The 287006-nt window shown below is 45.8% G+C and overlaps 6 protein-coding genes and 3 long non-coding RNA genes across 12 annotated transcripts; 4 read left to right on the top strand and 5 right to left on the bottom strand.

The window, feature by feature from the left end:
* Positions 1 to 68845: 68845 nt before the first annotated feature.
* On the bottom strand, positions 68846 to 83820 carry OAT (ornithine aminotransferase). Its single transcript, XM_030030281.2, is given in 11 exon segments — positions 68846 to 69193; positions 69945 to 70089; positions 70892 to 71005; positions 71984 to 72112; positions 73831 to 73953; positions 75562 to 75689; positions 78770 to 78848; positions 78850 to 78866; positions 78993 to 79217; positions 80231 to 80457; positions 83703 to 83820. Coding segments are annotated over 10 exon segments (1320 nt in total). The 5' UTR covers positions 80430 to 80457; positions 83703 to 83820; the 3' UTR covers positions 68846 to 69032.
* A 226-nt stretch (positions 83821 to 84046) lies between these two features.
* Positions 84047 to 96025, top strand: LOC115348566. 2 transcript variants are annotated; one of them, XR_005933533.1, is made up of 3 exons: positions 84047 to 84273; positions 88834 to 88910; positions 94570 to 96025. It is a non-coding gene; the product is annotated as an uncharacterized LOC115348566 (long non-coding RNA). The 2 variants fall into 2 exon arrangements; XR_005933532.1 differs by lacking the exon at positions 84047 to 84273 and adding an exon at positions 84623 to 84826.
* On the bottom strand, positions 96015 to 98184 carry NKX1-2 (NK1 homeobox 2). The gene is made up of 2 exons (XM_030030823.2): positions 97934 to 98184; positions 96015 to 96858 (listed from the first exon to the last, which is right to left on the bottom strand). Exons 1-2 carry the CDS (start codon positions 98163 to 98165, stop codon positions 96269 to 96271), a joined length of 822 nt encoding a protein of 273 aa, XP_029886683.2. The 5' UTR covers positions 98166 to 98184; the 3' UTR covers positions 96015 to 96268.
* Positions 98185 to 101769: 3585 nt separating this feature from the next.
* Positions 101770 to 192411, top strand: LOC115348505 (phospholysine phosphohistidine inorganic pyrophosphate phosphatase). Of its 2 annotated transcripts, XR_003925836.1 has the most exons (8): positions 101770 to 101898; positions 115681 to 115868; positions 116633 to 116786; positions 120478 to 120541; positions 121729 to 121821; positions 130427 to 130518; positions 167654 to 167861; positions 191498 to 191577. XR_003925836.1 is itself a non-coding variant. In XM_030031316.1 (7 exons), the coding sequence occupies exons 1-7, from the start codon at positions 101783 to 101785 to the stop codon at positions 191586 to 191588; spliced, it is 798 nt and encodes a 265-aa protein (XP_029887176.1). In that variant the 5' UTR covers positions 101770 to 101782; the 3' UTR covers positions 191589 to 192411. The 2 variants fall into 2 exon arrangements, 1 of the variants encoding a protein (XP_029887176.1); XM_030031316.1 differs by lacking the exon at positions 167654 to 167861 and having other exon boundaries at positions 191498 to 192411.
* A 2573-nt stretch (positions 192412 to 194984) lies between these two features.
* On the bottom strand, positions 194985 to 229636 carry FAM53B (family with sequence similarity 53 member B). Its single transcript, XM_030031315.2, is given in 5 exon segments — positions 194985 to 198811; positions 216809 to 217339; positions 217341 to 217534; positions 225815 to 225866; positions 228872 to 229636. Coding segments are annotated over 5 exon segments (1176 nt in total). The 5' UTR covers positions 228941 to 229636; the 3' UTR covers positions 194985 to 198481.
* Positions 229637 to 235928: 6292 nt separating this feature from the next.
* LOC121233655 lies at positions 235929 to 247271 on the bottom strand. Its single transcript, XR_005933579.1, has 2 exons — positions 237303 to 247271; positions 235929 to 236118 (listed from the first exon to the last, which is right to left on the bottom strand). It is a non-coding gene; the product is annotated as an uncharacterized LOC121233655 (long non-coding RNA).
* A 514-nt stretch (positions 247272 to 247785) lies between these two features.
* LOC115348507 lies at positions 247786 to 251597 on the top strand. Its single transcript, XR_003925838.2, has 2 exons — positions 247786 to 248072; positions 248497 to 251597. It is a non-coding gene; the product is annotated as an uncharacterized LOC115348507 (long non-coding RNA).
* A 4070-nt stretch (positions 251598 to 255667) lies between these two features.
* EEF1AKMT2 (EEF1A lysine methyltransferase 2) lies at positions 255668 to 265331 on the bottom strand. Its single transcript, XM_030031317.1, has 6 exons — positions 265186 to 265331; positions 264774 to 264839; positions 264061 to 264175; positions 259458 to 259565; positions 258339 to 258555; positions 255668 to 257561 (listed from the first exon to the last, which is right to left on the bottom strand). The coding sequence occupies exons 1-6, from the start codon at positions 265299 to 265301 to the stop codon at positions 257434 to 257436; spliced, it is 750 nt and encodes a 249-aa protein (XP_029887177.1). The 5' UTR covers positions 265302 to 265331; the 3' UTR covers positions 255668 to 257433.
* Positions 265332 to 266174: 843 nt separating this feature from the next.
* Positions 266175 to 286770, top strand: ABRAXAS2 (abraxas 2, BRISC complex subunit). Of its 2 annotated transcripts, XM_030030799.2 has the most exons (9): positions 266175 to 266311; positions 267438 to 267528; positions 270551 to 270587; positions 273169 to 273235; positions 275854 to 276044; positions 276620 to 276739; positions 277403 to 277487; positions 279583 to 279697; positions 284535 to 286770. In XM_030030799.2, exons 1-9 carry the CDS (start codon positions 266240 to 266242, stop codon positions 284999 to 285001), a joined length of 1245 nt encoding a protein of 414 aa, XP_029886659.1. In that variant the 5' UTR covers positions 266175 to 266239; the 3' UTR covers positions 285002 to 286770. The 2 variants fall into 2 exon arrangements, with proteins under 2 accessions (XP_029886659.1, XP_040983317.1); XM_041127383.1 differs by lacking the exons at positions 267438 to 267528; positions 270551 to 270587; positions 273169 to 273235 and having other exon boundaries at positions 266196 to 266311.
* The last annotated feature ends 236 nt before the right edge of the window (positions 286771 to 287006 follow it).

Here is a 287006-nt window from a genome sequence, read left to right as displayed (position 1 = left end):
CATGTCTATCTAATACATATATTCCACCTAACTATTGCATATTTGTCATGTTGAGCAAGCACGATGGGTTGTTCTCTTGAGCAATCATTCCAGAGTCTTCTACGCCTGTGTGGGGGTCTCTGGTGGTCTTGGGTAGTCGTTTGGGGAAGAATATCCCTATTCCTTTTGTCCTTTTATGGGCATGCATCTGAGGACACCAGGGTCTTTGTTTCTCTTGCCAACCCCTCATTTCTCAATGCTGAAGGAGGATGTATGTCCTTAATTAGCAAGTCTGTGACTCTTTAAGCATCCTCTATTGTAAGCAGAATCTTAAACTAGATAAACTTCATCCTGAGTACACATAATCTAAATAGTCCTTGAATAGCAAACACACCAGGCTTCTCATGGTTTAGGTTTTTTTTTTTTCTTTAAACTATCACCGCCGCCTTATTAGTTAATCAGTCTTTTGAAGGCTTGAGGCAACACCCTGTTGCAGAGGAGCCTACCAGCTCCCTCCAGTGCTGCTCACCTGTGTCCTCTGAGCAGCCCTGCATCACTCGACGGGGTCAAGTGCGTTCCTGCAAGGAAAAGGGCATCCAAACCAAACAAAAGCCAAGAGTCTCCCTGAAGGAGCTTGAACTCTGGCTTTGCTAAGAGCTCCTCCGTCAGCCCCTTGCAGAGTGCCTGAGCAAGGACCAAGGCACATGCAACTTGTTCACATCTCGCAGCTGGTACCGTGGTTTGCCGTGTTGTATGGCCAGCTATGGCACGTGTGGTCCTTCTTCCCCACCCCACAACCACTGCCCCATCGGCCAAGGGCTCGCCGTTAGTTAAAGTCCTTACCCTGGAAATATGGAGATGCTCAGGTGGTGCAATGCAGCTAAATTGCGAAACCCTAACTGAAGAGGGTGCATTTCAGGTAGCAAAGCTAAGCAATGTCAGGATTTAACACTGTTCATTGTGGGCAGCTACTAATTACAGGATCAGGTGCTAGGTTTTTGTTCCACTAGGTCTCTGTTTAATTCATACAACTTAAAACAGGTTGTTACAGTGAGAAGCATTGGACTACTTCAGTAACTGGTTGTTACCTGTGCCGTCTATAAGAAAGTATTCTCTTGGCTTTCAAAGGTACTTAGTTGTAAAACTTCAGAAGAGAGTGTGTTTTAAAGTATAGTGTAGGGCTTGAGAGAAGACTCTTGACGCTCACTTCTTTTTGCTTTATGAAAACCAGGGCTATAATAAAAATTTGACACCTTTTTAATGCAATGGCTCACTTTTGAAAACTTCAAAACTCTGGCTTTAGTCCAACCTTTTTGCTAGTATAGGCTGTGACTTGTAGTTTCAATCATAACTAAAAATTTGAAAAGGCCCCTAGGTGTCATATTGTACAGTCAACACTGCATGATTTTGATGGCTTTGCAAGTGCCTCAAGTGTGTATCAGAATGCTAAATTATTGCTGATTTGGACTGTATATGCAGATCACTTTACTCCTCTCAACAGCTATCAAATACAGATTAAATAGCTGATGATTTCAGTGGTGAATATACTCAAAACTTTGCTAGTCAAGATGAAAAAAAGGTTTATTCATGAAAGACAGACAATACTTAAAAGGTGCAGAACTGCTTTAGCGAACAGAATCACAAAAAAAGCCTGCTCGAAAAATGCACACTCAAAGGAAATAAAGATATTCCTAGCAGCTTTCCACAAACACTCAGAACTCTGTCCCTACAGCTGTTGTGAATCATTTCATTTATTTTACAAACTTCTTTACCACATCATCCCACTCTCTGCAAACAAAGAGTTTACTTATGTTAATTAACAATACAAAGTGATAAAGTTAAATATCAGCAGAGCTGTCTTCATCCTCCTGGTGTTTAAAGAATGCTGCAGCCTGTAGACTAGCACACCATAAATAAAAGCAGTCTTTCACTGCTGTTCACAGCTATAGCCTTAGCTTCACTGCAGGCATGCTCAGAATATAAGGCAGCACGTAAATCTCCCCTTTTCTTTCCATTGCTGCACCAGAGAAATCTGTGAAACATTTCTTTTAAAAAGCAAGTGTCTGTACACTTATATGTAACATTTATTGCTTTAGAAAAAACCTGGTCTGTGTTGTGTGATGTTGCTAGTTTCAGAAAATTCTCCCATTACTTCATGAAAAATTTAAGAACATGGTTCAAAGAGGGCAGCTCGAGAGACGTGTATTTAATGTTTTTCTGATGGTTATGCTTGCACTGAATCAATGGCTGACTTACAAGGAGCAACCTGGCACAGGTATGATAACAGCTTAGCTAATTTAACGTAGAGCGCTTCTGAAGCTTTAAAAAAAATCAGAATAATGACATAATTGAGGCCTTCATGCCCTCTGGATGATTTGTTGCTAGCTAGCACCATCTCTCCGTATCACAGGTGGTTTTGCTGTCCATGGGTGTCACTTGGTAAATGGGGCAGAGGAGAGGGGTAGCTGTCCCACCTGCCCCACGGACGTGGCCTCGGGCGCTGCTGCGTCCCCGCGTGGGACATCGCATTCATTTGGGTGATTTAGTGAACTGCCAGTTCCTGGAAACCTCAGTTACGCACCACCAAGGATAACGGTTAGCTGCTTATTCATCCTCAGTATAGTTGTGAGATTTTCTGTTTCTCATGTGGCAATGTGTTAATTAGGGTGTGTTACACACAGCCTCCATAAGCTGTACCAATAATTTCTGTACACTCAATATTTCTTCTTGCCTTCTTTATCATGTGCTGAAATTAATCATTAATTTTTGCTTGCAGCTGCCTCAACAAGTTAACATCATGCATATCATAAACAGCAAATTTCTTTTTTAATAGGCTCTAAATACCAATTTTTCATCAGTACAATTGATAAAATTCTACTGTACTTGTCAGCAGAGAAATTTATCAAAAATTATGTAGAAGTGAGAGTACTGTTTAATTTGCATTCTAGTGTGAAAGGTTTAAAACAATAGATGCATGAACTATCTACATTTGCATCAAATACAAGGTGAAAACACAGTGATGAAGTACAGTGCCCAAATCAGTGAGGGATCTGATCTGAGCTGTGGTCATTGCAATGGCCTTTTCTGTAACAAAAACCCCTTTTTCTACTAATTTCTGGAGGATATGAACATTTTTTCTGCTGTGGCTCATAAAATACAACTTCATATTGTCAGGCTTGGCTACAGTTTGTCTTGACGTGGATTTCCTTACTCTAAGGAAATCATACAGTTTAATCTCATCTAGACGATAGCTTTTATTTGAAGATTTTTCTGTAACAGAATCTAAAGCCAGCTCAGTTCACAATTATTACATTGTTCATTTTACAACAGAGGTCCAACCAGATGTGCTCTACTACTGCGTAGGGCAGCCCCCCCAAAACCATTAGCTTTCCAATCTTTTTCCATCTGCCAACAAACTGACTTTGCTTTTTGCTTTGATTTTCTTTGATTATTTGTGTTATCCAAATGAGTGTTTGAGTGCTGTTCTCAGATTTTCTGCATTAAAATATCAGTGGAAATCCTTTTGCATATATGTGGCTGATTTCCCAGCCTCCTGGCATTCACCGTTCTCTTCTTGCCATTCCCCCAAAGGAGGTGTTTCTTTTCCACCAGCAGCCATAAACACCAGTAGGACGAGGAGTTCCAGCTCTTTCCATTTATTACAATAAACCTTTTTAGCATCAGTGTGATAGCTTTGCTGGATCAGTTCCATTATCCCAAAGGATAATGGGGAATATGAAATTCGGGAGAACTAACATTAGTAGACAATTTTGCAAAGTTTTCTCTGTAATGTAAGTTCTCTGATGCTGTTCCAATTTTTCAATATATTCCAAAGGGAGAACATATGATCTACCAAAACATGAGCAGTAAGTGAATTACTTCTGGTACAAATCAGGAAAGACTTGGATCCACACAGCTCTACAAGCATTTGCATGTGGCTACATCCTACTGATTTTGATCTTAAATAATGGTCTCAGAAAATAGCCTACGGAGTCAACTTGTAGACTGGGGTCTTGAGTTTCAGAGTGATCTAAGGAGAAAGTATTTCTTAACGGCCACAGAATTCTTTGTGTGAAAATTAAAAAAAGAGAGAAGCGAGTCCTGCTTTCATTTAGCTAATAAAGCCTTTAAGGTCCATTCTGGAGTTGGCTTCTTTTCCTAAAAATTTTTTTTACGTGTTGGGTGTCTTTTTTGGGCTGGTCTTGAATTACCTCCAGGCTGAAAGCTGCATGAAAGCTTTTATTCTCTCCAAAAGTAAAACTTCAGTGCGGTCTCCCAAATGTATTGGTGGGAATAAGGAAACTAAAGTGTTTTGAGATAGTGTGGTAAGTTTGTAGACAAGGAATGATAGGGAAAGAGTAATCTTGGAGTTTAACACTTGTTGCTCTGATAAATCCATCTGTGTCTGAGCTGTTGATAAAGTCCTCCTGTATTTGTCGATAATGGGTCTTTGTATCACACTTACATTGTACTAATCTCCTGCTTCAGGGCTTCTCTTGGTTACTCATAGGAGGCAAGGCAGACTTTCCTCCACTTGACTTTTGTTTTGAGACGATGATGGAAGAGGGAGACGCTCTCCTTTCTCTGAGACTCTGCAGAAGGGTCAGAAGACGAGACACAAGATACGCTGACGCTCCTCCTGATGCTTGAGTCTCCAGGTGGCTGGTTGATGTTTTGCTGGGGGTTGAGTTGCTCATCAGATTGCACATCAGAAACTCGGCGCCCCTTTCTCGCTCCCAGCTTTGCACGGTCGCTGCATTCAGCTGCAGGGAAGCCGTGCATCCGACAACCCTTCGAAGCTTAATAAACGCTCGGTCTGCTTTGTGCTAGCATTCCCTGCGCACGTGTATTGTAATTGTTGAGCTTTACAAGTTCTTGGCACTCTCCGGAGAGCAAAGTCTCTGTCAGTAATTCTTCAGTGAAGCATAAAAATGTCTGTTTAAAGATCTATTATAAACCAGACTGCTTGTTTGTCCATTTTCACTTTACTGGCCAACAGTGTGTAATAATACTTCAAGATGAAAGATGTTAACTTTGCAGATACAAACAAGTTGGAGCAATAAATGCATTAGTCAAGCACTTTGCTGAGGTGCATAATGGTTTTTTTAATGGAAAATCTAAAGCAAAAACTACGGAGAGAGAGGGATTCTCCACTTGATTTGGAGCTATCAAGAGCAAAATATTTCAATGGAGACTAAAACTCTTCAGCAGGAGTGGTTTGCTCCATACTGTGGGGAAGGATAAATGATAAAAAAGAGGTGTTTGCATTGAAGCAGAGGAAATGCAGTGAAATTCTGTTGAATAAAGAGAGAGAAATGACACAGGGTAGAAAAGCCACAGCTTCGAAGCCAATTTCTAGTAGGCTCAGAGACTGTGGATGTCATTAAATATACACTAGTAGAATAAAAAAGAAAATATGGGTGTGCAAAAACAATGAGGTGCAAAAAGTTACAAGGAGCAATAAAGGGCTAGGTAACAGAGAAGGGCTGGAATGGTTAGCGAATGCAATTAAAGACTCCAAAGAAATTACATGGAAAATAATGGTATAGAGTAAAATATGATTTCACCAGATGATGAACAATCGGAAGTGTTTCCAATATGAGAAGAGTAAAGCATCAGTGAAGGAGACCATGGGCTTTTTAAGGCAAAGACAATCATTTCTAGACAATAAATTCAGCCTCTGCAAGAAAAAAACTAAATAAATTCCCTGCTTCAATGTTCATAAAGGATATGGAACAGATGCCAAGAGCAGATGTACAGTTTCCAAAAGAAAAAAAAGAGAAACATTGCAGAAAATCATTGCTGTAACAGCTGATCAAGAAATAAAACAATCTCAGCAGTGGGGAAGAAAGCCAAAATTAAACAAAGATCCATCTCACTGTTCAGAAGAAATCCAAAGAGGAAATATGAGCCTGGGTCACAAATGTGGAAGCAGGAGTAGACTAAAGGGATATTAAATAGGGATATTAAACTCAATGCCCCAGAGCCTCATCTTTCAAATCAGAGAGAATGCAACCATATGGAGCTTGATTTTGTGTCTTTCTTATAAAGGGCTTGAGGTGTTATAATACAAGCATCAGTTTAAAAGCAAGAGAAAAATAAGAATTTGGTTTTATTTCCTCTGAAATCTCCATTTTGTGGCTCATAACTTTCTGGATAGTATCTTCACTGTACTGCACTAGATGTGGATCAAATACACCATAAAATAATTGGGTTTTCCATTTTGGCACATTCCAGCCATTCGGCATTATGTTTTCAAGATGAAGAAGGACATTTTTCCCTTGTGTTCTCATGCTTCATAAGATTTATAACAATAAATATGAGCTGGTAGCTGAGAGGAATTCTGATTTGTAAAGTGACCATCACAAAAGTAAAGCATCACGAACTAAAATTAAACTTGAGGTTTGGGCTTGTTTCCAGTGGCAGGATCCTATTACTGGTGATGAAAGGAAGGAAGCAGAGTAAATCAGAACAAAGTTATTCATGCAGCTAGAAAGCCAGAGCTGTACAAAACCTTATAGATTAGGTGGGGACAGTTTTAACATTTTGATTTGGAGCACCAGTGAGTTAAAAGAGTACTGATGCAAAGTTTCTGGGGAAAATGTGTTCCTGTCAAAAAACCCTCAAACTAACAAGACTCTGCGCTTCAGCAGTATTTTGCTTAACTCGGGTGGATTGTTTTTCATTCCTTTGGAAAGCAGCCAAAATACTTCAAGGAGTTAAAGTAAATTCATAAACTTATCAAGGGAAAAATAAGGTGCGTTATGCTATTTACAGCAAAAAAAATGGAAGCATGTAAAATGCCTTCTGAAATAATGTAATACATTAAATTTATCTTCCAAAAAAATGTCAAAGGAGAGAATAGAGTATGGAGAAGACATCTCTGAAGGTAGTGGGTTACATAGGTGTGAGGACAGGGGTCGGCTGGTGGAGGATTCTGAATACATGTTTATCTCTGTTCTTTCCCCAGTGATAATTTTGCAGTCAGAAAAACACTGAGGCCATGTTCTGCAGCTATGCACCCTTCCTATCTGGTATGACTGCAATTACTGGCAGTTTTATTTGCATAGATACGTGGCACAGGTTAAAATTTCTGTATTAATAAGATACTTGGGAAGAAAGGAGCCTCAGGAGTATTCAGAAGGGCTGGGACACTTGCACTGGCTACTGATGTTTTGGGTCATGTTGCCAAAAAGTGGGCATTTCCAAGAAACAGAAAGTGATGTTTTTCCAAACCTTGGCCAGTTTCAAAGACTGAGAAGTAGAAACCATTTATTGCAAATGAGTATCCACCCAGAGAAAGGGTAACATCATAGCCACTTTTGTAAATAAGTTTTGAAAGAAAGTTGAGAGGGAATAAAAATAAGATTTAAGAGGGAGGGAGAGTATCATCAAAGTAAGTACTATGTGGGAGGAAGTCGTGTTGGTCTTTTTGCTCAAAGTGCAATAATTCCCTATCATTTCCTGCACTTTATTAATAACTACTCTTCTGTTTAAAAATATTTTAATCCCTTTCGTAGCTGGAATGACTCATCAGCTCCTTTTTCATTGTTAAAGATGATGTATTGCAGTCTCTCAGCCACTAGAACAGTGTCCCCAGGGAGTAGCATGGTGCTAAACCAACAGTATGTCCTATTTTGTTCCCCCATATCCACCAGTCTAATTATTCTCATTAATTTTAACAGACAGATGAACATCTATGGTTATGAAAAAAAAAGTCAGAAAGCAATGCCATACCGAGAGCTGATAAAACAGACATGAATCTATCAGAAGCAAGAGGATTCCTGCTGCACCACGTGGAGATGTGGCGCTCTTTCATAGCCCAGGAGTCACAGTTTCGCCTGTTCCTGCTCTCAGCATTCATGAATAAATAAACTTGGGGAGACTTCATGCGTTTTCCAGCAGGCCAGCGGAGAGCCTGATGTCCAAGGAGCAGGTACCATGGAAGGGGGCAGGTGCTCCTGCTTCTGGGCAGCCTTGTTACCTGCCAGCCAGATGAAGGATTCAGCGCAGCCATGGCTCGTTTCTGTCTGCAAGCCCAAACAAACAGGGCAAAGCACTGTTTCCTTCTCGGGGTCAGGAGAATGATGTGGGGACCAACACAAGGAGACGGCACTGTGGTTGGAGCACGTAGCGTTGGGAGCATGCTGAGGGTAGATGGAGCCCAGCATGTTTGGTTAGAGAAGAGCCATGTTCGCAACGCATTTTTTCGCCCTTGGTAATCGGTACATCGCTGGTTTTACCTCCTTTGAGGGGCAGAAGGCTAAGGGACAGGCTTCGCTGCTGCATCCTCCCCCTGCCAGGGCAAAGAGCGTGCTCAGTCCTGCCCTGAGCCAAAAGCCTATTGCCGGGAGGGGAGGCTGGTTGCAAATAGCTCTTCCCAGCAATGGAAAATGTTGCCTTCCCACAACCTTTAATTCCTTTATTTCTCTTCTCTTCATTATCCCATGTCTCACTGCAGAAAGTGAAGCAAAGTTGTTTTGTCACATGCTGTTACCACAGATGATGGTACAAGACCAGCAGATTTTCTCCTACTGTGAGGTCTTTCAGTCAAGCCCAATGGAAACCAGAAACGTCATCAAGTCAAAAAGGTGGTATAAGGACACTCCTCTAACTGCTGGGTTTCAGGCAGAGAGGCTGGTTAAGTGCAAAAGGGTCAGTTTATCATGCTACATCAGAGAGTTATATTTTAATTTAAAAGTAATTCTTTTTATATCATATTGACATTATTTTCCCCCTTGTTGTCTATGCCAGTGCTGTAAGTAGAGCAAATTAGGCTTAGGGCATGACGGCTCACTAGTTTTTTTATTTGAAGTCTATGAGAAAGGAAAATGTGGTGGAGTCTCCATTTTTGAGGTCTGCGATTCAATGCATCAAGACAATAACTCCCTAAGAGATAGGCTATACTTCAAGTGTGTTTTATGAGCTGAAGACAGAATTATTGACTTGGTTTCTTTAGACTGTGTTGTGCAGGAGATCAAAGAAGGTGTTCATAATTGTCTTCTAGGAGCCTGACCAATGCCAATGTCACAAATTCAACATTAATAACCATTGTTTACCACCCAAGAAGGCACAAAGATGGTAAAAAAGCGACATACAGACAAAAGGGAAATAATAGGGGAAAAAATATGTCTGCTTTCCAAGTGCAAAATTTGTTTGAGAGTAATTACGAAGAATACTATGCATAGTTTAATCCATGCCAGATCTCCTGGTGAGTGTATAAACATATTCATGCTATTAATGTTTCCACTCAGAAGCAAATTGCCATTGCACTACATAGAAACTTGCTGATATAGAGGTGGGATGATGATAACTGAGGCCCTACTGCAGTAAAGACACAGTCCCACTATGAGCTATGTGAGCCAAGCTCATGTACAACCCTGCAAGATGTTTGAAGAACTTGCTTTCCTCAAACTAGTTGTTTGATTGTGCATAGCTCCCAGGAAGAAGAAACTGAAGCTACCTGTCTTCCCCTGACCCACAAATGAAGCAGTGGGTAAGCTTCTTCAGGGTATCACACAATGGCTTTGTTATTTCAAATTTGAACATTCCTTATATTCAAATCTCAATACAATGGACTTTATCTTTGATGGGCTCATGGGGCCCTTGAATGTCAGATCTGTAACCCTGTGGAACAGATCCTCATCACTCTCTATTGTTTTCTACCAAATAAAGATCTTCCATAGAAGCTACATAAATAGCCCATTCATAAAAGTATAAAAACATATTGTACCAAGACAATAGCCCTGCAAGGCCAGCAACATCCCTGGTGAAGTTAGCAGAGTTAAACATGCAAAGAATTTCCCTCTCTCCTCAGGCTCCAGTGCAGAATCCCAATAGCCATCATCTCTGTCTCATCTCCATTTCCATCACCACTTCATAGAGACTGGGAAATAAAGATCAAGAGCAAAGGCTTTAGCTACCTGAAGAGCTCCTGTGTTTGTGGTGCAAGATGTACTACGATAACGTACAGTAAAATAGAGTCTGTTATCTTGTCCTCTTGAAGAGGTCTGCTTAAGAGATTTCTTTAATGTTTCAGCTTTGGACAAGTTATTGATTTCACTGTTCATGTTCCCATTTCATATTGTTTTCCTTTATCAGGGTTGGCTGCTTTCCCTCTATACTGTACATACACAGAAGGGAAGCAAATGGAGCAGTGATATTAACAGGTGCTGAAAGCTTGATGCAGGATTTGCTGGGGGCAGTTCCTTGGTCTGCGTTTATGGCAGCATTACAGCACCAGGACAGTACTGAGAGATTAATGAGTTTAAGCCAAGGGTGGGTTTTCTCATAATATTGCATGCATGGGAACTAAAAATTCACATATGCTTAGCCTTCCGTCCTCCAAATGTACTACTTGTATTCTGCTCTGCTTAAAAATTGAGGAGACGTTGAATTTGTTCATCACAAGATATATTTTCAGCCTACATTTGGTCACAACAGGACTTTCCTTTGGTCCTTACTTGAAAAGAATTAAATGTGAAAAATGTAATGAGGATGTGGATCTAGTTCACTCATATATTTACATATCTCCAGGTGCTTTGCCTCTTTCTTGGACATGTAATGTAGCATTTATCACAGCAGAAAGCATTTGTGCCACATCCCTGAGCGCGACATGGCAGCCCGCAGTGGTGACTTATTGGCAGGCCGCTCCTTAAGGGCAACATCAGCCTTGCCTTTACACAAAGCAGAAATGCTCCTTCTACCTGATTAGGCACCACTGCAAGGGAGCAGTGGGAGGCCAAGGATTCTCTAGTTAAAAGGCTGATTAGCCTGCCTTAAAATAAACTTAAATTGAACCAAGGGTGAATGATCCAGAAAATAACAAAGTGCATCTAATTAGAGTGGAAATGGAACAAACTGTGCTCTGCCTTTTTGGCTTCATTTTACATGTTAATGAAAAGTGATAAGCACTCTGCCTGATATTGTTAAAGAGCTTGAGTGGATGAGCCTCTTGTCTTCGGCCAAATGCTGCTATCGTTTACACCAACATAAACAAGAGTCTTCCTTGGTATGGATCCAAGGAGCTGGGGCCAGTCTTACATAGCATTAGCCCAAGTACAAATCTTGAAAAGCCCAGGCTTTTTTTCAGCCCTTCGCATTACAACCAGAATATTTTGACCTCTCCACTTAACCTTAAATTATATTTGCCTTTGGCTTTTCTGGGCCGGAGGGTCAATTTACAAAACATTTGAAGCTGCTCGGTTCCCACCACTATAAAGTTCAGAGAATGTCAGCTCACGGCAGTACCATAGATCCCAGCTTCATACATCTGCCCGTCATCATACGTGGACGCTGTACATCGGCTGTGTTAAGTACATTACTAGCATGGGTTTACTTGTGGCAGCTTCTCATATTCAAAGTACGCTGAGGCTGGAGGAGAACGCACAGGAAGTTTTACAGAAGTCTCTGGAGGAGACCTGGAGTTGAAAAGCGTCACCAGATGAAAAAAGGAGACATTGAAGTGTGCTGCTGTAATAGGATTGTAATGAAAACTGTAATATCAGCACAGGGTGCTGGTGAAATTAGCCGGTTATTTCAATATTGTGCTGTAGATTTCTCTGGTGTCCTGTAACCCCATATTCCTAGGGGAATAGCTTAAAAGAAATAAAGGTGCTGCACCAGCAATGCTTGAGATTTGATAAACATCACTCTCTCCTGCATCAATATCCCTTAACTATGCAGCTAGGGACAATATATTAATTTCCAAATCTAAACTGAAACAGGGTAGAAAGTTCTTTCCTGTTTTTAATCCTAAAATTATTTCCTGTAGATGCTGTATATTGTACTTACTGCCCTCGAGGGCTTGGTGTTTCAGTGAGAACATACTTGACTGTACCTCCGAGGCTCACCGCGGGCTGGGCTGTCCCCTCACCGAGTACGCAGCTGTATAACATCCTACGCAGGGCAAGAACTAGGATCTGACTCCTGATTTGGATGACTTCTTGGTCCAAAGAGGGATTTCCCTGAGCCAGCTCCCTTGCCTTGATGTGACTTATGAAGCTGACCGGTACTTTGGGGAGCTAAGCCAGGACTTTGTCCCTCCTAATCTGCCCACTTTGGGTGAGAGGCACCAGTGCCAGGTGTGGGGTCTAGCAACGGGCTGGGCAACCCTTAGAAAGGTGCCAGTTGTGTTCTTAAATGCATTCAGATTTTCAAACTGAAGGTGTTGGGGTTAAGCCAATTATTAGTTCTGAATTTTATTTTTTTTCCTGAGGTGATTTGACCTTCTGACTACAGAGGTTTGTGGGCTGTGCAGCTGTACATGGCTGGGATGTCAACATTGGCATACATAGCTGCCAACATTGCTCAGAGGTCAAGCTCCCGAAATTACGAGAGAGTCCAAGAGGAGAAGGAAAAAACCTAAAACGTGGAAAAAGGAAGGGGAAAAAAAAAAAGTCTGAAGCTTAAATATTTGTGGCGGATCCTAAATTACGGTGAGAGGTGCTAGTTTCTCCATAGTTGAGATCAAAGCCAGGGTTTGACCAAGAACCAGGCTTCATTCCCCACTCCACCCTCAGCTTCAGCAAGGCCAAACCGATTCTCCTAACACTTGACAAAGCAGACCTATCCCAGGGTAGATTTTTTCCAGCATGCTGGGAAAAAAACCTGGCAATGTCTCTGGACAGCTTCAGCGATCAAAACACTCAGGGGCCTCTCATATATTGGTAAGATTTTCCTATGATTCCTTGTTTGGTTTTCTTTTTTTAGATTTTTGTCTTGCCTTTAAAATGACAAACCTTAAATGTGTTTGCTTTATTTCTCTCTTTTAAAAACAGTTCTCAACTGGGGTAGCAAGGAGGTGCAGAAGGATGGAAGAGGCTGTGTGGAGGTCAGCTGCATGGCCATGCCAGGTACCTGATGGCCATGTACCAGCCTGCAGCTCGCGTTTGACTCCATCATTCGTGGCACAGGTGAAAATTTTTTGGAGGCTGAGGGATATCTGTCCATCCCTTTCCTGCTCCCTCCATCCCAGTTGATGTTATCCCAGCTCCAGTTAATAGCTTACAGCAGAGATGCCCTTCTCCTGCAGGGTGAGGAGAGCCTCCCAGGACGCTGCTTAGCAATCCAGCTCCAAAAAGCATGTAAAGGCTTTGAACAATTTGTGAGCGAGTGGTATTTTTATCTATATGGAAATGTTCAGACCTTGAAATACAGACTGTATTTCTGCATTAACTCCAAGTGAATGATATCATACCCTTGAATTAAATCACTGGGGACGATGATGGTAAATCTGGCTTTATACTGATAGTGTCATCTTATTGTCCCTGCTCTATATCTCCCTCACCATGACAGCGTGGCAGTGAAACTCCAGCATGCATGTTCCAGTATTCCTGTCATTTAATGAAACCGTCTCCAGTCTTATAGAATAGACGGCTCAATCCTAAACAGATTAACTCCCTCTGAGAAGCTATACAAAGGCGATTTATTTTTCCCTGGATACACATGCAAATACACAGCCGCACAAAGAGCTGACTTGCATGCACATCAAGGAGAATATACATCCTGAAAAATCCCTCGCCACATCCAAAGACCCGCAGAGAGGAACAGCAGGAGCAACACTGAGGAACTGATCCCAGCCTGTAGGGATTTCATTAGGCTAAATAATAATATTTATCTACGTTCATTTATCTAGAGCCCAGTTCCAGGTTCATGTGGAATAAGATATAGATGACTCGCTCAGTGGGATTTGTTTGTCTCTCAAACACTATTAAACTTCTGGAAAGCTCACAGAATTAAACGCTTACTAGTTTTTTTTTTTTTTGTATGTACAAATTTACAACATCAAACAGCAAACAGCAAATTCTTGAAGACAGACTAGAGGCCTGTCCCTAGAATATAGGATGATATCACATGAATTTCGGTGTTTCAGCTCTGCTTAATAATAACCTGTTTGTCTGAGCCATCGGCAACATAGGTTTTGTAAACCACTAGCAAATTTATTCTCTCCTAATAAAAATTGAGATGTCCTGATCAAGGGTTTGATGCAAAACTGAAGAAAACCAATGATAATCTTTCCACTGACCTCATTAGGTTTGGATAGAGACCCTGAAATAAAAGTTAATGTGCATCAGGAGAAATAGTGGGCTGGAAGTGAAGCATCATAGGTAAGTCTATTGCCTAAAATTGCTGCAGGAATAGTATTTGTCTGATGTTTCGGTATGGTTACATTTTAAAATACATTCTCTGCGTGGTTAGAGCAAGCATTTTCCTTAAATGAAAAAAGATTGAGCCGGTCAGACTGCTCTGTTTGAATGCTGATGGCATTTTTCATTTTTATGCCCTTCTCAAGAGCTTGTCCAGAAAAACATGAGATTTTTGCCGAAGCGATAGGGGAATTTATACATTCAGAACAGATCTGTACTATTATGACTTCAACGTGTAATGCTGAGGCAATAAAATTTATGACTGTCTTCTTCAGTGCTTTAATGAGGCATTGCCAGGCTCACTGTATATTTGCAAATGTCTTAACAGATAATGATTTTAAAAAGTACTGGAGTACAGCTGCCAGCACAAATGGCCATAACACCAATTATCTTTGCAGGATTTAGTCATTATGTTGAATCAAAGACAAAACTGAATCATCAGGCGGTTTTCTCCCCCAGTTTGTGAGGCAAGTCAAGGGAACACATTTCTTCTGGACACATCTCCTGTTAGCTTTCCTCCCCTTACGTCTCCATTGCTGGCACAATCCTAGCAATTAAACTGAGCCTCCTGATGAGACTTATTATTTTTAATCCAGCTTGTTAAAGGGCATAAGTGTTTTCACTAATCCATTTTTGGCATGCCTGCTTTTCCAAGCAGAGCCCTCCTTCTGAAGGGAGCAAGGGTGCTTTGATAGTGCCTGGGACAGGGCTCCCTGATGGTTGCGTGGCTGACCGACACCCCGCTCGAGCAAGTGACCCGTAAATTCACAACCAGTTTAGAGTCGTGTGGGACCAGGTAGAGATGGTGAAGGTAAGGGGATTGACAAAATCGGTCATAGAAATGTTTACTTGCATTCCGTTTTCCTGCATACCCTAGCAGAAGACTCTCCATACCCAACCATCTGTGGGGTGCAAGAAAAGCACAAGAAAAATGGGTGGGATCTCCTGTGTTGTCTGTCTCCAACCTCTCCAAACTCTTCCATGTTGTTCAGCCTTTGAGGAGTGAGTCTGTCTGTTTGGGGGGGAAACGGTGAACCACTGAAACCTTCTATCCCTTCTATTTCACTGCCAAGAGATGCGCCAAACCCAGTAGCTAGCTTGTTTAAGGTTAGACCAGCTAAGTATACGGGGTTTTGAAGTGTTCCAGAAAGGTGCAATGACCGATGCTAATTTTATTTCCCCTAAATTCTGAATCAAATAATAGGAAGTAGCAACTTCTCTGTTTCCCTTCAGAAGAGGGGCAATTGTGGCCCATTGACCTCTTCAGCTTCCCCTGTCTGCTGTCTAGAGCAAAGGCAGAACCGTTTGGGTGGAATTTTTCCCACAGAAACTCAACTGGCTTAGGGAGTGTTGGCTCCTGCGAAGAGGCAGGGGGAGGAAGGCACCACACAAGCACGCAAAGGCACTACCTTAGCACCATGCATCTCCAGCCCTAATGGCCTCGAGGAGTAGCTTTTGGCAGAGGATTGAATCAGTAGCTGAAAGCTGCTTCTGGTTTTCAAAGTACGGGATCCTAGGCACAGCCTGCCGGCTCCTGGGAGGTCTCTATTTCAGCAGCTACACGTTTGTAAGATATCAAGGGCTGGTCTGCTAACCATTGACTCAGTTGCCCCACCAGGAAGGTCAGATGCTTATTCATAGGTCATGGTGAAGTCATTACTTATGAATTTCCATCATGCTGGACTGCAGTTAACCCAGCTCCCGTGACCTCACTATTTATCTGAGCAATTCCTCTTGGCTGATACTGAGCTGAAGCCACAGAACGACACCAAGGCACCGGTCTGCCGAGGCTCTGCCCTCCCCGAAGGCATCCCTTGAGCGGTCACTGTTTGCTGACCGGGTCTCAAGGAGCAGCCTTCAGCATGTTTTCTTGGCTGCTCCCACACCTGCCCGGCCAGCTAAGGCAGAAAACTTTATTAATTTAGCTTCTAGGCCAGGTGTGAAAGGAAAGGGTGTGATGAGCTCACCGGCTTAATATCCTTAGCTGCATGGGCTGGTTTAAGGTATGTGTTTTGGTAAGGTCCAGAGACCAATTTTTCCTGTCTAACAAAGCAGATAAATGAAACGGAAACATTCTCCTAAAAATCTTTTATGCAAATGTCCATGGTTTTTCCCTCTGAAATAAATGAGATTCTTATTTTAGCCTCACTCACTTGGATGCATTTGATACAAAGACTTTGTCAGCTGCACGTCCCTGTTGAGTGTACAAGTGCAACGTCCTTGGGCTGCTCGGTTCCTTTTCTGTCAAGGGATAGAGCTATGTGTGAGGGTCTAAACAGTAGGGCTTTGCTGATTTACTTTAGCTGGAAGATCCTGAAGAGAAAAAAAATGGTGCTGTGGGTTACACGCAGTAGTTTCTCTCCAGTCTCATCCCTTACAATTTCTTCTTAATCTTAATACTTCGTAAACACATTCACTTTAGTATATGGTGCCACCGCAGGGTGAAGATTGTCTCGAAATAAGTGCTGTAAAACACATGGAAGGCAGAGAAATTCCCAATCCAACCATAAAGCACAAGATGAAATGGGGACAAAATAGCCTGACAACTGCCTGCCCAAGCCTGAGACCCAACACTTCTGCAGGAGAAGGTCCCTCTGAAATGCACATTTTGGAGCAGCAGCCCACAAACAGGTAGAATGTGAGCATTAATTTGTGGATTGCAACATCCACTGAGGTTAGAGTGAAGACTCAGCTCTTTTATGCACTCATGTTGTTAAGAGCAAGTGTTGCTTTCATTTGCAAACCCACAAATCCCATGTGAAATATTATTTCCCTGTTTTTCAGTGCTAAGAAATGTGTCTATATAAAAGCTCTCAGAAATATTGCTCTAAGGATTCTGTAATTCATTGTAACTCCCAGCCCTAATAACTACAAGGTGATTTTTCATAGATTTCTAAAATTGGCAAGCTAATATTTCTTGAATCAGTCAGAAAAGAAATATTGCTCTATCCTTTGCTTATCCTTTCCTCATCAACAAGTGCAATTACAAAAACATATTTCCCCAGCCCAGGATTTTAGGACTCCCTGTCAGAGCCATTTTCCCATCCTCCAGGAGTAAATCTGAATCCTATTACACCAGGGAAATGTCAACTGATTCATCTTCCATCCCTGATGGCCATAACTTCCATTTCTACCTATCAAATATATGTCACAGCTGGAATGGATGAAAAGCAAAGATATTTTTACAAGCCTAAAACTGAAAGACATTCATACGGAGGAGAAAAAATAGTGATACAGTGGTTTCCACTCTCCCCAGGGAACAGAGCATCAGCTCCAGAAACGAACAACCTTATGCTTATCAGGGAGTCCATCTGGGTACCATTTACTGCTGTTATTTAATCAACTCAGAGGCTTACCTGTGCTGGGAAACAGCCACGTGTGAGTGGAGACCATATGTATAGAAGTCATGAACATGTCATGGAAGAAAAATGGTATTGTTAAGCCAAAAAGAGTAAGCCCTTTCCACACAAAGGTTATGGATGCTTTTAATTCCAAAGCCCCATGTGCCAGGGCTGCAATAATTGATGCTATAGCTTGACAAGCCAGATCAATAATTAATGGTGAGTTTGCTAGTTTTGAACCAAACAACCACAGCAGAAGTTAAATCCATTTGTACCCTGTCATAGGACCGGTGCACTTTTAAAAAGATGAGTAGAAATTGGCAGGATGCTTCACAAGAAGTCTGGTAGAGAGCTGGATATTTTGAAGCCTTTAATAACAGCTTAATTTCATTTAAGGCATGCCACATAATCAGGTTGCTACAAGCATAGGGTGGCTCACCTGACAAGCGGCGTGTGATGGATCTCCTGTATGTTGAACACCTTCCTTCTGGAAGTGTCAAAACGTAATTGATTTTTTTTTTATCCCTGTGCTGTTGGGGAGTTCAGTTGCAATGCCATGCACTTTTGTCAGAATGAAAACAAAAATCCAGGCAGGCAGTACTGAGTGAAATGGTAAGGCAGGCAGTCTAATGTATGTCATTCCTGTTTGGTGGGACTTGAGGGGAGGTACGACGCTAACCTTTTAAAAGATCTTTACCCACATATGGAGCATGCCTTTGCCTGAATGGACCTCACTGCCCCAGTGATCTATTATTTCCAACCTTGCTCTCCTAATAAAAAAGAGGTTGTTGGATCTGAAACCCATATCAATCCTGTAATGTTATTTATGCCAGGCATAAAGTAATCGAGATTTAATCCTCAAATTCTCACTCAGGGAAATTATCTTGTGTCAGCAGTGGGATCCTGCCTTGTGTAAGCGGGTCAGGATTTGACTAATTTATTGTGATACATTAGAGATGCAGCAGTGATAAGTTAATGGGGCAAATGTGTTATTAACAGTAGGACATGACTAATGCATCATATTGCGATACTGCCGATGGCATGTTCTGCTCAGGGCCGGCGTTGTCGGGAGCACCGACAGCCCTCCTCGCGGTGCAAGGCACAGTCTGTTGGGCCATCACTTTGTGACAGTTGTGTTTTAAAGAGATGTCACAGACCGTCCCGTCAAACAGGAGGCAACTGTCAGGCAGTCACATTTTTACCGTGTGAATCCAAGGCCAGAGTAATAAGAGCACGGCACAGACTTTTTATAGTCTGTGCAGGAATGTATGCCTGTTGCTGAAATATTTGTCAACGTAGCCAAAGGTTAATGTATGCATTGCCATGCATGTAATTAACACTTCTCTTGCAGCACTTCACCTTTTAATATTACCATCGCTCTTGTCCATTTGTCACAGTGGCTGGCATTTCCCTTGTTTTTTCCCATCTTCCCAAATTTACAGCACTGGTTTCCTGTCCTCTACATGCCTGTCTACAAACCCGTGCCCAAGGCTCATTTCTGAGACTGAGCTGATTTCTGAGCCTCTGCTTCAGTGGCACCTTGCGGCGCCCAGTGCCAAGAGTGGTCCTGAGCCAACGTGCGAGCAGGGAAGGATGCTCTGCGCGTGTCCCCTCTGCATCCACATCTCCCAGGAGTTCCCACCAAGCTTCCTCCCAGAACGTGCCTGCAATCCGAGATGCGGCAGCTCCTCTCTGCCAGTTCAGTAGGTTGTCAAAGGCCTGCTTCATTTTCGGTTGCTTTAACCCACCCTGCCCCTCCATCCCGACTACGATTTCAGCTCCTCGCTACATCCACTTTTGACATTTTGACATTCTTGGTCCGTCTGCTGAGGCTTCTTCTGACCATGGCGTATGTCAGTGCTCCCAAGGGATGTCAGTTGCTTTGCTGCAGTTTCAGCTTCTGTAATGATCAAGGCTTTACTAGTCCCTGACCGCGAACTGAATCAATTTGGAGTTTGATTGAAACGTACAGTCCATTTGATATTTTAATGCTCAGTACTGGAAGCGATGCAATCACTAGACAGATGCTGACTGCAAGCACCTAACTGTCCTGGATCACATTTCTTCTCAGTTTTCTTGAATCCACACACTCCATAAGAATTAAGGATAAGAACATGTTTTCTGTATTAGATCTTTATCTTTTGACAGATTTTGAGCAGAATTTCAGGTGTCGCCATGCTGAATGGCAGCATGTTGTCCCTCCAGCATGGGCTCCAGGAAGGAGAGCTGCTGTTGGCTCACCCACTTCTACCCTCCCTTGGCTGCCCTTTAAAAAAATGCTGAGAGCACGCTGTCACTGGCAAACAAAAAAGATGGGGAGCTGCTAAATATTACCCCAACCTACCTCCGAGTGTATACCCATGGTGTGTGATTAATGAGGGATTTCTTTAATCAATACTCATTTCCTGACCAGTTGTAAAAGTCCTCCTTTTCCCCTTCCACACTTCGTCATAATGCTGAGTTCAGCATTTTTCATGAATTTACTGTGCCAAAAAGGCAGCCTGCTGGGGTGCTGGCTGGTCACCTTGCAGGCACCAGGCATTCGCCAGCAGGACCGGTCATCAACGCTGCAGAGGAGGGAGGTCGGTGGCATTTGATGGGGCAAATAATCTAAATTTCAGACACCCAAGCGAGGCAGGGGCTTGGCTGGTGCGATCGCCCTTGCAACGGCAGGGCTGCTGAGGGGGTCCGGGATGGGGGGAGGACAGCCTGTTACGGGCAGTGGTCTGTTTGCAGGCAGGAATGGAGAGGGAAAGCAAGCAAGTGAAATACTTGGAGGCCGTTTTATCTCATCCTGCTGTTTGTTTCCCCTCTTCCTCTGGCCCTGCTCCTACCATGAAAATACTCCAGGCTGAGGAGGTTTAACTGCCTTCCCATGGCTTGGTGGTAGCGGTACAAATGAAACTTGAAACGCCCTTAGGACAAGGAGGCCACCATTAAACCATACCTCCTCCTGCTATTCCCATTACTGAATTATCTTTCGTAACAGGGGCGATGAGTGCTTTGCAATGTGAGTGCTTTCACTGCAGACTGTCGCACGCTGCACCGCTCCCTTCGAAGGCGTTGAGGAGTTTCAAAGTCAAAATACTGGGACAGAGAGAGAAAAGGGTCTTTTTCTATTGTAGTTTTCTGAACTATTCTTTCACCATCATACAAAAAAATACAAGGGAGGAGAAGGCTTTTAAAAGACCAAAGGAAATAAACATCGACTGAACTCGTTTGACTCTGGTTGCCAGACTTGGAATTTTTAATAATTTTAACATATCAGAAATGCCTGTAATTCTCTGGAAACCCAAAGGCCTTCTTGTTTTTCATCTTTCATTTTAGCCTGACGGAAGATGAGCGAAAGCCCATATTTTTCTTTTTCCAGCCCAAGACAAAACTTCTCTAAACAAGGAGGAATATCCAGGTCAACAAAGCAGGAACAGGCTGCACCATGGAAAAAAAAACATCAGCTCAGTTTCCAGAGAGGTGAAGAATCAAAGGACTTGTCCCTGCCAGGAATTCCCGTCTCCCAGAGAAGCTCAACCGATTTGAAAAGACGAGCAGAAAACTCTCTAAAATAGGGGTTTTTTCTCCCCATGGGAAAAGGGGCTGTTATATTCTCTGCCTCTTACAAAACCCTACATTTTCTTAACGGAAAGGTGGAGATATTGTCAGTGTGTTTTCAGTGCCTTACAAACCATTTTGCGTTTTAGTCTCTCTTGTTGTTCCCCAGCCACTGGAAGGGCTGATTTTTTGATTTATATTTCATAGGGGTAGGTGACGATACTTTAGTCATCTTGGAAAGTCGTTAGCACAAGGAGTCCCGCTGGAACATAATCGTCTGCAAAACTGCCTGTTCATGAAAGGTATTTGCAGGCTGGCTCCTATAGACAGGGCTGGGCCAAATCGTAGTCAGTCGTAAAATATGATCCTTTGGTCTGTCGTTTCCCTAAACTGACTATCTTAAGACAAAAATCCTTCAGCAGGTATTTTAGCCAGGCACTAATGATATTTTATCCCATTTGAGTAATCCCACTCCCACCCATGAAAGTCCAAGTTATCTCAAAAGCAGCTCTTTGGATTTAACCGCATTTAGTGAGGCAAGCCCAGCCCATTTATTTTTGTTCTTCTCCTGAAAGTTTTCAATATATTCAAACCCATTATGACAATTGCACCAAACCAAAAGAGTAAAAAAAATTATCATCATCATCATAAAGGGTATGTGGGAGGATTCCAAGAATTCCTTAGGAAAATTGTTTCAAATTCATGTGCATAAAAAAGAGCACTTTTCATTCTAGCCATGACTGACAAAACATGTTAGGAGCTAGAGCTGGGAAAAATATTTTGGATTTGGTAAATGGAATGGTGGCAGCTTTTTCATTTTTTTTTTTTCTTGGACCAGCTTAGTAAAGACCAACTTGTAAAAATTGTTTTCATCAAATCCAGAAGAACCCTGACTGAATTACAGCAACAAAACCCAGGTAAAACAGCACCTTCCTCGGGAACTTGCAGTGAAAATGTCAGGCTAGTTCAGCAAACACATTTATTTAAGCTCCACATATTTTTCTATATTTTTGCGGTGGGCAAAGTGAGCATATTTATTTGAGGAGCTGATTCTGCCACCCTTCCTTGGATGGCAGCTAAGAAATTGCAGATAATTACTGGAAAAATACAAGATGGGAAGGAACTCTTCTTCTTCTGATTGAAAACTACTTTTTTAAAATTTCTTTTCACCCAGACCATGACACATATGCTGGTTCCTATACTCGTGCTGTTTGCCACAAATGGAGTTTATCACTTAATTCATGACATGTTCGTCTCCCAGTCAAGTCAACCAGACTCATCTTGCATTTCAGCTCCTGAAGGATCAGGTATTGCGACGCTCCGGCAGGGCGAGCGCTGATGATTTGGGCTGGTATAAATGGCCTTGGCATGAGGTTCAGCAATTAGGGGTGCAGCCCCCTTGGACCCACCAGCCCCTGGCGCTGGCAGCCATTTCCCAAGGAGACAGGCTCCTACAACATTGTCTTGCAAGGAGCAAACAGATAACCCTACAGGGTTCAACTATTGATCACTGGGACGAAGTTCACGTAAACAAGTGGCTCCAAAAAATGTGGTTTCCCCCTTTTTTGCTCCATTTTGGCTGCCCACGTCCTTCGACAGCTTTATGTCCAGCTGCACCTCTCCATAGCAGCCACGGCATTTGCCAGGCGTTAGGCACGGAGAGCAGCCGGAGCCGCGAGAGGTGGCCCGGCAGGAGAAGAATATCCCAAGCGTGCCCTCCATTGGTTTTGCCTTTTTTTTGCTGCATTTTATTTTAGCTTTTTTATGACACTGGCGGCTGTAATAAAATACGCAAAGTCATGAAAGTCTCAGGGCTGCCTGAGTTCACGCAGTTTGGCACAAAGGCCAGCAAAGGGCAGAACCTCCTCCATGACGGGTGAAGAGAAAACTCTCCTTTCCAAAGCAGGGCAGCCACAAAATGCTGCGGCAAATCCCACGAGGCATTACCAAGGACCAGCGGGCAAGGGCATCCCCTCTTATTGTTTAAAGACAGTTCAGAGCGGAAGGATTGTAAAAGACAAAAACATGCAGGAGGTGGGGAAGCTCCAGCCTGTTTCACCTGGTCTGTAAAAATAAATTTGTAAATAAAAATTTAACTCAGGATTACCTCTGTGGCCATGCTTCCTCCCCTAGACACTGCAAATTAGGAACAAGGAGACACTCAACAAATCGGAGCGTTCACTGAAATAGAAAGATGAGGGAAACTGTTTTTAAGTGGAACATCATTGTTATTTTTGTCACGTGTTTACCAAAATGCAATTTGGAGGATTATTTTGAAAATTCAGCCAACTCTAACATTACTCAAGGCTGAGTGAGGGCAAGTGGGATGTGAAATAATTTTTGTGTAGTTGTGGTTTACTCTATATTAGAAATAGATATAGGCTGGCTGACTTTATTGGGCTAATTAATTACATGCTAGCCCAAGTCAGATTAGGTAACTGCACTTTCAATTGTTTGGCATTCTTACCAGAAAGTGGATGTCAGCCAGATATTTTAAAATACCCCCACTACTCCATTTTCTTCCAAGTAGATATTTTAGCTTTGAATTTGAAGTAGGAGTAGCTCCTAACAAAGCAGCAGGCACCAGTTTCTCAGCACGGTGATGCCTTCTGGGCCACTTGAAGTACAGATGCATTATCAGTGGTGGAAGTTATTTTATGTTAGCAAAGAAGGTCATCACGCTGGGGTAATTATAGATATATGCCCTGAATGTCAGGTACTTGCCATAACTGATTTACATTTGAGAGTGGTTTTTTTCAATAGCATGCCACTTGGTGCAACATGTCCCATTGCAGTATGGAAAGGAGCTCTTATGCAAACATCTCCTCACGGTACCTTGAAGGATCTGCAGAGCCATCGGTGCAGCTCGGCTAACATTGACATGTCCTACTTATGTCTATGTGTTAACCAGCACCTACTCTCTGTTTTTGCTGTACCTAGAAGAGAATGACTCTAGGTCATGAGTTTCTACCTTATAGACATAAAATATGGGCTCAAAAACTGCCTGGCATCCTACGTGGGAAATTCAAGAAACAAGCTGTAGTGACACTGCTTGCTAAATGCTGCAAGAAGATCACTGGAATTCATTGCTATTTTCATACCACTGTGGCAGGAGAAACTAATTCAAGGCACTTTGAAAATCCAGCCGGTGTGTTGTGAAGGCTGAAACAATATGGGCTGAGAGCAAAGGCCAAGAGCAAATTCCTTCCGAGGAAGCTGAGCCTGCTGAGCATGTGTGAGATATACAGGGCCTTTCTACATCAGTGGATAATGTAACTGCTGTAGCAAATGCCCCTTGCACAGACTCTTTCCTTTCTAGGATTCAGAAGTTATTGCAGCCGTCTTTTGCCAACCTTGCAGTCCTCCTCCGCTCTTCGTCTCAGCTGCTGAAGCCGGCAAGAAAAAAAATGGAAGAATTAAATCTTTTGCAAAAACGCTGGCAGGAACTAAGGAGATTATCAACTCAGAGAGCAATCCCCTTTAGAAGTATCTGTCTTTGATATGTATCCTCCAAGGTATATTTAGGGCAGCTCCTATTGAAATTGGTGGCAATTAGGCACTTAGATCCCTCTGTGGTATCTAAGCCTTCCCACTGCCCCAGCAGCCCTAACAAAAGCTTTTGAGTGCGATCCCCTGCAGGAAGAATTATTTGGAAAAGGGAAATGGGTTTACAAGTTGTGAACTCGGACAAGGACGTTCAAACAACAAAAACCTGGCTGATTCCTTTGTTCAGCCACAAAAGCCAACCACCATTTGGCCGAAACCTTCGCTTTTCCACTGCGTCTTCTTAAATGATGGAAGGTCCCTTTGTAAGAAGCAGGTAAAACCAGCTGCCGGTAAGGAAATGCCACCTCACACTGGAAGAAGTACGTGCTGGGAAGCGGGTGCAGATGCTGTGGCTTAGCGGGTTCAAAAAATGTCCCCACCAGCGAGTAGGAGCTGAGGGCATGAAGCTCCTGCAGCAACGGTTCTGCCCGTGCTGGGGCGTCACAAGAGCACTACGAAACCACAAAACTCCTTTCCAACACCAGAAGCTTTTATTAGAGAAACAGCACAGACTAGTCTTGCTGGTTGCCTTCCTCTACTTCTCCTCCTTTCCCCAAATAGACACTGTCTGTACTCTCTTTTTTCCTTTCCTCCAGACTTTCCTCCTCCCCTGAAACCCTGCTAAAGACCGAAGGAGATGGGGCTTGCAGAAGCAGAGGCTTTTGAAGGAAGTTTAAAGGAAACTTCCGAATAACCTGGCTGGGTGAGAGCTGAGAGGAATGTGAATATCTGGCTGCCTGTGTCTGAAAATAGAAAGGATGGAAAAGAATTATTCAAGGTGTTTCAAGAGGTTATAAATAAAATGAGATGAGATGAGATTTCAGAGAGAAATGTTAAGGCTGAATATCAAGGGGAATTTCCTGACAGTGAGTGCTTTAGGTGTTTTCCTAGTGGTTTCTTAAGAGAAGTGATGGAAGAGTTATCGCTAAAAGCATAAAGTGGAGCAGGCACTGGGAAATGCACATCAGGCAACACTACACCACTGGGCAGAGGTGGGCAGAATCAGTCCCCCCTCCATCTTCCCTAAGTCCGTTGCTTGTTACCCTAATGCATGTCCCCAACTAGCCAGGAGCAATGTGACCACCAAATTTTTGTCACAGAAGTGCAGAGGCTTGTGGGAGTTTCACTGAAGTGTATTATCCATGCTCTGTAAGGTTTCTGCTAAATTCAGTTTACTAAAAGTTCCTGAATTAGGTTATAGGGTTAGTCCTTCACAGATTTCACTTAGATCAGCATTTTTATCCTTCAGTGAGCAATTCCCATGTTACTCAGAAGCCATCTTTTTTGCACTGGCCCAGCAATAAAATCACAGGCCAGTTTAGATATTATTTTTCTCAAGGGGTGCCTAGGCACTGAAAGAAGAAGGGAATGGTTTTAACTAGATGAATAACTTTTACTATTCTTAACCAGAATTCCTTTTAAGTATAGTCCAAGGTAGGGGAAAAAACAGGAAAATAGAATTTTCTACATTTGTCACACACTTTGCACATCAGATTTGTAAACCATGTCCTCTCTGTGGCCACCAGTGTGGCCCAAAGCCTGCACACACACCAGCCTCAAACACTGGAGAGCTGGATCCTCTCCAAAAGTCTGTTCCTGACCTCGCAGCTGACCTTGAAAATTCTCACGCTGTGCATTAAAATGGATATAATAAATTGTTTTCCTTTTTAAAGTACCTGTCCCTCAAAGCTGTGATGCAGAAGTTGGTTATTAAGAAAATAAATAAATAAAATTGATAATAGACTTGATTTAGCGTAAAACAAGTCCCACGTTAAACCTAAGCCCAGGTTCCTGGATTATGTGTATGCCTAATTCCCACAGAATTGGGACCTTTTTCCTATAAACCCGAAATCAGATTTTGACTCAGTGACACTCTTTGCATAATCTCCTGTCTTTCTGTCTGTTACCAGGAGGGAGGCCAGAGATGTGCAACTGCACCTTTGGCCTCTGGCACTACAGCTGCGACCTCATTTTTATCACGCATTGTGCTATAGGATTAGACGAGAAAGAAGGTAGTTAAGCTTTTCTGTCCCAGAAAGAAGAGAAGATAGGCCCACAGAGATGCCTGCAACCATCCCTGTTACTTATTTGAATGTTGCAATAGGTGCACAGGAAAAACATCAGGTTCCAAATCAATAACATTCAACTTGTACAGAGGAAAATGGGTGCAGAGACAGAGCTGTGCGATAAAGAGGTGTCATATTGGCTCTGAAAAAGCCAAAGGCTTTTTTCAAAGCCTGTTATAATTGTTCTGGGTGTTGGATCTAATCCTGAAAGATCCCAATGATGAAACATATAACTATCAAAGCAGGGATTACATTTACTGTAACTTCAGAGTCTTTTTCCTGCTCCCTTCAGGTGGATTTAGAAATGCTTGTTTAGTTTTCATTCACTGTAGGGTTTAATCTCACCATACAATAGGACCACGTTACTTAGAAATTACTGAAATGGTGAAAATATTTCTCTTCCACATTCATCACCAGTGAAATTGCTGATATTAAAAAAAACCAAAGAAGTAACAGGGCATTTAAGTAACTTTACAGCAACAAAATAAAACTCTAATTAACCAGATGCTACCCTTTTCTCCAACTACTTCTAAAAGACTATAAAAAAAATTGCACTGCTGCACAAGAGATAGTTGGGTATTGAAATACACTGGAATAGCTCAGCTATACACAGAGAGCTTAATGACTTGTGTAATGTCAAAGATCGAATCAAAATTACTCTCAGGAAAAGGATGTGGGTATTCAAATGTGTAATCATGTGCCCTACCCAGGGAGAGCAGTAGGTGATGATGAAAAAGCAAATTCCGACGCAGTATACTACTTTTTTCTAAAAGCATCCTGAAAATGTAATATAACACCAGTTAGCACTTGTTTTATTAGTAAATATGAATGTCAATGAAATGTTAATGTGACATTTTACCACAATCAGGACATTAATTTAATTATGTAAAGATCCTTATTAATTAGATTCTCTAATTGCTATGTTATTTGCTTCCTAAGCCCAAAATTATTAGTGTGATCTTTCTGCAATAGTTTCCACTCCAATATCTGTATAAAGCCCCTGGACCAACAACGTTCTCCATGACCCATCTAATAAACTGCATTACTTTCACTGACATTAGCAACAGAAGTGTTCAGTGTTTGTCATTACCGTACCTCCTGCTTTTGCTAAAAACCCACCTCTTCAACAGGTAGCTTGAACTAAGGCTTTTCCTTAATTTTGCAGAACATCTTCATAAAGAGGAAATAATCTGACAAGGGCATATGTAGCGGTCAGTATCATTTGTACACGCATATATCAAAAATCTGCTGTGTCTCTGCTTCTAATTAGTCCTACTTTGTGATCTGTTGCACTAAGTCTAGTTCCAGTGTTTCTCTGCAGATGGTCATGATAGTCTCTATTCCACCATCTCCCTGGGAAGCTAGACACATGTTCCTCAACTCAAAATGCTACCTTTCTTCTAGTCACTTTCTTCGATTCTTCTGAACTCAACCAAATTGCACTTAAATCAGATGGCAAAATAAAATAAGTTTTCTCTTGTGGTCATATTGTATTTTTCTCGGACATCCCTCCCAACAGGGAAAGCTTGCATGAATGATCCAAAACCTGAAATTCTGCTCAGTTTTCAAGCTCACCCTGTGGCCACTGTGCTTGGGGCTGATCGTTCCTTCCACATGCTGCCAGTCATCTAATACTCCAGGCTGCTTTAGTTATATATTTGACAACCAGTGTTTTTATCTCCGTCTTGCCCCCAAAACTATCTGCCTTATCTGCTTTGAAGTTGGAGCAGAAGACTTTGCCAGCTTGTTTATGGTAAATGTGTTAAAAATGAGTAGATGCTGAAAACGTTTTCAAGCTTCATAGAGAATCATATATTTTTGCACTGGCCACAGCTTTAAGTTCAGTAGTGTGGGGATGTGTTTCTTTATATTAAACAGTAGTCTGGTGTATATTCCACGCCTGAGGTTCAGCATCAGAAGTTCCCATTGCCAGCAGTGACACACGCTACTACGAGGCTGTCATTTGCCTTTTCTCATAAATTCCAAGTGCTCTTTACAATGGCCAGGCACTGGGGTCAAGAGCACCGTCCCAAGAATAAAATATTATGCTTCTTTCACTTTAGCTAATAGGCATTCAGGAGGGTGGAGGGCTGCTTCCCAGGTTGTCAGAACAACTTATTTCCAGCTGTTAATGACAGAAAACAGAGAACTATGCAGCAATGAACCACCAATTTTCCTTACTTTGGAGGAGCTCAGCACCATGATGAGCTGAGGAAAACTCAGCAACCATTGAGGTTTTGAGTTGTGTGAAGGCTTGTGTACCCATGGGGTAAAGAACCACACGAGTCCTCTGATCCACGGCTCCTTTTCAACTGTGTGCTCCAATATGTAGATTACCATGGGTAGAGGGAACCTCAGTCAGAAATAACCGTTCCTGTCCATCTGTCCTGCAGGAGCTGAGGAGGTTCAGCGGCATGAAGGAGCTCCTTGCAGGCAGCACTGGGGTGTAATGGGGACACCAGGAGGGCTGTCCCCTCCGCCTCGGGGAGCTGCAGGAGGTGAGCCATCCACGTCCTTTCCGCATGGCTCGGAAGAGACCACACAGTCCCATGGGCAACCGGCTCTGGCCCCACAACCTCGTTTTCATTTGTTTTCCCATTTTGTTCTTGTTCTTTCGAGTGGAAATGACTAATTTGTTCCAAAGGACGCTGGTGGAGAACAACTTATTTATGTCCCTTCCACAGCTGGCCAGAGTCTGTGCAGGAAATGCAGGTGATTTATCTGATTTACAAGCGCAGAAGATGGGCTTCCTGCACAACACAGGGGCACATGCTGCTTTTTCCTTCTTTTATTTCCTCTCCTTTTCCAATCTTTCCTTTTTATGAGGGTTTCCAAATGCCTCTCAAAGGGTGGTCAAGTTTCTGTAAAATTACTGGTCCCTCTGATAACTAACAAAGTCTTCTGCTCCTTTCAATGCAAAATATTTTCTGGATGTCTGTGTTTTCTTACAACAGCTTTCCTGGTTAACAGTCTACATACTCCATCAGTCGCAACCACAGCTTCTGAGCTAAATGTAGTAGAAAACCACATTAACGTAATCTCTGTAGTGATGAAATGAATTCAGTACACACCATAAATCTTAAAAGTAGTCCTAAAAGCATGCACTCATTACACATTGCATACAGCCATTGTTACCAGGATCTTGTAGTCACAAACTTAAAGGTTTTCTTCTTGTATAAGAAACCGGGCAAATATTTTCTATCGGGTCACGCTGATGTATGGCACATGGGCAGCCCCAGCGCTTAGCAGAGGATGTCCTGGTGTGACCTGCGCCTGGTTTCTCACAGCCCTCATCACAAATCGGCACAAATCGGGGTACAAATGAGACAGCTCGTGTCCAGCAGCTACTGCCCTCCTCGGCAAACCTCACTTTTCCCTTGCGACCAGCCTTTCTCCTCTCATTCCTTTCTCCTCCCATGCTTTTCCTCCTCAGCAGCACCTTATACTTTCTGAAATGAGCTTATGCCCACCTTCATTTTGGCATACCCTTGACTTGCTGAGACACGTGCCTCAAAAGCCTTATTTTTCATGTCTCTGGAGATTGTCCAATTCCCAGGTCTGTTTAACATTCCCAAGTGCTAGGTGTTATCACAGATGGAGGGAAAAAATGTTTGTTTGGAAATAGCTACTTCTCTGTTGCAGTACACAGTTATACAACACAGGTAATGCTATTAACATGCTTCCTGGCACCCTAATAAGACAGATGTTCAGGTTTCAGTGAGACTACTGCTGTCAGAATAATTCCCGCATGGTTTGCATAGGCTACGGCTGTTCTGGAAGCATCAGGACACCGGTCGTCAAGAGGAAAGTGTCACGTAATTTCAGGAGCACATAGAGTGCAAGCACAATTCGAAATCTTTATCTTATTAATATTTGATGAGTTGTTTTCTTTCATCTGCTCTGGAGAAATCAGAGGAGTTAGAAGAAGCAAAATGATTTAAACCATCACTTTCCTGTCCTGAGGGACTATAAACACCATTTTTCTTCCTTGATGTACCGAGTGAAGTCATTGACAGGTACTGCATTAGGGAGCAGAAAGGCTCTGTGCTTTTCAGTCTGTTATAAAAAGAGGAAATGCAAACCCGGTCAGAGTTTGCAGCTGGATCGCCGCTCCCGTGTCCGCTGGGCGACAGCCCGCCTGCGAGCGAGGAAACAGCTGCGCGGGAACGGAGCGGTGACATTTGTCAGGGGGCTGGTGACACTAACCTTCGGGTCCACCCGCCTTGTTATTCAGCTCCAGTGTGGTTTGTCTTTCATACTCTTCCTTCTAGAGGCATTAGTTGTTTTTTTTTCCAGCCTATGGCTCAGTAAATCTGTGTGTAACTCTACCGAGGACACAACCACCTTCTCTTCCACTCCTCTCAGCCCCTGTAATTCTCCTGCTGTGATTCCACATTGGAAAGGATCCGGGGACAAACCTGGGGTCCTCCTGGCCCTTTACATCCAGCTTGACATCCTCCTCCTACACCCGACAAAAGAGCTACTTACTCACACCAGGCATTTTGTTGCTGCTGGACTAATGAGTTTCCAGGAGGGCATCACTGGAAATGCACGTCCCATTTGCATTGACATTTATAGAGGTCATCTTTCTCTCCTCTGAAAACCTGTGCAGAAAACAGGCTACACACATGTCAAGCTGCTGCTTGTTTGAAATTGTGAGGAGCAAACAGAATTTTTAATGGGCCTGTTGCTGTAAATTTTGAGTTTTAATTGCACTGGGCAAGTCTTTCAGCTTGTCTTGGCACTAGCTGAGTCACAAGGAAGATATCTAAATAACTGTGTCAGGTAGTGCAGGCTTAAGTACTTTGAAATGATCATAAAAGTCTCCAATGACTAACAATTTACAGAATATTACATTATTCTTAGGAAAAAAAGAAAAAAAAAAAGGAAGCTTCAAGCAAAATCATCCGATGGCGCTTTGAATCTCAGATTAATATATATTTACTGCTAGAAGGTGGGAGAGAAACACTTCAGCGACGTGCTGGTACTGCTGCTCTTCTTGCTTGATATCGCCTGTGCAGCTCTCTCTCTGGCAGATGAACTGAGGTCCGGAGCCCGTGAGCTGCTCCTCGCTGGAGGCACCTCCCAGGCGGAGAACCGGGATGGACCCGCGGGAGAAGCCGCCGAGCCCCGGGCTTGTAGAGCTGCCGACCACCTCGGTGCTCCTCGTAGGAGCCTCCCTTTGCAGCCCCAACCCGATACTAAGTTAGGTAAAAGATTGATTAGTGCAGCTAATGAAACCGCTGCGCTGGAAACTACCATGAAAAGCCATGAGGCTTACTGGTTAATAGTTTCAGCGGGATTACAGGGACTGACATCAGGGCCCACTGAGAAGCACAGAATACAAGTTTCATTTCTAGCAGCAACTCTGTTAATCCAGGTAAATATTTCATAAAATGAATGAGAGACGATGTTATTTTCCTAAATGCATTTATACGAATCCCCTTATATGGGAAAAAAAAAAGGCAGGAGATTAAAAGGCCACGTACCTAATGCTAAGTTTTTAGTACATGTTTTAGTTTGCCTGTGCCAAAACCAGTCTTTCAGGGTGGGAAAGCACAGCAAAAGGCAGGAAATATCCAGTGCAAACAAGACGCCAAACATCTCCAATTTACATCCCCAGCTGGTTTCCGGCCATTTTTGTGGACACAGATCAACTGCGGAAAAATATCAGTAATAAATCTGTGTCCCTCATTTCTTCCTTTTTCCTACCTGTGGGTGCCTTCATAATTCTGGGTTTCCAGCAAATGTTGTCGAGTTTTACAGCTGAATAAACCCAGGATCCCCATTAATGAAACAACTTTCCCTGGGCTCAGAGGATCGCTGCTGCAACAGGCACCGTGGTCCCGGAGCTTTTCCCGTCTCTGTGGTTCCCATCCTCCTTCTCCCACTCTCCAGCTGGAGGAGGAAACTCCAAGGATCCATCTCTTTTCTAGCCACAAAAGAACAGTGTGCTTTGATCACCAAAACCTGGCTGAGAGTCATCTAGGGACGAGGCCCCAGGCTGGGAGGACTCATAGGCTGATTACATTGGACGTATCTTCTCTTCTCTGCCTTTGGTTCGTATTTGTTTGTTCATGGGAGAGAAGCGTGTGATGTTTTTATAGTCTTCAGATAGCCAGCCCCACAGCGCTGGTGCGTTGCAAAGCTGGACGCAGTAGGCAATCTACGCTGGATTCAATCCCAGGCCACGGCAGGTGCTTTGCACATATTGTCCTGCTACAGTTTTCCCAGTAGGAGCAGGGGACTTGCCAATATAAAGTCTCCTTGCCAGGCTTTTTGTCCCTTTGGTGACTGAAAGAACAGATTTAGCCATTTTTGCATTAATGCAGGCTAGTAATTAAAAATGTGTGACCTGAGTGTGATTATAAAAACAATGAGAACGGTGCTAAGGTTTTATAATTTATGACAGCAAAATCCTCTACTGAATCACGGGAGTACATATCCTACTGCAGAGCTCTGATTCAATCAAGAAAGTCTTTAAATTCAGAGGCAAACAGCTAGCAGGATTTTTTTTGGATGAGTCATCCCTTGGTCCTCCTGGACCCAGCCGCCACGAGTGATGCCGGTTGGGGTGGCTGCCCGTGGGGCTCCATCCACACACAGAGCTCAGGCACTGCTGCCAGACAGACGGACGCAGCGTGTGTCCCTCTGGGCTCGGCTGTTCACCAGGAGCCTTCCAGGCTCTCACCCGTGGAGGTAACAGAATTGTGGCAAATCCCCATCTTCTGCTTCAAACGAGTTTTCCTTTTGCACGGGAAAAGCCATTCAAGTTTTGGGTTGGATTGCTCTTTTATTTTAGAAAGGCAAGCAGACAGGAGCATATGTGAGTGCATAAAAAAGGCTCTCCTGCACCTTCAGAAAATAGGCTCTTCCAAACGTCAGACCACTCTTTCCTTGGGAATATATGCTTTTTTTAAAGAGCTAATTAGTCTTATCTTAGATACCAAGGGATTCATGCTTGACTTTCTCATGGAAGCTAGAGTACACATGTGAATCTCTCTGCAGGTTAAGAGTTTCCATAGGTGTAGCCCAATTCACTGTCTGAATTCTGCTGAGCTTTTAATGGCAGAGCTTTTCTGTCTGATATCCCCAGCCTCCCCCAGAAAAGCAAGCCTTGGGTGTCTGCATGCACACAGAACAGAAAAGTGGGACTCTTCTAGGAAATGCTGTGTTTTCATTCCTCGACAAAAATAACAATTGCCTCCAACCGGCCTTTGTTCCCCACGTCATGCCTCCTGGGTGCCACCGTACACGGGTGCCCACTGGCCGTGGCAACCCATTATATACCACTGTAGCCCCATGCATGTCAAATCTTGCACTGGGGTTGCTACCTAAGCACCCAAACACGTCACCCTGGCTGGGAATTACACGAACAAACATTTGAATGTCATTTCTCCTGCACAAAAGCTCCTCTGCTTTTTTCCTTTGGCACGCTCCTTTTCAAAAAAGAGCGGTTGTGCCTTTTTTTAAACCCAACTCTCTTCGTATGCAATTGCTTTCTGGATCCCATGGTGCTACTTCCCACATGCGAATTTTTTCCATTGTCCTTGGCAATTATAGGAGTCAAATGCCAAGTGGTGGAAGATATTTTCTATTGCCGCAGCATCTGGCTTCCTGGCTGGTTGCTCTGTCAGTTATGCTGTTGACTGTGGAGCTACCTCTGTTCCTGTTTTATGTTTAAATTCATGGAGTTGCTTCGTCCCCGTATGCTGTTTTCCTTTCTCACCTTTCAACTACTTTGAACGCTTTTCCAAGAATTAATACTTCCTTGCGTAACTTCCACATGAGTTCAAGATGCAAAATTTTCCTGAAATGGCTTTTGTCCTTATGTTAGAAGGCTTCTGGATAAATTTTCCAAGTTCATCCACGGACACATTTATGACATAGCTGAGTGTTTCCCCATGGGTTTATGACATATGGTATTTGCTCTAAAAGCAACCATATTTTCTGTTAGCTCAGTGCTGCTCTGTACTGGTGATTGTCTCCTTTGGAAAAAGACGTGCCTTCCACCCCAAATCTAAAACATTTGGAGTGTTGTCTCATAGGAAATGTATTAATTTGGTTTGTTCCAATTACCAGGGGATACAATAGACCAGTCTACGGTGAAAGAAAATTTAAAGGCAGAGCTGTTAACAAAATTGTGGAACACATCTTAGACAGGAGAGACGCATAAAGCTATTGGCAAAAACCCCACTGTCTTGGTTCACTGAAACAATTAAGGATTAGGAGGATCAGGCTCAGCAGTTTTGGGGGGTTTTATGTTTTTAATAAATTTTGTCTAGAACCAGACTCTCAGCTGCTATAAATCAACATATCTTTATTGAGTCAACTGTGACAGCTCAACCAGTTGAGAATCCAGCCCCTTGCTTTCACATCTATTTGAGAAATACTTGCAGACAATGTTGGAAAGAAAGAAAAGGGAAAAAAAAGTCTTTCAATAACATTAAAGTTCTGCTACCTGCCAAGCAGTTCAAAGGTTGGCATTTTTTACCCGTAAAGGAAAGCTGTCCTGCTGCTGCTGAGCTCAGCGCTGCAGAGTGCACCCAGGAAAAGTAGTTTCCTACTCATTCATGATTAAAATGGACATTTCTGTTCCTCTGCTACCAGCACCTAAAAAGTGGCTCTACTCATGACACCAGCGGCATGGGAGTCCAGTGTAGCACTGCCAAGCCAAAATATGCAGTCAATAAGGGAAAAAAAATCCCTCTGCTGGGTATTTCCATGAAGACCAACAAACCCGTTTCACAGATGATGCACTGATGGTCCTGCCTGCCTTGCAGCAAGATGGAGAGTTACAAAATGCTCTGCTCCTTATCGGGAGGGTGCACAGATGGAAGAGAACAGGTAATACACCCAGTAAGCAATGTCCAATTAATCTCAAGCTTTGCTGCGTGTGACTTGACCTATGTCTTGTTAGGAGGAGAGCATTGAATCACGTCTTCCCCGAGAAGGAAGAGGGCGGTGAGCGGACACCAGCGTTCAATTAAGCTCAAAAGGGGAAGGAGACTCATTCTAAAAATATGCACCAGTCTTGAGCTGTGTTGTTAAATACTCTCACTCCCACCTCCAGTTTAAAACCCTACAGCTGTATAATTGATGTTTCTAATGATAGCAGCTAAAACACTGATTCATAGAGGAACTCATGCAGAATACATCTAATAAAGCACACAAAGCTGGGCCAGGCAAGTCAGGTTAGCCCCAGAGTAGGCAGAGAACAGGCCTTGGATGCTCATATTCCTCCCCAGTCCTATCAGCCCAAAGTGCCACACCAGCCTGGAAGGCCCTTGCTCATGTAGGGGTGACTGCCGAGCCCCTTTCTGATGGCCATCGGGTGATGGGATGTGCCTGCTTGTCCCCTCTGAGTCTGCATGACCTGAAAGAAATGAATGAGAAGCCCTTAGACATCATAGTTCTTTGGCCAGGATTAAGCCAGAGCATGTGTGAACTGAGGACCTAAATTAATAAAAAACTCAGTATCTTGTTAACTATACCCTAAGACATGTATACTCCACGAATCAGTAGTTTTACAAACCTGCACAACTGTTCAGCATTGCAGCCTTTTCTGTTCTATTACTACAACAAGAGGGAAACTGATTTTTTTTTTTTTTTTTTCACATTATGTGGCTACGGGTTACAATACCTTGGAAATTAAGGTTTATGCTACAATGTCAATGTTACCTCAACTATACAGGAGAAGATTATACAATCTCAGAAGACCATCTGGCAAGAAATTGTTTTTGAAAGACATAAAAGCCAACAGATAGCACTATTCATCAGCTTCACACCATCAGAAACCATTGGTTTCGTCTTTGTACAGAGACCATCCATGTCATCAGTCACAAAATTAAGAGTGAGAAATATATAAAGATTCTGTTCAGTGGCAATTACAGTTATAAAGACCAATACAGAAATCATTTGCCGTGCTGCCAGCTCAGGGATTACAGATTTGATGTGAGGTTTCAGTGACCTCAGGGCATTAGAAGTGATATCCCTCTCAGCACAGTAGATTGAAAAGTATTGATGAGAGAGTCAAGATCAGAGAGCAGCAGCTTGCTAAGACATTCCTCTGCCTCTGCCCATTTACTGCTACATTAATCTTTCCTTGATCTATTAAATTCCATTTTCTTGGACATTTATTCTGGGGACATGTAGGAAATGAGCTGACCCTATATCATCACATCAGCCGGCACCCTAAAAGGATTCCAAAGCCGTGAATCCAAAAGGATAGGATAGGAAATATGTCACTTGGCAATGCAAGATATGAGCTTTTCACCAAAATGTGACTGAGACTGTGACTTCCTTTTCCCCTCGTGGTACTGACATCAAGGATTTTTTCTAAAACTGAAAGCATTTCCATTTTGCCAAGTTACAGACCTAGACCACAGCCTATATTATCTTCTTACTAAAAATGATCCTGCACACACCGACCTCATCGAAGTAGGTGGGTATATTGCTATTGACTCATTCGGGTCAGGAGTGCACCTGCTTGTATTTAACCTGTATCATGTTTACTCACATAAAAACCTGGGCAAGAAATTCAAAAGCGTCTTTGCAAATTAATTTTTCTCATTAAGGACCTAAGTAAGACTGGGCTTTCTAAAGTCTGGCACTGTGTACTCAGAGCTATTGCCTACTCTCTACTCTCTGGGAGTCTCTGTCACAAAGACCTTCAGACGGATAGTAAAGGGTACCAAAAAAGTGATACAGACAATTATCATCAGTACTTTACAAACACCAGCCAAAGGAGTGGTGCCAACACCATTTGCCACATTTAGAGCAACAGACTTTCTTGAGAAGTCATTGCTATAATGCAGGTTCAAGCAGAAGTAGAGCGTACAGTGTGGATTTCCCTGCTCTTGCACAGCATCCCTGATGGAAAATTAGGGGGTTATAATTTTAGAATTGCAGCTTCAATATTAGTTCTTAGGAGCCTTGAAGGGCTTCAGCCTGCTTCAGTGCTCAGAAGCCTTAGCCCTTACTGTCCCTCAAAATGTGCTCCTCAAAGCAACGTGTGAGTTATCTGCTGTGCTGAGATGAGGAGCTGTGACCATGTGTGGTCCCAGCAAGACTCAGAGACGTTCCTTTCTGTACAGCCTTGCGGAAAGCTTTATCATATCCCTGTTTGGAGCAACGGAAACTCTTCTTCTGCTCCTCATTACAGCCCACAAACTCGTGTGTACACTGTTCAGCCCGCACAGTTGCACTTTGGAACATATTGCACTGCTGCTTTACCACGCCGAAGATAAGGTGAGATTTGCCTGAATCACTAAAAATTTTCGTGATGAAGCATGAGCACACAGAGAAGTGAGCAGTCCCTGGGACAGACATTTTCAGCCTTATTTCTGGTTGCAGGAGTACACAGCAGTGCTGTTACCTGCGCCTGCATTTGCAGGACGCAAAGGAGTTCCTGGAATCGCTGAAATTCAGTTGTCAATGGGACCAAGTTGTCCACCGAAGTAAATGTTTTGAACATAAAACAGGCTTTCATTTGGTTAGATCCCTAGGAAGTTCATATTTACCAAAATGAAAACCTTATTTAATGTCTCCCTTAAGAGGTGGCCGACGTTCAGAATCATTCATAACTTTGTTGCTCACAATCTCAGCAAATTTTGACATTTCGAGGGATTTTCAGCGTAGAGCTTGGCTCAAAACTCTGCCGAAGCCGATTAGTGTTGCACGTGTTGTGGTGACTGTCTGTCTGCAGCGGTGTCGTGCCCAGGATTGATCGTGAAGGTCAGGTGTGATCGACTGTGTTGGTCCCATGCTAGCTTTACAAACGGCATGTAACCTACATCCCACTGACAGGAGACGGCTATTTCTGGCTTATTCTGGAATCCCCTCTGCTATTTCGCTATTAGTAGCTGACAGAATGTATGCATCCTTCAGCTAAGCAATTGCATAGCTAATCGGTTTGGATAGGAATGAATGAAAGGCAAGAGGTACAAGTATATCCTCTAACGGGTGGTGTTTCAGAACAACCTTTTTTGGGCAATTTTTGTATATCATTCTACATTCACACAATACCATTACAGATTTATGCACCCATGCTCAGCAAGCTGAATAATTAATAATAATAGCAGTAGTAGTAATAATAATAATAACAATAATTATGATAATAATGGGTCCATGTTGAGCATATATCAGAATTCCTCCCCCTCAAAGTACACCCACTGAACGCTAAGAGGATGCAGCGACGTGTCCCTGCTGAGATTCACGTAGCATCGTCGGCCCCATCCAGCTCTCCAGCTGCACATCCGCGGTCCCTTGCAGCAGCCTCTTTACTCTGCGGCTCAGTGAAAATTGCTCTAATTTATGCCAGTGTTACTGATAAAAGAATGAAGAAAAATCCTGCAATGTCCCTAATCAAACAGCTGTCCTGCGATGATTTCGAAGGTGCTACAGGTGCAAATGGCAGCAGCCCCAAGTGCTGAGTTACAGCCCCCCACCTCTAACTGGAGGTGTACAGGGAAAGGGGTGGAGGTACGCCGCATTTAGGGAGCAAGGCATCAGTACAAGTGGCATTTGTACTCAGCTGACGTATTCAATTCAACAGTAACCAAACTTACCCGGCTATGCATCTAACGTATTTTTCTTTCTTTGTTGCTATCTGATTTGCAATCCCCAGAAGTAGCCACAATTTAGGATTTAGAAAATAATCTACATGTTCTGGAGAAAATCAGGCTTTCTTTTTCATCTCATTGTCTCCCTTGCTGTCAAAATCTTATTTTATGCCTTTCTCTTGCAATCTGTCTTTCTTAAAGGTGGCAATGGCACAGGTAATAGATCTCTGTGCTTGATGAACTGAGGGACACTTGCTTATATAACTGAGGGACAATGTTTATATCTAAGTATTTAGCAAGGATTTGAGAGCATAAGGGGAAAATACTGTATCCGAGCGGCATCTCACTTATTCTCACATAAGGAAACTATCTCTGCAAACCAAATTGTCTCATCCAATTTCAAGTTAAAATCAAATGAATGAGCATCCCAATGCATCGAGTCCGGCCAGCCCAGTTTGGCTTATCCAGGCTTATCATCCCTCCAATCAGTGTTGTACTAGATTTTCTTTATTCTGGTTAGGAAAGAAAAAAAAAAAAAAAAAACAACTTCTTGCCAATGTGATATTTGGTTAATGGATGTCTAGAAGCCCCTGGCTGTGATTCCTCTTGATCTTTCATGGCATTTTTTGTGTAACACTTGTATCCGTGCCAGAAGCAATGGGTCTAGCTGGTAAAATACAATTCAAAAAGGAAATGCAGCTTTTCATACTGTGACATATTTAAAAATCATTAAATTAAGCAACAGAAATAGCACATGGCCTAAATATGTTTTCCATTATTTCCATACACAATTATGTTTATCCTCGGAAACCAGCTTGTACAACATACTTAGCTGAAAGAAAGGCAGAGAAATGTCTGTCCTACATCACAAATGGATTTTTTTTATATCTTTATAATTTTGACTTACAATTCTCTAACTTTAGGCACTTCAACTCACAAAATTTTCAGTAGATTTCAGCACTGAAACTAGCCATGATGCTGAGGAAGCTCCAGGGAAAGGGTACGCATAGCCAGCCCAATTTTGTCACAATTCACTGCATTTTTGTAAGAGCCTGAGCAGGGGGAGAGGTTTCAGGAATACTGTTGTGCACTGAAATTACAGGCTAGTCCTTGTTAAGGGTAGTGATGGCAATGGTGAATAAGCATTGATTGTTGTTACCTCTAACAGTTATATTTTAAAACACAGTTATTGCAGATGAATAATGTATAATCTTGAAATCACTTCTCAAGGTACTTGAAGCCCTTAGCTGAGATGCAGAGCACAAGCATATTGCTTAGATTGCCTTCAGAGTGTTCTGCTTTGTTGTTCTGGAAAACTGCTTAACAATCTCCCTTAAAACATCAGTTTGTATAAATCATACCTACCAGAAGTGGTGATGATTTGTACGAATGAACCTCTTACAGCTCCTGTGCCTCACGAGCACCTCAAGCCCAGGTTGACCATCACTAACTGTTATAACCAGGAAACAGAATTTGATTTTTCTTAGACAGAAATCATGTTACTGCATCACCACAAAGGCTGCTACGTGCCCTTTGCTTGTTTTCAAAAGGTAATGGTTTATTGATCATTGCTGATTGGGCAAACATGCCTTCTGATAAATATGCAGACACAAAACCCCGGCAGTCTGAGTATCACAACGCTTTCTACACAGCTGGATTTTTCACCCTAGTTTTCTTTAAATGGGTCCCTTTACAATCTACATTTAAATGGATTCATTTATACTCTGTGCAACATCCAACAAATCACTTTGGAGGCTGTCCCTTAAAAATACCGTGCCAGCCTTGCTTTCCCTGTGCTCTTCTTGCCAGATCTCCTCTCAAAAGGAAACATGACAGTGAGCCTGGATGATGCCTTATTGCAAGGGATTGGGCAATTCAACATCCCCCAGTCTTCCTGAATGCAAACCTTTGCAGAACAGACGAGATCTAGTGAATAGTTTTCAGAAATAGAACTTTCTGGCTCTGCTTCACTTTTATTAGGAAACCCTGCACAGAAAATTATTAAAAATTAATTAAAGCTGCTGAATGATATGCATAATCTTGAGTCCAAAAGAATCAAAGTTAACATCACTCCACAGCACTGGGTGTCTCGGTGTACTCATTAAATACAGTCTTTAATTACCCAGTTGCGGGGTTCTTGTTCTTCCCTCATTCCACATGTGTGACGAAGCGAGGGGCTCTCTGGAGCACTGCCCTATTAAACACAGAGCTTATTGCTGTACGGTGAGTAAGGCAGCGGAGGAGGGCTGAACCCGAATACTGAACGACTCGGCTTATGGGCAAGCAGCATCCATCGTGCAAAAAGAGGAAAGGGCATGCAGTGGAAAACCTGGTATGTCATCCTGCAATTAGAGGCTGTAGAAATCAGTGGCAATGTGCCAGCTTATCCCAGGAGAGCTCCTGGCCATGAATTATATGGTGTATTCATACAAGAAGGAAAAATCAAAGTATCCCCTTATTCCATTTTTAAACTTCTGATCATATGAGTGCTTCTCTTGACAACTTCTACTTTCTTTTCCCACGGTTTCTTATTAAGGGATGCCATTTTCACGGCTCACAGCAGTAGTATTATTAGTGATGCTATGGCTTAGTCCTGTGCACTCCTGGAACCACACCAGCCCCAAAACTTCCCATCCAACTCAGCTTTGCTTCGTGTCCCCAAAAACTCAGCATCCAGCACCCAGCAAGGACCAGTCGGGAAAGCATGCAAAGTGGGAGTGCGAGAGCACGGCTGGAGCGGGCAGGGGGCTGGAAAAGGAACAGCAAAGCAGGGCTGTGTCTCCAGCATTACTGACGTGACAGCAAAAGGGCTTGTTTTTACTGAAGGTGACACGGCGATCTTCACTTTGCGCTATATCCTGCGGCTGTAGAGGTTTTTACAGCTACGGTTGCATCAGCGGCTAAAGCTCCAGCGCGCATGGCTTCTCTTGCCCTGGGTTTGTGGAGGGTGATGCTGTAGAACCACGTAGGGGACTGGGGGCTGTTGGCTATCGACAGCACAGAATAGAGCAGGAGAATTTGGTCTCCCCTGAGCCGTAATGGCTAATGCGAGGTAAGCAGCAATCACTGCTCTTTCAGTCTTACGCTTAGTACTTTATATCAATTCGACCAGCCTATCGTTTTTAATTGATTGCATTCCTGCTAGCTAGGCATGCAAAGTGAGTTGTGATAACCTAAACATTAGAAAAAAACCTCGAGCATATGCATATGTGCATGTGAACTCCATATCCCACATAGCGTGGGATTCATTTTGCCTTGCTTTAGTTAATTTAATGCTGTGTACCCACTCTTAAGAGTAGATGGAGAAAACCAGGAGCACCCAGAGAGCAATCCACCCCACCCAGCTAAAGACAGGATGACTCTTTCCTTGAGATGTGCAGAGCAAGTTCAAGAGATCACCAGGAGAAAAACAGATGTCTCATAAATGTACTGAAAGGTGTAATCGCTTTTGGAAAAGCTGAAAAACTCCTGTTAAAATAAGAAAATGTCAGCAAGGTGGAGCAATAGAAACTCGTGGGACAATTCCTGCAAACCAGCATCCACTGGCCCAGTTGTGTTGCCAGTTTTGTTCTGGCAGAAGGCAACTGCTTTCAGCATAATTTCTCCAGTCTAATACAGAAGTAACTAAATCAGCCATGAAATACATTCCTCGTGCACAGGTTTGCACTTCTTTAAGCATTAGGTAAGTGGCTTCTGTTTATATAATGGGGAATATTCTCTGGCCTAAAAGACCTTTACAACCTCTTCTTTTTCCTATAGAGAAGTATCAGGGAGGACTACAGAATTTCACGCAGCAAGTGCTTTCACTGCACAGATTCCTGTGAATTTACTCCTGAAGTGTTATCCTCTGTAGCTTATTCAACACACAGGAAAATTCAGATAAATAGGATTTCTATTAGTGTCCTAGTTATGAATAGATGTAAAGCCAGGCAACATTAAAAGCAGTTTCACAGCTGTTTCAGCATAACAATTTCTTTGTAAATAAAGTGAACGTTATGTCAAAACAGCTGTGAAAGTGATTTTATTGAGTCACTGGGCACAAATATGTAACGTATCCTTTAATTATTCTGCAATTTTGTAGATTTCACTAATAAATAACATGTGGCAGCAGGATATTTACAGATTCCTACAGATTGCTGTGTAATTACACTTAGAGAGATTTGTAGTGCATGTACTATGGAACTGTTATGTCTTTATTTTGGTACGTTGCTCTCTTAAATCTCAAAGGCATCCCCTCTTTCACCACCGTGCCTGGCAGCCGCTTTGCATTCACTTCAGTGGAGGCTGTCAGAGAGCAGACACAAATGCTAACGCTCGTCTTCCTTAAAAGATTTGACTTTTGCTGTTTTTCTTATTACTCTTTTCCCTGAAGAGTAATAGAAGGCTTTTAGTTATTTGAAAATAACATCATTGCGCCATGTGTGGAGAAAGCAGAGTTGGCTTCAAAAGTGACTTTAATGTAACCTGTGCTTCTGTTTAAGTGACAACAATAGCCTCCTTATAAGCTCTGTATACGAGGGACTAGGAATAAAAGTTTGATTTCCACGGTAGTTAAATTTGCTCTGTGCCAATCATAGTTCAAAGCAAGTAGAAACTAAGGTCACCGATAGCAGAGAGCCCCAAATAAAGCTTTTGGTGGGAGGATCTAATGGCTTCAGGTTTCTCTAACTGGAAGAGGCTCTCAAGGCTTCTCAGCAATCTTGGTATATGTAGTCTTGCCGCCCACAGAGCAAGGACAACCGCCTTGGTTTTGGCAGCGATATTTGGTAGGGCACCAGGGGCAAGTTGGGAAAGTCATAGAATCATAGAATGGTTTGGGTCGGAAGGGACCTTAAAGATCATCTAGTTCCAACTCCCCTGCCATGGGCAGGGACACCTTCCACCAGACCAGGTTGCTCCAAGCCCCATCCAACCTGGCCTTGAAGTCCAGCAGGTTTTGCTGGGAAGCTTCCAGGGAGAGTGGGTGGCAGGTGAAGACCTCGCTGTCTTTCGTGGGTACGCCAGGACCCAACCTTGGGGACGGGGCACCCACACACATGGGGTACGTGTGTCACCCCCAGACACCTTCAGCTGGGGGAGGAGACCTTGGCTTCTCCATCCCATGCACATGAACCCTCCCTTATGGGTTAGGAGACCTCCATCTCGTGATGAGTGAGTGGTACAAGGGGTCCCAAGGACTGTGCAGGTCAGGAGTAGCTCTCCTGTTTTTGAAGAACAGCTGTGCAGCATTTTTGTCCCCTGATGTGAAGGGTCGTGAGATTGCTGTGTCTTATTTGCATCTGTGTCATTTTGCTGTTAAAGGTTTGGAAATGGCTGCTATCATCAGCTATCCTGACAAAATGGAAATACGAGGCCCTGGAGAAAATGTAGATGGGAAATTATAAATAAACTTGTGAGAAGACAGCAGTATGAAATATGTCATGTTGCTCTTGAATGATCTGGGAACTGACTGAATTTGTTCAAGAAATTTCTGTGACTAATTCTTCAGTTGTTCTTCAAAAAAAAAGCTGTCCTTTTTTGTTGTTTCTTACTTTATATTACTTTATAGTTCTTTTTTATCCAGCAAGCAGTTTACTGCATCTTTTCTATGTGGCCTGGGTTCTGATGGGAATATTTTCCATTAGAAATTTGGTACTGGTTTAGTGTGGATATTCTTCAACAGCTCCTAATAAAATACCCATTCACCAAACCTTTCATGGCAATCAGCATCACTCATTCAGCTAAAGGAAGAGTTCTGTGAAGCCACACCAATATTACTGAGGACAGTGGAGTGCCAGTAATTACCCAATTTCACTGAGTAAACCACACTGTGTAAAACACAATGTCCCATACTAACAAAAACAATATTCCTGATAAAATGTCATTTGTCGGTCTCACGATTGTTATTCTCAAAATTTATTTTTCAGTCAAGCTAGAGAAATACAGCCCTGAGTATAGGACAGCTTTGCCAGTCTCACCCGCTTTTTAGCTGGCTGCATGTTTCCTAGAAGTCTTAAGGAAATTAGTTTTATGCTGTGTTAATTTTCCTGTTTATTCCCAATGGTTTGATAAAACCAGTGAAGCCAAAAGCAGTTTCCAAAAGCAGAGGTCTGAGTAGGAAGAGTGTTTCATTAATTCAGGAGTGCTCAGCATCGTTCCCTCAACCCACCCATAAAGCATTAAGTGTCATCTTGACTGTGTAGCATTGAAGTCAAACACATCAGTGTTTTGAAGGGTTTTCTCATTAAAATAACCAGCTGAATGACTCTGAATGCCTCCATAGGCGAGTTTGGGAAGGATCACGCACAAAGAAAGGGTATTATGAATTGTTATGCATCAGCAGTTGAAGGCTGTGTTATCACCTTAACCATGAACCTGTTGTCTCATGCCTGGAGTTGACAGGAAAAAAATGTGTTCGGGCCAGTCTTTTGAAGTAGATTGGTAAGTCAAGATGATAAAACCTATGGAAATAAGTGTGGGTTTTTTCAGAAAAATCATAATTTGCCTGTAACATGTCTTCCCTTCAGCTATGAGACATGCTTAGCACTCACCACAGTGCCAAGGTCTGCAAAGCCACCAAGAAACTTGGCTCTGCAGCGCAGAGGTATCTGTTCTTATGGGGTTGGGGGCCTCATCTGTATGTGTCTCTGTAAACCAAGAATATTTGAGGAGATTTAACAACTGTAATTGCAAATTGCAGTTCTCCTCTCTGTTTTACTCTGGAAAATGTGTTATACAGCAGTGAAACTCTACTTCTGATAGGGACAAATCTCAAAGAATTAATTTGTCACTGATTTTCCTTCCAAGACTTTGAGAGGTATAGGGGCCACACAAGTAAGAGCTGCTGTTGCCATTAGTCTGGGGCCAAACATTAAATAATCAGAAGAATGAAAAGGAGTTGAGAAGCTACGTGACACTGAACTGCTAGGCCAGTAGAGCCGTGGTAATTCACATCATACATCTCGGACTGTGAATCCCAATCTCTTATCTTCCAACATCTGACTGGTCAACACTTTTCTAATCCAACTATTTTCATAACTATTTTCATAGCTATTTTCACATGGGATTTCAAAAATTATGTCTCACTGGTCTAAAACTGTTCCCATCATCTGTAAGGTCACTAGGAGCTGTCATGGTTTAACCCCAGCAACTAAGCACCACGCAGCCGCTCATTCACTCCCCGCCGCCCCCAGTGGGATGGGGGAGAGAACTGGGAAAAAAAAAGAAGTCAAATTTGTGGATTGAGATAAGAACAGTTTAGTAGAACAGAAAGGAAGAAACTAATAATGATAATAGCAACAATATACAAAAAAAATATACAAAACAAGTGATGCACAATGCAATTGCTCACCACCTGCTGACTGACGCCCAGTTAGTTCCCGAGCAGCGATCCGTCCCTGAGGCCAACTCCCCCCAGTTTACATACTGGGCATGACGTCACAATGTATGGAATACCCCTTTGGCCAGTTTGGTTCAGCTGCCCTGGCTGTGTCCCCTCCCAACTTCTTGTGCCCCTCCAGCCTTCTTGCTGGCTGGGCATGAGAAGCTGAAAAATCCTTGACTTAGTCTAAACTCTACTTAGCAACAACTGAAAACATCAGTGTGTTATCAACATTCTTCTCATACTGAACCCAAAACATAACACTATACCAGCTACTGGAAAGAAAATTAGCGCTATCCCAGCCGAAACCAGGACAGGAGCAAAGACCAAACCAAGCATCTTTTAAACCCCATCTTTCCTTGACTGCTCATTTTTAACCGGCCTCATTGCCCATGAGCAGCATTTCTGTTCACAACCTGATTATGCGCCAGCCCTGAGCAGAATGACAGTGGGTTTTGAAGAGATCAAGCAACAATTGATAGATCAAGGCTGGGAATAAGCCCTCTTTTATCTAGAAAAACTAAAATGAAAATGATTGCAAAAATGTTTTTTATTACTTCCCCAGAGGAGATGATTAGGGAATCTGAAAGCAAAGGCTGCTATATTGAATGAATTGTTTGAATTTTAACTGAAAATGCTCAGGCTCAAATGAAAAACCGTTTTAGACAGCAGGAGGGTTTTGCCCACTTTTTAAACTGTTTTTATTATTTGTAGTAAATATATTTGCATAATTTGTACATCCAAAGTATCCCAACTGGGACTAATTATCCACTGTGTCAGACAACATACAAATACGCAACAGAGCCAACCTCTGATCTGGAAGATTCACAATCCAGTGCTCAGTTTCAGCAAATAACACTTGATAGGCCAAAGTGTTCATTCTTTTTTCTCTTTTTTTCCCATTTATTAAACAGGGCTCTTATCCAAACCCTCAGTAGCCCTTTCAGAAGCTAGAAGAACAAGGAAATACTGTGCCCTGGTTAGTGCAGAGGGCTGGGGTTTGCAAATCAAGGCCAAGTCTCCTTACTCTGGAGCAGACTTTATGTCTGACATGAAGCAAGGCAGTTCAGCTCCTCCGTGCCTTCGTAACCTATTTGTAAAATGGTAGTAGCACTCCCCATCCTCTCAGGGAAAGGCTGAGGGCAAGGGCATTAAGATTTGTAGTGTACTATGTAAAGAAAGTCCTATAAGTATTTAAGAGAAAAATATTGTTTATGGTCTTTTATTGCCAGCAAGCAATAAAAGCCAAGCCCCCAGGACTGGATGGACTGGTCATTCGGTGCAGTTGTGTTTCCTAATCGAAGCAGTAATGTTTATGGTTTCCAGTACTAAAACTCAGCACTTGTGAGGTCGAATGCGTTTCTCTGGCCAACTTTGCTATTCCTGATAACATCACTGCTTATAAATGTGTGTTCCTGCCTCGCTGTCAGGTGCGCAGTGTAACTTCACTGCATTTAACCCAACGTACGCTCATAAAACCAGGGCTGATGTTCAAATCCAATCCTACATCATAAGCTGAACCATCAAGAGCAAAATGCCGGCTATAAAACTTGTTGAGTTTCAGCTGCTGGAAGGCTGTAATATGCAATAATCCAACTGCTCGTTGCGGTCAGTAACAAAAAATGAGCAGATGAGGCTTTTTATCAGATGCACCACAAATCCTCTAGTCTGGGTTTGTCCTCTTTATTCGCAGAGGGCAAAGCCTTGCTGCAGGAGCGGAGCAATTGGCGATGGGAGCCGTCCCTGAGAGGGGAACCCAGAGCAGAAAACCAGGAGGCAAAATTCTTTTTTTACCCCACTGCCCCTTTGCTCATTAAAACGCAGCCTCCTGAGCTGCTGCTGCCTGATGAGCCGCAAGTCAGGACTCATTTCGGCAAGACAGCCAGGGATCGCCGGTGCCTGGCAGCACCTATGGATCAATCCAGCTTGTCACCAGCACATCAATCCACCGGCACTGCACGATGCTCTGGCAAGCCGGTGTGAAATATGCAGGGACTAGGGGTGAAGATTTGGGTTTTTTTCTGTTTCTTCCTTGTATGTGTCAGGGGGAGGAAAGTTGCTTAATTTGAAATAATTTATGCCAGTATCTTGATTTTTTTTTTTTTTTCAGGCTGGTTTGCTAGTTGTTCATAATTTTCCACCTTGCACTCAGACTTGGTTACATACATCTAACTGCCATTAATATCCAGCCTCTAGCTCTAGTCTGAAGCTGAATCCTTGGGCATCTGTGGAGACCCCCCTGCATCAGCCTGCCTCTCAAGGACCAAGCATTTATACCCCTGAGGCAGCCTCCTGCTTTCTCCTTCTTCCCTGGGGATACTAATTTCATATCCTGGTCCATACCTCCAGCATATTAAAATGTGCCCTGTACTTTGGCATCTTTGTGTCCAGCCCTGCTTGGATGTGAGAGGCTGTGCACATTTGGGCTGGCAGCAGGAGCCGTCCTTCGAGGTGCACAAAGGAACTGAAAAGGTGTTATTTTTCTGCAGAGCCCCCCGTGAGTTTTATTCCCCCTGCGCTCAAGCAGAAATTTTCCTTTCGTTGTTGTCGGGAAAATACTCCAGATTATCACATGGCAAAATCACCATCCCTTAATGAGTCTTGCTCCTGAATTCGAGTAGAAAAGGATCATTAACGTAGGGATGTGACCCCCATGGTGAGTCTACACAGCGTGGTCCGTGCCATGTGAGCGTATCGTATAGCCTTGGCGAGGATTTTACAAGTACTGCCGTGTTACGTGCTCACGCGGACTGAGGGCGAGCGCAGGGGAAATGAGGTTGCATCAGGGAAGGGATTTTTCCTTGCGGTGGCCAAGATAAATACATAGAAAGAAAAATACATGAAAGGCGAGAGTAGCTACTGTGTCCAGGACGCAAGTGGCATTTCAAAGATGATTCTTAAGCGTGGAAAATATGACTTGTGGGTAACTGTCAAGATCACAGAAAGTGGTGTTAGTCCTCTGGGTCTATCCCATACATTAACAGTGTCTGCATGCATCAGCAGTTCTGGTTACCTTGGGCCAGGCTCTCTTGCCCTTTCCTACCTCTCCAGTCCATCCCTCGCCTTTTGGACAGGCTCTGTGATCCGAGTATCTACTAACTTTGTTCCAAAATGGTTCTTCAGGCAGTTTCCATCAGCGGAGGATCACAGACCACAAGAGTGGTGGTAGAAAAAAGAAGCAGCAGCATCTTTCTGCTGGGAGATTCAGAGCACAGCACTGCCCAAATAACGAATACTTGTAGTGAGATGTCCCGTCAGGCAACTTTAAGCCAATTACACTCAAACTTCTACGGCTTCTCCAGAAACTTATTCTGAAGTCAGGTTACTAATGAAGGTAAAGCAGAGGGGAAACACTGAGCAGGAGGTAGGCTGGTGTGGATGAAATCTAGGCATGCAGTAAGAATAAATAATTGCTGTAAACAAAAAAAAAAACTCAGTGCCCATTTAGAGCAGTACAGCAGAAGGGTATCTAGAGAATAAACCTATTATTTCCAGACCTAGCCAGACTCCTACACATAGTTTGGTTAATACCGTCTAATTATAGGAGTGTGGAAAAGTACTGCCAGCAATACTAGATTGCCAAGTATTTTACTTTGTAAATGTAAATGTTGGTTGAACAGTAACGAGCTCTGGGATAGCATATTTATGTCTAACAAGATGTTAACTGTGTAATAAAATGCAGAGATGGTGTACATGACCAAGGGCTGTTTGGGTAGTAACGGTGTGTGATCACAGGATAAACAAGGAGCTGCATTTGCAGAGCACTTAGCGAAGGAAGTTTAATGACAGCGCTGGAGAGCTGCGTGGTGAATCACCACCATCCAAGAGTTAAAATGTGTTCACCTCTATTAAAGAGTAGCCTGAAGGTCTACCTTCATGCTGCAGGAATCTGCTACCTGCAGAGTTCAGATGGGGATTAACTCTTTGGCGTCCGAGGCAGAAACCATGCCCTGTGCAGCGAGCGGGGAGGCTGTCGCGGGGGAACCCAGCCGTGGAAGTGAAGGTGGCCACGGCATCATCCACCCCCAAGCCCACGACCTGTTGCCCAGCGCCACCGTGGGGACTCAGAGCCAGCAAAGGTGTTCATCTGGAGGGACTCGTGAGTGGGTGTCCCTGGGACACGTCTGGCAGGAGCCCCTGCAGCCAGCTTTGTCGGGACCGTGGCATCCAGTGGGGATGGGAGCAGGGCAGTTCGCCCTTCAAAACCCATGGGCTGGTCACCCCGCAGGGTTGTGTGTGCCCCGAAGCTGCTCAGTCCCAATGACTCTGGAAGCAAAGCATCCCCTTGCTGGCCCGCTGCAGCCCTCCGGCTCCCGTCCTCCTCCACACCCTGAGAGCAGAAGTTGCTCCAGGGACTCAGACCAGCAGATGCTGAAGGGTAACTGCGACCGTGGAATGCTAAGCTGGGGAAAGCCGGCCTGCTGGGCAAGTTCGCTTCCTTTCTTTAAGCCTTATTAAGCTTCCGAATCTGAGGGAGAACGTAATTAAAATGAATAAAGGTAATAAAGGCTTAGAAGGGGGGAAATAGAGCAGCAAGCCCCAAACAGAGAGACGGAGACAAGAGGAAAAAAAGAGCAGGAAGGAGTAAAACACAGGATTCATACACTTGGTTTTCAGACGCCTTTCAGCTAGCCTTATTTTTAAAAAGGGCATGCCTGGAATTGCACGATGGATCAAAAGGAGTTTTTCCTGAAACCAGCGTCTTTGCACCCCACCAAGAGTGTCTGAGCTTCTCAATAGGCACAGGAGAGTGGGCAGCACCAACTGACCCCTCCACTGGATGTGCGAGGGTCTGGGTTTTCCAGTGGTGGTCTCAGGACAAAAACTTGGCACAGGTATCTCCATCTTCCTGCCAGCTGTCGAGGTCATCATCAACAAGTGAGGATTTTAACGGGGAAGGGAAAGGAAGAACAGGTTCTTGCCGTGACTGCATGTTTTTCAGTCGGTGTCCCTACATCTTAAAAAGCGTTTGGGAGGCCACCCTGGTGCCATTTCTTTTATGGTGGGGCTCCCCTGATGGGCTGCTGCATCGCAGTGGTTGTTCAAGGGACAGACATCGTCAGGGTGAAGATACAGCCCTGAAACCTTCCCAACGTCGGCAATCTCACCCTCTGTCCCCGTCATGCCCTGCAGCTGCAAAATGGAAAGTAACTGCCAAACTTCTCTTACAGAGGCTATTCAAGTCTTCGCTGCAAAACTTTCTTTGGAGATGTTTTTCCTTGTTCATTTGACCCTTTTCATAGCAGAAAGAAGGCAGCTCTGCAGTGCAGGTCTAGCAATGATAACCCCATCCACATCTGCTGTTATTTCATAGTGGACTTTCCCAGGCCAAGAGATCCATACAGAGTCTGACAACTGCAGCTAACTTGAGTTATATATGACTCTTAAAATGCTTGGGTATTGTCTGAAAGTACCTTAAAATCAATTTTTTACAGGGACATTTCGTTTGATATGGCAGGAAAAAACAGGAACCTTGAAAAAAAAAAAAAAATTTCTCCCTCTCTTTAAGTTTCTGCAGAAAGCAAAATAGGACCATCCAAAATTCCCTGAATGTAATAAACTAAAGTTCTGGTTTAACAGATTGAAAACGCCTAATGGGAAATGAAAGGTTACTCTTAGAGGCATGCCCCACAAGTCAGCTATTTTAAGTCAGGGCAGAAGCAATAGGGTATGCTTTATCACTGCAACATTAAGCACTGCTGTAATGTTATATGAGAGGAAGAATCTGCCCCCTGATATTACGAGTGCCTTAATTATGTGTATCTGAGCTTCTGGTGGATCATGGGCTCACCATGATTCATGGCTTTGAGCTTTGAAGGAAAGCTGACTCCTTGCAGTGCAATTTGGGGAGCCACATGATGAGCCTGCCGTGACAAGCCTTTCCTCTTTCTCGGCCGGCAGATGATGATCACGGTGAGAAATCCCACAGCCGGGGAGCAGGTTGTGTACCGCTGCACACAAGCACCGACACGTGGGGTGTGCTGTTTGGGCACTTTGGACATACTTTAGAAAAAGCAAAACAGACTGACTCTAAGACACTACAGCATCTGAGCACTCAGATAATATGCAGACTGGGTGATAAACTGGGAGTGAGTGTAAAAGTGCATCTATCCACTGAAAACTCCTGCCCATCGCCAAAGAAACAAAACTCTGCGTGGTTTCCACAAAACCACTGGGGAGAAGCACGGGTCCCTGGAGAACAAGATACGGATATGACAGGCAATAAAAAGATCATCAGCTTTTAATGATTGTCTCAGTATCCATCATTCACCTCCACTCCGTAGCAGAGGTTTTCCTTCACGCAGGTTTGAATCCCTGCAAGTTTTGTTCATTCTGTTCCCTTGACTGACAAGCCACCATCTGCTTTATGTAGTGCCTCTTGCTTTCCTTGGGATTTGTAAAGGAAAACCAACTAACTTTAAATTGCAATTAATTTATCACTAGACACATTATCTTCAGATTGCTTCAATATAATCTGCTGCCTGTCTTCGGTGGGGGCAGGGTTGACATGAACACATCAGTCTCTTCTTATTTGCCCTGTAGGTCTGTAAATACCAACTGCTCCCAGGCACCTCGTGAGAAAGCAGTTGCAGAGCCGTGAAGCTGCGTTGAGTCAAAACCTGCAAGCCTGGGCATTCATCAGGAATGTTATTAATGTGTGCCATTTATTGAGTTATGTATGCTAATTTAATGGTAGGGAGGGGCACGGCTAGTTAGCTGGGACTGGGGCTGCTGGGATAGTCCAGGTGGTCTCCCCGGGAAGGAGCACGGAGCGAGACTTTGGCCAAGACAACTGCAGCGGGGGGATTTCTTCAGAAAAACCTGCGGGTTAGAGCGGTCTGTGGGAGAGCAGACCATGGGGCACAGTAGGTCAATACCCGTAACAGGTCCTTTTACAAAAGCGTTGTTCCAGAATATACAGGTGTATCGGGGAAAATAGGACAAACCAAACCCTGACAACAGCAGGGTGCCAGCCATTTGTAAGAGGATGGCTTGTACCAGCTTGCTGAACTGGTCATCAGTGGTTTTCCAGGCTTCCTCTAGGTTTTGTTGAAACAGGCGTGATGCTTATCGTCACCAATACCTCCTCCAGGTGTTCACTGCGGGGGGATGAGGCGGAATTATGCAACTGGTGACACACTTTAAAGACTGAAGTTCAAAGAGACGGTCTTAATTGGGTCCCGCGCGTGCTGTGCCGACAGCAATCCATTATGTGAGACGAGCACACCCGACAGACGCAGTGGCAAGGGGTTTCGCTCAGCCGTGTCACGCCACGTTGTCCCTTTTTATAGGATACACAAGCGCAGTGGCACAAGCCAGCAGTGAGGTGCTCGCCGTCGCTGTCACCACGAAGGTTTGGGCTAGTTGGCCCCGTGGCTGCGTGGACCGCGCCGGTGACATCCCCACCTCGGTGGTCCCCGGCAACCTGGGGATGGGGGAACCAGCTGGGCAGCAAAACATTCTCAATGGGGAATGGGAAATTGCCAAGCACTTGGGGGGAGAGAAATGTATGGAAAAATCTGCTGTGATGTCTCGGAAGAGCCTTATTCAGCATCAGGTAGCCGTGGGGTTCGCTGCTTATTTGGTCATTTTTTAACACACACATTTATAACACCACTGCTCGAGATGATGAACTCGTATCAGAAGGGCTCCCGCAGCAAAGGAGAGCTGGGACACTGGGGAAACCCTCAGAGAGGGTGCAGTCACAGCGCATCCTCGGCCTGAGAGGATGCTGGGCTGAGTAATCTGTATATGTCTGGGAAAAGGTCATCGGGAGGGAGGATTTGCATGGGGAAAAATTGTTTACAAGTAGTAGAAATAAATAGTCCTTGCAAATCACTGGAGGTAATGAAAACCAGCTGGGGGCCAGACAAATCTGGGCAAAAAGTAGACCTTTCTATACAGCCCCAAGAAACCATAAAATCCTCCTTGCCATCCTGCCCCACCTCTGTGATTTACACACACCTCTAGCTCAGGAAAAAAGGTCTGTTGGTTTTTATCAGTCTACATTAGAGGCCACATTTTTCCTACGCTTAAGAAAAAGGTTTGTTTCAAAACCTTTAGCCTTGTGCTGGGTTAAACTTTGTATAAGGCCAGTAGTTTTAATGATATTTGGAATAAATTTGATTTAAAAGAACAGAACTGTAAGTCAGGGACAGTATCAGGCAATAGGGTAAGAGTCAGTCTAATGTACTGCTGCTTAGTTCCTCTACTTGCCTTAGCGAAACAGGGTCCAGCAGTTTATTGCTTAATGAAATGTCATCAGGTGTGGGAAACACACCCAAAACTTCCCAGACGTCCTCAAGGAGGTCCAAGATGCGCTGCAGGTAAAATAGTAAATAAGGAGATCAGTAAAAATGGATGATGGAGTGGGCCATCAGGGAGGATGGCTTTTATTCCGATGCAGAAATGGAAACGGTGAGTGAGATAAAGAACGGGAGCTGGAAGCCCTGCAGACCACTTGTTCCCAGATCAAGGCAGTGTGTGTGTTGATTTATGTGATCTAAACACAGTTGTTAAACATGAATGTTATCTGATGAAGTTTTATAAGCCAAGCTTTTATAAGTAAAAAAATACTTCAGGTATTAAAAATGCAAGGCATGTGTTTTGGCATGTGGAATGAGATGAGTCATTGTTTCAGAGAGCGGCTTTTAATATATGTGGACGCTAAATGAATGGTGTTTGATTACAATTCCTCTCCTGAGGTATTTATGAGTATGATTAGACAGACCTCTTAGAAATTAAAGGTGACGAAGTTATAATGAATGAAATTTTCATTTAAGTGAGGCTTAAAGAATATAATGAATAAGGCACAGGAAGAGTTGCAGGAAGAAAAAAACATCCTGGGAAAGTCCAGTCGTCCTGGAGAAAGAATAAATACAAGTGAACAGCAGAATGTCCGCTCCAAATTTTCAAATCTCCTTACAAAATTTGCTGTTGCTGTTTGCTACACAGCGAAATGTACGTCACATTAATTTATGTTCTATATTTCCTAAAGGAAAATGTTGGGAATCACACTGAAAGTCATTGGGAGGAATGATGTAATCAGTCATAATATGGAAGATCACTGTTCCCATTGCTTTTACATATGACCTAACTATTTAATTATGCCCATTACATCGTCTGTGCTGATGATGGGCTCTCTAAGGAACGCAGATTTGAAAACAATTCCTGCCAACTGCTTGCTAGCCCTCAGTATTTCTTTTTTCCAGCCATGGAACTGTGTCAGACATACTCAAAATACATTTTTGTAAGTTCGTGCTAGAAAAATCCTAGTCACATCCAAACCTGGGTGCACGCTGCCAGAGCTGTGAAGGCATGATTGCAAGGTGGCACATAAATCAGCTTCTCTGCATGGGCAGCCCCTTCTTTCAGCAGACCGGTAAATAGGTCAGCACAAGTAAACAGGTCAGGAGTTCAGGCTTTGAGGAAAAAATGAGATTATATAGCAGAGAAAGGAAGCTTATCCTCACGTGTGGGCATTGCAAGAAACACAAGGTTTGGATCTTCCTAGTTCGACATGAAAGGGCACTTTCAGAGTGGGGTGAGGAATGGGAAAAAGAAGCTGTTTGTGGGTTTCCAGCCGTATTTCTCTTGCATCAGAGGTGCGTATGACGGTATTACCCCTTCACGTGACTAAATCTCACTTCTTACTTAAAGCAAAAACCTTGGCCAGAGTGTGGGTGCCATCCAGGGTTGTAGATGCAGCTCCCCCAGTACGTCCTGGCTCCCCAAAGAGGGAACGCAGCCACCACCTTCGGGTCTTCTGGGACCACTGGGAAGATGGCAGCGTGCTCCACATGTATACTCCTGCAACAAAAAATTGCATTAAAGCTGTGATAAAAGTCAAAGTACTCAAGAATTAAGGCTAGAGTTGACCTCCAAGAGTATGGGAGCTCTTCAGAGGTTTTCCTTATCTGAAAAATCTCCAAATTCAGCTTGCCTTAAGAAAATTGTTGTCTGATATAAATAGTTAACAAGATCACTTACCAGCACGGTAAACATGCATCCTTTGGTAGCCACCACCTGTGTGCACTGCTTCTACTTCTTATCAGCTTCTTTTTTTTCAAAAGCATGTGTCACGTTTTAGCATCTTGGGAATTGCTTGCCACATTTTCTATTTGTTTCATGAATACAAGAACAAGCCTGCGCCTTATCTGACCATACTAACTGCAAATGGCAGGTCTCTGAAAGAAATGGAAAAGCGTGATAAGCTTTGGGGCAGCCCGTGTTTCACTTCTAACATCTGGCTTCCACTCCTCAGGGTGTCACAGCAGTGTTTGTGGGACAGCCTTTGCTTAATTCAATGGGTGCCGGAGAGCTGAACCTGCTGGGATACCCTGCGTTTGGGGCCAGGTATCCCCTATAGGAAAGCATGTGGATAACCAAAGATGGATCAGGAAAAGTTTCATTGATGTATGTGAATATGCCATCTTCCCACAAGCCAGAAATCCTCCTGGGAAGAGGGGCTGGTGGCAGCAACACATGGTTATTAGAGTAGTAGCTAATTAGCAACCTTCGTCCTGCTGGAGGCGGTGGTGGTGGAGACCTCTTGGCTCGGGGCTTGGAGCAGCAGGAACATGCTGCCTTCAGGGGATGCGATTGACCTCAAACTATTCAGGACAACACTGATTTCATGCATTAGGCATCTTTCTAATAACACATCCAAAAAAGCCTCGAGTGATGTCCATCTAGAGGAGGCTTTGGGAGGCTGGAGCAGTCAGACAGGCAGCAAGGGCTTTCCATAAACAGGGCTACAAACCCCAACCAGAGATTAAAAGCTCGTAGTGTGAGCAGAGACAAAGTGACTGATCCTAAAATAGCTCCCTGCTAAGAAGGTGTGAAGTGGGGAGAGGTGGCCGGGCAGGGGGAAGGGCTGCAAATAGCAGCTGTAGTCAGCTGCTGAGTATGATCCACCGATGACACGGGCATTTTGGATGGGGGACAGGCTCAGAGCTTTGGTGTGTGAGGACAAGAGACTCATTTGGAGAGCTAGGAAGGCTAACAGAGGGTTAAATTATCATACAAAAAGATTAGACATCACATACTCGGCCTCAAAGAACGTGTAGGAAAGTGTCTTCTAGGTAAATCTAGCCTAGACTACACTTTATGTTGCTTTTGAATATTATATTTTCTTTTGAGCCTTTATCTTAAGCCTTGATAAATACACCTTTATTTGTGTTACCCCAATAGTGCTGGGTTGCCCACGGGAAGAGTGGTGCTCCCCATTCTCCACTCATCCTCTGCCAGGGGATGCAAAGAGGAGTGGAGGAGGAACAGGGCATCATAGTCCCCAAGAAGTTTCTCAACACCTTTTCTCGCAGACCGGCGCTCTGCCTGCACGGGCAGCCACAGGCAGGAGCCAAGAAGGCACAAGCTGAACCTGCTGCTCCCACAGCAGTCTTCAAAAAGGGGTCTGCTTTTAGGCTGAAGCAGCCCAAATGCAGCTGATGAGCCGGAATTTCACATAAAGGCAGGATGATAGCAGCCGCGTGCAGCGGCAGGAACAGTGCGATGCAATGTGTGATACAGCACGGAAATTAGGTTTGGGAATGGTCAGCTAATGGAGCAAATGCTTTTATTGTAGAAACCTGTGAGCAGCAGGTCCCTTCCAATCAGCCCTTCCACTCAGTCTTGTGCTGCTTTAAAGTTTTATCGATGAGCAGGAAGAAAGTGGAAAGTTTGTCCCTAACCGAGCTTGCAGGCAACACAGAGATGAGGGACCTGAGGAGGAGGAGGACACGCTGCAGAGGCAGTAGTGCGGCGATCTTGGCGAGCTCAGCCAGAAAAAACAATCCATATTGTAATGCAACCTGGGCAGGCTAAAGAGCCCCAGCAGCTGCAGGGATCTACCAGGGATCTAGCAGGGATCTAGCAGGGATCTAGCAGGGATCTAGCAGGGATCTAGCAGCCCACTCCACCTGCAACCTCCTCTGTCGCTGCTTAATATTAAAGCATGCCTTAATTTTCTGAGCTACACCTTTGCCAACAGCTGTTTGAATTACCATCTTGCAGAGGTAACCATAAGATGGAGGCTGGGGGATACAAGTCCATGGGCCAGTGGTTAGTCACGTTAATGTGATGTGTTCTTAATGTTAATTGTCTGCTTGGAGCTTGGTAATGAGCAGGGATCATATTCTATTAATAGTCATCATTTCTTCTCAGTGACTAATCTCCCTCCTTAATTTCAAAGCTACCCATCCACAAGATGGACTGAACTTAATTGTCAAGTTGCTGGCTGCTTCGCTATTATTTTAGTATTGCCTATTCAAATCCACTGTGACACTTCGCCCCTCACCCCTGCATGCCATACTCTGACAAAAACTCACCCGCTCACACGAGGTTGTGATTAGCAGGCGTGATGGACTTATCAGGAAAACATCACGTAAATCAGTTTTAGTCCCTTCCACAGCAGATTGACAGTATGTGTGAACAAGGGAAAAGCAGCAGTCGTCGTGTATCCTCGCATCGGGAAGGCTCTTGCTGCTGCTCTCAAAACTAAGCTCTGAAAACGAGATCTGCATGAAACTGCGGTAGGACTGGGTGCAAATAAATCTCGTTGGCAGCTACCAACGGCTCCCTGGCAAAATGGGATGAAGCATTTAGCGAGGGTCTGTCCTGGACCTGGTTTGGGTCAGTGCTGTCATGGCCCTGCAGAGCACGTTAAGCTTGACAGAGCCAGCATGGGCAGCAGGTTGAAGGCTGTCAGGGATAAAATTCAGCAAGATCTTGACAAACTGCGGAAGGGCCTGGGAGCAGGGACAAGTGCCCAGTGTGACACCTGGGCAGGAATGATTGATTGCATTGACAGACAATGGAAACTCAGCCATGGGCGGTTATCATAGGTTACCGGAGAGATGCGAGTCGTGCTGCTGTAAAAAAATGTTTAAAAAAAAAAGAAAGCAAATATCCTGCTTAGATATCTAAATAAGGAAAATAACATTCTTGAAAGTGTGCTGCTGCTCCGTGTAAGCCCTGGAAAATCTTCATTTGAAGGCTGCAGCCAGTGTTGGGAGCACAGCAAGGGGAGAGAGCACCACAGAGAGCAACAGAAGCGCTGCGCAGGCTTGAAGACACAACATCGGTGGAAATAGTTGAATATCTGGATTGTTTAGCCTCAAGTAAAGAGTCAGGAGGCATGTGCTAAATCTTTAAGAGGAGAATGAAGTGTTCTCCAAGGTCTGGGTGATAAGAACAAGGAATCGAGGTGGGAGATGATGGCCCAGACCCCCTTGGGCAGAGGAGGAGAATTTTCTGAGGCTTCCCAGGTTTGGGGAGAGAGCATCAGCCTGGAAAGCACGGCTGAAAGGAACGCTGTGACCTGCTGCCACTGCCAGCACTTTGTTTCTGTTCTTGCAAGGCTTCTTCATCGCTCTTGTGCAACCTCAGCTAGCTGTGCTTCCTCCCACTGAGCTATTTCACATTTTCACATCCTCATTACTTTTTTGTTCTTTAGATAAATATTGATCGCATTCCAGGTTTCTCTTAAATTGCAAAAGCACATTCTCCAAAGATCCAAAATTTTAGCTCTGCCAAGAGAAGGGAAACCCTCAGGACTCTCTCACGAGGCAAGGCAGGCACCAGTATGTCTCTGAAAGTGCTGGTTTTCACCCCAGACCTTGTTCCCCTTTGGTTCAGTAATTTTACCTTCATTTGTGAATTGAGATCTCAGTTGCTCTAGTCACAGAGAAACTCTAGCACGGTTGCATGGACACAATTGGCCCAGCCATAATGAGACAAGGAGAGTTGTGCCGCATGGGGAAGCAGGTCCCAGGCACCACCATGGCTGTCAGCCCTTCTTTTTGGTTTTAATTTACTTGTTATTGGTTTAGCATGTGACCACCCACTAGCCTGCAGAAGAATAGCGTGGGCAGAGGACTAGATTAAACCAAAATGTTCCTGCTCAAACTCATGTCATGTGAATTACAAACCGCTGACTTTCAGCTTAGAAAAAGCCGTCCCCATCCGTCTCCGAGCACCCTGCGCTCCCCGGTCTCCCACCACGGTGCCTTCCCCTCGCCGTCAGCGGTCCGGGCTGCATCGAGCATCCGTTTGGAGGACCGTCAGGAACACCTTCAGACTCTCCCAGAAAAATCTAATGATGGATTCCTTGCCCACAAAATAAAAACACCCACAAAGCTGAAAGCACCCATGGGTGCAACCAAGGGATGAAGTTCATCCAGGTTGCCTAACGACAAGCTGTGTGTCCCTGTGGCTCACGCCTGTGGACATAAGTAGTGATATCAGAGCTTAGAAAACCCCGTTACGTGGTCCCAGTTCACCTCCACAGTGCCACAAAGAGCAGGGCCTTTCAAAATGTTGTTCTTTCATTAGCTCCTTCGCTAGCGAGAAGCAGCTCTGCTTGGGAAGTCCGCTCTGCACTCACCTAATGTCTTTAACGATGCAGGTATCGTCTGCTACAAATGCAGTGGCTGCACAGGAACGCCTGCCCGATTTGGCTTTAATCTTGTTTTCGTTGTTGTGCTCTTGAAGGTTAACTTCAGAGCTGGGAGCTCAAACCCGAGCTCTTCTGCTCAGAGCCCGTACCGCATGCAAATACTGGTCCCTTTCTCACACTGCCTTTAACCTTGACGCGAAGGAACTGTTCCTGCAGATGAGAGAGGGAGAGATCAAGGAGTATATCAGCAAGGCCGTAGCTCTGCGTTTGTACTCCAGCTGCCTGACATTTATTGCAGTCTAGACAATACAAAATGTCCTGATTACGTGGCTCCGGTCCATGCGCACGCACAGCCTCCCCCGGGGACAGTCAGCCTGGTGCAGGGCCACAAAGCGCTGTAATGCTTTTCATACAACAGCATCGTATTCCCCGTCCTTTTTTCTTTTCCCTTTATACTGTTCCGCTTTGTACAATGCAAGTTCGCAGCCCTGCATGTGTATCGGCGTCATTTACACGGGGATTACTCACGTGATGGTATTGCTTAGATGCCAGGGGAGAAATCACCACCCTGTCATGCCACCTTCAGAGATGCTCACTGATGTCTCAAGAGCCTGTAGTCAGCCAAACGTGGTGGCAGAAGGAAAGCACGTACATTATCCTTGTCCTGTAGAAGGGGAAGGTCCTGTGCTCAGCAGCAGGGCTGTGGGACCTATCCTGCACGGAGCTGGGTGACCGTCCGCAGGTTACTGCCGTTCCTCGGGCACCAGGTCCCCAGCAGGGACCTGGGACTGTCCATCACCCCCTTCCTCACCAGAGTAGCTAATGAAGTATTAACTGTTAGAGTCCCAGAGGGTTAACACTGTCCCACTCCTTAGGCCAGAGTGATAATTTAGTCCAAAATTTAGTCTTTAGGGTTTTTCTGAAGAGAAAATGGGAACAGAGCTGGGTACCCCTCCAGTGGCTTCCCGTCCATGTGAAAAACCTCACCTCAAATAAAGGATGCTTCTCACAACCATCCACTCCAACGAGGCTTCACCCACCCACCACGAGGACAGTCTGTATGCAGTTATGCATCTGTAATGCAATACCACTAGTAATTTTAGTCCTGACCAAGGTTTGCATGTCAAACTACTGAAATACGATATGTAAAAGCGGATTTTTTTTCTGCATCTGTACAGTTGCTCCTGCTCTCACCTGTGATGACAGAGCTGGCCCGTCCCTGTGGGACTCACCCCATCCTTGTTATTCAAAAAGATGAGCATTTAGCATCAGAGTAGGGAAGACCTGCCGCGTAACTGGTGGCAGAAGATGTGGTTTGCTGGAGCGCAGGATAACAGCCGAAGCTTTCATATGCTTTGTGATCTCCTCAGCTGTCCTGCCTCCATCGGGGTGGAAATGAATGAAGGTCCTTTTTGGAGAAGCTGTGCTATTCACACATTATTCAAAAATGCTTTCGAAATACCAAGTAATTCATATTTAATGATGTCTGATTGTTGCTAAGGGTAAAAGATGAAAAACTATAGAGAAATGCTGGAAAATAGATGCTTTTGTCACAACACGGAGACCCATAGGTGCAGTCAGTAGCAGCGGTAAGAAAAGCACTCCCGTGCATCTTCTCACTCAACGGTCTCAAGACGATTTCTGAATGTCGAGGAAACTCCCACAGCATCCTTGTGAGGCTGATCGCTCCCTCAGCACAGCCCTAATTCCCAAATACCTTAATACATATTGACCAGGCGTTGGCTATATTGCCAGCAAACGAGGAGAGCTGGAGGGAATGATACGCCGCTGCCAGTCCTACCTGGACCGTTCATTTGAGCCACGGTTTTATTTCTTACATAAAACTAGGATCTGGCACAACACATCTAAGGCAGGGCAGCCTCACTGCCTGCTGGAAATAACTACAGCAGACGGGGAACTAAGTGTTTTGAGGGTAAGTTACCCCATCTTATGTACGGTTCCTTCTGTTATTTCAAGTTGAGGTGTATAATTGGGCCAGCTTTTCCCCTTTCTCATTTCGCAGCTATTCCAAATGACTGTATTAGCTTGGGAATTAGGTGTCCCATGTGTCAGACCCCGGGGAAGGGCTGCGAGTTCATCCACGGTCCAGGCCTTTGTTTGGTTTACGCGTTGTGCAAAGGGTCAACGCTCCTGAGGGGCTTTCTACGCAGCCTAAATCATAGCAGATTAATAGGATTTTATACAGGAATGAGTAGGAGTTGCTTTCTACCCTTATTTATTTGGACTAGTGCCGATAACAGCCCGGGGATTTTCCAGACAGAACAGTCTCTGCTCAGATTTCTCCAAACAAGCCCGAGCAGACGGACCGAGAGCGTCGAGGGAAACAACAACTGAAGAGGATTCGCTATGGTCACCTCTTATCTGCGCCACATTAGCATTCAGCATGCTGGGCTGCAGGGTGAAAACAGGCTGCCTCAAAAGGATGAAAATAAAAGCACAATAACTTGCACTGGGAAGAAAAAACAAAGGAGCATTTTAACCGGTGGCCCAAGTCAGCAGCTCTTCCTTGACCCCCTGAGCAATGGGACTGCCTGGGGCCCCCGTAGCTGCCCCCAGCTCCCCCAGGTCTTACAGACGAAGCAGTACAAGAAGTTACCACTCTCAAGCATTTGGTGGAGATGCCAAGACCCCTTCCAAGCGATGGCCAACGCAGTAGTTTTGTGAGCTTTCTACCAGGGTAGCACTAGGGATTTTTAATTGCTTAATAGTGCCGGTACCATTTTTTTCTTGTCTGCTTTTCCTGCTGAGGGCTGAGTGGACGTTCAGCAAAACACCTCTTTTTACTGCACAAATACAGCAACTCCAACTGCTTAAGCCTCTCACTCTGGATTGAAGCACCACAGGGAGGCCCAGGGAAAGCAGTTCCCCACTTTAAAGAAATATTTAAAATTTTGTCTCAAAAAAATCTCTTCCGATGTGCTCTACTTCAGTGCTGTGAGAAGGAAAGCCTCTTTTTTTTTCCTCTCCTCAGCTGTCCTTACATCCCTAGCAGTCATACGCTGACAGCTAGGAATTACTGGGCGTTTGCCACGCGAGAGATGTAGGAATTCTTTTTACAATCCCCTTCACACAGGATTAGCCACAGGAGTGCACAGCGCAAGTTATGTGTTGAGATAGCACCCAGAGATGAGACTGAAGTTTGTGTCACATTTTTGTATTAGTAAAGACCAAAAGCGAGCCCCCAGGAGTCACAAACTCCAAAAAACTCTACACCCAGCTTAAAGCTGAGCTTCTGGCTCCATCTGCTGCCAGAAAGATGGAAAAGATGAGAAGGGAACAAGAAGCAGATACAGCTAAAAAAATAATTAAAAAAAAAAGACAGACACAACTAAGGCCTGTTTTTCTACTTAACTAATCCATTAACATTGCTGTTGAAAGACAAACAAAACAGAGATTGCTTCATCATGGAAACTTCTAACAGGTTCAAGATGTGCAGCTCTTTACCAGGTCATGACCGATAGGCATTTGAGTCCTATTAAGTAATCTATTTTGGTAATTTTTAACGTTAGAAAATATTGTTTGATTACATAAATTCATGTTTTTGCAGCTGAAAAGAAGTGCAGAAAAAGGACAATGTCATAAGCACGGTTCCCAAGATTGCCAGCAGGAAAGGGAAAAAAAACAAGAAAACCTGCATTATATGTTTTCCTATCTCCCCACTGTTCACTACATTGCTCTTGCCTTTCAGCATTTCACAAGGTGCCTTTAAATCTTGGTTTACGTTTATCCATAAGCAGAATAATATTTTTTTCTATGCCAGTATATATATTGCATGATTTCAGGCCAAAAAACACGCACACTTCTCTTGCCAAAGTGCACGGGTGCCCAGCACAATTGGGCATTATTTCTGCAAACAAAGCTTCCAGTGAAGCCAAGGGCTGCCCTGGGTGCCCGAGGAATGCTGGTTTGCCTCTTGGGTGCTTAGATTACCTCCCTGTGTTTGCACAGCACCGAACGCAGAGTCACTATTCATTTAGAAAAGTATTTCGTATACCTGATGCAAAAAACACATCAGAAGCTACTTCACAAAAATACGGGCAGGCAATATAATGGAAACAGATTAAGTCTTTACAGCCAAATGCTTAAAGCAACATTTTGTAGATACACACATATACCTTTATAAAATTTTATTGCTGTATAGCTCTTATTAAAGAAAACTAAACTCCCTGGATAGGCAATACAGATCTCTTTTGAGTACCATTTTGAAAATAAATTTCAATTACACCAGCAAAAAGCATCACCAAAGAAATGCTATTTCCACAAGCTCATCTCTAACTAATACAAAGTAAGAAACGTACTCGTAAAATACTGGGAAGGTACAGAAAGGGCATTCTCTGAGCTTGCTTTTCTCACTTCTTCACCTCCTATGAAGTTAGGATGCAAAAAACAAACTCATAGTATATTATGAAATGTCTTATATATTTTCTTTGCACATTTCACTGTATATATTACACTAATTTGTAAATTATTTTCAGTTTGGCCTCCTTCAAATTGAACTTTGCTCAGAACCAGCATTTGGCTGAGCTATATACACTTGAGCAATACGTGGAACAAGTACAAACCCGAAAGCCCTGTATTTCTGGCACTAAGAGGGTGAGGGCACTTTAGTTGTCTACATTTTTTTGGTAATAAAAGCCCTGAAGAAAATTTCTAAGGCTAATTAAGATCCCAGACAACAAAACCAGAGACTGATTTACAAGCACATTAGTTATACAAGCAGCTATATTTGAGTTTGAGAGGTTTAAGCAGTGTCACTGAAAACTGGCCAAATCCCAGTTTATGCTTGCTAGAAGACAGACAAAAAATACTTTCCATGATAAAGCAAACCCTTCTTTTGCCCCCTCTTTCTCAAAACAGACACAACATACCGAAGGCAGTTGATTTTGCTGATAGCTTATAATTTTGCCACTTTGCATGCTAGAAGAGAAGGAGCTTTGACGTTTCCTTTGGCCACTTCAGCTCTTCCTGCTATCTCACTGATAACTGCCAAATGGGTTTTTTGTTGTTGAAGCAGAGGTTAACTTCTGACAGGCTCAGTGTCTGGGAAGAAAAGTCCTGGGTTCCTGTCTTCACTCCCACAATAATATATGTAATTCTGTACTTGTTCTGGCATTGAACTGCAATTAAACCAAACATTCAAAAAAACCCTTGTCTGCTTTAGCTCCCAGGCTGCAGCCATCCACCCTTGTCCTTACTCTTCTTCCCGCCCCGTTAGTTTTTCACTGTTTTGCACACAGCAGTGTTGCTTTACAAGCACGAGCGGAGTTTATCCCACCCCGAGAAGGGCGGACAGTGACAAACACACTCGTGTAGGACACGGGACTCACTCATTCAGAGCCACCTCCTGGACACACATCCTACCCACCACCTATTAACGCAAAAGCTGAGAACCACCTGCCACTGTACCTTGCAAGGGCCCTGGCCACCCGAAACGTCTATTTAGGCTCTGAACATGCCTACGAGCTCTGGGGACTTTGTCATCCTCAGTCCTGTTCCTGAATTTCTGAGCCGGTATTATGCACCTACGTTCCTCACGTGGGTAGCTGTGGCTGTGGGAATAATGCAGGGTTGAGAGCAAGTCAGAGAACTTTCAGGTTAAAACAGAAAACTCCTCAATTACCCCGTCATTAAATAAGGGCAATTTAGGATGGCAGTTTTTGACTTGTCTTCAGAAAGGTTACACATACCTTGATTTTCATAAGCTTGCAAAGAAATTGGATTCACGAAGCAACCGTAAGATGAATAAAAAGCCCAGAGATCAGTCAGCAATGGTCTGCTGTAGAAAGAGAAAAATTTCTCAAGTTCTGAGCAGTCTTGGCCTAGTAAATCTGCAACCAGAAATTGGGTTGGACAAGATCAGAGCTCAAATTGATCACCAGAAGCCAGAGAAATAGTGTCAGTAACAGAGGATGAAAGTCAGCAGACCAGACCACAGACTTTTACATGCGTGTAATTCTTGCTTATTACACAAATAAAAAATGGGGGGAAACAGCTTCAAAGCTGTTCTTCAAAACAGTTTGCACAAAAGGGAGTCTGGAGCACAGGCTGAGAGATAAAAATATGCTACTGCAGGAAAACCCAAACCACAATACCCGGGCATAAACTACAGTACAGCATACAAGCCACATGAACTAGTCTAGCCCCAATTGGCATTAGTGAGGGCACAGACATAGCAGTGAATCACAGAAGGAGAACAGCAAGGGCTCTAGAAAACATTACCTCTCAGGAAAGAATTAGAATTTTAACTAGAGAAGGAGCAATGACTGAAACAGGGGCGATAACAAACCTTAGGTATGTAAAAGACCATTGCATAGAAGGAAAATAACCTGTTCTCTGTGGCCTAACGGACACTATAAATGGGCAGCAAGAAGAAAGATGGAGAATATGGTAGGAGACTTGCTAACAGTAAGGACAGGGAAACATTAAAACAAAGACTGGAGTCTTCTGCCCTACGGCCCTTTCAGGCAATTAGGCAAACAATGACATAGCTGTAACTGGGGGATAGGAACAGACCGGATCATGTCCTTCATCCTTGCCAGCCCTATTTCTCTACAAAAGTAAACTTTTTGGTGGCTAAGGATTTTTTGGGGTTTACCTTTTGGTCTCTGAAAGGACGCCAGCAAATGCTGTTTACATTACTGTTTCTTGCAGTAATTTCACTCCTTTCCAATCAGATTACTGAAGTACAGCTTTCAGAAATGCCAAACTTCCTAGGCAACACCTTTATGCATTTTTTTTCTTATTCCTAAGGCTAACAGCCACAGTGACACATTACCCCTTGCAACAATGAGGCCTTTCCAAATTGGAATCAGTCTTACTTCATCCACAGCAGACTACTCATTTTGTCTCACCCAAAACAAGGTAGGGTAAATGCGTCTCTGACCCTAATTCCAGCAGATTGGTTCATTTCCATAAACTAAGTTGTCTTTAAAATACCAAGGGATCATTTACCGTTTCCAATTACGAACATGTGACTGCATTTAACCCCTATGCTTGGCAAATGGAACATTCTGCACTAACAGTGATTAATCAGGGTTTAGTCTCAGCTAAATGCAGGTCAGTTAAGAAATATGAAAAAACAACCTAGTGCAAGAATAGCAGCCAACTCCACAACTGCATACAGAATACTAGGTTGGCAGCATCCTAAGGCACAAAAGTGCAGATGCACTCACCCTGCAAAAAAGCACAGCAGAAGCTTCCACATAGAGATTGATAGAAATACATAGACTATAAAGGCAGCACTTGCTGGGGCTCTGGATAGAGGTGACTGCAAGTTTCTGTGGGGCTTGCTCTTTTTGAATACACTGTGTGTTTTAGTTGCACATTAACATATTTTTTTTTAATGCAAGGCATGTTTTAATACAAACATCCAGATTATAGGAAGTTTTATAACAGTGAAAACAGATCTATATGGTCAGATCTATTTTACAAGATTGCAAAGCCAAACACTGAGACCAGGCTTGAAAACAGCATCTCGTCATACAATCAAAATATTGTACATACAGAACACAGCTCGATTCTTCTCAAGTTCACCAGCATAACACCCAGTTTGTCAAACCTTCAGTGTTAGAAGCTTTTTCTAGCTACAGATGAGAAACAGATATTCATCCATAATGACAAGTGCTTCCACCCGACTGACATCTCACCAAGGGGCAAAAATGCCAAATGTGATGTTTTGGAGAGCGATATGAGAGTGCAAGACCACCCTTACTAAAATATATATTAATTACAGCTTAAACTTTGGCCAAGACTTTCAACAATTAAACAGATTTCTACAGATATCTCCCCTCAAACATTCTGACTTAACTGTTCAGTAGGTACACAACTAGATGAACAGAACCTCACCACTTTATTTCCAAGTATTCCAAGATTGGGAACTCTTTAAAATCATTCTTTATTTTCTTCAAAGCCATTATAATTTAAAGACATAGCTACATTTTAAGAGTCAAGTCCTCTTAGATAAAGGAATGAGAGATGCTTGCTTCAAGAGCAGGCCTTCATCACACATATTTCAACACACCACTTTGGGTCAGTCAGCAGATATACTTTAAAAGCCATGTGTTCAGAAAGACAGAATGGTCTTATGAATTATTTCGATGCACTCTCTGATTTCATCCTCCTTAATCACAAGTGGTGGTGCCAGCCGAATGATATCACCATGCGTAGGTTTGGCAAGAAGTCCGTTATCACGAAGCCGCAAACACACCTTCCAGGCATCATAGTCTACAATTAAAGGAAAGAGAAAAAAAGACACTTACACTACAGCAGAAAAAGTGGCACAATTACAGCACATGGTATGTGGGGCCAGACTGGAAACTGTTTGCCATCTGGCAGTGAAAAGATGAAGCGCGTTCCTTCTCACAAATGAAGCGGTCACTTCCGAGCGCCTGAGCAACTCCCCGGGATTTGCAGTGAACATGCAAGACTGCTGCAAAACTGCAATTTGTCTGAAGGGGCTCACAAGTTTGCCTCCAGCACACCAAGTTTTGCTCCTTCACAGCTGAGTGCTTGTCTAGATGTAGCAATAAATTTAAAAAAGTGAACCATGCAAAGTGGAGGTAAGAGAACACCTGGATAGGACTTCAGACAAGGTTATATTTATGCCTCAATTTCAGTGCATCACGTGCATGTCCTAAGAAATTACAGATTAAGAAATCTTCCAACGAGGAGACAAAAGGATATTTGCTGGGAGCTAGATTCACCATCAGGTTTGAACATTCGAACATCAAATCGTAAAAGAACTGAAATAATTTAAAAAAAACATTGTTCAGATTTACTTAGTTAAAAACCCTCTATTTTTAATAGCACACAGTCGCTTGAATAAATTTCCAGTAGGTACTACAGTACTATAGGCGAGACCTGAACCCAAACATGATGCCTATAAGCCATCCCCCTACTCCATTAAGATACTTTCTATTTAAGTTGAAAAATATTTTTTCGTGCTATGATTGTGCAGTTGATTATATTTCCTTACCTTTGGTTTCCCGAATTACAATTGCATTTAATAGTCCTTTTCCTCTTACAGAAGTTACAATATCAGATGGTGTCTTCATGAGCTCATTTCTTAGTATGTTACCCATTATTTCTGCATTTTTAGCCAAGTCCTCCTCTTCAATTACCTAAAGGGAAGTCAGATCTGCAGTCAACTGAAGGGTATTGCATTTGTTTTTTGTACCATGCCGGAATGGATGACTAATGACATTGCTGAGATACAAAAGCTGTTGCATCCAAAGTGTCACTGCAAAGGCTGCACATCCAAGCAGGTTAGTATTAAGCCTGTACTCATTCATGCTTACAAGAAACAATAATCTCTTTGAAATTTTATTCTAAATTAACAACTTTTCATTTGCCGTTATTTACAAGCAAATGGTAAACCTCTAAAGACTCTTAATCTGTCCAGGTCCACATATTGGGTAATGATGAGGCTTTCTGAGTGACTTGCATTACACGTAGTCAATTAGGCAGTCACAGAATAACTAAAATACAGACTCTGGACAAGACATTTTACTAGCTTCTGTTTGAGCTCCAGTTGCATATATGTGTTATCAAGCTCACAGAGCAGCAGCCTCTGCAGTATGGTATAGTAAAATAAGCCAATTTAAAAATGCCTTTGTGAAATCAGTGAAACTATTTTACCCCATTTACATAAGTGCCTTGAAACTTCCCCCAGATAAATTATATTTTGTCATTTTAGACATTAAGACCATAAGAACAGAGAAATTAGGACACATTTCCCGTAAAGACTTTAGAATTTGTTTTGTGATCTATGCAAACAATTACCCACTACCAATTTTCCAGTCTTACTTAAAGCTAGATTTCTAGTTGTAGCATAACAAATAATATCATTTATTTAAGCAAAGATCATGCCACTGTGACACCCTTTTTTCTATGGAATCCAAATCTCTATTACAACACACAAACCTCCAGTGCTGCCATTGCAACACGGCAAGCTAATGGATTTCCTCCATATGTAGATCCATGTTCACCAGGCTTAATGGTCAGCATAACTTCATCATCACACAGTACTGCTGAGACCTAAAATGGAAAGGTCAGCCAATTCATTTACACATATTTAGAACAGTAAACTTAAATATCTCTGAAGCAAACTTTTCCTCAGGGCTCAGGAAAGGATCATTTTCAGCCTGTGGTGATAAATTACATTTAGATTCCCAGCTCTGTACAGAGGAGAGCATATCTGACAATCACATAACAGCTTAATCCCTTAAATACACTTAGCTATAGTGGTAACACATAACATCTAACTACAGCTGAGGAGCATTTCTCCAAACTGAATATTATTTCAAGAGTTTAAGCTTTAATACTCTGTTTAACAAGTCAGAAATACTTTCAATTGGCCAAAACAGTTCAAGGCATGTTGTAATTTCCAGCCTAATCAGTAGGAATTTAAGTCACTCCAAAGAGGATAAAATCAATCATGCGGGCATGCCAAACAAGTTGTCCAGAAATAGCTTTATAATATATGTTTTAACACACATTAGTATTTTTTTTCCTTTACAGAATTCATCTAGAAATTAATCACAGCGAGACTGTAATAAACTACTCTCCAGAGAGAGTAAAAAAGACTAACTAGTAATTCCAGAATGAAAGGCTGACCGCTGGACACTTATTTTCCTGATAGGGTAATATCAAACTGAAGAAAACAGATATACCAAATCTATTCAATTAACTGACAAAGGCCAAAACACCTAAAAATCACCAGCCTAAGAAGATGGTATCTAACAACTTGCCACCCTAAGAAGTCAAGTATCAACACAGAAAGTTCAGGATACTATATAGCCATTTCAGCTATAAATGTAACATTATGTATTCTATTATTTTCTTACCTGTCTCTCACAGGTTGGACTATCTGCGTCACAAATCACAGTTAATCTTGTAAGCACCAATTTCCAAGCACAGCAAACATCAGATCTGTTTGCCTTCCAACTAGTAGACTTTCAAGGTTAATTACTTAAAAATCGTTATTCAACAAATGGATATTTGTTTGTTACTCACAGGATATAAGCCACCAGAAAGGGCCTTTCCAAGAAGAATTATATCAGGTCTCACATTTTCATGGTCAACAGCTAGCATTTTCCCTGTTCTGGCTAAACCAGTCTGCACTTCATCAGCAATAAACAGAACCTTTATAGAGACAAAAAGAAGAAAAATCCACACATAACAGAGAATGACTTTTGCTCCCACTCCTAACTCAATTCAAACAATATAGCATAATTGCACACAGTAAATGAAAGACCTTCCAGCTGCATCACACTAACTACACGAAGGTACTTCTTTTACCTCCTCTAAACCTCCTGGAGACTTACATATTCTATGAAATGTCAAAATACTTACAAGTGAACATACTGTCCTCTCTCTCCCACTTCTTTAGTGTATTCTTTTCTATGTAAGGCATACTGCACACAGGGTTGTCCAACCAAAATCTATTTGCATTATTACAATGAGTGTGATTTCCAAAAAGTTAGGATACGTCTGTCTTTACTCCCAGCGCATCATTCGTACACTGACCTTTGGAAGCTTCTGAAAAACGCCATTTTAGCAACTCTGTAGGTTTTGTAGTCTGATGTCTAAGTGCCTAAATAACTCTGAGAACCTAACTCCAAGTTTTTGATCTTGTTCTCCTAAACTGCACTGTTGTCACATACTACTATTTGTAAAGTACCCTTATTTTTTCTGAGAGGTAAGTATCACAGCAATAATGAAGACAATTTTATTAATTATGTGTCAATACCTTCCTCTGAAGGTATAGAAGGATTTATGGGTAGCACTTCCAAATTAAGAATCAGAATTCTATTGGAACGGAGACTACTGATTTTTAAATCAGACAGGCAACACTAAGAGAAAAAAAGCTCTAAATCAGCAGACCTTTTTTAGTTGTTTTCCTTACACTTACAAAGGACGTGGCCTAGGCCTGTGGGAGAGGCTGACCAAATTGGTCCTGGAATAAGAAGGCACAGCAGCCTGCTTGTGAGAATTAGCAGTACCCAAAGACAACTGAAGGACATGAGAATATACATAACCACATCTTCCCACCCTTCCGCAGACACTGAATGCAAATCTAATTCACTAGCACAGAATAGAAATTATGGATCTAATGCTCCATTTTCAAAACTAAACATTTCTTAGTAGAACATGAGAATATACATAACCACATCTTCCCACCCTTCCGCAGACACTGAATGCAAATCTAATTCACTAGCACAGAATAGAAATTATGGATCTAATGCTCCATTTTCAAAACTAAACATTTCTTAGTAGAATTCAGGCAGGACATAATACTCAGAATAGGAGTCAGGAACATGATATGAAACAGAATCTGAGAAAATTCGAAACAAAAGAACAAAACTGTAAGACTTCTGCTCCTCAGAGATCTTAAAAGAACATTCATAAGTATATGATCATTTCCTTTAGTGTTTCATTCTGTGACTCACTACTGTTACTAACTCTTGATAGCACTTATGCACTCCAGTAACAAGGTCCCTCGATAGCCATGGTAGAACCACTGCAGAAATTGGCTTCTGGCCCAAGAAACTTATAATGTGAAAAATAAATCAGAAGTTAAATTAATTTAAAATAAATGCAGTTTCAAGAACATTCATTAGAAACTTAAATTGGTGACAGTAGTAAGAAACAGTGAAAAATACATGCTGCTGAGAAGTACTTCCCGGTAAGGTATTGCCAGGAAATACAAGAAGTATCCCTACCTTATTTGACTGAAAGAAAAGGAAATGATTAAATAGTTTATGAAATCCTATACCTTGCATATGAGGATGAGCTTACAAGATATGCCAATAAACACAGTGTGTAATGTTAAATCCACCTTGTTATAGCGAATTCCTTACATTGTGTTTTGTGCAGAGGTCCCGCACTCCTGTGAGGTAACCTTTGTCAGGAACAACTACACCTGCTTCACCTTGAATTGGTTCCACCATGAAAGCTGCTACGTTGGGATCTTGAAGGGCCCGCTGTAAAAATGGACATATGGATAGGAAAGACAAAAAGAAAAAACTTTTACTGGTGTCAAATTTAGCAAATATACAGATGAACACATGTAGCAGAACCTAGCTCTAACCCTAGTGTTCTACTTCAAATGACAATAATAGTATTGATGTCAGGCGGTTATCCCTGAGTGCCATTTCAGTTCCAACACAGAAGCCTATGTCACTATTTGCCTAGAAAAATCAGCTGGTGTGCTTGCTTGGGAAATTACAAACCTTAAAAATTGCAAACCCAGACAAACAGGTTATCAGATCAGTTCATAAATTACCTCAGAAATACACTCAGTTTTGCATTACTCCACACAAGACAAACAATTGCTCAATGCTTCCCCAGTACACCTCCAACAAAAAAGAATGGAGCTTCTCCAGAACAATTCTGTCACCTTAAAGCAAAGTCCACAGCTACATTCTTGCACCATCAAGTTCTAAAAGGTTTAGAAGTCCATGAGACTCAAGAGATGTAATGATTCCCAGCATGAATTTACTAAGTATTGCCCCATAGACAGAACAAATTCAGTTATCAGTCTGATGAACGTGGAACTAAGTTTCAGGTCTCCCGAGCGCGTTCAAAGCCTCAGTAAAGTTGGCTGAAAGCCACTAAATACTTACAGGGCTTTCACAATGGGCAGCCTTATGCAGGTTCAAATCTGAGTAAGCTTTTCCACACTGCAACTATAATACACTGAGACCCTTGTTTCCCCTAACCAAACTCCTAGGAGGCAAGAATCTCGATCCTATAAACCCTCCAATCTCCAGAGCCGACTCACTTGTACTAAGCAGACCCAACAGGCACAGAGGACTAACCAACCTGTCACTCATGGAGGTGATGTACCCAGATGATGGAAAAGTGGCAATGCCAACGTTCCTAGCGCTTCAGGACTATCTGTGTTTGGCTGGAACCCTCTTGCCTCCCAGGTCCCAAGTCCAGCACCCTATGGCTGCCATCAAGCACCATCTACCCTTTAATACCCAAGCCCACATTAAGAGGGTGGGAAGTTTTAGACTAATCAAGGTCAACCCTCCCCAACAGCTTGACAGGACACATCTCAGAAAACCCAGGGAAATGTAGAATCACTAGTGTTCCAGTGAAACACCAGCCTAGCATGGTTTTAAGGATGCTGTGAAACTGGAAAGACTTGTTTGCAACTGCAGTGAATTCTAGTCATCTGGTCATTGAAGAATGCACAGCATTTCTAAGAAAAGTAGGTAAAGATACTAGTTTCAGAATCCAAATCCTGACTTTGGAATGCATGCTACTGATCTGAATACCCTTACGCCTTATCTGCTGTTCTTCATTGGTACCTTCAACATCTTAGTGACATGGGAAATGAAACAGATCGTGTTGTTTTCCTTTTACATCCTAAAGCAAAGCTGAAAATCAAAACCAAAGCAGAATTTACACACACTTCCTATATGTAATTATAACATATATATTTCTTATATATGTCTAGATACATATATCTTTATGTCAAAGCACATGTTTCAAAGGATAAACTGCTGATTTTCCTGCCTTGCTATTTACCAATGAGTCACTGTAAAGTGATTTCTTACAAGAAAACAAAAATTGTCAAATACCTCAAGAGCTGGTAGGTCATTGTATGGGATCACTTCGAAACCTGGCATAAAGGGTCCAAATCCATCATAGCTGGATGGGTCAGTAGAACTAGAGATAGCAGACATGGTTCTGCCCCAGAAGTTGCCAGCTAAAAAAAAAAAAAAAAAAAATAAATAAAGAGGGAGATTGTTACAAAACTAAGTAAGAGCCAGAACAGTTTATAGGACATCCCACTTTCCATTTGGTAATGTATTTTAAGAGTTGTCTAACATTAGCACATTAGCATCCTTCTCCTAATTGCTAGCATTTTACATTGATGCCATAAATACATGATGTTGCTGTATCAAAAACACATATCAAAACCAAAAGAAAATTATACCGTAAGACCTGGCAAGTACACAAAATAATTTCCATAAGCTTTGTTAGTAGCCTGAAAAATTGAAAATAACCCAGAAAGATAACATATTTTTAAGGAAGATGTGTAGCTTTTACATAAACATTACTCATTAAATGCAGAAAAAAGTAAACAACACCCAGAATTTAGGTCCTAAAAATAAAGCTGCCTGTAAGCCTAAATCAAAAAATACACTTCTGTGCATTTCAAAGTTCCAGGAGAAGCCATTCATATTTGTAAAAGTATTGTGACATTGCACTATTTCATATAGAAACATCAGTTAAAAAGTCTAGGAACCAACTATCACCAAGACTATGATATCTTCATTTTAATTTTTTAGTTAAATCAACATACTCTCAGCTAATCACTACTAAGATGTTGAATAAGACTAAGGAAGATTAAGGGTTCAACACCTTCATAGCATTACAAGCCTTTTCCTTTCTTTCCCCCACCAATTTCTTTGTGTAACTGTGATCCTAAGGGCAGAGGATGTTTCCAATCTGCAGGAAATCCTGAAGTCAATTATTACTGATGTAGCCACCTCTAGGCATCCCTTCTTTCTAATCACCAATGTAAATAGCATTACACAGTTCACCATAGCAATGCCTCCTAGCAGAACAATCCCTGCCATGCTTTGCTGAGTCACGTGCTTATCACCTCAAGGTTATGTTAGCGCAATCCTCTGTATCCTGTAACAAAGCCCTGAAGACTAAATTACATGAAGCAGAGCAGTCTATCTGCTGACGGCAGGCTGTCTCCACCTTAGCAGTCCAGTCTCCCTACTGGCTCACTATCAAGCACAGCATCTACCTCAAGTTCTCTAGACTGATGTTTAAAGTCATTTTTTATTCTGACCCTAGCTACCCAAGAGAGCTTTTTTCCTGCCAAAATGCTGGCTTCTGAGAAGAGAAGGATTACTTTTTTTTTTTTTTTTCAGCTACTTGGCACATAATTATATATTGTGGTTCAGGGGATGGGATCATAAAAATGGAGAGCATATCCAGTTTATCAAGATGAGAAAGCACTTACTAAAAGTTAGTTGACTGAAGTGCAAAATAAAATATATACAGAAGAGAAGGAGGGAGAAATATACTTGTTCAAAGAATTCCCTGAAGAAAAAAAAAAATCTAATCTAATCGGTCCTAGAATCCATAATGCATAATTGAACTATGAATTTCAATTTAGAAATGCTTCCTAATGATAGTTTATGGTTCAGCTACTATATGTAACAAAAGTCAAACCCAGTATTTTGCAGCTGTAGCAATTAAAAAAAAAAGTCAATATTGAAGTAGTAGCCTCTATTCTGGAAGGTTTTATAAAATACAGAACATTAGAATTGGGAAAAATACTTCACCTATAACCAAAGAATACCAAATGTAAGTTAATTCAATTAGACATAATTTTTTTTAATTTTTTTTTTTTTAACAAAGCACGATAGCCTCTTCAGAGGCAGGTAACTTCTCCCTGTTACAGAGCCAAGTGGAGCAGGCAGATGAAAAGAGGAAGTATACCACGTATATAATCAGGACTTTCCAGGGCCCCATATTTACTTTAGCAATATTGCTTTTACCTTGATTATATGATCAAGACTACAGTATGGCTTTACTGGATTAATGCCAACTTCTGGAAGACCTTAAGAATGCAGAAGAAAACCAGTGGTACGGAAAGCCTAAGAGGGAAGCAGGCTTAACCCAAATGTGGAATCTATGAGAGGGGTGGCAGCAATCTGAGGGATGAATTCACGAGAAAGGTACATAAAAATCAACCAATTAGGAATGAAAAGATACTGCACTTTAACACCCAAGCAGCAGTTAAAAGAGCATGGAGGACTGAATGCACTTTCCATGTGACTTCAGGCAGCCACTCAACAATTTTTGACAACTAAAAAGGTTAAGTAGTACAAATGAGGTCCACTTTATATATTCAATTGCTGTTTATAAAGCTTAATAAACGACCATATTAACTATGGTTTCCTTCCTGGATTTAAGCTCATTGTTGCATTTCCCTTGCAAAACCAGACATTACCAGCAGCTCCTGACAAAGCACAACCATCCTCATTGCCTCTCGATGCATACACCTCCACAAGGGAGAGGATCTGAAATTGATTTGTCATAGGAATTATATTCATATCTCTTGCTTTTACAAACACTTCTGTTAAGATCACATGCGTTTCTTAAAGGACATTACATTTAAAAAAATGTTTATAATTCATTATAACTATTCAAGGTTAAAATCAAACAGCAGAAGCATACACAGAATATTTTGTCAACAGAATATCATAGAATCATAGAATCGTTCAGGTTGGAAAAGACCTTTAAGATCATCAAGTCCAACCGTCAACCCAACACCACCATGCCCACTAAACCATGTCCTGAAGTGCCACGTCTACGCGGTTTTTTAACACCTCCAGGGATGGTGACTCTGCCACTTCCCTGGGCAGCCCGTTCCAATGCCTGGCAACCCTTTCAGTAAAAAAATTTTTTCTAATATCCAGTCTAAACCTCCCCTGGCGCAACTTGAGGCCATTTCCTCTTGTTCTATCACTAGTTACCTTAAGGTCCTGCAAAGACTGTTGTAGCCACAACAGTAGTTTTTTATTAGAATCACCAACTGCAGATATGTGAGCATAACATAACCCATTAATAGGTTGAGAGCTTACATTATTAAAGTATCAAAGGTTACAGAGACCTTCAACAGATTTGCTTCAGGGAAAAAACTGAAGCATTAAGAATACTGCAAAGTAACCACTACAGCTACAGGAGAAAAGAGTGTGCTACATGCAGTGTCTAGAGATCTCTTCCTCCTCAATACCTCGTAACACACACTTTACATACCCGCAAAAATAATTTTTGCTTTGTATTTTGGAATTCCTTTCACAGTGTATGCCCACTTCCGAGCCAATTTACAGGCAGTTTTCTCCAGCTTCCACTCCTAAAACATAAAGCAGTACCATTATCACACTTGTACATAAGACAGGCCATTGATGGAGTATCAAATGTTACAAAACCACTGACTCTCACAGACAAGAAACAGAACGGAAATAATTTTTTTTTTTACCTGTGTTCATTGGAAGAACTTTGTTATAATTAAACATTTTGGTGACAAACTCCTCATATTCGCCAAGTACATCATTGTAGAATGCTCTGGATGTCAGGGTCAGTTTTTCAGACTGAGCTTTCAGAGCATTCACGATCTTTGGGTGACAGTGGCCTTGATTAACAGCACTGTAAGCACTCAGAAAGTCAAAATACTTTCTACCTTCAACATCCCACACATAAACACCTAAGAAAACAAAGGTATGGTCAATACACAAAATAGAAGAAGACATGAGATAATAATAAATGGTATAAGCTAAGAATTACAACACAACCTGGTCAAATAGAAATGGTACTCTCGCTATTCCTTAGGGCATACCTGAAAGGCCCTCTAACTAGAAAATAATCAGTTGACAAGGAGAGCATGAGCAACAAACTAGTACAGTACAAATAAATGCCCAATGAGGAATCAAGAAAAGAAGCATTTCCCATTTAAAGCTGCTATTCCACTAAGTTAGTAAGTAATATCAGAATATTTCTTCCCCTCCAAGTTCCTGTTTTGGGTCCTAAAAAGTAGACAGAGAAGAATACTTTTGTAAGAAAATTAATAAGAATTGGAGGTCATAAAAGAAAGAACAAAACCAACAGAACCCAAATAGTCTCAAAACTTAAGAGACCGGCAGCTTTGAGTTGTCCAAACGTGTATCAATAAAGAAAAACTACTGGATCACTACGCTGATAGAATTTCAATACAAACTCATAGAATTTAACCTGCAGAGCACAAAAGCCCCTTAAACATAATTAAAAACCAGAATAAATTTAAATTAAGCAATAGTAGAGGAACAGTACACAAGAACTTAAATAGGGTTCCAATGCACCTTTTCATGTTCACATTAACATTAAAACTCTCCACACAAGGTAACAGAAGAAACAAAATTTCTTGAAACTTTCTTGCTGAGTTATTCTGAATTATCAGAATAAGATTATCAGAAGATTATCAGAACTTAGACCTCTGTTTAGAGAAGTCACTTTAGAGAGACTACAACTTTATCAGGTGGCTTATGCATAATAATCCAGTTCTCTAACCAGCAATTAGCTGTCTTTATTTCATCGATTATCTCAATCCCATCCATCCCACCCCACAAAAAACCTCCAAAGGTTCAGAGACTGATTAGGTCAGAATCATTACGCCATGATCCCATCCCATCTACACACACACATATCCCACCTACACCACCCAGGGAAACCTAAATAAAATACCTTTTCCTCTCTCCAGAGCCACAGGCAGTGGGTGATAATTGTGGGCACCATATTTAGCCTCACGTTCAAATATGAAATCAGAGGATGGAGGTCCTTGAATGGTTTTTTTCGTGGCAACTGAGGTAGCAGAACTCAGTGAAGCATGAACACCTCGACAGAGAACAGCAATGCTCTGAGAGCGGGTTAGCTTGGAAAACATTATTGACTTCAGGTATGTTGTTATAGATCTGGGGGAAAAAAAAAAAAAGAAAGTTAATAATTAGCACTAAGAATACTTCAGAAGAAATGTATGACGCGATTGAAGTGGTTTTACTGCCAGGATTACAGGTTTCTCAACTCTTTTGCAATTCAGTCAAGAAAGCTTATATGAAGTATAAATGAATGCAGTACTAACTTCAACTAAGTATTTTTTTCTATTTTAACATACACTCACAGTAACAGAAAGAAAACTGCGTGACTCACCAAAACTATCAACTAGTCACATAATTTTCCTATGTGTTACTTTTTCATTGTGCCTTAAATTGTGACTGGATTTATTAATATAAATTACAATAAGAAAGTTAAGTTTATCAAACTTCTTGTGCTATTGAAATGCCTTTCGTCTAACAAAGATTTCCATAAGACAAATCTTGTCACAAAATCAGGAAGTAAATAATACTGGAAAGAAGCACCTGACCCAAATAATGTTTGGCTGATAATATTATCAAATGTGATAAAGGATTGATTAGTTCTAACTGAGGTCAGCTTTAAGAAGCAAAATTTGTGACTTTTTATATAAATTGCATTCTTGATTTTAAAATGTTGCCAGCTACATATAGAGTACTCACTGTTTGTAGCATTTTAAGACCATCAAAAAATAGATGGAAAATAATAGTATGTCAGATATTAACTATCATTATAGCACCCTGTATTTTCTTAGTAAAACTCAGCGATTTCCCTTGAATACATAACCTTGTACTGTTAACATCTAAGGATAATCTGAGAGTAGAATTTCATGAGACAAACACATTTGCATTTCCTTCCTGTGCCTTCACCTCAGTCAATGTAAAGATATGTCCCGGAGAAGGGAAACGGAGTAGGCATTTTAAAAGCTGTTCAAGCAAGCTCTCCTCACAGCACCAAGTATTGGGAAGAGCAGAGAACCACTGAGGAAACAATGATCACTTTAGCAAGACCAAGAGTTCTCAAAGCTCAAGTTTCCAGTCTTGCAGAGCATCACACTCATAAACTGGCAAAAGGTATTAGACCAAAAGGAAGATTGCAGATTACAGTGACAAGTACTCTGATTATCAGATGCAGCCTCCTTTGTAATGTACTCCATGGCAAACTGAAGAGCTAAGTAGCCTTGACACTGCTGCACTACCTAACAACAAAAGCATACTGTAAAACTTAACTAAAGTATACTTATTAAATATCAACAGGAGAATCCAGGGATGTTTTACACAAGGGTGTTGTTATTTCAGGCTGCTTGCATAGACAGAAATATTAAGTCACAAATTAATTCTAAATTTATTTTGGAAAAGGTCTGCACACTGGATGTCTCACCTTAAACAGAGAGACATTTCTTTCAGCAGACTCCTCAGATATTACATTGCTACTCCTCACTTCTAAGCAAAGCGAGAAGACTATATTCTGCATCTACCAAAACCGGCTACCAAAATCCAAGCCTTTAGGAAGACTCAGTAGTCTCCATTACAGCAAGAGATGAATGGCACCTTCACAGCTCTGGGCATTTTACTGTCTATCATCAATGCCGCTAAATATTAGCCATTTGTGTTAATACTTTTCAAGACCATTATTCACAGATTTTGCAAATAAAAATGACAATGTTGCAAAATATTTGTAAAATATTGTTGCAAATAAAAAAGACAAGAATTGCAAGTAAAAACTACCTCTCTGTGCAAGAAAAATTTTTGACAGAAACTCAGCTCAGCTGCAGCAGTCAAAATTGCAACTTGGCTTAACTCCTACAATTTAATTGGTCTGTGACATCCTGGCCCCTGGCACACCTCCAGAGCAGCTAATTCTATCACAAGCTTCTATATTTTTGGAGATTTTCCAGACATTCCTGAAATGAAAGCTGTAAAGAAATTAAACTCTTGTCTGCCCTATATCAGAAAGCTACCTTTCTGCATGAAGAATTACAGACCACCAATCTGAAGTTTTTCTTTCAGTTCTTTCAGGTTGGAAAATATTAATCGGAAATTTTTAAAAAGGCTTTCCCCTCCATGAGGAGGAATGCCCTGCTAAACTATGCTAGTGAGGCTACATCATTTTAGCCGAGGTGTGGGAGATTACACAGAGCAGAGCTGAGTGAAGCTGAGAATTATGGACGCATCTGGATTTAAAAGGTGAAGAAAAATTTGGGTTTGAGGATCAGCAAGACAAGATGAACAGAAATTTCAGGAAAGAGGCGGGGCACAATAAGGGGGAGTGGGGGGAAATCCCAAACTTATTACCAGCTGTGAGGAAGTAAGAAATATGATCGTGCCCTGCAGCACACAGTACTGGAATCAGAAGCCAGGGCATTTCACCAAGCGGAAAAGGTCTTGCATCAGAATAGAAAAGCTACTCAAAGCACAGCTGTAAAACATACTTGAACAACTTTGCTCAACTGTTGAGCAGACTTGATCCAGACAAGAGCACTGCGCCTGCAGACCTCACAGGTAAACTGAATGGTTGTATGTACCCAATCCTGGAAATACACCCCAAGGTAAATGCCATGTATCATCAAATACACAAAACCCACTCAGACTCATGTTGATACAGCATAGAAGATTCCATGCCACGCTGCAGCCTTTACCAACTGAATTCAAAGGGGGTGAACGTTCAAGGGGACAAGCTATAGCAGGAGGATTATCAGTCCAGACATGCCAAACTACCTTTTCAGACTAGCCCCACATCAGAAACGGCTCAGGACCTAAATCGGCAGACAAGAAAGAGCAAGAAACCCAGCGGCGAAATACCAGAACCCCCCTGGCCATCCCCCTGGCCGAGGCCACTGCAAAGGCAAAGAGGGTATCGCGGACGGCAGGAGGGCTGACAACAGGCTCGGAGGAGGAAGGTGACTCTCTGCCGGCTTGGCCTGCCCACCCCTCGGGGACAGGCTGTCACATCCCCGGCTCCCCTCACAGCAAGACCGCCCTGGGGGGGACGGGGGACACCCGGCCCCGGTCCCGCGGCGGGTCGGGCCCTCTCTGGGGGGGGTTGAGGGGGGCGGCCAGGCGCTCCCGGCCCCGCCATGCGGGGCCCTTCCCCGGGAGCCAGCCGCCGTGGGGCAGCCCGACACCCCCGACCCCCCATTGCCTCGGCGACGGGGCCTGCTGCGGCCTTGCCCGCGCAGCAGCCGGCCTCGCCCACGCAGCCGCTGGGCCGGAACCCGGGGGGGGGGGGGGGGGCACGGTCGATCCCGGGGTTTCCGCGGGAGGCAGGAATCGCCCGGCCGGGCCCGGCCTCCCCCGCCGCGCTGTACCTGCCGCCGCCGCCGCCGCTGCTGCTTCTCGTCCCGGAGCCCGCGGGGAAGAGGCGGAGGCGGCCGGCGGCAACTGTCACCGCTCCTCGCTCCGCGGCACGCCACGCCCCTGCCCGCCTGACGTCCCACCGCCGCCGGCGCCGATTGGCTACCGCCGCAAGATTGACCACCTCCACCACCTCCAGCGCCCTCCCCCCCACGGCTCCCCGAGCGGCGGCAGCGGTCCTCCCGCCCGCGGCCGCCTCCCATTGGTCGGGCCGCTCTCCATTGGCGGCTACGCCCCGCGCTCAGCCAATCAGCGTGGGGCGAGGGCACACCCCCGCGAGCCAAGGTCCCGCCCAGGCGGCCGTTGGCTCTCTTCCCTCAGAGCCGCCGCCTCACGGGCTCCGCTCCCCTCGGCCCAATTGGGCCTCGGGGCCAATTTTTGCAGCCATAAAAATTCCCCCACGTCGCGCCGCCTCGGCGGGCTGAAGTCCCCGGCCGTGTTGGCTCTGCGCGTCACCGCCCAGCAGGCTCCTCCGTAGCGCCCAGTCGGCCCTTGGCCCCGTCTGGGACGTTGCTGTAGAAAAGGGTGAGCACGGAAAAATTTTGATAGGGACTGGGAGGAAATTCATGGAAATGCAAAGTTTGTAGGGTGACTGTGGTAACTCCTGGCTGCTGCTCGCTGTCCTGTGGCCTGGCTGCATGGGTAGTGGTGTCTGCAGGTCCTTACTCCGCTGGTATTTTTGTGAGAAGTGCTGCTGTGAGGATAGTAAAAGCCAATCTTCACAAGAGCTGTACATCAACTTCTTCGTGATTTTTTTTTTTATACTTGATAATTGTGGCTTACAAAAATAATTTTAAGAAGTCAGAGATTCACTAAGTTTTCTAATGAATTCCTTATGTAGCTCCTGTGCAAACTGTTTTCTGCCTATGTGTAGAATGCATCACCTTCCACCACAGCTCCTCCAGCGTGGTACCGTGCCAGGAACAGGGTGCTGGTCTCCACTGGTAGCATGGCATTGATGCAGTCCTGGTCTTCACACCCTGCTGCCTTTGAAGGGAAAGAGATGTGCAGGCAGTGAGGTCCACTGCAGGAGGGCCCTGCATGCTCTTACACAGAGCTTTCAGCTGGGAGCCAGCAGGTGAGCAGGGGCAGGCTGGAACTAGCTAGCACAACCCTGACCTTTCCCCAGGCTAAATTATACTTGGAGAGCATTTTGTAACCAGAAAATGTGGACCTTTACAAGGAACGGTGAGGTGTGTTTGATAAATACATGCTGGTTTTAATCCAAAAGAAAACCAGTGAGAATATTTCACTTTTTTTCTTACCCATCTCACTGGGTGACTTCTGGGTGCCTCTTGCTTTTTGTTCATAAATTGTCTGGACAAGTCTATCAATGCTGGAAGAGAGTTTATTTTTTCCACAAAGAAAACATGGTATCCTAGGTTGACAGTACAGAGAATTTGCATATCTTCCGTGCACTAAAGCAACCCTACGTTTGAAAATATTCCTGAATCTTGTCATATCTTCTAACCAAATTGCTCAAACCTTGGATGTCAGGGAGCAGCATTGCTTATGCGTTTGGAGAACATTGCCCTTGGAGAAAATTTTTCCAGTGTGCAGTCAGCTTGATGTAGCGAGGTTTGGGAGTAGAACAGATGATACTGTGCTTTTTATAAATACAGATACAGTTAGGCTTAATTTGCTAATATATTTATGTCTCTTACTAGCCTAATTCTGCCAACGAATAGCGCCCTATATCTGCTGCCAAAGTTGAATGCATGAAGCACCAAAAGGTTCTGCCTTAGGTGCTAAATTGCAAAACACATTTCACAGTGGTGTCTGTTAAATGAATACATGGTTGTACTGTGCCAAGTTTCTCAAGTCCAGAAGCAGTTATTATCTAGGAGCTATTGAAACCCCTTTTTTTCTAGTTAAAAGTATGATTTTTTTTTTGTGAAATGCCTAAAATTTTAAGGCTTAAAATAAGCAATGACATGCCTGTCTTGAGTATTATACTTGGTCCCAGATCATCTCTGGTATAAGGAAAAAAATGCATACTTTTGTCTGTCGTATACCCACATGTCTTGAATAGCCTGATTGGACATGGGCCAGGATTTGCAATCCGTGAGATTGATGGGATTTTCCTGGGTAAGAAATGCAGGTTTAAGCTGCCTGGTTTATGGGGTTTTTTACTTTGTTATTTCATTAGGATGGTAGATGATAGCTTATCAGTTTGCTGAAGGCATGCTAATGATGCCTTCTACCTATTTAGTCACAAAAATAAGATACTGGGAGCTACATTCTTTACATCTTTCATAGACAACTCAAGAGCAGCCTTTTACCTGCCTTTAAATGCTGGTTTTCTCAAGGACACTTCCAATTGTTTTAGATTCATCCAGCCATGCATTTTTCAGAGGAAGCAGAAAAATGTAGAAAGGACAGAACTTGTCCAAAGGATTAAATAGCACATATCATATAAGGAAAATACAAATCTGAAAAATTAAAGAATGCAGACTAAAGGCAACCAAGATCAGTCGCTGAAGTGCTGAATCTTGGGTTCAGGCTCTGCCACAAGGAGCAAGAGCCATACTGCCCTGAGAGGTGATTTCAGAAGCCAGGCATCCAGCCTCACTCCCAAGAAAACAGCAATCATGTACCCAAGTAAACACTGCAGATTCACATCTGAAATGCAGAGCTTCAAAACCAACCACACAAATAACCCTCAAGCAGGAAAGGGCTTGCTTTCTTTTGGATTCTGCAAGGCCTGAAAGAAGAAGAAAAAGATTTATGGCCTCAAATACAGACATAATATGGAATGTATAGATACTATGTGTAAATGTATTTTTTTAAAGCTGGTATGGACTGTTTCTGAGATTTAAAAGTTACAAGTATAAAATAACTCTCAACTGGAATCTAGTTAGTCAACGCTCAAGAGATGAGTGACTTCAACCCCCTACTTAATGTAAGCTTGATCAGTTTTATATAGGATCAGTGTAGTCCTGTTGTGGCTCACTTTCTTTCCTCCTTTGTTTTTGGCACTTAAAATCAAGACACAGAAAATATCCACTTCTTTAGATGCTATCAAGTTGGAATTTTAAATGGTTCACATTGTGCACAGTGGCAGCTATTACCGTGGATCCTGAAGCATCTGCTCTCAGCTAGATGTAGCATTTCCTGTGATTTAAAAAAGGAAAGCAGAAGCTTAATGTGTACTATTTAGTTACCTGTAGATACCTAAAAGACTCCACATGACAGTAACCAAAATATGAAAAACAGAAGACATGAAATGTTCACATTTTACAATAATTTGCCCTGCAGAAAAGAAGAAAATCTTGACCTACTTGAGGAAAGAGGGTTATTATATTCATTCTGCTTACCCAGAAAATACAATTTGACATGTAAGTAAACCACAAAGTTATAAGAAGGAACAAGTTAAGTCATGCCAGTTGTTAGGAGTAATTCTGCAGCTCTGTCTCTGGCAGGAATGCTCATTGAAGTCGTTGGGAATTAGGCGTGTGAAGAGACTGAGGAATTGCATCCAGTTATTGTGGTTATTTAAAGGTAGGGTCAATACAAGGGAATTACATCCTTGGCTTCCTAAGTTGGTTCGGCTGCACAAGCTCAGTGTGCGCCAGGGATTAACGTGCTGCTCGTGGGAGTTGCTGAAGGCACCAGTGCAGTAGCAGGGTTGCAGGACCCTTTCTTGAGTTTAACACTGTCTTAGGTTTGCTGCAGTAAGTGTCCGAAGTGCCTCAACAGCTGATGTTTAGGCACATAGCACCAGTGTTCAATTCTTCAATGGCATGGTAGTTTCTTACTCAGCTCAGAGGAAGAGTTCCTCACCTCAGAGCGAAACTCAGACCAGTCAACAGGTTGGATATGGAATTCATCCAAGTCATGAGGCTCAAGGTGCAAGTTCATAATTAGCTAAAACCAATACAAGTTTATAGTGCTGGCAGAAGGACAGTCTCACCCGTCTTTCCATCTCTAGGAAAGCCACAAGGGTAGTCTTCACCCTTTCTCCTCTTGTTGAAACTGTGCTGCCACTCAGCAAAAAAAAATTATGCTTCTCTAAACCAAAGGCGGATTTTAAGGCAAACCTAGCGGTTAGCATATTGCCCTGGAGAACTCAACCTACGATCCCAGTCTGAGAGCTGTCTGGGTACTTCATACCAAACAGCTTTCTGAGAAGAGTGTGATGGTATCACGTACTCTACAGGCCAACCTTGCAGATGTTTGTGTCATCTGAACAAGGCTTGACAAGGTAACGGTACGTAGTGATGGGACTCTTGTAATGTGTGAACATGGGGACACAGGCCATGTAACATTTCTTGGTTTGCCTGCTGTTAGAAAGCGTCTGGTGTAATACCAAACCTACACAGGGGCAAGAATTCTCTGTGGCAGATGTCTCCTATTTGAAAGCGTATGTCTGGAAAAGACCCAAGAAGAAGATGAAGGTGCTTTATTACTGTGGTGATAAGATACCAATGGGTAGATGGGTGATTTCAAGAATTTTCTACTTGTACACTTCCATCTTTCATTTTCATCAATAAGAGTTGACGTTCATGCAGATTTTTGATAGTGCCTTATATAGAAAAATGGCTTTCCGTGGCCCATGTTTGTGTTATTCTGGTTATTTACTGACAGCAGAATTCTACATTAAGACATTTCTTGCAGGACAAGAAACTTTAGTCTTTCCTGCAGCACAGCTAGAATATTTTATAGTGCAGTGTGTCAGAACAGAGGAGCAACAAATTGTAATGCTTACAAAGAATATCTGCCTCTCAAGTTCAGTTAGAGATTTCTTTTTTAACTCTCATCTTTCCAGATAGTTTGGCAAAGCATAGCAAAACCCCCTCAAAATAGTGCTGTTTTATTGGATGGATGTTAGTTAACCCAGCTTAAAGCAGCACAAGCAACCCTTAGAGCTGATATTCCTATTGCAATATAAACCTTGAGCTATAGTTAATACTTATCCTACCCGATTTGTATGTTGGCTTATTTTACAAAGATTTCAATGATACTCTGTTTGTTAGATGACAGCATGGATAATGGAATTATAGAATCAAAATAGTTTAATTTATTTTCTTCTGTTAGGCATTGTTTCCAATGTTTGAACTTACATTCGGTTATTTTCCTTTGCAGCTTATCGATGCCTATGTCCAGAGCCTTCTACAAATGAGATGAGACATTTTATTTGTATGTGAAACCTAGATTTAAAGGTAAATTACAAGCTCTTCTATTTCTTGAACTTGTAGTTAATTAAATGAAGGAGCCTTTCTACATACATTTCTGGTGAGCATCACATTCCTTGGGCATCACACTACCAAGAAGACACAAACTGGAGAGAGTTTGGGAAAAACAACTTTCAGATGTACCAAGACAGATTAAAAGAGCTGTATATCTTCAGCTCACTAGTGACTAGTTTTAAATTTTTCTCTAGTTCTGACACGCAACTCTGACAGTAGTGTACCTGCAATTCCAGCAGCAACATGATCCAAGTGTGAGATCCATGAGAGCAGAAAGTGGGCAGGAGTCTGAGAATCCACAGGACCCTGATAAATAGCATTTTCTAGCATAAAAATCAGAAATGGTAAAATAAAATCCAAAGAAAATCAGAGTGAGACTAAGCCAGTTTGAATTTCAGGCTTTCAAGTGGCTCATATGTGAGCTTGCTTCTTCCTTGTACAAATGTATTTTGATTTGGATCCTGCAGACGTTCTGCTTTCTAACTTCCATTCTTCATACTTGGATTTTATCAGGACAGTGATTTCTGGAAAAGACAAACTACTTTACCTGCTCTCCAGACTTTAAAATCTGACCCAGATGGCAGCTATAACTGTCATGAGGGCACACAGAAAATGAACATAAATACATCTAACTGTGTAATAAGAATAAATATCTTGTCAATTTGGTTAATCTCAGAATTGAGCACTGAACATCTGGATACACTTTATCTCAGGAGCTGGGAAACTCTTTTCAAAATTCTACCACGGCACATCCCCGCCGGCCGTGCTGTTCAAGTGTTTGACATTGCTGCAACAAAGATTGCTAATGGTGCTAAATGGTGAGCACTCATCTGGTCAGGGCTACTGTAGTCTGAAACTGAAGAACTTACATAATGCCTCGACCAAGTCAGACTTTAACTTGGCATCATTGCAGTGAAAGACTAGCGAGGTAACCTATTGCATCGTCAGCCACTTGTCATTACCTCAGGATGACGTGCTGTCGGTTCCTGAACTTCCCCATTAAGGACTTTAAACTAGCCTTAGATTTTCTAGAACAATTCAGAAAATTACAGGCTTTCTTGATACATGTTAGGACAAAAGACTTTGCTTTAAAGTCCATTGTTTTAAAACAATTTCTTTCATAATAATTGTTTTCAAAAATCACACAACTTGAGATATCAGAGATATGGAGAGCATATTGCCAAAAGGAAGTAAGATCTTCAGAAAGCAGAAAGATCATGACAGAATTTACCTACTCTTAAACTATCATATGGCTGTTCCTTAGAAGGGACAAATAAACTAGTAAAGCATTCAATCCGTTCTCTGTGGCTTATCATTTCTTCAAACTAATGCTCTTATGTAGCAATTTCAGTGAAATGCAGCATTTCTTGAATTCACTGATACCTGTGACTTTCAGTCCCTTCCACAGAATTACACTGAATGATAAGAAAAGCTATCAGTCTAATGGCTACCCACAAACACCAAACAAGAGGTGTCAGCACAGGTATTGGATGTTGGGACATCATTATAGAACTGACCTCACCTGAGAGGACAAGGTTTCAACTGAGCTGACTCTCAATTTGTTATGTCAGGTGCTTAAAGATCCACAGAAACAAAACCTGACACCTTTTAAGGTTCCCATTTTGCAAAGTCTATGTATCTCTGTATATTCCTCCTTATTTAAAAAATGAATGTTTAAGGCTTCTTTCTTTAAACAATAGCAGTAAAATAACTTCCATGATCAAAGCTACTATAACAAATCAGCATGTGTAGAAAGGAGTAAAATCTTTTATTTGTATTGATCTTGTACATAGATCTGGTATCTTTGAAAGTATTTTCAGTATGTGTGGTGGGTTGACCCTGGCTGGGTGCCGGGTGCCCACCAAAGCCGCTCTATCACTCCCCCTCCTCAGCTGGACAGGGCGGAGAAAGAGGGTGCTTGGTGCTGCTTGGTGGAAAAGCATGAATCTTGAATACTACTGAAATCCCTCTGCAGTGTTACAATGTGCCTAAGCCCCAGGGAATGCCATGTTCCTAATTACATTTTTTATGTGGCGTTACACAGAACATAGAAAATGAGATGATCAACTTGAGAAAGAAGCTAGCTTGGGAACTCTTTGGTGTTTGAAGGGGAAAATCTAAGGGAAATTGAGTTTAATATTTGTGCTACAGTAGTAAGCAAAGGTAGTGTTGCTACAGGCTACATGAATCACAGGAACCACAAAAGAGCTCCTGTGAATAAAACGGCAGAGATGCCAACTAAGAGGCTAAAGCAAACCTGTAACGTGCAGCTCATATATTAGTTGCACACATCATTATCTTCCCAGAAACTTTTACTGAGTACACTACCAGAAATAGGGCCCAGAACATGAGTTTTCCGTGTCAATAACGTGCTATAAAGATCTGTTCAAGGTGACTTCAGCTGATACGGGGTCATACTGGAAAACAAAAAATGTGTTCAGGCCTAGTGATGCAAGAACCCTAGTATCAATTTTTCTTCAGGAGGATCTAACCCACCAGGTATTTTGCTAGACGTCTAGTCTGCCTGTGAGTTGTAAAGCTGCTGAAAATCAGACTTTGATCTCATGTGTAACCGGTATATGGGACCAAAGCAATGCTTCTCAATCATTCCTGAGTCACCTGACCACTTAGTGGGCTGATGAGGCATTTAATAGATCAGCTGTTATATTTTGTGAGGCCTTTGATAAACACATGGGTACCTTGACTTTCATTGCTTTTCTGAATGTGGTATAGTACTGGCAGATTGACAAAGATAGTATCTATGGTGTTGTATGAAATGAGGTAAACAATAACAACGGTGTAGCCGTTGGACTAAGTATACCAAGACTAGGATTGCACATACCTGTTGTTCTAATATGTGTCACAGAAAATGACATAGGATTAGATACCCAGATCTTTAAAAGGGACTCAACCTGCTTCATGTATATCTTACAGAAAAACTGCTGGCTGGAATCTAGCCCGCAGTGACTAATTTTGAAATGCTTGGTACGTTTCCTACTGCAGATCTTCCTAGTCGACACCTTCAGTAGTAAGGGCAAGGAGTTACTTTAGTTCAGCGACAGCTATCTGGAGCCCACTAGGCAGCTGATAAAGGGAACAGCCACAACAAACCTCCATGTTTGCATCCCCTGTGCATCAGCCATTCCACGCAACACAGGTGTGTCTTTGTGGGTGTGGATGGCCAAGAGGACATCTGCCAGAAGACATTGCTACGTACTTCTCAACATAAATACGACCTGTGCTGCCATCAGGGTGGGACTTACATGTTCCACAGTGACAACAAAAATCAGTGGTCATGTCTCTTCCAAAGGAACTGTTCTGCCAGAAGCAGGGAGCAGTAGAAGGCCTCTGAGCTCGCTCTGTGCCTGCTCCTTGTCTTGGCTCATCCCTGGCTCTCTGTACATGGTCCTACTCGATCTCAGTAAGGAAAAATCCACAGGTGGAAACCAGGGCATTCTATGCTCAGCTCAGGCACCTGTGTGTAGGTAGCACATAGGTTATTACAGATGTTCTAGGAAATAGAGAGTGAGAGAGAGATTGCTAGGAAAGAAATAGACTTCAGTTTAATTTTCCAGTCATGTATTACACAAGAAATCATATTGGTTTTCTTCATGAAAAATGCTTGGTCACTGATATTTCAATAAATATATTTTGTCTTTTGTACCTCAATGTATTTAATTGTTCAGTGTATTCTTCAGACTTTGCAAACCCAACTGTATGAGTTGTTTTGGTTTCTTTCTTAAATACAGATCTGAAAGTCTAGTTAAATTGACATTTCTAACATTTCCCTTACTGTGATGTCATGGTGTTCCCCCACGTGCTTCTTTCATTATCAGGCTAAATGAAGTTGATTTCCAAAGCACTTTTGTGGTTCTTGGACCACTAATATTGCCTGTGCAGAGAGAAGGTATGAAACAAGAATTAAGTTTTTTGTCCAGAGATGAACAGTGTACGAGTCGAGGGCTTTCCCTTTCTACAGCTGAAGCATAGCATATGCTTTCTTGCTGTCCTATCAAGCACCAAGTACTTGCCATTGCTGGAGGTGAGACTTCAGGCCCAGTGCCCTAGCTGCCCTGTTACGTTCTGGCATAGAAATGAAGAGAGTATATAAGCAAAGCTCTATCTAGGGTTGCATGACCCAGAAGTTACAGTAGTTTGGGCAGTATGAAACCCAGTGGTTGATGCCTGCTCACTGCAGACACAGTTATTACAGACGATATGGTGGGAATGAGGGAAGCTACTAACTTTCCGGTTGTCTCTGGAGCATTTGAATTCAAAACTCTTTTAATTTAATATAGATGCATTTTTTGCTTTTTACACATGGCACTTACTTATGATTCCCTTTAACATCTATATTCAGCTGTGAGTAAAGTCAATTTTTGTCTATGCTTGAAAATATTGCACAAATCTGTATTCAGAATTGTTAGAGATAATGGATACTCAGTGGGGCATTTCCAAAAGCGTTACCAGTGTGAATAGCATAATCTGGACAACGCGGTGTGTGATGACAATTGCTATTTCCAGGACTGCTTTGAATTACAGCTGTAGTAAGTGGCCAGTCACCACATCCCTAACCAGAAGCCGAAGAGATCACCCGCCCAAGCAGCCGCCCCCTTGACAAAGCAGGAGGGGAAGGGTCTGTCTGAAGGGCTTGGAAGCATTTACCCAGAAAAGCTTTGGTGGCCTGGGATCGGTGCCACAAAATGTGCAGTCCCATCGCTATGCATCACCCTTCCAATGCTGCGCAGAGGTGCAAGTCATGCAAAATGGGAACCGTGACCGCTAACTTCTCTGGAATTAACTGTAAAACATTTTTGTGAATCCGGGCTATAGAAGTGACTAAACAGAGTGGGGGGAAAAAAGGGCTGGCATTTCTTACATAGGAATCAAGAATTCAGATTTCCTATAAAGCTAACATAGTTTTGCCAAAGGCAAAATTGCTGGCAAACCACAGAGCCTTGAAAAGGTTTATGAACAGCAAAACCACATCTCAAAGGAGGAGACAATTTATACTATTTGTGTTACTTTGATTTGTAACATTCCCTGTTTTTTGCTGCAATTTACACTTCTTAAGGAAAAGAACTAATATGACAAATGACAGGGCACAAGTCTTTTTTTCCACCAGAGATTTCAGTGCACTGCAGGTGACCAACCATTTCATGCTCTGGGAACGTCTTAGAGTGACAGCCAAATTAAATGAAGAACCAGTTTTCGCAAGCACAGTGATGACAATCACAAGTAGGAGGCCACAAATAGCCAAGAGGATTTGGGTCCGGTTAGTCCTAACTTGAGGCAGGGAAAATGGACTAGACAAGCCTGCTAGAACGCCTTTCTCTTCCTGCGGGGCTTGAGCTCTTAATTGACTCCAGGCAGGCAGAAGTGGACAGCCGGGTTGTTAGCAGCGTTGCATCCTGGTGGCTCAGACACCCAGGACTGCTGATTCAGTGGCCAGAAAACAAGGCAGCTCTGGATGTATGCTGAGCAGTTGCAATGACCCCATCTTTTGTAACTCTAACTTAAGTCAAATTAGAGTTAAAAAGTTACTTTAATTAACCTGCAAGTAAATACATTCACACAGTAGTTATGACTTCCAAATCCATGACCCGAGGCGAACCTCGTGTTTTGTTCATAGCTATGCAAATAATTGAGAAGACACCGAGTACCTCCTCGCTGGTGCGGAAAGACAACTGCAGGCCGTTTCAGTTAGCCTGCCCGCCGGCCTGGCAGGGCGCAGGCAGCAGCCGTTCCCCGAGCCTGGCCTTGCGGGTTTCACGCCTCTGCTCCCTGCAAAGCTGGAAGTCAGGAGGGCGATTTCTGCAAGAGAGGGGTGTCCCGTGAAGCCCCTCCTCGCAGCCAGCCCGGAGCAGGTGGGGTACCACCCGCAGTCGCTGACATGCGACACGGGGCACTGTTGAGATCCACACCCAGTGGGGAAGCAGTCCACGAAGCAAACGCTGCTTCGCCCAAGTACAACTAAAAACAATTAAACACGGAATAATTTAAAAAACCTTTTTATTTAGACAAACACAAGAAGAGCTAGATAGGATTTATGAGCTAAGTTTTTTGGTTGGAGAGCCAATGTGTACTTTAAAGCATCGTAAGAGACCGAGAGGATACAGTCTTGAACAGCATGTTGTAATCATTTGTAAAACTGCATGAGACAGATTTTTTTAAACCAATTACTTCCCGTCTGTTCAGGGACGGATAAGCCCCCAGCTAAAATTCCTTTTCATCCCGGTGCTTGTAACGATGAAGATGAAATGTGATTTTCCTTTCTAACAAGTGCTCCAAAAAGCAAAAAAGAAAAAGCATGTGTTTCTCTGTTATGGAAAATAGGTCTCGGCATGCTGGAAATTCTGCGTTTTACTTATTTTCTACCACAAATGCCCCATTTTTAAAGAAATGAATAATGTAATCATTTTCTCCGATTTATGTTTTCTTTTCTGCCTCATTCGGCACTAATGCTGCGTTATTACAAGAACAACTGTTCCCTGCAAAAAGAATGATCTTTAGACATCTCGTCCAAAACCTTTGAAGTCACTGGGAATGAACTGAAAAGAAACGTGAGAGAGGCCGTGTACATGAGCAGCAATCGAAGACTTTCCCACTGACCGGGCAGATTTTCTACTCGTCACCTGATGACACGGCGCTGCAGTTTCCTACACCTTCTCAGACAAAAAGAAAAACTCTCTTCCGCGTAGGGTACCAAGTACACGGCTTGCTGTTTTCAGGTCAGAAGTCAGGAACGATAATGAAACGTGGGTCAAAGAGGGCACAACCGAGTCCCGGGAGCAAATTCAGAGCCTGGGGACGTCTTCGCTGGCGAGCGTCCCTGGGATTTGAAACGGCCACGCGCACCACCATCATCATCAGGGTAACGGCAGTAGTAACGAGCACCACAGCTCCCGCGCTCTCGAGGTTTGAGACGTGTGCTGGCAAGCCAAACGGCAACGAGCAGTGTTTTATAAACGAACTTGGAGAAGAATGTGGAGGGAATTAGTGTCAGGCATGTGTCAAGAGGGTTACTTTTCCCATCTCCAACGCCTATAATTACATCTCAAACGTGCTAATAAAATCCAGTGGCGACAGTGGGGTTTTTTCTCTTTGTCAAAGTATGCACCTTAAACATGCTGCTGTGACGCCTAGCAAAAAAAATCGACTTTCTTACACTTCGAACGGCCATGCAACCCCCAGAAGCGAAGACGCGGCGCTCCGCTCGGAGGGAAGGGCCGAGGACCCTGCCTGGCTCCCGGGCGGGCACGGGGGCTCGGCCCCGCCGGCCGGGAGCGGCCCGCCGCCCCTCCGCCGGGCTCCCGGCGCCTCTGCCCACCTCAGAGGTGCGGGGCGTAGAAGGGGCCGAGGTACGCGGGGCCGAGGAAGGGCGCGAAGGGGCCCCCGCCCAGCGGGAAGGGGGCGGCCGGCGGGACGAGGACGTTGGCGGCGGCGTAGGAAGGGAAAGTCTGGAAGGGCAGAGCGGCGGGACCCGGCGGGCTGGGGCTGCCGCCGCCCGCCGGCGCGGCGGGGGACGCGGCGGGGGCCGCCCCGTCGGCGCCCGGGTGCTGCTTCTTCCACTTGGTGCGTCGGTTCTGGAACCAGATCTTCACCTGCGTCTCGGTGAGGCTGAGGGAGAGCGCCAGGCTGAGGCGCTCGCAGACCGACAGGTACCGCGTGGCCCGAAACTTGTTCTCCAGGGCCACCAGCTGCTCGTAGGTGAAGGCCGTCCGCGCCCGCCGCGGCTTGCCGCATCCCGCCTCGGCCCGCCGCCGCCTGGCGCCCCGCGGCGAGCCCGGCTCCTCCGGACCGGGCGGGCGGGCGGCGGGCTGGGTCCCGGCCCCGGTACCGGTCCCGGCCCCGGGCGCGCCCTCCTCGTCGGGCTCCGGCCCCGCTGCCTCGGCGCCGCTCTCCGCCGGGGAGTGCGCATCTAAGGGGAGATGGCGGCGGTCGTCAGGGGGACGCGCCGAGGGGGGGGGCGCGCACCCTCCTCCCGCCCCTCACCCAGCGCCGAGCCGCCTGCCGCCCCTCGAAACCCGGCTCTTCTTCTCCATCACCCTCCCTTCTCCCCCCCCAACCCCCCCCGCCAAGAGTGATAAAATAAGGGCAATCGTTGAAATAAAATAAAGGGGAGAAAAAAAACAAAACCCGCCCGCCGTGCGAGAGCCCCTCCACGCTCCCCGCTGTGCCATCGCATCTGCGGCGGGGATGGGGGAGGCGTCGATATGGATTTCTTACCAATTAAAAAAGAAGTTATTAAAGTCCCCTTCTGAAGCGAAATAAATCCCCCCTCCCTCCCCATCCCCGCGCTAATGGAGTTTCAGATTTGCGAGGGCCAGATCGATAGATGTCATCTATTAAAGGTAAGTTTTAATCGAACAATATTAGGATCAGGCCGGGGGAAGGAGGTTTGAAGTGGGCACCTGCAAGCTGCGGGCAGGAGATAGGCGGGAGTCGGTAATAGGATATCGATCAACGGGAGCTAAGGCATCCCTCCGGTGGGGACGGGCTGAGCAATTACCCAGCCGGCCGTCCCGCTGCCGGTCAGGGCCAGCCGGGGGGCCGAGGCGCCCGACCCCCTCCCGCCCCGAGGAAAGGGGCGCCCGGGGACCGCCGTGCTGGGGGAAAAATACCCCGTGCGGAGCCCTGGCAAGAGCCGCGGCCCGTCCGGGGCCGTGCTCGGGGCCGGGATGGGGCGGCGGCACGCCCCGGGATGCCCCGTCCTCCTCGGGCGGCGGAGGATGCTCCGCACGCCGGGAGCCGGGGAGGGGGGGACGGGACACCGAAAACTTTTCCCTTTGCACCATCCAGGCTTAAAATAGATACACACACACACCCCCCACGCCCCGCGCCTTTCCCCCGCGCTGCCCGTTACATCTTCCTGCGGGAGCCCCGCACGGGGAGCGCACCCCGCCGGGCTCGGGGGGCCGGGGGTCCCCGTCTGCCGGCGCCTCCACCTGCTCGCCCCGCCAGCGCCGGCCGGAGAAACTCGAGCGCGTTCCTACCATGTGCCTCTAGTTTATTCCTCCCGCTGCCGGGAGCAGCAGCGTCCTTTCCTACTTCAACTCTTCCCAAACTTTTCTCCCGCTCGCCCGAGCGGGGGGGGCTGCCCCAGCTCCCCGCGGCCGGTTCGCGTCTCCTGCTGAATTTCTGGGGATCCAGGATGTCTAAGATGGAGAAGGAGATTTTATGATGGATGGGGGCCGCCTTGGCCCCGCGCTCCGGGCATTCCGGCATTCCCCCCCCCAACCCCACCCTCCGCGCTTCGCCGGAGACCTGCTGGCTCCCAGCGCGGAGCCGGCGGAGGGCTGCGCCGGCCGCGGAAGACCGGGGCACCTCCCGAGCCGCAGCGCGGAGTGAGCGGCGGGGAGGAGGGTCGGGCCGGGGGGAGGGCGGAGGGGCCGGCGGCGGGGTGGGGGCAGAGGAGGGGGCAGCGCAGCCATTGGCACGCCGCCCCCGCGTCGTGTCCCCCCCTCCCCGTCCCCGCCGCGCCGGCTCCGCGGGGGGCGCAGCGGGCGCCTCCCTCCAGCCCCAACCTCCCGGCGACGGGGCTTTGCCCGTTACCTGCCCCCGCCCCGGGTCGGCTCTGGGGATGCGCAGAGACGTGGGCCGGGGGCGGGCCAGGAGCCCTGGCAGCGGACCCGGGGTCTCCGCCGGGACGGGGATGCGAGCGCGCATGGCGGCCCGCCGGCGGCTGCTGTCCCCCGGGGTCCGGAGAGACCCCCGGCTGCCTCCGTCCTCCCTCTGCCCTCCGCCGACCCACCTGCAGCTGCCCCGGGTCGGTGGCGGTCCAGCGGGGCGAGCCTCGTGTCTCAGAGGGATCCGGAGAGGAGGGAGGGCTCCTGCATCCCTCTGCTGCGCCGGGCTTCAAGGCTCCAGGCTTGAAGCACTCCCTCTGCCAGCGGCAGCTGTTACAGATGTGAAGCTACTGAGCGGTCCTCAGGGAGAAATGAGCTGCTGCTCATTTCGGGGCGGCTCAAGGGTCAGTCCGGTTCAGGCTCTGGGCCAAGGGCTGGCCCTAACTCCGGCAGCTCAGCCGTGGCGTTCACGCTATTCCCAGTTAATAGGCAGGGAAACTGAGGCATGCCTGCGCTGGGGGAGTGCCTGCCCCGCTGAGCAGGCCCCTGACTAACCCTCCTTGCCTTGAGTGGAAACGCCTCGTTGTCCGATCATACCCATAACTGGGAAAGCGTAGGCAGCAGCAGGTCAGGCCTCTCCACCCTGCACCAGTCCCATGACCATGACCACTTCTAGCCAGCCGTGCTTATTAAAAAATTGCTAGCAATGTGTTTCTGTACATCTGTATCTGGTCAGGAGGATGCTTTTCCCTCTCCTTGGCGTTTGTTGGTGCCGCGAATCAGGCTGAGGTGTAGACGAAGGAAGGGGCACACTTCAGCCGGAGGAGGCCAGGGAAGGCGGCCCTCGGTGGGAATCTGCTACTCCACCTGCTTTTGTTCCTAGGAAGAGGTGCAGACCACAGCCCTCCTCCTCTTTACAGGTGTCTCAGCCTCAGCAGAATTGGGCTTTCTATTCGGCGTTGCAAAGGCACAGGCCTTAAGATAACGGGAGAGCGAGATGAAGAGATGAAGATGTGCGGGGCGATGTGATTACGAGTAATTGTTTTTGTTAATTATGTGGTGGCGGCATCCGAGAGCCCATTTGGCACTGGCCTCTGGTACGGGATACCACACACGTGTAGCAGAGAAGGGAGCTCTGTCCTGAGGAGTTCACACACTAAAGCTACAGATGGATAAGGCTTAGTTTTGGGGACGCACCCAGCATGAAAATGAAGACGGTGCTGAACTGGAAAACACTGCTGTGTGCTAGTTAAGTATTGCTTATGTATTTGAAGTTCCTTGAGGTGCAGAAGGAGGAGAAGGAAGGGGAGAGGAGCAGTTGCTGGTGCTGGACAGCTTGCTTCGAAAGTGAGATCAAATAAAGAAAACGCATATGAAGTCTTAGTGCAGAGCCGATTAAAGATTTTGAAACAAGAGTCTTTTTGTGGCATAACATTAGTTTCAAACTACATGGAGAAATCATAGGTACTGTCATATGGTAAATAAGTGCACGGCTTACTATTTTAAGAATGGTCGCAAGCCTTGGGAGTGCCAGAGGTTTTTTAGTTTTGAAAGAAAAAAAATATATCTAATCTGATACATGTGAGACTACAAATACTTCTGTTTGAGTTGTTGTGTCTGCAGGAGCTGAGAAGGTAAATTGTAGCATTGAGATTAATTTGTGAGCTAGCAGCCATCTTCAAATATCATCGGTTTAACACGTGCATGCACACCGACCTACAAACATACATGCATGTAGGAAGGCACACACGAAAAAGCACACGTTCATGGATTAGTTTTAGCAGTCTGTTTGAAGTTGGTCCGTTTCCCAGCTCAAGCATTAAAATTCAGCCCGAGTGCTGTCTTTAAATTGCTTTGATGCTAGGTGGGTTTCAACCCTGACCTGTCCTGACGGCAAGTGAAGTGATGGCTGTAACAAGCTGCGGATCAATATTCATAGCGGGTGTCCTGGACTGATAACACTATCCAAGACAATGTTCGCTATCGGTGGAGACAGCTGAGATATTGCGCCATTAGTGATGTTGTTTTAAATAACCTGATCCATTTCTGGGTCTATTTAATGAATTTCAGAATTTAGATATTATCTTTAAGGAGAAGCCAGAGGCTATTCCAGAAACAGTGATGCAAATCAATGCTGCCAAGGCTCCTCTGCTTTTCTTAAAACAAAGTGGACTATAATTCCGCCGCAGCTCCTTATATATTCTGGGAGTCGTGGCATGCTATTGATAGTATTAGCAATAAGAAAGTATCTGGACTCTATCGAGGGAGAATACAGTATTATCTGTAAAGCTGAAACACTGTTGATAAAATCTTATCCGTGATTGTAGAACGGAGGGGATCGGTTCAGTTCTTTATATGACGAGCCAGTGTGTTTTTTCTCGGTTGTCTATACGAAGCGTTGGGCATGTACGAGAAGATGCCACCGAGGCGAGGCACGGCCCTGTCGGCGTTTCGGCCGAGCCGACGCGGGTCTCGTCAGTCTTCTCCCGCTGTGTGGATCAGCGCCTCGGTCCCCAAGGGCCGAATCCTGTCCTGCCTCAGTGCCCCGCAGAGGCACCCGGGGCGGTGCAGGGTGCGATACGGGGTGCACGGGTGGGCCCGGGGGGAGCCGTGAGGGAATGCGCCATCCCACCTGTGCCGCCGCTCCTGAGGGAAGCTGCGAGATGGAAGCACGCCAAGCTCGTCGTCGCCTCGGAAAAGCCCGACCCAAATCGAGACCCGGGGTGCTCTTGCTGAGGGTCTGGAGCCCTTCCAGAAATTTTTAAGGAAACACGTTACGTTGCCTTTACTTTCGACAGCGTCTGCCTCGGGTGACGTGCGTGCTTCAGAGGATGGAAGTTTCTTCCCCGGGGACGCGATACCTGAGGGAGTTCGTCGTGAAACGGGGAACGAGCCCCGGCACTCGCTGACTGGATGCTTTTTAACGGCCGGGGCTGTTTGCCGGCCCGTTCCCGGGGCTGTTGGCGGCGGGCAGCCCGGCGGCGGAGGCTGCTCGCCCGTACCTGTGGAGAGGAGCCGCCGTTTTGGCGGGCGAACGGCGCCGCCGGGCGCTCGCCGCGCTCTCGAAGGCGGCGTCCCTGCGATCGCCTGGGGAAAACCAAGCCCGGTCCGCTCGGCCTCAGGTGTGTTAACAACAGTAATGATTAATTAATAAAGTAATTGGGAGGCGGGGCGGGGGCGGAACGCACCCGCGCGAGGCCGCCGCGTTCACCCTCCCTTCCCCGGACTACATTTCCCAGCAGCGCCCGCGGCTCGGCGGGACGGGGAGGGTGGGAGATGGCGGCCTGGGCTCGGGCGGTGAGGGGGCTGCTGCTGGACGTCAGCGGGGTTCTCTACGACAGCGGCGGCGATGGCGGGGTGCCCATCGCCGGCTCGGTGGAGGCGGTACGCAGGTGGGTGCCGGGGGGTCGGAGGAACCCGGCCCGGCCCGCCCTCCCAAGCCCGGGGAGGAGGAGGAGGAGGAGGAGGCCGGTGAGGGGCCGCCCGGGGTGGGGGGGGTACCCCAGAACATGGCGGTGCGGGCTCGGCACCCCGAAACATACAGCGTGGGCTTGACCCTGGGCTTTGGAGCTACAGCGGGCGAGGATCGGGGTTTAAAACCACTCCGACTGTGCAGCCCCCCCCCCCCCCCCCGCGGTTGGCTGTGTGAAAGTTGAGTGGGACGGGACAGCAAACGTGAACGTTTTGGGTCACCTTGGTGGTTTTTTTAGGCTTATTTAAGCTGCGAGGGAGTCCGCTGAGTTTGTGGATCTGCTGTTCCTGGGCTGGTGGGGAAAGGAGCCCGCAGCAGCGCAGACAGATCACAGCCCCGCTTGATTTTGTATTTACTGTCATCGCTGCGCATGTAGCAGGAGCAGGCAATATATAAGAGGTCTGGCACGTTCCCCCGGTAATCATTTTTAAAAATATTGCCCGCACCGGCATGGTGCTTCTGTAAATTGATGAGCTTTGCTGTCAAATTAGCTGGGACTTCTTGCAGAGAACCTGCAACCCAGCAGAAATGGAGAATTTCAGCGCTGCAGTTAATGATTGCCCAGCTTATGAGTGACTCAAAAGCAAAGTATTGCCGTGGCAAGTTACTCACCAGTGCCCACAGGTAGTGAACTCCTTCACTTTTAGCTGGGTAATGCAGTCCAGTTAACACAAGCTAAATAACCGCTGCTAAACAGACAGTGATTTCATTTCTTTAACTACCTTCTATTAACTAGGTTGACTTGCCAGTATGTCTCTATCAGCCCTGCTTGACTGGAGGAGCAGGATGGGGCCAGGGGAGAGCAATGGCCGCAGGGCCATCTTCGTTTAAAGGCAGGTATTGATTGGTGGGTCTGCCCCACTGGAGGAGGTCGTGGGTTTCTGGAAGAGCCTTTTGGCTCTACATGATGTTTCAGTAACCTGCTACAGAAAATCCAGATCCATTTCACGCGGTGAGCACTGCTGCGTGTACCCCACTTGAAATGTTTTAAATGTCGAAATACAAGCCAGTGTGAAGCGTTGACAGGCTTCGTCAACGTCAACAGGTTCGCTCGGCGAGCATCTCTGTGGCTTCTGTCCTCTGGGACCACCCAGCACAGACACACCTGTGGCGAGTACTTTATCAAGCAGGGAAATGTGCAGGAAGAAATATTGAAATCACTAAAATTAATCACACAAGTTTAGTTAAATAAGTGCCTAAATGTTGGTGGCACCGCCATGGAAAAGGCAGAACTGGAGAAGATCCAAAGGTACTGGTAATAAAAGAATTCTTTGCTGCGTTTTTGTTGTTGGTTTTTTTTTTTTTTTTAATTTTATCTTTGTTCGTATTGCTTAAAATACATGTAGTGGGCACATAAAGTGTCATTGGATGAATCTTCTGTTTTTGTCTACAGGATCAGAGTTCCAGCGCCAGAAAGCAGTGTTTGAAGCAAGTTTTAGGCTTATTGAGGCTCTTGGCCTGTTTGTGGTGCTCAGCTGGCCCCAGCTGGCCAGGGGGAGCTTGGGGGTGCCAGGACGGCCGACAGGAAAGCCGCGCACCGAGGGAATTTGGTGAAATTAGGCAGAGGGAAAAGTTGCTTTTATAAAGACATTGTATTGAAATACCGTGGCACGTGGGTTTTCCAAGGGATCACCTATGACTTCTGTTCCCATTCCTCCATGTCCCCTTTATGCAATATTTCAGCATGATTTCTGTTCTCGCGCCTTTCCGTAGCTATGCTACAGGGTCAGGATTCAAGAGAGACCCTAAGAGAAAAGGCTTGTTGCAAAATGAAAGCATTTGTTTTCCCTTGGGTGTACAGAGCAGCCTGTTTGCTGACTGCAAAGGGGCAGGCACTGCCGGGGTGGCCTCTGCCAAGATTAAACTTTCCTGGCTTTCCTTCTTGTCTTACTCAAATCCTGGTAATGTTGCTTCCTGCTGAGGCCGATGCCTGTGCCAGCTGGTCTGTTGTTGAAGGAGAGTCTTCTGCTCTCCATCTTCCAGGAGAACACGTCTTACCACCCTCTTATGATTTCTTGCCGACTGGCACTTTCTGCTGGGACCGTCGTGTATACCAAGTTTGTGCAGTGCGTAGCACTGGACAGCCCGCGTCATAGCCAAATTCTCCAGGCATGGCCAAAACAAACATAAATAACAACTACTACTTTATTACTGTCGGAGATCAAATAATTCCTTTAAAAACCAGGACATATTCAATAATATCTGCATCGCGGTTTGCCAGATGCTTTTGATGTATTGTTTTTTTTCTCCTAGGTATTTTCTGTCAGGTTACAGGCTGTTATTTAATAACTTTTACCACTGCATTTGCTGAAACCTCCCATATGGAGGCAACGTAAACTGCAGTTTAATTTACAGCAACGTCAGAGATATGCTAATGAAACAACAGTAAAACTCTGGCCTTGGGCTAAACGTAAGATATTGCGGGCTTCCTTTTGAAATACTGGAAATGTCTAAGCCCTTGTTCCTCGTTAGGGATTTCTGCAACTCGGTAGCTAATCTGACCTGTCTGCCTCTCTGACCTGGAGGGGCGTGCAGGGGTCTTCGAGGTCGGTTTGGAGAAGCAATCCAACAACAGGCTCCCAAGCGCTGCACTGGGAAAGTCGATCTCGTTTGGGCAGGATCTGGTGAGCGCTGGCAGGTGTGTGCCGTGCTGTGTCCACCGTGTGGCACGGGGAGGTGACACGCTGCACCGCTTCGTGGGCTGCCGTGGGGCTTCTCTGCAGCTCTGTGCACGAGGTTTGTTTCCAAGGGAGCGTGCTGGGAGCATGATGGTTGTTTTTAGCATGTGTGGGCTCCGAGCAGTTTAGTGTCAATAAGGAAAGGAGAAGTGGTGGTGATAGCTGTGGAAACTGGGGACAGCAGAAGTGAGTATAGAAAAGTGCCAGGAAAGAAAAAAAAAAACCTAACCCAAAACATTTTGTTCAGGTCATTCAATGTAAGTGGTTAAGAATAATAATTTTCCTTGGGTAAAGTCAAGTAGCCTTATTTATCTGCCTATTAGGTTGGTAATTGTTCTAGCTCACACCATTTAAAATCTTCATTGACTCATTATCCTATTGCCAGTTGGTCATTAATATTTGTGTCTGCGTCATAGTACAGCTCAGTGGTTTCAAGCAGATGGATTAAAGCTAAAAGCAGCTCTTTTTTTTAATTAATTCATTTTTGTATCAATTAAAAAGTCATTATTGCAAATAGCTAGGAACTTTATAATTAATTCAAATTGATATGGTCTTTTGCTGAAGGAGATGTCTAAAATCTTTTTAGTGCATATATATGTCCAATAGGAGTCTTAAATACCATTTTGATAATTCATACTACAGATATGGTCAGCTGTCATAATATGACAGCTGACGTGTTCTCTTCAGATTGTCTTGCTACATCATCTCCCACACCATTACAGCAATTAACTTTGTGTAACAACATATAGTACACACCCAATAAAAATCGTAAGTAAACATTTTCATTTGCGGTTGGTTTCATGTGACTGAAGCCATGTCGACTCCTTAAGTTTGCTGCATTATTTTTCTTGTTTTCAGCCCAATTCTGCTATGCAGTTATTTGAGTTAGTATTTGAGAGTAGCGATGTAATTTCTGCTAGCAGAATTTGGCCCGTTTTATGTTTATGATGGCTGGGGGGGTGGGAGGGTGGTTCTCTCGTGTTTGTTTTTAGCTAGCAGTACAGTCAGATGAAGCAGAAGAATGACCAAAGAAGCTGATGGATGTTGAAACATCCTGACCAAGATGACATTCAGTTACACACTTCAGTTACATACTTCCCAGTGCCGTAGAGTGCCTCCTGCGGAAAGCGTCAGTAGTCACTATCCAAGTTGTTATAACTTGTGATGAAACACCAAGTGTTACAACTGGGAATGCTTTATTTATTGCTAATGTACCTGCATCTCTGATAAATTTTACCTGTGAAATATCTTAGGATTCATTATGCACTGAAAGGGAACTGGTGAATCGGAGGCTGAAAAGATGAACCACAGAAGTATTTGTTGTACAGAGCAGAGCTCCTTCTGCACTCCAGTAATGACAAGGTGAATCCGGATCCTTCTTGTTACTCGGCCCAACTATGGCAGACAGGCACCCATGTGCCTAAGGGCATTGGCACCCCTGGTTTAACCCAGAAGCCAGGGTGCCAGGAATGTCATTAAATCCACTGGGCACTATTATTGTTAACTTTAGGTGGGGATATTGGAGTGGTGGATGACTAGAAGATCCAAAAGCAGCTTCATAAGATGATTTGGCCCTTTAAAACTTTTAATCCATAACATTTCTTGATTGTTTAGTTTACTGTAGTATATGTTTGTTGTTGTTTTAAAAAAATCCTTATAATAGAATTAATAAACTGCATCTCTTCTGAGTGCGTGCAGTTAACTGGCAGACGCTGTGGAGCAGATCAGAAAGCCTACGGACAAGATCAGAAGGCCCATCTGTGACTTAAAGGCTTCTTCTGGAGCCAGCCTTAACAGTGCCTCTGTACTGTGCTGTTGTTGTCTTAATTGATTTACACAGCATTGACACGAGGTGAGCTATTCGCTTTTTATCTTACAAATAGCAGGGAGCTGGTCTCTTACAAGACAGAAGGTGGTTAAACATCCATAAAAGATGCTCTGCCTGTGCTCTGTTATTTGCATTTACAGCTGTGTGCTGATAGTGTGCCTATTAGCATATCCATATGAAAAGCACACAGTAGTTGGACATTTACAACATCCTGTTGTTTGGCCAGTATAGTGCATCTGTTAGGACAACTTTCTACAGAGTTCTTTAAAAGAGCAACGGAAATCTGGGGAGCAGGGAGGCTGGGGAGCAGCTGGACAGTCGTGTTAAAATAAAATACCTGGAGAGTCTAACAAGGCGAAGATTGCGAGGAGAACAAGCGAAACTGGAACCGTAAAGCAATTCAGCATGCGGGGGTTCGAGTGGGACAGTTGTGAGTTTACAAAGAGCCATCTGAAAGTGTGTGTAGGACAAGGAGTAGGAAATCTCTGTTGTCATGGAAGATAACGAAGCATGGCTTAGCACAGTCTGTGCAGATGTTCAAAGTTCCAAGGCTTGCTATGCCTTCATGACATGTGATAGCAAAGGAGTTGTTCCTCCTAGAAAGAGACTTGGACATAAACTATACAAACTCTTGGGTAAATATCTGTTCATTTGTCTTTGCAGTTAACTCTCTTTGCACTTTCTATCCATGGATCCCAAAGAAGGGTAGGTGTCACCTGCCCTTTCTGAAGCAGCAGAGACACAAAAAGACGAAGCAGTTCTGTATTGTCATGTAGCTGTTCACTGGCAGAGCCAGGACGAGATCCAGGAATTGATCCTCAGTGGGTGCAGAGTTGTCACGGCTCCACTTCAGTCTGTAACATCAGCTATGGCCTCAGTTTTCTGAAGGCAGTGGACCTTCCTAACCTATATTTCCTTTCCTAATCAGCAAGGTTCGTTATTTTTTTAAAAAGATCTGTGTCCCTGAAGTTGTGGGTACTCCAAGTGCTGTTTGCACAAATTGCATGAGTAAGTGCTTACACATTTGGAATTTAAACATCATTAACCTTTAGGGTCTTGAGCTACTTACTGTCCATCGGCAGGATTACATACCATACAAATATTTACCAATAAAGAATAATAGCAGCTACTACAGTGATATCTACTACCTAATGGTACTTGTTTGCCCACTACCTGATACTGATTAATCCCTGAAGTGGATGAGCAGCACTCTACCTAGTTCTGTGCTTTATTTAGAGCTTGAGACTTGTCTCGGTTTACCACTGTGGTAGTATTTTTTTCCCTGTCTTTCATGCTTGGTGAACTCAGTCTGGAATCTTAGAACTGAGCCTGATTCTTTGCATATCGTCAGCAGTACTGCCATTCAGATTCCATGGTATCTTTGCAAGTGATGTGCTGGAATTAGTTGTCAATTGCTTCCCGATTAAAATCACCACAAGTTTTTTGGAATGCAACTTGGTCTTTGAGCTATTGCAATGAAATAATATGGTATTTTCTAAAGTAGGTAAGCAGAGCATGTGAGAGTGAATTCTTTCTCTATAAAATAGGCTAAGTGAAACCTTTTGGCAATTTACTTTCTTTTTCTGAGAAAGAGAATTCATTAGTTACAAACAGGTGCTGTTTGTATACAAAGTAAGAATTCGACTGTGACAAAGATAACTTGGTTTTGACTGAAATTTTAATGGAATAATTAGTGGCTTCGGAGGCAAAACCCCTAACTGCTTTTAGCACAGAATGAAAGCTATTGGAGTGTGATTAATTATATTATCCATAAATATGTTTTGCTTAATGCAAATAGATATATTCCAGGCCTGTTCATGCTAACTGCATCCCCAATGTTCAGATTTTTTTCTTGACAGCTCCAAAGCGGAGCATTACCAAGTATTTAAAGTATACCAGAGTTTTATTTTGTTACAAAATACACCCATATGTTTGAATTGTACTTGGTTTTGTGTTGTTGCAGTATGACAATCAGCCAGCCGCTACAAGACGAAGTGAGTAGTCCTGACTCAGTTTCTGCAGTGTGGTTAAAGTCTGGGACTGCTAAGTGTAATACTTTAAGTGAATTTGGAAACCTGCAGCGATTAAATGCATCTTGTTGCTGAACGTAATGGACCAGAAAGATTTTTCTTATATTCTGCTTTGTGCTTCCTTTCTGTGGATTCACTTCAAAAGCATGTATTATTTCTATTAAATACTTAATTCTAGATTTCACTGTTGTGGCATATTGTTGTCTACAAATCTGTAGACAAATCTTTTGTCTACTCTTCTGTTCAGGCAGTTGGAATATGATTTGTAGTATCAGGTAATATATTCAGTAATTCTGGTATCCAGCTGTATTCAGTGGTCAGAGAGGCAGCCTTGTAGGGAATTCAGGACAAGATGGACTTTGTGTTTGTTTTGGTGTACAACTTCCAGTATTTATTGCTACCTCTGAAAAATTCTGAATTATTAAAGTACCTAAATAAAGGCATTGGTAGGTTTTTAAAGTTTACTTTGAACTACAGTGTAGTGATTTTTCAGTTTTTGCTGTCAAACAGTGTCTCAAAGTGGTATTTCCAGAGTCTTTAGCTTTATAATGGTACCTTTTCTTGTTTCACCCTTGCCCACCCTTAAATAACATTGGCCTCTTTTCTTGTGGCTCCTTCATATGTGCCTATTAATCTGCCTTCATTCCTGTTCAAAGGTAATGCCCTCCTATTTTTTAATCCCTTTTGCAATCCCTCCTTTGGATTCCCTCCAAATGATCCACTTCTATATATAGAGAGGTGAGCCATATGGGTCTGGAGAGGAAATTGTGCTCGTGAGATAGCAGATGTAGAGGTGAGTTTCAGACACAAGAATGCGAGGGGGAGTGGGGCCAAAAAGTGCTGTATGTAAGGATTTGTCAGGCCAGCCTTGCTATATGGAGCAGAAAGCTAGACCACCAGAGAACGGGAGCTTTAATGAGCTTGGCTGTACTCAGGACCAATGACAGGACATCAGTGAATGGAAACACCAGGAGATCAGGGGACAAAAGTAGCATCAGAAATGCGACAGCAAGATTTAAGCAGTTTGGACATACTGTAAGGATGGCAGAAATCAGAGGAATGGAAAGGTTTGGACACCGGGATAGAGAAGGAACAACCAGAAAACAAGCCAAGGTTGCTCTGTCTCAGGAGTGTGTGTGGGGTTTCATCCACAGTCCTCTGATCTCGTCACACCCGGAGAGCAAAACACTGGGAAGTTCAGTGTTTCGGTGGAATTGGGAGGCTTGTGCTGTAAAAACTGGCCAAATGAACTAAGGATGGAGAAAGGCTTTTGTGGCTGGCCTCCTTCAGACTTTTGAAATAATGATTTTGCTTGGTGTTTTTTCAGAAGCTGAAATTAAAAGATGAACAATGCTTGCTGCTGAAATAGCACGAATGCAGATTTGCAGAGAAAGCATAATATATTATTGCCACAAATACGCTTTTTAAGCAGAGGGCACATAAAGCAGAGCGAATGTAGTCACCTCCAACAGGCACTTCCACAGCTAGACCCCAGAAGGGGTTATCGCTTTCAGCCGACGCTGAGCTGGAAAACCCTTTTGCATCCTCTTCTCAGGTGTGTGTGCTGCTCTGGCAGCCAGAGGTCCTCCTGGGAAAAGCCTGCAAGATCAGGCGCAGGATTTGCATTAATTCGGAAATGTAACATAGTCTGACACTTCAAGATGTAACCTGCTCATCGCAGGGGCTAGAAGAGGGGTTTTGCCTTCTGTGTAGAGCAGTGTGTGACTTGCTAGGTGCGTGACTCCCGGCAGTGGCAGGGCCAGCCAGGGAGGCTTTTGTCGGCAATGGAAAACATCCCATTGCCTGCTAGTCAGCAGTGTCTGAAGGCACGGAAGGTTTTGATACCTCCCTTTGTCCTGATCGCTCACCATTTTGTGGTCTGGATGAGATTTTACCCACCATTATGCAGGCTGTTGAGGACTAGTACTGATCTCTTCTTGCAAAACCCATTTTAATTCGTTGTTTTGAGTGCATTTTTTAGACACTGGCTAAAACCACATCATGCGCTGTGGTTCTCCATCAGCCAGGCAGGCTAAAGGAGTGGTATAAATTTCTGCTCTTTTCAAACATTTTCTTCTGTATTGACCTTGAAACTAGGCAAGTAATTTCTACTTTTGACCATTATGCTCAGTTTGTTCTTGGCTCGGTTTCATCTCCTCTTGACAGGAGAAGTTTTTTACCTGTAGCACCAGCACCCTGGCCCTTGCAAAGGGCAGTAAGCAAACATTAGCCCTGCCCAGGTGGGAGGACAGCATTCCTGCACAAGTCCTGGTTTTACTTTATTGTTTGGTTGCAGGTAGATAACTCTCCGGTACTGTTATTTCCCTGTGTTTCAGAGATGGTATTAGAGTGCTGACAAGTTTACACTGAAGCACACTGGTATTCGTCCGCTGATGCAAAAGAGTCAAATAGTATAAGTGCTTAGCACGCTTTCTTTTCTTTTAAATTAAAAAAAAAAAAAAAAAAAAAAAAAAAAAAAGACTCTGAAAAACCAAAAAGCAGGATGAAAAGCCAGTTCTGGAAATCTCATAACCAGTGCTCTTCCAGACCCCTTTGAAGTTGGCGTTGGACAGTTGCCAAGCTCAGGCTTGTTGTCTCTTCCAGGGTTTTGCTTTCTGCCCCCCCCCCCCCCCCCCCGCCTGTCTGCACAGGACCTGCTGGCACGACTCTCCTTCTGCTCCCCTGTTAGGAAAAACCCTCACTGCAAAAGAGAGTGGTCAAAGATGGGAAGTCTGAAGTTTAGCCTTATACCGTGTCCTTAGTTGCTTCTGCCATGTGCAGGACAATGTGAATTTAAGAAGGAATGATGGCTTCCAGCTTAGATTCCGGGGCCATTTCTTTTCCTACGGGTGTCACAACCTTTACATCATCTGAAAGAAGAGTTTTTGTGTTTTATATGCCCAAAGGCTGCCCGTTAAGGTTGGCAAGGGGGTTGGTTAAGTCTGCACAAGGTCAGTCAGGATGTCTAATAATTGTCCTAACACTTTACCTGTTATGGAACAATAATGAGAGTTTTTTCATTATTTTCGGGTGAGTGAACCTGGCAGATGCTGACAGCCAGCAGATGTGTAAAGTTCGAGGTGATTTGTAAGGGACCGGCTCATCTGACGCACGGTAATTGCATTGTGGGACATTGTCACTCAGCGTCGTGTCCTGCTCCGGCAGAACGAGGTAAAGGTCAGTTCAAAGAGCTGGCGTAGCGTGAGGGGCAGCTTGGGGCTGAAATTAAAAACCTCATTTCCATCTCTCCTCTATACGTGTGCTCATGTTGTGCCCAGAGCCGGGTGGATACCCCGGTTCTAGATTTAGGGATTGTTTTGGCAGCTGAGTGGTTGTTTCGGTCTGGACTGTGTTTAAATGCCTCCTCTAGTAAGGCTTAGAAAAAAATCTCCTTACCCACCTGTTGGTGTGTTAGTTCAGTGCTCATCTGTTCGCTTATGATTTTGGGCTTGGAAGTTTCTTTTGTGACTTGTTCCTTTGCTTCAGCACCTGTGTGCCGTGGCAGCTCCCCGGGCAGCCGGTGCCTGCTCTGCCAGCGGAGCCTCTGCGGCACACAGCTGGAGGGGTGCGATTGGACTTTTCGTCTGCTCCCTGCTGCCCTGCGCACTCTGCCGTCCTCCCTAGAGGGGCTCTGACAAGTTTCTTTTTCTGCAGAGATGCTTTTAGCCGAGTTTGCCATTTGTGACACCCCGAAAAGTCAGAAGCTGCTCTCCCTTCGCGCCTAGCTCCCCGCACGCAGGTGAAGTTCAAGTTCCCCCGTTCCTGTTCGTGGGCATTAGGAGTGGTATGAGCAGTCATGTTGGAAACAGAGTAGGTTTGTCTGACGGTGAGCCTGCTGACGGCCCCGAACGGGGAGCGAGAGGCAGCCTTGGGATGTCTGCAGCTAGCTGGACCATGCAGAGTCCCCGCAGTATGGAGCGCAGTGCTGCCTGTCCGTGTGCTCGGCTTGCGCTCTAATCAGGATTGATTTCTGGTGCTTCTGGAGTTTGAGTGGGATCTTTATCATGGCCACGATGAATGAAAGTCAGCTGAAGCTCTGATTGACTGGGTTTCCTGGGTGTGCCTGCGCTTCTGTAATATAGATGCTGATAAATCTGTAATATGCTGGAGATCTTGATAAAATGTGTGTTGTGTAGTTCGTCTGCTGTTGCCTCATTCTTCTGTACTTGCAGGTATCTAATCCCTTGCTCTTTATCTTATAAGGCATCACATTACAGATTTTGTTCTTTCTTCTTCTCCTAACATCCTCACACCTGCCGGCACTAGAAATTGCAGTAACTTGCTCTGCACGTGCTTCTTAAAATGTGAACGCTGGTGGCTGGGTCAGCTCAGTAGCTCGAGGTTTCCTGTTAAGCTGGCCAGCTTAGCAGCCGTGCCCCCACTGCAGTATAGACTCACTGTGTGAAGCATCTCGCCTCTGTCAGAGACCTTCAAGCCATCTCTTTTAGTTTCTCCTGGTGCAATACCTGACCATGAAAACTGAAGGAGAGTTTTGCTGTAAACACAAGCAGAGCCAGGATTTCCCCCATGTAGAGCTGTTGTTAAAAGCTCTCCCTCATTATTTAAGCTCTGAGTTAATAGTTGTTTGCTGATGTGTGCTGGCCTGCAGGCTCCGCTCACGGTCCCCGTGCTGAGCATCGAGGGATGGATTCGTCCCAGTGTGTGTGTAATCACGCACGTACTGGTGAGCGTGACTGTACTGTACGAGAATTTGGCGGAGAGCTAGCAGAGGGGCTTTTTAGAGATGCTAACTGTGAAGGAGAAAGTGGCTTTTCATTGAAAAGGTATTTTTGTAGAAATAAGTCTTCTCCGGAGTTCTTGATCATTTTTCTTTTGTTTAGTGTGCCAGGATATTTTTGAGACTCCTCTTCATGTTTCACCAGAGGACTCCCATTTTCTGACTGGCTGGGCCTATCCTCACCTGATCCTAAGCATTTACTGAGCTCATTTGTTGAGGTGGTAATTGCTGGTGGCCATGAAGGTGTAAAGCAGTCCAGGATGTGTCCATATTGCTTCCGCTTTCATCAAGCCTTTCAGAAATGTAGCTCTGTTTTTCATCTAAAATTCTGAGAAGGAAGTTAAATTTGTAGTATAGGAAAACTGAGTCTTTGCTTTCACCAAGCTGACCCGTGAGGGTGCTTATTTGTCTGTGCAAGTCAGTGGTTAGTGTTGTTCCTGGATTCGTTTTGTTGACCTTTAGGAAGAGAAAGAATAGATTCTTATTCAACAAATGTCTGCTTCCAGGCAGTCGTGAATCATTGGATTTTTTTCCTAAGAGTGTGCAGATAGGCTTTGCGTTTAGAATAAGATTTTTTTAACCACGGCGCACACTGTTAAAGTTTGTTATGTATCCAAATTACACTGCTTTGCTTTTTAACTACAGCTGAAACCGTGTTTCGAATAACAGATGTGGAATACTGTCATCCCACTGTCACACCAATTGTTCATTGTTCTGAGAAGGTCACATCATAATTCATTAACAATAATTATTCCCTGGGTACACCCTGCACTTCTTCACTCAATTGCTTCATTAACTTGTGAGTGAATCTCACATTCACTGCTCCAATCAATGAAGATATATTTATAATGTACAAGTGGATGCTATTAGTTACAATATATTAACTGCCTAATTTAAAATAGAAAAGCTATCTTTATGAAGGGCAATTAACCACTAAGTGTAATTGATAATTCACATACCTATGATTAGGAAAGACAAATAATAAGAAAGAAATGAATCACCAGTGTTACTGAAGAAGACACTGGCGTGCAGTTTTAATGAGCGGAAGGGGCTTTCTGGGTCAGGACCAGATTTCTAAGAATCCTTTGATGGAAAGTTCGTCACCGGATGCATTACCTTGATGTGGTTTTGGTGTTTGCGCCAACCGATTGGGATGATCTTCCCTAGAAAAGGAACCCAGCATGTTTTGTTGTCTTGAGAGTCAACGCAGAGACTTTCCTAACAGACAAGTCCTTTTTCATCCTAATACAAAGAAAAGTAATAATATTTTAATAAGAATTTATAAGCCTAGCTCCAAACCTACCTAGGTATCCAAACCTGTATGAGCTCAGGTCCTCAAAGATAATTATGTACAAATTCACACTAAAATTGACAAAAATTAGGCATTTTAATATATTTGAGGAGCTAAGTGACAGTACCTTCCTTTGGCAAATATTTAAAAAAAATTGTGATACATATGCTTCTGATTTTCCATGACCACTTTGAAATACATTGGTTCTCCAAATAGCTGACAACTCATCCCTGGAGAAGAGGTCTTTTTGTGACATCCGCAGTAGGTCACCACAGCTTGGGTCAGGAAATAAAGCAGCTCAGAGGCAGAGGACTTGCACGGGATTGCAGAGTGCCAATCCACAGGAACCACGTCCTTGGCTCTGGGCACTTGGCGCCATGTTTTCTTCCCTTGAGAAGCCATTTGCCTGTAAACATTTATTAATGAATCAGTTGAAGTACCATATTTTTCAGGATTATCCACAAACTAACAGCACAGGTGTTTTATGAGAGATTAAATGATGAATGTAACTGAAGCCACCCCAGTGTTGATATAAGCATCACTGCAACTAGCTGGCTTCTTACCTGGAGTCTGCAGAAGTGCAAAGCCTTGCTGTTACCTCCAGCTAATCACTGCAGCAGGTGATCAGGAAGTGGAAAAGTGAAAATCCAAGTTAAAATGCTAATAGCCAGTGGTATCACACCAGCTACTGTACTCATGTCCGTGCAGTGCCTTCAGGTCATGTGTGATTACATCCATGGACTGGTTTAAAGAAAAGGAACTGGATTTGGTTTTTTTTGATGTGTAGAGGAGTGTGTGCCTGACAGACTGTGGTATTCTGGGGATGGTGGGCATCACCTGTGCTACTCTATTCAGCTTAGCTCTCTGCTCCAGAAGGGCAGTTACATGCTATGGCAGTGGGTCTACACATGAAAATTGCAGCTGTAGTGCCCAGAATCAATATTTTACATGTGTCTTGGTCACAGTAAGGGATCCTGCTCCTGTTCTGGAATATCCTCTTTGCATTTTTGCTGTAATTATCCAAGTTGGGGGTGGTGATGCCGTGATGCATGCTCAGGCTTCAGTGGGACAGCAAAGCTGGTACTCTTAGCTCCTTTTCTATGTCTGGTTAACCCCTCTGTTGCTATTACTCAACAGGGTCAAAGCATCTGGTCTGAAGCTGCGGTTCTGCACTAACGAAACCCAAGCGACCCGGGAGAAGTTTGTGAAGAAGCTCCAGGGCATGGGCTTTGACATCTCCGTGGATGAAGTCACTGCCCCAGCACCAGCAGCCTGCCGCATTTTGAAGGAGCGCAGCCTGAGGCCGCACTTGCTTGTGCACAACGGTGGGACACCGCTGCAGTAGATGCTGGGAGACATAGAGGGACACCCCAGAGAGATGCGGGCATTTGCGATAGAGCAGTGAATTCCCACAGCTTGGCGGGGGGGAGAGCTCCCAGCTGTTGTTTTCCTACAGGGAAAGCTTTTTCCTTAGTCATGAGACTCTGGAATAAACCATAGTGGTCTGGCCTGAGCAAGATCTCAATTGTGGCAGTGGTACAGGGAAGGCACAGAGTTGTGCTGAGGGTCAGCAAGTGCACAGAGGAGTCTGCTACTTAACAACAGAGACTAGGAGATAGGCGAGGTCTTCTGTAAGACATTACATTGTCTTTGTTATCATGGCAGAGGTTTCAAGTTTAAAGTGTTTTCTTCTGTAGGATGTGGGTACGGAGAAAGGAGGTGGATCCTGCCCTTGCTATTACACATTTTCATTCAGCTACCCAGGAGTTTGTCTCGGGTCTAGGTGCTTGGGTATAATGAGCTAAGATATAACTGAGACGTGGGTGACAGGAGCTAAGGCAAGGGTAGGAAATGGTTTATTTGGCTCTTTGTTGTAGGACGGATGAATAGCAGGATCTGGGCAGGACTAGAAGGGGTCTGAAGAACAGTTGATTGAGACTTGGATTTTTTTTAATTTTTTTTTTTTTTTATGTGTCGGGGAATGAATGAAAGGAAACACAAATCTGGGGGAAACCCATCACTTCCAATGGCATTTGAAATGGTAAGGGATTTGTGGATTATTTTTTTTTGTTTTTTCCTCCTCCTGTAGATCTCGTCCCTGAATTTGCTGAGATTGATAAAGCAAACCCAAACTGTGTGGTTATTGGAGATGCAGCAGAAAACTTCACCTATGCAAACCTTAATGAAGCTTTCAGAGTTCTGATTGGGATGGAGAAGCCTGTTTTGATCTCCCTTGGAAGAGGGTGAGTTAAGCACTGTTTCTTCTTCAAGTCTCTGTATTTTTTAATTTCCCCCAGTGTCTTTGTACTTAATGGAGGCCAGATATTGGTGTGGGCATTCACAGTACCAATTTCGAAGCAGTTAATCTATGTGTCTGGACTGGGAGGCTGATGTGCTCAGATACCTGTCAATGAAGAGTCCTCAGTGGGTAATTCAGTCACCTAACTTGGCCTCCTGTCCTGAGTCACTTACTTATAGCCTTTCCAGGGGTGTAAGGGAAAACTGCAGTGATTACACTGAAATAGGTCTCTAAAAGAAGGTGGTATGGATGCTCTCCATGAGCCACAGTTCAGCCCTGTGCTGATGCAGGATTGTAAAGGGCACTGGAAGCCACTGAACTTGCCGTGCTGAATCCTCCAGTTGACTTTGAAAATACTCATTAGCAGTGTCTCTGTGCTGCTACAGCACAGGGTGAGGCATCTCTTGAATTTCAGCTGTTGGTGATCTTTTTTCTGTAGACAGTGCAAAGTAAGCAGTTGTGTGGATGTATTTCATCGATTGCTAGAGGGTGAGAGATGTAGCTGCTCTTCTGAGGAGGAATTGTAGCAGCTTTTAGAGAACCTGGAGACACCCTGGTGTATAAGCACAGCAAATGCCAGGCTCCAACCCTTCAAAGTCAGCATTCGAGTGTGAGCTAGACCTTGATGAAACAATCCACATGTTTGCAGGTGGCAGTGGGAGGGTTAAATAGCTGTAGTTTTGTAAGCCACTAGGAAAAGGACTTTTGTTGCTTTACGAGCAAGTCTGAGATCCTCTTAAAAAACCCATGGAAGTCATGGAGAATTTGGATTTTGATGTGTGCAAGTCCCAAGTGAATGAGTATTGCAAGAGGCCAGTAGGATTATAGGCACTGCTCGTCTTTTTGTCTCCGCCCCTGCAAGATCTCAGAGATGAGGACTGTTGGTTTAACTGCTGCGTGTAGCCATGTGTTCCTGTCTGAACTGTAAAGAAATGATTTTTAATAGTGAAAGAAATGCAAACCAAACAAAAAAAATCCAACAGGCCGTGCTTGGATAAAGGGCTGTTGGTGTAGATTTGTGATGCAGTTTGATCTTCCAGCATCTTCAAGTTACTAATGGTGAGGAGGATCAGGTGGTCCAAAAATTCCCTGTTTCAGCCAACGGTCAGCCAGGTTTCTTCTTCCAGGTTCGAATCCTGCCCACGTTTGTAGTGGCTGAGATGCGATACTGGATGTGGCTAATGGCCTGTGTGACGTAAATGACTCCTTGCTATTTGAGTGGTACTTAAAGATCTCGTCTCTGAAAGTTGGCATTAGCATCTCTGCAGGTTGATTCATATGTGTGAAACTGTTATACATAAGGGAACGCTTTCATGCTGGTGGCTTGAGAATTGCTATACATGAGGAATAAGAAGCCAGGAGAGTTTTTATTTGCTACTATAGAAACCCCACCAATTTACCAAAGTAGCTGCGATGCACAAACTCCACCCGAACTATGTTGGAGATGGGGGTAGATGTTCCTCTGGCTGCGAGTAAAGTGTGATGGCCAAAAAGACCGAAGGGGAGAGCCCAAGGATATACTGAGAAATAAATGGCTGGGCTGGTGTGTATGGCGAAGACCTGCAAACACAGCTGTGCTTTTGAAGCGACAGATCAATTCTTTTGATAGTTTGAACATCAAAAGACATTTTTAATTGTTCTCTGAACATTAAAGATAAATTCTAACCTCCTGCTTTCACATGCAGGTAAAATCCAGTCAGGGATTTTGAATGTTTTCCTAAAAACAATTCAGTTAGATGTAGTCTGAGTTTTTAAACAGGAGGTTATTAATGCCAGCACTGAGTAATGACAAATCCCAACGGCCTTGTAGGAGTTATTCTTATCTGTTGTGTGATGTATGGGCTTAAAAAAGACTATGCATGTTTAGCTTGAGGAAACTGTAGTGACAACTTTTTTTCAGTGGTTCAATAGACCGTAATGGGCATGAAAACCCTTCTTAGTTTGTGGTTATTGATCCAGTTGAGTAGAACTTATCAGCGGGAAGGAGCAGTTAAATCCATTGTGTTGCCTTACCTGACACTCACGCTCTGATCCTACAACATGGGCAAAAAATCCTTACTGTTTCTCAGTTAGAAGGACAAGGAGAAAATGTTGAACCAACAGCAGAATGGCTAATGTACGTAAAATAACCAAGTTCTGTGTTATGTAGTACCATCTTTCAAAATGAAATACAGAGTCAACCTTTGTTTAAGACTTGCAACGTGATCAATGCAAAAATGCCTTTGTACCCTGTGCATATAAAAGTATTTATTTATTTGGTCATTCATTGATGTAGACAGCTCTAAAACTGACTTGCTGGTTTTGGTTTTTTTTTTAAATTCTATTTTTCATTTAAAAACATAGATTTTTTTTGGATATTCTGAGCTCAGTTTTCACCATGAGCATATTTTTTTTTAATGATTGATCATTTAGGTAATGTGAACCTGAGTTCTGAATGAGTTGCTCTGGTAGGTATGTTCTCTGACTTGAGGAAGGGAGATTATAAATTGGATTAATTGTTCACCTAACTAGAAAAGCCTTGTTGACGCAAAGGGCCATATACAAAAACCAGCCACAAGCCAGCTTTGTTTTTAACATGCAGAATCAGTGTAATTGGGTGGACCTTAAGAAGGTGCCTACCTTGGGCAAGTAGGTTGATTTTGGTTGAAGTTTTAGTTTATTCCATAGAAAACGAAAGTGTCAGAGTCACTGAAGCAGAATGCCCTCCTCCTGAAAATGGAGTGATTTACATTTAGCATCTGTTTTGGGCTGAGAGTGGGAATTGGCTTTGTAATTTCTTCTGTCATGCCACTGTCAGAAAATTAAGCTGTTTACGCTAGACTATAGAAGGTTAATGGCTGTTCTAGCAAAGGTCAAGTGGTCATTTTAAAGGGAGGCTGTGCTGAATAATCGAAAATGGCAGAAGGATAAGGCATAAAATCTTAACTGGCTGCTCATCCTACCTTTTTTTCCTGTCATATAGAAACCTGTCTTTGCTCTGATCAGGAGAGCTTGGAAGACCTGCGTTAATGTGAATTGCTATTCCAGAAAAACACTGTAAAGATTCTAACTAATCTTATGAGCTTCATGGCAATAGCAGCATTTTCAGAAGGAACAAAATTTAGCTTGGATGACTTTCTTAGTGCCGATAAGCAGTGCCCTGGCTTTCCTCATGTGGGAGGCTGGTGACAAGCAATGATGGTCAACTGTTTGGGGTCCCTTTCCAGATATACTGAAGAAGGTGTTACAGCTGCTGGTTGGTGCCAGCCCTCATCTTGTATCTGCCAAGGGGTCTCCATCACTGATTAAAGGAAGAGCAATGTAACTGCTGTCCTTTGCAAGCAGCTAGTACTCTGTGCAATAAAATACAGGCCAAGTTCATCCTTGATATAAGCTAGTTGAAATCCCTTTGAACCAGTAGAGTTGCGTCCCAGATGCCAGATGGGCATCCGGTCTGAGGTCTTTTCCCCAGCATTGCACAGTACTGAGCCTGTCTTTTACTTAATTCCTGGTGTTAAATTAAGGCTCCAGAGTTTATGATGACTTGACTTTTTGTTGCAGCCATATGGACATCTATATAGGCACAGAAATAATAAAATGTGGTTTCTTTGTATTTAACTGCCATTTCATTGGAACTTTATCACTTTCATTTCCAGACGCTACTATAAAGAAACCGATGGTCTGAAACTTGATGTTGGAGCATATATGAAGGCATTAGAGGTATTTTATAGCTTGCATTATGCTTACTCGCTCTGTGCACCTTGTTAAAAGAGTAACTGGTATAAATATGGGTCGTCTTCTGTAATTACTCACCTTGGTGGAGGAAGTTTCCACAGATTGAAACTCATCTGCTGCATTCTAAACACGGGTGGATTCATTTGTTTTCTGGCTTCGTTCATTTTTTTTAATTTTATTTAAAATGTGAACTTTTACCATTGTGGTACCTTTATTGGAAGTGAGGTCCTTGCAAGAAGGAGTCAGAAAAGAAAAACATGGAATATTGTCTGCAAGAAACCCAAGAAAAACTGAAGGTCCGTTTTATGTTTGGTGTAGTGTTAACATAGCCCTTGCCCTTTACAGTTTACAGCAAAAGGCCTTTATTCAGCAAGACACTTAAGTGAAATCCTATTTTTAAGCCTGATTAAATCAGTGCAGAACTGGAACCCACAGATAAGCCAACCTAAAGGTGAGAGGAGAGAACCATTATGCTCCCTTTTAGAGGCTTGTAGAGATATAAAAAAATAAATGCAGAATGAATGCAGAGACTAAAGCAAAGTAGGGGAGTATACAAGCACAGAAGATAGCAGATATAATGTATGCTTGCCGCACATTCGTTTGTATCCATGTGAGTTTTGGGGAGAGCTTTTGCGTCCCAAAATAAGTTCAGGCTTCTAGTTGTATAGGAGCAAGCTAGAAAGACCTTATTTATTCAATTTTTTCAGCATGCTACTGATATTTAGTTGCAGGAGAATAAAGCTTTTCAGCTCAGGCTGGTCACCTGAACCATTAAAAATATGCCAGATGGTTGAAGAAACCCTCTACATCTCTTAAGGCACTTCAGTACTTTTCATCATTTCATATGAAGGATATTTGCTACTTCTTTGAGAGTGATGCCCTGACAAAAACGAGCAATACTGGAACTGAGTCTGAAGACTGCTCTCATGATAGAGAAAGTAACAGATTTGTAACCTGACATGTTTCAGGAGGACTTTCTCTCCTGCCAGAGGACATAAAACACTTCTGTTATCCAAATGCTCTGATATTCACCTTCACCTGCTAATCCATTGTGTTATTTAAGGGCAAAAATCAATAGTCACATACTTTTTATACAATTGACTGGACTTAGAGTTGAACAAATCCTTTTCTGATCAGCATTTTTTGTGTGTGTCTCTTTTCTTTTTTTCCAGTATGCTTGTGATGTTCAAGCTGAGGTAGTGGGAAAACCAGCAAAAATGTTTTTTGAGTCAGCCTTAGCAGAAATGGGAGTTCCACCACAGCAGGTAAGGTTTCTGGTGCCGTGACCACTGGCTGTGCCATATAGTTATGCCCACTGATGCATTTTTTCTGGTTTGCTGTCTTTCACAGAAAGTTGTAGAAGAGGTTGAAGGGAATGTGGCCAGGGGGACATGGTAAACTTGGGGTGGATACAGAAATGTTTTTTTCCAAACCCAGTGTGTTATACATGGTGCAGAGAAATATTTATATTTAGGATCTTCCTATGAATTACTCAAAAAGGAAAAGAAAAATTGTTGAAAAAATGCTTCAGAGGGAAGAATACCCATGTTTGCCCATTCTGTCAAACAATGTGAAGTAGACAGAAGAGAACTGACAGCCAAGAGGGTAAATGATAGCAGGTGGGGACTTGTTGAATTTATTTTGCCTTATTCTTACTTCCTACCCTCCTGAAAGGCATGACATTATTTTCTCTGCTTTTTTGAGGGTTCTTTTTGATTGCCTTTTCATTCCCTGTGTCTCTCTTCGTTCTGACTTGTGCCCTCCATACCTCTACCCAATTTAGAGTCTTCCATCTCTCCATTCTCTACTGTGGTTGCTCCTTCTACTTGTACTCTTGTGTTGTGCTTTCTTGTTCACCTTCCTTCCAAATCTTATAGTTCAAAAGAACATGCACTTCTGTTGTGAAATTCCTTTACTTGGAGGCTAAAGAAAACAATGCAAAAGAATAAAAGTTAGTTTTCCCAAGGAATTATGGAAGATGATATGCCTCACAAGGTGAGAGGTGCCCCAATGCATGGTAGTCCGCTTGGTGACTGGAGGCTGCAGCACGGTGGAATTGCAGCCAAAATGTTGTTTATTTCCTTTGGTGTCACACTGACTACCTTTTTTTAATAAAAGGGAAAGGCAGAAATAAAATATTTTCTAATTTAGGTGAATGGGAAGCACTGACTGATCCCAAAATTCCTCCTGTGTTATTGGATTCATCAAGCTTTCCAGAAACACGCTGAATGTGTGATGCTCCCTGCTTACTTAGTACAGCCCATTTTTTTTCCCTGCTCTGTAGTTGTGGCCAGGTCCTCTTTATTGATTTGTTGTTCTGTCACACAGGACATAAGGATGAGTATGAGATGACTCACAGACAGCAGTGAATTACAACGTAATAATTCCATCAGGAGGTTCTGGTGACATTATAAACAACAGGAGTGAAGTTTGGGTGGCTTGTAGTTCCCTAGAGCCTGGAGATGAAATTATGGCCCTGTAATTCAGTATGTGCTTGGGTTTTACTTTATTATAGAGTGGAGAGATGGAAAAGACCTAGTAGGCCATCTAATCTATCTCCTTCCCCGTGCAGGAGTGTTCCCTGCTCCACATTTATTAATGTTTTGTCCAGAGTAGTTTTCAGCGAGCCGAACAACTGGGCTTCTGTAAGTACACTAGGGACAGTACTCGCAGACAATTAGGTCTTGTGGGCAGGCAGCTTTTTCTGAGATTCATTGGGACACTTCCTTTTTAAACTGCATCTCCTTATTTCTAGTTTTATTCCAGGTAACAACCAAAATAACTGCTTGCCTTCCTGGATATTTTCTCCCTCCAATTACCTCTAGACTTGTTATCATTACAGCAGTTGTCTCTTACTAAAACTGTGTGGTTAGTTCTCAGCAGCTTCCCTTGTGATTTGGTCCCTCTGCACGCTAACCCGCTGTGGTGCTCTTTTCTGTACTCCCTTCAGTTTGTCAATATCTTCCTAGTAACAAGATAGCTCAGCCTGAACATAATATCCCAGGTACAGCCATGGCAATTATTCAATCCATTCATCCAACCAACAAACCAAAAAATCCATTTGAGACACAGAGTGGCATTTGAAGAAGTGGCTGGAAAAAAGAACAAAGAAAAAAAAACAAACCACAGAGCTCAGCCCTTGGATACTGTTTGTCTAATCAGAGGCATGGTTTGTGTTTCCTTTCTGCTTATGTCATAAACGATCGATGCATAGGAGTTGGAGGGAGGAGGTTTTGGGGTTTTTTTTTATCCTTGTGGCCCTGTGTAGTGGCATTGCTTGCCCTTTTCCGTAGGCAGGATGGTGCGGTTGTCCTCAGACACTGTTTTGCCCAGCTCGCGGTATGCTGAGACCGTGTCAGCCCCTGGCACCAAGGGAGGGTATCATTACAGGGATGCGACAGGACACCAGAACTTCTGTCTCAAAAACTTTGCTCCAGGGAACAAAATTTGATATAATGCATCACCAAGCTGGCAAAAATGGTTGCATAGGGTGAGCCTCGGTGAGTGGTTCCTGTCGACTTCAAGAGGATTTGTTTTGGGGATGGAAAAGCAGTAATAGTCCCCAGCAGAGACTACTATTTATTCACTCTCTGCTATTTGCCAGATCCTCATAGTGCTACTAGTGACTAACTTTATATTTTGACACAGATTTTTTTCTGTATAATTTCTAGTGTTAAATGCCATCAATTTGTTGTAGTCATATATCTAGTCTGTAGGTGTAATTTTTTTGTATTCAGAGAGATTTGAGATGAAGGGAGTACGTGCCTAACCAAGGAGGAGCACAGTAGACACCACTGCATAATGGCACCAGTCACTCCGTGCTTTGACCAGACCAGGTTGGATGGGGCTTTGAGCAACCTAGTCTAGTGGAAGGTGTCCCTGCCCATGGCAGGGGGGCTGGAACCGGATGATCTTTAAGGTCCCTTCCAATCCAAACCATTCTATGATTCTATGATGATTGGAAAAAATAGTCCATGCTGCTGGAGTTAAAACCTGGATCATGATGCACATGCGTAGGAGGAACAAATTGCAGCAAAGCAAACTACCTTAATTCTGACATATTTTCTTAACTTTTGAGTGCTTGACCTTGCAACTTTAATGTTCTTTTGAGAAGAATTTGTAGGTTGTTTTAGTTCATCATACATAATATTAACTCAGTATATGCAGTTCAGTGAGTTTCTTATGAATGCACTGTATTACATTTTAATCTGTCTCCTGAATGAGCTATACTTCTCTGCATTTGTAATGACATGAAAAGGACTGGTTTTACTTGACTTTACTTTTATAAAATGTTTGCCAATAATTTATTCCACCTGTGGAATGCATTTAATCCATACCATCATTAAACCATTTTAGATGAGCTGTGCTTTTGAAAACATACTACAATTTTCTTTCACCTGACTTTTAATGAAAAATACCTTTTTAATAAAGCTGTCTCACCACAGTAATTCTAGACAGTGGCAAATCTTAAATTTCTCAAGCTGCTTTAATCAATAAAGTTATCACCAGTCGTTTCCCTTGATAACTGCTTCTTACCGAGACCCTGACTTTGCCTTCTGCTGCTGAGATGTTTTCAACCCGCACTTAGAATAGGAGGAACTCCCCAAAGTCCAATTTTCATTTTAACCTTTCCTCAATGGCCTAGAAATAACAGATTGCCGGTATTACTTTAATAGATTGGAAATTTAAACCTCTTAGAGGTAACCAGACCTATCTTACGATTCAGTAATATGACAAAGAATAACACATCTTAAAGGTTACTGAAATGCCTAATTCATGTGTTTTAAGGCAGCTGTAACAGTGGATGATTTTTACAGCTTTACAATAAAACCTAAATAATGTTAAGGTTCCGGTAGTTTTATATAATCATAAAAAGTTCTCTCTGTAGCAAATTGTCCTGCTTTAATGGGAGTTATGACAGGTCATACTGGAGTGCATAAACTACTGGTAGTTAACCAATTCCCATTTCTGCCACCTGCAAGTCTCAGGTGGGAGTTAGTGGCGCATGAGAGCAGAGGGAGGTCACCCCGAGAGGGGCACGTGCCGTGCTGGCATCCCCTCCCTGCTCACCGGCCACGACGGGGGAAGGTTTTCCATGTCAGATAGAAGAGTTAAGTGCCTAAGTGAAGCTTCAAGCAAGTCCTGCTGAAAGCTTATGGAAACCTGGCTGGCCCTGCAGCCTTTGGAAATCTGCCCTGGAGGTTTAATGTATTTCTTTGTTTCACCTGCGTTGTTGTACACTTTCTCCCAGATCAGAGGCCACGTGTGACGCCCTTTGTGTGTTTGATGTTTGCACAGCCAGTAGTTCCGAGATAGAAACATAATTAACAATAATATGGGATCATATAATATATCATATTAACAACAATATGGGCCAAGGAGAATAGGGAGAAAAGTAAATGCATCGTATTTCTTGTGTAAAGAAGTTTAATACATTAATCAAGATTTTGTATGTAAGCTTTATTTCCTCATGTCCCTGGCACATTTAGCTTGATTAAGGTTATTAAGCCTGTAGCAAAAATCTGTTTAGGCATAAATATGTTTGACTGTAGAAGCATTCACTGTGTTAAATATTCTGTTGAAGTTAGCACACTTCCTTTTGTGCATCTCTCTGCATCTTCTGTAGACTTCAGCCTCTGAAATATTGTACCTGAGCTTGTCCTAGTAAACACTGCATTGCAACACAAGCATGGCTAGGTAGTACAGAAATTGTCTTTCTGCCTCATTCATTTTCTTACTCCATGATTCTTTTCCTGATAAAACCTTTTTCTGTGATTTTAGTGAATACTAAAACTCTGTTTGCAGGGAAAAGATACGCAAGGTTCCCATTCACCACCCTACCAGCATCTCTGAAAGCTTATTAGTGTTGGCTGCTTCTGTGGGTAAAAGGAGTCAGTCCCCACCTCCATTCAGCTCTGGGTCTGTGGCCCTGATGACACTGGTAGGATTGCTGACCGTGATGGTGATCTCTGTGCCACAGACGTTTGTCCAGTGGGGATTATATTGTGCCTTCCCACCCCCAAATTCTTGGAGGTCATGTTCATCTCCTCTGTTATCACTGCCCATCTGGGTTGAGTTTGATGGGGGCTCTTCAAGAGCAGTGGTTTCACTCTGCTTTGGCACACGTGTGCTTTATTTACTGCATGTGTACAACCACACACACCATCTCTCACCAGCCATATGGTTTAGGAAAATATAAATGACTCCCATCTTAATTCTTTGATGATTTGTTTTAAAACCAGGGAGACTGACTCACTGCATTTTTGCCCTTCTTTTTAGTAAATATTTAGCCAATCTAAGAAAAGTAACTTCCGCAGAATAATTGAACAGATTAATGGTGTGATCCCTGTGTAAAATGTGAACACGAATGGGGATCTTTTAATTCTTGCTTTCAGTGGGTATGTGACCTTTCAGTTTTATATCTTTCTTTCTGTTCTTACCATATTGCAGTCAGAGAGGAAGTTAAACCCAGGTTTGACAGGTAGAGTTTTTTTATTTCCCTTGACAGTGCACCTTTTGACCTCTATCTTCTTGCCAATGATTTTTTAAATCCTAAATGATTTGGGAATAATTGCTCCTCCTTTAGTGATTATTGCCCTTCACCGATAGTAAATCTGTGAAATCCCTGGGGGCCGGAGTACATTTTTGTATGCGTATGCCACAAGCTGGCCCGGACAGGCATCGCTGCTCATCTGCAGCTGCACTTGCAGAGCTGCTGGGCATCTTGCAGGAAAACTTACCTGGATGGGGTAAAATAACAGCCCTGACGAACAAGCGAGGGCTTGGTGGGCTGCTCCACTCTGCCCTTTCCTGTTTTCAGAGGAAATTCATTTTTAGGGTTTTGAGAACCCAGGACTGAAATTGGGTTTAATTCAGGAATCTCATCCTGAATGTCTGGGTTCAGGCTGAGCAAGGGTGTGGAGGTGGCAGAGGGCAGGTCTGCTCCTGGGGTCCCCCCTGCAGCTGTTCCCTGTCTGCCTTGGGGAGGTGTTGGAAGGAATTTTATAAGAAGAGGGGATTATAAACTGTTAAAGCCAGTGGTTGAGAATGATTAAATATCTCAAAGCAGCTTGGGGGGAAATTGGTAATGGTGGTTGGCTGGGAGCAGTGTTGCCAGGTTCTTTGCAGCTCTGCAGGTAACAGTGGGATTATTGTGTTTTCTCATCTGTGTATACATGCTTTATTTATTAATTACTTAAAACTAGCCCATCATTTTCTCCCCATTTCATACTGGATTGCTTGTTTGGAGGAGCGGTAAGGAAAGGTGAACTATCTACAAGGAAGGCATCTTATTAGGAACACACGCGTTTGCATGAGCAGAGTGGATAAGGTAAACAGTCCAATAATGAAAGGGTAGAAAAGACTGAGCCCTCTATCGTCTGGTGGCTTTGAAGCGGTTTGTGAGCAGAGAGCTGGAAAGGCAGAGCTACCTGTCCCGAAGCCTGCTGCTGCTCCTTCTCTGTGGGCATGTTCTCTCCAGCTCTGACCCTTTTGTCACAAGTCCTTATGTTTTTCTGCTCCTTAAAGGAGCTCTCAAAGCCTAGCCACAGCAGTGATTCTTCTAGGCAGAATGAAGCACGGGTGGGCATGTATAAACTGTTTCAAAATAAACTACTTCAGTGTGGTACCAGCCAAATGAGCCTTGACTTGAGAGGGCATCCTATTATATCCCATCACCTGAGGGAAGATGATCATCCCTCACGTGAACAGTATTAAAAAACAACATGGAAGATAGACTGGGCTGGTAACTAGTCTATATAATCTTGCACACCGCACCTGATGTGTTACTCAGAAGAGGATTTAGTTTTTATCAGCTGAAGCTGTTCCAGATATACGTGTTGATAGCTCAGTTTGGTTTATGAATGCTCTCAGAAAATCTGTTCATTTGCAGCTTTAGGTATATCCTGAGATTTCCTTTACATGCTATGTAATAAGTGGGAGAAGATTCTGTTGTAATTAGATTATTAATAAAAATAGCTCTGGAGCTTTAGTATTTTTAGACTTCTTCAATATGTATGATTTAGTCCTGCCCAGCAGACTGCTTACAGAGTGGGAACCAAAGTGTGGGTGACATAGAAGATGAACTGGCTCTTATATGGTTGCATGCTATGTAAAAAAGACATGCTTCCATGTGAAGGCAAAGGAAGAAGAGGATTTTATATTAGATAGAACTGGTAACTGGAATGGCTCCTGCAACACAGACTTTCTGTATGGTTTTGACCTTAAAGCTGCAGCCAGCTGTATGAAAAGACTCAGCATTCCTGTAGATCGCTGCTTCTGGAGAAGCCAATCCCTGCTTCTGCCGTGTGCACCTCATTCCCATGACCTCTCTGACAAGGGCCTATTTATCAGTTCTCCACAGATGGAAAAATGCTGGGTTGGCTTTCTGTGTGTGCCCAGCAGAGTCTCCCTTGGTGCTGCTCTCAGTAACCCATCTAAGGCAATCCTGGTGCCCTTGCAAACACGCCTTTAACCTCCCAAGCCCACATGTGGGACAAGGACCCGTCATGACAGACCCTAGAAAAAGCTCAAACCACACAAAATATAAGGGCAATTTCTTTAGTAAGAAAAGAAATGCTTTGCATAGGGACTCCATGTATCTGATGTGCAGATGTGAAAATAATCAAAAGTACTTGGAAGGAATGGGAATTCAGGCAGGAATTTCTAGAGTTGCAAGGTGCCACTTTTGGGAAAGCCTGGCAGTTATGTTTATGAAGCAGGAGGCTGAGTCAACAAGGTGAAGATCAAGTGGCTAAAGATGCAACTAATTAATGTATTTTAGACAAAATTCAACTTTGATACAGAAGGTGCAAAAGCACACTTTAAAATTGGATAGATAAACTAGATTACATATTTTCAAAGCTGGTGTGTTTCCCCAGTTTTAGGTGCTGCCTCTGTTCTTTTCAGAGTAATCCAGAATGCCTTTGGAAGGTTGAAAGCTGATTTTTTGCTTATTAATTGAAGATTACTGTTTTGTGTATATGCTGGGTTTTGTTGAAACTATAAAATGAGCCCCCCCAACTAGTTTTAAATTTGAAGAATAAAATAAATGTAATAAATTTTAATGCAGGATGGTAATAAGCACTTGAAATTTTGAAGGTGCAGTTGTTAATGAGAAAGACCTCTTGGTTGATAAGCTTCAATTTAACAAAGATCTTTCTTTGTTAAAGATAGGAACTCTGAAGTGAGCATGCATGCTACATGTTTTCATCAGACACAGCCAGAAGGTCTTTCCTCAGTTACATTTTTTTTTGGTAATCTACTCAATTGAGTTTATTAGTATTTGCATGTACTTAAGCTGACTGTAACGCAAACTGTGCTAGGCCTGTACATATCATATCACATTGTGCAAAAATAATAAATTAGATTTTACAGTGATTTTCCAAATTTCTGTATCAACCTGAGCAGGGGTTGGGATCAAGCTCTGCGAAGTTACACATCTCAGTGATCACAAGCTTAAGCTTTTGACTGGCTTTTAGAATACCAATTTTAAGGAAATGCTTAAAAAGTTAAGCTTAATTTAAACTGCATGGAGCATAACGTCAGTGCAGCATTAGGAACAGAATAGGACTAACTTAATAAAATTGAGCATTTTCTTTGAACTGTGCCAAATCACTTTGATTTTTGTGATTGATTACAAATTGGAGAGATGTGTACTGCACTAGCACATTGCTCGACGAGCTATAGCATGAATTACATTCAAGGTAGGATGACTTTTAATCAATACGATGACAATATTATCTTGTTTAATTTGTCTGATGGCAGTATTAAACATCAAATCAAGCTGTTTGTTATGTCGAAGGAGTGTGACGTATGGCAGAAATAAAATTCACCTGACGCCAGTTTTTCTGTATTTCATTGCTTTGACAGGCCATCATGATTGGAGATGATATTGTGAATGATGTAGGAGGTGCCCAGCGGTGCGGTATGAGAGCTCTGCAAGTGCGGACAGGGAAGTACAGGTCAGTGTACACTCTGCGCCCTGTGCTCCATGGGGGCAATCGTGGAAAGAGGGGAAGTAACCGTAGGTAATGATTTTTGTATTTACCTTTCTGCCAAATGACACTGCACTCTGATTTCCTTACAACACATTAATTTCTGAAAGAAAAGGAGTTACAGTTTGGAACCTGGTACACATTCAAAGCGAATGCACAAGACCAGATTTTTTCCATGCCTTTTCCAGATCATTTTCCGTTGGTGGCACAAATTTGCTGTCAATGTACACTTGCATTTGTTGTCTGAACAAACACCTCCTTGTGCAGCAGTTAGGCTTGGGTGGATGATGACATTTTCATTTGCAAAACACAATTTGGGAAAACACTGTGTGTATGAAAGTGGCAGGAAGGGGAAGACGTGTTGTCTTTGATCTTTTAAAGAAATATTTTCTGTTAAATTACTGCTATAATTTTTTCATCACAGTACACAGAACTGGTGCGTTTCTTGGGTTTTGCTTATTTTATTTTTTTTGCTGCTGCGTGAAAGTGTTGTACACTTGATATAAGACGTGTCTGAAACTTCTAGCAGGGTTAAGATTATAAAATTAGACTGACGACTCAGTGATCTCTGTGGGTCATATCTCACAGCTTTATGAAGGACTCCATATGTCTGCTATTTCCTCCAGACATGTATTCAGCACTGAGATGTCTGAAATGTGAGAGCTGTTTCTCTACTTGTTTTACCGGAGAGCAGGCTTCTGCAGGCTCACTCATCTCTTTCAAATGACCCCTCAAGTCCTTCTCCAGGCAGGTGTCTCCATGATCTTGTGCTTTCATTGACCCAAGAGCTACCTCCCTGCAGCTGCTGGTAGGAGACCTGAGCGGAGTTATAAACAGGGCATGGTCCAGGGTTGGCTGGTAGAAAATGAAGCCATCACGCGATGCTCAGGCCAGGTCGGGTTTGAGGTCAGCTCAAGGTGACTCTCCAAATGCAGTGCAGACATCAGTCCCTACATTTAAAGTTTGGATTCCATAACGCTCAAAATCTCCTCTTAACCATAACCATGCCTCTTTGTAGTATGACCATCTGTCATTTGACATAGTTTATATTTTTACAGTTTTTCTTGCTTTTCAAACACTTTGGGAGGGATGCAGCAACTGAGAATGGTTCTTGCCATAGACTATCTGAAAAGTTATTTTGTTAGTTTTCTAGTCAATCTGTTTCTCAATTTTCCTTTTAGTTTGTGTAAGGTGAGAAAATAATACCCAGTGCCTTAATTCTAATGGACCAGTAAGTGATGGTTTCTGAGAAAAAAAAGACAGATACAAGTGTATTGTATTTTGTGTATTTTTGCATCTCTAAGATAGTACACCTCAAAATCAGTTATCTATCGGAATAAAGCTCAAAAAATCCAAAAGATTAAAAAAGTAAGTATATAGTTCGTGCTGTTGGGATTATTTGTCTGTAATCTGTGTAATCCCATTAATTTCCTAAAGGAGAAAATGAGGATTCAATGGTTGATTTTACCCTGATATTAATGGGATTGCTTTGTGAATCCACATTTTATTGTCACACAGATACAGGTGTCAGTGAAGGAGGTACCTTTGCTACTGAACAAGTATCTCCTGTGACGTACTTTGCCTATCATAAAATATGCCACAGGTGATGCTGCATCCAAACTGTTCAGGCGACTGACATAAACTGTATATACACACACATAAATATGTATAATCCTATGCTGGGAAAACATTTTCTTGTATCAAGTTTGAGTCATGATTTCACAGCTGAAAGGGAGTCATCAGCTGTTCTAGATGGGGAAAAAAGATTGTTTTCCATTGTTACGTTTCCTGTTTCAATGTGTGGTTGCTGTTGTCTGAAATCATGTACTATTGTATGGCAGTGAAATACAGATGAGTGTCTTTCTAAACTGAGCATGTGGTGCCAGTCCTGTTGTTAGCAATTGCGAGCAAAATGAAATAGCTCTTGTTTGCCAAGAGAGGTCAGAGATGTATGTATTTTTAAGAGTGACTGATTTAGTATACATGGAAAATCAAAACACATGGTGAGTATTGAGAGAGATGGAAAAAAACAAGTGCATGAAAGCTGATGGGCAAGATAAATAAAAAATAACAGAAAATTTAATTATTTTATGGTGGGTTTAGTTTAAAGTCTGATATATAAGGTTAGGCATAGGTCCTCTCTTTCACTTGTATAGTAGTTCTTGCTGACACAGAACTGTGTGCTACACCCAAGTACCTCTGGATGGCACCGTTAGTACATTCACTTCAGTATTAGCCACTGCTTCAGAACCTCCCCAGAATCTAAGGCTGTTTCTGCAAAAGTGTCAAGCACAAAGGCATCAGGGTTTTGCTGTAGCTGCTGAGTGTTGGTGTGGTGGGATTTCCACAGATCTCAGTTATGAGAGTCTTGCAGCTCAGGACATAAGTGATCACCCCAGCTGAGTTCTCTCTGTGTTTCTACAGCTGTGAGTATTTTTTTCCATTTCCACCACCACAACGGTGTCTCACTTCAGCAAAACGGAAGCAGAGCTGATTCGAGAATAAGATGAAAAATAACAGAGGAACTATCCCGAGGAATTGTTGTAGGTGCATTTCACAGCATACTGCTGGATACATGGAAATTACATTATTTGCACAAGTTATCCAGGTGAAGGCATTTTGCATGTTGTTCGGGAGGTCCAGGGGATTCTATTTTACCCCTCCATCCTCACCTAAATGCTGTCCCCGACCGGCAGACATTGTCACCTCCGGTGCACAAATGTGCATCGGGGCAGCTCTCCTTGTTTCAGGGGTCAATGCAGTTCACGTGAACGTGTTTGAGATCTGTTGCCCACCAAAAGGTAACGCACCGTAGCACAAAAGACGACATGTGAGCCAAGGCTTACTCTACTGTTTATTGTATTTCAAAGGGACTACGGCGATCACATGCAGATCGCAGGCTGCAGAGCAGCTCAGTGCATCTCACTTGCTTTAATAAGCCAGAAAAAAAAGTCCCCTTTGGCCCTGAAAGCCTTTTATGGAAAGAATCGGTTGAGCTGCTGCTGTGCAGAGGTCTCAGCAGTAGATAGGGGTGGACAGGTCTTCCGCGGGGCGGGCAGCCTCCAGCCGGGTGCAGGAAGCTGACTTCAGCCTGCAGCGTTGCCGGAGCCTTTCTCCGTGGTGGTGTTTGTGCCGTGTTGCTCAGTGACGGTGGTGACGGGTGCCAGCTCCCTGCTGAACTGAGGAACTGGTTTTGTGAATGTGGGGTAGTGGGGGTGGTTGGCTTGGCAGGCGAGTCGAGGTCCGGAGGAGAAGCAGAAGGGGTACGCGGGGAGAGCCGGCGTAGCCCTGGGGCTGCCTTCCTGCCTGGGCTCCCACCCTCCTGGCCTCTGCAAGGTCTTCTTCAGGGTTGGCTACTCCCAGGGTGAGATTCAAAGGGTGGATTATGGTGCTGCACAAACATTCAGTTTTACACCACCTTGAATGGAGGTCCTGAAAGCTAGCTCCTTTGTCTTGCTTCTTTTGGATCTTTAAAGTTTAATAAAATTTGTGCAGCCAGTTTCCTTTAGTATGACAAACTTTGCATGTTACTTACTCCTGCATCTATAGTTATCTTCTCCTCTAAAGCACTTAATCCTCCAGCAGGACTTAGTCTCAGGTGTTGAGCTCTTTCTCAGTAGCCAAACCAGGCATAGCATAGATTAGTCCATGAAATGCAGTAAATTCTAGCTGCGACATGGAGTAAAATTTCTGTTGGTGCAAGTCTGGGCAATAGTGGGAAGGTGTAGGGATAAGATGGTGTTTTGAGTTGACCTCAGCCAACACGGTTCTCTGACATGGGGAGAGTAGTTGGGTTGGCCAAGTATAGCCTTTCTCAGGTGTAAAATCCAAATGCAAAGGGTCAGTCCGGTCTGCAGGTTTGTCCACTCTCAGTTTGTTCCATCTACAGGACAGATGAGGTCATTGCTGCAGACTCTCGTGTGCCGAGAGAAGAAGCTGGTGTTAGGTTTTTCAGCATTGGGAAATCTGACGCTAATTACAAAGTTTCTGTGCACACCTGCATGGAGGCCCTTCATAGCCAACATCTCTCCCATCTGGGGAAGAACATGTAGTTGTCTTCCCGCACAGGGTATGTGCTAATTTCACTTGCAGCTAATTGGCCTTGACATCAAACCAATATTTTCCACAATAACTATTGATTCTGCAATGCTGCGTAATATCCTCGTTCCTCTTTGTAGCGTGCAAGTTAGAGCAGAGAAAAATTACTTTGAGGCTTTTCCAACTGTTTCCCTGTAAAATCGGAAACAGCTTTCAGGTGCGTCAATGCGTCAAATTGCAGGTGGTTCTTGGCAGGGTGGAAGAATTACTTATCCCTTTCTCCTTGTTGTTATTTACAGGTCTTGATTTGTAAGTAAAGAACTTTACATCACTGGCGTGCGGTGGTAGCCAGGAATATTCATGGCAGTGGTACCCACGGCCCCTGCTCGCCCGTGGGCTCCAAAATGATTTCAGAGTCTGGCAGTATGGGTTCATCCCCTCCCAGTGCCCACGTGAGGTTTTCTTCATTTGATTCGGGATTTATCTCACGGCCACGGCTGATACTGCAGCATTCCTGAGCTGCCTCATTACACACGTAAGGGATACCCCAGGGATGGAGGATGAAAGGATCGAGGCCCGTGAGAGCTATCACCTCTCTCCAGCTCTGCCACTGTTCTCCAGGAGAACTGGGTCAAGTTACTTCATGTTGCTGTTCTTCAGTTTCCCCACTTTATAATTATCCTCTGAGAATAATTATCCCGACTTTCTTAATAAAGTGGCTTGTGATCTGTTCCTCTTATCAGATTGAAGAAAACGTACAGAATTTGTACAGATTTGTAGGAAATCAGCTTGCCAGAAGAAAAATCCAGACATGATCAAGACAAAAGTTGTAACAGAGGAAAAGTCTTTTAGGCTGCCATCGTCAGCTGATTAAGGGTTGAGAAAAACAGGGTGGGTCATTACAATAACTAAGTGAAGTTATAAAATTATTCTTAAAAAAAAAGATTTCCACCCATAGATAAATTCACAGCTGTCACTGTATTAGTAAATGAAAGCTCATGACACCTTTTGCAAAGAAATAGTCACATCTTACTGCTCTGCAGAGAAGCAGCATCCCTCCACCCTCACTTTCTTGCTCACTGCATTACTAACCACAGCCAAGATGAACAATTTTATTAGTTTGTTCACATCTCCTGGGTCTTGATGGAGCATACCAGAAGTGCGTAATGAGAACGAACAGACAGAGGCACTCCCTTTGTGCTGAAACAGAACCAGAGGCGTTTTGATGGCCTCACACTCCTGATAATTAAGTCTGTTTCAAGTATTAAATGGAAAGACTTCCAACCCATATTTACACTGTATAAAGGTGTATTATAATTCCTGTTAGTTAATGTCTTAAGCAATGTTTATGAAAACCTAGTGTCAGCAAGTCATTTTTCGTTTTATCATGATAACTGATTGCAGTCAATCCTAAGGCATAGTCCTATTGACCATTTATTGCACATTCAAATCACAGTTTGCTCCATCCATGTGAGGATCTTCACATGTGTTTATCAATTTCTTGACCACGATTTTGTTACCGTAAGCTTTGTAGAGGAAGTTCAGAGTAAATACTGCAGTGCCTCAGCATATGCATACTCATCTGATGACAGCCTTAAATTTTCCCAGTACATTCAAGTGTCCAGACACAGAAATTACAGTTTTAGTATCTGAGGCTTTAGGAATGAGTGGCCTATGAGAAGGTTTAAGTTCTTGCTGCTGTAGTATGGTGTTATAATCTAGCTATCCAATTTTCAGCGTAGGGCATAGCCAGTCACAGTGCAAAATAACAAATTGCATTGGAAATACTTCATTGTTGAATTACGAGTGATGAACTTGGGAAGCAGAAGATTTTACCCTCTGAAAAAAAAAAAAAAGAATCATCTTTTGTATATGTTGAGTATTTCTGTTTCCTTAACTGAACATAGGCAAGTGTTTACTTTCCAGTAAAGTTACTGTTTGATATTAGAAATACCAGTTGGTCCCTTTCAACTGAACTATTCTATTCTGTTCTAGTCTATTCCAAATGCAGATTATACCTAAGCTAAAACACACCTGAAAAGAGCAAGGGGGAACAGAAAGTTCTGCTACATTGTAGCTAATGTGTAATTTAATTATCTTCGGTCTAAAAGAGAAATGGGAGTTTTGGGGTTTTTTTTTATTAGCGGGTTAATTTATTCGTTGGTACCATAATAAAACTCAAGGAAGCAGAGCATGCTCAGGACGTAGCCATGTTAGGTGCTGTATGTATGCTCATGTGCTGTTCTGAAAAAATTAGTCTGAATATCAGAAAAGAGATCAGTCTGTGATGAGAGTAGGGGCAAGGATAAATAAGGGAGGAATGTATCAGGTCAGTGAGGAAATGCAATATTACACAGCAGTCTTGCCAGCTCTGCTTTCTACCTGTCTAATGACTGACTTTTCCTTAGCAGTCCTACTCTAATCAGCTGTTACATCTCAAACTCTTATGAAAGGAAGCAATTAGCATTTTGCAAATCAAGATGGTAGTGACCGCATCAGCCTGTGCTGCAGTTTTGCTTCCCCTTCTTGCTTCACATCCACACAACGCATGCAGTAGCAGAGGCAGCTGCCTTAAAGGTTTCTATTTCTCCTCTTCTGAAGTTGATAAATAAAGGACTGAAAGAGAAGGAGGTGGTACCAGCATCTGCTACTAGAAGCAAGAGGCAGTGGGACCTGGGAGGGCACGTGGCTCAGGTGGGCTTGATGTATGGGGCTAAACCACTCCCAGACCCTCTCAGAAAAGCATCCAAAGATAATGGCCACTTTGCTTTCATTCTCTTTTGCTCTGGTGCCTCGATGTCTTGGTAGCACACGCTCTGTCAGCCTGGGCTGGCAGCTATCCTCTACCCAACGTGGCCATGTACACTTACGCATCTGCGTGAGTAACACCAGAGCCCTTGGCAGCTGCTTGTCTAATGCATTTGCGCTTCTTTCCTTCCCGCAGATACATAATTCATGAGCTGAGGTGGTGGCGGCAGGACTGCCTGAAAGGAGGCAGCTCGGGGACTTTCCAAGGTTTCTGTAGAGTGTGTTCACCCCTGCACAGCACCCGCTGTCACTGCAGACACCCGTGGCCTCCCCCAAGCTGCTGTCCGAGGGGACCCCCAGCCTCCCTCCCTGGTACGAGCAGTCTTTGAGACAGGACAGGGAGCAGGTCCGTGCTTATTTTTATCTTTAGGGGCCTTTTCTCAGCACGAGTGTAAGGCTGCAGTAGAAAAATTCCACAGCGAAGCAGTCGTGGGAGCTGGCCGAGCGCAGCAGTGTTTCTCAACACTTGTCACTTGCAGAATGCTGAGCTGTATTAGCTTGTTCAACATTTGACAGCAATGATGAATACCATACCAATTGCTAACTACTTTATTTCTGTAAAAATGCTAATGAGCATGTTGAAATGTGCTGCAGAAATGGCAGAGCTGGGACAGCTGCACAATTGTGGTTTCACTAGAGATTTCTTTTTTTAAAAACACAGGTTCCTCTTCTCTGCATTTTTTTTTCCCCTAGTTAAATGTCATCCCAGCTCGCTTGGTGTGTGGAGTCCTCTCAGTGAGCAGCACAGGGAGCGTGGCAGAAGTGGAGACTGCTCTGATTGATAAAACCAAAGCCGGGTGTTGTTTTCAAAGGTAGAGAGAAGCAAACAAGAGAGAGGCAGGCCAAGTCAGCTGCTGATGTAACTCCCTTGGAGCAAATGGTTCAGTATCTGAAATTTAATCTGGCTTGGGCTCTTGCTCACAATGTAAACATGCTTGGGAGCCGTGGTGCTGGAGCAGTACCTTGTGCTGGCACCCTGCAAGCACAAAACAACCGAGTATTCATGCTTCAACACTGTTCTGTGTGGCCAGCGGATGCTGGATGGTCACCTGCAGGCTTATCTAGTGACATTTGTTTTTTCCTCTAAGAGTGGGTTTAACCAACAAACCCGGAGTGGCTGCTTAGTCCCTGGTGTTGTTTTCTGCTCTTAAGATGCAGAGCAGGGCCCTGCGTTTGTATCGCCGTCTGCTTGGGCACACAGCCATGCAGTTGTAGGGTGAGCCGGGTGCTCAGAGGTGGGGTGTGCTCACAGGACCACCAGCCGTTGCGGCTGGTCCCAGAGCCATGCTGGGGTCCCTGCTGCAGTCATGTGGCTTTTCCAGCAGCCGCAGGGGTGACGGAGACGGGTGTTTGTTGAGGTGCATGGGAGAGAGGCTGCCAGCCTGCTCAGGCCAAGGGAGCAGCCGCAAGACACGGGGACTGCTGCCCTTCCAGCTGCTTCTGCTGGGCTCGGGCTGGTGGCTGGTTTTCATCCCCTTCGGGAGGCGTGATGAGACTTGCCCGGTGTTAAAAATAAAGTACCCGGCAGTGCCAGCTTTAGGTCTTCTGCAAGTGCTGGGAAACTGATGGCTCAATACGTGAGTGCTCATGTACTGAAGCAGGAGTAAGAGCGTAATGTGAGAAAAGGGGTTTTGGTGAAGAGGAGTGCTCCCCTGCCGCCGCCAGCGCCAGGCAGTGCTCTTCTCTGGGGATGAAGACGGCTTGCAGCTGGCGCTGGGACATGACTCACGTTCACACTTTGCCCTGAAACGATTACGATTGTTACTTGCCTGTGGTTTTCAGTCATTGTCAACAGCGTATACGGTTACACCTCAGCCCTGCGCGCTCACAGGTTGCCGAAAGATGAGCTCATTCAGCACGCGGGGCCGGTGCTGTTGCATGGGGTCTGCGTCCTGTGTCGAGTCTTTAAACTCGAGCCATCGACCTCCCTAAAAACAGTGGTGGGCCTCGGGGCCATGGGGAGCAGGGCTGGGGAGCCCTGGCTGGTCACCAGCTGCAGCCGCTGCACGCGCTGTCGCTCTTCGTATCAACCTGCAGCTCATCTCAAAAGCTTTTTCCTTTCCTTCTTAACTCCACTCTGACCGAGTCTAAAATGGCCCCACATGATCAGCTGGGTCTAATGCTCTGCTAAATGCTGCTCCCAGTCCGTAGGCCCATTCCCGTGTGAATATAATTTCTGTGGCACCTTCAGGGGCTCGCTGCGGTCATTCTGGAGTGTGATCTTGGCCATGTTTCTTGCATGTTACTTATGCCAGTGTATGCTTTTATTTCACAGCTCCGGTTGCTTTTCCGTTCCCAGTCGCGCTCTGAGTACCTTCTGAGGTGTGCGGGGAGGAGAGGGTGTCAGGTTTGCCCTTCCAGCTTCCACTCCCTCCCAACCCGTGGTAACCGCTGTCAGTCTACACATGAGCAGAGTTACACAGTCTGTCCCTAGGTGGGAAGCTTGGCCGTGCAATGCATGTCACTGTAGCGTTGCAGACGGTGGCTGCGCTCCTGCAGAAAGAAGGGCTGTGAGACATCCTGCCCTGTTTCTGACAGCAGCAGAGCAAACACCTGAGCTCGTCCCCCAGGTTGCCTTTGCAGAGAGAGCTGGGCACCTGTAGGTCTAAGTCCTGTCATCCTAAAGCAGGTCAGGCGCATTATGTGCCACAAGCATCTGTTGCTCTGCATGGCCTGTAAGGACAGCTCGCTGGGGCGTGGGTGGCTGGACGTGCTTTGGGAAGCTTCCTCTGCCCCCTGCCCAGGCTGGGCTTGGTTAGGACCAGCTCTACCCGCAGCAGCACATCACTTGCTTAAATGACCAAGGCACAAAATAGGCATTGGCTGATCAGCGTGTTGCAAGTAGGGAAATTAATGCAAAGAGTTATTTCGTCGCCAACGAGAATTTGGGGACGAGTGGGGAGGCACGGCCGGGTGATGGAGTTAGCAGAGCTGGGCGGGTGGGTGGGTGTTAGCTCACAGGCTGTGGGCTGCATAATACCCTGCGCTTTGCATGCTGCAGCCTCCGGGCCCTTCTTCCCCGTCCCCCTCCCCATCCCCTGGGACGCTGCCAGTTCCCAGTTTGTACTGGAGGGGACGTGTTTCTCACCATGCAAATTTCCAGCGGGCTACATGGGGGAGGACGCAGCCAGCAGTGCTCCACAGTGCCAGATCAAATTCAGACCCTGGTTTTGGATGTACAGTTGCAGTTTGTGGAGGGTGGGAGGGAGCTTGAAGTGGTTTTCATCTTGGCGTGAACTGCTGGAGCACCGTGCCGAGCAAAGCAGCTGCCGCCTGCCTTTAAAAGGGGCTCCTGTGCTGCAGAGCCCCTTCACCTGCCACAAAGCCAAGCTTTGTTCAAACCTCAGCAGGCGTTTGCAGCTGAATAACATGAACTGTTCAGCTCGGCTGTTGGCTGCATGACACTGAAATAAGGCCTAAAAATAGGAGGATGTCTGACCCTGAAGTGAAGGATTGTCACTCGTAACCCAGCCTGGCGCCCGCCCAGGGTGACATCATCTGGAGGGGAAGTTGGAAAAGCTTCCAAAGACACAGCTTTCCACACAGGAGTGCTAAACGCGTGTGTCAACGGATAATCAGGCAGCATGTTTGCTGTGGCCATGAATTAGGGGAAGGAGGGAATGGGGAAGAAAAGACCTGAAGACCGAGGAGAAGGATTGGTGCTGCATGTCGGGAAAGGGGTTTGGGAGCGTTGTCTGTGAATAACTTGAAGGGAGATGATAGGAGCAAAAAAGGTCCCATTCAGGCAGAGCCTGTCCCATAAATATGACAGTTTTGTTTCCTTTTAGGTGTGCTAAAAGCTACAGTCAAGGTTCTGACCATACCACCCAGTGATATCTGGTGATATTAGTCACGGTTGTGGTTTGGGTCTGCATGATTTAGATTTGCAAGTGCATGGATACTGCTCATGGTGGCCATGGAAGCATCCGAGATGGCCAGGTACTGAATGACCTCCCTTGGTTTCAGCTCTCTGATACTTGAAAGTAGTTTTGCCCAGGCTAACCTTCAGAGATTTGATCCAAGTCTGTGCTCAAGTAGCATGGATGACCTTGCTGTTGTTCTAAATCCAAATTGCTTGAACCCAGTTCTTCATATTTCTGTGCTAAGCTTCTTTGTCTTCTTTAAAAATGATAGTGTGTAAAAAATGCAGTAGGCAGTTTTCCTCTGAAACTTGACATCCTTTTCTCTCTGGATGCTGCCAGGCAACTCCTGTGCTCATCCTCTAACGAGGACACCTTTACCTTGGTGTTGGTGAGTGCACGCTGGAATTCGTAGCTCTTTTCAGATGGTGAGAGCTAAGTGTGATATTTAGACAGGGTGTCTCCATTATCTATTTTCCTTCTGCCTTTTAAATTCTCATTACATATTTATAATGCTGTTATAGCAAAGATGCCTAAAGCACAACCGTGGGCAGTGTTTGGTCTTTGAGTCCCAAATGAAGCTGAAAAAACTGCTGTTGCTATGTAAACACTATGTCAAGAGCTGATTTCATGCATACTGCTGGGCATTTTTAGCCAACAATGATAACGAAAAGAGGGGAAGAGTTTTACCATATCAATGTCTAATCTAATATGAAACCAATTGATTTGGTTGGAGACTGAGAAGAGTGTTCGGGCATGCCAGCCCTTCTTGGGGTTTTCATGCTCTTAGATCATCACAGCAGTGAAACTCTTCCTACAGACAAGCCGGTTTATAGACATCTGCCACAGCAACAGGCACAGACGAACTGCTTTTCACTTCATCAGCCTTTGGGTAGGATTTGTGTGACTAAGCATGAGGATATTTCTGGTTGTCTGCTGGGAAATGACCAGGCTGCGGTCACAAAGGTGTTTCATTGGCATCGACTGAGCCCATGGAAGGCAGGGTCAGTAATTGACTTCCCGTACTAGGGTTAAGTATTTGGCCCAGAGGGGGCTTGGACAGTTTTCCCATGTTTTACCCATTTTTTTATGTGAAAGCTTGCAGCTTTTGTGACTGAGAGATGGATCTCTGTTTGCAACTAGACTGTGAAACTTCTTAGCTTTTGATTCCGGATACTTTTTATTAAGTACAGCCTAACTGTGTGAAAGGCAGTGACCTAAACCTAAACAGCTGGAATAAATCTCATGTACGCCAGCGGTGAATGCCAGTCCCACTGTAGGTCAGCTCTTCCATTACAGACCCGTCGTTTCGCGCGGCATTAATGGAGCTGACATAAATGAAAGTGAAGCACACACTAGAAGAGCTGGCTTTTATTCTTGCAGACGGAGCTCTTTATTTTTCCTTGCCGGTTGAGATGTTCTAGCAAACACTCGACTTCCTTGTCATCTTTAAACTATGTAGAGAGGTGGGGAGTTGGCTTTTACCAAAGCAAATGGATTTTGCTTTGAAAAGTCCCTTCCTGCAGTTTTTGGCATGACTGATCACCCTTCTCTCAACAGTCCCTGAGCTGCATGATACAGTAGTTTTTTACAAAGCTGTATTTTTATGCACATAAGTTTTTAAAGCTGCATCTCTTTGAAAACACATCCCTAGCGGGCTCAGGGGCTGTGAGACGTGGCCAGAGGTGCTGGCGGACACACAATGATGACCAGTGCTGCTGCACGTAGCACAAGTTGTCAAATAACATTCAGATAAAAATACTACCTGTTAAAAGACCGTTACAGCATGAATTCAACCATATTGTACATTTGCTCTGAGAAGCAGTCCTTAATGAAACGCTCACATCCCCTTCCCCGTGCTGAATCCTCATCTCCCCATTGCACAGAGCAGACACAGCCTTGAATGTGCCGGGACTTACAGAGCAACTTTTTCCCCTCGCCAGTCACTGGTTTCCACATGGCTTTTTCTATTGTGTCTTTCTGGCAGTTAAATACAAGCATTAATGCATTTATTTCTGGAGCAGAGCTTTGAGATCCTGCCTTAACTGTGCACGCAGGGACGAGAGGCAGAGAGGTTAAAACTAACGCTGGCCAAAGGGTCAATTGCTCGCATGCTTAGTTTGAAAGTACTTGAGCATTACATGTAAACATATGTTGGAAACGCCGTTTGCGGCCACCGCGGGGGCATCTGTGTGGGCTCAGCCCTTCTGCAGATGGGCTCCCAGCTGGCCCCGGGCAGGCGCTCGGAAAATCACAGTGCCCAGAGGAAAGCCTGGGCATCACAGAGGAACGGCACGGCTGGGCAGAGGGAGAATACGCTCCTCTGCAGGGCGGCATTGACCTCTTTCATCTCAAAAGCACCTCTGTCTCCCTTCATCAGGCGTCAGAGGTGCCGGTCTCCTTTGGGCTGGCTCACACAGGCTCTGCTGAGGTTGCTCTTCCCTCTGTCCTGGTTCCTGTTAGTGGTTAGTGGAGTGAAAGGACAGGTTTTGGCTGAGGACTCAGGCCAACTCCTGTCCGTACAAAGCGGGTACAAAGACCTCAGCTGAAAGGAAAAAAAAAAAAAACCTGTCTGCATTTAAATCAGCCTAATTAAAGTGGCTTTTTCCAGGAGCTGGCAGGCACGCTGCAGTTGCCTGCCCAAAGTGATTTGTGCAATTACCATCTTTTGTGTTTGGTGGGGTTTTTTCTTACTGCGCTCGTTTATGGAACATTGCTCAGGGAAGAACACCTATGTGTAATATGTTATTTTAAGTTTAGAAATAGGGGGCTGTATTCTCACCTGCTATAAGGAGTGGAGTAAATCGGCAGAGCTCTGCTGATTTACACCTGCTGGTACTCTGGCCCACTGGGTGCCTGGAAATAGCTTAGCAAGTGTAAAAGAAAAAAATGGTTTCTCCATCCATCTGGAACACATTGCATACATCAGGGGAAGGAGAGGCATTTGTGAGAGCGAACGCTTCATTTATCAGTGTACGAGCTATTGAAAAGACTGGATGTAGCCTGGATAATTATAACCAAGATCAGTCTTCTTGGAATGGAAAAGTAACGACAATCCTAATTTTACCAAATCCTCTGAAATTTACTGTCTATTTATTTAACACCCTGGGCCCTTTCCTGTGGCAGAGGATCGGATAGATTTATGAAGGTGCAGTTTAGTAATCTAAATACTTATACTTACGAGCTCATCTGCATGGCCCGTGGGCTGCTCTGGTTATTTTCACTGTCACTGCTTGGAGGCCGTGGGAACCGGGAATGCAGACGGAAGCACAGGGAGGCACAGACCAAAAATCAGCCGGAGTCAGTCGAAACACTCTTCTTCCACTTGCTCTGCAGGCGAGAAGTACCTGGCCTTTGGAGGCAGCTTTAGCTGTTGGTGCTGTTGGGAAGGGAAGGGAACAAAGGTCCTTCCATCTCCTCTTCAGGAGCTGCCTATTTTTTCTCTTTCCAGCATTATCTTGTGTATTTTTTCCTGCATGTAAAGAGAGGCAATATGTATTCAGAAATTCCCTGTGCAGGGAAGGTCCTAGTAGCGAGTCTATGTTTGAATTGGAGAGCTGACTGCAGTTTCTCTGTGACAAGCCATGGATATCATCTGTCCATCCTAGAGCCTTATCGAAACTGAAAACCTCTGCTAGAAGCAGGAATAGCAGCACAAGAAGGAAAATCCCTTTGGGACAATACGGGCTTTGTTAAAAAAGAGAGGTTATCCAGAATCTGACAAAACGAAGGCAGGCAAAGGAGCAGAGCTATGGGCCTGGAAGTCCTTTTGCTACGGTCATTTAATATTCGAGGAAAATGCCTGGACTGGGGTTTAATAATTGTTGCTGGTCTTTTCTGTAGCAAGTTCGTAATTACAAGGCCTGTCTGCATTTGTGGGTTTATGAGCTGTGCTGCCTTTTGGCTGAATATTTACTCTTTTCTTACCATGAAAGTGTCTTTTTCAGTCCAGCATGCCTTGCAGGAGTTGAAACACATAGCCTTGATTTCCCCTTCAATTCTAAAGCACTGTGGGATTGTAGAGTTGCTATAAGCACACACAAAACCCCAAACAACAAACCTTGAAAGATGAAAATAATGGTCCAAAGAAGACAGAAGGAAAATTTTCTTTGACTCCTTCCGAGTCAGGGTTTTAGTCCAAGGGGTTTGGTAGCACTGTAAGCCTTTGTGCTTCAAGACACAAGCCAAGTTCTCACTAATAAAATTCAAAAGGCAATTTTCCTTCAGGGCACAAATTCTAATATAAAATCTCCTACATTTTCCTAAACCACTGTCAGAAACTGGCCACTGTTGAAAGTGGAATACACAATTAGATCAGTCTGCCTGTCTGAACTGGCGTGGTGGCTCTCGCATGCTTCGCCTTCCTATATGAACACGCAGGAGGGGTGTGTTGTCACCGGTACTGCTGCTTCGTCACTGGGAGGGCTGCAAGCTCCAGATGGGTTGGGTGATCAGGGAAGCAGGAGGGGAAGAGGCTTTGAACATTTTTTTAGGGGTGTATCGGGAAGCCTCAGTGCCCTGGTTGCCAAAGCAGTATCTTTGCAGTCCCATGCTCCCAGCTCCCGTGCTGCCATCCCCACCTGCCCCTTGCCTTGGTGGCTGACTCACATTTTTGCATACACGCAAGTCCTGAAGAGTTCGGGTAAAGTGTTGAATGGTGTGGGATTGGTGGTTTATTAGGGAACATCAGTGCTTTTTAGCCTGGGAGCTGCAAAACGGTTGGCCTAAGCAAAACAAAGGAAGAAATCTTTGCATGTGCTTGAGAAAATGGTGGGACAGCAACACAAAATGAACCCTCCCCCATCCATCCAGAACAGAGCTAGTATCCTTAGTGCCAGCTCTGTTCCACATTCAACCTTTTGTAGGCAGGCCGTTGAACGTGAGAGCCAACAGCCGCTCCAAGTGTTAGGAAATCAAAGCGACTTCCTGAGGTCTTTGTATCTCACCGCTTTCCTGCTGCAGTGTGGGCAAAAATTATACAAGTGGGTTATCTGACAGTGGGAAGCAGGTTTAGGAGTGGCTTCTGGCTCGTGCTGCCAGCTGTGCAGCAGCTCCGGTGCAGCTGTAGACGAGGGAGCGTGCCATCTGTACGTGGCAGCCTCAGTGGGCTGGAGAGCCATGTGCAGGTCTGGTCCCTCTCCAGCTGAAGCTGGTGGGAGCCTTTCCCATCGCTCCTGAAGAGCTGAAAAAGGTCTTGCAACTCCCACGTGTATTGCTTTCTTCCTCTTTTTTTTTATTACTTTTAAAACATTGCACACCCCAGTCACAAGAGGCAGAGGCGTTCTTGAAATCCCGACCTGGGATTGCTTTCAGCTACAAAAAAAGCTGCGGCAATATTCTCCGCACCGCATCTCGGGAGAGTGTTTTCATGTCGTGTTTCTCAGAAGTTGCTCTAAGAGGCTCTTAGAAAGTTTTGGGAAGCGTGTTACAGGAGATGTTAAATAGGATGGTCACAGAGGGGGGGATGGAGTAACCTCCTTGTCTTCCGTCAGTGCCTTGGACCCTCCGTTACAGCTGCAGTGTACATTATTTAGCTCAAAATTGCTTCTTCTGGCACCCTCCTCCCACACACTTGTGTACTAATATGGCCATTCTCAAGGGCTTTGTCCCTGCCAAAGCACAGCCTGTTACCAAAAGAAAAAGACAATTAAGAGGAAGCAGTGGAGTTTGCCATATAAACGTTTAAAACTTACCCACGCTGAATAATAATGCAGAGCATCGTTTCATCCAGACAGATGCTTCCTGGATCGAAAGGAGCGACTGGATCTGATGGGAATGGATAAACAGCTTTGCAGCTCCCAGTTCCTGCAGCTCAGGTCCCTGGTGTCATCCCAGCGACTGTCTCTGGCCGTGGGTCACTGTGCTGTCATGCAGGGTGACTCTGTGTCAGGAGGCTCAAGGAGGGGGCTTCAGCAGCAGCCCAAATCCTGGTTGTTGAGGGGTCTAGATGGAGACTCTGTCCCGACCCCAGCATGGGTGCTCCTCCTGCCAGGTTCAGTAAGGGTGCACACAAGCACGTCGCCAGTGCCGGCAGCTCCAGCTGCCTCCCGACGCCGGCGTGCTGCTGGCTGCCTGCTCTTAGGCAGCGCCCAACATCGTACACCCTTGTCCTGGGGGGCAGAAATCACCTCTGGGTGGCTCTGGGCAAACCAGGGCAATTGAAAACGTCCCTCGGTCCCCTCTCTGATGCTGGCATTGTGCCCACTCATGCACTTCTTCTGCCCTCCTTCCTGGATCATCTGCTGCACGGGCTGAAGTTGCTGAGCAGGGACCTCGTTGCTGCTGATGGCTGAGCCGTTCCCGCGCAGTCCCCTTCGGATGGTGTGGGGACATCTTGCAGGCATCCTTTCCCAGGAAAAGCTAGGCACTTCTGAGCAGGATGCTGTAACCCCCAGTGCCTTGGTGATGGGCCGTGTTGGCCCTCCTGGCTTTATCCGAGGAATGAGGCTGTGTTGCAAGCTTGAGGTGTAGGGAAAGGTTTGGGGGAAAAGCAAACCGAACCACGACTGGGCTCTGGGGGTGAAGAGGGATCTGGGGCTGAAAGCGGAGTGCAGGACCAGCCCAGCCTGTGCTCCAGGGCCCCGCCACACTCCCAGCAAAACCCACACGCACAGCCAGGTGGGTTTTATCCAAGAGAGCCGTGCTCAAGGAAAAACATACAGAAAAGCTGCGGTGCTTGTTCCAGCTCACGTGCATCCGTGTTTTCTGAATGGAAAAGTCCACGGTCCTGTGAGACTGGCTGGAGAGAAACCCTATCTTTCAGCCCTCTGCAAGGGCACTGTGAACAGTGGAGACATGAAACAACTTATGTACGAGAGTAATTGGCAGTGTCCTTCTCACTTCTGCTTGACCTTTTCAGTGCTCTCTAACTTGTTTAACAGCCATTCCTCTTCTCCTCCAAGGCAGCCTGGCAGGCGACATTAACAGGACCAGCCACTAAAATGGCAGGAGGTGGCAAGAAACGAAAAGCAACTGAGAATGTTACTGTCTTGCCTGAGTATTTCTGTATTGGATGTGAGGGCTGCGGTACGTATTTGGCTGGGACTGGATCGAGCACAAACTGCATCCGTATTCAGTGCTGTCTCGGTGGGTTAGCAAACTAACTTGATCCCAGGTGGCCATCATCTGGAAAGTGGCTGATTGCCAAGTAAGTCCAGGAGCTGCTATCTTTATAGGAAACTCCTAGAAGATTGACTAGGCAGTAAAACAACAGTTTTCTATAGCAATTACTCTGCAGGGAATTTGGCCAGATCTCTGCGTTGCAAATGTATAGGATGTAGGCCTATAGAAACCCTTGAGAGTGCGGTAGAATTTAATCAATCCCATTTGTTTGTATGGAGAGTCAGCCCAGATCTCTGTGGCAGACGCCCAGGGAATGCTGGAGGCAGCTTAACCTGTTAAACTAAGATATGTGTGGCCCTGTGAAAAGAATACACCAAATTTGCCTTTTTTTCCCTCAGTCAACCCTTCCCCTTGCTGCACTCAGTCTTTGCTCATCCTTTCATTTTTCTCATTTTTTTTCTTTCTCTGTCTCTTTGCCCCAGATTCCTGTCTTTATTTATTTGTTTCTTTATTTATGTGTCTGCCTTGCTTGCTTCTTATGTTTCATTCTGTGCTGGGAGGCAAGAAGAGGCAATTGCATGTGACGGCGCTGTTCTGCAGCCCTGCTCGTTGTGGGTCCCTGCCGAAGCCTTGGACTGGGCAGGAGTAGGAACGTGCTGGGGATGCTGGTGGGCTCCCGCTGCTGCCCCGGGGACGCTGTGCCCTGCAATGTCCCTTCGGGAGCATGTGGCAGAGAGCTGCCCTGCAGGCTGCAGAATGAGCCCCCCACCAGCAATGGGTGTCCTCTGTGGAGGTGGGTCCTGGCTTTGGAGGTACACCAGTCACACAAATCCCAAATGAATTCCTAATGATCTGTGTTGTTTTAAGCATTTTTATTTCCAAATAAGTGACTTTCTCAGGCATGTTTATTATTCCCTTTGAAAACTCTCGGTTCTGCTATATGTGCAAGCTGTGCACAAGCAACAGTGATAAAAGAACAACCTATTGGCACGGTAATGCACAGGCCAGCTGGTTGGACTGTGTATTTATTGGACTGGAGATACAGGCAACATGGAAATATGAAGATATGCTGGCAGCTTAGGCTTCTCCTCTGTCTTGTTCGGCCTGCTGTCCTTACAAATAACAGGGAAGTTCTGCGTAATTACAGGAGATGCGACAAAAGTTTATTCCCTCGGTTTATCTGTTGTGAGTTTGCAGTTTGCAAACCAACCGCATGTTGTTTGCCATCACTTTTACTGCTTCCTCTGGGTAGCTAATTCTTTTCCTCTCTTTATTTTCTGGATCTTTTGTACAGCAAGAGGAAAGAGGACCTTTCCAAAGGCACAGCACTATGTGACTGTAAAACTGCAGGACAACTCGGGGCAGGGTATATACTCCCTGGAGTGGCCAGACTCTTACGGAGAAGACAGGCCACTGCCTGCAGAAAGCCACGTGGCTGTCGCTACGTTGTCAAGCTCTTTTCAGAAGACAGTGTGGGAGAAGTGTCCTTTATACTGAGATTGCTGTGCCTGCTTTCCAAGTCAATGCTGGCTCCACATCCAGAGCCAGCACATGCCATGTAGTTGGGACACTTGGCAGGGATTTCCTATCTGCGAATCGTAATTACTGGGACAGAAAAAAAAACAACCCTGGACCAGTCTTGGTCTTATCTGCTGGGATTCTTAAAGAAAAGGCACAAAAAACTCCAAATAATCCCTCCCCTCCCCCCTGGAGTTTAAATATGGTATTTAACACCTTCCTAAAATAGCTAGGACTCAAAAAAGCACCCCAGTGTTGTTTCTCTGTCTTGCAGAGTGTTTTCAATAAAGCATCCTCCAGTAATTTGGGTACTGCAGACAGTGCCGGGGCCGTTGTAGAGTGTGGCATCTGACTAGCATGTTAAGGGAGAAACAGCATCAGCATCAGAAGAATTGAAATGTGAAATAAGCAGATAAATGAGCCTTGCTTTTACTGTGATAAGCCTGTCTGGTGCACTGAAAAACAAGTGGGTGGAGAAAACCTAGTCGGTGCTGTGGAGTCACTTGACGAAGTTTGGTCAGTCCTCATGGGAAAATCTCAGGGATTTCAGACGTACCGTCCAAATCTTGCTTCTCTTGTCATTTACAGGCAACAGCCCAGCTTTGTCTGATTTCAGAGACTAGTACCTGCACTGGGCTGTAGCTGGAAGTCAAAGAAGCCTTTCCTCCCTTAAACGGCTGCTCTGTCCCTCCTCTCTGCTCCTAAGAGGACCCTAATCCCCTGTGGATTGAACCTTAGAGCCAGGGACTCCCTCTTTCTTGCCCTCCTTTCCCATGGCAGCACTCATTCCTTGGGCTCTGCCTTCCTGCCTGGTTTTTCCAGACATCTGCGTGCTCACAGGACCAGCACACCACATTTCTGGAAACGTCGGTTGCGCTCTTGGAAGTCCCGCTGCATCCGTGGATCCTGCGGAGCATCACTTGGGCAGCGCAGCCTTTCTGGGACTGCATCCCGCTTGCAAGCGTCCAATTCCCCATCGGAGAAAGCCATCATTTTTTGGTCTCCAGCAGAGCAGCAGGTCCCAGGTCGTGAGGCCACCTTTCCAGTAGATGGCATCAAAGACAGCGAGTTCCTCTGCCCGATCCGGCTCCCAATCTCCGGCTGGGGAGGGCTGTTTCCCTGCAGTCCCATTTCCCAACAGCGCTGGAACAGACGTTCCTTTAAAAAAGCAAGCTCCTTAAAGCAGCTGAACCTTAAAAAAAGCAAGCTGCACATTGCTTTTCTTTTGCTTCAGCGTGAAGTGACATGACCTATGTCATATGCCAATGTGGGGCCCGGTTTTCCACCCAGCACTGGGGAGCGGGTGACTGCTGCTCCCTGCCTTTCACTCGCATTCAACCATTCAGCTGTAATCTCACCTGAAAAATGCATTGAAAATACTTTGATGAAAAATCATTATAGACTGTCAAGTGCAGTTTTTGATGTCTGAATTTAGTTTACTTTTTATACATATATATAATTTTTGCATACGCAGTGCCCTGTGTAGTAGGAAGATTAAAGGCATTTCACCTTCTTTTTCTTTCTTTCTTTATAAACTGTGAACAGTCCTGATTGATAGTTGTTGGAGGTCATTGATCTACTGGATGTGAAGAAATCCCCCTTCTTCACTCCCACCTGTAGGAATTCCCACTATCAGCAGGTTTAGCACGCCAGGAGAGTCCACTGCGCTGGCGTTGACACATCATATTTGAAAATCTGATTACTGACACATCACATTTGAAAATTTGATCACTGACTCACCATTATTTCTGTTCTCTTTTGAAGTGTCTCCAAAATTGGGTTCCCTTCATTAGCAGAAAGAGGTCAGGAGGAGCGGGTGGGCACGCGATGAAGTTTGGGAGGAGGGAAAGTATATATAGTTTTTATTTTTAAACTTAGACCCCAGTGACTTTTAAATGTAATGATTGTAACATACCCTGCCCTTGGGAAGTGTATTTAAGCTGCGTCCCAGTGCTTGCATTAGCCAATAGTCTTAGCGGGATTTTATGGATCTATTTTCAACTAAAAGGAAAGAGCTGGAATTTCTTCCTGCTGTGTTCATCTTCTGCTCTATTTGTAAGTTCAAAGAAAAAAAAACTGCCTTCCCTTCTTTGCTAGGCCATAGATACCATATATACCTTGGGCCTCACTCTTCAGTCCTCACTGGCTCAAGGTAACCTTGGCTTCAGCTGGTGGCAGGCAGGATTTGGCCGGTTGTGTGACGTGTGAGGGACACAGTCCCTGGCCAACCAGCAGCTCGGCCATCCTGGCAGCTTGGCTGCCCTGAACGCACAGCTCCTGTGGTGCACAGCCCAGGCCAGGGTTACTTGCTTCACCTGGACAAGAAATTCCCTTGCAAAAGCAGACAAGATTGGAGAGGGAGAGCAAGTTTCCTTTGATGCCATATGGAAAAATTAACTTTCAGATGGTTTAAACTGCTGCATGCTCAATTTCATCTTGACTATTCATATGCTCCTGGCTTTGAAGAATTGCATAGCCCCGGAAGAAATCTTTCTTGTAATTATTTTGTTCCAATTACTTTGGAAGTGAGTATCAGAGAATCACATTCTTCAGTACTGAATGCCTGGTGAGCAAGCGCAGAGGCGGCAGAGGTCCTGCCTGCCTTTCACAGCAGGAGTGTGCATGTACAGAGAGGAAAGATCCTGAACGTGATTGTAGAAATGTCCACAAAGATATAATGCATATAATAAATCTGCAAACCAGAAACAGATCCCTGAACAGCCCTGAGGCCTGATGGGTTGTCTCTGTGTCACACAGACAGTTGTTTAGTAGAGATGGAAGAAGCTTGCAGCTTGTTCTTTAATATTGAAGGGGCTTGGGGGACCTGAAAATGTGGTGGGAGGGTGGGGGTGAGGCAGAGGAGCTCTGTTCTCCTTTGCCAGATGCCCTGTTCCAGAAGTTGAGCTGATTTAGGATAGCTGTTATCTGCGGATCGCTGCCTGAGGCCTCCGTGTTGGTCACTCAGATGCTCACGTGCGGAGAGACTAGGAACTGTACCAGCTCCTTGAATCCATCACCGAATGGGACGCTGGCAATTCAACACGCTGGCTGGCTGCTTTTACGTTATTCCCATTAACATGAAGTTGGTGTATACCCAGCTGAGGTCATGATGTGAAAAAAATATGAAATAAGCCCTATGCAGGTTTGGGGTTTTTTTCTGCAGCCCAGTAAAGGTGCCCTTACCTCTTGTGCACAAAGCCTATGCCCAGTGAAACTGAAATTTAATTCACAGTGCCTGTGGCAGCTAGATGGCCGGGATAAACGTCCAGCCAAGTCCTCAAACAGGTGAGTTGCACCATTCGGTTGAGTAGCACAGAGGGGAAGAAAAGGTTCTGTCCCTGCCTGCGTCTGATCACTAGGTGAAATTGGGGATTCTGCTCTGTGGCTGGAGGTCTTGCTGTAAAAGTCTGTGAAACTGCAGGATGCTTTTCTAACTTGAGGACTTTTATTTAAGAAGTGTTGGATTGTCATCCTGCTGAGTGCAGAATCACTCCATCTCTGTGTTATTTCAGTTTTCTCAGGTTATTAAAAACCCTTGCAAGCGGGCTGCTGGAGAGGGGAGCGAGCAGCTTCGTGCGGGACCTTGTCTTGGACCGACAGCAGAATGGTCCAGAGCTCGGTCTGGAAAGTGGTGCCAGGGCTTTGAGGCTTCCGTCCTTGAACGGGAACCAAACCTTCAGTATTTTGACAACTGATTTGAACCTGGACCAAGGTGAAGGCAAAGAAATACTTAGTGGGTTACTGGGTGAGAATAGCGGTTTGGCTAAAGGCAGGCATCGCCTGCCAGGGAAGGGTGCACAGGTTTGGTTGACTCTCTCAAGAAAGACACAAGGAGAGCGGGGAGAGTTATAGCACAAGGGTTCAGCATCCAGAAAAGGCAGTGGGCAGGGGGCTTGCTGCCTCTGCCTGCACCTCCCGTGACCCAGGCACAGCCCTGGTGCCCCTGCACCCCACGTGGGGCCGTACCCCTCAGCCTGGTGGGGCTGGAATCACGCTCACACCATGACATGACATGTTCCAGCATTAATGGGTGTGAAGCTGAGGATGCTGTTGCCTGTTGCCGAACTCTTGCCTGTTCCTGGCCTAACTGGGCATTTCCAGTCAGGGCTGAACCCGAGCTGGAAGCACAGCGGGGAAGGGACTGGGGTGACTCCTTAGTTTGCAAGGGTCCTCGAGACTTCTGCTATGAGAAAATACAAAAAGACTCTTCGTGGACTGTCTTCCCTTTTCATTTTGATCAGGCCACGGGTAAAGAGCAGGCTATTGCATGTCACAAGTGCTGTTGGAGTTTCTCACCCTGGGGAGATAAGAAGGCACTCCAGGACAGAAAGTCAAGTGGTAGTGCTATATATCCCCGAGAGGGTCTGGTGGCTGTGCAGGAGAGCAGGCTTCTGCGTGGCAGCAGCTCGTAGTGTCTCCTGCACTGTTCAGGGCTTGGAGAACATGGTCGTACGGTTCAGGAGAAGCACAAAATGTCATTTTTTGGTGTGTTTCCTGGGGTGAGTTGCCAAGCTTACATACAGGCATGCTGGAGGACAGAGGGCTTGTCTGTCCCAGACGTTTTTTTTGCCAGGATCTGTGCTCAGAGCACGGCTGCTGCAAAAATCTTGTCTAACAGAGAGACTTGACACAGAGCTTTGCTGGAGCTCAGAAAAAGAGCAAATCTTCATAGGGATAATGCATTTGTTTAGTGGATTAGATCTGAAAACAGGATTAAGCCTTCCTGAGGGCTTTGAGATGGCAAACAGAAAGCTCAGCCGGGCCAGTGGGTGCTCCTGTGGTGTGGTCACATTGCACTACTAGAAATGGTCTTGGCACTGGCGGCACCTTTCAGTGGGTACTGGTGCCTTGGGGGACTTTCGAGGCTGCAAGGGGCTGTCAGGCTGATGCCCACCAAGACCAGGACCACCTGGGAGCCTCCAGATGTGCCCCTGGCCTCCAACTCATATGGGGAGCAAACAGCATCCTCCAGGATGAGCAGTCCAGTGATGCTCCTCTTAAAACATCCATGCTGCAGAGGGGTGAGGGAGAGAATCGTTACAAATTTAGTACATGACTTTTAAGGCACAAACTTAGCCCAGGATGTAAGTGAGTGCAAATCCACCAACACCAGCAACTAAAGCCCTTTCACAAGGGAGAAGCTGGACTGTGTTCTCCAGGTGTGATGGTACCACAGTGCTGCCCAGTGTCACACAGTGCTGCAGTGTCGGGGAGGAGTTGCCTTCCCAGGGAAAAATGATGAAAGGTGCCATCACTTCATTACCAGTTATCCTGTTCCCTGGGAATGAGGTGAGCAGAGCTTGAGGAACAGGCATTATGGGAAGAAGGGGGAACAGAGGAGTGAAGTTGAAAGAAAACCAACCTGATGCTTTCCAAGAACAGATCAGAGTGCCTGGGACCATTCAGGTGTTACCTTGGTTACAAGAGCTGAAAAGTTTAGAAGAGTGCTTGAAATGGGAGATAAGAGGGACCTCTCCAAATGACATTTTATAACATGATGCATAAAGATTTGGCAGGCACCTGAAGTCTCACTATTAGTATTTTTTGTTGAGAAGGGACGGGTGGGCATGCTTTCAGAATGCTGCTGTGCAATGGTAAACGCTTTGTCCCAAACGTATTCCTCATTTGTAGCTTCAGGAAGGTTTATGTGCACAATAAAACAACCCACTCGACAATACCTGGGGACTTCACCCCAGTGACCAGTCTGCAGCCCTTAGCTCTCGCATGCAGTCCCAGGAGACAGGCAGAATTTGGCTTTGCATGCGCTGAGGAATGAACGAATAAATAAATAATCCTTCCTGGCCTATGCAATTCACCATTTATAGTCATGCAACAAAATCCTGCATTCTGGTTTTCAGAGAGCGGGGGGCTGGCTGGGGGCAGGGAGGGGGGGATCCTCTCCATCGCTGCGGGGGGAAGCCTTGTCCCAGGCACGGGGCAAAGTCTGTCTGATGGAAAAAGCTAAAAGGAGGCTGTGCTCTGCAAAACTCACAGGGAAGCCGTCCAACAGCAGCTCCATTTTGAGTTACCCTTGTCTAGTGTCCACATCGTTCATATATATATGAACAGAAAGGCCAGAAGGGCTTGGTTTTGTGCTGAGGCTATGTAAGGGCAGCAAGGGAGTCTGTTACTTGGCTCCCAAAAAGATTCAGCTGCTATCCCATGGACTGACGGGGCTCACCTCTCGTGTTTCAGAAGTTTGGCTGTTGGTTCTGGGGAAGTCTGGAAAATTCACCTACTTGTTTCAGTGAAGGCAGCTCATTGCCTGGCTGGACAACTGGGGCCTGAGAGGATGCTCCTTTACAAGCTAATTTGAGCAACCTCATTTGCGTTTCAGGTTTTGCACAGATGTAGACAAAAATTTCCTCTGTAGTTGTGCCAGGGCAGTGCAATGAGGGGCAGGCGGTGGTTCAGAGCCAGACGGTTCATGATGGGGCATCAAGAGCACAAGGACGCTTAAGGACAGAGCTATGCCAGAGCTATGCTCAGAGAGGTTACACCTTCCTTCTTGCATGCATTATAAGAAGTCAGAGGTTTGTTGTAAGGGGCTGGGATTATCCTTCTTACTTAGCTTTATATAAACTTTTCAAAAAGTAACATTTAATTTCATAATTTTAATAAAAGAAACATCAACTCCCTGTTTCACAGACACTTGATGCTCTTGGGAAAGAGGAGCTCGTTTTCACCTGTGCAAGGTCTGTAGTTGCTTTTTTGGGGTATGCACATGTGCCCAGGTTCAGTTTATCTCAGCTAAAGTGGATTTCCTTTTCTTTGTTTTGTTTTTCTTTTCCTTTTTTTAAATATCTGGATTATGGGGCTGTGAAAACAGCCATCCATGGTTGCTGCAGTTCTGTTAAACACTTTAAGATATTTTTCAGCTCATCTGTTTTCAGTGAAGCTCTTAAGCATTTGCTCAGCTTTAACAAAGCCTTAATCTTGTCCCTTACCAAATCTGTGCAGGGTTCAGTGTTCACCATAACTCCCTGAAATAGCCATAATACAGAATAAATTTGTCTGCTCCTGCTTCGTTCTCAGGATAATCCATTGATAGTACAAAATGCAATTAGCAAGTAAGGGCTTCACTCAAAATCATTTTGTCCTATTGTCTCCCCCGAAGCTGCAGCCGAGAAAGAGGGAAGAGATTGAGTCTGGTAGCAGAGTTGTTGAACACACATCCCCCACACCCTGCTGTGCTCCTTGAGGATGCATGTTCAGAAAGCAGGCGGCTTTAGCCACGGGAGTGGTGTATGACTGCTCTTTGAATAGCCTGCATTACTCTTCTCATACAAAAACCGATGGAAGGCTCTTTATCTAAAACTAGAATTGCATGAAAATTAGCTGGGGCTGGTGAAGTAGCATCTGTGTTACCTTTTTCTTAACCCCGCTTTACCTCTCCTCATCTCAACATGTAAATCCTGTCGCTAATGGGATTTATTGCACAGAAACCTCAGGAGCAAAATCTGCAGCTTTTGGAGGAACGTATAGCTTAGTTTTCTCAGTAAATCGTATCACTTCTATTCAGGTTGTTTAGCTTCAGCATGCTCCTGCAATCGTGTGCCTGCTAACTTTCCTAGTTCTCAACAGAGTGATTTGGCAATATTTGTATGCAGAGAAATACAGACTCACATGCATTTGAGGCTTCTCCTTTTACATCCCAGAAGGAAACAAGCACAGCAAAGGGAGGTGTTGAAGGTAGCTCCGTTATTAAGCTGACATCTCCTTTGTTGTTCCCTGTGTGCGGTTGTTTACCTGTGCCCCGGTACACATATAGAATCAAAGCAGCATAGAATCACAAAATGGTTTGGGTTGGAAGGGACCTTAAAGATCACCTAGTTCCAACTCCCCTGCCATGGGCAGGGACATCTTTCGCTAGACCAGGTTGCTCCAAGCCCCATCCAACCTGGCCTTGAACACTGCCAGGGATGGGGCAGCCACAGCTTCTCTGGGCAACCTGTCCCAGTGCCTCACCATCCTCACAGGGAAGAACTTCCTTACATCTAACCTAAATCTGCCCTCTTTCAGTGTAAAGCCATTACCCCTTGTCCTATCACTACATGCCTTTGTAAAAAGTCCCTCCCCATCTCTCTTGTAGCCCCCCTTTAGGCACTGGAAGGCTGCTCTAAGGTCTCCCCGGAGCCTTCTCTTCTCCAGGCTGAACAACCCCAACTCTCTCAGCCTGTCTCCATAGGAGAGGTGCTCCAGCCCCCTGATCATCTTCGTGGCCCTCCTCTGGACTCGCTCCACCAGGTCCATGTCCTTCTAATGCTGGGGACCCAGAGCTGAAGGCAGTACTGCAGGTGGGGTCTCACCAGAGCGGAGTAGAGGGGCAGAATCCCCTCCCTTGACCTGCTGGTCACCTTTCTTCTGATGCAGCCCAGGATACGGTTGGGTTTCTGGGCTGTAAGCACACATTGCTGGGTCATGTTGAGCTTCTTGCTAACCCACACCCCCAAGTCCTTCTCCGCAGGGCTGCTCTCAATCCACTCATCGCCCAGCCTGTATCTGTGCTTGGGGTTGCCCTGACCCACGTGCAGGATGTCGCACTTGGCCTTGTTGAACTTCATGAGGTTGGCACACTCCCACCTCTCAAGCCTGTCCAGGTCCCTCTGGATGGCATCCCTCCCCTCCAGCGTGTCGACCGCACCACACAGCTTGGTGTCATCGGCAAACTTGCTGAGGGTGCTCCCAGTCCCACTGTCCATGTCCCTGACAAAGATGTTAAGCAGCGCTGGTCCCAGTACCAACCCCTGAGGAACGCCACTCATCACTGCTCTCCCCTTGGACATCGAGCCATTGACCGCAACTCTTTGAGTGTCCAGCCAATTCCTTATCCACCGAGTGGTCCATCTATCAGATCCGTGTCTCTCCAATTTAGCGACAAGGATGTCGTGTGGGACAGTGTCAAATGCTTTGCACAAGTCCAGGTAGATGAGTACAGCTTCTCAACGCAGCCGCTGGCTTTGGGGCTGCCTTGCTGGGTTTGGCTGATTTTGGTGGCAGCAGTGGTAGATACTGGGTAGAAACTCCTGGCAGCTTTCTCTTGCTTGAAGTCTTTGGTGTGTTTCTTTTCTCCGCGGCAAGGCAGAGTGGTCACTGCTTTGTGCCCTCACTCACAGCCTTCCTCCCATCCCTGCGGCGATGGTGTTCCCAGCCTGTCCCCAGATGTGCATCCCGTTGACAGCTTTCTTCCCACCATGCCTCTCCCTCTGCTCCTGGCGACTGCATTTCAAAGTCAAAGCACTAGTGGGGAGGGGACCTCTGCACGGGGTGCTTTGGACCTGTGCCTCTGATGGAGCAGCTGGATTTTTTGTCTGTTCTTCCTGACAGATGCTGGGCACTTCTCTTTCTGACCGTTGCTGTCCTGAAGTCCTGTCTTTGTCCTTGAATTAGATTGAATCATCCTCTCCTTAACCTCGTCTTTATTTCACAATGAATTTGCAGGGTGTTTAGTTGTTTGGACATGGCTACTTCTGGCTGCAGGCCCTCTCCTTTCTGGGGCTGCCAGCATGAGTGATGTTATCTTATGCTAATGTGTTCACCTTATAGCATCTTCTGTCCCTCCCGCTCTTGGCAACCTAATAGGCACGTAATTAGGTTTACTCCCTACAGTATTCCCCTCCGTGCTATCTCCTCTCTGCTCAGTTGGTTGGGTATCTCTCTTCTCAGAGGCAGTGGTTGCAATGCAGCCCTCACTGGGCTCAAACCTTCTCTGCCTTGTTCGTAAACTCATATCATGGACTTGTACATCAGGCCAGCAGGATTTTTAAATCAATTTCCAAATTCTAGTGCAAAGTCTCCTCCCTCTATTAATGCAGGGCACACCCAGGTGTGCACAGTTGAGGACTTGATATACTGGGTAAACACCAGTTACTAACTGGGTTAACATGACCAGTTAAGGCCATCTAAAATGAGATTATCCTGGAACTGAAAAACTCACAGATGTTGTGACAGTGCTATGGTAGGCGTCAGCAGCGGTAGAGTGGTGGCAGCGGGGGTTGAGCAGGGCTCTGCTGATCTCAGACTCCCCGTTCAGGCAGTTATTTGGGTTGTGAGAGATGACCAGAGTGGCCGTAAAAACACTAATAAGCTTCTTTATCACGGTCTGGGGGAAGATGTATGGGCAGGGTTATGGGTGTGGTGGTATAGGTGCTGTGGCACGGAGACCAGAAGGGTTTGCACCATCAGACTTGTTGCAACAAGTCGCACATCTCAGTCATGTGTCGGAGGCGAGGTGTTGATGCGTGGCTGTACTGAGCTTCAAGGTTTGCTTCAAGTGTGACCCAAATGCGATATTTTGACGGCAGGAAGCCTTTAGTTCATACTGGTCTAAGTGTCACCTCACATGCTGCTTTGTGACACCTTGACTCATAACCACAAGCTCTTCCTGAGCTCACAGGTGTTCCTCCCCAGCCCTGCCTTTGAGCAACTGCTGCTCTTACAGAGCCTCTCCACCGCTCCTCACGGCCAGGAGACCAGAATGGAGCTGCACATTTCCAATTCTCCCTGCAGCTCTGTCTGTCTGTCCGGGGGGAGCCAGGTTGGAGAGCGGATTCCTTCCACCAGCTGCTCTCCAGCCCGGCGTGCTTCTGCTGGAGCGAGCAACTGGGTGTCCGGCAGCGTGTCTGGCCTGATGATGCTGGGGGCACGTGGAGCAATGACACCAGCTGGGCTGTTTCTTATAAAGCAAGCCCTGGCACCAAATTTAAATAAATGATGCATCGGCCTGTCAGTGCTTTAACTGTCGAAGTATGCCCAGTGGTTTTGGGACCTTGCTCCCCTTTGGAGGTAAGTTTGCATTTCCACTGTGCCCTTCCAAGCATCTCCAGGTGGTTTAGAAACAAAGCTCTTGCAGGAAGGATTACTGAAGACAGGCAATGGTCACAGCTGGGAGAAAAGGGATCATAGTTACTTTAAAATATTTTTTTGGTGGTTGGAGAGGCCTCAGGAGCGGTGACTTTTTGACTTTGCAAACATGTCGCTTCTGGTAGGAGCTGGGTGGAGACATCACCTACAGCAAATGGCTTTCTCCTGCCTCAGGCAGACTCCAGAAAAAAGGAAAGAGCTATGTGTTTTGTCTTAAAGAAGTGCAGAAACAGGTGCTGCCAAAGGAGTGGAAGAAATTAAGTCCAGCGCTTTCCAGGGAGAACATCCTGTTTCCAATCCCCTCTTCATTTGGCATTAAAAACTTGGATTAAAGTAGGTCAGTTCCTCCTAGGGCTGCAAAGGCGAGAGGCAGAGCTGTAGCAGGGTGCAGACAAGAGATGCAAGCCCTTCCCCTCTCGGTCCTGACCTCCAGGACTCCTAGCATTTCAACCCTCTGGTCTCTTGAGCCCTGCTTTACTTATCTGATCAGAGCTTTGCTTGGCCACTACTGATGTACAAATGCAAACACCTTTTCCCCATGGCTGCTGGTAGCAATATGTGTTGTTTGCTCTCTATCAATCTCTTGCAAGATAATGATGACCTCCCTGCTCTACACTTTGTGCCCAAGAGCAGGGTAACAAATGGTACAGCTCTTAACTGCAGTGATATGCAAAATGTATTTGCACCGAGTGGTTCAGAAAGACAAGCTTTCTCTTCTCTTCCCCAAGCCACTGGATCGGAGGGGACTGAGGAAGTCAGGATTTATAACTGGAGGGCAGAGGTGGGTGCCATGGAAGTAATGGGCAAGATCTATATTCCAGCTATTTCTGAGTGCACAAGAAAATCTTATCTGGATGCATCGTTCGAAGTAACATGAATTCCACTTGGATGAAGAATCTAATTAAGTGCTGCAGGCTTTAGACAACACATTAATATTTTCAACAATTTGACCCCAAACAGCCATTAAAACTCTTTCTGATGGCTAGTGTATGTTACACCTTTTTGTTTTAATTAGAACAAGATTGTAATCCATACTTCAGTTAAGTTCATTACACTTATAAACTTAATACAATCAAAAGATCAATTGGTCATTAGCTAAGTAAGTCCACTGTAATTAACATTTACAGAAAACTTTTAATTGCATGCCTGTCCTTCACAGCAGGTGATGAGGGAAGAGAGGCCTTTCTGCCTTACGCTGCTGATGTTTAAATCAGGTTACAAGCTCTGCATTGTGTGTCCCTAACTCATGACCAGCTAAACTCCATTTGTAGAGGTTGGTTAGGGAAGGCAGCAGCTGGCCCAAAGACACCAAAACTCGGAGGGCTTCATCGTGTGGCCCATCCTCTCCCCAAACAGCTGGCTGAACAGGATGGGACCGTACGAGCATCGTGGTGGGCTGGTCCAGACCGTGACGGCATGGTCAGCTCTGGCCAGATGTGCACAGTGGTTTTTTGGTGGAAAGTGGAGCTGTAGGGCCAGGTCTGCTCCTCCACCATCTGCTGACAGCTTGCTTTGGCCTTCTGTTATGCCTGGGCTCTTGTGGCATCCTTTGTCCTCATCATTACGCCGACCCGGGTGGGATTTCCGAGCCCCGCTTCAGTGCAGCATCCTGGTGTAGCACAGCCAAAGCTCACAGGGACAGTCTCGGCTAGACGCTGAGCCACGGGGAAGCCGGAGCAGTGGGCACTATCCTCCCTGCCAATTAGCGTGAGTTCACAACAGCTCTGAATTCAATTAGTGCTGTCAGCCAAGCCAAGATCTGTTGCAGGGATGTTCACAGAGAGGGAGCTCTCCGAGCGATGCACCAAAATGTTTTCATCGGCTTGGGACCGGCCGCGCGGGAAGGGATCAGCAGAGGGAGAACCCCACGAGTGCCAGCCTGTGTGGCTGTATCGGGGGACGTACCGGCGGTGCCCCGGGGTTGGTGACGCAGGGCTCCACGCGGGTACAGACACCCACACCGAGTGACGCGATGGAAGCCGTTGAAGCCAGCGAGCGGCACTGGCTGTTGGCCGAGCCATGGCAGCAAGCTGTGCCTTTTTGCACTGGCAGCCCCTAGATCTTCTCCAAAATTGCTTGTCTGCAGATAATAATGAATAGTCCCTTTATGCTTAGTAACTGGGTAATGCTGGTTTCGCCTCCCTGAGAAAAATCAGCATCCCTCCTCGAAGGGACAGAATTATGCTCCTTTTTCCATATGCGGGCTGCATAATTCACTATAATTTTATTATCTCTGTGCACTCAGAAATACACCACATGGCTCTTCTGTAAGTGGAGAAGATAAGAGGCTATACCAGCATGAATTTTCTTTAATAAGATTACACTATGATAATAGGCTACTAGAATAATTTAGCTCCTAATGATTTTGTTCTTCCTTGCTACCACATGATCAAGGGCAATATGCATTAAAGTTGCAGAGGCTTTTTTAATTATGCAGTAGTAAGTATATATTTTACATAACAGCTTTAATGATTCAAAGGGAATTTTTGTTTTTGTGGGAAATATACTTATTTGGTGTTGCCATTTTCAGGGCTCTGTGTGTGTAAGCATATGAAGGCGTATGGTCAAATTTCTGCAATATACTGGTGGTGTTTTTTGTGGGAAAAATCCAAGTGTTGAAACAATGCAGCCAACCAAGCTGTCTGGAAGGGGATCAACCTTGTAATACTTTAATCTGATAAAAAAAAAAAAAGTAAAAATTGTAAATGGTTTCTTCATGCGGATGAGTTGCCTAACATCAGGCATTCAAATTAGGAAACGTTGGCTCGACTCCCTTGGGGCCTCAGTTTCCCTTTCAGTAAAACAAATGAAAGAGTCGTTGGGACTTTTAAACCTGCCTCAGTGGATATCCCAGCCAGCTTATATTGCACCCTGGGAGTGCCGAGAGATTTAGTTCCCTAATGTTTGTAAAACTCTCTAAGATCTTTCAAGAAAGAGTGCAAAGTCTTATTTTAACATTCCCAGAGGCAGCAGTGGGTAACGGCTGTCACCTGGGTTATGTCCAGTCTCGGGAGAGCATTATTTTATCCACGATTCTACCTGGCACCAAAAGCTTTTATCCCTCCACGGTGGAGTTGGCTTGGCCTTCAGTGCTATCTGAACCTGCTCTGCTACATGGCAACCTCCCTTGAATCACTGTTCTTCTGGCCTAAATATGGCTTAATTTGGCCCAATTTGAACAATAGCTCTTCAGTTTAATTTATATCAACATAGTTCCTGACATAAGTGGGGAGGGTGGAGGCCCAGTGCCACATATCTATTAATCAGAGCCGGATGTCACTTTGCGATTCATAGATGGTTTGTGCAGACTGGAGTGGAAGGAAGCAGAGCTCTGTGCTGAAAGACTTTTGAGGTTTCCTCTGAAAAGGCTTGTCTCTGAGCATGGCGTGCTCCCCCACCCTATGGCCATGTCTTTGTGGCTTATGTAGCATAACGGAGAGGACAGAATTCACACCAGCTGGCGAGTCGTGGTCAAAATTTTTCCCTCTTTCAAGGACCTCTCTGGGTCCACATGGAGAAAGGAGAGAGAGAGATGTCCGTCCATCTCACAAAGCTTTGGAGCTACATAAAGGATGAGGGATTTTTCAGCAGATGGTGTTTGCACTGGGGTCGTTTGGTCTGAGGCTGCTCACCAGTGGCACTTGGGCATGGTGGCGGGCATGGTGGTTTTCACTTGGGCGTGGTGGTGGGAAACTTAATCCAGGTGGGATTTCAGGTTCAGGGTCGGATGGAGGGCACCAGCGTTTCAAACACTACCTTGCTCTGCTGGCTAGAAGAAAGGTTGTATAACCCAGCGCTGGGAAACTCATCAGCTGCCTGAGCTCTGCCTGCACTGGGTGTCTCTCTCCTTTTCCAGCAGATGGGAAATAGTAACAGAAATTTTCCAGCTAGATGAGGCAGTGGAGTCGGGGGGTCTGGGGAGTGGGAAAGGATCAGGTGAGTTTTCCTTTGCAGTGACAAAGGCCTTCGCCCGCTGCCGTTAACTGGGGGGATTTAACGAGTGAGTTCTTCAGCCGCTCCTCTGCCATCGACCCCAAGCTGAACCCTTGGGTTAGGAGCTGACTTTTCATTTGGGACGTACAGGGCCTTATTCTGCAAGCTAAATCAGAGCCCAGATGGCTTAGAAAAACCCAGAGAGCTCCAACCTGAGAGCAGTTCTTGCCACGCACGTTCCCATGCTCTTTCAACAGGCTGGGGCAGCTCTGCCAAGTGTGATTTCAGAGGAAGCTTGGAAAGAAAGTCCAGCCCCGTCTGTCGTCCTTTCTTTGGAGAACTTCTGGTGCCTTTGCGATAGGCAGAATAGCTGAAAGAAAGGGCTTTTACAAAGCTCAGAGCTGGGCTTCTGTATGTCCTGCTTTCCTTCTTCCTAGGACGTGTCCTCTTCCTCCATGAGTCACCCCATGGATGAGAAGAAAAGACTGTTTAGGGCAAAGAGCAGCAGAAGCTGGCTCTTCAGAGCTGTTGTGCTGTGGTCATTTGTTCGTGGATCTGCAAGCATCTGTCATCTCTAGCCTGGGGATTTCAATCCCAAAGAGCTCCGGCGTAGTCCAAACTGAATTACTTCAGCATGTTTGTATGCGGAGCTGCACGCTGTGCCGGGTGGCTGCCTGCCACCCCTCGCCAAAGGTGGATGCGTTTCAGAAGTGAAGCAGTTTGCACGTATGTAAATATTCAGTGCCTGTGGGTGAGCCGCAAACTGCGCCAGTCGGCATGTTAAAATATTTCCCGAAATTTGCTGGGAGGGGTTGATGCTCTAGGGCTGCAGGATTTGCCTTGTTAGCAGTAAAACAGCATGCCTGAGGAGTCAGACCTCTCCTGCCGTGGTGTCACCTCTGCATCTGGCCCCATCCTTGCAGACCGGGGAAGTGTCTCTGCTCTCGGGCACTGCTCTGACATTGGCCTTGGAGCCTCCGTGGGCTGGGAAGGGGACACTGGGGACCTGGTTGCTGCTCCCTGCTCCCACACGGTGCTGTGTTTGCACGCCTGAAGACTTCGAAGGTGGCTTTGCAGGTGTCCATTTAGCCTTCGTCCCGACCAGGCAAGCACGCCTTGGCTCTGAGCAAACACCCCCGCCGCTGCTTCATCCTTCTCCTGTGAGCCGCTCGCTGGAAAACTTCTAATTAAAGCCAGATTATTCGTCTTGGCCCTTCTTGTTAGTGTTTTGGTTTGGGGTTTTCTTTTTTTAAGTCCCTTTAAAATGTCTGGATAGATGATATCGAGGTTAATTTGTTTGTGATAGAGGAAACGTTTTCACACGGTGGCTAAATGTTGTTGGAAAAAGAGCAAAATTAATAGCTGCTCACTTAATCCTGATTAAACTGGCAGCTGGGAGATATTGATCAGCGTGTTCACAGCAAACTATCCCTCTCTAATGCACAGGGTAAACAAGCCTACGGCTGCACTTACCTTAACCCTTCCCACGTCGGTAGCCTCACACGCAGGGCAGGCACCTGAACTGGAGCATTGCTTGTCCTGCTCCCCAGCAGAAGGGCTTTGCGTGAGGTTAGCTCCCCAGGCAGGGACAGGAGGGGGGTGTAGGCAGGCTGGCTTTACCCCAAAATCTCCTGGGATTGCAGAGCAGTCACCCAGGTCTGGGTGTCCCTGGGCAGAGCGTGGGAGCCCTCTCCGCTGGGGACCCTCCCAGCCACCGCTGCAGCCATAACATGGGATGCTTGAAGTGGATCCAAGCGTTTCATAGAATCCAAAAAAGCTGCCCTGAGAGAGTACCCAGGGGGTTCGCAGCGACTGATTTTAGGGGTTTAAATCAAAAACAGGGCTCGGCTAGAGCGGGCACCAGCTTGGACCTGGTCCCAGCTTTGCCGATGTTTCCAAATCCTGCTGCTTCCATCACTGACAGTCATTTTCCCACCCATCCTTTTTATTTTTGACATGTGCTTTCTGGGGACAGATAAAAAAAAAACACCACACCTCCCAGCCCACCTGTTTGATCGTGCTCTCACCCTCAAAGTCATAAACCAGAAAGCAATTTGGAGGCTGCCAGGAGAGGGAAGAAGGCTCAACGGGCCCGACTTTCCTGCTCAGGTGCTTTATTATTCTCACCAAACACATGTTCTGCATTAGAGGCCATGCATTCTTAATGCAGCCACTGTCAGGGCGTCTCTAAACAAAACAAATTGCTCTGGGTTGGGCCTGCCTTCAGTATTCACAAGGTCACTGCATTTTTGGACCTCTGGCTGCTGCGCTATGGTCGGGTTTCTTTTTTGTTCCAGTGCCCAAGTTAACACAGACCAGGTCTGAAAATACCTAGAACTGTCTTCCACCTTCCAGGGAAGGAGTGGGACTGCTGGAGTGGATGGGTGGTAATATGACAAGGCAAAGGAGCAACTTTCTGGAGGAGACCCAGAAATGTGCTTTCCCCGAGGAGATCAGTACTGCAGGGGCTTAGCTTTATCCTTGGCAAAAAATTTCATTTAAAAGAGCACAGCTCCTGCTGTTGGAGGTATCATAACCATAACCAGTACCAGGTCCTGCACAGAATTAATACTTCACAGTAGATCTCGGTACTGATCCACCGCTCAGCACTTCTAGAAAAGATCAGTGTTTGTTTCTTGAATGTCAGATAACAAACTATTTTTCCACGGGGTGAGTGGGAGGCACGGAAGGGAAGTGACCTCCCCAATACCTCAGGCAGCACCACTGCCAAAACCGGCAGCTGGCTCTCCCCGCTCCCTCCCGTCCTCACCCTTGCTCTGCTTCTCCATCCTGGTGCTCCGCTCACCTCACACTTGATGGGATGAGGGTTCCTCATTCTCCCAGGTATCCAAAGAAAGATATTTCTCCAGATGTTCCTCCTCGTGGCACGTGACAGTCTTGCAGGAACGTCCATTGTATGCTGTAAAGATAGGCACTATTATAATCACTGTCCTTGGGCAAATAAGCTCAGGCTTCCTGTTTTCCTCATTACCCTTATACTACCAAATGTTCCCCCGTAGGTGCATCCACACAATAGCTGACTTTCAGCCTACACTTCTATCCTCTGCGCTCCGGTCCAGATGATTGATTGCTGTTGGACGGCTTCTCTCCAGGATGCTGATCATCCTTTACGGAGTGTGGTGTCGCTGACCACAGGGCCAGCTCGTCCTCCTTCCATCCAAGTTTATGACACACAAATCCGTGGCAGGTGAAACCTATCTGCCATAGGTGAGTGGAGTTAAGCTATTTTACAGCTGAGGAAGCAGGCATAAAGCAAAATGGAAAAAGTGATGGAGTTCTGGCTTTATTGCAGGGTGCTGCTATTCTGTTTTTTACATGGTAGAGAGCGTTGTCGTCTCTGAGCTTGTAGTTCAATTGTACATTCAGGCTTTGGTGCCCTTACTGCACTCCCTAGGGTTGGTGGTGTCACTCGGTTCTCCTTTGGGGACATGCTTAACTCCCAGAAATCACCGTGTTGGCAAACATTCATTCTGCCACTCCCCAGGGGACTTGACTTCTGCAAAGTGATACTTCAGCATATTTGCATTTGACTTTTCTTCATTCCAGCCTGGGCATGTATGGGTTTTCTTTGCTAGCTATTCAGTCGTTGAGCCCACTCATAACTGACCGCAGCATTTTTTTGCTTTGCAGAATTCTTTCAAGTCCTGAGGAGATGCCAGGGTGAATAGTGGGAACGTTTGCGGGCATCCAGAGCACTTTCACGCCTCGTGCTCATCTTTACCTCTGAGCGATGAACAAGAGTCTGCATTTTTTCCATAACCCCTGCCAAATCTTGGTCTTTTCTTCCGTCCTCCATATGCTGCCTTATTGGCCTGAACAGCCATCTCTTACTTCTTAGTCTGTTTTAGGAGAACCACCAGTTAGCAAAACACCCTCAATTAATCTTATCGAGTTATGCCTAAGAGCAAAACAGAGCTACTGAGCTGCTGCTACCCTTGTGTCGGCAGCTGTTCCCATTTGTGAGACAAGAAAAGACGCATGTGATGTTTCCTCCTCAGCAGCTGGGTTTTGATGTGCCCCTTTGTAGGTCTGACATCGATGCTGCTGGAGGAGGCTGAGGATCTCCCATACCCCCATCCCTTTTCTATCCTTTTATTTCCTCTCAGGTTGCAGAGCCTTGCAGTTCCTCATTGTGTCTCCTTCTCACTCAGTTAAAACCTAAACCAGGTGAAGCTGCAGGCAGAAAACACTAGGGGCAAAATTGTTTTCCTACTCAGAAGCACGGAGCGTGGAAATCTGGGGTCACGCCACAACGGCCGGTCTCCCCTGACTGGTAGGACGAGAGGCTCTCCTCTTGGGGTTACCTTGTACCAAACAGCTTCCCTGTGGGAAACCTGGTCCTCTTCCTCTCCTCCATGTTCTGGGACAGAAACAGGGACAGGAGGGTTTGGCCAGGTGGACGTGCCTGGGGTGTGCAGGAGCTCTGTAGAGTCAGAAGAAAAGATCACGAGTTGTCTCCGTCAGGGACCCTTTACTCTTCTCCACCCACACTGGGAGGGGAGAGAAGTTTGACTGTGAAAGACAATTTAAGCCATGGGGATGAAGCAGTCTCATCCCCTGTATTGCGTGCCTTTCAAAGTAGACAGTGTATTTACAAGCGCAAGCAAGGCTTTCATCGTCATGGAGTATCATCATAGTCAGTATCTATGCTGTAGGCACGTGGGCAATTTGGGCATTGCAGGCACTGAACTGACGCAACATTCTCCTATATGTTTTGCTCAGATCTGTTTCCCTCCAGTTGCTTGTAAACGTGCATGGTTACATTTGTTTTCTGCATGTGGTATGTGATTTGGACAAATAAATGAATACATGGGTCAGTGGGCAGATAGGTGATTATTTTAACATCTGGTGCAAAGAGAAATGTTCCTTTCTTTTATTATTATTATTCCTAGAGACATGGAGCAGAAGAATCTTCATTGTTTAGTTATGTATCTGTGCAACCTTGAGGCTAGATCCTGATTCCAGCTTATGTCTGGAAAAACCTGGTGGAGTCAGTGTGGATTCATTCACAGGAAATGAGACCTAAGACAGTGGAACGTGGTGGGTGAATTATCCGTCGGGCAGGATAGTGTTTTTGAGGGAAAATAAAGAGGCTCCTGCGATTCCTGAAGTCAGTGCATTATTTCTGTTTGGTTTACTCCTCTGCAACGTAACCGACACCACTGCCTTGGGCGGCATGTGTTTCATGGCCTGTAAGAGAAAGCAGCTCAGTCTTTCATGTTCCGTAATGTGCTTGCATTTCCCCCTTCTTCATCTCGCAGCCTTGGTATCACTGATACTATGACAGAACGTGTTCAGCGCACAGAACTATTAAAAATGTAGCTCAGATGGTGCTGATGGGAGGATGACATCTCCTGAATAATTTATTTTAACTGAAAAGATTTGTAACGCTTAAGTGTTAGCAGAACTCTTCATTTTAACTCTTTATGAGGTGGATGCTTGTTGTGATTCACTTGTCTGCAGAAGCGGCTTGGCCTGTTTGAGCATGGGTTGAACATCTCTTGTCAGCCAAAGCCACCACCTCCCTCAGGGATTGTCAGACTGTTGGTCATGGTTCTTTGGAGGCTGGAGGACGGGGATCTCCAGAAGGACTCCACAGGGAAGCTGGAGGTGTTGGAAGAAGCAGTCACTAACAGTTTGATTGCCCCTGCCTTAGGAACAGCGAGCTTTTTCCAGGGTGGAGAATTGAAATAGGCTGTAATTACTGGCTGCAAAATATTTACAGTAAGCAAGGAACGGCTGGCTACCTTAAATTCCTGGCAGCAGCTCAGTTCCTTGGGGGCAATGACTGCAAGTACTTGCTCTCAGGAGTAGCTGCTCCCATCCCCCTGTCCAGGGGGGACTAACCGATTTGTTGCTGGTCCAGGGGTTTGCACAGGAGCAGGTGAACCAGAAGGAAGAAGAGCCGTTTGTGTGATTGTAATCCTAACACTTCAGACATCTCTAAAGCATGTTGGAGCCTTGAGAGTACATGCAAATGATGTCTAGGTGGGAAAAGGCGACCTGGAGTATTCTTAGGTCATACTCATGCTTTCCTCAGCACGCTGCTTTTCATGCCCGGGTCTCCCGTGGTTGAAGGCCTGCTATTTTTGCTCTGCTTTATACATGTTGAAATTGCAATATAGACTAATTGGTTTGTGCAGGGTCACAAAGATATCATTAAATGTGGGTGCCAAACATAAATCTTTGGGTTTTGATTCCAGTGTCTATCAGAGGGCTGCCATGACTGCTACATGGAGCCACGCATTTACTGCATGGGATACGGCTTTGCAGACCCAAGACTTGATGCACTGGAAGGAAGGCAGGACCATTGCTTTCTTGTATAAGTAGAAACTTTGCGCAGGGGACATCCTTGCCCACAAGCAAGCAACCCAATTTTCCAAATTGGTGCTGGCAGAAATCCAGTCATGAGGCAGAGATCAGCTCTAGGGTTTTTCATCAGTTATATTCTTGGTATTGGTGTTAGAAAGGCCAAGATCATTTCTGTGATGATTATCTAAGAGGTCTCTTCCTCCTTCTTTTGTTTACATACAAGACGTTACACACAAAGAGGCAAATCCTGCTCTCAGCTGTGTGGGACTGGTTCCTGCTCAAGTCAAAGGAAGCTGCTCACGGGTGGTAGAGAGCAGAATTTGGCCCATACTTTATGGACAAATTTATCGCTGAAATTGCTGTGACCACGCTGTGTGCCCCACAGATGACTGCTCCAGCCCAGAAGGGCTCAGTGCTGATTCACAAGCAACTTCTTCCTGCTCTCTCATTCTTCTTCCTCTGATTTCTGGTCTTGTCGCTTGTAGGATTATTTCATTGCCCTTCAGTAATTCCTCCAGGCTCCTACCAAAACTGAGTTTAACAGTTCAGATAAGACATAGTCTGTGCTTGAAGAACACAAAATCTGTACTGGGGAGAGGGAATGGAAAGACAGAAATCCTGCTATTTCTGGTTTACAGATGAGGCCTTGTGACACAGAAGATGAAGCTCTGATGTTCTTGAAGTTGGTGCCAAAACCCGTTTATGACTCCTAGCTGGCCAGGGCATCGTCCCAAACAGTTTGTGACTGATCCATCCTCCGGCCCCTGCTTTATGGCTTGGCCGCATATTCATCCATCACTCTGAATCTTATCCCCACTTAATCTTGAAGGGGCTGGAACCACCTCACTCTTCTATATCTGACTTTTTCATAATGAAGTTTCAAAGTGCTCACACAAAGGAGCAAAGTATTGTTACTCTCATGTTTCAGCTGGGGAAACCAATACACGGAAAGGCAAAGTGATATACCTGAGGTCACACACCAGGCCAGTGTCAGAGGCAAGAGCAGGTTCTCCATGTCCTCCATTCCTTCCCAGCCTCTCTCATAAACCCAAACAACAATAAAATGAAACAGAGGTTCATACCAGGAAAAAATGAGATTTGGAGCTGCATCAACTCAGGATCAACCATGGAATCACTGTGGCTCAGTGGAAACCCTGGAGTTAATGACCTCTGCAAAATTGATACATTTTTGCATAACTAAATTCCAAGAAATAATTAAATCCCTCTTAATTATCGAGACAGAAACCAGTAGGAGAGAAGAGCCAGAGTCTTTAGGTCAGATTCATCTTAATCCATCACCAGGCCTAGCAAAAATTTGTCTTATGAATAAATATACCCTATAAATTGGTCCAATAAATTGTTCCTATTGAAATAAGTTGTCTTCCTGCTTTATGTATCATTTTAAAGGAAGATAATTGAATATGAATTTTCTTCATCTACAGAGAAACAGACATTCAAAATGAGTAACATTAATGCTAATGCATATATGTGTCAGTGTGTTTCCGTATTTTGGGGATGGTGCTGTCATCTGTGTAGGGCGCGTTAGACTGAGACTGATTGACTTTTCAATAGCCGTTGGACTGGAGACCAATACTGCTCTCCAACCTGGGGAAAATTCTCCTCAATTCCAGTTTCTTTGTGCATTAGCAATTACTTTCAAATGTTTAAAATGCAACAGCAGTTGCCAAAATCTGTGTTGCCTCCCCAGGAAATGCTCTTAATTTCTTTGGGTTTAGATTCCAAATATGCGGCTAAACTAAGCTTGATGATAGCTAAGGTTTGGTTTTAGGCAGATTGTGAGTCCCCGCACAAAGTTAGTGCCTGGAATACGCATGCAGCTGCGACCATACTGGGGCTATGTCTGTGGAAATGTAAAAATATTAGTCTTAAAAGAGATTAATCTTTTTCACATTTCCTGCTATGGTTGGAGGTGATTTTCACATTGTTTTGTTCTTGGCTGTCTCAGTGCTTTGAGTCCTCCTGCCTGAGAATCTTTCCTTGCAGTGATTTTACAGCCTCATTTATTATGTACACATGAAAAATGGTTGGTTGAGTAAGAGGTTTCTTGGTTTCAACCAGAAAAGAAGTATATAAAGTCACTAGAAAGTGGCTTTTATGAAGAAAGGCTCATATAAACCATGAAAGCAACCAGAAGGGTCTCTGAATGAGATATAAAGAGACTTGCTGTGAACAGCAGTAAACTGAAACTGGGTCTTCCTCTTTGATTTTAAAACTTCACGTTTTAATACCTGTGAAATACAAGTGCCCATATGCACCTCACTGGCTCTGCAAGCTTCCCGCTACCTTTTTTACATCACGGTGTGTAGTCTCGGGGTTGCATAAAGTTGTCGGACGCACGAGGGTGTTTCTTGCAGCCCTGTCCCTGCAGCAGCGATGACACATTGCTGAGACTGGAAAGTGAAGGAGAATATTGCGTTGCTTCAAAACCGTAAGGAGAGGGTTATAAAATTATCATGCCTGTAAATTCCAGATGTGAACCATATGATTGCAAAGCCCTTCTCTCTGTCCTTGTTTAAATTGACTTTCTGCTAAGCCTCCTCCACATCTGTCTGCCCTGAAAGTGCAGTTTTCCCTGTGCTCAATCACATGCACAGTGTACACCTTGTGCTGGGACTAAAAGGTCTTTTGAAAAAAACATTATGCAGCTGATGAAGTGTTTGCTCAGGATTAGGTGCCATGGTTAATATAAGCATTAAAAAGTGTGTGTCTCTGGTCACTGTCCTGTCTCAACGGCCTCCTATTTCCTCTCTTCTGAAGACGGATGTTCATCTGGTTTGAGTGGCTTTTGTCCTATTCACTGGGCACAAAAAAAAAAAAAAAAAAAAGGAATACTAGGCTTTTAAAGATGGAAAGTTATGCGGTAGTGCTAAATATATCAGTATTTCTTGGACCTGGACTTACCAGGATACGCTGTTCCAGCAGCACTTCCAGCACAAACGCAAAAGAGGCAAGTCTGCTTTTAAGCACTTTGGGGTTTTGTTTTGAAATAGGGAGGTATATCCACGTGTAAGGGTGGTGGCTTTGGGAAAACCGGAGCGCAGGGCTGCGTTTGGGGAGCCTGCCTCTCCGCTGTTGGGTTGAGCCCGTGCGAGGCATTTGGATGTGTGTCCTCTTCCCGAGAACGATCAAGTTACACGCCTTGAGCTTTGCCATAGTAGCAGAGGAAGGGAGAGTACAAAGGTTATGGAAAACAAAACATTAATTTTCTTGACCAGCTGTGTTACAAGCAAAGTGCAGCTTATTTATACCCACGGCATGCCGTTCATAAATCAGGCCTGCTCTCCAGCAACGCATTTAATGAGAACTATTAAATGATTTCATGATGTACTCATCGTTACCATCTGATAAAAACCAGCGCTCCCTCCGAGGACCAGGACTTTTCAATCGCAGCTTTTCATGCTCAGGGAAGGAGGTGCGGGGGAAACAAAGCCCTCGGCAGCGTCAGACGCGTTCTGCAAACGTCTCTGCGGGCGCATTGTGTCGGGAGGATTGATCGCTCGCTCAGACCGAGCTCGGAGTCTTGCGGCTTTTAATTAGGGAGATGGGCCGGTGACGTGAATAGCCCTTTGGTTTTATGTTATACCCTTCACGTAGAAAATACCCGATTCCGATCTCGCCGGCGTAAATCCCGGCGTTGCCGGCTGAGGTGGGTGTCTCTCCTGGGGGGTGCCTGAGGCTGGACCCCAGCCCGCAGCGCACGGGGAAGCCGGGAAGCTCCAAGGCATCCACGCACGGACCCTGCCCGTCTCCTGTGCTTGCAGAAACAGGACCCGTTAGCTATTGGCGTTAAGCGGCTTCGAGCCGAACGGACGGAACCCGATGCAACGTGGCATCCCGGAGGCTCCCCGGAGGTTTGGGGCTGCGCAGAGGACCCCCAGGGCTTGTCCCCACGGGAGGGCACGAGCGCGGCGAGCGGGGGGGGGCACAGATCTATATCTACAGCCCTCTGGACCCCCGCCAAGATTTCCAAGCTGGCGAGGCCTGAGCCGATGGCTGCGCAGAAGCCTGCGAGGGCTCCTTTGTCAAGGGCATACCCAAGCATTAAAATCACGGGGATGGCTAATTTATGTGAGAAGGTTTTCTATGAATCAATGGGGAGGGCACTGCTGCCCAGAGGCTTGCCCCTCTCGAAGTGTTTAATTGCTAATCAGAGGCTGGATTCAGCAGCTCCCATTCTCTGACACTTTCTGTCAATAAAACTGGAGAGGCTCACACTTTATAACAAAGATGTTTATCTTGCCCGAAATTGTGGGAAGCTCTAGGAGGCTGTCGTTTCTTACTGCATAGCTTTAATGGGGTAAACAGTTGCTGTTACGTAGTTTCCAGCCAGATTTTCTGAATGGGGGCTGGGAGGAGGATGCCTTAATTAATCCTTTGGGAAAGTGGTTGGGATTCTGGCTTATTGTTTTGGGTTTGTATCTAAATAGCATCTCCCAGATTCAGAGTAGTGACACTCGGGTCCATATGGCACCTTGCATTTCCGCGTCTCTCCGATGGGTAATTTTTCTTGCTCCTTCAAGAGAACTGCCCCATTATCCCAAGTGAAGTTGTTGTGGCCAGCCCCTGAAGCCTCTGCCAGTATGCCAGGGCATCAGCAGTCTACGAATATCTGCGGGCCAGCTGAAACAATGTTTTATTCCTCCTGTGAAGTAATGGATGGTAATGACTACTGGGTAGTTGGTATAAAAGTCTCAAGAGATTACAGTAAACTGAAAAGAGAAGGTCTCTGTACACGTGTTGGCTGCTTTTGGCAGGGGCTATTGAATTTAGCTTAGGAAGGTACCAAGCGTTCATTTTTGTGCCTGTTTTTAATCGCGCTGCCAGTCTCGCTACAGCAGCCGTCTGGAGGACAGCCTTCAGGAAAGCGAGGCGGTCCCTGCGTAGCACAGTCCCCGCAGGCAGCGGGTGCAGGTGGGCTGCTGGGGGGCTGGGGTTGGGTACCGGGGTGCCGGCAGCCCTGCGGTGCTCAGCCCTCCCGGTGCCCCGCTCCGGAGGGACCCCGGCGGTGGCGCTGCTGGAGGTCGGGCTGGGGGCTGGCTCGCCGCCGGTTCCAGCTCGGGGCTGTGCTTGCTTTTTACAGCCTCGTTTAGGGCTTATCACGTGGGTGGGTTTCCCTTGCGTTGTCTTCTGGAAGCCTACCAGGCTTGGAGAGCGAATGAGCTGGGTTGCTTTAGCTACACAGCAATGGAAAGACCGCTCTATTGATTTCCAGCCCCCCCCCCCCACCAAAGAAGGCAGTGTCCTTTCTTGGGGAGGACACAGCTGTTATCAAAATCGTGTGTGTGAATGGTGGCATGGTTTAGCATTAACTTAAGGCTGGTCTTCAGCAGCAAATAATTTTCAGTAGAGCATGATTTCACCATAGTATTTACTATGATCTGCTGATAATTACCCGAGAACCCCAGTTTAAATCTTAATTAAACATTTTTCACTCCCTTTTTCATATTAGTTGGTTTCTTGGAGTTTCCAGAGCTTCAGTATTCTCTGAGCTGTATTCGCTGGGTTAGCTGCAAAAGCACAAAAAGTCTTTGTCTGGAGTCAGTATGCTGACACGTGAAAGACTGCCATAGGATACAAGCTACCGTAAAGGCTAATGAGTTGAAATCAGATTACAGTGATGTAGGCAGAGTTAGCTCCAGAAACTGTAAGTGGTCGCAGGCTGGATGGAAAGCTTTTCCGAAGTGCTTAGTCCTAAGCAGAAGATAAAAGTCTTCCAGCAAACCTGGCTGGAGCATCACTAACACATCATTTTACTTCTAAAGGCTGGACAAGTGACTTCCAGAGTTAGGGAATATAGTGCAGTCACTGGAGCCAGGACTCAGGCAGATGCCATTCAAAGTCAGAGTTTGCGGATTGCCTCTAGCAATTATCTGCAGTTATGTTTTGTAATTTTAATTTTGCAGAATGTCCCACATTGTTTGTAACTAGAGTTAAAACCAGGGGCACAACAGAGACAGCTGCCCTCCCAAGCCACATGCCTGTTTTTTCCTCTGGTTTTTTTTTTGTTTGCTTGTTTGTTGCGTAAGATTTTAGGGCTGGCTCATCCTAACCTGGCTGCCATTCACCCAAATTTTTCTCCTGTAAATAACCTCTCTTCACCTTGCGGGTGTTACATCCTGTGGGTCCCATCAGGTGGGAAACACCATGTGCCTGTCCCGGTGTCCTTGCCTGCGGTACCTTGGGAGCTTGTCTGACCTTACTTAATATTAATGAATAATCAAGTATAGGTAACTACCAACCAAATCGTATCAGAGTCCATATCAAAAGCACGTTATCTAGAAATCCAGGGCTCTGAGTGCAGGCATGTGGCAAATACACACCCATGGGGCACCCAGGAATGACAACCCAGTACTGCCCAAGGGAGAAGTGTCAAGCGAATATCGTCTCCACGCTAAAAGCGATGTACTTGTGGAAGCCTGAAGTCCACATCCGCCTAGAGTTGGTTTTAGTGATGTTAAATTGGGCAAAAAGTAGAAGTATAAAAAAGGGGGTTTGGTAGCAAAAGAATGAAGGCGGATGCAGAGCACAGGAAAATATTCCTACACCAGAATACCCAAAGTAACCAAGAGACCTCCTAAATGTTGGAGAAAACTCAGCTTATCCTTCTGGTAACTTCAGAGGGCTATTTTAAGATATAGATGGTTTTACTTTGTTTTTTCCTCAGTGTTGTAGATCTCCGTAAGGGAAGGTTGGAAAATGACTTCTTGAAGCATAACCAAAGTGAAGGTTCATGCGGGTGGCAGCTGCCAGACCTGTGGGTTTTAGGATTTGCACAGCCTGCGGGTTTTAGCCTCCTCTTTGGAAGCTAAATCAATATTTTGTTAGGTTTTGCAAAAGAAGGACGCCTAGGTAGCTTTTTTTCAGTGCTTTTTCTTCATGCTGAGATTCTTCAGCCTGGGTTGGAGTTAGCACTCTTCCTCGGGAATTACCTGCTCTTGTGACCCATAAGAGGATTTCACACCTGACTTTACAGAGCAGCGAAGCTGGCCACTGGACTTTGTTAGGAGTCAGGGCTCAGACTTCGAGGGGACGTGGAGGAAAGCATGCTCCCACCAGTGCCTCCCCACAGGCACCAGGTTGTAGCTGTTCTGGGGGCACACGCGCATCTTCTCGGGCGTTTTTTTCAAGCGATGTTATAAAATCCTAGAGGATGTAGAAGGCGAACACTGGTGGGGTTTGAAGGTTGGAGGAAACGCCTTGTGTTTGGGAGCGAAAAATTTTTGTGCGTGTATTTGGATGTGGATATTGTTCAGCTGCAAACAAGAAGGGTTGATGGATAGGTCCTGTCCCACTGTGTATTAGGTCACTACAGGACATCTTTAACCTGTACTGGCTAATTATTAAATTCAGATATATACAGTCATAAAACCTGCAGAGTATTGCATATGTAGTCAGCAACTCAGAACAGCTTACACCAAAGGTGCAATATTCTTAAATGTTCATTGCTTTCTCAAGACATGCCCATTTGTATGGACTTTGGACAACTCCAGGCTGCCCTGCTATTTCCATCCAGCGTGAATGTATGAAATGGGAGTGAGTTGTATAAACAGGTCTGGAGGAAGGTTTTCCACTAGCTGCAGGTAGTAATTTATGGTGGGAAAGCAACAGGCAATTAAACCCCTTACATTGCTGAGCATTAATGTATGGTGCTGTAAGTTAGAACATTTCCTTTAATGTTTTACTTAATGAAGATGAAGTCTCTCTTTTTATGATCTAGTGAAGTCCTTTCCACACAAGGCTTGAGTGGTTTGTTTCAAAAATTTCTTTATTACACTTATATACCCACATAGCACAAACACACCAAGCCTACATTTCAAGCTACTGCTTCATTGTAGGCTGGGAGAAAACAGCAGAAAGGATTGATTAGCCCTCCACAGATTGCTCTGTGCTGTCCTGCATGCAGTTTGAAAGGGACTGGGTTTGTTGGGTTATTTTTAATTTCATGGACAAATATCTTCACCCTAAGATGCCTTGCAAGAATTTAGCAATATGTGCAGAGAATACAGTCTTCTTGGCTGTTCCACCTCCTTTGAAGTATTTTAAGTAGTAGATTTTCTCAAAGGTATCAAGCATGCTATGTAAATAAACTTCATTTCAAGCCAGGTTGGGTTACAGAAGCAGCTGGTCCACAGCTAAAACCAGTATTATGGGCCTTTCATTCTCTAAAGGTTTACTCTTCACTTGAAGCTGATGCAAAGGGAGGAAACTAGTCTCCATAGAAATGCTCAGATAAAAGCAAATACTACAGATACCAAGAAGGTAAAGCAGTCTCCATGCTGCTGTTCCTGTTTATTTGCGTTTTCTCCTCCTCTGCTTTAAAACTGTAAGTCTTTTTTATTGATTTAATATTTAAGAAATGTACCAAGTTCAGTCTGATCCTAAGAAATACTAAGTACTGTTCCTAAGCAAGTAATACAGCAGCGGAAACTGAGCTGCTGCAATAGCCTTACTGGTGCTTTGAGGCCATCATTAGAAATGCAGTTGTGTGCTCTCCCATGACTTGCAGACTCTTTCAGAGTTCCCTTGGGAGAGGTCAAATACCTGCAATGGAAAAATCCTGCATCCTGCGTTGCACTGGAAGTGAAGGTATCATTCCCCCTGGGCCCCCCTTCCATTCACAGCTCTTCTGGGCACCTTGCACAGCCTGATTGTTGGCTTCTAGGTCTTGGAGCTCGTGAAGAACTGACTCGGAAACCATCTTAGCCTTACGAGGATGAATGTGGCAGGGTCTGAAAACAAAGAGATGGTGGTGCCTGGTGCCATTGTTCTGAGCGTGCTAGGTGCGGTACCAAACTCGTAATGTCGGAGTCTGGATGATGTTGTGGTTTTAGGCTGTGGTTTGCATGTGTGAATAACAGCCAGCAATAAACTGCTATGGGAAGTATCTAGTCAGTCACACACAACCTAAGTGAAAGAAGCTATTTGGAGGTGACCCCAGAATTTATTAGCCATTATATTTATGAAAGTGGAGGCCAGGGACCAATGGAGAAGATGGTGCAGGAGGCTGTGCAAGTTCAGCACAGGACGCAGACCTTACGCAGAGCTTATGAGGTGTAACACCCTGAGCTGAAACCAAGCATCCCGAATGCTTTACTGCTCAAACCCCAGTATTCATTAGTCAGTTGTTTCAAATTCAGGATTATTTATTTGACAACGTAGAGCAAAATCCCTGTTGACTTGACTGGCACTAGGTATTTGACAAAACTCTTGGAAGACTTCAGCAGGGCCAGGGGTTCATGCTGAGTCTGCACTAAGCGTGTGCTGTACAGCACACAGCAAGTCGGACACACCAGCAACCTTCATCTGAGGAGCTGTAACTCAAAGCTGGAAGGAAGTGGGTATAAACCTTGGACTATTCTCCTGCTCCAGGCAGAGGGCTGAGCGCCAGGAGCACTGGGGATTTAATCCTTACACTAACAATGTTAGTTTAGCATACTTTCCATAATCCATTCTTAAGCACAAACATAGACGTGGTTTGACACCTTGAAAAATGTGCTAGCTAGCTTTCCTCAGCCCAGCGCTTCCTCCCATGTCCTGCCTGACGAGAGGACCAGGTGGAAGAGAGCCAGGAGGAGAAGGAAGATGCCGCGGCCGTCCCTGCTGCCTCCCTGCGCAGCTGCAGTAAGCGTGTTTCCAGGGCAGCGGTGCTGCACGTTTCCTGCTACGCTTCTGAAGAGCTTGAGATACTTGGATGAAGCACGGTCCATAAATGCAGCATGTCATCATTCTTTGAACAGCTTCCCATCTTTGTGAACGTAACCAACAGAGGACATCCTGCATTTCTCTGGAGGGAGGTAGCCTAGCCTCAGATCTCCATCGCCAATTAAAAAAGAAAAGGGATACAATGTGGGCTTCCTATTGCTGATCTCTACAAGATTGTACTGTTTTCTGTTGGATTTAGGAGCTCACTCCCCAACGGCCCCAGACAGTAGCCCAGAGGCTGCAGGCACTGGCACAAGGCTTACTTCATTACCCACTCAGCTGCCAGGCAGGCCTGGTTTTCTCATTGCTGAAACAAAACAAAAAGCAATGCTGCTGATCAGCTCCGTCACTTCGGGCAGCTGATGCAGGCTCTGAAAAATAAATAGCTCTGTGGGCTGCCACCTTTGGGGAGTCATATGCCAGAGGACCAGAGGGAGCTGCTGTCTGGGTGATGTGCATGGAGCCATTTTCCTTACTCATGCAATCCCCGCTTTTATAACAGCCAGTGACAGAGGCTGGAAAGAGTTCAGAATAATCCATGGAAATGTATTATTTAAAAGAAGAAAATGATGTTGTAGTAGAAGTTCAACATCATTCCCTTTCCTTATATCAGTTAATAGCATGAGTATGTTTAGAAACAGGTGGGTTCCTGACATCCTTGAGTGTAATGAGGTCGGATCTAATATTCCTATCTGGTCTGGAGGAGAAGTCAGACAGTGACACCGTGGAGCGGTCCTGTTGTGCCAGGGTTGCTGTGGGACCATGGCATTGCCTTGTCTGGGCTGAGCAACTTTGCAGCCAAAGTTGTAGAGCGTGCCTTAATTTTCCAGTGTAGGTGCTTTTTTGGCTTCTCACATGAGAAAGGTTTTAGAGCAGGGAGGTGCTGGTTCCCAACACGTGCACGAATTGGCTGTTCCTGCCCTTTGGAAGGAGAGGTGGGTGCATGCGTGTCTGTCTGCTTGGGTTTCCTGGGAGTGGCACAGGTATCTCATAGTTTCATTCTCATTTAAAATTAAGACTGATTTAGTGAGCACCATCTGAAGACAAATATTATTCTCCTTAGGATAGCTCCAATTCTTGTTTGGTGAGAAAGAGTCTTTTAATGCTGTATCTTTGAGTGTCTTGTTCAGAGGGTTACATTATCAGTGCAAATTTGGCCTAATACTTTTTAAATTAAACTTCGCCAAACAGCATTTGAAATCTTAAATTTAGACTTCTTTCTTTTATAATCTGCAAAGCTCCTTTCTTGCTAGTATCTGGATCTGCCAGAGTTCTGCAACTTAAATCTCCATGCGATGCTTTGCAAATGCAGAAGCCAGCATTCATTTTACACATATGGATTTTGTAAGCAATGTTTTAAAGGAAAGCAATGAAATATTCTCTTAGGTTAAGGTCTTTAAAAGTGCCTATCAGAGTAAAATGCCTGAGCGCCACTGAGCTTCAAATTCAGCCCTTGAAATTAATCTTTCCCACTCTCGTGTAATATTAAGTCCCATTAATAGCTAATGCATCAGTTGCTTTTAAGATGCACATCTGTTTGTATATATGCACAAAGAAAATATTTACGTCCAAATTCTTTCTCAGGGGCATTTAAAACTATTTTCTACTGAATTGAGTAAGGTCATTTGGCAAAGCCATGCAGGTCATCAGTAATTAATCCAAGCAGGCAGAGTTGAGTCTCACAGTGCTTGCAAACACCCTGTTAGACTGGATAGTTTGGCAAAGCAGGGGCAGTTCTCAGGTTTTCTCAGCAAACAGCGAATGTGCATTTAACTTTTGAGGGGGAGAGGGAGACTTGCTTTTATTGAAAACAGCTGTGCTCTACTTGCATTGCAGCACTAGGTGCATCCATATGTACAGTGCAGAGCTTCTGATCCCCCAGTCCACCCCCATCCAGCCTGGGGGCCGTTGCACTTACACAAACACGCCTGGCATATATGGTTTGTTTCTACCATGTGCTCGCTGTCTGCAGTAACGCAAGAGGTAGCATTTATCTCGGTTAACTTTATCTAAACTTTATCTAAAAGTTAGACCAGATTCTTTACACCTAACCCTGGCTGTCGAAGAACTGGTTCTGGGCTATGAGCTCGTCATCCGTTTTAAATAGAGTCAGTAGGAAAAAAAATCATCTCTTCCAGAGGATATTTCCTATCCAGACTTGTTATCTAAGAAGATAGAATGAACATAGGATGAATACTCTTCCCTTTCCCCTCAGAGGGATCTGTCTGTCCTGAGGAGGAGGCTCCTGAAGAGATTCAGGTGACCAGCCTGGGGACAGCATCTTGCTTTTGGATAGACAACGCTGGTGAAATAGGTCTGGGCCGGCATGACAGGGGAAACCCAGGTGACCGAGGGGTGAATACGCACCTCTGTGGAGGCAGAAGCATTTTGTGTTCTCAAAAGTTTATCTGTTTCCTCTAGCTGTATCGGTTGGCCTAACAGAGTATATTGCACAGGTATTACCAATACACACCCTCACAGCTTGAGATGAATTAAAATGGTTTCCAGGAGGCTGAGGATGCCAGTCATGAATGCAGTAACCCCCTTCCACCTGAGTCTTCCCTGAGGAGTCCGATCAAGTATCCATCATCCCAAGCACGGAGCAAGACTGGCTTTTGAGCCATGATGGCTTAACCTTTGGATTCAGGGGTGGATGGGACCACAGCAGGTCCCAGCTCAGAGCCCATACGATGCCTTCAGCGTGGGCAGAGAAGAAGGGACCAGAGCTCTGTGAGGCAGAAGGGGCCGGCTGAGGGTCTCACCATCCTGATGGCCACCAGGTTCCAGCTCTCCCTGCAACACCAGCTGTCCCCAGGCCACGTGTGTTCAGGGACAAACCTGCTGGGAACCCGTCCAAAACCAGAACAGGCGTGTGTGCTGCTCCCTCTCCTCCACTGTAACGCTGGTACAAACGCTTTTAGTGCCTGGCCCCTGGTGAACTGCTTTTTTACAAGACGAGCGAGATCTGCAGTTTTGACAAGGAAAATTGCTGCCCAGATGCCTGAATACCAGTGCTCTGCTTGTTTAAATATTTGTTCAAACCAGCTTGACTTTCCAGTGCATTTTTGCATGAGGGGTGTTGGAAGTGGTAGAAATAAGTTAGTTCTAGTAAAATCTCATGCTCTGGTGTAATCACATGAGAGTATTTAGCCAACAGTACCCTCTGTCCCAATGGCAGCACTTTGCATCATGTCTCCCCATCACTGTCCTGCATTTCTTCATGCCGGTTTCTTACTTAAGACGAATCTGTATATGTCCTATCCACAGCCCATACAAAGACTTTCAGGACCTTTAATCTCCAAAGCTCTTAATCTGGCGTGTTCACATGTGCTGTATTTCCTGAGAGAGAAAATAAATAGGGATGGGTGGAGGAAAACAACTGCCTGCGTCATCTGCTTCCTCAGCGTTATATGTTCAACGGCTGGTTGGTGTGGTGTATCCTGCAGAAATGGCAGGAATTGGGATTATTCAAGCGATAATTTACAACCGGCGTGAGTAAAGGTCATGCCCGTGAAGAGAAGTATTGAAAATAATTGTGTTGATCCTCTCCCAAGCTTTATATGTAATATCCACTGAAGTTTGCCACTGCCAGCCTCCAGTTTGTGATCTGTCCTGGTCACCTCCACTCCTTTTACTTCTGTATTTTGATGAAGCCCCACTTGCTCTCCCTGAACCTGCAGTTATGATCACCATTTCTGATCTCCTCCTTGCTCCTTGGTGTGATGTCCTCCATCAGATCTCAGCGCTGCAAGTGCCAGTTTAAAAAGACCTGGTAGAAGATCTGGTGGAAGACCTGGTAGAGCAAACTGCATCAGGGACACCAAGCACTTCCCCATACACCTATTTTAGCCCTACCAGTACTCTCAGCATCTTCTTCTAAGCAGTTATTTCTGGAATTGTGTCTCTGAGCTCATTAGTTAGAGCATCACTGTGCAGCCAACTGATTAGAAACGAACAAATTACTACAACACTGCAAATTAAATTTTCAGCACATGTACATTTGAAAAGTACGAGTGTTCACCCCAGGAAGTACCTTGAAATGCAGAAAAGCAAAGATCTAGGGAATGTTTGCTAGCATTTGCCAAGGTTGTTTGGTTTTTTTAGGTAATTTATGCGGGAAGATAACTCCCTATCCCCTCAATCTTAGTATTTTCCTGTATGTTGAGGTATATTGCCTGGAGAAGTGTTGTACCTAAGCCGGTTTATTCCGCTCAGTTAAAACTGTAGCAGTTTAACATAAACGGGAACGATTAAGAGGCAAGCCCACAGACTTCCTTCAGGTGTTAGCAAACAATTTGGCTGTTAATTTCTACCTGTTTGTGGATGCTTGAATTTAAATGAGTCGCAATTAAACACAATTAGCTGTGTGTGCAGTTCTGGGAGGCAAGAGAAGAGCAGTGGAGGATGCTGGTTTGCTCTGTCATGGGTTTGCTTTCCTGGAGCTCTTGCAGGTGTGTTGGCCAGGAGGAGATGGCATGGCAAGGTTTTCTCTAGAGGCCACCAACTTCTGCAGCAATGTAGAAGGCATCCTTGGCTGCGTGGCTTGTGGTTAGGAGTTTCTGTGGATGGTGCCTACCTCTCCGAGCAAAAGCATCCTCCCAAACGATGGCAGCAAAGCAAAGGAAGGTGCTAGCTGCTTCGTGAGGACAACCTTCTGCTCTGGTCACACACACCATCACAGCAGCTCTCCAAAATCTGTTTTTTTAACCACAAAAGTCTCTCTTCCTATTCCAGGGAGATCTGTCTGTGACACAAGATACGGGGTCCAGGTATGGGAAGTTCTGGAACCTGCTCCAACACTGGGTGCGTCTAGTGGCTTTGGTGCAGGTTTGTCTCTCATTGTAACATCAGGAAACGTGCTCTACAGCCATTCATCAGCTACCCATCAATGTGCTGTCAGTCATTGTGATTTATTTGGGTTTTCGGTGCCAAACTGATTAAATTGCACCTTTCACAAAAAAGAGAGTTTCACTCATGGCACCAAGTAAAATTACTGCATCTGTCCAAAGAAACTAGCAAAGGTTACAGTGTCTATTTACATTCCTCATAAAGAAAATCTTGTTAAACTCTGTCTCACATATTTTACAGCCATGGTAAGAGCCCTTGAAGAATAAACTGTCAGGAGAAATGGTTTCAAGCTATTTTACCTACTTTTATGCAGCAGGAGTATATGCTGTTTAATTGGGGAGTTAGTGGGAAGTCTGTGTGGTGACACAGAGATATCCCTTGTACAAACAAAGGGAGAGTTTGTGGGATGGGGTTTGCTGTCTCACAGAAAGCTGTGCTGCTGGAAAGGTCAGCGATCGTGGGACACACAGCGTTACAGATCAGGTTTGCCAAATGACTGCAGCTCTGTACGCTGGAATGTGAGATCGTTTGTCTTTTTCAAATTAACTTCTGTGCCTTACTTTGGCCCTGTGTGGTGTTTTTCCTACCCACCCCTATTTTTAAAGAACTATGTAAAAGCTAATTTTAACCTGTGATACTAATCATGTGTTGATCAATCCCCATCTGCTCTTGTTCTCTGAAGTCAAGTTTCGGCAGGTCTCAGGTTGATCTGGTTTCTGGGGCTGTTTCCATTCCTGTGGCCGTGACTATCCATGTCAGCTACCTCCACGTAGGCTTTTATCTGCTAAATATTTTGTCCACGCAGTAATCCAGCTGTTTCCTTTTTGTTCTCCATATGTTTTGTTGGAAATAAGCGCAAGCGAGGCGCTGAGAAAGGCATTCCAAGTGGTACGTGAAGTTTCCTAGGACAGCATGATGTGAGGGTTTGGTGGTCAGACACCCCCTCCTTGCTCCCAGTGGGACGACTGGCTCCCAGCTTGGCAGGACACCTCCGGCACCCAGCCACATGCTTTGCTTCACAGACATTCTGCAGCTTCAATTCCCTCTGCAGAAATGGTCCCCCAGGGGGGTGCCATTCAGAGCCGGCTGCCAGCACTGCCCGATGCCCACCTCGACCCACAGACTAAACCCGGAATCCCAACTGGTATGGGAAAGAAAAGGGTTAACTCAAAGTCTGTGTTTTTCGAGGCATCTTTTTACGCTGTCCCTAGCAATGCTCTCTTCTGCATGTATTTGCTTCATTCACTTTAAAGACTCCTAGTAGATCCCTTCATCCCTCACGGATATTCAGCTGTATCCGGGTGAACCATCGCAGAAAATTACATAGCAGGTCAGGGCAATTCAAGACCATTCCTGATAGCTGAGTCTAGGTAGGGAATTTAGCTTGTCAGAACAGACCTATCCAAGTGGAAATCTGACCCAGACAGTAAGTGAACCTTCTTATTCTTGCAGAAGTTGATTTTTCACTGCCCCTTATGATCTAGGATTTGGTTTTATGCTTCACCAGGAGGAAGCCATCGCTTTCTGCTAGTCAGTAGCCCTGCTATCATGCTGGAGCTTCTCTTACCAAGTGACCGAGTGAAGAGTTAAAATTGCAGAGCCGGTTTTCTGCAGCACCCTGCTGCTTCCTTGATGTCTTAGACTGAAGCATTGATCTGAACTAACCAGTTTAGTATGGGCGGAGGATCTGGCTCAGAACACATGGGGCTATAGATAGCTGCTCAGCTTCTGCAGCACTGACAGTGATAAATGGTCCCTGGGAGAGGAGGATGTTTAGTCATCTCCTGAGGATGATTTGATGGACGTGAGTAACTACCAAGTCTCAAGACCTCTGTCCCTGTTGCATCGTGCTAAAGATACTTCATATCTTTAATGTGTTACAAAGTACAGATCATTTTGGATGACTTTTTCTTTTGAAGAATATATTCTCCTAACATTGCCCTGTGCGCAGAAGGGCAGGCACAGATCATGTGTCCCTGTAGGGACCAAGAAGGACCACCCTGGATTTCAGAGGGTCCCTGTGCTAAGCCACTTCTTTCCCTGACCACTTCATATACCAGCAAGGTGGTCATGGAGAGGCGATGTAGAAATGAAGTGCCACATTTCACAGCTGTCATGGCCAACTTGGGCTGGAGAATGTTCCTTGTGTACGCATCCAGGCTGTGGTGCTCAGACCCTCCAAGGAGTCCTGCTTTACCGAAGAGAGTGTTTCCCAAGGCTGTGGTTGATTTTTCACAAGTGAGTTTGTGCACTGGCCAAGACTGCTGACAGCTCAATATTCAGCTGCAGAATATAATTTTCTGTCATTTTGATTTATGTTCTTCTCTGCAACCAGCGTCCCACATGAAAAAAAAAATCGGAAGGAGTTTATCTTAAAGTTAGCTCAATGCAAGTTTATTCTTCAACTGACCTAGCAAATTAAAGATATTTTTAGATTTTTTATTTATTTATTTCTGGAACATGAAAGAGAAAAGTTCTAAAAAGTAACCTCCACTGTCAGTTTTGTGACCTGCTGCTGTGATGTCCGCCATCGTGCAGTGCAAAAAGGGTCATTGTGACTGGAAGAGAAGCCAAGCTAAAACCATGAGAGCAAGATCTGCTCTTGGCTGAAGTTTCCACCTGCACCCGGTGGCCCTCTCCGGGAGGCTCTGACGCACCAAAGCAACGCCCAGGACGTCGGGGCTGAGCTCCAGAGCAGTGCTCCGCTGAAGGGTATCTTAAAACTCTCAGTAACTGGGGGTTTCTCCTGGGAAACAGCCCAAATGCCCCAGGGCAGAGGCTGGCATAGAGCCACGGTCTCCGCTCCCTTCGGACGGCAGAAGAAGGGCTCATCCTCCAGCATCTTGGGTTTGCCCGGAGGTTTTATGGCAGAGCTCTCTTTTCTGCCTCACTTCTGGCACCCAGACTCGGGCTCCTGAATTGTTCTGCTACATTTGGAGTGTTGCTTCTTGGCATTAGCGTTGGGGGATTATTGCTTGCAGTTTCCTTTCGACAGATGCTTAAAAGAGCAGTACTGAGCTAGAGAGGGGAAAAAAAAGCCATCGCTTGGCTATTTGTGTGCAGTTGTGTGAGCTACAAAGCGTTCTGCGAGACAAAGGAAGAGGCCACATGAAACAGCTCTTGGGGTGGCACTGACAGGAGGAAAAGCTCCTTGGCATGGCCGTAGGAGAAGGCAAGAGAGCAGGGAAGTGTGTTTTATTCCAGTTCCCTGCTTTCCTACAGAGTTCAGACAATTTTATTTATTGCATTCCCCCCCACACTTAGCAGCGATGAGCGTATAGGTAATCGAAGACATATGACATGCCTCAAAAGTATAACTCCAAACTATGCCACGGGCTGAAATGAAGTACACTTTCCAGCCCGGGGGTAGGGATGGCCAGCGTGGGGACGGCGCGGTGTCACCAGGCTGGTCCCCACCACGGCAGAGAAGTGGGGTCCTGGCTGGAGCCGGACCAGGCAAGGGAGGCACCTGCTGAGCCGCTGGGCTCTGCTGCACCCCGTCTGCTTTAAGGGGTCACATCTGCTGCCTGAGGGCTGCGCATTCCTCCCGTTCTTCTTCTGGATAACACCAGTGAAGTATTATTAAAACTATCGGAACCCTGGCGTTGTGAGCGAGGCTGGCTGCAGCATCGGTAGCAGAAGGGTATTTTAGGGTTCCCGGCTGTAAGCCTGTAGGGTATCAGACTGCAAAGCAGAAGAGAAATAATTGGGCTCGGATGAATTATAGGGGTGAGCAGATAAAAAATGAAGCCCATGTCCGCCCCAGCGGTCCCGTGGGGCAGGGGGCGGTTGGGCAACACGCAGGGGTGAACTCGTAACTCCCCGGGAGCTAAGGGGGGTTTTAACCTCGCTGGAGCCAGGAGTTGATGGCTGGCCAGCCTGTGTGTTGTCATCAGACGTTATTTGGACAAATGGGTAAAAATACCTTATTTCCTAATTTGCTTTACTGCAGTATATATATCTATACAGCCACCCCTTCTGCAGCACACATTTAGTGTATACAGGGCATTTCCTTCATGACAGGCATTTAGCAGCTGAGTTACAGGTGGATTTCTGTATAGTCAGCACAGATGTCAATCACAAAATTCTTTTAATAGATCAGAGTGCTGTGTAATTGAAAATTTCTTGTAGAAGGGTTTGTTTCAAGCAGTTCTTAAACTTTTCTCCTAATGTATAAGCTAGGAGAGAAACATTATTCAGGGTGTAGACTAGAAAGAAGTTTTGTTCATTACTTTTTAAAAATCTTCACTCAAATTAAGAGTTATTGCCAAGAAATTAGTATTTTACCACATCTCCCCAAAGGTATTTCTGTATTCATGAAAGCTACTTGGTTAAATCAGGGGGTGAGCAATAATCGCCACCTAAGGGGTGGATACATACTGGATTTTTACTTGCTTTATATTTGAAGGTTTTTCTCCATTGTGTATTATAACTTGCTCTGCCTTCAGCAATCTAAATTCTTCTTCAGTTGAGGAAAACCTAAAAACCATCATAATTACTGTTCTTATTGCACCCTAGCCCCGTAATGAGATAGAACTTGGGTAATTAAATAAAGACCCATGGAATAACCTTCCACCTTTTAAATAAGATGCTTTTATGACAGCCAGCACCAACGTAGAGTCCATTTCATGGAGCCATTGTCCTTGTGCCAGACACAGCTTTGCAGGTGACACAAGGAAAGCTGAATATCAGTGTCTTATCTTTCCTTGTTGCATCCTGTAACTTTGCAGCAAGTAAGATCTCAAGCAGCGTGAGCTCCTGAAAGAGGCCGTGCCTTTGCAAGGAGCTTGTGTGCTCGGACGTGAAGAGCATGGCTGAAAAATGAACAGAAGGGAAATAGCCCTGGGGAGCTTCAGTGCTGGAACTGAAGAAATAATTTGGTACTTGTACAGACAAGTGCTCACCAAATTCGGCACATCATAAATAATAATAATAATAAACTCTCTGCCTCCCATGCATCCGATGGGAAATGCATCTTCCCCACTGAGAAAATGGTCTGTGCTAAATAAAGGTTTGCCCTTTACAGGGAGCGAGAGAGATGGGAGGTGGACATTAGGGCTCTCATCTCTTTCCCAAAGGAAAGCCATTAAGCGTATAAAATACATATGTTTTCTCTTCAGCAGCTGTTGGGTTTCTCAGCCTAAGAGCCATAACAGGACCACGAGGTCTGGAAAATTTCTGCCTCCCACATCTGCCCCCCCCAGCAATGCTGCTGAATCAGTAAAATAGGATTGTGCATCTGTGCCTCGTTAGGCCAGTACCTCTAATTAAATTATTGGCAAAAAATGGCTTCAAGCCGCTCTGCTTTGGGGTGGTGACTTGCAGTGGAGGGTGAGTCTGACCCTTTTCATGGTAGCATCTGAAACCCCCACTGTTAGATTTACAAGATGATTGTCATCCTGCAAAATTAAACCCTGACAGAGTCTTCCCATTCGCTGAAGCTCTGTACAGACCTTTCATGTCTCTGGGTCAGAAGTGAGTTCTTTACCTATTTCTAGAGAAAAACTATGGGAGAATAATTATTTGCAGTTTAATAGGATCCTAGGCTTGCAGTGAAGTGTCCTCCCGGCGATCCCTGTCTGACACTGCTATTGCCTGAACGAAGAAGTGCCATGTAAAATGCAGTGCATTAATTTGGATTAGTTAACCATGTAGATTGTCTTTCATACAAGGCTTTGCGAAGTTTTGCCCAGCCCAGCTGCACAAGGACATGGGATCTACCGTTGCATGCGGGAAAGACCTGGGTGTGGGGGAGGTACGGAGAGAAGGGGGAAAAGGGGAAAAAAAACCAGAAGAGGGAGGAATGTGAAGCCCAGGCTCACCCGAGGGTGCTCCATCTGGGGCCACCTCGGCACTGCCCTGGGCTCTGTGGGCGCAGCAGCGGCAGGATTGCCGGGGACGCGGGACCTGGTTGGGAACCCGTCCGTGCTCAGCCATATGCCCTTCTGTCTACTTTGCAGGCCTTGCGATGAAAACCACCCCCACGTGAAGCCCGATGCGTACGTGAACAACCTCGCCGAAGCGGTTGACGTTATCCTCCAGCAGCTGTAAAACCGACGGTGCCGTGGGCGATCGGAAGGAATGGGGACGAGGCCTCGCACGCAGCCCCTCCACGAGGCCGCTTCGTCCTCTCCCACCTCCATCCAACGTTAACGGACCCAGACCCAGCCTTGCCCAGGGTGGTCAACGCCTGCGTTTTCCTAAATAATTCACGTAACGGTACTAAAATGATCTACTGACCTCATCAAAGGGAACACCAAACCTGCTGTCCTCCAGCACGTCTTGAATGTCTTCCCCTTGGTGCCGTGCCCATGCCAGTGCAGGCAAAATCAGCTCTCCCAAAAGCGCCAGGCTCTTCCCCGGCTGGGGCTGAGCCTTGTCTGCCCGAGGGGAGCCCTGAGGGTGGTGGGTGAGGAGCCTCTGCCTCCTCCGGGCGATGCTCGGGGGGCTGTACCCCCCCTTTAACTCTTCGCTCACACCAGGGACCCAGCCTGGAGGTGCCCAGGTGGGAAACAGGGGACCAGCACCCCTTCACGAACAGGCTTTTCTGTTTAACTTCCCCATACTGTGCCTTTTGGGGTGCCTGAGATGGGATGGGGGATGTCCTTGAGGAGCGACAGAGGCCACCAAGCCCTGGAGCGCGCCGGCCCAGCCCCATTCTGCAGGGTCCTGTGGGTGCCTCTCGCTACGGGTGGCACAAAAACCCTGGGGAGGGGGACAGCCCCTGCGCCCTTGGCAAGCTGGTAACCGCGTTTCTGCCACAATTAGCCCCTGTCCGGCACTGCCTCGGGTTAGGGCTCGGGAATCCAGTAACGCTGTGACACATTACAGAATAACCGCGCTGTCCTGTCGGGAATAAACCTCGTCCTGTGGATCTGGCCCGTTTATTGTGTTCAGCCACATCAGCGCCGGGAGGGATGCTTAGAGGATCCGCAATGCTTTTCCCTGGCTGGAATAAGCTGGCAAGGGCCGTGGGACCGACCGGCTTTTCCTTCTCTCCGTTGGGGGTCTTGCAGGCAGACATGGCTGGGGGGGGTGACGTGGGTTTCCTACCCTTTCCCATTAAAATCCCGGCTGTGCAGCCGGGGGCTCACCTGCACCTGGATGCTGTCAGCGTTGAGCCCCGCACATCTCCAGCTCACCCGCCGGCGGCTGCTCCAGTGGGGAGCGGCACGGCACGGCACGGCACGGCACGGCACGGCATGGCATGGCAGGCGTGCCGTGAAAGCCAGCACGGGCAGCTCGGCTCCAGCCAGTGCTGGCGCTCCTGGCTTTAAGTTTCCAGTCCCAGCTGGGAACCAGTCTCAGTAAAGCACCAGCTCCATCAGTCCTCCTGCCACGACTATAAATTCTGTTTTATAAATACTATGTGGAAACGTTCGGCTGCTTTCTTTCCTTCTCACTAGTCATTGCTAAACTTTCCTCCAATTTTCCTGGGTACCAAAACCACACAGGCCTACATTACTGCCTGATGGCTGTAGCCACCTGAATGGGACGAACCCAGTTTGCTCACTGAACATCCCCCGGGACTGATCCTGCGCCAGAGCCAGCACCACTTGCCTGCCGAGCACCCGTCGCATCAGTTTGGCCCCAGTTCAGCCCCATCCTGCTGCGAGGGAGTGCTCAGCATGTGCAGGGCTGCCACGTGATGCTCCATGGAACAGGGACGGACATGAGATTTGTCTTTTTTTTTCTAATCAGAATAAGCATTGCTAAAATGAGCGTCGCCCTGCTGCTGGGCGTTGCGGTACTCCAGCAGATCCCCAGGGTTTTTAGTTTCTCACTCACCCGACAGTTTTGCAGCGCAGGTATTGCAGCATGCGTGGTAACACCTGGCTATGCTGCACGTAGCAAGAGCACGGCAGGGATAGGAGCTCAAACCAGGGAGCAGAATTAGAGCTTGGGAGTTGCTCCATCACATCCTTTGCCCCGCTTCACTGATGCTTGCCAGCATTTGCAAGGGTCACCCTTTTATAGGCAAAAGTCCCCTTTTAACCAGCACGTCAGCAGCTCTGCAGCCCCTTGGGTTTTGGGCAAGACTTTGTGCTTGAGACTGTAGTGGAACAAGACTGTTTGGGCTTTAACCTGCTTCGGACTTCCCATGGGACCGTGGGAAGGTATGCAATTATCTATGTGTGATATATATTTATATACACATACGCTCAGGCAGCGTGCTCTGGCCACTGTCTGCGTTCAGCTGCTGCTTTCTGCATTTGCAAGCGGGAGGTGAACGATAATTCCAGCTACATTTCCAGCAGTTCCAACAGCTGAGGATGACCCCGGTCACTGAAGGACACCAAAATGATGCTCCGTGTCCTGGAGCAGCCTGCGAGTATTGGAAATCCTTGTTTTTCAGAATTACCAGCTGGCCGCTGAGCTGCACGGCACCCCTTGGGGACAGCGGGGGAAAGTGGGCTAGAAATTAAATTATAATAAAATAAACCACATCTGGGAAAATGACCTTAGTGCAATTTTTTGGTCTGTTTTTGTATCTTTTTATCCTCTGGGTAGCGTTCAGCCAAAGTGTACAGCACTGTGTGCATCCGCGCATACGCGAAGGATGCCGCAAACCCTGGTCGAATGTCAGGGCTGTGATGGCTCACAGAGAATTTTTTTTATCCTATAATTCTTCCTTTTTGTTCTAGTATACTAAGCCTATCACTTCAATCTGATTAAGTTTAGGCAGATAAACATCCTGCCATCTGTCATGAAACTTTTTAAACTGTTTGCTCGCTCAAGGAAACACAGCCGTTTTCCTTTCTGGTTTACAAAGGCTGTAGAGAGGTATCGCCCTGTTTCCCCAAGAATTTATTTAACACCCCCTGCGTGCCCTTGCCCTGCTGTGGGCTCTTGCCTTGCTTGAGTTTAGATTTTATTTTAAGGGGTGGGGCATTATCTCTGTCCTTAAACACAAAGCATAAGGTGTTACTCGGCACTTAAATGTTGATTTGCATTTCGCTGTTACCTCTTCGGCTGCGTTACAGCTAAATAACAGCCAGCGTCAGGCTGGGGGGGCCATGGGAGACGTCCCCCCCGCCTCGGCACGGGGGAGAATGCATCACGTCTGCCTGCACGTGAACATCACGAAACGCCCATTTTTGCCGGCGCAACCCAAGGCTGGGACACCCTTACTGTTTCTAACACGGACACCCCAATGGAGGGTCCCAGCCAGGGGCTTTCCCAACCCATTTTTGGGACACCCCCCCCCCCCGCTACTTCCCCAGCACCCATGGAGATGCCAAGGAGATGCAGCCAGACCCCCTTCCAAGAAAGGAGAGGGACGCGGGGCTCCCGCACCCAGCTCTGTCCCATCAAACTCCAACCGGTCCCACAACCCGACTGGTCCTTACGTCCCCGAGGGGCACGGGGTGTCCCCCAACGCCTTCGACCCCCGCAGCAGCGCCCGGCCGCGGGGACGGGACAGAGAGGCGAGACGCCGGCCGGGGGTTATTGAACCAGGAAGCTTTATTTACACAGTAAAAGTAACAAGCAATTTCCTGAGACTGAGCTGCTCTAGTGCAATCAAGTCGTGGAGGGGGTACGAGCGGGCAGCCTCCTCGCCCGCCCGGGGGGAGGGCAGCCCCTCCGCGGGGACACGCGCGTCCCGCTGCGCTTGTGCAATTACCAGCGAGACTTGGCTACTACAGGTCATAGCTTCAGAAGGCTTTTTTTTTTTTTAAATTCTTTTTTGTGGTGGTTTTTTATTTTGTTTTTTTTTTTTGGCCATCCTCTTCTTTTGATTTCTTGAACATCAAACCCATAAACGCTGTAAAGCACTGCTACAATCCTATAACATCCTACATATAAGTCTGTTAGCCTGTTCAGCCAGGAGCTTTTAAACAATGCACTTGAAACACAACTTTATTGGCCAAATAGGCTATGCTATAACGTGGAAAAAATTACAATCTATTTTACAAATACTTCTTTTTGTGGTTTTTTTTTTTTTTAATGTAACCTTTCATAGAACAGGCTCAACGAGCTGCATCTGCAAACACACAGCAAACTCCCCGTGCACGTGCTAAGACTTTTCCTATTAAAATTCTGGTTTTTTTCAGGTTGATGAACCCTTATTGCTGCTGACACAGCTTGCTGTCATCCTGAAACGGCTGCTGGCCAGACTGGGTCACGCCTTGGACAAGCAACCGAGTCTCTTCACGATAATAAGCCTGTTTTAGCTACCTAGCAAGGAATAGCATCCCTTGTCTGCATATTACTTTAATATCACATTCTGACAGCCGGCAGGAATTTGCCGAGGGGGGGGGTTACCAAAGCGTCTGTAATAGGTGAAATCCTTTACAAACCAAGAGCAGGACCCCCGGGGGGGATGCCCTGCTCTCCCGCTGCGGTCGCTGCGGGCGTAGGGTACGGATCTCCTGATGCCGGGGAGCAACGCCACTTCTGACTTTACAATCAACAGGATGTCCCCTGAATCTGAGGCACATACTATATTATATTTAATATTTTTAATTACTTTATTTATATATATATTTATATATATATAAATCCACAAATGTTTTACCTCTACAGAGAGAGAGAAAAAAAAAAAATTTAAAGAGTAAGGCTTTCTTAAACTGAGAATAAGTACATGAAATCATACAAACCCAACAACAAAATACCCAACAGAACACCACCGTGGCCTCAAAACCGTCGCTAACTGTAGTCTGTGCCTACGCTAACGTGCCCAGTATAAGGCCATGACTCATTGGAGAAGCGTCTTTAGTAAGGCAAACGGGTTGTGCTGTATGTAAACTGAATGCTACGGCTACGTCGAGTACAGCTGGGTAGTGGTCCACTGGTCACCTTCCTACCGGGGAGGGGTTAGCGTGGCACCGGTAGCAGCCCTTGGAAAGAAAACAGAAGCCCTTCGGAATTACAGCCCCGGCGATGCGCATGCGAGAGCCCACCCGGAGCTCTGCGGCAGCGGCCGGACGTGGATTTGGGTGAATTTGCCCTTTTTTCGGTCAGTTGAGAGTCGGCAGCTGAGGAGGTGCCCGTGGCCAGCGGGGACGCGTCGGTGATGGGGGGTATCGAGCTTCAGGAAGACTCAAAGCCGAGAACCGTGCTGTGGCTGTGCCGCTGTGGGGACACGGGCCGGGGGGGGGGACAGCAGCTTGGGGCAACGCTGGCGTGGCCGGACCCTCCCCAAATGTCTGCGACAGGCAGCGCCTTCCACTACAGGAGGGCTAAAAATGAAGCCAGGTTGTATTTTCTTTTAAGCGATGCTTTAAAAGAACGGGAGGGTTCCCCGGAATGAAAAGACATCCCTGTTATCCCTTCCCTAAATATTTGGGGCTGGCCCTGCCTGCCGCGAACCCGGCCTGGAGGGAGAGGACGTGGGCACTGCGGCGAGCAAAGCCTCTGCCGTGCCAGGACTGGGATAAAGCTATAGAATGGCTGATGGGTTCCGCTGTGATGGGAGATGCCACGCACGTCCCGAACCACCGCAGAAGAAAAGTGCACTAACATAACCAGAAATGATGAATAAAACCTGTACCAGTGGCTCTCAGCCCCTTCTGAGTTATCGACTCCTAAAGCTTTGCCAACGGGGGTGCCAAACCCCGCTAAAAATATCATGTCTTCAATTGCTGTTGGTATCAAGGACTTTTTTTTTTTTTTTTTTTTCCCTTTCTCACTTTTGCAGAGCTCGGGAAGTAAACCCTGAGCTTGAGGGAACCTGCAGAAGATGCTGGAAGCCACTCGTACAGCTTTCCTAGAGCTTTAAACAAACAAACAAACCAAAACAAAAAAATGGGCGAAAAAAAATATGTCCTTCTAAACCTGTTAGCAAGCGGACAGCTTATTTTTACCAAAGAGAATTCATATCGTACAAACATAATGGTCACCACTTTATCTGTGCTTAAAAAAGGCACAGGAAGAGGAAAAGCTTTCAGTGCTGCTACCTGGATTTTCAGCCTTTTGCCAGCTGACTTTTTGTCAAGTAACCCCGCGGCGTGCCTCGGGCGCACAGCCCCTTCACAGTAAGACAGAGCCAAAAAAAAAGAGGGTGGCAGCCGTGCCTCGGGTAGCAAAGCGGGCACAGCTGCTGGTAAATGGGTAAACAGCCCAGCCCTGCTCAAAACTGGGTGTTGGGAACCCAAGCGAGGGCGGCACCGAGCCTGATCGGGGCTTTTTCCCCGATGGGTTTGCGAGAGGGGACTGGGAAGGAAAAAAAAGAGGGAAGAAAGGCATTTGAGCATCCTCGGGCAGCGCCCGCCAAGCGCTGCTGCGGATGCCACCGGCATTGGAGCTGTGTGAGCCAGGGGTCCCTTTAATTCCTTATTAGGAAAAGGAAAATTAAAGAAAAAAAAAAAAAAAAAAAAGAAGTAAAAATCCAGCTCTTACCGTTATTAAATTTAAGCAAAACACTTCACTTTTGTGATTTCCCTCTCACGGCACTGCCAGGGACGTGGGGGGTGCCGGGGCTGCGCGGGACGCGGCAGGAGAAGAGGAGCCGCAGCCGCCCCTGCAGCCACCAGCCAGTGCTCGGTTTGCAAATCTCAATATTCTGGTTTTCCCCCGCTTTTTCCAGTCCCATGGGTGGTGGTTTCTCCTTGTGCATCCCTTTCCGAACAAGGGCAGGTGGGACCCGGGGGAGCACGGCCAGCCCCATCAGCTCCAACCCGACGTCGGCAAAAGCCGTTTACTCGCTAAATGCGAGTTTTTGGCGATCCCTATGCCTGGTTTCCCCAGTCGGGCAGGCAGTTTTCCTCCAACTAGCTGATCTCTGACTACAGCAGTTACAAAGAATTTCAAGATTTACACACGCACGCACACAAATTGCTCTAAATACCTGATGAAATTTTGGCAAAGCTGCTTCGTCCCCTCCAGCTGGCAGGAGGGGAGCAGCGGCAGGACCCCGCAAACCCGGCGCCGGCAGCGGGGACCCCCTCCACGGCTCCGCCGGCAGCCCCCCGACCCCGGGGCGAGCGGACCCCGCTCCCTCCTCAGTTGTTTTCTATCTGCTCGATATCTATCTCGCCATCCAGCTGGAAGAGGCTCTCGGCGCCCGTCCCACCGCTCCGCCACGCCGCCCCGTCTTCCTCCTTCCCGCCGCCCTCCTCCTCCTCCTCGCAGGAGAGGTCGTCCCTGCTGGCCCGGCGCTCGTCGGCCCGCGAACGCGGCGGCTCCGGGACCGGGGTGCAGGCGGGGGTCCTGCCCGGCATCACCTCCGGGGAGCGGGGGGCCGCGGTCCACGGCCGGGGACCGGGGAGCCTCTGGGAGCCGTCCTCGGCCGCGGCGCTAAGGCAGGTAAGGCTGTCGAAAGTCTGGCGGTTCTGCAAAGGCAAGGGGAAAGAGGCAGCTGAGACAGGCGTGGGGACGGGGACCGGAGGGGAATCCTGAAGCTGCGCTGGGCTAGAAGTTACGTCGGATGAGCCGAGAGTCCCGCCGACCCCCAAACCCGCGAGCCCCCACCCGCCGTCCCGGCAGACAGCAAGCGGAGCCGGCAGAAACGCTCGGCTCGCAGCCGCCGGGTCCCCGGGGAGCAAATCCCAACCTCCCCATCCATGGCAGGTCCTGCGCCAATCCTGCCCCCGCAACCGGTGGCGGCATCAAACCCCCGCCCCGGTCTGGATCGGTCCCGCCACCACCTCCACCCCACGCGTCTCCCAGCCGCACGTGTAAGGCAGGACGGAGCTCTTCGCCAAAAGTAAAGCGATGTTTCCAACAACTCCGTTTATTCAACTAGCTAAGAGAAACTTCAGCCCCTTCTTGAAGCAGCCGGAGCTCGTGTGCCGCTAAACCCGCCGCTGCGATGGCTCATGGCCATCCTCCCTTATTGAAGACCATGCAAGGTCACTTCTCTGTCCCTCCTCTCTCTAATGAAGAGGCTCCGTGGCTGGTTGCCTTGGCCAGAAACTTGATATAGTTTATGTGCTGTCACGTCTTCAGAATGGTTTCAAACTCCGACAGCGATGAGGAGCTCGCAGGCGTTCAAAACCCTCTGCAGCAGAACACGCACAAGCTCTCGGAGGTGCCATCTGACCACAAGTGTGCTTACCTGACGGGGCATGCCTTTTACCCAGGTTGTTTTTTAAAAAAGCAAACTAAATCCTCATTGGTGAATGCCGATGGAAATAACATGGCCAATGGAAATAACAGAGCGTGTGCTGTGAGCAGGAGAAGACCGTGGGGTAGCTCAGCAGCTTGGGCAAGCTTCTCGCAAGAGCCAGCGCGCAAGCGAGCGTGCGATGGTGCGCTTGCTTCAGACACCCGGCCCGGCCACGTCCCACTCGATTGCCCTGAACCTGAATCCAATAAACACCGGGGGGAAGGCAGTCCCTTCATTAGCTGAAGATGCTCACCTGATCTATGGCCCCCAAATCCTCAGAAACCACATCAATAAATAGGTATGAGCACACGAGCATCAGTGCTCCCCTCCTCCTTACGTTTGCCTTTGTTTGTAGGAGAAAAACTACACGCCAGGATAAGTTATGGGTAGCTCGTGTCTTGGTGGAAATATGGATCAGGTGGGATTCCCCAGAGGCTTCACCGGCGCCTGGCATCAGTCAGTATTCTCTTCAACAAGCTGTCTAGCGGGGTTAAATCTGCAGATGCCGGCAGCTCTTTGGGAGTCCGGAGCAGCAAGAAGTTGGTAAGTCCAGACGAGGCGACCTCCGAGGAACAGTTTAGGAAAAAAGTGGGGTTTAGGCTGGAGGCAGCAAGCAGGGGTGTGTAGGAGGGTGTATTGTGTTTCCAACAATAAAGATCCTGGAGCACTGCTAGAAGATTTCTGAAAGCTGTAAAACCTCATCACCAGAACCCGTTAATGCAGGTTAGACAAATGTCATTAAAATAACATGGTTGTTGGGTTGCCTGGGGATAGCAGGAGGGTGTAGGAGAGCTCTTTGGGTCTCTTGCGCTCGTTTATCCGGGGGAAGGCAAACCCTGGTGCTGTTTCCATCACACCCTCTCTCCAAGAGCCTGGGCCAGACTGAAGCCGGAATAACCAGGAGAGCGTCGGTACCCAGCAGAGCATCGGTCACACGGAGCGGCAGGGCTGCTGCCAGTGCGTGCTGCCGCGCAATTCAGGACCAAACACGCAGCCTGAAGACGCAGCCTTGCTCCGAACATCCCCGCTGATGTTCCCGGGGAATTTATGCATATTTGTTTGAGGGTTTTTTTCTTTCAAATCCAGGTAAGCTGGGAGTAGCTCCGCCAAAATAACTTACCCCAGGCTGTAAATGAAGAAAAATCACCCCTTTACGTACCCCCTGAGGGATGCAGGTCAAAGCTCTACCTACTTCACACTCCAATCATTTCTTAAGAAATCAAAGGTACTTGTGCTGAATTCGTACCCACTGACCACACGTTGCTGAGAGGCTTTGGGCGCTGCGCTAAATAACGCACCACGGTCAAACGAGTCGTTGCAGGAGATGACGCAGTGGCTGCTGTATCTCAAAGGAGAAATTCCTGCTGCCCAAGGGGGAGTTGCCCACCGCCCAACCTGGGGGGGCTACATTTCAACATGGCCTTCGGTCTCTGAAACCTTCCAAAAACCCACAAGCCCCAAGCCCACGTGAAAAAAACAGGCATTTGTCCTTTAAAAATGCAACTGCACCCAGTGCCCACGTCATCCTTCTCGTATTTTTTAAATACAAGCCGTGCCTCTCCATGTGGTCTGCCTTCTAGGTGCTGAATGCGTAACAGCTTCAAGCAGAGATCTGCACATTGTGGTTAACGGACAACTTGTAATTACCACTGCGCTTGAAGAAGGCCTGAGGACATAGGAGAAATATTTTCTAAGTACTTAAAAAAATTTGCAAGCATATTTCCAACAGTGATTTAGGCACTTGAAAGCCTAAGTCTCCTGAAAGTCAACAGCCCTCTCAGAAGTGCAAATCCCTTCTACAGACAAAACTCTGGCACTTCTGAGAACGTTAATTTTTCTCCTTCTGCTAATTGAGCTCATCTTCTGGCTCCGGTGCTTCCCAGGCACGGGCATGCCGGGCTGCTGCGGGTGGGCTAGAGCATCCTGCGAGGATGGAAGATGCTCTACAGCGCTTCAAAGAAGGAGACGGGTGATGCCTGTAATGACGAATGAAGGAAGATGCAACCTGGAGAGCGACTAAACCACTCCAGAGCACACTCTTCCCATCCAAACAAAAAGTGTTTCCGAGCTTGAACACATCTCTGAGAAAGAGCCACGAAGGTACTTGACTTTCAGGGAAATTTTGCATTTTATTGGACTTTGGCAAGATAATCAAGCCAATAGCCTCATTTTCCCTGCTCAAATCCACCCATGCTGCAACCCAACATTTTCCACATACAGCCTTGAGTCATTCCAGGCAATATTTTTACCTTCCCTGCAAGAGAATGGAAAAACCCTTCCGATAGCCCTGTTGCTTCCAGTCGCTCGCGGAGAAAGGCCACACGCGGGTGCCAGGCAGAATCACTCCCTCTGACGCAGGTTTCCCAGCGGTCGGCTCGGAAAGCAAGCTTCCACCGGCTGCTGCAAAATCCCACGCCTCGCCTTCCCGGCAGCCGGAGTCGGCGGTGCGGGGATGAACATTTTGGGAACGGGTCGCCCCGAGGTGGTGATAACCGAGCCGGCATCGCCTGCGCTGGCCGCGGAGCAGCGGTGGATCAGCCACCACCGTCAATGTAGCGTCTGTTTTCAGCCCGTCGGGAGTTTTTTTACTCATTTTTTATTTATTGGGTGAATTAAGCGTGTGCTGAAGTGCTGAGCTGGCAAAACTGGCTAGTCAAGTCCTCTATTGATATCGGCCAAAGAGCAGTTTTGGTGGCACAATGCGGCGCTTGTTCCCCATGGCCAGGCAGCCCTGGGCCCCCCCCGAGCCTCTCCACCCCTTGTCCTTCAGCGCCAGACCGAAACGGGTGTCACGCATCTCAGATGCTGTTGGTCTCAAGGAAACCACGGGAATCCAGACACCCTCCCAGATCTGGTGGCTTTTGGGAGATGCTTCTGGCCATCCTGACTTCACCCAGCCAGCATCTGTAATGTACCTTCCACCCAAAACACCTTTACTCACAACCACAATAACCCATTTCTGACCATTTGAGGTGCTGGTTTTTCTGCCCCCAACTCTCCCCGAAGCTGCAGCAATCCAGCGTGCTGGGCAATCCCCCAAGGAGAGGAAGAAAATGAGACGTTGCTAAAGCGAGCACCTAAAAAATCATCTAAATATACAAATAAGAAAGCCTTGGCCACTTGGAACGAGCTGCAGGGCTGCCAGCCGACCTCCAGAGCAAAGCCCTTCTTGCGTGGTGGTGACCAAGCTCGGGCTACATCTCCTTCCCGCAGGGCTCTCGCGATGCTCCGCACCGCGCGGGGACCAAGGCTAAAAGCCGGGAAGGCTGCAAGGGCTGACTCACCGCCCATATCCACCTTTTTCCACAGGTTTTTACTCCCCTTGAGCTGTGTGCCCGTGGGGGACAAGGGCTGGAGGCTAGCAGCCCCAACAGCAAGCGAGAAATCCCACAGCAACATTTCTTCGTGTAACTCTTCCCCTCGTAAAATACCCAGCTGCGAGCTTTTCCCCGAAACACGTCCCTGCAAACACGGTGGATCTGCTAGAATAAATATTAGCAGGACCATGATCCCCGCGGTGATCACGGCTTTTGCGCAAACTTTTTTTTTTTTTTTTTTTTTTTTTTTCCCACCCTGCCAGGTGATTGCCGCAATTTTCCTGGGGAAGGTGTAACGCTACAAGCTGTCAGCACCGCCGGCCCTGCCTACCAAGCTGTCATCACCTCCCGTTAGCACACTGGGCTACAGTTGCTTCATAAAGCTGAAAATAACCCGGTGCCAGAAGGAAAGGGGGAAGCGGGCGGCGAGCGGCGCTGCTCCGTGCGGGGACGATGTACCTCTGCCAGCCCTCCCCATCCAGCACCGGTCAGCAAAAAGTCACCTCCGCTGGCGGCTTCTCTGCCCGCCTCGGGTTTAAATCACTTTCCGAGGCAAACATTTCCTATAAAACACCTTCAACCCGGGTCATTATCTGCCGCTTTGGCCGTTTGCATCTACGGCAAAGTCCTACCTGGCATTGGTGTCATGCAAAGCGCTCAGCCGTGCTGCCAAGGAGGACGGCCAGATGCTCGAGACTGGAAAGTGGGTTTCCTTTGGTTTTAAAGCTCTGCAGAACTTCTTTATAGCAGCTGCTGTTATTCGGGCCAGGCACACACACACACACACACACATCACTCGGGTTCGATACTCTCCACCGCTTTTAAGGCACCCGCAATCTTCTCCAACTCCATCCCCAGGCTGGCGTCCCCGAGGCTGACCTCCCGGTGAGTGGGAAGGGGAGGAGGAGTGATGGGGAGGGAGCTGCTCAGTCCTGAGGCTAGAAAAACCAACCTCGCCTCTTTAGAACCACGAGGAGCATCTCGGGAGCTTTGCTCGGGAGCGTTACCGGCTCGGCGGATACCCCAGACGGGTCTCACCTCGCTCGCTGCTCTTTGGTCTCCCCAAAAAGCGGGAGACGCGGGTGTCTCGCCCCGAGCAGCGCGCGGCTCGGCAGCACCGGCTTCCAAGATCAACATTGCCATCGGGGAGGGGGGGGGCACGGGTCTTACACCGACCCTGTCCTCCCGCAGAAAGAGCCTCTGAGCGATGAATGAAGTGTCGGGAAAGAAATGACTGAAATACCTGAGGAAGGAAAACACAGGAGGCAGTTATGGGGTATACGAGATGCAAACAGAGCTCGTGTGCCTGGTGCAGAGCCGGAGCTGGGTTATATGCAGTGTTGCCACGTCAGGGAGCTCAAACTCATCCGCTATTATTATTTTTTTTTTTTTTTTTAATTTTATCTATGGAGGCATTGAGTAATTTTCCGGCGCCCTTCGTCAGGCTGACGTGCAGCAGAGCGTGCCCGCAGCAGCATCCCCTGTACGGAGGGGATGGCTCCCCGCGCTGCTCCCGGTGGGTACCACGATGCTGCCCTCGTTTTCAGGGTCTGCCTTCCCGGCTCTTCCCTTCTCATCCGCTAATGAGGAGTAATATTTACACAGCCCCAATCCTAATTTTGCAATAACGGGCACCAGTGCTTAGACGGTGCATTGAAAGTCTACAGCTTTAGCAGATAATTTTGCTTTTATTCTGTTTGGTGTGAAAAACAGCTTTCACGAGCAGGCTCAGAAATATCTATTATCCTACCAAGTTGCTTCACACCACAGTACTAAACAAACAAACCAAAAAAAAAGCAAGAGGGAGATTTAAGTCATTAGTATTAACACTGCCTTTGGAGCCCGTAGAGTTAATTTGGTTTTACTCACAGTTTTGCTCTTGTCTTTGGAGTTCTGTATCTGCCCCAACGACAGTAAGGATGTTAGTGAGTTTCCACAAATGCAAAAGAAAAAGCTGTTACATGACCCACCGACGGGAATCCCTCTGGTGCTCCAGAGCCCCAGGGAGATGCTGGAGAGACGAATCCCAGAAATCACGAGAAGCACAGCTCTGCACGGGATCAGAGCAGCGATGCTCCCCGGGACTCAACCGTCCCACCCGCGCGCAGCATCCCGCAGCATCCCGCAGCATCCCGCAGCATCCCGCACACGGGGACTCGATCCCAGCGCAGCCTCCTGGCCCATTCCCATTCCCAACGATAATGGGAGGAAATCCTCATTTCCTGCCAAGAACGAATCTTTTCCCCGACAGAGACTGAACCCTTCGCTATGAGCTGGAGAAATCCGTCCGCTCAGACAGGTCATTAGGCAACCTCACGTGCGATTACTGTGTCTTTATTCATTTATTTCCAGGTTGCCCAGCCCTCCTGCGCCCAGCCTTTCGCACCCTCCCCGGCTTCTCCTCTGCATCCCGAGAGGCTGCGGCAGAGCATCCCTGGAGCATCGCAGGGCACGTGTCACGCTGCTGAGAGCCTAGAGGAGACGGTGGCATCGGGGCCGGGCTGCTCTCCCGAAGACGCTATTGCAATGCCACGGATTTAAGTGGAGCCGTTCTGGCATGAGCGATGGTGAGCCTGAACCTGGCTCGTCCCCAGAGCTGGCAAAACTTCAGGGTTTGGAGGGGCTCATCTTTGGGGAAATTCAGAGATGTCGGTATTTCCACTTGTCCCAAGTTAGGATGAAACATCACTAATATGGAACTTTTTTTTTTTTTAAACCACATTTTTTGAGAATCTCAGCCCTATTCCATCTTCATATTATTTGCATCATTTGCAGTACAGAAATAATATTTATATTATGCTATTGTGGTCTCACTTCATGCCCTAAATTCTAAAGCAAGACCTTACAGAAATTAAAACAGCGTACGAGCCCAGGGACCAGAGGGTTAAACAGCACGCGGTGGATCAGATGCGTGATTGGGGATACAATCAGATTTTGTGTGTGCTTGGGACAGACACTGCCAAGCTTTGTTTGTGTTTCCAGCCCTGTCCTCCCCTGTGAGCGTGAACAAGGGTGCAACACCCGACCCCACATCCCCGGATCCCATGGGGGGATGGAGCTGGGAGCAGGGGATGGAGCCGGGAGCAGGGGATGGAGCCGGGAGCAGGGGATGGCAGGGCACGGTCCCTGGGTACCACGGGACCCTTCGGCACTCGGACCCCCCTCGCCCGGGCAAGAGATGCCACTGGAGGAGCCCATCTGTGCACACAAGTGCCGGCCCGTGCTGGAAAAGCGATTACATGGCAGAAAAGCCCACGTCCCTGGGCACGGCCGGTTTCTGCTTCCACGGCTGAATTTATTTTCAGCCCATTGTGTTTGGTGAGTCACAAATTTATAACTGGGGCAGATGGGACCATTTCGACTGTAAAATCAAAACAATGGATGTCACTGCATTATACGTTATTGCTATTAAAAGCTCTGTTGGGTAACTAAAATAGAGCCTGCTACAATAAATCACCTCCTACAAGCGTCCTCTGACTATACCAAAGTACCTTGCCTGAAATGGTCACTCCAGAGCTGCACCAACAAATCAGCCTTTTATAGGGAGATGGATCTTCTTTGGCGTGCTACTTCTGGCAGCGATATGACCCGGTACCTAAGAGCAAGGTTATATTGCTGTGGTGAGCACCCAAATTACATCCCACCCGAGCCAGCACGGCCTCAGGAGCTTATGGAGAGGGGTAGGTGAAAAAATGCATTGCCTTCATTTTTCATTTGGGAAACTAAGGCAGGGAAACTCTGCTTGAAGGACATTTGCAGGGGAGGCAGGAACGGAGCTGACGCGTATGAGATCCAGTCCAATGCCATAACTTCAGGAGAACCCCTTCCTCTTAACATATTGCCCTCTATACATTAAAAGTACGTGCGCTTGGACCTGATAAAACTCTTAGACCAGGCCAGTCTACGATACCCAACAAAAGCTTTTATTTTTAGCACAGCAAAGGGAAAAACTGATGCAAAACATCTCTGAAACCAATGGAAATACTTCAGGGGTGAAGTTCCTCGCAGCGTACGAGCATCCTCCCTGGCGTCGCAGGCAGGAGGACGTCAGCAAGATGGGCTTGCACCAGTGGGCAACCTCAACGAGTGCCACTTGCTCTGCCCTGCCTTGGGGACACCAGCCAAGATGAGGTTTGCTATACTTCCAACGAATACGGAGAATTGTTTGTCAAAGGAACAGGGAGGAAAAAAAACCCCATTAACAGTTCAAGCCAGAAGTAAACATCATTATGAACCTAATTTCCAAAACTGACTTGAATTTTTTTCAACTACTTGTGTTTTTAAATAAAAAAAAAATACCGGGGCAATGAATAACAATGGCAGCATATGTAACAGTCTGACCAAAGTTAAAACCAGCTGGCCTTTGAGGTCCTCTATACCCTCCGAACTGAGTCATTTTCTTTTGATCCTGAACCGAAGGCTTTTTCCCACCAAGCCACAAATTGACCTTTGCAGGCTCTCATTCGTGTTTATTTAAAAAACACTGGGGCTTGGAAGCTGGAGTCTGTCTCAGAAGTTACATCAATAGCAAACTATTTCCTGGGATATGTCTGGAATTTAAAACCTCCAGTTTTTCGCCTGTCACTACCTTTTGGCAATATTTGCCACTGGCTCGAGTGGGTGCTGACGGTGACCGAGATCAGTGCCGCCCCTCCTGCCCCCACCAGCGAGCCTGAAAGCTGCCAAAATTTAAACAGAAAATCTTCTTGTGGAAATTTGGAGAATTTTACCCCTCGAGGAAAGAGCTGGGTGATTGGAGAGGAGAAGTCACTTCTCCCATCCTGCAGTTTAAAACTTCTCCCTACTCAGAGTCAAGACCAGCCTGAAACATTTCCAAGCTGGTGGGCTGTTTACTTCAGCGTTGGGAGCGTACGGGCTCCTTTGTGCATGGATCCTCACGTAAACTGCCATTATCCCTTACTTTGGAGGGGACAACCAGGCAGGGGACAGCCTGGCTCCCAACCATCAAGAGCATTACAGACCCCACTCCTCTGGATCTCCAGCCCAGGCTGAAGCTGATTGTAATCCTGAAAAATGCAAGAACCTCGCATCCACGTTTCAGGAGGATGCTCTTGTGATTCCTGGTGCAGATGACTCCGTCCTGCAAAGGCACGTGCTCCTCGGAGGACAGTGAAGTCACCCCATGAATGGCACTGTCTGTCTTACGGCAGCCAGCGAGCAACGTGAATCGTCCCGTTGTACCCGGCCCCAACATCTCAGAACTCTTCCCGTAACAGGCGTCTTTCAGGCACAAAGTCTTTTCTGTAACTCTTCCTTATCAAGCGCACCCACTGCTTCATCCTCACCACCTTCTAAGCTGCCGTCCACTGCTGCCAAAACCCTCTCATCCGTCCATCACAGCCCACCCACCGGACAGATAGATAGCTATTTATGGTGAATTCATAACCACGGGAAGCTCTCCATAACCCCGGGGAGATGCAAGGGCATATTGTATTTTAATTGCCTTATTTGTTCTATAACAACTACTCTCTGTCCCACACACTATATGCCATACTCTATAAGAAAAGATGTGTAGATGTGGCGCTTAGGGACACGGTTTAGTGGTGGACTTGGCAGTGTTGGGTTAACAGTTGGACTCGATGATCTTAAAGGTCTTTTCCAACCTGAACAATTCTGTGATTCTAATAAGGAGCTTCACGGAGGAGGAGAAGTAGTTTGCCAGCTGTCTGGGACTCCTCAGTGTTCACAGGTACAACTCTCACAGCAAAGCAGATGGATGTTACAGAAAACTCAGGAGGAGAAGACATCAGAGGTACAATATTTGTTATGCTAGATGCAGCTCTTCAAACTGCAAACGCTTTGAAGGCTCACAGAGAAGCCAAAACCTTGTGGAGCCATCAGAAATGGGGCACAGGTGCCAGCCCCAAGTCTTCATTTATTACCAGCGCACAGATGCTAGCAGGGCACTTACAACTGGCAGGAACCAGCATCTCCCATCACGTCTGACAATTATTGCCAGCGGTGCTATGGCTTACACGCCACAAAGTAGTTTGTGCCTTTCTCTGCGCGGCAAGTTGTGTTTCCAAACATTAGAAGATGATCCTCCATTTTCAGGTTGCATGCTCCAGGGAACATGGCTGGGGTTGAACAGAGATAGAGATATATATATATAAATGACTCACTTTTAAAAAAACATCTATAAAAAGGATAGCTGTGTTTGGAAATGTGTTCACACAAATTAAAATCTCTCAGTAACAACCATATCAAAATTTTACAAGGCAGGAAACAGAATGGGCAAGAGATAGCGAGGGCTCGTTTTGCCATTCCCAAGGATGATTTCAAATCCTCGTTCGGGGCGGCCGCCGTCGGTGTGACAGACACGTTATGTCTCCCTTGCAGCTCCCCAGAGCCTGTGTGAAGGAAAGCAATCTGCTCAGCCAGCACACGCACGCCAACGTCAGGGTTGGCCCATGGCTCGCCTTCCCATAGATGACTCAGACAAGCCACCGAACCCAGCGTTCGTACTGCCGTGAGGTGTTTCGGCACACAACACCCCAAATCCTGCAGGAAACGTTGACACAGAGACGTCGGAAAGCGGCGGACGCGGAGGTGGGAGGTGGCAAGTCCCCAGGTCACCACACAGCCATGTGCCCTTTGGAGAAGAATTGCACCAGACCACGGGAGAGGAAAACCAGGCAACGTCTCTCCACCACACAGCACCTCTGGCAGACTGGTTTTTTTTTTTAGAAAAATCCCTTTTTCTCACCTAAGACACCCAGCCAGCTTCTCCTAGTGCCTTGCAAAGGGTGAAACCACCCGTTCCTGCTGAAATCAGCCCAGCTGGGAGGACAGCCAGGGTCCAAGCCACCTCCCAACACCCTTGCAACATTGCTCATCTCCCATGTTTTTTAGGCGCACCCACATCAGAAAAAGAAAACCAGCTCTTTGAGAAACCTCCCAATTCATGGAAAAATCTGATCCGACCATTTCTGATCACATCCTGCTGGTATGGACACGGTCCCCGGAGCTGCGAGACCGAGAGCACTGCGCCTAGGAAGGAGACTGCATTGCCACGAGATTAATTAACACGCTGTCAGAACAACTGCTGGGATTTCGGAGGTTGGATGTTGTCCTCCTTGGGCTTGTGCTTCACGTGGAAAGGGGGAATAAAAGCTGGAGTTGGAAAGCAAGCCCAAGCCCTGCACCGAAATGAGAGGATGGTTGATGTCCTCATTTTAAGGGGCACAAGGGTGGTCAGAGATGCCAGGCTGCTCCCCCGGTACCGAAACCCTCCTTGCTTGGGGCAAAGAATAGAAGCCGGCCTCTTCGCATCTCACCTGCCTCCGGACACTGGGGATAATTAAATACCACATCATCGTCACCCGCTGCTTTGAGTACGACCCGCCAGGTTAGAAGGCGAAGAGGCACAAAGCGGAGCGTTGGCGTGCATTTAAAAAGAGCAGAAGGATTTTCGTGGTGTGCTGTGGCTTTTAAAAATTGCTGCTATTTCAACGACAACCGTGTTCATGGTTTGGTTTCTGCCCGAAGTTGAAGCCTCTCTGGTTTGGTGCCGTGTGAGTAAATAAGAAGGGGAGCGATACGGGCTCACCTCCCCTCTCTGAGCTATGGGAATTGCAGAGAGAAGAGACAAACCCAGCATTTTGAGGAATTAAAGGCAATGTTTTCCCAAGTATTTTCCCTCCCAGCAGAACTTTAACATTTAGGTCTCTTTCTTAATTAGCCCAGTTATGTGGCCATGTAATTGCTTCCAGGAGCGGCTCCCTCCCCTCCTGCCTGGCCTAAATATCCCTCCTGGTATGAAGAAAACATTTCTTTCAGGTCAAATTATTTTTATTTTGATTATGGTACTGGGTTTCAGGCCTATAAACGCATGTGGCTACCAGCACAAGCAAAAAATTAACCGATCCACTGCCAGAACCAGATGCTGATCCAGCACCTGGCACCGTGGGCTGGGTCCCCAGCTCTTCTGTTAGTGTCCAGGGACTCACGGCATGTCCCGTGCCTCAGTTTCCCCATCTGTAAAGTGAATGCTTTGAGGTCTACTGGAAAGCCCAGTCTCGACACTTTGGCTTCCCTTTGCTTTGAATCATGAAGACCATTGCACACAAGCCATTTCTAACCCATATAAAGCCAGACTAGAGGACACATGCGGCCACGCGGACGCCTTGCCATTATTTCAGCTCTTTGTCTGAAATCACCGAACTTTCCAGTCTCGTTCCTAGAGAGGCATTAAAAGCAGCCTGGAGGAATACCCAAACCTGCAGGGTTTTCTTGAGCATGCTTATCCCCCATCTCCTACTGCCCACAGTGAATTAGTTGGTTTTCACGGCGTTCCCATCCCGGGGAGGGCTCTGACCGTGCCCCACGCCCCGAAAACCCGCCCCACCAAAGGCAAGAATGCTCACCGTAACGTGCCTAATCCTGCTCGTCCTTCTGTGCCAGTCCTCCCACGCAGAGAGCAGCCTGCCAGCGCTGCTTTTCATAACTGAATAGCTACGAAATCCCTGGCCTTTGCACGGTTCCCGGCTCTGCTTTCTTCCCGCTCTGCTACAGCCCTGCTGCCCCAAACCCAGCGGCGTACCCCTGCCTCGGGGATGCCGTGGGTACCCGATCCTGGCTGGGTTTTCTCCCTGGAACCTGGGGATGCTCCACGGGACGTGCCTTGGGCTGGATCCCAGTGGCAGAGTTCCTTGGGGATGGTGGCGTTGGTCGTGCTGGCAACCGCCGGGCGTTGGGCAGCGGCCCCAGCCACCCAGTCTGGACCAGTGGGCGAGGAGGGGATGGATGGGAGAGAGGGTGCTCGTCGGCACTAGGGGGGACGCTGCACCCGGGCAACCCCTTCCCCGTTCCTCCAGTGCCCGTGCCTCGCAGCACGGGGCTTCGGGACCCTTTCTGTACGGTATCGGTTCTTGCAGAGGATGAACCACCCCGACAACTATTTTTTTTTCTCTAAATTCACGCTCGAGGGTAGCTGAGTAACGCAGGGTGCTCAGGCGTTGCTTTCTCGCTTTGGAGGATTTTTTGATGTGGAGGACGGTAGCCAGAGAAAACACAACTATTCCTCAAGCTGAAGGTTTTCCAGGAACATGGAGTGAGCTGCTTTCGGACGTACAAGTGATTAGATTTTTGTCATCCTTGGGTCACCTGCCCTTGCCAAAGCCATGGCTACCCAAATTATAAATGTATGCCTGGGCTCAGCATCCACCAGAGGGAAAGGGAAGCTCCCGCTGACCCCCTGGGATCCCCCCGACCCAGCCCTTTGCTTCCCAGCCGACAAACCTTCCCCCTTGGGCTGACGCGATGGAGAAGCTGGCTTTGCCCCACAGCATCTTCAGAGGGCGAGGAAGGTGCGGGCAGAGCCAGCAGCTCGCAGCTGCCCCAAAAATCCCACCTGGCGAAATATTTTGGTCAGATTTGCCATCTGATACGGTTGAGTTTTGCAAAGCTTGTTGAATAGGTTTAGCCTGACTGCTGAAGCGCTCAGTTGGGCCCGCTGGGATAATTAACTTAGTTAACTCTGTAGCTGTAAGCCAGCAATTTCAGGCACATCTACTGCAAGGGAAACGCATGTGTGTGTCTCACGTCTCGGGGTGAAGGTGTCCATCCATGCCCTCCGAGAGCCTCACCGCAGTCTCAAGGGAGCAGCTGAAGGACAGAGCTGCTGGAAAACACGGATCCAGCCCAGCTGTGAGCTCTGCTTCAAGCCTCAAGGTCCTTCTGCCTCCTCGTCGTGTCTCCTGTCCCGCACGGGGCCGGGATGCACGGCTGGGGAAGGACCGAGGACGGAGTCGAGGACCGCACCGCGTGCGGCTCCTCACCCATCGCCGCCGCTCTGTGCCACCCATCAGACCTTTTCCTCCCAAAAGATGGAAACCAGAGCCCGGACACTCTCCTCCTTCCCCATCCACCGCGTGAGCCTTCTACATCAGCACAAAAAGTACCTGCAGGCACCTTCCCGGAGGCGGTGCACGGACAGGAGGGTTGCACCTCTCTCCTGACGAACAGCTCCTGCCGCGCAGCCCTTCTCCCAAAAATCCGATTACCAAACGCATCTGCTCCGGTGACACGCTGCTGCTTGTAGCATCCTGGCTAGTTTGTGACTGCAAGCATTTGTTCGTGCTGTCCTCGCTTCTCCGCCCGTTTCCATTTACTGCTTCTCTTCCGCGTTTCCACTGACAGCTGAAAATTTGGAAGCTCACTTCGGATTAAGCAAGCAGGATTTAAGAATGGCTTGCAAATGGTTAGGGATTTGGGGGGGAAGAGATGACACCCCGAGGGTGCTGAGGGCAGGGTCTAGCCCTCGCAGGGACAGAAAGCCAGATTCCCTTCTGAGTACACAGTCTGTGGGAGCCGGTAGCCCAGCTCCCGGTGGTCCGGAGCAGTTTCCAGGCAGGATCCAAGGCTTTTGGGCTCCCCAAGGATGCTCGAGGAGGGAAACCTGCCAAGTCTCGCTGCGCCTTCATCCTCCTGAAGCTGGGTCTTAGGTGGGTTTCTGTCGGTCCTTCTTTACCCATGTATTAGCCCCTAATACACGAGTCCAACACAGAAGTCCAACAGCCAGATGCTGAGATTTGTTAGATTGTTTAGCCGCATCCTCCACCTGTGCTTGGGGACACCCCCATCCCCCTGCCATGAGGACATGGGATGGAGAGCCGTCCAACGCAGGAACCAGTGTGGGAACTTGGCTTACAGGGTTGCTTTTGTTTAGACTCTGTTTCTCCGGGGCCAAGGCCAGCCCCAAGAGGTGGGTTAAGAGGCGCGGGATGCGATCCCAGCCTGCAGTTCAGCTCCTCGGAGAAGGGACCGAGCCACGCGCGCAGCCATGCCGTGCCTGTGAAGCCTCACGCAAACCTCGGCAGAGACCTGGAAGGGCTTGAGATGAGCTACAGCCGGTGCTAAACCCCCGATGGGCACCAAGGGAGCCAGGAAGGACCATCCATGGGCTCACAAGGCTGGACGAAGAGCTACAGAAAGAGGCTTTCCAGGTCCCGGTGCAAGCCTTTTATTCCCCAAAGTCTGCAGAGCGGAGCACCAGCAGCAAAATCAGCTGGACGCGATGCCCCATCCGCTCGGTGCCATGCTGGGGCGGCATCCCTGCCAGCGGGATCCATTTGGGGGTCTGCCCTACCAGCCACACCACCTCCGTGCCCTTCGTTTGCAAAGGCTGGCCATTAAAGAGCAGAAAACCGCAAGGAGCCTTTGGAAAAAAAACGGAAAAAAAAGGCTTCACTGGCATTTGCAAAGATAAACTCATTAATTCTTTTAATGAGGGTTCAAAGCCTCAGAGCCTGCCACGGCTGTTACCTTGGGAAGATCGCTCCCCGCTCCTCCGTGCTCTCCTTTGGTGCCCCTGCGAGCTGGCCCAGCACGAAGCGACGAGCAAAGAAGAGCAGATGACTTCTGCTCTGCCCTCCCAGAGCTTCCAAAATGCTCCTCTTACCACGGTGCAAGCACCGCTTGGAGATGGTAACCATCGTGCAGGCTCTCAGAATAGCCAGGCGAATAAAAATAGTCCCGTCCCTTTGATCTCTTCCCTTTGTTCAGCCGTGAGCACTCCAGCAGATGCAGCTGGAGCACACGTGCATCATACCGAGGCTTTGCAACTCATTCAACATTTTGGTCTCATCCCGAAAGGTCTTGACGATCACCTCCGCCTCCTCTGGAGGTGCTGAGCAGCTTGTCCGGATACGATGGGCACGTTCAGCCTTTCAAGACCAAACCACTGGTCGTGGCAAGCAGACACCCCAGTGGGCAACCGAACCAAGGTGCTCGCTGGCACGGGTACAAGCAGCTCTGCGTGAGCGGATATCGCATGGGATTTTGTTACCTGTGCACCCACGCGGCCACGTGTGCTCCTATCATGTTTCCACGCCAGATTGCCCAGATGCAACAAAACCCCGTGATATGCCAACATCACCCTTCGCACGGCTCCTCGTCAACATTTGCACACATCCCCGCGTGTGTATGCAAACCCTCCCGCAAAGCGTAAGTGCAGGTTACGCTCTGCGTTTTCAAATACAGCCCCAGAAAGCGCCATCGGAGGAGGGAATGTGGATGAGAAAGGATTTCTTTCTGCTGGGCACGCAGAAAGAGGAGCAGCCCATTTCCCAGCCCCGGCGCTTGCGCTCGGGGCCGCATCCTTCTCCCTCTTTCCCCAGCCGCTCTGCACCGTGGGCTTTCAGCCTGGTCCACAGCCCGTCCGTGACCTCCTCCCACACCGGTGGGTTATTAATGGAACCTCGAGAAAAGCTGCGGTCGTCAGCACGCGGTGGCAAAGGCAGTTTTAACGTGCTGGTTTTAAAGCGAGGAGATGCCTGGGAACAAGCGGTGAAGCCGCTTTCTGAGCGAGCTGGGGGGACGCGGCCATCGATTTGGGGACAGCGATTTGGGGACAGTCGGCTTCATCCCCTCCCCGCGGCGGCAGCTCGTGCCTGCGGGCTCCAGGCAGGGGTGGAAGGCGGTGAAGGGGAAGCCTGGCCCTCCCCGCCACTGGTTTTGAGGCGATTTGGGTCTTTTGCAGGCTTTGGTTTGCTGGGAAACTCCCGCACGGGCTTGCGGGACATCCTGCGCCGTACGTCGAGGTGAAGCAACCAGCGGCTCTTGTACAGAGAGAATTAGGAGGGGGCAATCGTGCTATTCCAACTTGCGGCTAGTAAAATATAATAACACACGTAAGTTGTTTTTACTGCCTGTCCAGTTTATTAGCTAATAAAATAAGCTTAGCATATTAAACGTTGCTCGTGTGGTTTATCAAAAGACGAGAGCAATGCCTCGCGTTTTTCCCCTGCAATCACCCAAATATGCGATTCCCTCACTCTTTTTATCCTCAAAGCTCCTCCTCCGGAGGAAAAGCCAATCTCTTCCTCCAACACCACCGCACTCCTTCAAACACCCTCTGCACTGCCAAGCATGAAACGCCATAAAATCTTGCGTTCCTGTAACAAGGAGATGCCTCGCACCGGGCGGGCTTTGCCGGCCGCGGCTGTACAAAAAAAACCCGGGCGGATGCTCCCGACACGGTTGCCTCTGGGATGAAGCACGGCAGACGGCTGCATCGAACCGAAAGCCCGGGGGAAGTTTTGTGGCCGGCAGAAGGTGACAGCCCACCCTGGGAGGTGGCCAGGGCAAAGCCCCTGATCCCACGGCAGGAGCCCTGGGGTCTTCACAGACCCACCACCACCTCCACCCCACGCAGGGCTGGCGGTGGCATTGACTTTACAACTGTAAGTGGGAAACGTCAAATCACAAAACGGCAGAAAAAGGAATTTTACGAGCGCGAAACGGAAACGCTGCTCGCGCTGTCCTTCGCTGCAGCCTCTCGCTTCGGTTCTCGCTAAAATCCAGTCACTTGGTCTTGCAGGGAGAGGACCCGGGAGCAAAATCCTCCCCGATTCGCACTTCAGATCTGTTATCTGGCTTTGCGCGGCAGATTGAAGAGGGAGGTTGTGCTCTGTGTTTGCAACTGAAAATGAAACACGATAACATCTCCAGAGTGGAAAATTACAGAGGCTAAGAGCAAGTAAAGCCCGTAGCGGTACGAATTCGGCTCCTGACGGAGCCAGGGCTAGGTGCCTCGGGGTGCTGCCTTCACCTCGCCACGGCAGGCCCGGGGCTCCTCTCTCCTGAACTCAAAAACGCGGGGTTTAACATATTCCTGCTTGAAACGCGTGCCAGGAGGAAACAACGACACGGTGGACTCGGCGTGCAAAAATCAGCGCAGAACAGAAATGCGGGAGTTTATTAAAGAAATCCATTTGGAGGGGAAGGGGTTTTCCGCTCGGACAGAAGGATGCTGTAACACCTGCGTCGCTCTGCGTGCCGCAGACCCGCCTCGGGAGGATGCTAAAGGGTTTTTAGCAAAGCAGAGAACGGCATCGCCTCGCTGCTGAGCCCCTCGCAGGGACGGCACCGCCGCCTCTTACCTGGGTCATCTTGGCGAGATCCAGCGAGGGCCGTTGCTCCTGAACCTCCTCCGGTCTCCGTCGCTTGACCCCGACTTTTTTGTCATTCAGGACGCAGGGTTGCGAGCGGCTTCGGGAGAGCCCGCCGGCCCGTCGCCCCAGCTCTGGCGTGGAGGCTGGCGTGCTGCTTGCCGAGGGCGGGCAGTACTCCGAGGAGGAGAAGCGGTCGTGGGAGCAGGAGAGGGACCTCTGCATGTCTACCCGGTCTCCTCCGTGCCCGCCGGTGGCCGATTTCCTCGGCTGGCATCCCAGCCGGCCGCTGAGGACGGGATGCTCGCAGGAGAGGGGGTTGGATCGCGAGGGCAGGCTGAAGCTCGAGCTCCTCTGCATGGTGGCGAAGCCGTTGGAGTAGCGTTGCACGCTCCCGCCGCTGTAACACCGCCGTTTCTCGACCGGGGTCCAAACCTTCGAGCCCAAGGGTCTCCACGAGGTCCCGCAGCTGGACATTTCATCCGAAAACGAGAGCGAGCGGCACTGGCGCTTGCTGGGGGGGGGCTGTGGGGTTGCCATGGGGGTCGCTGAGGCTGAGGTCTTTGATCAGGTTGGTGACGGAGCAGGTGCTGGCCGTCTCCCTCGGCCAGCGCGAGCCCTCCTCGCCCTTGTCCGACAAGCAGTCCCAGATGCTGGTGCCCGGCTGCTCGAGCTGAAGTGGACATTTCCTGCTGAGATCTCTCCATCTGTCATTCTCTGGTTCAGAAAGGAGAAAAAAAAAAAAAAAAAAAACAAACAAAAAAACACACACGCACAGGCATTAGCGTTAATTAATTCTGTGATTCGCTTTCTACGTCCATAAACAAAAAGAGTAGCATATGGGACGTTTTCCAGTACAAATTAATTAACTCTTGGAATATGGCTTTCCAAACTGCCAGCAGAGCGGTTGCTGCAGTGTAGATGGAGAGAGAGACAAAGTGATAATCGCAGCAGGAGCAAAACCGCTAGAAGAAGATAAAAACACGTCTTTGAATATCCAGACTGCACTAGCTAAGGGAAATTCAGCAATATAAAATAGTATGGCCATTGCCTTATCCCTGTGCTAAATCATGTCTCAGACGTGTGCTGTTTGGCCCGGCTTCCACAATCAGTAACTGCCCGAGAGGTTCACAAAAACCGGAGGTGAAAAGCACAAAGCTGTAGCACCGCTGGGGCAAGACGGACCTCGGGGGACAAAACACCAGAAAGGAGATGGGACAGCAGCTGGGATGCTCCTCACAGAAAGGGGAGTGCCGCCCGGGCATCGAGCTGCCGGTCGCAGCACAGAAATCCCACCAGGGTCATCAGAGCCTACGGGACAGCAAAAGCCATCCCGACACCCATCAGGCTGTCCTGCTCTCAGCCGCTGCTAAAACAGCCTTGCTCCAAGAAAACCAACTTATCCCCACTGACGCTCTGCGCATCTCTCCCAAACCGACCCAAAGATACCGTGTCTAACAAAAGTCATATAATAAGCTCTAAGATGGCTGATGCTATAATAGATACACGATAAACCTCCGGCAGTTCTTTGCAAGGTCCCTCTTGTGAGGCTCATCATCCGCCTCCCCTCCATCCCCCAAATCTGGGGTCACCTGGGTGCTCTGGACCAGGTACCCCCCTGCCCGGTTACCCACACGGAGGGGGAAGGTGCTACAGAAATCAGGTACCCACACCCTCCTACTCTTCTGCAGCAACCTGGGCTTAGCATCTCTTTGGGGTTGCCTTGAAAATCCCAGTTGTACCTAGCGCAGCCAATCGTTTGCATTTCTGTAACAAACATAACGCTGAAGCATTTATTTAAAGGACAAATCGCTTAATAGCTTCACTTTTAAAAAAAAAAACCAAACACTTTTTTTTCTCCCTCTCTCTTTCATTCAGCTTGTTTACACAGGAATTTGTTCCTCCTGCAAATTTAGCTTGCATTAACAGTCTTCCAACACAGCACGGCAAAAGACAGTGGTGACCTGTTGCACGGTCTTGGGATCGGCATAAAGATAGTCCTTTTATCAGATGGGTTTTGCGGTGCCTGCGTAAAGCTCCGAGAAACCCGCACCTCCAAAGTCTGTGGGCTGAAACGTATATGGCTACGGGCAGCTCCGCGTAGGCAGACTGCAAACCCGGCTACAGCTGTGTTCAGAAATCCCACTGATGACCGTGTCGAAAGAGAGGATTAAGGGTGATGATCTCATTCCCACACACGGTCCCGCTGACAATCGAAGAAGAAAGCAAAGTATCGTCAAGGTCTGGCTCCCCGGCACGGGCTGCGCAGGGCGCTCTGCCGTTGACGCTCAACAGGAAAACCATGGTAGGACAACCCCATCGGCTGCTGCAATGGAAAAAAGTAATCACCCAACAGACCTTCTCTGGTGACTGTTTTTGTCGTCGGCTGCTGCAAACGGAGGCAAACCGTGCTAGCTAACCGTCGCTGCCAAGTTTCGTGTGATCGTATCTAAATCGTGCAATATTTTTTAGGGGGTTTGGGGTTTTTCCACTCAGGCAGCTGAAGGATGAATTAAAAGCCGTATCCAGCCCGCAGCTGCAGGTACCAGCCTGATAGGGAAGAGGGAACAGTGCAGAACGCTTGTTCCGACCAAGGCTCGGTTTCAGGTCAGATTTGGGGCCCCTGACACCACTCCTGGCCAGTTTTCCCATTTCTCCCTGCATCCAGCTGCCACCATAACATCTCCAGCCACAAAGAGCCTGGCTCTGCCCTCGATAACTGCACGGCATTTTAACTGTTGCCGTCCTCACTTTAATAAACGCAATGAAAAGTGAGAAATCTGCGCTAAACAACTACATCTATGTTTAGATCTTTATTATTTTCCCCCTGTATTATGCTGCCAGCAGAGAGATTTCTTGGGTCAGGTCAGCAGACAAAAGAAACAGAAATAGAAGCTGATTTTTCATGGCAAGCTGCCACGATCCTCTGGCCGGAGACGTCACGCTGTACAAAAGGCCTTGGTGAGGAGGATACGGGACACCTTCCTCTTTCACCCCTGCTTCGGCACAAACAGCTATAAATCTTCCAAACCTTGCAAAGAAAACGGTAATTGCACCGTTATCCCCAGCACCAGCTTGGGGTTATTTGCTCTTCCCCTTGCACCGTGAGAGCTGGTTTTTCGGCAGGGCAGGGAGGAGACCCTGGCACAGCCTGCCCTCCCCAAACCTCCAAGCACCGCCGACCGGTCCCAAACTACCGGATAACCCAGAAAATGATTTTTCAGTGCAAACAGAAAACTGTTCGCCCCAAAACAAATTGAAAATGGGGTAGTCTAAGGGCTGAGGGTGTAATTAAAGAACTCAGGAAAGCCTTATCGAGGAAAAGCGGCTGGTTTTCTGTTCAATTTTTTAAGGCTAAGATTCACATCCTGAGCACGCTGATAACGATAATTGCAGTGGAGCCATTAATACTGCTGCAGTTAAGCATGTATTAATTTTCTTAAATTACAAACCTCAGCCTGGTTTACCCGGAGGCAGTAATTTGTTCCAGGATAAAACCCACCATGAGAACCTCTCGGTTCACAAGTGAGCTGCTTCGCTGGAAAACTCTCCTTTGCCTATTGGAAAAACGATAGGAGAACGTTTACAACCAGAGCATGATGTAAGCGTGGCACGAGGGGCTCTTCCCCTGGTTAAACAGGTCCTTCTTGGCTGTTACTGTCCTTGGATGAAATAGCATCTTACTTTTGGATTTTAACTTAACACTGCAAAAATAAACACTTCAAGTCACTTAATGAGCACGTCCAGCAAAGTTCTTTCGAGACGTTTTGATTTGCAAATCTGTATTTCCAGGGTGAGGCAACACAAAGTGAATTTTCTGGCATCTCTTTGGTTGTGAAATAGCTTTCCAGCTCCGAAGACACAGAGGGTTGTCAGCGGCAGCCTGGGGAGGACTGAATTTCTCGTCCTGCCCTCTCTGGCCATGGCAGAAGAGCTTGAGCCCTCCTGCAAACCACGCACAAAGCAGCAAGAAATTCAGGTTACAGCTGCAAGCTCCCAGGCTGCCCAGCCTCGGGGGGACCCAAACCCAAACTATTTCTGCTTTCCGAAGCAAGGCTGCCATACTTAGCTCCGATCCAGCCCTGGAAAGAGCGACCTGAGCCCTGGCTCCCACGTCACCCCCCGAACCTGGACGTCTTCCCACCGCCCTGCCCGGCCTCGGGAAGAGTTTGGTGGCAGAGCCGTTGACCCCGGGATTGGGGAGAGCAGCCCTGCCAGGGATGCTCCGGGAGGGAGACGTCGGGTGTCCAACAGCCACGGCATTTGGGGTGCGGGCGAAGAGCGGCCGTCACTGCAAGCCGCAGCGTCTGCTTTCCGCGCAAGGCGAGCGCCTCGCCACCGCGCGCCGGCAGGACTCGTCGGGCTGGGCAAGCGGCAACAAGCCCCAGCAAGCCCTGGCACATCCCGGGCTCTGGCTGCCGGGCCGTCCTCACCTGGTTTATATTCCTCCCTCTCCTATTTTCAGAGACAAGCCAGAAGCCACCCGCACGCAAGCATGGCCCAACCTGCCCCCGGGATGGTCGATAGCACGCGCAAACACTATCGGCACCGCTACCTATTCCTAGATTTCCTTCTGGGCAAAACCAAGACATTCACTTTTAAGAGCGACCACGAACCCTTAACAACATCCGTCTGTTCTCCTGTGCGACCTTCACTGCGTCAAACCAGCCCCGTGGTCCAGGGCACGAAGCACTCGTGGGCTGAAGTCACGTCCCAAAATCGAGGAGATGGGTGTTGTCCTCCGAACATCCCCGAGAGCTTTGCACAGCCCCATGGAGAATGGGATCCATCCTCAGAGCATCACAGCCGGGTTTCCAATTGCTGAGCTCCAGGTTTTGCAGGAGCAGCGCACGGACAAGCCAGGCACCTGGCAGCTTCGGGATGGCCACGGGCTTTTTAAACGACTGCCGTGCTCCTCTGGTGACACCGAGTAAATTTTAATGACCACATTCATAACCATAGAGAAGGGTGTAAAACCAAAACGCTGACACAACTTTAACTACAGCAGCACAAATGTGCTGCTATAATATTTTTACAGTTCTTTTTTATACATAATGCATGATCCTTCTGCTCAAGTTTCCTCTACGTTCTTTTCCCATGAAATAATTTACATTAATACATAATTTATTACGGCAACTTGTAAAGCAATTACGGGTTTCAATCAATTTTTCTTCTCCTTTTTGGCAGATAAATTCTGTTTGGATCGTAACCCAAACATTTCTCTTCACACAGGTGCACATCCAATTCCCTTTTTTCACATGTTGTTCAAGTCGAATTTCGGTCCCCTGGTCCCCGTGCACAGGGGAAAAGGCAGCCTGCATTTTCCACTGTCCCCTGTTTATGTTCGAGAGATGATTTCTAAATGTGGAACAAATTTAATGCTTGTAATTAGTTGATGGCAGTACCGCAGAGCCTTCCTGTTGCAGAAATAAGATTAAAATACGATGCGCGGAGCTGTGCTTCAATGGGAAATGAAAACAACGGCCCCCAAACCTATCGCTGGAGAATAAACACACCAGTGGGCTGCGGGCTCCTCGTGCCAACAGCCTGCACAGGGCAGGGAAATTCCCCACCTCGACGGCAAAACGTGCCCTGCTCTTCAACGCGATCCTCTGGCGAGGTCTCCCCGCTCCAGCTACGCCTCGCCGGCTTTCCCTGCGTGGCTTTTTTCTCTTTGCGGGTTGACCGTCCTTGAACACGCACCAAGGTGCTGCTCTACGCTGACAGCCTTTCCAAAAAAAAAAAACCCCGAAATCCCAGGAAATCCCGGTTCAGAAAGAGGAGGCGTGCGAGCCCTACGGGTGCTCTCGGGATGCGATCGAGGGGCATCACCCCCCACGGGCCGGCCTTTCTTCTGGCTTCTTGGCTTTCCCCCGTCGCCCACGCCGGGTGAAAAGCCGCTTCATGTGCAACGACGAGACCCAAGGCTGCAACCCCCCCGGCACGCTCGCCTCTCGGACCGGTGGCGTTGCCACACCGCGCCGGCGGAGGAGCGTGCCGAAGGACAGATGAGCTGACCGCGCGCTTCGTCCATCACCCCGCTCTGCCGCAGCCCTCTACGGGGACAAATTCTGGGGGTGCTTTCCAAGGGGAAAAGCAAACGACGGTTACTTTTAAAAGAGCGTTTCACAGAGGATGCATGCAGGATCCGTCCCTGATGGGCTCAAACCCATCCTCCTCCTCCCTTTTTACGAGCAGGGCTGTGCATGCAACACCCACCGCGCCAGAACTCTGATCCTGCAGCCGGGGCGACTGCACTCACAAGCGCCGTGTCACAGCCTCAATAAAACCCTGCCTGCGGCTTGCCTCAAAGATAAGTTCTTGCTTACACGGAAAACACGAGGCCATGGCTGTTGGCATGCGCCCGCTGAGTTTCTCTTAGAAAGCTGGACCAGGGCAGCCTCCGGCGCTACCGATTTAGACGTTGAGTGCTGCTTATACACCTGCTAGGGAAAGGTTCGGCGATGCTGCCAACGCCTTGTTAAAATATTGGAAATTTTCCTCTGCCATCCACCCAAAGTCAGAAAGATTTCAGTATAGGAAGTCAAAAGTAATGCCCCAACTTTCTATTATGCCACCTTCTTTCTCTAGCACAGTCACTGGTATTTTCACTGGGGACGTGTGATGGACACTCCACAGGAAGGAAAGGGAAAAAAGGAGAAAAAACACCTATCCAACAACAGGACAATTCTTATACTCCCAGGTCTTTCAAGGACCCGTCAAGGAGAAGGGAAAAAAGCAATTGTTGAATTTATAGTTCTAGGCATTTCACCTTTAATCTTCCTCCCAGCAAAGGGCTATATAAAGATAAAACCCAATCTTTTTAGTAATATTATCATCACACTGGCAGGAGTACTTTTTATAAATCTAAAAATCAAAAGATTATTTAGATCACCTTGAGAAGCGGATCTAACATTGCATCATCCAACATAGCAAGTCTTTAATGTTTACTCACATATTGAGTTATATTACAATCCATAATCCATTTTCGGATTCTTCTGGTGTTTAGTACCTTACGAGGTATCTACATCTAAGGTGTGTGGGCTTCAGTTTACTCTTTTTTCCCCACGTTATGCCACGGGTAAGCAGGAACACAGCCTTGCCATCTTGGGCCGGCTGCGTTTCTTGGTCATGGTGCATTACGCACCCCTTGGAGCTTTGACCCAACTTCTTCAATCTCCTTCCTGGAGATAAACGCTCCTGAGCCGATGCTTGTGGGAAACTCCAGGGTTTGGATGATGCTCTCCCTGGCAGCCTGACTGAGGCTGGGCTTCCCTCTGCCCCGCTGGCCCACGGCCACTGGGACCAGCCACGAGCTGCCTTCCTGCCCAAAGCTGCCCTTGCCCCCAAAGGCAACCGGGAAGACCCTGTGCTAAGACCCTCAGCCTCTTCTGGCTGAAACTCCAGAAAATTCAGCCAACTTCCCTCCATCCCCCCAGCATCCTACATGGGACTATGAGTCTTTGCCTCCCGTTGGCTGCGCTGCCAGTCCAAACTTCACTGTGTTTATTTATCTCAGCGCTTTCCACTGATAGGGACTTGGCCCTTTGACCTGAAATATTCCCCCAGTTTCACATTTGGTGCCATTATAACCATGGGACTTATTCAAAACATCAAGCCAATTTTAACACTGGATTGGTCTGTGACGGTGGCCCACATTTGGAGACATCAAGAAGAACATTTGGGAAAGATGGCTAAAATTAAACCCAAGCCAACTGATGCCCTTGCGTGCTGGAAAGACTGGCTCCTCTCGACTGGGCGTGCCGAAGACCATTACATGGCAAGCTGTGGTCAAGGAGGTAATATTTGGTTCCCTTGGAAACAGGATAATTTGGCAGCCAAGTAAGACCAGCGCAGTGCTACAAAGATGCAGAAGGCTTTGTAAAAGCTCTTAAAGATAAGCTGCTTTTCAATTAGGCGTAGACTCTTCATATCTGTTGAAGAGCCTGCCAGTGCCACAGCGCAAGACAAAACCATCTGATTGGGTTTCTTTGTTCCTCACTCATGTTTGACAGGCAGGAGAAAGGGAACGGGCTGTCTCTACCCCTTCTTGACTTTGAAGCTTGTGACTTTCATCTGAAAAAATTCAAATGCTTTCCATCTTCCCTCGCCCTCCCCAATGACTGGAGTTATCAGAGAGCTTGGGAAATATCTCCTGTCAATGCATGTGCTCGGCTCCCATTAACGCTAATGAGAGTTGTGTCCATGAAGAAAAGGGGCAGCCTCTTTGTCTGTAAAGTATTGGCTTTCATAGCAAGTAGCTTGGCTCAAACTTGACCTACAATTTTAATTGGGTTTTGAGACTTCGCCTAGTGACTGGCTCCCCCCTACAAAACCCAAAGAGCACAATATAACAGCACATCTTCCAGCACTATCAATTTTTCAGGATCATTGGCCAAGGCACCAATCCCCTATCAATTTTGGTGGCTGTTCAGCATAAAAATTGATAGCAATCTCTGACATAAAAGGTATTAAATATCCTGTACCGTGGCTATTGTCAAAGGCAAAAATAAGACATTTTCCTTATTGTCTGAGGCCTGTCCAAACACTTTGTGCCCAGCGGTAGAACATTTTAATGATAACACTGATATTTATTACTTGCATCGTGCAAACCAGTCAAGAGCCACGGTCATGGGCTGGATACGCAAACACAATCTCAGACCCAAAATGCTTATAATCTCAACTGTACGAGTTACTCTAAAAATAAGCAGATATATCAAAGCTGGGGGGGAAAGGAGATGAGCAATTCACCCAGCAATGGCAACAGGGCAGGACAAACGCCTCTAGGACGGAGGGTGGCGTGGGCGTGATGGCCATCACTAGTGGGTGGTGGGGAGGGTGACCCTCCATCCCCGCTGTGTGGGGCAGATGGGTGGATGCCCACCCTGGGGTCTGCAGGGGAGCATTTTTTGGAGAGATCCAGCTAGCCAGGACGTCTTCCCACCCATCACTATAAGGAAGCGGGAGTAAATACGGACAGAAGTTTCTGTTACTTACCCATCACGCCACAAGAGAAGAGGGTAGGTCCTTGACTCATCTTTGGAGTGTGCTGCAAACAACCAGAAAAACTATTCACTTCTCGCAGACTTGAACGGGGCACCAGAAACCACCCTGCCTCCAGCCTCGGCAAAGCCACGCGGCACCCAGCGGGGAGGAGAGCCTCGGATGCCCGTGATGGTCCCGTTTTGGCAGGGACTGGGGGACAGACCCAGCCACCTTCCCTCAACGGAATCAAACTTAATTAAACGCTGTGGAGAGTTGGGGTCGAGGCTCGAGCTTGCAGATCATGGGACCTGCAGCTAGTCCTTACCCACGGGAATAGCTGCAGCGAGGTCCCCAGCCCCCGGACCCAAACCACCGGAGAAACTAAACCGGGAGCAGCAATTCAACAGGAATTCTGGACTGGGCAAGAAACAGCAGCAGTGGTATCTGAACCCCATCCAAGCCCGCTACGGCCTCCCGTCTAGGTACAAAGTGACTATCTGTTGGGGTATTTTTAAACACACAGTGTGTTACTAAGGCAAGGCACCCTCACCCCAGCACTTCTGGGGAGACTGCGTTCGGATTGTGCTGATTTGCACTAAAAGTAGGGAAAAACACCACTATATGGGTACAAAATAATCCCCGTTGCTTTTTACACTCTTTTTTTCCAAGAATTTTCCTCTTGACAGTGTAAGAGACATCATCAGACTTCTAAAAATGGGCATGGACAGTTTTATATACAATAAATCAATATGTCATCTGCAGCTACATGCCATTTCAGCTATGTCTGAAAAAACACACTTTCATACTAATTGTTCTTTTATTATCCCCCAAAATATCCATATTCTGCTTCTGAAGTGTCTTTCCTGGCAACACCATCCCATCTGACCGAGGCTTTATGTCATCTGAGGAAGCACCAGCATGACCTCCCCATTCATCTCTGCTGTCATAGCTGCGTTTCATCTGGCGTTAGGCCACCACATTCACATCTTCTCTCCTGATCCATCTTTTACACATTGCCTGCTCACATAACAATAATAATAATGTAGCAAATGCTGGCACCTGCCTGTACAGAGCAACCCAACAAAAGGATCCCACCTCATACACAGAATATCGTCAATATTGAACACAGAGGGGTGTGGAGGCAGAAAACAACGATGGGATGCAGATGTGGAAAAGGTAAATAAGGGTCGGTCACCTTCTTTGGAGCATGTGTCACTTCTCCAGGTGAAGTCAGGCTATTTCTATCTGTCAAGCCCCACCTTATGAAGTGGCAGGTAGAATTAATCAGGAGACAGCGAGGACAGGCAGCTGTCTCCAAAGAGTGGCCAAAGTGGAGCAGGGCTGGAAGTGGGACAAGCCCCAGAGAAGGCAGCGGTCGTGCCAGCACCCATCTGTGTGCCAGCCCCAGAGCCCAGCTACTGCCCGCAAGCACGGGAGGGGAGGAACACCTTTAGGTGACATACGTCCCATACTGAGTATAATTACCATTTTGTAAGAGTTTTGCCTTAACACCAAATTGGGAACTGAACCGAACGAGCCCGCGGGGTGTTGGTAGGTGATGCTGTCCCGCTGCTCAGACACTTATTTCCTTTAGGTTTTTCTTTCTGGCCTTTCCCATGAAGTCAACAAAAAACCTCTTGCTTCCTTTGATGGATCAGTCTTCTTGTGAATATCTGCCCCAATTTAACAGCCGGGACAACCCGGCAATTCAACTTGTGTAACCAGAACTCTCAGTGCACTATCTGACCCAGCCCCAGAGCTGCGGGAGGCACTCGGCAAACACACGAGGGCAAAGTTTCGCGTTACAGCTCTGCACCTCCGCTGCCTGCCATCGGACAGCCCAAGTGCCCGTCCCTTCCCGTAGTAGGAGAAGAAGAAACTACTTCTCATCTGCTCCTCTGCGGCAAGTTCCCCTCCACCTGCCCCGCACACCTCCTGGGGCACAGCCGGCGTCGGATGCTCAGGCTCCCCCCTTGCCGTCCCCAGCAGCAGCCGCAGGAGATGCTGCCTTCCCGGCAGGAGCCAACACTAAAGCAAGGATATTCTTCTAATATATCAATATCCTTCCTTCCCAAATTTCAGCCTTTTAAGGCAGGATTTAATGCTGCCTCTGGCTTGCTTGCCTTCTCCTCCACCGTGCACTGCCAGGGCAGCCTGCCTTCGCCCCGGCATGCTGCACTATCTGCCCGGGAAGCCCGGCCGGACGGTTCATCATCCTCAACAAACTTAGGCATTTATATTTCTTTTATGCTCAAAAAGCCCATTTATGGTTAATCCTGCCAGATGCTTCCTGCTGTGTTCCTGCACGCCCTTATCTGAGGCTCTCAGCGCACCCTGCGAGGAATAGCCTTTCGGTCTAATTTCTTCTCGGACTACGACCATCTCTCCTGGAGGACAGGGGAGCAAACGTCCACGACCAGCTTTGCTCTGGGCTTTCTCAGGCGGCTCTCCATCATCCCCCACCTCCTCCTCCTGCCCCTGCTCCCCACCCTCGCTTGCTCCGACACTGCGCCCAGACAACCCGTTGCCCCTCATTTGCCTTTACCATAGGTACGCTCAGCCCCACAGCCTCGCTCAGCCCTTGCAGCATCATTTAATCTGTTTGCTGCCCCTGATTTGGGTTTTGGGTTTTTTTTTTGTTCCCTGCTTATTCGGCGTGGTTGGATTTGCAGCTCTCCAGGCTGTCAGCGAGACTGTTAAGTATCACAGCACTGCCCTTTGCCATCTCCCACTTAATCCTGCTCCCCACTTGCTCATCCTCCTATTAATGATGAGCATCTGTTCGCTGTTGGTGAAGCAACTTCTCACCCGTGTTATTCACGGCATTGATTTTATTTTTTTCTACTGTTTATTCCATTGCACGCTTACTGAAATTCACATATGCAAAAGCCACAGCACTCCAATCATTTACTGATCACCTGTTCCTTGGATATTAATGCAGCTCAGTAGAAATCGGTGCTATAAACCATCTAAAGATCCGGCCCTGCAGCGCAAAACCCCCTTATTATAAAGCTATGGCAAAGCTCTTGGCAGCAAAAGAGTCTTGAACAAAGATTTCACAAAGCTTACCAGCTCAGTCCTGCATGTTACGGAGTCAGCACCTTTGTTTTCCCGAGTTTTGGTTAAGATCATCACCATGGTAATGCAGTCCTGCCTCGGAGTCCATCAGGGTCCAGGCGAAGGGTGCCGGCAGCCGTGGTCTGGTGAAGCTCTTTTTTCAGTCCATGTTCCCCTGGGAAATGTTCGGCCCCGCGGGAAAACTCCCTGTGCGCACAGAGAGAGAGGAACAGCTTTAAGGGACTTGCCTGGTGGGACGGTGGGATGGAGGGTGGGTGTGCTGGGCAAGGGGAGAGCGCTGCCCGAAAAACACCCCAACAGCGGTTATTCCAGGGGAGTATTTATTTTAGACTCTTAAATATTGTTGGTGTTCCTCTGTACCCCATCAGCGCAGAGGTGTTTCAAGGGACAGGCGCTGTTGGAAGCACGTAAGGTACACAAGGCGATACAGAGGGACAGAAGTATTTCAGGCAAATAAAAAACCAAACAAACAAAGTTTCCTCTGAATTGTCCCTTTGAAAAAGGGAACTCACATCCCCTATATCAAAGATACCGAGGCTTTGAAAGGAGGGCTTGTTAAAGCCCCAGGGTTGATCTCGCAGAAGCCCTTGCCCCCAGACCAACTGGGAGCAGATGTCCAGCAGAAAAAGCCGCTCCAGCATCATTAAGGCTGTGAAATCCCCTGGATGCCCCTATCCCACCCCAGTTACTCCCCGATTCCCAACCCACGAAGAGCCCTTTGGGGAAAAAAACAAGGCAAAGAGTTGCCTGCAAGGAAGGAGAGAGCTCCCTGCCGTGAAATCCTAAGGGCCACACCATGCCTCTGGATCCTTACCTATTTCTTAGGTAGTTTTAGGTAGCAAAAGCTAAAGGCTGAACAATGAGGACCGTATATTAAAAAATGAACTGCAAGCCAGGCTCACACAGCACTGCGCAGACCTGACCATGAGCTCTGCCTCACCTCCTGGCATCGTCTCCGATAAACTTACTCCCGTGTAAAAGCAGACAGATTGCAATTCAAATCTGGTCATAGAAATCAGTGTTTTCCCCAAATGACTCCTCTAATCCTGTTTTGCTATTTTGTTGCCTTGCAGTTAACGCAAACAACGAAAACCACCATTTGCATGATCCAAAGAGCATAAAACACTGATCTTTTAACATGCAGTCAAAACTCAATTGCGATATTTAAGGACAATGTTTGAGAATATGCCGCTAAGTATTAAACCTCATTATGAGCTGATACGGCTTCTCTTCCCAACTCGTAAATCATCTTTTCCGTGTTTACTTGGATTAGAGTTTGCGATAGTGTTATGAGTAGCTCATTTGAATGCCAGCTGGCTGGTAAAGAAAAATCACCTTCTATTCTTTTCTGAGGACAAAGTTCATCCAGAGTGCAAAGCCAGGATTGGTAATCAATACCTTTTCCAAAGATTTATTGTTCCCAAGGGCACCTGGTACAGTCTGCAGCTTCTTATGGGACGTCAGTGGGCTTATAATATACAATTTACTGGTAGCTTCATCATAAACCTCTGGGCAACCCCATAACCAAATGAAACCAGCCAAACAGAAAAGCAAAACATTTCAAACCGTCAAAACGACACATAATTGGCGAGCCCAGATAGCGTATTTATACTACGGATAGCCCGGGTTCGTGCGAGGAGAGCACGACGTACGGGAGGATGGGGTGGCTGGAGGACCAGTTGACTAACACAGCAACGTGCCCCCATCGCCGCGGGGCGGCAATTCCCCGGCGATGCTGGAGGCAGCTCAGAGACCTCTGTTACAGCACACGGACCCCCAAGGTTATGCTCAGGAGCCTCCCCCAGCCCCGTGCTGGGGCCAGCTTGGGGACATCAAGCTGTTTTCCAGGAGCAAGCAGAAAGAGTCGCTGTACGGTCTTTAATAAGCTCCACGGGAGTTTTGTATTTCTGCCTTTTGATAGTCCTTGCATCAAATATATTGGTATGCAGTAAAAAGCTAGCGGTCCCGTTCAGGAGGGATGGCTGCTTACACCAGGCTCTGAGCAAACACGAGGCGAGGGGATGCTCCCCGAAAAGGGCTGCACGTAACAGGGAACAGATGGGGACAGAGATGCATGGAAGTGAGGACCAAATCACATGGAAACAGCAATACAGGGGGAAAATGAGCAACACTGGTGGTTGCTCGCTGCTGAAGCCTCCAGGGTTTTACAGCAAGATCCCCAACGCCGGTACTGGCCCCCAGCAGCACAACGTGGCACCCCATCCGTGCCGGCTCATCTCCTTTTCCTTCTCGTGAGTGCTCCCCATTGCAATTTTAGCTCCACCAGCTACCCACGGTTGAGCCGCAGACCGAGGACAGGGAGCAGGGTAGCGGCTGCCCTCGCCGATATCTGAGCTGGCTGCCAGAACACAGCTCCCATTCCCCAAGGAAAAAATCCCCTCCTGCCAAACTTGCGGGGCCAGCAGCCTCCCAGAGACCAGCATGCCCACAGCAGCCCAGTAGACGAGAAGCCCTTAGACCCCAGTGCGTGCCTCCGAGCCGGGGGAGCTGAGCCAGGTTTAAAACCCACCCAAGGATGAGGAGCAGGAGGCTTTTTGGGAGGCTCCAGCCTTCTTCCAGCATTGGGGAAACCCCCGGAGCAAAGCTGCTGGTGCCCTCCTGCTCCCCTGCGCCATACCATAGATGGTTAAAGCACAGGACGGGGACTAAAAACACTCGAGGTTTTTATTATTATCTGCCACAATCTGGGTTGTCCCTGATCCCGACACAGAGATAGGGATGCTTGCCGCGGAGCCGGACTCGCTGTGTTTGGGAGCATGGGAAGCAAAGATCAAACAAGCATTCAGAACAGCATGAAAGCAGTTAAGCAGGGTTCCTTATTAACAGGGTATGATTTCTTCACAAATAATTATCTTTCCCTAAGGTAATGGTTAATGTTGCTGCAGCAGACTCCTATACACACCCAAGCGTGCGGCAGCCAGCAGGCAGGAACAGCGGCAAGTACAGGCAGACGTTCCCTGCCCGAGCCGGACGGGCTGCAGCGCACACCACCTCATACCTCCCCTCTCCCTGCTCCACTGCATCTCCTGCAATTAACACAAGCCTAACGAGAACGCAGCAAACCGCTAGCAAGCTGGCAGTTAACACCACCCGATGTCGGGTCCGAGGCGCGTTTTTAGGTCTGGGCTCTTTTAACTACCTCTTGGTTGGGTTTTGAAACCATCCCCACCAAGAAACTGCAATAAAAAGGAAAACGTTCCAGTGAAATGTGATCTTTGGCTTCCCATCCTGCTTCACCGCGCTCCCGACACATGGCGTGACCCGGCACAGTCCTGCCCCGTCATGTCCTCTCGATGCGAACAAATCCTGTGGGACACAAACGCTTCTGCAGGCCTGGGACGTTCTCCCTACTGATTCTGAGGAGGAAACTACCGTGTATTTATAGACTGGAGGCTTTTACACACACACACATGCTAATAAAAACATACTCTTTGGGGACCATTAATTATTTTAAGAAATGTATTTCCTCATTTGCAATCAGATAAAGGAACTATCTCCATCCCTCCATCATGGTTAAGTTTAGGCTTGGGCCACAGCCGCTGGGATGGACACGATCTCCTGAGCTGTACAGAGCACCCACGAGCAGCACTAGCACATGGAAATCCCCAAATTTGAGCACACTATGCTTTTTCCGTGGGTATTACTTCAAAATAGAGACCGAGCGGAAGCCTGTGTCATCTTTGGAGTTGCAGAGGTGGAAAGAGGCTTCTCTTAGAGCTGCTTTCTGGACAGTATCACAGCAACAGAGTATTGGGCTTGGAAAAAATTACACTGCAAAAAGAGTAAGTCAGATGACCCAACTTTCACCCACGGGCTTGAAAGGTAATGCTTGTGAATAAATACGCTCCTTACAAGGTACCAGCAAGGAGTACAGCCCCAGAACTGCTCACCGTGGGCAAAAACAGCCCTTCCCTGCAGGGAGGTCCCACTCCCCGCACCACGACTGGTGCTACCGCAGTGGACTCCAAGCACCACGCAGCTGCCGAGTCGCAGCCGTACCCCCTTCACCTGCTACACTGAAATGGATGGAAAAGACCTCGGGATTTAGCAAACTGTCTGTCGGATGCTCTGCCACGGCTGGAGGGAGCCTGAACGGTAACCAACATCGCGTACCCGTACATCTGACCCCCAGCAGTACTCTTCGGGAAGGCGACTGAGGACCAGCATCACAGATTTCCACTTGCTGTGGGACCACCACCCTCTGTACAGAAAACATTCAACCCCCGTCCAGCTCCAATAATCCATCTCCAGACACACACACTGACATAAAACCTATTTACAGGCAGAAAGGGCGCACAGGAACGAGGCGCCGGAGCCGTATTTTGCATACTGATACACCTTGCAAACAGCACAGCAGGATCGCTCTCGGAATATAAATCACCCGCCCCTGCTGAATTTTTAATGCTGCTCAAAGCCTTCAGTGAAAAAGCCACAACCCATGCGGGACCCCGCTTCCTACGCCATGCCCCAGCACTGTTCCCTGTGCTCTGCCTGAAAAAATACTCAGGCACCCTTTTAACTGCACAGAAAGTTTTCTTAAACCCCTGCAAGTGGAAAAGGGAAGCATTCCTGACCTTTACTTTCTGAATGGAACCAAGAGCTGCCCGTCCCTCTCCGGGCGGAGGATTTCCAGCCATTTCCAAATCCCTCCCAAACCCCGTGAAAGAGGAGGAGGGACAAACACCCAAGCCTAGCCTTCATCCTCAGTGTAGCTGCGGATTCGGCTCCATCACCACCACCAGCGTCGTTCCAAAACGCTACGGTGCAACTGAGAGCATGCTTCGGCTCAAAAAAAAAAAAAATATTCCCATCGCCACACCGCGAACTCCGGCTGTATGGCTCTGGAGAGCCAACGCTGATGCTACACGAAGGCACGAGGTGCGTCGGGAGGCAAGGCTGGAGCAAGCCAAGTCTCCCGGCTCAGCGCATCTTCTGGCAGCCGCTGCCCCGAGGTTTGTCACAGGGCAGGAGCGTTCAGTAACGCCGGTTCAAGAGCTGCAAAATGCCACCAAAGGAGCAACGAATGCGAGCAAAGACAGACGTAGCAGTTTGATGTAAACGGCTCTCCGAGAGGAAAAGCAGTAAATGCAGCTTGGCAGTGGAAAACACCAACCTCGCCTCCTCCGAGCAGAAAACGATGGGCTGAGCGAAACGCTGCCGTGATCGCAAAGTTTATTTAACGCAGTTTAGACGCCCACGACTGAAGAACCAATCCTAATCCCTCCGGGTCAAACTCTGAGCAGGTTTTTAAGCCTTAACCACACCCCCTACCTCACCAATTAACCAGAAATTCCCCTCCTGCTACGCAGCTCTCGATTTCTCCGTGCAGACGGACTCCAGGCACGCCGCAGCCAGCCAACCCCCCCTAACGTCACAGGTGACTTACAAGGAATTGGGGGAAATAGCCAAAACTGGTTACTGCAATTGAAAATTGTGAGGTTTAAGGCATTCTACAGAGCATCACGTTGCAATTTTTATCCACGCTAAAAGTCATGCCCCCCTCCCCATCCTCCTGCTCCTTAGGAGGGATTTGGGGCTACATCGAATCTCCTCATTGCACAGCCTGTCTCACCATCAGTGCTTTGGACCATGCCAACAGGTACATCTTCAATTTGTGGATTCATTGTGTTACGAATTTGGAAAAATCCTTGAAGCCTATCATTTGCATGTAGCTAAGTGTGGGCTCATTTCCTCACTCAGGCAATAATTTGCCTTCTGCAGCAGGGCTGAGAGGTGCTCAGCTCTGGGCAGTTTGCTCCTCTTGCTTGAGCACTCTTCCACATCATTAGTGAATATTGGTTTTGGTTATGGGGTAAAAACTTCCAATAAACGTGAAAGATGCCATTCAGGGCCCGAGAAGAAGTCTTTACGCTCTGAAAATGCCCCATGGACTAGTCCCGAGTAAACAGGATCATGAGTCAGCGCACGTGACTTCAAAGGACAGAATTTCCATGGATGCAGCCGCGTCAGGATCGTCCCCCGGGACTCCGTCAAGAGGAAAGAGCTGCCCCAGGCTGCCCAGCCTTCGGAGCAGAAAGGCTGCAGCACTGTCCTGCCTTGCCCTGAGCCTGTAGTTGCCTCCTCCTGCTCCACAGGGTCTTCCCCAGCTCCTGGAAGGGCAAGCACGGTCCTGCCGAGAGGCAGGAGACCACGCGTCCCGCACAGTCCTCCCCTCCTGCCTGGCAAAGCCTTGGGCTCACCACATGCTCCAGCTACTCGGAAATTACCAGCCAAAGAAAACGAATAAAGAAACGTCCTCCTCTGCCTCCTGCTTGCAGCTAGACTAGACTTTTCCAGGGCTAACAAGATAAAGACATACTTTCGGCATTAATTAGTAAGTAGAAGACTTGCTTACACTTAACATTTTTCATGGCCGGCATAGCAAAGGGGAAAGCAGTGACGGGTTGTGTTTAAGATGAGCATTACTCCGTAGGTCTGCACGGCTTTGAGAACCGCATCACCTCATTGCTTACGACCAACAGCTTCACACAGGAACGGAGGTTCTCCCCAACGCATGCCGCAGAGCTGCCAGCACAGAGCCAACCTCTGCAGCCACACTAACAAAATCCACAGCCAGAAGGAGCCCGAGGTTTACCGCAACAGCATCCATCTCGAGGGGTCACGTTAGGAACAGAAAATACGATGTATAGCCGCTGCGGATGGCTACGTGCGACCTGGCTTACGGAGGTCTGAGGTTAACCCTCGCTACCAGGAACAGCTAATGTACCCGGGTCCTGCCCACAACCGTAAATTAATTACTAAGCAAATAAAAATATCTGTAATTTCAGTCCAATCCCTGGCTCCAAGTGCCTGGGCAACTACCTCAACCCGACGCCGAAGTCACGCAAGGCAGCAGGTCCCCAGCACCCTGAGCCCCAAAAAACACGTCCAAACACCCGCAGCATCGAGGGAGAGCCTGAAGTCCAAGCTCACACACAGACCTGCATGTTTGGGTTGGACCTCGTCTGCAGGCAAGCTCTCACCAAGAAGAAATAAGAGCAATTAAGGAAAATTACACACCGTCTAGTTGAGTAAAACACATCAGGTTTATTGCCCCCGTGCTCTTAGGGAATAGGAGTGGCAGGGGAAAGACTCCCTTACACGCGAGCAGCAGAAAGGGACTGAAAGGACAGGGCTGGGGCAGAGGTGCTTTGTCTCAACATCTTAGCTCGAAGAAAATGGTGCTGGCAGTGACTTTGCCTTTTCCTCCCTGGCAACTGAAAAGGAAAAGAAGAGAGCAAAATTAGTCATTGCAAAACAGCAACCGGCAAGCGAGAGGCACGAACGAGGAAACCGCTGGTCTCCAGCGGAGAGGTGCAACGTGACTACGCGGGACCCAGCTCGCTGCACGAAAACTCATGCGCGGTAGTTACAAAGAAGAGGAGCATACGCGTTCGGAGCGCTAACGTGGGGTCTTCGATATCTCTCGGTTGCACATCCAGCCAGCGCGTAAATTTTCGTGGAGGACCAGCATCAGACCTTCAAAGGGATCGCTCCTTAGCTGGCCGCGTGCGCAGACCGACGAGCTGCTCCAGCCTGAGGCTGCATCCCCAGCACATCGCTCTGCCGTGGAGCAACGCCGGGACCAGCTCAGCCCAGAGCCGCTGCGGTGCCGGGAGCGGCACACGGCAGAGCTCAGCACCACGAGCCCAGCATCTCGCTCCCCCAGCAGGACTGGTCCCAGGGACCCCCCCCCCAGGCACGCAGCCCTCCCAGCAGCCACGCTGGCTTGGGGACACACGCTGCCAATATTTCTGCACGGCACCGTGTGGGCCATACAGACATATCCGACAGGATGCTCTTAGTCTCAGCGACTGTAGAAGTGGCACATTCTCTTTGAGCAAACCTGTAGTCATTGCCTAATCCGCTCATTAGGGGATTGCTTCTAATTTTGAGTAGCATTTCCAAGGAATATTGGAAATATTGGACCAAGGGTTGTCTCTGGAGAAGAGCAGCTGAAGCAGAAGCAGAAGTCCAGCCTGCTGGTCCAACAAACCATCTCACCTTTCTGTTTTGGTTTTGGTTTTTTTTTTTTTCCCTATTGTAAGATTTATTACAAGAATTTGCAATGGTCTGTGAGACACTGTGAGTGTTGGCCACGCTCCCAAAAGCTGAGGAATTGCTGAATTGAGAATTGCTTTGGCTGCTTAATCTCAACAACTAGGGACGCTGAACAAGCCAGCAGAGTCCAGGTTTACTTTTAATTACCACTCAGAGCGTGCTGCTCTAGTAAACAGACACAAAAAACAATTCTTGTTTCTTCCTTATATTATTTTCCCATATACAACCCGAAATGTCCGAGATGGAGACAGTAAACACAGCCCCACCACACCATTTTTACAGACTCACTTCTCAAGCATAAACAATTTCAAATAGCACATAAACCCATCTTAATACCTACCTCTAACACGGCATCCACGTACTTACAGCCAGATAATAATGCTCTGAGGGTTAGGGGGGGCTTCTTGGCCAGCCCGGGCTTCCTTGCTTACTCCAAAGGTCTTGGGGTCTCTGCACGTCTTGGAGCTGCAAAGCGAGTTCAGCGCTGCAACGCCAACTATAATGCTTTCTACTCATCGGCAACCACCAAAAAACCACCGCATGGACCAAGCATGAGCAAGATCTGGGACATTTCGTAACATAATTGAGGAAAGCTTGCCAAGCGCCAGAACACCACCATCCCTCTCCGAACAGATTTGGATACTGCTTGCAAGTCAGGTTTCTCCCTTTTTTGAGGCTGAGCTGCAGAATTGGTATAGGCTGACGGCCCCTAAAGAAATATCTGAATTCAAAGCAGGGAAATACTGATGTATGCATCGATTGCCAGACTTCACATCATCTCCTACCACTTCCCCTTTATGGATAAATAAATACCCTAAGATTGCAGAACCTTCCGGTGAAGCCCAGCAAAATAATCACTTAGGACCCTCCAAAAATTGAAATTATCTACCTGAACTAGGCAGGCAACATTTCAAGAGTTTCAAATGCTTTCAGCAGACGGTCTCTGTGCCCACAGAGGGTACCACACATGCCGGCCGTCACCTGCAAACCCTACGAGACCACTGTTCGCGTCAGACCAAAGTACTTCAGCTCTCGGGCAATCTCTGGAGTTTCATTCCTCAGCTGAAAAATAGCTTTCAAAGAGCTCCTCGGCTCCTGAAAGGCGAACCTAGAGCCTTTATTAATCCTCCTAGCGACCGAAAGGCACATTTCCCTGCTGTTTGTCCGTTCGTTGCCATCAACATTGGCAAGAGGAAGGTACGGCAGTGGCACGGCCGCGGAGGGAGGGAAGGAGTCCTCTGGGGCTGGGAAACCTTTGCCCACGCTGCCACCTCCATCTCTCTGGCACACCGGGAATAAATTTCCGAGCCCTGCATCTTACATAAATCTCTTTAATGAACGAGGAGCCAAACATCTGTGAGTTGTCTGAATTAGCACGAATTTGGCAGACTGAACAGCAAACTTGTATCGCCCCGCAGCCTTCAAATTTCTTGTTTTCCTCGGGTTCATTAAATACATAACAATCTGTTACCAGAAGACGGCTCCTACGTGCACGGGCTGCCAAGGAGCCGGTTTCGATAGCTCTGGTGGCAATGGGGGAATGTGTGAGGAGGAGAAGGGGCTCTTCCTAATTCAGCAGGGCAAGGAGACGACGGGTTGCAACCACCCTGCCTCCTCCAGCGACCGCCCGCTGCACGGCAAGGCTATTTCCCAGCACATAAACCTGGTGCAGCCAAAGCCGGAGGTGATTTTGGGAAGCTTTGGGGGGAACAGAGCTTAAGAGTGTGGGACAAGCAGGGGGGAGATGACTTCAAAAGCCAAGGACGTCCCGCAGCATCATCCCAGCCGGGCGAGATGATCACGCCGCATCCAGACGGAGAAATCCAAGCTCCGCGAGGGTTATTCGTACCTGCGAGCAGAGCCCTGGGCACACAGCATCCCCGATACTTGGGGAAATCAGGGGTTTCCCACTGCTGCTGGGCAAGCCTGGCAGCACGGGGCCTGGGCACGCAGCGAAGGCATCGCCAACACCAAGCTGTGGGCAGAATGGTCCGGTGCTGGGATGGGGGATCGTACTGGAGGCTTCACGTTCCCTCAAAGGAAGGCTTTCGCTATGAGGAAGACGTCAAAGCGAACACCCACTCACCGTGTTTACCCATTTAAATCAAAGCCAAAGCGGCACCGAAACGCGCCCAACAGCATTTCCACAGAGTCATTCATTGAGAGTCTGGACTTGGGTTTCAGCTGGTGTTTTTAATATTGCAGGGAGACGCTTGTGAGGCTGGAATAATACAGAATCTGTTGCTATAATACACTCTCAGCTCCCGGGAGGTGTCAGCAGCACGTAGAGCCCAAACCTCCTGCAGGTTTGGCTCCTTCAGGGGCTGCCCGAGGGCCGGGCAGCGGAACATTTCCCCCCCGTGCCGCTGCGAGACTGGGGTACGGCTCCAGCGAGGTAACCCACCAGGCGATCGCCCAGCCAGAAAAGTAATGCTCGCAGAGGACAGTTTTCCCAGTGTTGGGATGCTTCATCCCCTGGAGGTGCCTAATTCCCACCAGGACGAGCCCCACTATAGCTTGGCACCCATAAAAGCTCAGATTTTGCAGCCCGTCTCGGAGATGAGAGAAAGAAACCTATCCAGCAGTAAGCGCAAATGAAAACAGTCCCTGCTTTTATTTGGGCTGGCAGAAACATCGTCCTGCCCAGCCTTCCTCGAGCTCATTTATGACAGTGTGAACATGCAGTAAAGGGAGGGGGGGAAAAAAAAAAAAAAAAAAAAAAAATCCGCATTTTCCACCCCAAGAGTCTCCATCTCTGGATACTCTCCATACATCCCTCTCACCACACAGGTGAAAATCAGGAGGAGAAACGGATTCCTCGGTGCCATGGAAATGGGAAGCACAAAGGACAGAGGGGTCAGCCCCAGCACCAGCGTGGTGTGAACCATGAAGTCCCCTCCTGAAACGGCATCCCGAGGAGAACTGACCTAAATGCTGCATCCCATCCCGGTTCCAAAGCTGCCAGCAGGCTATCGGGAAGGGAATCAACGCCAGGTATTTTGTCAGTGCACAAACATAAATGATTGCCCAGTACAAACAGGGCAGCAAAAATGTCCACCTTCATCATATGGAAAAACACCTATCAACTTGCTACATTAATGAGCAAAGGAATTAATGAATCCTAGAATTTGTAAATCATTTTGAAGTCTCTAAAATACTGACACCACCTTAAAATGCATGAGACTGCAAGTTAAACATCAGGCTCTGTTAGAAAACGAGATACAGGGGTTTTTTTATAGACATTAAGGACAACCAGAAGTCCCACTGACAACGGTGCTCCGCAGTCAGAAATAACGGCAGCAACATCAGTCACGATGCAGAAAAGGGAGAAATGGTCAATATGTACTTTAATGCCGTCCTAAGGAGAAAGTAAAATGATACGGTCACATTTGTCAAGAGTAACCCGGGATGATATTAAACAGCAGGCACTAAACATAGATTTTTCTTAAACAACAGCTCCAAATAATTTACACCTTCAACTTTTATATGATCGTGCCAAAAAGTCTTCCGAGCCATCACCGCCGATGTTCCCAGAGGACAGGCACAAGCCAGCGTGGTAAATGTGATGGCCCTGAGAAAACGAGCCCTGCAAGGCTCCGGTTTCAGCCCAAGGACGGAGAGTCAGGAAGCACGACTAACAACCCTGAGAAAAGAGCTCTCATCTCGCTCCACGGCTTTGTGCCGGTGCAAGGGAGCGCTGGCAAAACAGACTTGATTAAAGCGCATCGAAATGGAGGACAGTTATCGATAACTACTTAACTGACACATCTCAAACAGACCCGCAAATAAACAGGCAGTACTGGCTTCAAGAAGAACTAGACTTTCACCTTATGTCATGTAATATTTCTGGCAGTAATTGGGAAGGAAACAGGAAAATCAGTGCTGTGTAAGTGACTCAAAACTGGCAGAGCACTACATACGGAGAACAACTTGATGATACACAACGGAGAGAGGCAACCAGCACAGTTTAACTGAGATGTTAAGATACGCCTTAAAGAAATAAATTACTTAAAAGACACTCACCTCAAAGGCAGGGGCACATCCCCAGGCTCCTGCACTGCGCAGTGGGTTATCAAGGCTGGATAAATTGGGGATCTCCAGGAGGAGAAGAGACGGTATTGCCTCTGTGCTCTCCACGACCACTACAGGCAACTGGAGCCTTCTGCCGCGTCTGGTTAAGGTCTGGAGAAGACCCCAGGAGTAACTGAGGGACTTGAAGACACGGGTACGGCGCAAGATTGGGGGGAACATCAAGTGGTAAGTGCTCAGGAACGACCTGGCCGCCCTCAGAGAGGGAAGGAGATGCCGAGCAGGTCCTTCAGACGGAGCAGACCTGCGCTGTAACACCACCCAGCACTGCGGGAAGTCGGAACTATGCAGATTCAGAGTAAGGGCAAAGTGCAATTTTTTTCCTGAACAGCATGGACAATAATCACTGCAATAAATTACCAGCATAATAAATGGCTGCGGTGGGTTCTCAATCCTCGCTATGTTTTTATCTCTGCACTGGATGGCTTTTCTAAAAGACATGCTCCAGCAGGAATTAATTCAGAAAATTACTAAAACTAGCGATACACGGAGCGGTGTCCAGGCGCGCAGCTCTCCTGGCTCGCTGCCCTACGCCTCGAGTGAGCTGCTACATCCCCGTGCCCAGCAGTCCCCATGTCCCAGTACGGTCCCCTGTCACCTTCACAGTCTATCGTGGGGGTGTGCAAGGGACGGGCACAGGGAGGGCATCAAAAGCGCAATCCATCATGCTGGAGTGTTGGAATTTTTTTTTTAAATTAAGTTTAAAATACTTAACAATTCACCTGAAACCTCCATGGGAAAAGTAATCTTCTACCAGCAATATAAACCATGTGCAACCAAAAACGCGGGTGATAGTTTCTAAATGAAGCTATCGGTAACTGTAAATCTTCATTAACCACAATACTTTCGCTCCAAGAAGTACCATCCATCACATTGTATTTCAATTATAACACAACTGATAGTCCAATAAAGAGATAATCTTTTTCTGAACTAACAGAGAGGCTGCAAAACCAAATGTGGATATTCCTAATGCTTTCTGTATCTCCATAATTGTAACGGATCTTCAGCTTTGGCACACAATTGTAGCTTTTGGCATCTATTTAATAGCATTAAAACTTGTCCTTTCAAAAATGTTATACAATATTCATTTGTAACGGCTGAGAGAAAACAAGCGTGCAATACAGGGGTTAATTATATATATACTTGAAGTAATTTTATAGCATGGACAACTACTACCCAGCACACCAGGAGGCTATTTTCAGTAACGTTAAGGTAAGCACACAAATACAAAACTCACAGTTATTGTGACTTTCCCACATCACCTGAAACGAGAAATTGCTACCACCCCTGGCCTAACTGTGCTGCTAAGCTGTCCTAACCCGAGACAAGCGTAGTTGTCTTCATTAACGCCGTTTCCCTTCCCTTCCCTAACATTTCCCAGAGGTGCAGAATAACGATGACAGCAGTTGTACAACTGGGGCAACTGAGGCAGAGGAGCACGAAGGCTTGTCTTGGGTCACTGCAAGAGTCGGTATGGGGAAAAGGACAAAAAAGAAATTTCTTAAATGCAAGGAAGCACATAATCTGCTTTAACTCGTCCCTGAGAAGACCTTGGATTTAGGAGCAGGATGAGGGGTGCGTCTCCTAACCCCCCCAGTCCAGACCAGCCGCTGAGACCAGAGCAAGCTGCTGGTGCACCCTGACAGCAGCATCGTTCCGCACCCCCACCCCTGAGCCCCGCTCCTCCTCTGCCATTGAACGGATTTTTGGTCCTTCCTTTCGAGGGCTGGTTTTGAGCAGAGAGAGGGAGAGCAAGTTTTCCAGCTGCCGGATCGAAGTTCGCCAGATTTCATTTTTTACAAACCCTAGGAGACGTAACCATATATAAGCACAAAACGGCCACAAAGTAAAACTCTTCTTTCACCACCGTCCCATACCTACCGCACAGCGCAAGCCCTGAACTTTGGCTGCTGAAAGCAAAAGCTGTGGCCAGGATCCACAGATACAGGGAATGATATAGCCCGAGGGATGCTTCAAAAGGACTACAGAGGAGTGACACCAATGATGCTGCTATATTTAATCCTCTAAAAGCAAAAACCATGACCAAGTCTCCCTTGGGCATATTTTTTTGGAGGGGGAGCATAGAAACTCAATGCACCAGAACAGATTTTTTGCACTCCCTCGACCAGTCCTTAAACCACTGCTCAAATATAGCGATTAGGGAGCCAAACTCACCCGGGTACCCCCAGTCGCCTGCGCAGGGACCCACAGCCTGCGGTGCTGGGAGCAGCCGTGCTTCGTGCCGGCTCCGGTGCTCCTCCAGGTCAGTCCAACGCAGATTCCTCCTTCCGTGCAGTTCAACAGAAACTTCTAACATATCAAATCTTACTTATCTTATATAGCATATGTTAGATGCCTAAGGTGCGGTATCTTACGAATCTAACATCGCAAACTTCATAGGCTTCAAAACTCGTGGATGAACCACCTGAAGCCAGGAGAAATTCTGGCTGTAAATTAATTGCGTGATGACACTTCTTAATTTTCAATACCTGCTTCACCTGTTGATGACTAAAGGCTCACGCATCCACAGCCTGTACTATCAGAGCTCGCACCAGCTTGGCGGGGCTTCAGAAATAAGCTCTTGCCTGGGAATTTTTGTCTCTCTAAAGGCAGCCAACTCGTAAAAGTTTGGAAAAACAAAACAGCCCAAGGATCTGCTCTCTGGTTCACTGTACCAGAGCCACGTTCTGCATTGCTGCTCTAAGCAAATAGCTGGGTCGCAGGCAGCCAGGCTACAACTGCGGACACATAGCGTGACCTTGGAAAAGTCCTTTTTCATAATTATAACACAGCCACAGCTCATAGGGGTACTTAAGCGCAGAACCAGAGCGCCAGGGCTCAGGTCTGCCGCTGCCCCGACCGCTTTCGAGGAATTTAGGGAAGGTCTCATCTCTAAAGGGAGCGGTGGCACTCTCGCCGTGCCGTGCTGGGGTCGGGGGGAGCGGGCTCGGGCAGGGGGGGGTCCCCAGGGGGGAGCAGCCCGTCAGGCTTAACGACCCAGCAGGCTCGCAAGCACAGATGAGTAGCACGGTGGAAAATTCCCTTCTCTTTGCCCCATTAGTTTATATTTAGCTCTCCGGGGAGCAGACGCGCCGGAGGAGCTGTTGTTTTGGTGATATTTTTGCACGGCCCCGCGGGGACCCCCGCGACGTGAACCGCGGCGTGCCAGGGGAGCCTGCCAAGAAACGGCTATCGCCGCCTCGCTCCACCATCACATCGGACCAGGCACGCGAGACCGCCGATAGTCACAGCCCTCCGCTACTCGTCAGACCTCCTTTTTTTTTTTTTTTTTTTTTTTTTTTTTTTTTTTTGTTCTGTTTCCCCGAGTCAGCAGGCTTGCTTCCTCTTCCTCCTCCTCCCCGTTTTGGGAGAGAAAGGAGCAAAAAAAAAAAAAAAAAAAAGAAAAAAAATTAAAAAAAGGCAGCCAAGAAGAGAGCTCGCTTGAGGAGCTAGAGAGGAACAACCTCCTCAGCTCCTCTGCTGGCCTCGTTCCCCACGGCCACGGGAACAAAATGTGGGCTTGTCTTTCTGGAGGTATTTTCAACTATTTCAACCCTAGTTTTGGTGAGGGCAGACCTGATGCAAAGGCTCTGCTTCCCCTCTCCCTCCCCTGGGACGTGGGAAGGAGATCCGACCCCTCCGGGCTGAGCTCTCCGAAGAGCTAGGAGCATCTCTGGCACCTCGCCCTGCCCCAGCCCGTTGGTCCAAAGTCTGCTTTGCCACAGATTAATGTTCATTAGGACTATTTCCCAGCAAAATTGTTCTATAAACCATGTGATACGGAAGGGGGAAGGGAACAAAACCAAAACGGGCCCTTTTGACTTAGGGTGCCCTCTTTTCTACTTGAGATTTTACAAGGGAAGTACAAACTATCCCCATCCCGATGAAGATCAAGTAAAGAAACTCCATACAACATTACAAGAAAGAAAGAAAAAGGAAGAACAGCCTCAAACCACACAGCCGTCATTTGAGAAATCCGAAGTCAACCAGTAATAATAAAATGGACAAATTGGATAAACCCAATTCCCCTCCATCCCCCTTCAGGACAGGGTCCATCCTGCCTGTTCTGCACAGAAACACAGGTGTTTCGGCAAAAAGCTGTACGTCTCGTTCTACCTATACCTTTGCTGAAAGTGAAGCAAGCCTTTGATACTAAAAAAATTAATTACATACAATTAACCGAAGCAGATTTGGGGATTTATATTGCATGTGTGTATATTTATGCACGTGTATTTTTTTATGCACACGTATTTATTTATGCAGGTATCCACACCTGAACATTAGCCTACATCAGTGCTGTCTCTGTCCTGCAGTCTGCCTGATCTCCATATATAAAAATCTGGATCTCACTCACACAAATCAATTATCTACTGAATCGATTTGCCCCGATTTTCCACGCAAAGTTTTTCATTCGACAGCCTGATCTTCCTCCCAAAGGCCATCTGCTTTCTATAACTGACGCGGTTCCTGGACACCTTGGCCCTGTGCAGAGCGGGAAGTTGCCGAAGTTTCCCTCCTTTCTCCGGGTTTAACCTGGAATTGAGAAAGTCTGGACCCAGGGATTCAGCTGCAAAACCGCCGGCACGCGCGGCCGTGCCCCACATGGCGTCCTTCTCTCCTTTGAAGTGGAGAGAAGGAAGCAATTCCACAGCAGGTTGTTTTGGTTGGGTTTTTTCTGGTTGGGTTTTTCCCCCCACTTTTGAAAGCGAGGAGGCTGTGTCCTTCTCCAAGAGAAATGCCTCCAGCATGGGGTGAACAGCCCTAATCCTGCATCCCTGAGCCCGGCCGCACCGGAGCCGGGTCTAACACACCCACCACCACAAGCATCCTCAGGCTCTGCAGGACTTTTAAAACCAAAGAAATAAATCAGAAGCTCTCTTCAAGCCTACAGTGAGCCACGACAGGTAATAACAGAGCAAACCGCTCTGAAATTCAGGTTTTTTACTATCGCTCTAATTAACCTGTTTCGTGACCCACCCCAAATATTTTCGCTAGAAACATTATCTACATTGTTTGGGGGTTTCTTTATTTCTTTTTCCAGCCCTCAGCCAAGCCCTGGTAAATAGTTCTGCCCGTGTCAGAGGCGAGCCAAGGGAATCTGCGCCTTGCGATCGGAGGGAACGCAGCGGCAGCCTCCTGCGCTCGGAGATACCCGATATTGGTGAGAGGCGGGCGGAGGTGCTCGCAGCCCTCCGTGTTTTTACTGTATTATCGCAAGACACCGCTACCCCTGCAATTTGCAAGTAGTTTTTAATCTGTCAAAATAGACTTCTGTTATTGTTTGAGGATTCAAAAGGAAAATATGCACATCTGGTTTCAATCGCGAACTGAAGTTTGGTCTATCAGCCTATTTCATAACAAATTACGCTTACTTTTTACTCCAGAGGATTTCCTAAGGAGGGCATGCTCTGCCAAGGTACACCAGCCTCCGTGGAGGCCGCACGGCACAGAGAGAGACGGCGGCACTACCCAGCGACAGGCACCGTGCTGTTGCAAACTCGCTCTCTCCGTCAAGTAAATTAAATCTTAAAATTATCAAGGAGAAAACCCTTATTCATGAAATCTTCGCGTACAGCTGTACGTGAAATCTTCACGTAGCGTCTAATTTGAACGACCTGACGTCACCGAATGGAGAAACAAGACTTACAGACTTTCTAGGACAACTCGGCTGCCAGAGCACTTTGCACAGCGAGGAGCTGCAGTGTCTCGCCGCAGCACCGGAGACCCCCCCGGGGCGGGGGGGGGGGCACAGACCCGCACCCCCTCCTCCATGCCATGAGCTACCTCACCCACGCCAGGCGTGAAAACCGTGGCAAGCGTGTGCGACGGCCCCGGACGGGCTGGAGAGCATCTCTGCGGTGATGCTCAACCACGGCCACTGCTCTCCTGGGCTGCAGACCCCCCCCCCCGCCCCGGGCAGCCCCCCAGCCTGGGGAATTTTGCACCGAGCCCGCCGACCTGCCGAGTTTCAGCCCGGTTGAACATCGCTCTCGGCCGGGAGAAAGGAAAGCACGTGTTGATGCATTTGGAGGAAGAAATTAGAGGCAAAGGCAGAGTAATCCGAGGAGGAGAGGCACGCTTGCTCCCCACACGCAAAACTTTGGAGAGGAGACCTTCTCACCCCACCCGCGACACCCCCCGGCACGCCGGGCGGGCGACGGGAGCTCGTCCCGAAAAGGCTTTTCTACCGCGGCGAGGGCTGAGCATCCCGGCAAAGCAACCCCCGCCGCTCCCCGGGCACACACCGGCAGCCCCCCCCCGCCGCACCTCGCTCCCTCTGGACCCTCCGGGCGGCTCCTCCGCCGCCGCCACCACCGAATCCAGCGGGACCGGGGCTGACCCCAGCCCCGACACCGCTCACCCCACGGGGCCGAAAGCCGGCTTGGGGCCGGGGGGGGGGGGGGGGGGGGAAGACACACACACGACGGGGGACGCGGGACTCGGCGGCACAAAGGCGGGCAACCCCCAGCCCGCTCCTCCGGGGCGGAGACGGGAGAGAAGCGGAGAGAAGCGGGGACCCCCGCCGCTCCGCTCCCGCGGGGGACCGAGGATGCGCAGCGGCCGGGGCGGGGGGGGGGGGGGGGGGTATATGGGGACCCCGGAGCAGGGCAGATCGCACCGCCGCCCTTTGTCCGCCGCCCCCCGGGATGTGCACGGCGGGACCTCCCCCCCCCCCCCCCCTCTCTATCTCTGCCGGACACGAGTGACAGCGCGACTCGGGCGCTTACCGTGGCGATGGTGGGTGGCGGGTGGTGGTGGCGGCGGCCCGGCCGCGGGCACCGCTCCGAGCCGCGCTCCCTCTGCCGCCGCCGCCGCCGTGCTGCGGGCGGGGCGGAGGGAGGGAAGGGAAGGGAAAAGGAGGAGGAAATGCGCTTGTCACTTCCTGAGCGGGGCCGGCGGAGGCAGGGCCCGGCCCGCACCTGCGGAGCACGGCGGAGAAACAAACCCCCCCCCTCGCCGGTCCGCCTTCCCCGCCGCGGGTCACCGGCGGGGAGCCGCGCACCGGGGGTGTCGGTGCGAGGTAAGGGGGAGGAAAGGAGCTGCGGTTCTGGGGGTTAAACGTAGCTCAGAGCGAGCGTGCGGGGGTGTTTGGAGGGGGGGGGGGGAAACAAACCAATCAAACCCAAAACTAATTAAAAAAAAAAAAAAAAAAAGGCGAGTCCGAGCAGCGCCCGGCTCGGTGGTAGGCACCGCTCTCCTCCTTGCGTTAGTGCCGACTCGCGTGGGGCTCCGCGGCCCCGTTCGGAGGCCGAGAGTGACTCCTGGTGGCACGGCCGGAGGAGGAGGAGGAGGGCTGGACTCCATCAGACCCCATGGAAGGGTCCCCCCCAATATGAAGTAGCCCTGAAGTTTTAGCGCATCGCAGGTGTACACCGTCCGCCACCGTACCCGCCGGCGGGATTTGGCCAAAAATCCCAATCCTTAATCTTCCTCCGTTTTCCCAGCATTTCTTTGGGGAAGAGGCGTTCGACAGAACACAAGCTCAGCAAAATACTGGCAGGCTGAAGGTGGCCGTGGGTCCTCTGCAGTATTCAAAGACACGTCTGCTTGGCTTCACTTGGGAGACGGCCTTTAGAAGCAATCTGCTCTAACAATAACATTTTCCATCCATCCAAGCCGAACTGCGCGCAGCACGTAGGCTTCTTCCAAAAGCGAGCGTAATTAGCGAACAAGGAAACTACATGACAGCTAAAAGGAAGATTTAGAACTCATTACAAAACAGAGCCTAAACATTAATCTTGAACATATGCGAGCAGACAACACAGATGTCATCGGGAATGAATCCGGGGCTAAATTTCATCCACCCAGCTGGATGGCCGGGCACGCTGCTGGCGATGGCAAGTAGGAACGAGTAAGGGCATGTGTGCGCTGAACGGCGAGGGAGGCTTTAGGTGTGTAACTCGGCAGTGCTTCGGATGTCCTGCCCCGCTGGTGCACGGCCCAAGATGCCAAATAAATGTCGAAGAAGACTGACAGTATTTAATGTAATAAAGAAGAAAGGAGGTAAGTAAGCAGAAGAAGTGGGAGAAGATTTGACAACGGAGCAGCTCCTGCCAACGTAGCGAGGACAGATCTCAACAAAAGTGACTCCGTACTTGCTACATATAAAATTAGGCAGGAGGGGCCGGTATGAGTGGACTACGAACAGGAAAAAGGGCTTGATGATGTGAAGGGGCTTTTGCATCAGGCTCCTCCATCCCACTCAGTGTTTGCTTTTCTTATCACGTACTGAGACTGGCAGCAATAAAACACTTGCAAACTCCTTTTCCAGAACTTTGGGAATCAAGTTTGAAAATGTTTTCTTATGGTTTCCCAGCTGAATATTTCAGTAATAAAGCTTGCAGTGTAATTGAATCCATTCCCGTGGCAGCCTTGCACAGTGCAGTCTTGGTCTCCAAGAACCAAGCAGAAGGTTGCTTTCTGTCTGCGTCTGCAGCTCGGTCCAAACCGAGCATTTTCTACCTCTCATCCTCCGTGCTTTCTGACAGATGAGCTGGCTGTGGAGCATTATCAGCCTGTGTGAAAGCCTGCTGCCAAAGCATAAACCTGTTTTCCACAGATAGTATTTTCAGTAACGTTGTTTAAATGTAAAGACTGGTCATGGGTCCCTGCTCTGGTGACAGTGCAGAAGATCTTTGTCAGAAGGGGAAAAGACAGAAATCATTTTCAAGCTTTAAAGAATTGGGCATGAGAGTTTAGTCATCGTGGACAGAAAATTCAGTCAGTTACATTCTGAGCTGATTTAATTTGTGTTTTTGTCTCAGATGTCGGCGCCTTTGCTACCCACTGACTAGGAGCCTTCCTTGTTGAGATGGAAACTCTGTGGGTAGGAAAGAAGCTAATGATCCCCATGGTCCTTCTGAAATTATACTGGGGTCCAAGTCATTAAAACATTTAGCTGTGACAGTGCTAAGCCCTACAGATAGACACAATTTCCTTCACTTCCAGTGCACAGGAGTTGGCTGCAGTTACAGCCTGCTTTCTGCGCAGCCTTTATAACGCTTCGCTCTCTACTCCAGTTTGTTGTTATTCCAGTCATATGCACTACAGTTGCTAACAATTTCAGAAGCGTCCTTTTCACGATGACCTACAACTCTGTGCTGTTCTGAGCACCTGAGCAATCCCAGTTATTTACGGTTTTATCCTTCTGCTTCTCCTGCCAGGCAAGGAACACAGGTAAGAGACTCGCCCGAAGCCAAGCGGAGAGTCCAAGTGTCCCCATCGCAGGCTGATGTCCCAGCCACCCGGCTGGGCCAGGTACCACGTACTCACAAGGACATCTTTGGCTCCACCGAAGGTCTCCAACAGCACAGAATGGAGACCAGTTTCAGAAGCCACACTCCAGTTTCAGGGGAAATCCTGAAATTCACAGAATCTAAATAACAGGGAGCAGAAGTATTTTTAACAAATGTTTCATACCCAGGGAACAAGCACATCTCTGTAATACGATCAGTGTGTTCTAGGTCAGAGAGTATCTGAATCAAGGAGACCTGATACTCAAAACAAGTGAAGCGTTGCTGTGCAGAGAGGGTTGTAATGAGGAGTGTAGTTCTTACTACATTTGGCATACGATAAACCTAAAAATCCTTCTTTTATTTCACAGGTTATTTGCTACACACATGCAACAGCTTTGTGTTTCGGCTTCCCGCTTCGCTTGCTGCCTCCCTCCCTGCCTTGGCAGAGGGCACGACTGCTGAGCTACGGGCTGCCCCAGACTAGGTGCAATGGAAACAGTTGACGGATAAAATAAATAGACCATGAAATACGTATGCGAAACCTCCTCTCGCTTGACTGCGCTAATCACTTTGTCAGCCATGTTTGTGTCTGAATCGGCTTAAGATAAGCCAAGAGTTAGTTGTCCATCATTCACAAGAACCAAGGCAGCTGTGGACATGCCCAAAAGCAGCCAGCACGCTACGTTGGATAAGCAGAAATGCAGTACCCATGGAGTTGAGGCACCCTAGGGTAGGGCAGCAGTCAGCGAGGCTAATTACTCCTGCAAATTGGGGTGAAAGAGCCTAGATCCTTCTGCTGGAAACACCAACTTGTGTTTTAGGGGAAGCATTAGAGAAAATCTAACTGACAAACTGCCTTCAGCCTGCCTTTTCTTGGTTGGCGTTTCAGGCTGGATGCAGGCTTATCACACCATGCGTGCACATCTCTGTGCTGCTAATGAGAGGTTTCAGTTCACAACCCTATCAACATTTCAAATTACTCAATAAACGCACATTCTTCCCACCTCTGCTTGACGTGTGACACTGTCCATGAACACTTGGCGCTGGAGTGACTGTGCTGAGGTTCGTTTCTGTTCCCTCACTAGTGTTTATTAGCTCTGGCTCTCCAGCACAGGCTTATGCACTTGCGATTATCCAGAATTTATATGCTACCTTGCGGCTACATCATTTGTTTGCCTGACAGCACTCAGTTTAATTTCCAGTAACCTAGAAATGGGCTCATTTCAAGCTATACTGTTACCTAACAAATGGAAATTAAGCCACAGGTTGGCTTTTCCCTTATTTGTGTCAAATAAAACACGCCAGCGTTCCTTCTCCTTTGTCTTGAGGCTATAACACCTCATCCCCTTTCACTGAAAGCCCTAGGTATCCATTAATTGTTCCTCAATTTAGCTGCTACCCACAAGGTCAGGCTCAACATACTTGCAGCCAAGGCATATGATAAAGCCATCCCCTCCGCAGGTGTCCGTACCACCCGTTCGGCCAAGGGGTAGGTAACGCTGCGCAGCCTTCCTCTCCTCTTACCCCAGAAAAGGCAGCGAGCAATGGGAGCACAAAGGCAGATCTCCTTACGGCAACGCAAAGCCCTGGCCTGATTATTTTCTATGTGCTCTCCACATATTTTACAGGAGACGATTCGATATGTTAAAATGCTTAGAGGGCCTATAAAATAAAGCAGTTATTGTTGTAGCAAGTCGTGTTCTTTACCTTTCAGCATGCCAAGATTAGGAAAGCAATCCAAGTGCCAAAACACTGAAAATTTTGCTGTATGTTGCTAAATACCATACTTAAAGATTTTGTCTGGTATGAAATAACATAAATTTTGGCAGCCTTTTACCAGGCATCCTGGAACACAGGAGAACGGACATAGCGGAGTATATATATGCAGATTTTCCTCACAATGGCTACAGTGCTGCCAGTGCATTCCTGGAACGTGGAAATACATGGAAGCCAGCGTCAGTGATGAAGAAAAGCATGCTGTGCCTAATATACCAGAAAAGCTATTCAAGAACTCATCCTTACGTAAAAATAACTCCAGAGAAGCTGCCAAGAGCAGCTTCGTAGCTTCATGGGTGTCCATCCACCTCGTACATGTGGCTTCACTCTGCACACCTGGATGCAAAGCCCAGTTGTGCTAAGTGAGTGGTCTCAGTTCACCACCTCATTTGTCCATTCAGGCCTTTGACCCTTCAGCCCCAGAGATGTCACGGCCTGCACCAGAAACCTGTGCAGAACCAAAATAATTTGGACACAAGTTACATGAGAGAACATCTCCATTTCTAGCCACAGACACGTTCCCTCAGAAGAGAACTTTCTTCATTGCTTAGAGACAAGGATAACGCAAACGTTGTGAAGACGTCAGCCCAGCCTCAGAGAGTGCTCTGGTTCCGTACAGCAAATCCTGTACCGCAGACACAGCTTCCATATTGGTATCCTATGGTCAACCCTTGAAACACCTTATTATTGCACTGAAGGTGTAGGGCAGTCTGCTTACACCACTGTTTATTGCACACTTTATTTGTTCTCCGGAGACTCTCACACCTGAGACCTGTGTGGTGGGACATGCACTTCTTAACTCAGGTATAACCAGCTGTCCTGTAAATAGCAATGGCAGGATTAAAACCCCAAACATCTGAAAGCTCCTTTTAAAAATCATTTTGAGAAATAGAAAGTAAAAAAAGCTGAAAGTCTCCTGTCGCTATAGGTGTCAAATACCCTAAATGCTATGATACAATCAAGGCAGCTGGCCGTTCCTGGTTTTCAGAAATGGTGCTGCAACATTGGTTTTGAAATCGAGAGGGTGAGCCCATAACGCAAACACTTATTTCAACCTGATGCTCTCGATAATGATTTGAAGAAATATTCTCCTGAGAGGATAGAAAGCCTGTAATTTTATGCTTCATCATTGCTGGCCCTGTCTGGAAGAGCAGCTGCCATAATTCTGTTAGTGTTTCTGACATAACCCAACAGCTCTTCAAAAAAATGGTAGCTCCCAGAAATTCTTCGTTTTAGACCACAGAATTACACTGAAGTTCAAGAACAGAATATTAATTCCCTATCTTCTAAGCCTTCCAAAAAAATTAACATTTAAAAAACAGCCTACAGACAGCAATGCAGTTGACTATTTCGGCTCCTTAAGGACTGTTAAATGAACATACTTTCTTATAAATAACAAGTTGGTCACCAAGAGGGAAGTCAAGGAGAATGGGAACATTACCCTTCCCTCTGAATTTTCTGTGTTCATTCAGTTGCGTCATGATTTTCATGTCTGGTATTTCTCACTTTTTAATTTATATAAACATGATTATACAAATATTTACTTCAAGAAGGTACTGTGATGCTGAAAGGGCAAAGGCTTTTTGTCTTGAGAACCTATTTACCCTACGCTCTAGCAGAGTCCCATGTGTAGAAACTCCCCTAGATCTGACATCTCAAACCAATACTTATTTCCTTAATTTCACTTGGTCTCCTCTTTCAGGTATTTCATCCCGACAGTTCACATCCCTGATACACCCTGTAAAAATCCAACATAAATTGCTGCAAGCTCTTTCAGTAGTACAAGCCCCACAACAACTACAATGGCCTCTCTCAGTAAATGCCTGAAAAAGAGAATCCCTAAATACAGTTTGCTTGGCAATAGCACATATCAGGAGTCAGGTATCAGATGTCTGAGCTGCGCCAAACACAGATGTTGGTACTGCAAGAATAGTCTGCGGGCTCAACTGCTGCTGAGATCCACGGAAGATGTCAGTTTTACTACCCACAAACCTCACGTTTGACAGAGGAATCACATACACAGTCCTCAGATAGCAAAACAATACCAGTAGAACATATTTCAAAGGCTGCATTTATTCTCCTGTAGTCTGGCGTTGCAGCTGAAACCAAGAGCCACGCAACCGTGTGGTCATGAAGATACCAGCCTTCATGACCTACCATGAAGCACTGCCCAAACTACAAGCAAAAACTCACTCCTCCTAACTCACTGCTTATTCCTCTGCCTCTTTTTTTTTTTCAAGAGGTGTTTCACTGAAAAGCATCAACATTTAGAGATCATACCTTCATGAAGAACCATCTAGCAAGATGAACTGCCCCAAATCAAGGACATTCTTTGACACGTCATTTCCAAATCCTACTAGTCAGAAAAAAGCCATTGCTTAAGTCAGTATTAGAGCTCCTCCCTAGACTCCATTATTCATAAAATACCAGGTTTCCAACAGAGCAGATTTTAAACAGTAAGCCTTTGGTTATTATTGCCTTAAAATAAATCTTCTAAAACATGTTTAACAAGCATTTTTCTACTCTCCAGTGATACTTGAAAGTGCTTGGGCCTGTGAAAGAATATGCAAACTCAGATGCAGAAATCCTTAGTTTCAAGCAATAGCTTGTGTGCTCGTTTGAGGCTAAAGAGGGGCCATGACAAATTTAGGAATCAAAACCTTTCCACGTGTGAGAGCCACTCCATTTTTCCACTCCCTACCCATCCTCCCTATAAAGGCACCTATCTGCAGGCTTGCTCTTTTCAGCTTTATTGAGCATGTTACTAGAAAACTTTTATATGGACCTGAGAAGCAGACAGGCACGGGAATTCTGCCCCAGAACAACACACAGATGTGAAGACGACTGCCGACAGCCAAAGCCCAGACCCTTCTCCATGGCGAAAACACATTCCTGTCCCAAACTCCTTCAGACAGTTAGCATTTAAGACTCCCAACAATAGGCCCGTGACACCTTTGGGCAGCAGGATGACATTTTAGTGGTGACGTTAGTGTGTGTATCTCCACCTTATGACTGGACCCCATAATGCCAAAGGTAAAGCAGAAGAACTGCATCTCTGAAGACTTGCTGCCTATGGAGCTATATACAGCCCAGAAGCGGTAGGGAAATGCTTGAAGTGGAAGCTCTCAATAATCCATGAACTTGGGCAAATAATGAGGTAGGCTGGAAGAGGAGGTTGGTTCTCAGCCTTTCCCCACCTCTAAGAAGCCTCCCTGATAGAAAATGTATTCATATAGGAGGAAATAATTCCAAAAAGAAATACAATAGCTGTCCGGAACATTTGGAAAACAGCAACATGATAGCAAGAGAAAATAGCGAATTACTATCATTGCTTCCAAATGCCTTGCTAAAGATACTAATTGAAAGTGGTTGATCATACAACTTGCATGACACACTTAGATGATTTCTGATGCTAAAATTTCTGTGTAACCATTTTAGGAAACTTATTTTTAGCTTTACAAATGATATAAAAATACTACCTAGAGAACAAAAATCTAATGATAATCAGTCCTATGAAGAGGAGAAAACAATACTTGTCCTGAATGTTACATATCTTTTGGAGCGTGAATCTGTAGTTAAATTCCTCCTAACTGATTAAAGAAAATCCATGACAGCCATGACTTTATTTTCATTCCATGATTAAATACATATCATGCCTTCGTTAGCAAAAATTACAGACAGGAATAAAACAGATGCCCTAAATGCATCCTGCCAGAGTACCTGCCAATTAAAATTTGCTTGTATTAACTCTACCTGATGCCAAATTGGCTAAAAAAATGTCGTAGACTTTTTATTGAGGTTGTTATCATAAGTGTACTTCGACTCCTTTGTACTACTCCATCAAAAAAATCCTCTGTCTGAATTACTACTTACATTTCATAGCACTCCTGTCGGCTGCTGGAAGCCTGCTGGGCAGATGCAGTACATCGTACTACAATAGTCACCCAAATGATAACAAGACCGTGGTTTTGACACTCAGGCTGGGAACGCAAGCCTGACCAAATATGCAAAGAGCTATTCACTGGGACTAAACTTTCTCACCACTGGTGATAGACTATTCTTCCAGTGGAACCAGTATATCCCATTTTGCAAAAAGATGTAAAATTTAGGATTGCTACCTTGAAGACATCACCAGATGGATCACAGAGGGTGGACTCACCACTGTGCAAATAATACCTCATTTCCTATCCTGGGAAAGGACTATAAGTATTTCTTGAGCCCTTAAAGATCTCCTGAACCCTGGAAACTAGGAGAAGTCTGGAAACTAGGAGAAGCAATTCTCTGATAAGCAAACATGACCTTGCCTGTGAAACAAAACCTGACTGCCTGATAGGGCCTCCTTGATGTTTGAAAGAACAAGTTGATTGTCACCTGCAAATGTGTCTGTCAAGGCATAAAGAAAACTCATTTTCCTACCTTTCAAGCAATAGTAGTGTTCTGAAAATACAAAACAACAGAAGAAATAAAGGCAAAGAAATTAAGCAAAAGGATCACATGCAGAGGTTTAAAAAAAGAAATTTTAAAAAGGAAAAAGGAATGGCTAGTTATGCTTTGAATTCTTTTGGATTTATGCAGCTAAAGTTTGTCCTGAGAAATTCACTGGAAAACATGCGGTTGTTGGCTCTTAAGACATTACTATATAGCAAATTAATAATGAAGGAGGCATATGTCACATGCTAGTGAGACTGTAACATCACACCTTTATATATTTATGAGATCAGTGAAAATAACTGACGAAGCATGCACACATTCAGGCAAGTGAGATTTTTAAAAACACTCCCTCCGTGGGAAAAGATTTGAGCTATATCAGCAGAGACAGAACTATGCTGAGTCTGAGAATCTCTGAAAATCTGAATTTAAAGCACTAACTGGTCCTTTTTTGCAAGTGCTATGGCTTTTATATCCATTTCCCCCCTTAACAGCTACATTCATATTCACCTAAGAAAAAACCAGAAGATCCAGCACTTACATTGCAAAAGCTTGTTGCTTATTACACCACACAACAGAGAAATGAGATTTTTGTTTTGTAGAATACCTTTGCCTCTTATTGGTCACTGATTACCAATACAGAAATTAAATACCAGAGAATCTTTGTGTTCCAAACACAAATATCACTCAGTTACATTAGTCTCCGTATTTACAATGCCTTATTTCTCTCTCACTTACAAACGTGCAGCTTCCCTAAAACAAGTGAGGTTGTAGCAAGGACAAAATTTACGGGCAAGTTATGCAAAGCTGAAATGTTTCTAGGGCAATGTTTTATAGTCCCTTAGAGTTCCATACAGAGTATTTTACTGTGTACTCAAAGAGCATTTATTTATACACGTGTCTGAGGTTTTCTGTCAGGTTTAAAGTTCAGACTTTTCTCAACTAATCTAATTTGTCCAAGATGGATGGCCTCACTTTTTTCCTTTGGAAAACCAATGCTGTTACACTGTTTCCAATTCTTCCTCCAAAGCAAAACTTGGGTGTTGGCAGCTCCTCCAGAATTTCAAATCCTGCCAGACAGAAATTAAAATGCTTTTATTAGAAGGAAGTAATTTTATTCTCCTCTTGGATAACCCTTTGCAAACCATTCTTTATTTGTCTGGAAAGCTTGCAAGTCAGTCACTCTGTACGTTTATAGGACTGTATTGTTACACTGCACCACTGCTTTATACAGCTGAAACCCTTCCATGGATAATAAAAATCTTAGCTGGCTGACTCACACAAATTAATGGCAGAAAAGATGATAACTTGCCAGTAATTTTAGTTCCCCAGAAGGGATGGTTGTTTTAGATCCACACTGAGTTTCAAGCCTCAGGCATGAGATTCAGGAGCTAACCAGCATGTAAAAAAAAAACCCTTCTGGGTGGATCAGAAAGGTCGCTGAGGAGGTGACGTAAAAGGTCGCGGTCACAGACTTGCCAGTTCCCCTAAATATGGGTAACAATGTTACCCCGATTTCAAAGAAATCGGATGGGTGAACTGGATCTGGTAATAAAGAACCGAACAAGTATCACCCGGGTATACACTTTCCCAGTGTAACTAGACTGAAATCCTCATCCTCCAAAATACAACAAAACCTGTCCTCCCCTGGCACGTTGGCACTGGCAAATGCAGAAGCTGTAATTCCTGAGGAAAACATAGGGAAGACAGGCTGAAGTATTTACTAGTCACTTTATCTTGTCTAATCTTGATCTGAGAAAGCCAACACACTAACATAGACATTAAAATTCACCCATCGCATCCTTGAACAACCATAATTTGGCACATGGTTCTGTTCAACTGCTTACCTTCTCTGAACTCATTCAACAGCTCCTCCTTGGTCCAGTTGCAAGACGTTATGAGGAAAAAGCCCTCTGGTTTCAATACACTGCAGAGAGATCTCACGTACTGCTTCCTCTTTCCCACCGCGTTATCAGGATTAAGGCTTATGGCATCAAAAGTCCCCTTGTCAATACAAATCTCAAATCCTGACAGCTCAGCTGATGGAGCCAGGAAGTCTTCTACCTAAACCAGAAGTCTACAACTGTGAAAACAATCTTCTTCTCAGGAGTTCCTGAATCTTTAAAGCAAACCAATACTTTAAAATAAAAAGCCTCAAACCTATCAATAGGTGTGCTTAGGAAAAGGTTACGCACAGGCTTTTCACACTTACAATGTCCTGTCAGCTTCTTTCTTCTCTACGTATTATGTGATGATCTATTTGCTGTAAAGCCCATGTATACACCTACCCATCTAAAGCTCAAACTAACACGCTTGAAGTTCATTCTTTAAATCATTATTTGTACTTTGATCCCTGGTTTCCTAGGTGCTGCATGCTAAGCACTGTACAAACACAGAAGAATAGACAGTGCCTGCCACAAAGAGATTACCACTGACATACAAGAACAGAGACATCATACAGGTACAGAGCTGGAGGATAAAACAGCGTAGTAGAGAGAGAGCTCAGAATGAAAGGCAGTCAGAGAATCACAGGATGGCTGAGGTTGAAAGGGACCTCTGGAGGTCATCTGGTCCCACCCCCTGCTCCCGCAGGGCCTCTCAAACTTCCTGCTACACAGCTACTGGTAGGGATTCTGTCACTTAAGGATTTCATCCTCTATCTCAAATCTGAAATTCAGAATGCAGCAGCTAAAATACAGACTCGCCCAATGGCGATCTACTATTCTGCTCCCTGCTAGAAGCAGGGAAGTCTTGTTAGCCCTAATGACTATTAGAAATGGGAAAAAAAAAAAGACCAAAAATCTTCTTGCAAATACAGATTTATTTGGTTAAGAGTTCTCTCACAAATGAATGTCAAAATACATCATTAATATAGTACACTGAGTACACCCAAGTATCAATTAGGTCATTTAATCTTGGGTTCAATTGCTTTCTATTTCCTCACTAAACTTTCTCTCAAAACTTACCTTTAATTTAATGTCAGACATCCCTTCTTTCTCTCTTACTTTTTCTGAAAGTTGTATTGCAGAAGGAGAGTAATCAATCCCAGTGAGATTCGTGTAGCCAGACTTTGCCTAGACAGAAACAGAGAATCTTAATCAGTGTGCTAGCAATTTTTTAATCCAACAAGTGTATTCCCTATCTATAATCCATCTCATCTCTCCTCCTCTTAAGGACAGGAAAAAAATCCAATTTACTCAGTTTTATTCCTGTTACCATTACAAGAGCTAAATAGCTAGGGGAATGAGCTGAAATAACTCCATTCTGCCTAATACCTCATCAAAAGAACTGTTGACTGAAAGCTGGTTTATGTCAACAAGTGGAAAACTGAGCAGAACTGTGAAAAGTAACACCCTGGAGGGGAACAGGCTCTCTTATCTGTACCAAAAGTAACCTAGAAACCAGGAATTTTCAGTGATGAAAACATGTGCCAATGCCAGATGCTTCAAAATAAGAAGAAAACCTCTTTGACACTGTCGTGGTTTAACCCCAGCCAGTAACTAAGCACCACGCAGCCACTCACTCCCCACCCCACCCAGTGGGATGGGGCAGAGAATCAGGAAAAAAATAGTAAATCTTGTGGGTTGAGATAAGAACAGTTTAGTAGAACAGAAAGGAAGAAACATAATAATAATAACAATAATAAAATTACAATAAAAATAAAAGGATTGGAATATACAAAACAAGTGATGCACAATGCAGTTGCTCACCATCTGCTTACCAATGCCCAGTTAGTTCCCAAGCCCCGCCCCAGGCCAACTCCCCCCAGTTTATATACTGGTCATGGCGTCACATGGTATGGAATATCCCTTTGGCCAGTTTGGTTCAGCTGTCCTGGCTGTGTCCCCTCCCAATTTCTTGTGCCCCTCCAGCCTTCTTGCTGGCTGGGCATGAGAAGCTGAAAAATCCTGGACTTGGTATAAACACTACTTGGCAACAACTGAAAACACCAGTGTGTTATCAACATTCTTCTCATACTGAACCCAAAACATAACACTATATCAGCTACTAGAAAGAAAATTAACTCTATCCCAGCTGAAACCAGGACACTTACATAACATTTGAGATTGAGCAATTATTTGGTTTATAAACCAAATTATAAGAGCCAAAATATGTAATACATTTTACTAGTACAGCAATCCACTGCAAAATCTTACATTTTTCTAATTATTCATGCTAATGGCTATTTGAATGCAATTATTTGCATGCTACAAGGTCTTCGTATCAGCATCACATAAAAGAGCATACAGAGACTTTCTGTTAGCCTAACTTTGGAGCAGATAACGATAACCCAGTTCAGCAAACTCAGGCAGTGAAATCCTAGCAACCCTTTTGCAAAGCAGAAGGGCACCCTGCATCAGCTGGAGTTGGGAACATGGGTGGGGGGCAGTGACAGATTTTCACTCTGAGGCAGAAGCTGGAGTGACCAGATCTGGGTACCATGTGTGTCAGTTGGTCTGGCTAGATCCAAACCTAACATGAAGAGCTATGATCTTATGGCCAGCTGCAGGCAGTAACAGCAGAGAGAGGGATGAGGCTTGGGTTTGTTTGGGTTTTAAACAATACATGGACTTTAACTAGCATTAAGCAATCAGCTGCGTATCTACTTGTTCCAAAGGCTGATAGCTCGACAGTGAGGAAAACTACAGCAAGAATTTTTTAAAACAGTCCTTCCTCCTTCCAGCAGCCCGTCAGCCCATGTGAGCTCAGTACTAGCCAGCTGTTCTTAATCGAGGACTAGTTCCAGCTAAACACAAAGACCATGTTGTTTGCATTTGATGAAGAACAGCATATTGCTCAGGCTTCTGCCCACGTTCCTCCCCAGAGCAAACCAAGCTTCCTGAGATGCCTATGCTGAAGACTTGGGGGTGGAAGAGTAGTTCCCACAACAGCTCCTCTGTTTGGAAAGGAAGAGCTTGAGTCACTTCAGGGAGTTCCCATCCAATCCTATAGTCTCCAGGGCAGAGAAGGAAAGTTTAAGGATAAACAATACTAAATGCTGCTAAACCTGTACAGCCTGGCTACGTATGGACGAGAAGGGATCATTCACTCAAGTGCTAAACGTGACTGCGCTGCATCCCGCAACTGGACTCCTGTCCTGAAGGTGGTATTTATAAGCACTCTGCTGCTGCTTCTTGAAAAAGCAGATTAAATAGCAGAAGGTAGTTTGCAATGTTACCAGCACTGCCCTGTGTTCCAGCCTCTGGTGCTGCCAGGTAGACACCCTCACTTGGGTGGTGAGTAGCCTTCACTTTGGAGAAGTTTTTCAATACTGTTGGCTCCCACAATACTCAGAAAAAAAGAGAACGTCAGAGCTTGATGTGGCAGCAACATTTCCTCAGAGGAGCTGGAATTTTTGGAAAGCAAACCAATTAGGTCATCAATGCAGCCTACCAGATTCCTGAAGTTACCAGAGGTAGGACCATGGTCTACTGCATATACAAAACCAGAAAGGGGTCCCACTTGTACATCCAAAATCCTCAAAGCAAGCAGAAAGAAGAGAGGAAGCCTCCAATGGCATTTCGCTTGGAGCTTACAGATGGGCAGATGCTTGCAATGGGCGTGTAGAAGACATTTAGCAGTGTGCTGGATGTTTTGCCTTCTAGCTGAGTAGTGGAGCCAGTCTGCACAGGATACAGCAGTCTTCCTTATTTTCACCTTATTTATTACCTGCTTTTCAGATGGCTATTCTGCCTCCTTTTTGTGCAATATTCCCTGCTGGAACTGACAATGTCTCACCTAGTCCCAGCTGCATGTAAGAGTAATTTTGTTACTACACTCCCATTTACTTTTCTTCACTGTTAATGGCATGCCAGGGCCCAGTATTCCCCAACGAACTGTACTCTATGGCACCTCCTCCTGTTCTGACGACGGTTTGATACATACTCTCAAGTAGCTACCTTTTAGAGAGGTGCTGCTGATGTCCTGTATGACTGAAGTTTGACTGCCTTTTTCAGTGCTGCCATTTCTATCACGTTATCAAGTCCAACGCCAATGGTAGAACTGTTCTACAGTAGCTGATGGGCTTGCCAAAAGAATCCTAACCCAATTTTCAAAGCCTTGCAGCTAACACACAAAAAAATTTCTGTTACATCAACTAAGGCAAGTGAGATCCTGAATTATTTAGCACCAATAAACAATGTAATTTTTGAAGTCACTTTTCAAATGGGAACTGGACTGAAAATTTCCTATTAAAGCAACCACAGTACTTTGAGGTGCTTAATGTAAGGGGGGAGGGTGCTCTTACAGCAGTTTAATCGTTTCTAAGAGCTAACAAGCTGTCATTTCCCATTACAGAATGAAAATCAATTTCAGATTTGTAAGTGGGGCCAGTATAAAATTGAAGTCTTATAAATAAGATTTTTCTGTTGGATGTTTCAACAACGATAGAGCTACCTAGCATTGCATTTAACAATCATTATTATTAGGCTAATTTCTCTTAATGACAAACTTCTCCTGTGCTGCAGCGTAGCAGCCAGTCCCCAGAAAGGCTTTAAACTCTTCTAAAATCAAAGTCCACATTAAAAAAAATGCCATTACTAACCTGACTTTGACTTGCAGCCCTTTTGATTTCTACAGTAACTAATGGAGCCAATGGAGAATGTAGAACAATAGAAACTGCGGCAGTATTAACAGCTCCTTTCTTTACCTATTCTCCTGTAGTATTATACCAAAGTATTCAATCAAAAATAGGAAAAAAAATACTGGAAATCCTAAACATCTTGTATCACCGTATAATAACAACATTATAACACTTCAGAACATATCTGTAAGGGGTTTCCACCCTGACAGAAATGGACACTTCTTGAAAAGAAGTGTTAACAACTTTTTAAGTCATTTACATAAAAACCTTGGTTTTAACCACTTTTTACATCGATAATGAGTGTTATTATCAGAACTGAGTGCAGAGAACGGGTCTAGTTTTGCACATGAGAGTACTCTGTGTATTAGTCAACTTAATTTCCTTATCTGGGGGTGTTTACACAACAATGGGAAAAATGCATTTTTAAATGTAGGAAAACAGAAAGGTAAAGTTAAAATAAGTGATACTCAGGCTGATTAATTTAAAGAAATACTGTAAATTTTGAGATCTGAAGTACTGACACTCTGGGCAGCACCAAGAAACGAGAAGTCTGAGCATGTCTACCAAAAAAATTAGATATTTCCATTTGGGAGAACAACATACATGTTCTGTTCCTAGGTCTGCACCTCCTAATGGCACTTCTGGTTCAAGGAGTTACATACCTAAGGCCCACAGGCTGTCTACCAGCCACTTGCAATTACGCCTTGTCTTTGCGACAGGATGTTAAGGTGTATCAGCAGCACTAAGGTAATTTCACTTATACTTTTAAACCGAATGGAAATATAAAACCTGATGCACAGCAACCATTGTTCTGTTGATGCGAAAAAAACACAATGTAAGTTTTAATTTAGGCTGCTTGCTTTATGTCTTTCACGTAAATTACAGCTTGCTACGATTACTATTGTCACTTGTGAGAACTGTATTTAAACTACTACTTTTGGAGCACTGATTCTGTATCAAAAGCACAAACTTTGCGATATACCAACCAATTCAATCAGTAAAACACCGTTTCCAGTTCCAATGTCAAGCACAGGGCTGTCATGGGGGACCTTTTGTTTTTCCAACCATTTGATTATGCGAACCATGCTTTCTTCTCCAAACCTATGAAAAAGGAGGGTTCAAGTAATTAAGATAGCAAAAATGTACAAAAGGTACAGCAAATTTATTTCATTGCTCTCTCTCCAGCTTTTGCAAAGCATCTCTTACTGAAGCAGTTGGGTAACAACTGCCATAGCTCATATTCCACGTTTGCTTTGTTTAAATTAAAATTAATCACATGGCCTTAAAATTCACCAAAACACCAACTCTGGGAGGCGAAGCCCTCCTTATATTAAAAAAGGCGGCAGCACCAGCCACTTGAGCAGTTAAACCTGAGCTCAGGGATAAAAAGCACCTTTGTCAGTAACACGCACCACAACTACCAGCTCACTTTCTGTGAAACAACAGCTGTCCAAGTGCAACTTAGAAATCCGCATTGCAAAATTGGGCAAGAGAGGAACTGGCGGCTTCAAGATTAAAATTCCCCACCATTTTGCCAACATCCAGAACAATTCAGTAACCCACTGAATTGCTGGCTATGTTCTTGCAATGTCTACTTTTATAAAGACATAATAGAAACGCTCTGGTGGAGTTATTTTATTTACCAAATTTCCCCAGCATCTCCAATGTCTTGAAAAGTTTGTGGAGTTATTTTATTTACCAAATTTCCCCAGCATCTCCAATGTCTTGAAAAGTCTGCAGTTCTCTTTCATATGCAGCATCCCAGCTAGAGTCGGGGGAAAAGAACCGGATATTGCAATTAATACTGGGAAAGAATCAGATTAAAGAGCGAGGAGAAGAAGGGGCGAGAAGGCTGGATCTATGCAGCAGTGCCACTTTATGACTGCGGTATCATCTAGGTAGATAAACTGCTCGGGAACACGTTGTCCACCTGGCACCGAGCTGGCGATGCCCCGAAAGGAAAACCTTAGGGTTACCAGACGAGAGTACCTGGGGCACAGCACTGGCCTCCTGCTCCCCGGGCAGCACCACCGGGGAGCCACCGGGATAAACCCCGCCTGGGCCGCTGCCGCCGCCCCCCGCCCGCCCACGGCGGCTGTGCCGCCACTCACTGCTCTCTGGTGCCCAGCACCGAGGGGCTGAAGGGCTCCTCCCCGCGCCCCGGCCCCGGCCCCGGCCCCGCGGGGCGCCCGGGCCGCTCCCCAGCCACCGCCATCGCCGCCGCCATGCCGGGCCCGCACGGCCCGGAAGCACCTCGGCACCATAGAGAGCACCTGAGAGAGGGCCCGCGGCCGCCGCTCTGGCACTTGGAGGACTGTTTCTCGCTGCTCGCGGCCGGGGCCTGCGGACCGTGTTGGGAGGGGGTGCTCAGTTCCCTCAAAAAATCCGAAGCGTTTTATAGTTTTGTTTCTAAGGAACGGTAACGGTCCAGATGACCGGATTTTCCAGCCTGCTGCTGGATGGTCTGTGCGGGGAAATAGCTGGGCTGGAGTGAAACCAGCGGGTGCCTGCGGCGCTGGGAGCGTGGCAGGATGTCGACAGGACGCTGTCTGCAAAATCACAGCCGAAACTTTTTTCTTTTGCGAAGCAAAAGGGGGACACAAGAATCCTGGGGGGCTTCGTAAGCTTAAAACATCCCATAACGGAGTGCCCAAACTGAAAAATCCGACAGACCGGGAGTGACGAAGGGCACTGCTGCTCGGTCAGCTCCCGTACCGCTCCTCCTCTGCGACTTCTTGCCCAGCCCTCCGAAACCCGCACAAAATACCCAACTGCCTCCTGCAATCTCACTGGTTTGGCAAACGACTCGTCGCCTGGAGATGCTCGCTCCTCTCAGCGAGCTAACGCTCGCCGGCGCTTGGGTGCATGTCCCACCGCAAGCCCAGGGGCACGGCAGGCGCCAGGCTCGGGTGAAGGGCACCCAGCCCAGCCTGCCAGGAGGCCGCAGGGCCCGGTCCAAACGGCCCAACTCTCTCCCTGCCCCACGGAGCTGGGTCTCGACCTTCCCCCCGCCTCAGCAGCCCGGAATGGCGGCCTTGTCCCCGTGTGGGACGGGACTACATTTCCCAGAAGTCCCCACGCGGGCGCCGCTGCCGGAAGTGGGCGGGGCCGCGGGCTCTCGCGGTGGCTTGTGGGGCTCGGCGGCGGCGGCGGTGGTCTCCCATCATGGCGGCTTCCATCTCGGGCTACACGTTCAGTTCCGTCTGCTACTACAGCGCCAACAGCAGCGCCGACCACGTAGGTACCCGGGACCGCCGCCTCCCGGCGCGGTGAGGCGAGGCGAGGCTTCTCTCGGGTTGTAGGGCTCGCTTACCCTACCCGAACAGCGGGCCGGGCTGGGCCCCGTCGCCACCGGTCGGGTCCCGGCCGGGGGTAGCGGCCTCGCTCGGCTTCTACCGGCGAGATGGAGGTGCTCCTCGGCGGCAGGGGTGGCCGTGGGGTGCCTCCCGGTCCCGGCTCGGCGGGAGGGGTGTGTGTGTGGGGGGGGGGGGGGTGACTTGCAGACCCTCGGCCGCCCTGCCGGTCTGGGGAATGGCTGGTGTGGACGTGGGGCGCCGGGGGCTGTCCCCCGCCGGCGTGGGGTTCTCGTGTGGCACTCGGGAGATGGGTTGTGGGCGAGAAAACGCGTGTGGAAAAGCTGCGTGAGCGTGCGTGTAGGTTGCGGTAGCGCTGGCTTTCCGGCGCCGGTCGCAACGCGGAACCGGGGCGTTTCTAAATCCCGATGTTTTGCTGAGAAACTTCTAGTCTGAGCTTGCTCCCTTATCTCTGCACCAGGGAACGGCGCACCGCCGTTTCAGTGCTTGTGCCAAAAGCGCCTGATGCCCGCTTATTCCCCTTCCTCCTGTTGGGCGGGGATGGAGGATCAAAGATGACTTTAAGTTAGTTACCTTCTGAGTGTTATGATCCCTGGCATTGTTCAAGGTGTAGCCCAACCTCCGTATGTAAGTTTTGAGAAAGCCTCTGCAGATGTAAACTCCACTTCCCCATTGCTTCGAAGGAACCGAGCAGTGCTCCTCCGCATCCACCCTCTGCCTGCGTAGCTGGGACTGGAGGCAGAGCACTCCTTTACGTAATCTGTGTTTGCCTTGTGTCAGTTGTGTGTTACCTACGGAAGCTTTTGGTGGAATATTGGTTTTGGACAACCTGTTCCTGTAGTGTTGTGGAAGGGTGTTGGTAAATCAGAAAACCGGTCTCTGTAAACCGAAGGACAGATTATACACCTACTGCAGCTCAGATATGTGTTTCAAACTAAATCTTTGGGTTAATTCTTCCATTTAATGCCGAGAAGGTTATGGTAAATGACTGTGTATAGTGTTTTTTTTTTCTATTTTTAGTCTTTTTTTTTTTCCCTTTAAAATTATAGGAAGGATTTCTGCTAGGAGAGGTGAGACAAGAAGAGACCTTTAGCATTAGTGATTCACAGATCAGCAACACTGAATTTCTACAAGTGATTGGTAAGTAATAGAACTTTGAGAAATTGTGAAAGAAGCACTGTTCAGTTCTTCAGTTTTCAGTACAACAATTCAGTAAGAATTACTTCACTTGTGAGACCAGCACAAGGCGTTCTAGTCTTTCAGAATCTCATTTACTACAGTATTTGTGTGTTCGTGGTTGAGATGTTGGGAAAGGACACAGTCCTTTGCTAGATATGGGGGGTTTTATGCATCTGCCTTTGTGGAGAAAAGGTCGTTTGTTGAAGGCATTTATCTGCATTTCATGATGGAGAAATTATTTATTTGCCTTTTGGTCCTGCAGGGCATTTCCTGCTTGATAGGGTTGCCTACATACAAGCACGCGCTCAAAATAAAATAAAATAAATGCATTGCTTGATTTACTAATACTGAAAGGGGGCAAATTTCCAGTAGAGGGTTTGGGTGGATGGCTGGCAGTTGATGACATCATAAACTGTCACAGCAAGATTTGCCAAGGAATGTTTGTCAAACAGTTTACTTTATTGATAAGCACAAGGACTGTACAGCTGATGTGGTGGTGTTGTGAAAAGTGAAAGCAGGTCTAAGATCAAGTGTTGTTGGCTGAAAGTAGATATTTTTACACATGAGTGAGAAGCTGTTGCATTTTTTTTTAGCTCTATGGTTTATAAAAAAATAGGAAACCCCTGAAAGAAAATACCATTTTTGTTTACATATATATAACCTGATGTTAAAATGCATCTAAACCTTCTTTAAAAACCTGAATGTGTACGTACCTGGCTTTGTGGATCTGATTCCAGATAATATAGCAGGGTCTGCATAAAGCTTAACTAATATGCAAACATATTGCGATTGACTCTCAAATGTTACTCTGATACAGAACTAATGATCTGTGAAAGTGCAGATTGCATTATGTTACATCTTAAGATACTTGCCACCTTAAAGTAGTGATGGTTGTGTATATAAGAATCCAGAAGGTTAAGTAGTTTCCTGTTGCAGTTATTCCTAAGGAAACACGGGTGATAAATTGACTGTGTGAAGTGTCAATTAATTACAATTAATTAATCGAGCTAAATTACAAAAAATAAAGGCATAGGATATTTTGTGTGTGTCAAAGTCCTGTATAAAGGCCGGCAGCTGATAGCTATGTCTGTTCAGACAAAACTAGACATTACTATTCAGTGGTGACTGATCTTAGTTATTGTTGACAGTGTAATAGAGTAATGTCACCAACTGCAGCCTCAGCGTGGTTGCATAAGCCAAGTGTTTGTGGTGTTAAAAATTACTCCCTTTTTAGATAACTCTTTTGTCACATTCTTGGTTACAGTTATTTTCTGAAAAGGGAAATTACCCACCCCTAGAGATCTTCTGGATTTATTTTTTTTTTTTACTTCAATATTTATTCATCGACATTAACTCTTGAACTCCCAGCTCAACTCATGAACTGAGAATGACAGTTTTGTGGCACTGTTGTCACAGATGAGTTTTAACATTCTTGCATGCCTGCTGTCTCAAAGCTTAGTGGTGGTGTTTGAGTATATATGTGTATGTAGTGTATGTACTATATATATATAAAATAAGTCGATGTGTAAAACTTAAATTTAGAATGATGGCTGCTTCGTGTCTTCTGAGCAGTAGGCTTGTCGCTTCCTGTTTTTCAAAAGACAACAGGTCTGTGTAGCAATGTAATAACTTGAGAATCAAGTATGTATTCTCAGTCATAGTCAATATATTTGCTGGAAGGAGTGGGTCTAAGCTGGAATAACTACACTTACTGGCTTTGTTTAGCAGATCGTTTCCACAGTGTGAAAATACGGGGTTGACACACTTTTAAACAATTCCAAATAAAGAAAGTCAGTAACTAGCAGCAACATCGTGAGTTCTTGCCAGTGAAAATGTATGGTTTCTCAGTCAGTACGGCTGCCATGGATGTTCAGGGCCTTGTTTTGATAGTGGCTAAATATGCTGAGATGCTAATGTGTGTAGTCTGTTGTTCTTGGGAACTGTGATTTGATTCTGACTCTGCTGAGACTGCAGTCATGAGCAGCCTGTGACTTTCAGAACAGCAGGTGGTGAGTCACTCTCCAGGAAGGAAGAGTCTAAACAAAGTTGTTGCTAAACACTCCGGTGGGGTTCTAATATAGGAGCTTGAGATATTATTGCTACATAAGTGCTATTCAGTCTGAGCACATACAGTTTTAGACAAAAGTTATGTGATCAAGGTATAATAATATGAATAAATGACAAGCTGTATTTGGTAAAAAGTCGGAGTAAAGGAGAACTTTAAAGAAGTACTAAACACTACAAGAAAGTTAAGTCATGCTTGGTGTTAGAGAGACAATGTAGATAGGAATTTTGCTCTTGTCTCGCTCTTCTCTGAGATTACTGACACGTTATAACCTTTGCTGCTGAAATAAACATCTTAGCATTTATTACAACCTCTTCAATGGAAAAAAATACTGCTGTGACTTTTTAATAATTCATATAACAGAATTATAAATGTCAGTTAACCATTTTGGAGTGCCGTTTAACCCCTTTTCTCATTAGAGATTCTATTTGCCTTGCCTTTTAAAATATTCTAATGTGTAACATTTCGGTGATTTCCTTCCCCATCCCTTTTTTATTCATTGCTGCTGTAATAAACAGTGTATATGAATGCAAGTAAAATGTTGTGGAAAGGTGTATCAAAAAGAAAAAAAAATCATAAATGCCTTTGTCAGGAGGTTACAACTATAAGATAGTATCAAAAGTGTGTATTTGAGGCTTAGAGATATCTGAGTGTATCTGAGCAAGTGTATGTCTTGCTTATTGTTAAAATATTTTCCTCTGTAAAATGGCAGATTAGAAAGAGAAGCTAGTTTTCCAGGTATGGTGCTGTGTCATCAAGTGTTGTTGAGACATTAAGGGCAGTGTGTGGTCTGACACAAATGTTTATTTGCTCAGTAGCTGTGATGTGGAAAGTTCATGCTAGATATGCCACTAATTTCTCTTTACCTTGAGCAGTTGGACATATGTTTCCTTTTCTTTTGTTTGTTTGTTGTTGCAGAAATCCATAACCATGAGCCTTGTTCAAAACTCTTTAGGTAAGCATTTTCTGTTGTCTTCTTATGTTGGCTGCAGATTATAAAATAGGTAGCTCACTGAAATATATTAGCATTTCAAATGTACCTACCATTGTTTGCTCATGTGATATTACAGAAATACATGTAAATGGCACCAACCATGACAATGAAAGTATGAGTTTACAGTTTTAGTAGCACTTACCTTAGGTGAGAAAGGGTTCTGAGGTAGCTAGTACAGACTTGCTTCTCTCTCTCTGAATTTCCACCTCGTGTAGTTAGTGGAGGTAGGATAGCAGTCAGATCAAATAATATCACTCTGATAATTAGGATGAATGTCAAAACCAATTTAAGTTATTGTAGTCTTAGGTTAGCTCTGCTTGGGCCTGGTGGGTCACAGAACACCCTGTGTGCCCTAACCTTAGTAGCTTGCTGGGTTAACAAGTTGTTTTCTAGTTAGTTGTACTGACTTGCACTAACTAATTATTCTGAAACTTTCAGCTTACTGTGTTTTTTTCGCCTTCTGATCTCCTGTACTCCAGAATTTAAATTAAATATAGGTCTAATATATTCTATTTAGCAGCTTCCATCTAGTTACATGTAGCTTTTCTCTATAGTCTTCACTTTTTATACAGTGATGTCTTCTAAATTGCTGTCTGGAAACTCTTTTTAGAAGGGATTCCCTATTAATCTCCTCTTGTCTTTATTTAGAGATTTCCAGCCAATTAAGAAGACACAGTACCTTAGATATTATGATTGACATTGGTTGCATTACAGAGAAAAGCTGCAGTCTATTATTATTTGCTATCTGATAATTACAGAGAGTAGGGTACTCTTAACCCAGTGATTTAAATGCTAGAGACTCTACACATCAAGATAATATCCCAGTGTCTAGTAGACTCTTTCTGGTTCCTAGTGATGCTTTGTGCAGTGCATATCAAAACCGATCACGTTTACTGTTTCTCCCAGCTCAAGAAATTGGTTGTTAGTAACTGAGCTGATGGAGGAAGGGGAAGAAGTCTGTATTTCACTGCATGCTTTCTGCACAAGAAAACCGATGATTTATTTACTTCAGAGCACAGGAGAAACTCTCACAGCTCATATAGCTTTTATCAGTACCAGACTGTGCTGTTGGTTTCTCTGTTCCGTTAGTTGTAGCAGTTGCTGATTTGGGGGCATTCTACCTTATCCTTTGGACTTAAGTGTAGCCAGTCTGAGGAGGCCTATCGCTCATCCACTCTGTATTCTTGTAAGCTGGCACTGCTGATGTTGAGTATAGCAGGCTTGGTTCCAGTGCTTTTACCAACACGTGGGATCTGAATAAGAAGCAAGGATTTTAAAAGGACTGATTTCTTTCTCTGTGCAGTTTTCAAATTAAGGTGTTTCATTATGTACTAGTTGCTCATCCCATAAGAAAATTATTCTTGTAAAGCACAGGAAGAGAAATAATTGGATATCCACTACTTACAAGAATGTACAAATATTGTGAACATGAATTGAAAAGATTATGCAAATATTATGTAGTATCTCAAATAAGTAATTAGTTGTAGTCTTAATATTCACAGTAACTTGCATCTTGAAACAAATTTTATTTCCACCCTTATTTACCAGCCAAGTACTGAGCTCAGGATTTTCTGTTGTGTTTTTTTTACCACCACACACAAGAGTTGAGATCATAGACCTCTAAAACAGAGTGTTTTCCTGCACTGCTTTAGGTGTTAGTGATATCAGCTCTTGAAAGAGACTAAGGACTTGGCAGGTAAGTCAAGGAGGAATCTATTTTCAAATGTTTTTCCTTTTATCATGAAGTGTGATCTACTTGAATTTATAAACCTGTCTGTGTAGATAGATTTATAAATTCTTAAATCTGTCGTGTCCTCAAAATAACAATATGTCAGGGTTTGGGCCTCAGTTCTGTAAGCAGAGCCATATGGGAAGACCACGGTACTTCGGATTCTTGCTGACCTCAATATAATTGTGTTGGTTGCAAGGGTCCAGTCATGTGAGTCTAATTGCAGAACTGGAGCTCAAGAAATTGATTTGTGGTTGCATGTAAAATGGCCCTGCTCTCCTTTCTTCTTTGGCAGGTGGGCCTCTTACTATTAAAGCAGAGTTTTACAGAATGCTGGTCAAAATAAAATTACACAGTCCGTTCATGTACATACCTCTTGTTGTAGGGGCTTCCAGTGAAATACTAGGCATCAAACTAATGTGTGCAATGAAAGCATTTTAAAGCTAATAATTATCAGCATCTTGTATTTCATTACTAGTGGTTTAAAAGTGGTTAGAGTTTTTGCACCAGCTAGTCTTCTGCATCTAATTTAAATGCTCTGCACCTTCCTCTGTAAGCAACTACCTCTGTCTATTAGCTGTGCGGTCAAACCTAGGCTTCTAACTGTGCTCTATACAGCACCTGAGTTGGATATCCTAAGCAGGTGGTGTGAATACTGACCTATGCTGATAAAGGTAAAACTGTAGAAGTTGCTTTGTAATGTCTGGAATGCCATCTATTCAAAGAACAGTCAAAGTATAAATTATTTACTTTATGTATAATGTGTGTGTGTAAACTGTGTACCTACCTTTCTCTCTTCCTTTTTGGTTCAAGCTTTTATGACTATGCAGGCAAGGTTAATGAGGAGAGTTTGGACAGGATTCTTAAAGACCGAAGAAAAGTAAGTTTTCTATCTTTTCCTCCTCTTCTAGTCATTAGAGCCTATAATTAGAAAGAGCGGTTTTGGAAAACAAACAAACAAACAAAGGTAGTTAACTAGAAGCAATATTTTCGTTCACAAATCTGATGGTTTGTTTTGACCCAAGGCTTGTCCTGTACAGAGGTTGGTGGATTTGTGGTACTTGGGTTAAATTGGGGGCAATGTCTAAATTCCCTAGAAAATGGAAAGGATGCAAAGGATTTAAGTTTAGGTCTCCAAAAGTGAAGGGCTAGTATTAACTCACTCACATTTCCGAGCTAAACATGTAACATAAAGATTGTGTACTCTGCTGCTGAAACCAACAAAAATGTAGCTGATCTGAAAATCTGTTTTAAAGAGTTAATTTAAAAGGTTTGTAATGATATAGGCTTGTAATTGCAATTTTCGCACTGTCAGTTTTAAACTGGAAAAACTGTTCTATCAGTTATGTCAGATGTTGTCACAGCTTTACGTCACGCCTATGTTGTTAGTAGCACAACTAGTATTAAGAAGATTAAATTTTAGTAGTTATTTGGAGAAGTCAAACCTTTTTTCAATGTTTTGTCTCGTTCCATACTTGTAGTACACTATCTTTCTAATTATTGAGTCATTGATTCAGAAATTCTCATAAACTGGTCCATCAAAGAGCTGAGTTGAAGGTGTGGTTCCTTATGTAGTGAAGTGAATCCACCAGCCATCTTGCTCTGGCAAGACGACGGTGGCTGACTTGCATGGTTCAATTCGTGGCAACTGTGGACCTTGTTAGACCTAGCAGAAAAGCATCACTAATATGTGAATTGGACTCACGAGGTCTGGTTAGCGCCAGAGCTAGTACAAGGTAGAGGTGGTTAAAACGAGACCTTTTTTCTTGTTTGACTTATTTTTACAAAGCACCAGGAAACCAGTGTCATTCCAGCTGCTTGTAGTACTGCTGGTTGTGTTTCACTAGTAGCAGAGCTAACTGTCAAGGCGTGACCTGTTGGGCTTTTGGGATTTCTGTCCTCTACATGTGACTCAAGTGTAACTTTCACTAGTCTGAGTAAGGATGCCTACTGTGTGACTTGATCATCATTATGCAAAGTGTGTGATGACAGTTGCCTAATTAGCAATTGAATTTGCAGTCTTTTCTGTTTACCTTACCCACCTGGACTGTGGACTTTTGCTTGCAGACAAGGCTTACACTGAGGAGGGATCTTTAGGGAAGCAAGTCCTAAATCTGTGCAACTTCTGCAACACCGATGATTATAGTGCTTTTTTCTTGTCTGTTTCTTCCAGCAAATGCTCTCAGAATAAACTCCTCTGTCTGTACTAATGTATTTATGCCAAGTACGTAGGGGCTTTGTGTGCATATTTGTACATACAGACATGTACATCTTTATGCTGATTATGGAGTGAGTTTCCAGGCTCAGATCCTGAATTCTGTAACCCCATAACTCTACTCTAGAACACTGCAGAGCAGGTGGAGTTCCCCTTCAGGAGACAAGGCAAAAAACATAATCAAAAAAATGTTTGTGTCCCACTAGTTTTCAGTTGAGTTTTACTTTGTTAGGACCTACCTTCCAAGGAGACTCTGGCAAGATGCATTATCTGTGGTGAGAAAGCAGGCAAAACTGGAGACATGAAAACTTGCAAGCTTCATGTGACTAAAGCACCACAGATTTAATGACATTAATTGTCATAATGTCAAAAAAGAAAGAAATACTGCTGTCTGGGAAGAAAGACAGTCTTGTATTCTCTTCTGTTAGCAAACTAAGCACATTATTACCTTCAGACTAAGTAATTGTACAGATGTACTATAAAAAGTTAAAAACAGTACTTCTAATTTTTTTATTTAACACAGGAGTCATATTGTTTAATATGTAGCATCTGCTCTATTCCACTGAATATATACATGCAGTCTTAATGCATCACCACATGATAGTGCCTATTCCTGGGACGCTTCCTAAACCAAATTGTTAATGATGTGTCCTTTTTCATTAATCTCTTGAATGTTAGTCTACATGAAGTAAAGGAGCTTAATGCATGTTGTATTCAAAATAATAATTGAATTAGAATGGGTCTTATCTGATGTACATACGAATCTTTTCACAATGCAATACATGAGACACTTATTGTTGTACACAGCAGATTAGTCCCATATGTCTCATGAACAGACATGAATTTGCAAATATGTTTGAAGCACTGGAAGTGTCTTACAAATTACTACAAGTGAATAGGCAGTTGAAATATTTAGGCTAAAGAAAACCCACATCTGCTGTGTTTGAAAACAGCTCAAGTCTAATAATTTGAAGATGCTCCAAGGTTTGTTGCTAAAATTAAACAATTGAAGTATATTGGAAATGGGATCTTGAATGCCGCTGAGGGGACACGGGTGTTTGTAGCACAGTAAGGTTGAGCAATTAATAGTCGTTGTAACAGGTTGTCACTTGTTTCAGGTTATTTAATAGGTGCAAGCCTCTAGTAATTCAGTCTGATTTTGTTGTAATAAAGCCCTTGGCTAATTCATGTGATACCACAGTTTTAGCAACTTTATTTATCAGAAGGTAAATCTGTATCTCTCAGTTGATACTTTGTTTTTTTCTGATGTATTTTGGTTACAGAACGTTATTGGATGGTACAGATTTAGGAGAAACACTCAGCAGCAAATGTCATATAGAGAGCACATCATTCATAAACAGCTGACACACATTCTTGGAGTGCCTGATCTTGTCTTCCTTCTCTTCAGCTTCATTTCCACTGCAAATAACTCAACACATGCTTTAGAATATGTGCTTTTTAGACCAAACCGAAGGTAAGCAATCTCTGTATATGAAACAGTCCTCATTTTTTGTTCTTCTTCTTACTGCTATTCTTTATACTCTAAACTATTTTGAAGTTTGTACAATTACATGTAAAGAAGGCTTTGTGTTTGTCAAATGATGTCTTGGTGTTCGATTGTTAGTGATGACAGCTTTTTTTTTTCTGTGCATGTAATTTATAAATTAAAGTTTTGGGGTGAGAAAAAGTTCTTTTCAGTCTTATAATCTTCAGACAACAAAAGAAAAAAAATTTTAAGAGAAATCAGATGTCAGTACCATGTTTCTTATAATAGACCTGAATGTAGCTTCACCCTTCTTGTATCTGTGCTAGTTTGAATGCACAATTAAAGGGCTCTAAGAGGTATAGAGGTAGGCCTCTCTCAAGGGAGTTTTTGATCATGTGTTTATTTTGAACACAACTTCTAATATTTAGCAGCTTTTATAATAAACCTAATGCAGAAGCTTTAAAATTAGATGAGTTGTGATCATCAGAGATGGGATAATATCAAGGCTATTGTAAATATCTTTTGAATAAGAATTAAAAAGTCTTTCTAAACTTTCTCTACAGGTATAATCAAAGGGTGTCACTTACTATTCCTAATCTAGGCAACACTAGTCAACAGGAATACAAAGTTTCTTCAGTGCCAAATACTTCTCAGAATTATGCCAAAGTTATTAAGGAACACGGGTAAGGATTTTTCCTTTGCAAATGAAGTACAGTCATCGAGCTTTGTGTTCTGTACCTTCCAAAGAATACTACAAATACGCGTTTCAAGCAGGAAAAAACTAGTTCTGGAGGAGAGTGATCAGTTCTAGTGCGCTTTTTTCGTGCTTAGATCTGAATCTTTTAGAAGCACAAAGAGGGACTCAGTGCACTAATCAGAAAAGCAGAGTTGGTGTGGCCAGTTGGTGCTGTAGGCCTTCTGGCTGGAAGTTTCTTACTTGATTTCCACACCACCCCCAAGGAATTCTGTGTGCAAGCTTGATTTAAAACTTGAACTCTGACTTGGAAGTGTTGAAGTCTTGTTGTTGTTCTTAAGTAATTTTAATTAAATGCTGCAAAGTAGCTCTTCTGACTGTTAACAGTGAAATTATACAAGCTTAAAGATTTCTGCACAAGTTTAACCTCATTTAAATGGGACTCTATTGTTCCAGAAGGAGTTTTGGTATTGAATATGCTGCTGTCCAAATTTTGGTTCTTGAGAGTATGGTATTTTTTTAGCAATATAAAATGAAATACATTTTAGAAATACAGTGATAGACTGCTTAACAGCAATTCAAAGGCAGCATAAGCTAGAAACTTATGTTGTCTTTTCTTACTAATGATTTCTGCTTTTTTTTTTTTTTTTAGTACTGATTTTTTTGACAAAGATGGAGTGATGAAGGACATCAGGGCTATATATCAGGTTTATAATGCACTTCAGGAAAAAGTACAGGTAACTTCCTTTACTTAATACTGGTCAGTACATATGTGGCATCTTTTGTTTGTCCTTTGGTTAAACCAGGAGTGGAGGAGATGGAGATCTTTAGAGCTCGTAAACAATTTATCATGAACTGTGGGAAAATAAGTCTGACTTTAATAATGAAATGTGTCAGTTTCTGTTTAATGTGTGCATTTGCAGTGGATGCTGTAAAAGTGGTTGGTATGAATATCATCAATTGTTTCTCTTTTGCAAGTAAGAATGATTTAATGCTTAGTGATTTCTGGGAGACATTAGCTATTTTTAAGTGTATGCGTTGAAGAAAAGCCTTGCTGAAGGCTGTAGGGATTTGCACAGGTTTAAAGGCTTGCCTGTGTGAGTTTAAAAATTACTCCTGGCTCTTGGTATGTAGCGTGCAGCAAAGAGCTCCATCTGTTAGTTAAAACTTGTGAATGTTTTGTGTAGAGCATGAGTGAATCCTGCTCCAAATGTGGCAAAGCATCTGAAAGTGCCTTGAGTGTCAAATCTACTAAATGTAAGCTTGTCAATTCACAGCTTGTCCTATGTGAAGAGCAGCATAGCTGTGCTGCCTCAGGAGCACACGCATCTGCTAATTGTGCTGTAGTCACAGCTTATTTCCAGGCTTTCCCCTTACGTCTGCCCTGGAGGGATTTGTGTCTCTGCTCTAGCTTAGCTTTGCTGGTTGGCACATGTAGCAGAGAACAAGGCAGTAATCGCTCCAACCATTCCCTGACCCTGCTTGCACAGGAGAACTACTATTTCTCGGTGGAAGTTGCTGCTTTCTAACCTGCCTTGTAAGGTGGGTAACTCTCAACGAGAAGGCAGACGGCTTTCATGCCGACTTGAGACATGAAAATTTATTTTCAGAGGTCTATCCCATTAGCTAATGGTATTATTCAGTAACGCTGTTTTTGCCAAGAGCGCATATATCCTTTCGTGCTCTTGCTGTTGTTTGAATTAGTGTCTAGAAAAATGGAAAATGTAACGTCATCAGGGAGTTGTCTTCCTACCTGTAAAAACTGTGACTTTGTTGTATTTCACCGTGTAAATCATGCTGCTGTACATTGTTTACGGAGCTTAAAAGTAACTTGGGTGTTAGCTGACTTGAGGAACTTTTATCTTTAAAGTGGCTGTTTCACAGAGAATGTTACAGGACTGGAAATAAGTTTTCTCGTAAAGCAGCTGACACATGTACTTGCATTATGCACCATTTAGTTGGGAGGGGAGGGTTTAAACTTTATAAATTTCTAAAAATTAGACATAGAATCATAGAATGGTTTGGGCTGAAAGCACAGTTAACTTTTTTCAACTCTGTAGGTAAGATCACTAATAGTAACCTTTTGGAGAAGAAACAGTAAATGGCTAGTGACTTACTGTTTAAGACTCATCAGTGCTTTTGGAATTGTGTATTCTTCAGAACTGATCATGTTTAATTATAATGACCAATACTTAATTTCTGAAGAAGTAAACAATATCCAGTATAACATGGTTAGATTAAAAAAGAAATCAATATTATCCAGAACTGTTGTTAAACATGGATCCTTCTGTGGAAAATTTCACATTCATTTCCTAACCAGGATAGAGAAATCTTCTTGAAAAATCCATGGGTCTTGTTTATTTAATAGAGGTATCAGTTAGGAGATCAGCTTGGAACAGTTGTCTCGAGTCAACTGTTTCATACCCCAGTTCAAATTTGGTATAGTACAAAAAGTATGCCCCTTTATGCTACATTTTAAAATCATGTTGCTATAGTATCATTATTGTGCTAACAACAGTGTATATTAAAAAAAAAAAAAGTCAGATTTCTTCCACTAACTAGGAAGAACTAACTTTGGATCTTATTAGAAATCGTTCTGTAATGATGAATTATCTGGAAATGCTTTTCCTATCATGCAGCAGTTGGCAATTGGCAACAGCCAGTAAAGAAAAGGATCTTCAGGTTGAATATTATGCTCTGATATAGTTAACTCCTGCTCTTAGTTTTGTGCTTTTAACGGCTTCTTGTCTGATAGTAGCTTTGTTAATGTTGTTATGAAAGTCTTTCATGTATTTTTGCAAGATCTTAGCATATCTTATGTTTTTCTCCTAGGCAGTATGTATAGATGTAGAAAAAAGTGAACGTGTTGTTGAATCTTTTCAAGCTGATGTAAACAAGTTAAAAAGGCAAATCGCACAAAAGAAAAATGAAAAAGAACAAGAAATAAGTAAGTTGCCTTTTAATTATTTTGTTTCAGAAGCAGATGCTGTAAGGACAAAATGTTTTCTGGTATTATTTTGAGTCGTATTGCTGATAGCTCATAGCAAAAGAAAAAAAAAACCATATTGGGAAGGGTATATGAAGGATTTACATTGAATGATACCTGAACTGTGAAAGTATGTGTGCTGCAGATATTTCTGCAGGAATCATCCAATGTTAGCAAACTTTAAACACAGGAGAGAGACAAAGCTGTAGAGAAAGAATGACAAAGTCAGTTCTGGAAATAACACAGGAAAAGATTTGTTGTAGGAAAGGAAAAGTGGAGCAAAGCCAGGAATGGAAAAAGAAAATCTAAACACTGGAGAGATTCCTTCTGAAGTATTACGTAGAAACAGGGTACTGTGTTTACAGGCCAGTAGCTATCAATGGTTTTTGAAATCATTGTTCCCTTTCCCACTCCCCAACCCTATCCCCAGTTGTATTACTGAACACCAGACAAATTGGGTGAAGGAAAATGAGTGCTGAAGTGATGAATGTCGTTGTAGATCATCTGAAGTGTTGTCTAGATGATTTTTGTCCTTGTAGCTTTTAGTGGATGTATCAGGTTTTTCAACACTGATTTAGAGAAGACCATCAGCATTTTTATCCTCCTCTCCCACTTCGTAGTTACTGAATCCTAATTTAGTCAGCATTTTTTGCATTATTTGCTGCCTTAGTGGTGAACATGATTAGCATTGAACTGCCACTTCTCAGTGTTGAACTAAATCTTCCCAAAGTCCATTTTGAAGTCATTCCTATCTTCAGGAGTACCTGCTAGAAAGTGGAAGAAACTATTTAAATGCAGAATATTGTTGGGATTTGCCTACCTATTTCAAGTACCATATCATCACTGATAGGAATTTCAATCTGTATTAGTTTCAAATCCATGAAACCACTGAAATATTGTCCTTCTTGCAGTGCGTTGGGGGGATTCATTTTGGGGGAAGCTGAATCAGGTAATTCTTTGATTTATTCAAGGCAATGCAAGCATGACAGTCTTCTCTTTCTAGTGAAGCTCTGAACGCAGAAATTATACTTCTGCTGTGTTTTGAAAACCTGTATTAGTATCGAGTTGATTGGGTTTAAGTGTCCATGGTGCAAATAAGTCCCATTAAAAATCCATTTTGTTATTAGGGTCGGTTGTGCATTCTGTATTGATAGTACAAGTTTTCGTAGTATGTATTTAGGACTGGTGGGGAAAGCCATTAATAGGTGTATGTTGATCTTTTTTTGCTGCTCCTTAATTTTCTGAATTGGTGAGATCTATTGTGTGAACATACTTGGCTGGTTGCCACACTGTCCCTCCTTCCTAAAAATTGAATGTGGCTTCAGGAGACTTTTGCTTAGCAATAGGTAGGTTTCGTGAAAAGCCTGGACCTTTCCAAGAAGACATTGCTGATCTAATTTGTGAGCGTAAGGGAAGACTGAAGGTAGAGGGTAGGAGCACAGAATAGGCAAGTGGAAAGCAATATTTTAAAAAAAAAAAAAAAATTCATAAACAAATTACATATTTCAGGAAACATTGCCTTTTTTCCCATGTTTTGAAATGGTAAGCAAATAACTAAATTTTGTAATTTTAGCTACAAGTTGTTTTTTATTATTTGTGTATCTTGTTATCTAAAGCTGTGTCTGAGACTCAAAGGTGGCTTAGATGGGTTAACGCCCTAAACTGTGCAATAGGCCCCTCTGCTGCTATGACTGGATATTTTTATTTTCTCCAGGCAGCAAGGTACTGTTACCACGTGAGCATTTTAGAGCAAAGTTTGATCTGTCAGCCCAGGTTCTTCCTTCTCTGAACCTCAAAGATAAGGTAAAGAGCCAGCATTGGCCACAGACCATTTGAAAGATGGAAGTGGCATGAGTCACTGCTGTTTCCTGCTTGGCTGTAGATGAAACAGCCAGGGAACTGCTACTACGCAAGCTAGCAAGAAGTAGAGATGGGTATTTAGTGTGACTGGAGCTGATCCCAGCCCATATGGCAAAAGGTGGGGGAGGAGGAGGAAAGCAGTCGGTGCTAGCCTCTAGATACTACCAGTGAGATGCAAATGCTGGACTGAAAATTTATGCCAGAGCAGATAATCATGTGAGAGGGCTGAAACAAGAAAACATGCAGCTTGTATCTCTGCAATATTTTTAGATGCGAGTAGCTAAATACTGAAGCTGGCCTTCTGTTCTCTCACTTTCTCAATATCGGGAGAATTTCCTTGGTTTTAGTGAGTTAAATGTTCCAGTTAATCATCCTCTGAGCTGGAGGAAAAGGGAGCATTTGATTCAAATTCCTGCGGTAGTGTGTGAAAGCTTGTTATTCCTACAAATTTTTGTTTAACAGGTTATGATTTTAACACTCTCGCATAAAAGTCAGTTGAGACTTTACTTGCCAGATCACTGAAATAATTTTGTACATGTAGTAGCATGTTCTAGGGTAGGGTGAGTGCTGGGCACTTCCCAGATGCCAGGAAATCTCCTACTGCAGTTCTTGTACTGTGGACCAAAAATGGAGTGCTGTTATGTAGCCACTTGAGGGAATATGCTCTTTTTTTATTACTGAAGAGATATCTTATTGACTTGATTAAAGGAGCTCTTCAGCCTTGATTTTTGCTTTTTCCAGAAGCATAGTGTTACAGTAAGTAGAGCTGATACCATTTTGTCTGTCACCTAGCTGCAAGGCAGCTTTACATATACCGGGTGTCAATTCTGGCAGATGTTTGGAGGCTAATAACAAGTTAGAAACCAGTTGAAAACTGAAGTTTCTCCCAGTGCTTAACAAACCTTCCTGCAAGGAAGTTTTTCCTCATGTCTAATGTATACTACTCTATTTTAAGCTGCCTTCTGCTTACCTTTCCACAGCAGCCTCTTACATACATTTGAAGACTGAAACTGTTTCCTCACTTTTCTCCAATTATCCCAGATACTGCAGTATTTCCTCTTAGGTCATGATATCTAGAGCTCTAATGAGTCCTTTTCTTTTGTAGAGTTTCTCCAGTTTTTCCCTATTTCTTAAAGTGTGGTGTTCAAAATTAGATATAGTATTCCAGTTGTAGTCTTAACCATTACAGTACATACTGAAATAATACTTACCTATTTCTCAACAGCTGAGCACACTTAATGCATGTTGATATTTATAGTTTACATAAATCAACAGTAAACCTGTGTTTCTTTTCTGCAGAAGGATGTAACTTCCTCATTTTGCAGTTTGTGCAGTTCATTATTCCTGTGCATGTCTTCCTTAAATTATTTTCCAAATCACCTCATTAAGATCACTTTCAAATTCCGGTTCTGATACTCTGTTATACTTGCAGCTATTACTAGCGTAGTACCATCTGTAATTTTAATAAGCATGTGCTGATTAAATTCCATCATTTAGGTTGCTAATGCGAGTATAGTTCCAGTGCAGAGCTGCGGGAGCTTCATCTTGATGCATCTTTCCAATGTGACTGATAACCGTTGTAATTGTTCTTTAACCAGCTTTTCAGCTATTATTTTTTTTTTTTAAATCCTCATAGTGCTTATGTTATTGTCTGTTCATTATGAAACATGGAGATGTTGTGAAATCCTTAAAGGCAAGACATATCTGTGGCTTTTGGTCTTGCTTTGATTGTTAAAACCACATGGATTGGAAAGTGACCCTGTCCTTAGTGGACAAATTTATTTATAGCAACTGTCTAACTGTACAGTTACTTAAGTAAAAGTCAAAATGTGGAACTGGTGGTTTTACCCATTACATATGGCTTTTCATAGGGAACAGATTTCAGTGATTGTGTCCGACTTTTCCAGGGACAGTGAAGAACATACCTTACCAGTGTTACACTACTGCAAGAGCCCTGATTGTGGATCGCTGTGCTAGGGATATAGAAACACAAGTTCAAAAGATACTTCTTGCTCAGCTAGCTAGTTAGCAATCTAAATATGAGATATCATATGAGTACAGATGTTTTGGCTAGCAGAAGGTGAGCATGATACACGGTCTTGGCCCGCTAGGTTAATCACAGGCATTGGGAGGGAAAGTTTTTAAAATAATAATTTGAGGGAAGAAGACAAGGTAACTTCTTTGATGTTCATGAGATTGTCCCCTAGCACAAGAGGCATTGTAAGAGAGAGTACAGGAGTATGATTTTTAAGATGTAATATCAACAGTAGAAGCTGATTATGGTCTGATCAAAAGTGAGTCAAGCTTTTAGTACTGAGTAAGACCTCGGTGGAGAGGAGCAGGCACGATGAGCCCTAGCATAGCTACTTTTTGATGTGAGAAGGAACAGAGGAATACGGAGAAGATGAGGTGGAAAGAACAACAGGTTATGGAAACTTCCTGCAGCTGTGTTTTTAGGGGACTTAAACTGGAGGAAATGAACTGTGCAGGATGACTGCACATAAAAATGTAGCACACTTGCACTTTTTGCTTTTTGACACTTTTTGGTTTTTTAAATGGGATCACTAGGATAATCAAGTTGTGCCAACACTGATGTGTTTCATTTAGCACAGCTAAATTTAGGGAAGATATTCTTTGTCAAGCTCAGAGAGTAGGATGTAGTAATAAGCAAGATTTGACACGATGGTTAGGGATAGTGTCTTATATAGTCATCAATACGAAAATCAGAATTGCCAAAGGTGAGTAGTGGAGACTGAGAGGAAAAGATCCAGTGCTGGAGTTTGAAAGCAATGCCAGGGATGAACATTTAATAACAACAACCAGAAAGAAAGAAGAGAGAACAGCGAAGGGCTGGGTGGGTGTGGTATGTTACAGCTAGGTTATATAAAGCATATTGCAAAGTAAGCATTAAGTACACCGATGTTCTTTGCTTTTGTAGGAATGCAGCAAGCAATTTTAAGCAGGCAAATGCCAACAGATAACTTGGAACCTATGTTTGTTCCACGAATGTCCTACACTGGATTTGCTGTGGAAGGCTGCACGCTTGAAGATTCGGATGTCTCTGATCCTCCCCCTCCGTATTCCGATTTCAGTGCAACCAGTCAAGAAAGTACTGTCGGTCACGGTCTCCTAGAAAGTAATGTTTTTATGCCTCGACCTCAAGCAGTAGGTTCTTCCAGTTATGTTTCCACAAATGCAGGATTGAAATATTCTGGTAATGGAGCATCCATGCCATCTTCCCAAAGAGCGGTTGGTGACAATGTTGACGAATCAGAAGACAGTGATTATGAAAACTTGCTTGAACCTACGGAGTCATCTGACAGTGAATACTCACAGACAAGGGATTCACGACCTTCAGCACATCCTGATGGTGATTCCAGGAACACTCAAACTTCTCAGATTTGATAAGGGGGGGGGAAAAATCCACATGACACTGTTTTTTTCATAATTGTTACAGAGAGATTTTGGGGATTTAACCTGGAGGAAATGAACTACACAGGATTACTGTGCACGCAAATTGTAGAAGACTTGCACTAGATGGTTTATTCACCTTGTGATACATTTTGCAAGTTTTATAATGGAATCATTAGGATAATCAAGTTGTACTAATACTGATGAGGTTCATGGATGTACTGGTAAATGTAGGCAAAATGAAATTTATAGAGATCTTGTAGCTTTTGTTGCCGTATTTTCTTTAAGACAATAAATTGGGATGTAGTAACTAAGCACAGTTAGTCTACAAATAATGTTCTCAAATCAAAACTTACCTCTTGCACTATCATGCCTTGAATTTTAATTTTTGAAAGGGAATAAATGTATCAGCCGCCTTCAAAATAGCTTTCTATGATAAGCCAAATTGGCCTTTGCAAGCAAAGAAATTTTGATAATTCTGAGAAGCCTGATTGGAACAGATGTGGTCTACCTTCTTCTATCGGCATGCTCTTTTAACAGAGGAGGGGTTTGTTTCAACTTTTTTTACTAGCAGAATGTGTGTATCACTTAAAATGATGGTTGCCTTTTTTTCTGTAAAGGGGGTGGGGTGGGTGGGATGACTGGTAAATCATCCAAATGAATGTCATAAATATAATTATTCTGGTTTCGCTGGGTTTACAATGACTTTTATGCCACACTAGCCTCATTTATTGTCTCATTTGTTATTTTAGCATAAATACAGAGTGCACATACAGGAGTAAATGACTGACAGAAGTAGTAAATTCCATCATGATTGGACTTTGGAGTCTGCAAATTACAAACATCAGAGACTGCTTCTTGCATTTTATTTGCATCTGAATATTGGATTTACGCTTCTAGATGAGTTATTTTATGTAATAAATAGGGGATAGAGTAGGAGAAGATTGTTTGGAGAGTCCCCTGGGTTTATTACCTCCTTTCCTCTGGGTGAAATGTGTAAATGATTATTTTAATTTGAATTACAGCTTTTGTCAGAAAATTACCGTTTGGGTAAATGAAGTGTGGTATATTTAGAGAATTCATGTTTGGATGCACTTACTTTTATTTAAATACTGCTTGTATGCTAACGTTGCCCAAAATATGTGAAATTGTGCCACTAAGAAGTTTGTATTATTGGACTTTATCCCTGATCTGTAAATGAGAAAATACACGTTTTAAGATGAGGTCATCTTAAGCATTTATCACTTTGAGGTGTGAATAACCACTTCTTTGGTTTACACCCAGAAGAACAAAGCAGTCGCTTAAAAGTTTAAATATATCGGATTTACAAAAGACTAAAATTTCAGTATGTATTGTATATGTAGGCAAAAGTCTGTTCATTAGCCTCTCCTTACCTGTACTAAATTAAGCAAAATTACTTTGGAGAAAATGAGATGTTAAAATTGCCACTCTTCTATTGAGTGTTTCCACCTTTAAACATTTAGTGGTCTGTTCTAACTATTTTACATTATTCTCATTAGCCTTAACTTGATGCATTTTGTCTTTGAGTGTTGCAATCCACTTAACAGAGAACTTGCTCTGGTTTTATCGCTGGCTATCTACAAGCACCTGTGGTTCAGGTGGTACAGATGTGTGTATGTCGAAATCAGAATTGACAAGATGGCAACTACCGTTTTTATTTTTATTCCGCACAGAAACCTGCAAAATGTACATCTCTGACGAAGCAGTTAAATGTGACAATAAAATCTTATTTAATCCTGTAACTTATATTTTAATATTTGTCAGGTTCCATGTCAGTGAAATAACTCACCAGAATACAGAAATGCAGCTCAAAATTGATGATTTGTTAAAGCTAGTCTGTTTGTAGGACTAAGAGGGGCTTTTGATGGAAGGGGGAGAGGGTAGCACTATACCATGTGTATTACATACCTGCCACACATTCTTGTGATTATGTTGAGGCAAAGATCCTTGAGTTCTGGAATCTTTTAATAACAAAAAT

Source organism: Aquila chrysaetos, chromosome 11 (genome assembly GCF_900496995.4).
Source record: "Aquila chrysaetos chrysaetos chromosome 11, bAquChr1.4, whole genome shotgun sequence".
Classification (NCBI taxonomy): Eukaryota; Metazoa; Chordata; class Aves; order Accipitriformes; family Accipitridae; genus Aquila; species Aquila chrysaetos.
Note: the sequence above shows the minus strand (reverse complement) of the source record. Positions and strands in the feature narration are given on the sequence as shown.

Bases quoted from the DNA above. Each gene is read 5' to 3' on its own strand.
- NKX1-2 (XM_030030823.2), bottom strand. From the start codon at position 98,165: ATGCCGGAATGCCCGGAGCGCGGGGCCAAGGCGGCCCCCATCCATCAT. The intron at 96,859-97,933 runs GTAGGAACGCGC...ATCTCCCCTTAG, and splicing joins GAATAAACTAGAGGCACATG to ATGCGCACTCCCCGGCGGAG.
- LOC115348505 (XM_030031316.1), top strand. From the start codon at position 101,783: ATGGCGGCCTGGGCTCGGGCGGTGAGGGGGCTGCTGCTGGACGTCAGC. The intron at 116,787-120,477 runs GTGAGTTAAGCA...TTTCATTTCCAG, and splicing joins TTGATCTCCCTTGGAAGAGG to ACGCTACTATAAAGAAACCG. The intron at 120,542-121,728 runs GTATTTTATAGC...CTTTTTTTCCAG, and splicing joins CATATATGAAGGCATTAGAG to TATGCTTGTGATGTTCAAGC.
- EEF1AKMT2 (XM_030031317.1), bottom strand. From the start codon at position 265,301: ATGGCGGCGGCGATGGCGGTGGCTGGGGAGCGGCCCGGGCGCCCCGCG. The intron at 264,176-264,773 runs GTAAATAAAATA...CCTTTTTCATAG, and splicing joins GGAGATGCTGGGGAAATTTG to GTTTGGAGAAGAAAGCATGG. The intron at 259,566-264,060 runs GTTGGTATATCG...GTTTCTGTCTAG, and splicing joins GTGTTTTACTGATTGAATTG to GCAAAGTCTGGCTACACGAA.
- ABRAXAS2 (XM_030030799.2), top strand. From the start codon at position 266,240: ATGGCGGCTTCCATCTCGGGCTACACGTTCAGTTCCGTCTGCTACTAC. The intron at 270,588-273,168 runs GTAAGCATTTTC...TTTTGGTTCAAG, and splicing joins CCTTGTTCAAAACTCTTTAG to CTTTTATGACTATGCAGGCA. The intron at 279,698-284,534 runs GTAAGTTGCCTT...TTGCTTTTGTAG, and splicing joins TGAAAAAGAACAAGAAATAA to GAATGCAGCAAGCAATTTTA.